Source organism: Hemibagrus wyckioides, linkage group LG06 (assembly GCF_019097595.1).
Source record: "Hemibagrus wyckioides isolate EC202008001 linkage group LG06, SWU_Hwy_1.0, whole genome shotgun sequence".
Lineage (NCBI taxonomy): Eukaryota > Metazoa > Chordata > Actinopteri > Siluriformes > Bagridae > Hemibagrus > Hemibagrus wyckioides.
The window spans coordinates 23,130,525-23,378,634 of NC_080715.1; the positions used below are offsets into that span (position 1 = coordinate 23,130,525).

Genomic DNA, 248,110 nt, shown 5'->3' on the forward strand with positions numbered 1-248,110 from the left:
GTGAGTTTGGTGTGGAGAAGCTTGATGAGCCAGGCCTTCTCGCCCAGCATCAGTGCCTGACCTCACAAATGCATTTCCAGTGGATTAAAAATTCCCAGAGACACACCCCTAAACCTTGTGGAAAGCCTTCCCATAAGAATTGAAGCTGTTATAGCTGCAAAGGGCAGGCCAACTCCATATTACATTCATGTGCATGTAAAGGCAGATGTCCCAAAACATTTGGCAATATAGTGTAGATCCTCTCCACTAGCTAGTATTTATTTTCTAGCCTTCTTATTACTTTGCAAGTGGTATTAACAAACCAGTACACATTTGCTAAAATTTTAGAGCTGTTTTAATTGCCCAACTGTTGTCATTTTCTTACAGAAATAAATTGTCAATGTGGACATAAAAGTACTTTTCCTTGTTGCTTGAGGGTACATCTTGCAACAGGGTACATCCTTGTTGCATGTGGTACACATTAAAATGAGGATAGAACCACTTGGAGACCATGGCGCCAGCTTTCGACTGTTATGGCAGTCGGTTTTCTGCTCAGGTCTCCATCATTGAACATTTGATGGCTTTGACAGGAAGGAATTAGTGTTAAATCTATAACGAATCGAAAAGCTCCTGGTTATACAACTCCACTTGCCTCTATAGGTGGATGTGGTAGCTTAATGGTTTAAGCATTGGACTACTGATCGGAAGGTTATGAATTTGAATCCCAGCACTAAGCTGCCACTGCTGGGCATCTGAGCAAGGCCCTTAATCCTCAATTGGTCAGTTGTATAAAATGAGATAAAATGTAAGTCACTCTAAGGGTGTCTGCTAAATGCTGTAAATGTAACTACAGTTGTAGAAAGGACATTATTTATAATCACACTATACGGTGTCACCCAGATGAGGATGGGTTCCCTTTTGGGTCTGCCTCTTCTCAAGGTTTCTTCCTTACATCATCTCAGGGAGTTTTTCCTTGCCACCATTGCCTCAGGCTTTCTCTTTAGGGATAAATATAAATTAAATTTTAAACTTTTTCATTTCTATTCTAAATTTTTGCATTTCTGTGAAGCTGCTTTGAGGCAATTTGCATTGTTAAAAGTGCTAGAAAATCAAATTGATTTGAAATAGCTTTAAATGTACATCAGTAATCCTAAATTTCCAATGCTGTACCTTAAATAGTTTTAAGAGATATACTATATTTTTGCTACCAGGTGAAAGATGCATACTAAAGATCCAATTATTCAGAAACTCCTTCCTAACAGTTCTTGCCTGTTTGTCCAGCTCTGCCTGTTGTACAGCTGGGAGCTGGTTATACTATGCCGGCTGCATTTTTCATCAAGGACAAATGAGTGGGCTACATACAGGAATACAGACAGGCAGATATCTTGTTTAAGCTACTAAAGTCCATAAATGAATATATAAATAAACACAAATCACGGAAAATGTTCCATTTTATACAATAAACACTTTAACTTCTAGTGAAATGGTGGAATAATGCTGGGAGTGTGAGGACAGAGGCGAGTAGTGATGGTGATGAAACACAGGAGAAACTGTAGTGTAGAAAGGCTTCTCACACCTGCCTCGAACACACACACATGCCTCTCAGGGAGAACAGGGAATAACACACAACACACAAACTGGTGGGAAGAATACAGGTCACAGCTGCTGTTAGGAGCTCTATAGTGTGGAGTTAACATCACTGAACACGGCTCGCTGGCTCAAACAACCTCCTTAGATGGAATTAGCTGCAGGACACTTTGGTTGAATGAAATTTCAATCCATCTGAATAAAAAAAACAACTCTTGTTTAGTTATACATTTTGGTCACACATCAGTAGCCCTTAGGTAAAGCCTCCGGTGTTGTGACAGACCGAAAGCTTTTGCAGGCTTCTGCTTTAACTAGGACAGTAAGCGTTCCCATCACAAATATAAATATGACCTGAGGCTTAGCAGTACTACAGTGCAGGACTGCAAATGATCATTTACATGATTCATTGTGGATTTATTCAGACTGTACTTTTGAAATGTGTCATTTTTCCTTTCCACACTGCACCCTGTTTTTCAGCACGGCCTATTTAGCAAAAACATCTGACAGGTTCATATACAGCAAGAGCTTTAGAGAATTTTTAAAAATTTTTTATAGGATTTAGCTTGTCTTTCTATTAACTTTACCTTATACTGCACCATACTCTTTTCCAGGACCCAGAACAGTGAGGTGATAAAAGGTCACAGTACAATCTTTTCTTCCTTCCTCAAATCTGATAAAGGAAAACAGTTGGAAAGGTCATCTCATGGCCAATGCAGGAAGGCTTTACCTCTTATGTGTCTTTTCAGCCCTCAAGATTGTGTACCTTGTGAAATATCGATTTCATTGTAGAAATGTTGCATTTAACAAGCTTGAACTTACTCTCGGTATTGAACATTCCAAACAATTCAGACTTATTGAGGATAATACACTACAACGTTGCTGTGAGAAAGCGCAGACTAGAGCTGAGACTGATAAAACTAAGGAATGAACCAGTTTGTGAAACATAAAAGAGATGGCAAGACAGGAAAAATAGAAAGGGCTGAGAGCAGCCACAACAGCGAGGAAAAAGACAAAACATATTGACAAACAGACAAGGAGAGAAACCGAACGTTGTAGGTTTAGATGAGACAACCAGATGTCAAGATGAGGCTTCTGAATTTCAGCCTTGTTTTACACTTGAACAAAACAGCACAGAACCATGAACCGGATACATTTTGACACATCAGGAGAGAAGGTACATGGAGTCTGAGCTTGTATTTAAAAGAAGATTAAAAGAAAAAGAGCAAGTCCACACACCCTGCAACAGCCAAAAAGATTCCTTCGTAATTAAAGATGAACCAAGATGCAATCACTGAATGCGTGATCTAGCCTCAATCTAGCCCGCTTCTTTAACGTGAATGGAGGTTTGTGACACTGGATGGGAGTAAAATCACCTCGTAAAATCACCTCTCAGCTTAAAACGAGTCAACAATGCAGATCATCTCCATTAAAAGCGCATTGTCCCGTTTACATTTTCATTCAAAAGAAATGCATCCATTCGCAGGAGAGATGCTCTTCTAATTAAGCCTGTGTTATGACTGCGTTTATTTTCACACTGAGGTTCCATGTGTCTGAGCTGAAGGCACAAAATTGAGCAAAACTCCCATAATTGAAATCATGTGCCATTGTAGGAGAGTGCAGCAGAGAGCTAATTCATTTCGCTGCACACTCTTCAGCAGCTGCTTAGAGGATCAACTTCACCTGTGATGGTACAGATGTTTTTGGCAACACGCCACACTGCCACGCTATGAGACAGATGTTTGATAGATGATACAGTAAGTAAGATGCTAGTGGATGAAGTTCAGTCAGTCCATCTTTATAGACAATCTCATAACTCGCAACTCCTTGAGTGGCTCAGTGGGCGGTGTTGCTTCACAGGGTCCTCAGACTGATCCTGAGCTTGGGTTACTGGGGTTTCCCAAGTTCTCCCAGTATCCATTCTGGGTTCTCTAGTTTTATCCCACCTATTAAAAAACATACCAGTAGGTAGAATGGTGACACTAAATTTCCCCTAGGTGTGTGAATATGTATGATGCCTTGTAATGAACTGGCAACCCAGTCAGAATGTATTCTTAACTTGTGCCCAGTGTTCCCAAAATAGACACTGGATCCATAAAGGCCCTGCCCTGAAAAAGATAAAGCATTACTGAAGATGATTATTGGTTAACACAACAATTCACCATTATAGAGTGAGTAAAGAGCATAAACTACATGTCTGATATAATTGAGGGACACAAACAGTATCTGTGTAGTGGTGAGAGTGGAAATGTTAAGAACTGAGAATGGAAATAATTTGAAAAAATATTCAGAGGAGAAAGAAAATGTCTCAACAAATTAATAAGTGCACATCATTTGTGCACATCTGCTGCAAGCCTCTCCTGAACCTCTGGGCTGAAAATGACATGGTTGCTTCACTGCACATTATCTAATTTTAGTAGTGTTCTGCATGAGGTCACGTAGCACATCTACACACCTTTTTTATGGCTATTTTAATCCAGACCTGTTGGAAATAAAGGAATTTTTAGTGCAGATCATTAATTGCAAACGAAGACACTAGTGAACTTGCTGAAAATGGTGACTTTTATTTAAACCACATTTGAGCCACAATCAGGAATAAGATCTGTTACAGCTTTGGGATCTGTTACTGTTGAGCATAACTTAGGATTCAGGGTAGAGAATCAGAAAGCTCCAACCTGAGGTTTTGTGTACACAGAGGACACAATGTAACACATTTCTGTCATTATATGTGAGACACTATGTGATTTTGACGTACACCAATCAGGCATAACATTATGAGCACTGAGAGGCGAAGTGAATAAGACTGATTATCTCCTCATCATGGCACCTGTTAGTGGGTGGGATATATTAGGCAGCAAGTGAACATTTTGTCCTCAAAGTTGATGTGTTAGAAGCAGGAAAAATGGACAAGCGTAAGGATTTGAGCGAGTTTGACAAGGGCCAAATTGTGATGGCTAGACGACTGGATCAGATCATCTCCAAAACTGCAGCTCTTGTTGGGTGTTCCCGGTCTGCAGTGGTCAGTATCTATCAAAAGTGGTCCAAGGAAGGAACAGTGGTGAACCGGCGACAGGGTCATGGGCGGCCAAGGCTCACTGATGCACATGGGGAGTGAAAGCTGGTCCATGTGGTCCAATCCAACAGACGAGCTACTGTTGCTCAAATTGCTGAAGAAGTTAATACTGGTTCTGATAGAAAGGTGTCAGAATACACAGTGCATGACGGGTCAGGGCTGTTTTGGCAGCAAAAGGGGGACCAACACAATATTAGGGTGGTCAAAATGTTATACCTGATCAGTGTATATGTGACAAACAGATTCTCAATGTCATCACCTCAGTAAATATTGGAGAGCTGTGCAAACTTAAGAACTTTACAACAGCCCTAGTTTGCCTACACTCCTGGACTACATACAGAGTGTACAAGTCTACAGTAAATATAGCCTGAGCCTGGAAATATCTGAGATATGATTGTATCTATTACAGTATCTGTTACATTACAGTAGCTTTAAAAATTTTAGCAGATATGGGATATTGCCATTTTATAGTTGACCTTTGATGCTCTACATTTTGTTTAGGAGATTAAAAAATATCTAAAAATTGCAATATGCAGGAAGGCTACATGATACCAATTCTGAAGGTTCAACAGGTTGTGATATTTCAGATATTAACATAACTCCTATTTTGTAGGTCATCACTGGCAGCAGCAGTGACTGCTTTAACAAGCACTCGAGTGCTTTTCACACTGCTACCATGCAACACAAGCTAAAGCACAGAAAAAGGTAGGCAATAATTCTCCACAAGGCTGAGAAATGATAAACACAATCACACATATATCAGGGAGGGAAATATAAATTTTCATGAGCAGAATGAAGTTTTGGCAGGACATGTCAGGATGAGTTGTGTTATGTGATTTGCTCGTGGCCCCTGGTGGTCATGCACTGCTCAGTTAGCAGAAGGGACAACCACAGCAGACAGCCTCATCTATTGTCCCTGACAGCTGGAGCGGAGTGCAGACTCTCTCTCACTCACTCTCTCTCTCCCACACACACACGCACATGTCTTAATTACCAAGTAAATTGTGACAAGTCATTCATGTGTTCAATGACATGCACAGAAACTCTCGTTTACAGACACTACACAATAGTAAATACATACATACTGCACATGCAATCCTGGAGTTTCTTTATTTTTCTTATTTTCCAAAGCTCTTGATTCTGACTGGTCAGAAAAGGTCGATTAACTTCTTCCATAGAAATGACTTTCACAGGATCTTGCATGGGAGACACTACACAACAGCGGGAGGACACATTTATTTATCTTTTATGGAAGGAGACTCCAGTGTAAATACTTCGTAGCAGAGTCACAGCTGTGTTTTCAGTTTTAGTCTAAGAGACTGCTGGTTTTCCACAAAAGTAATTGTAACAATCAATATATTTAAAAAAAACATGTCATTCCTTAAAGAATAAAAAAATCGGTAGCATTGCCAAACTGCTGTGCTGGAAGAGAAATAGAGCAATTCAGGATACGCTATTCTAAAAATCAATTCTTGTTGTAATGACGCTGCAGTGGTGGATTGTTTTTCTTGAACAGCATGGATTATTCTTGACTGCTCACTACTATTACCACCGAAGGATACAAAATCAGAAGAACTAAATGTGGAACTGATTTCTCTCAGATAGAACTCTATGATCTGTTCTTATATTAACTGTATAATATAAATATGTGGCATATGAGATATAAAAACTTAATCAGAGTAATAACTCCAGTTAGATCTTTCTAGTCACTTGGTAATAAACATTTCTCGATTCTGTCAGACCTATTTCGTTTATTAGAGTTAAAATGGTTTATGTTGATTGTTCGAAACCATTTAACTAGCATTGTAAGATCTACAACATCGACGCAATGTCAAATTTAAGGAAGATATATCAAAAGACCTCTTTTTTTTGTGTTCGGTCTCGCCATTAGGAGCAAAGAGCAGGCAGGATGAAGCCCCTCGTCTGTTTCATAGCTTAATATTTCTTGTCTCCACCTGGACCCCAGCACATCAGTCAGACCCAAATGAGGGTCCTTGCACCTCATTCTCAACTTTAATCAGCTGCCACCTGACACATTATTCCTGCTTTCTTCAGGGCATCTGGGTGCGTAGAGGACACATTGAGATAAAGGTGCTGCATGGATCATTATACACTACAGTCTAACATGATGTGTGTGTAGTGTTCCCTACGGTGTACACACAAATACAGTGGAATAAAATGAGCTTACCACATGGCTGTTTTTGTATCTTCGGCTCGATCAGCTCGCGGTAATCAGAGGCAGAACAGGGCTTTTTTTTTTTTTTTCCTTTATAACAAAGCTACAAAAACACATTTCAAAACACTGTGCACTGAATGCCTTTATTGCAGTAAACTGACAGAATAGTGCCTTTTCATGATAGCGACTGCTACAGTTCAATAAAATATATTTGTATATATATGTATATATATGTATATATATATATATATATATATATATATATATATATATATATATATATATATGTGTGTGTGTATGTATATATATAAACTACCAAAAGAAAACATATTACAACAAAACACAAAGCATAAAAAGGCTATGATTTTTTTAACATCAGTGCACTATTTGTATAATTACAAAATAATAATAATAATAATAATAATAATAATAATAATAATAAAAACACAGCACTTGAAAAAGCATCACTGGCTGAATTGAACACATCACCACAATGTATTATTTTTCAAATTCCACAGCTAATCTGGAGTCAGTACACAGCCATGACATGCAGCCCTCAGAACACATCTACAACACTGCGAGGGTGTTATGGGTCTGCTAGTTACGCTGAACTACAAAAACACTAGTTTCGAGGAAATCTCTATAGCTCGAATGGTCGGCAGCACTGCAACATCGCACAGCGGTGCCACGTCCTCCATCTCCTGCAACGAGAGCAGACTACGGCCAGTACACATCCACACGGGCAATATCATCCTATTGCAAATTAACGTGAATTAACACTGTCTGCATGTGAAACCGCATGTGTATGTGTTATACATAGCCTGCAAAGCACAAAGTAAACAGGGAATGGTTTTAGAGACAGGAAAAGAAAAAAAAAAAAGATCAATTATAACAGGCGAGTTTCCCTCAGGTTACTGAAGAGAAATGAGTTCCCATAGGGTGGAAAAGCCTCCAGGCCTCCAAGACCCAATTTATAACACTCCTACACCATGCAGGAGATGGAGAGGGCGGCAACAGTCTGGTGTGATGTCACGATATACGATGCTCAAGAGTTCAAAACATCAAAATGCCTCCTCGTCCATCATGCACTATACACTTTGACACAATTTAAAAGAGAAATAAAACGAGCTGACAGCTTTGTGTGGATGATCGCTCACAGCCCACACAGTCTGTCCCACTCACAAAGCACCTCCCATAATACCCTCTGCCACGGCACGCAGTGGCTTTATTGACCAAAAGTCCACGTGAAAGGCTATCTATGCAAACTGCTCAAGTTTACACAGTCTAAACTAAATGTTTTACAGTACATTTCAATTAATAAAAACAAGACAACCACAAACTTCAAGTGGATCGATATTGTAAGTCTGTGTTTTTGTGTGAATTTACAGTGAAGATTGTTCGGATACACATAGTTTTAGTGATCACGTGTGAGGCCAGAAAGGACCAATCCAATGTAGCGCTGCTTTTTCTACTGAATGGGGAGAGGGACATGAACTTACTGAACTGCATCTAGCTCTCAACAGATAACACATGCCGTGTGACACTCCATGGGCAGGGGTTTTAGACCTTACAAAAAGATGTGGCTAAAAGCATGAACATTTAAAAAAAAAAACGTTCAATCCACACTAGAACTCGCCATACCTGCTAAAGTGTAATTCATACATCATCAGACTAAAAAATAGTTAAAGCAATCCAGTTTTAATCTGTAATACAGTGACAATGTACTTCATTGTCAAAACTCTGGCAGTGTAATAACTAGGAGCTGCTCCAGCTGTTTCAGGGAACAAACACAAGGGAGGTAAAAAGAAAAAAAGAAAAATTTTGAAGGCTGTTACCAACATCTCTACAAACTGTAATGTATGATTCATTTCCACATAACAGCTACAGCAGATTATTTATTTATTTATTTTTGTCATTGGTGAAATCTTTACTTTCCTCAACAGCTAGGTTGGTTTCATTAACCTACAGTCATTTCCAAAATGCTCAAGCATTAGGAAAATTCAGTGTATACTATTAATACCAATAATACAGTGTATGAAGCCCTAAATGCAAAGTCAAGTTTGATGCTGTCACTAGGTCTTTTGAGTAACAGCTAACTAAGAATACAGGGCTAGCATGCTAGCTAAGGACCAGGGCTAACTGAAGGAGAGCTCTGCTAGTGTCATTTCATTTTAGTGATGCTTCAACCACAATTTGCGTAGCAGTCACAATTTGCGAATAAAAATAAGTATGATTGTTGTCGGTCACAGGGACTACCAGACATTTTTGAGTGGGGATATGAGCTCTGCCCATTCGTGTCATTTCTTTGGCTACACCTCTGGAAGTAGCTAATATTATTTCAGGTTGAATTAAAGACCTTAAGAGATAAAAGGCACATTCTGCCTGCGCATGTAGACTCATTTGCTGTGTATTAAAAAAAATGAAGGTAATACATTTTTAATGTGAACTCCAAGGGCATAAAGAGCACAAAATACACCTCCCACAGGCTTTCAGCATTAGATTATTGTCAATTTACTTCTAAAATGGGTTTAAACAAACCTTGACCTAACAGAAGTTCAGTGTGCTGATGTATAATGAATTTCACTGCTTTAGAAAGAAAAGGTATAATTCATTGTTGCCTTATGCACCTCAATAAGCAAAGCAGCATACCCAAGGGAGGTGTATTCATGCTCCCTCTGCACTTAAGAATATCAAAACCACTTCCAACACGACAGAAAATTATGTTTGATGCAATTTCCCTTTAAAGAGTTATTTAGAGAAATTGATTCAAGAATAATTAAGAGTTGTATGCAGCCATAAAGGAAATGGAAAAATTCTATCCCTTAGAAGACTGGAGCAGTGTTTTTTTTTTTTTTATCTTGGAGTTTTATAGTGATCTTCTATATCTTGGAGTTGATACATATTTAATGAAGAATCAAAGTCACTGCAGTAAGAACAGCTCTTTGAACCTAAATATTCCATAAACCTCTAGCACAATCTGGGAAGCTATATTTACATAGTAAGTCTAAGCCTAGAGGCTTTTGCTGTCCTTCTGGACCACTCTTACAGGGAACAGATAAAACAATGAAAAGGTCTTGGCACTAGGATTGTCCCATGTATTAGAAATGTCTTAACAGGCTCTCTCGAAGTCTCAGTCTCTTGTTTGCAATAGGCAGTTTAAAACTGAGGAGACACGGAGAGAAACCGTCTCACTACGTTCAAGTCCCACGCCTTACCTGGACTCCATCAGAATCTTTCCCCAGTCTTCACTCAGCCTAGCACTACACGTTTATGGGTGATGGGTGAAGTATTCACAGTAGGAGGTGAAACAGTGCGATGTTTCTTACAGCACACATGCGCACATCGCATAGACACCTCAGAGGCCAGCAGTCTGGAGTCATTTTAGGGAAGTAACTAGAAATTCCCTGTTCTAACGAAGTCCAGAGAGAAAATAATAATAATAAAAAAGAAAAGCACAATGGTGAACAAAGCAAAAGCATACCACTGCAGAACACTAGTGATGAAAGAACAGGTCAGAGCAGGAATTTGACCATCTCATTGTGTAGCATCCTCCTTTCTGATGTTCTCCTGAAGAGGAATGAGGGTAATGGGCGCTAGTCATAGTTTGTGCACATGGACATGTTTGTTAGTCTTCAGCACTGAGAATCAGCCAAGTCTTTGGCAGTGAGGATGAGTCTGTTACAAAATGCAGTGTTTCTAGACTCAGCAGGAGGTGACGCATCTCTCTACCCTCTGTTTTATCAGTTAAAACAGAGACAGGTCTGAGATCAGTTCTGTGGCTCCCTCCTAGTCAAGATTGTAAGATCACTGCCATCCTTTCCAAGATTTTATCACCTGGTGGAATCACACGTTTCTGCCTGTGCACTGTTTGTGCCTGATAAACGTTCACGGGCTAGTGCTGTGAGCAGCCAGTCTGCTGAAATAAGAACCAGGTGAACAAAACATATAATGCTTCTAAAGAGGTGAGCACCAGCCTTCATCAATTTTGAAGAAAAAAAAAATATTGTTCATACCACACATTCAAAAGAGAGAATAAAATCACATGTAATCCTTTACAGAATACGTTCTTCATCCATATCAAGTCCAGATAGTGGAGCGTGAGAATGATACAAAGTAAATCCTTGAAATAGACAACCAAACCAAACGTCTAGGCTTTTCCTCTGGCAGCCACTGCAGCCATGACCATGTCAACTGAGTAGGTGTTCAGTCAGCCATATGGAGGGATTAACAGGGCTGAGTCAGGAGCCCACAGCGCTCCTGAGGAACAGGAGAGATAGCAAAAAAACGGAGAAAGAGAGAGTGAGAGAGGATGAGTAATGACGGGCATTCTTTCTGCCCCTCTTACTCCACAGAGCCTGGGTGGAGGCTGAGAGCAGGGGGGTCCAGGCAGGTGGGGGAATAACTCAGGTGAGGCTCTTTGATCCAGAGCAACGGCGCACCGTTCTTGCCTTCTTGATTCTTGCTGGAACTCCGGCTCTTGTAGCGCACCAGCAGAACAGCGATGAGCAAGATGCCAAAGATGGGGAAGGGGTAGAAGAAAACGAAATAGAAAAGCGAGTTGTTGGAGCACACCACTGACTGCAGGGTTGAGACTGTGGAAAGAAAGAGAGAAGTTTCAACAAAGGCATTATTCATTACATAGAAAATTGGCTATTGCTAAAAAGAGTCAATAGAAGGCTCATAAAAAATTGATTTGACTCTGGGGCAAAAACAATATTTATTAGTCATAAGACAGAAAAGCAGACTGAGCTGTAACTTATGGAGTACCTAAGTACTAAGCATACCTTTCTCAAGCACATTAATGATGGTAGCCCCGGAGTTGTTTGTGGCGAGGCGATACCAGGCGTTGCGTGGGTTCAGGAGCCACTCCTCTACGTGACAGTAATATTTTCCTGCATCTCCTGGACGTGCTCTTTGAATGGTCAGGCTGTAGAGGTCTGAGGTAGTGCGCTCAAACTGCAGTCGGGAGTTGTGGCCTGGCTCCTCCATCGGACTGCAGTTCCCATTGCCGAACACAGCGTCATGGCCGATAGAGAACACGCACTCCTGTTCACCTTCTCCCTCTGAGCGGGACACGTACCATGACACAGAGAAGCGCGAGTCTTTGGTGGACTGAGAGGGTATGCTGCAGCCCAAACGGACTGATCCATATTCAGACACTGTGATGTTCGACTCGGTCTCCTCCACTTGCAATTTGACGGCTATTGTGAAAAGACAGAGAGCGGGGAAAAAATTTCAGACTTCACATCTAAAAGGACTGGGAATAAAAGACAGCGCTCACATATTCACAGAAAAAAAAAACCCCCACTGGTCTATATTTGAAATATGAAGCAGGTGATCACTTTAGACGACTCCTAGATATTGTAAGGAGAACTTTGATTACTGATAACTGATTAAAAACGTTTTGCCAGTGACAAGTGTGGGCCATGTACCTATAAAAGTATTATGCTAATATAATTTAAAATGGATGCAAAGGTTATTTCATACAACAGCTCACACCTAAAGGTGTCAGAATTGTCTGGTTCGATGTAGTACACCGGCACCTGATTAGTCAATGCATTAACACTCATTAAGAATAAATAAATAAATAAATAAAATCACAGGTTTCTCTCAAAGGATCGAAGCTGTGATGAGACTAAAAATACCACCAAGCTTCTTTTCTCTCTGAGCTCACAGTCTGCTCATATCTCCTAATGATAAAGCAGAAATATGTGGGATTAAGGCAGAAGATGGAGGATCAGGTGACCTTTTTTTTATCTATCTGCTTTTAAAGACCATTCTGGAAGCTTTTCCAGCATGCCATGCACCCATGCAATTTAATAAGAGCTTACTCTTATCCCAGGGGAAATTAGGTTAGACTTTTCAGCACATATTTAGATGTATATTAGGAAATGTGAGCTCCATGATGTGTTGCTCGATAATAACCGAATTCTTCAGTGAGCAGAGGTGTTTCCTGAGGCACGGTGCTGAAATGGAGGTTACGCAGAGCAAGCTGCTACAATTCTCCTAAACACATTTGTGTTATAGAATATCAAATTAAGTTCCGGGTAGAGCGAGGTTTCCCAACCTCGTGACTTATTGTTAATTTGTGAGGAAGGGCAGCAGAGAGCTGGGAGTCAGCTGGTCAATTGAAGAATCTGATTCATACAAACATAGCAGTACTGTTACTGTAGCTCCAATACAATTTCATCATATAAAACCGATTTAAGAAACCATGTACAGATTATTTCCAATTAAAAACAGAATTGTATAAAAACACAACTGTATACTGTAAATAACTAATATAAACCAGATAATAGAACATTAGCTACAATTTGTACAGTTCTACAGCTGTTCTACATGACAAATGAAAAAGATTATAGCTGTAACTAATCAACAAAGTAGGTCATATACCATAAGAAAAATAACTGGTATGTAAATATGTATGTATATTCACACACACACGCACACAATGTATATTTTAGATTCTATTCCATGTTTCCTGGCACTGAAATCTAACAGATGATGATAAATGTGACTTTTCCTGTTTGACAGTTTTGAAATATTCTAAAAACATAAGATTGTGTGTCTTCCTAGAACTTTTGTTGGCATACAGAACTGACTTAGCACAGCTCTAGTCATATACCACAGCCAGATTTCACTGTGGGACACGGATGTCTAAAAAAGTGGATAAACTAGATTTTAAAACACTGCTGATGGTGTAAGGTATGGGAAACTACATCTGTGGTGGTTTAATTCATATCCCTTTGTCCTTGCCAAGGTTTGGTGAGGCACAGGCCAAATGCTGTTTCCTCTGAATGCTAAATGGCTAGAACAGCAGGGATGTGCCTCATCTGCGTGGGGTTCGGGCGACCCTGGAGGCAGTGGATGGTCGGTAAAAGAGTGTACCCTGAAAGCAGGGAGGCAGGGATGAGTTCAAAGGCCCTGAGGGACCCCAGGGTGCTGATGTCCCTGTGCAGGTGTCTCTGACCTGCAGGGTTTAGAATACTTAAAACTGGAGATGGGATAATAAGCATGACTGTTTGTAGCATGGTTCCTTTAGGGGTTGTACTGGAGCAGTGTGTGCTGTTTAGTGCTACTTACTGCCTACTCATTACAGGAAGTCTGCTCTGTCTTCTCGATAAACTAGGTGAACGTGTCCTTAGGGTTCGTGCCTCAAATGGGAAGTTTCCCTGCGACAGCTGATGCATATATGCCTTTGAGGGGTCTCTCTGTCTGTTATAAGAATAGTAATGATTCAGCCTGTGTGTGTATATCTGATCGCCACACCAGCCTCTGGGGAACGATGATGTCAGGCCACACTCCATCTAATCCTCTCTGTGCCAGGGGAGGCAGATGGCTATAGAAACCCAAGGGAATGAAACACAAACCTACTGGTGATTGTGGATGACAAATGCCAGCTTAATATTGCCTTAAGCACTGGGTTAATGGTTGGATGGAAGCCAACAGGAAAACCACCCTTTCATTATATGTGGAAAATATTTCCTAGTTTTTTAATGAGCTGTTTATGTGGCCACTTCATGGCTGTCTCTCTGTGTGTCTCTAGGATGCCAACATGAAAAGTGGCCATTCAGCTGCCTAATAAAACATTTTCTCGCTGTCATTGTACATTACAAGCCTTTCTGTGTCTCTCTCAGTCTTACCTGGCTGCTTGATCACTACATGTGTGGAGCCAGAGGAGTCACGGGCCAGGCGGTACCACACTCCATCGGGATCAGTGAGCCATTCCTCCACTAGGCAGTAGTAGGTTCCGGAGTCGCTGGTCTCGGCGCGGTGCAGTGTGAGGCCATAGAGGCTTGGTGAGAGACGTTCGCACTGGACGCGGCTGCGCAGGCGCTCCTCCTCAGCGTACACACCATACTCAAACGCCCCGGTGCGCTCGATCTTCAACAGCAACTCATCAGGCTCAGTTGCCGCACCCTTCCGTGCATACCACAGCACGGTGTGCTGAGACTCGGCGCTCGTCTGGGATGCAATGGAGCAGTTGAGGCGCACACGGCTGTCTTCTACAAACTGCAGGCTCTGGTTGACCTTGTGCATGCGCAGCTTGCTCACTGGAAAGAGGCAAACATAGAGATGAATTAGATGTACAGGACAGGAGAGGATAAAAGAAGAAATAAGATGTCAGAGGAGGCTCTCGGGAAAAGCAGGCCTGCCGGCTTCTACGCTGCTTAGATCGGATTACGTACAGGCGCGTCAGGTGTGACTGCCACAGACACTGCCTGCTATTTCACACTATGAGAGGATTTAGGAAAGCAAACAGCATGGATAAAAACATTCTTAAGTAAGCAGCATACTCACATTCACACAGAGAAGCACATGTGCCTGAATGTCTACATTCACCAAATTAGTGATACAAATGTAAACTTGGTACAAACAGGAGCAGATGTCCTGCATGTGCAGATCCTGTTATACTGGCACATGCAGGCCGAGCAGCCTTCCAAATACACACTAAGCATCTGGTCTTACATCACACAGTCAGGGCTCTCCTGCTAAACGTATAAGGGCCCAAGAGTCCACACACACACACACACACACACACACACACACACACACACACACAGGGATAAGCACAGCTGCAAAACTTAACATTTTCGCTCTTTTTCATGCTTTAGTGATTCTTTGCGAAAAATCCAATTTTCCACTGACACTTTGGGGCCATAATCCCTGTAGCACATCTTTGACTGCAGTTTCAGTGATGGACAGAGCTTTAGCCTAAAGCTTACAGCATTTTTACAGCACAAGAGCAGCACCACATCCTCATGCTTCTAACATGCAGGCCAAACTGTCTGCCCTCAGCAAAGCCACCTCTAAATCACTGTACAGTACGCAGCTCAAGACCCAAATTCCCAACATGCATGAGCTTTACTCTGAACCAAAGCGCACTCCCACTCACTAACATCCTTCTGTCTATTGAACTATTCTGAAAAACCATTGCCCAAAAGGTGAATTACGTATGAATTACAGCTGAAATAAAATGGAATCATTAATTATTAAAAAGCAGTAAAAATCTACACACTAATGGATTAATGACTTCATCAACAACAGAGTTTAAAACCAAAGTTTCAACACTCATTATTCTGTATTTAATTCTCCGTTGAGTGCTCTCTCTCTCTCTCTCTCTCTCTCTCTCTCTCTCTCATACACACAAAATTGTCTATATTAGATATAAAAGCAATTGTAAAGTAAAACTGTACTTGTAACAGAGATTATAACTACATAATTGTAAAGCTGACTAAAATAAAGACCTTGTCTCAGTAGTATTACATGCTCTCTAAGAATAATGAGGCTGAACTAAATGGAATCAATGTGTGTGCATATCTCTAAGTCTTGCTAAGCTTCTCAGATGTTTAAAGCATTTTAAGGAGAAAAAAAATACTCTGTCCCACATTATGAGCACTGTTTCCTGTGTCTGATAGCCAGTGTATAGGGAAATGCACTCCAGAAATGAGCTTTCAGCCATTTGCCAGAATGTCCCAGAGAGGAAAGGTTTCCAGTCTGGGTTGCCACTTACCGAAGCGACTCCCGAGGTTTTTCCCTTTCTAATCTAGATTGTAGAGATGATATTATTAAATTAAAAAAGAAAGGCTGGTTCATCACCAGAGCAGCAGAGTGTCTGTGACACAAATTCAGTATGCACGCTGATATTTAACAGCACTTTTGGCAATGATTTGGCCTTTCAATTCAATCATCGATACGAGCCAAAAAAAATTAACACAAGATTCATACTGTATATTACACAGAACGGGGTGGACGAGTCACTAGCCGAGAAGTCCAGAACAAGTGTGTGGGCTATTGTTATGATTACTTGTTATTGCTCAGTGGACAAGACAGTTTAACAACCAGAAGAAAAAAACCCCACATAATTTTTTCATTTGGTTTGTATGTTTAAAAGTAAGACGCAGTGCAATGCTGTCACTATAGCATGCGCTACTCCATCAGAATGATGCAGTAGTCTATGTTACTGCACTACACACATCATGAAGCACATAAGACATGTACTGTATGTCTGATAGATGAGCTTATATGAATTAGGAACATCAAGATTATGGAAAACAAGGAAAAAACAAACTAACAAAAAAACCCTCCTGCTCAGAGCACACCATGTATTACTAACTTAACTAGTGAAATAGCTTGCCGTAAATTATGACCTTATTAGCTAACACTTTAACATGGATGTTTTCTCTTGCCCTGTGGGTGAGCTCATGAATCGTTGATTTTGGGTCTATTAAGCGACCTTGTTATACTCCCTTTTTAGCGGGTTGAATTATGCTAACCTGAATTTCCACTGCGTATAAAACATTCGTCAAATCAACATTTAAATAAGATTTCAAATAAAACTTAAAATCTACATGAAATGGATATTCGATGCTCTACATGCAGTGAAGTGCTGCCGCAAATCTTGCCGGCGCAGGAGAAGAGACAAAGGAGAAATACTCTGAATGGAGAGATGAGGTGAATTGTACTGTTTATTGAGAAGAAAATTAATAAGATAATTAAGATCCAGTGATTACGAGCATCAGAATCACTACTCTGCATTATTTCCTCGACAGCTAGCTGCTCAGTGGTCTCTGTGTTACTGACCTGAAGACCTCAAATCCCAGAACCACTGAGTGTCGAGCTCTTGCACAAGACCCCTAACCTTCAATACATAGCTGAATTGTAAGTGGTTTTGGATGAATATCTCGACCATATGAAAAAAAAAACCCCTAAAAATAAGACTAACCACAGGCAATTTTCAAATATACAGTAAAATCACACCATCCAATATTATATATATATATATATATATATATATATATATATATATATATATACACACAAAATATTTATATTTTTTTACAGGGAGCTATGGAAGCAATTTTTCACTCTCAGATCTGTTTTTTTTTTTTTTTTTTTTTTTTTAACATCCCAAATCAAATACAATATGAAGAAAGCCATTAACCCACACTGCTGATAGACAACAGTTCAAGCACTACCTCTCCAGTTATTAAAGATAATGGGACAGCATTTTCAAGAAAGGTCCCACTAATTTCCAACAAAGACTTTAATCAATAGGACATCACTGTGGATAATGAAAATGGATTAGGACAGATTTCTAACAGCTGAATCAGTGTGGAACTAAGCTTGTGTAATATTAATCACTGTCCAGTCGCCATTGCTGAGCGACATTTCCAGTAGCGAGATGATAGGTGGTTATAGATTAAAAGTCAAGTTGTTGTGAGTTGTATTCCTTATTATTCGTTACTAATATAAACACATAAATCTGATTTCATGTCTCTTACTAATATCGCTTGAGAGCTATAGCTAACCAAGCACAATAAGCTGTACTGTCCATTACGGGTTTCCAGATAGCCTTGGTAATCAGATCAAGTCTGTGTGGGACCCAAGTGTGCCTTCGCAGGGTTGATTGTTTGGGGCATAAATATGCAGAGTTATTCTGATGGGAATATGTGCTTTGCATGTAAACCTCAGTTTTAATCAGCAATCATACATCTGCCTCTATTTTATTAGGCATGTGCCAACACATGCTGACAGCAATAATAATGGCCAGTCACCACAGATACAGAAAGAGAGAGAGAGAGAGAGAGAGAGAGAGAGAGAGAGAGAATGAGAGAGAATGTTACAGGAGATCCATCAAAATTAATGGCAGATGAACTACAAAGTCAGGGGTCATCAGTAGCCGGTGACTCATTTCTCATTAAACCGTCTCAGCCTTATTATAGTCTTTTCATAAGTGAGAGTTGAACAGGCACTGTGTTTAACAAACACTGTCTGGCCAAATGTTTCTGAACAGCTGACCATCACACTGATTTGAAGAGATTAGTGTATAAGAATTCTAAACAGAGCCCTGACCTCAACTCCACTCACCACCTTAAGGATGTACTACACCCCCAGACCTCCTCACCCAACATCTCACTAATGTACTTGTGGCTGAATGAGCAAATCCATATAGCCACACCCCAAAATCTAGTGGAAAGACTGAAGGCTATTATAACAGCAAAGGGGGAATTAAATCTGGAATAGGATATACCATGCATAATGGTATAGGTGTCCACAAACTTTTGCCACCCCCCCATACCCCCCCCCCCCTTCACTTCCTCAGGCTGCCTTATTGCTGTAACTACATCCCAAAGGGATAAAAGTGGAGAGATGTTAATTGTGTAAATCCTTGAGCATAAATAGTAGTGGTGTGCCATCGTCTTCTAGTTTCCAGGGTTACCGTGTTTCCCTTGACAACACAGGGCGTGGTGCGAATACCTGAGGGAGGCTTTGCTGTGGATCCCACTCACAAAAGACCTAATTAAACACTTATAGAACCTTCCATAACGTAACTAGGCATGATTAAGTAAGTTAATTAAAGCAGAGTCTAAACTCTCTGTAGGAATTGCACTGCATTTTTTTTTCTCCAATCGATGACAGAATGAGTGAAATCGATAATAGGATTATTGAAAAAGCAGGAGCATGAAAAAGCACAGCATGGGAGTCCTGGTCAAAAATGAAGCAAATCAAGCAGCATATTCAGAAGGCACAGTGTGTGATGAGAGCTGGTGTGAAGCAACTCTGACAGATGGGAGGGGGGTGTTGAAAACGCAAACACTAGGAATGATTAGAGTGCATTTGTGATTTTCTAAGAGACTGTGTTAGACAGCGAGATTCTACCCCTTCTGAGTGCGTCCAATTTGTCGTTAGCTCTGCTTAATTGCCAACCGCGGTGCTCTGCCGAGATAAAGCTGCTTTTCATTTAGTTTATTGACTGAAAATGTTACAAGCACAATGTTCCCAGATAAAGCAGCTTCTTTCTCAAGATTAATGAATAGAAAATGAGTTTATTTCTGTTCATTCCAGTCATGTAAACATACAACAAAATTGACTTTTTCAAGCCAAAATGAATGAATGCAAACACTTTATAGGTCATTCTGAAGTCCTTCCTGAAAATATATGCACGTTTTCTCAAGCAGTAGGGAGCTTTGCTAACTAGACTATTTTCCTCAGCTTCAAGTTGCTCTGACGAGAGCCTGTCACATTACTTACTGAAAAATATGCAACAGTAAAATACATGCGAGAGCCATGCTTTTTCACAGCGCCTCCAATTCCATTATGCAGTCTTTCAAATGCACAAAATAATTAGTCAGTAGGAATAATAACAGTATGGTACAGTAAGACTGAACGATGGCCAAACAGACAGATGAATATGTTTTCAGGACAGCCAGTCACTGATAATCTAATCATATACTACGTCATGAATATTCATCAGTTTGAAGCAGTCGCTTATTTTGCCGTTGCAATGCCACAAGGTGTGCTGGAAATGGAGTGCCTTCTGTGTGTTCTTTTCTCTGAATGCTTGCAGATTTGCTGTAAACTGATTTGTCTGGTGCGATGACAGCTGCAGGTCGTTCAGTACTGGAGCAATTGAAAAGCCGACTAGAGGAGGAGCATGAAGAAACTTCAGAGTCGAGGAAGACAGCAGAGATAATACCAAGGAAAGAAGTATAAAAGGGAAAGGAACGATGCTGCATTCGATTAAAGGTAGTGACTCGTATTTTCCCCAAAGTACAAGTAGGTAAAACAAAAGAAAACACCCATTAACTCGGAATAACTTGGGACGGTTTTCCTCAAACCTCAGCAAATGACATCAAATCAACTTCGGTTACTTACAGCACGAACAAGTATTGGCTTCAGAGCAAAATCAACATACTATACAGTTCACTGCTCTAAGGAGGTATATATTCATTACAGTTAACTGGCTGGATTGATGACCAAGTTGAACATGGAGGTGTCCATGTGTTTAAATTCCCACTTCAAACTCCTGAGGTAAGTTGATTGCAGAACAAGTATGCAGAGCGATAGTTACAGATGGAAAGGGTTAGTAAACTGACCCCACAAGGAAATGTCCATCTCTACTATGGACAAACTTACTAGCCAGTGTGGATAAGGAGAACGGAGAAAAGCAGTGCAAAAGAAGCGGCAGGAAGGTCTCAAATATGAGCAGAGAAGAAAACATGGAATGAAGATGAAAATTCTGAAAAGCTTAAAAGGTTGACCATTGCTGTAGCAAGAAAAAAAAAGGTCATACAATTTGGCCCCTCAGCCCACAATCACACCACCACAAAGAAAGATGGCCAAGTTAGTGCTCCACATCCGAGTCCTTTTAGCTGTTAACCCAGGAAATGAATAGATGTTCAAGGACTCCACAGAAAAGTCTTGCTTCAGCTGGTCAAATCCACTTCTGTAGTGGGGGTTTATCAAGAGGGTAGATTTGTAGCAGATCCTGTTGGTGATGAGTGAGGAATGTTGCACTGGACGGACCTCCTGCCCCGACTACTACAGAAGCAGAATGGACCGCTAATGTCTATGCTTATGATTCCAATAAATCTTTGATTCTTTTGTGTCGGCAGCCAATTTCCAGGCTTCTTCTAGACTGTAATTAAGACCGGGGTAATTATGTGGATTTATGCTCGGTCAGGGAGTCTGGAAATGAGCCCCTCTCACACACACTTCTGTTCTCCATCCAGTGACGAGTGTCTTCCTCCATTCCGCTTGCCCCGGAAACCACTGCGAGCGTGCTCATTCTCTATGACAAAGAAAGAAAGGGACTCTGTCAGGTCAGGGGAGCTCTGATTCATACTGCTGGAAGACACAGCGCATAATGAGGCCTATGTGATCTATTTGTGGAATGAGATAGTATGGCTTGGATGTGTAGTCATCGAACAGACACAAAAGCCATTTATAGGCATTCTTTGAAACCATTTTGGTTTGTCTGTGGGACGGTATAGAAAGTGTCATCAACATGCACATCCATGCATGGCCGTTCACACTAATAGAATTTTTTTCCACCAGACAGTACAGCAAGGCACTGTAACAAATTTGTATTTTGAATTTAATATTTCTATTGTCGAGTGAGCCTTGAGTTTGGTTACACCTCCAGGTATCAGGCATGCTGAATCGAGACACAGACTTGAAGCTATGAATAGTGTAGATCACAAAATTGTCACAATACCCATCCTCATTGCTAGTCCTCCCCATTACTATTCACCAACCCACAACCTCTAGAGATTTCCTTTTACTTTCTTGCTATTATGTGATGCTAAACAGGCAGGAGTGTTCAAGCATTGTACACATAGTTCTGGATTATTAAGTGTACCATGTTGTACCTTGTTATAGCCGTACCTGGACACTTCTGGTGGAAAAGAGCTACAATTAAAAATACAAACATACTCTGGAAATTCGACAGCAGTGTTCTGAGACAAAAAAAAGAAAAAAAAAAGAAGGTGAGACGCTGACAAATAAGAAAGGAAGTAAGATATTGAGGAGAATGGGGGCAAGTTAATATATCCTAAACACCTTGGTGCAAAACTGAGAGGAAAAAAAATTCTCAAAGAAAGGAAAAGAGTCAAGTTGAAAAACTGGTAGTATGTAATGCTGATATTGAATATTTACCTGGTATCAATATTTACCTGATTCTATGCAGAGCTGTTGACCTAGTGATAAAAATATTCCTTTAAAGGTTAAGTTATTTAAATAAAACATCATTTCAAGATGAAAAATGCTAATAAATAAAGAAAGGGCAGCGTGAGTTAGCAGATGCTGTGAATGTTAAGTGTGTGTGTGTGTAGGTTAAGGAAGACTCTGATGCTCAGGGCTGACCTTGAGCACCTCCACAGAGACAATTAATCACTGAGCTTTTATGAAATGATTTTCCAAGTGAATGCGTTAGAACCGTACGTCATCTATCTTCCACCATGTTTCTGTGAATGTCAAAGAGCAAGGTCTATTGCCGTAGCAGCCGGATGGAAAATAAGGCATCAGACAAAGTGCTGGTGATTAAATTAGGAGCTTTGTGGAGAGAGACTATAGTGACGTTGCCTAAGGCAAGCTGTTGGTCATGTCACTCTGCCATTATCAATGGCCACACAAGCGTCATCATATTTCTAATGCATCGAGAGTCAAACGGCTTCATTAGCTCCTTAGATGGCCTTGAGGCGCTCACTGTCTATTCAGAGGAGAAGCTTGCAGGTTGTTGGAGAAGGGAAGGATGGGTAGACTCCATCTGGATACTACAGTGGAAACATGACCTGGTTAAAGTAACCTAGATCCTCTTGGAAAGGAACGAGTAAGGAGCCAATTGAGAGACAGAAATAGTGAGAGAGAAAAGGGGAGGACAGCGTGGAGCATTAGAAAAAGAAAAAGTTACAGGCAGAAAGAAGGGCATGATGCCCTGAGGCAGGCTGCAGTGTGTTGTAGTCAAGGACTCCGCTCTTAATGAAGACGGACAGCTGAGTTCCATTTGCAGGAGACAAGAAGATAGCAGCTGTCATGGTCGAAACTCTCAATCCCTGACTGAGATATGAGGAGCCAGGCTGGCTGCCTACTGAACACTGGGTATGACAGGAGTCGAGGGCCTGGACCAGTCACTGCCAGGACGCATTTATGTTACAAGACACTTAACAGAAGCACGAGGCAGGACCATATTAATGAGAGAATGCATCACAGCACACGAGAGAGAGAGAGAGAGAGAGAGGAGGACATGCACAGTTATTGATTGATTTTAATTAACACTTAATTAGGAGCTAGAGATCAACACTTTGTTTTGTCTGTGAGAGGCATACACTGCAGATTGGAAAAAATGCCAATAATGTCTTAGGATAGAAAAGATTTCTAGAAAAAAAAAAGCCTGTGTTATTCTTCTTTATAGCACAGGCTTTTAAATTCTCAAATCTGTTTAGAAGGAATTGATTCTTGAAGTTTTAAAGGACAGTCACATATTCCTCATTCGAAAAGCATATCGTGTCTGTAGTTACTCATTCAGAGTGACATTCCATATAATCCATATAAAGACTAATAATACTTAGCAAAAAACTTAACAAAAGAGGTTATTTAATACAGAAAAAATGCTTAATTTTGATATCATTTTCCAGTGTCAGCTCTTTGTAATGGTCAGTAAAAGTTTTCACCATGAGAGTATCCTTAGGACAGAGGATATTGCAGGACTGTCTGTAACATGACTGACCGGTTGGCGAGGGAGTTTATAGTCGTTTATACCACAGGAATAGGAGATATGAGGAGCCTTGTGTAGCAGATATTCCACACCGTGAAATATAGCTATAAAAAGTTCGGTGTTGTTCTTTAATCAATTGAAAAAATCATAATAACTGGAAACTGTTGTAGTAGAGAAAAACAGAGCACTTCAAGAGTAACTCCACCTCATGTCAGGCCACATTATAGCATGCTTATTGATTTATTTCTTATAACAGCATGCCCTTTTATATTTTATTCCTTACCTAATAAAGGTGAACACACACACACACACACTATTAGTGTCAGAGTGTCTGACTTTATCCAGTCATGGTTGATTAAAGGTTGGAGAGGAACAACCTATTTTAATTCATGCTAGGAGGAGAGCATGCATAGTAGTTCAATTCACCTCAACAGCTGGAGCACTTCTGATTAAGCAATCAACTCTACAATAGAACACACACTTATATGGGAAGAAATGTGTATGTGTGTATGTGAGTGTATGTGTGTATGTGTGTATCTCTGGAGGCAATACTTAACAAGCTGGCAATAAGGTCAGGAAGCCACAGTGTAAAGATACCAGCGCTTGGCAGGGTTGGGCTATCAGAGCTGTCACACTGAGTTTGCTGATGTAGGTTGTGTAGTAACTCTTCTTCTATGGCTAGATAACGTTTGCTTCATATCTGAATGGACACTTCACATCCGAGTGTGTACGCGTATAACCGAGTGCTTGTAGGCGACCTGCGTGGACTCTGTAGCGCGTATGCAGGAATATTTTATTCCAGTTGCATTTCATTTGTCTCCCTGCTTCTGCCTCAGAATCACTTTGTATCCCAGAGAAAAGACATTAATGAGAAAATGTTAATATCCCATTCCTGAGCCCATCATTAATCTGAGGCTGCAGATGGCTCCATTAGGGCAGATCCAGCATTATTACTACAGATATTAGATTCTGTCGCAGAGATGGAGGACGCAGGGAACTTCCGCTGAGAGCTAGAGAATTGGACATGTGTATACAGTTATACCATAACCCCCCCCCAGATATGATAGGAAGACAAACTGTAATATTCGTATTTAGATAAAGAAGCTATAGTGTAAGCTGGGATGCCTGCTACAAAATCTGCTTCGAAAGGCATTGTTCTGTGCTTCTTGTTCAGGGAGCACAATGAGAGCTAGAGAAAATGAAAGACAAAAAGCGAGAGCACACATTCTAATGAAATCATGTCTATTTGAGTTTCCACCATCACGCTTGAGGAGATAAGCTAAGTTAATGCTAAGCTGAGTGAAAGTGTGAAGAGGAATGAGCAGTGATGGAGAACATCTCATACAGGGGGCATCTTACCCGTTCTAATTCGGCACTGCTATTGTGGATTGTTCTGCGATGAAGACTTTACCCTTGTTTCACACAAGAATTAGGAAAATGTGGGACTTTTGCAAGCTTTCAAATCAACACTCCTAATAATAAATGTGTGTTCACACCAGCTGTGACTGTGTAAAAAAAATCTGCATTCACATGCCATTAAAAAACAAAGAAGAAGAAAAAAATTCAGTGCTAGCTAACAGATTTTAGTATTTTGTGCGTTAAGTAATAAATAATTTACAGGGATGGACAAATGGGAAATTCATTAGGTATCACTGGCCAAATAAATGCTTCCATATCAAGTCAGGTCTTAGGTTTTAACTTAGATTGCTAACGTCAGAACTTAATTGACTAAAAAAAATAGTAACTAACGTCATGTAGTACCATGTAGTGAGCTAGTTAGATACATAAGTGCATTAATACAGATAAGTATAAATATATGTTCATTATCAAATTGTAAGTAAGTTTCTAAAGTAGCACATTGCTTTTGTGCCCTCAAACAGTAAGCAAGAACCTTTTGCCTATACGATGTGTTGTCCTGTCACAAGTATTATTTGAGTCGAACTCTGAGGTTACTTATAGCTGAAGTTTTTTAGAGCTGGACTATATTTGCTCAGTTTAATCACGGTTTTTTTCCACACACTTGCATGTACCTGATTAATTCACCATGTTAATTAACTCTACCATCAATCAGACCATGCCTTGAGCGATCTGTGTGTTTCAGCAGCTGCGTGGGATTCAGAATGGTACAGCAGCTTGTGCTGTATTTACAGCATCTCAGCAATATGCACAAGTATAAAGTGTTTAAACACAGCAAGACTCACCAAATCAGTACAGAGGTTTCCCCTTCTTTTTCTGTTTGCTTAGCCTGCTTTGTGTTGGGTTTTTATTAAAACACAAAATCGGCTTGTTTCAAGCGTCCAGTGTGTACGATCTATCAGAATAATCAATAATATTGCTCATTTCATAATCCACCTGCCTAATATCGTGTTGGTCCCCCTTTTGTTTCCAAAACAGCTCTGACCCGTCGAGGCACGGACTCCACTAGATCTGTAAAGGTGTGTTGTGGTATCTGGCACCAAGATGTTAGCAGCAGATCATTTAAGTCCCTTAAGTTGCGAGGTGGGACCTCCATGGATCAGACTTGTTTGTTTCCTTGGACCACTTTTGATAGATACTGACCACTGCAGACCAGGAACACCCCACAAGAGCTGCAGTTTTGGAGATGCTCTGATCCAGTCGTCTAGCCATCACAATTTAGCCCTTCGTCAAACTCGCTCAAATCCTTATGCTTGCCCATTTTTCCTGCTTCTAACACATCAACTTTGAGGACAAATTGTCTAATATATCCCACCCACTAACATGTGCCATGATGAGGAGATAATCAGTGTTATTCACTTCACCGGTCAATGGTCATAATGTTATGCCTGATCAGTTTCCATAATGTTTTAAACCAAGTGCTACAACAGGTTATTAAGGTCTCATAAATGGGTTTAACTCTGTTAAACCTCGACTTGTATGGCTGTTCTTCGATGCATCTTGTCGAAAATGTTTCTCCATTCCTTTAAACACTACTATGTGTATTTTTCAGACAACTCTCGGAGCAGGACAAAACCATGCGGCAAATATATTACGTACAAAGCCTCATAATCCACAGTAAGAGGTTTTTGAACTGGTAGGGGAGATATAAAGAAAAAAAAAGAGAGACAGATTCCTTTATGTCAATAACACTGATGGAAGCAACTCAGTTTAATGCCTTTGAAGAGCCTGTGATGATAAACTCACTTCAGAGAGCCCCAGCTGATTGATGGCAGCCATCCTGAAGGCAATGAGAAATGGCTGTGCTTAACAGACCACTCCCTGTCACTAAACACAACACATCAGCAGAGCTGAGAACGCAGCAACAAGTGCAGTCACTCACCAAAGTCCCACACCCACAAACGCTTGGATGGAGCTTCCGTCTATCAGCAGCAGTGAAGTGAAGCACTGAAATGTGCAGTTCTTTAATCATTACATAATTAGATTTCAAACTCGGTTGCACTCTTAATCACCTCACTTTTCATACCTCAGTAAATAATTAAATCTGCTCGTTTGGTTTGGTACACATAAATTAATAGGCTTAAGAAAACAAACTCTGGATCCACTCAAGACCATTTATGGTAGGCGGAGTAAGAAAGTTTGACGTTTAGAAACGGTTAACAAGCAAACCAGAGAGAGACGCAGGTTCACTTTAAAGAGAACTTGGGAGTCATTCTGAGAAGCCAGTATTTGGCACAATGTATCTCCATCAAGACGGTTTTCTTAAGATGAATATAAATAGTAATGCATGTACAGCCAATTACTGTAATGAAGACATAGTAGTTGCGTTTCCACTGTAAATGTGTGGTGAACTGGGAAAACCCTGCCCATGAGCATTTTGTAATATATATGGCTGTAGTTCTGAAAAGTACATTCTCCTGAAATCCGTGCCTAATTGGCATTAGCAACGATCTGAACCAGAAGTAAAGTGACCTCCAAAATGAAAATGGAGAAGACTGTTTAAAAAAAAAAAATTCAATTTCACCGAAAAACACTTGTATGAGCTAATCTAAATATGAATTAAAAATAATTACTGACAAATTGTAAACAATGGGGGGGAAATGTTATCACTTTGATTATCAGCTTTATCCATATTCTCTCTCATCACTCGATGCGTTTAAACACAAGCCTCATCATCTCTTCACTCAACAGATCTCTTTCTGCACTTACAGTTATACATAATAATCAGTGCTTATACATATAATCAGCGCTGAAATATGATTAGGATTCAGATTTATTATTTATTATTATTTATTCTCTTGACGAAATTTCTTCCTATTAACGTATTTCTTCTTATTAATGTGCATAAGCATCCTTCACTGTTTTTGAGGACATTTTGATATCTGGTATTTGAGCACAAACTGAACTGATGAGGGTTATGTGCCTTTCTCTCCAAAAACTCAATCATATCCTGGGAAAAGTAAATTTAGCTTCAAGGTTTTAGACATCGTTATGCATGCAGGCTGCAATTATTACTGCATTTTGCTGACCTGACTCCTTAACTTGATGCGATCCTTCCAAACCGCCCAAGGCAAGCATGTAAAATAGCTTGAAATAAAACATTTCAACTTTATATATTCTTATACTTTAGCAAGAATATGTGTGTTTTCTTAAAACAGAGGTGTCAGAGTATATTATTGGCAGAAAAAAATAATATTTAAAAAATAAATAAATAAATAAAAATAATTTGGAAATAGAATTTTTGTCAAAACCTTTTGGGGGGGGGGGATTGTTCTTCAGGTTTTTTTTTTTTTTTGACAAAAACAATATTCCCCAGACAAACCGCTATATTATATATATATATATATATATATATATATATATATATATATATATATATATATATATATATATATACACACACTATATTGCCAAAAGTATTCGCTCACCCATCCAAATAATCAGAATCAGGTGTTCCAATCACTTCCATGGCCACAGGTGTATAAAATCAAGCACCTAGGCATGCAGACTGTTTTTACAAACATTTGTGAAAGAATGGGTCGCTCTCAGGAGCTCAGTGAATTCCAGCGTGGAACTGTGATAGGATGCCACCTGTGCAACAAATCCAGTCGTGAAATTTCCTCGCTCCTAAATATTCCACAGTCAACTGTCAGCTGTATTATAAGAACATGGAAGTGTTTGGGAACGACAGCAACTCAGCCACGAAGTGGTAGGCCACATAAACTGACGGAGCGGGGTCAGCGGATGCTGAGGCGCATAGTGCGAAGAGGTCACCAACTTTCTGCAGAGTCAATCGCTACAGACCTCCAAACTTCATGTGGCCTTCAGATTAGCTCAAGAACAGTGCGCAGAGAGCTTCATGGAACGGGTTTCCATGGCCGAGCAGCTGCATCCAAGCCATACATCACCAAGTGCAATGCAAAGCGTTGGATGCAGTGGTGTAAAGCACGCAGCCACTGGACTCTAGAGCAGTGGAGACGCGTTCTCTGGAGTGACGAATCGCGCTTCTCCATCTGGCAATCTGATGGACGAGTCTGGGTTTGGCGGTTGCCAGGAGAACGGTACTTGTCTGACTGCATTGTGCCAAGTGTAAAGTTTGGTGGAGGGGGGATTATGGTGTGGGGTTGTTTTTCAGGAGCTGGGCTTGGCCCCTTAGTTCCAGTGAAAGGAACTCTGAATGCTTCAGCATACCAAGACATTTTGGACAATTCCATGCTCCCAACTTTGTGGGAACAGTTTGGAGCTGGCCCCTTCCTCTTCCAACATGACTGTACACCAGTGCACAAAGCAAGGTCCATAAAGACATGGATGACAGAGTCTGGTGTGGATGAACTTGACTGGCCTGCACAGAGTCCTGACCTCAACCCGATAGAACACCTTTGGGATGAATTAGAGCGGAGACTGAGAGCCAGGCCTTCTCGTCCAACATCAGTGTGTGACCTCACAAATGCGCTTCTGGAAGAATGGTCAAAAATTCCCATAAACACACTCCTAAACCTTGTGGACAGCCTTCCCAGAAGAGTTGAAGCTGTTATAGCTGCAAAGGGTGGACCGACGTCATATTGAACCCTATGGATTAGGAATGGGATGTCACTTAAGTTCATATGCGAGTCAAGACAGGTGAGCGAATACTTTTGGCAATATAGTGTGTATATATATATATATATATATATATATATATATATATATATATACACACACACACACACACACACACACACACACACACACACACATACATACACCTCTGGAAAAAAATAAGAGACCACTGCCTAATCTCCAGATTTGAACCCTATTGAAAACCTCTGGAATGTCATCAAGAGGAAGATGGTATAAAGTTCCCCAACAGCAATGTGAAAAACTGGTGGAGAGCATGGAGCCAAAACGCATGCAAATCAGGGTTATTCCACCAAATACTGATTTCTTAATGTTATTTAGCCAAAGTATTAACACAATTTGTTTACAAATTATTTGCATTGTGTTTTATTTGAGTTATTAAAGCTCTGCAAATACTGCATGATCTTGGGTTATTTTGATGTGTGGTCATTTCCTTTAAATATACACTCTAAATAACAATAGTTATATTTTGAATTTAGGAGAAATATTATCAGCAGTTCACAAAAAATTAAACAAAACTGTTCATCTCACCAATACATGAACCTGTAAGAAAAAAACATTGATTGATTATTTTGCAGTGGTCTCTTATTTTTTTCCAGAGCTGTGTATGTAGATAAATCTCTAAAACAGCAGGTCATGTGGGTCGTTCCTGTATTGCTGATTGGATGAAAGAAGGTAAGGCGTTTTAGGTTTTCCTAAAATACACACACACACACACACACACACACACACACACACACACACACAAGGGTACTCTCTAATCCCGTTGTTGCTCTGTGAAGAAAAGAAATCTCTTATCTCTGTTCATGATAAAAAACACACAGGCGTTTTGCAGAGATGGGAGTCACAGATGTAAGCCCACACTCTTTCTTGTCACATAAAGGAAGCTCGCCTCATACATATTGAAGGGCATTTCTGTAAACATGATTTAATACCTCGCAATACTGCACCCAGGCAGACCAAGATGGTTTCACACCTCATGAGCTCAACCTCTTTTGTTTTAAAGCTATTTCTCCTCACAACTGGCATGTTGAAAAATGTCAGATGGTAACATTTAAGCAGATGTGTATAGCATTTGCGTATAAGAAAATGGCAATGCGAGCAAACAAATGGTCTGCATCATCTTGTGATTCATATCTCCAAATGGAGCACTCACAGTAGGAGTGGAAAATGTGATTTCTAGGATAAAGACAAAAAAACAAAACAGGCACTCTGAGAGAAGAGTGGCACCAGGGATTCTACGAGAAGCCTCTCCCTTTTTTCCCCCCACTTCACAGCCAATCGAATGCTCTGATGAACCTGGTACTTAAGTGAGTGACTGTATTGTCAAGGTAACTGATCACACTGTCACGCAGCAGCACAGTGATATTGTGGTGTTCAGGTAGAACAGGCCAGATGACTGCGCCAAGGATCTGACTGCCGGCTTCAGAACTCCACTAGTGCTATGAAATACCATTGAGAATGGAAATCAATATCAGGGGCAGCACTTTGTTTATGATAGTAAGTTTATGAGTTTTGTGAGTAGAGCTGTCTGGAGTGAGATGACCAAACACCCTGCACATGTACCTCATTGTGTAATTTAAAGAGTGGCTGAAAACAGGCTGTGGTGACACTCTTTAGATAGAGGAAGAGCCAGTGCTGTTTTTCTGTTTAAAGGATAAACAGTATATTATGGAGGGTAAATGATTCTTCACATGACTTATCAGGCCCCACAGTTCCTATTCAGGAGGTAAAGCACAACACTCCACCCCATCTTTTAGACTACAGGCACATCTGAGAAGTAACAGATGCTGCCTACTCAGGATGTAGACTCAGAGACGGGAACACACTGAGTCATATCCAAAATAAGTGTTTGCATAGAATGCTGCCTTTTAAGATCCCTCTATGTGGCTGATTTTTTCAAGGCTACATACTCTATAGCACAAGCGAGAGGAAAAATTGTGGACAAATAGGTTATTTGTCATTTTTGCTTAGAGTTTTATTTCTAGCAAGACATACCTGGTGCATTCCCAGGATATGTGTTTTATTATCTCCAGTGATATTTTATTCCATCTATTGTTAACAGACTTAATGAGCGTTTAATGAGATATTGGCAAGGTTGTGATGTATTGCAGCCTTTGAAGCTGAAATAGTTTCCTTGCTGATACCTTTGTAGCGATCAAAGTGTTGCCTTCTATCAGACTGGGACATGAGACAGCATCTGCATCAAGGCATCTAGGATCCTGCGTTCTGACTCGGTGTGTGTGTGTTAAATATAGGTTTTTGGCAAGGGTGTGCAGGTAAGACTAAACATAAAATTTGTCACTAAATCTGACATTACATTTTATAATAAAATATTTTAAAAATCTGTGTAGAATGTCAACACAAAAATATGTATAAAAAAATCAACTGGTGTAACGGACACTGCTTATATATTGAAGAATGTACATTGGTCGACGCTTTTCTTTCTATATTGTGTATTATGTGTATCTGTCCTGTACTGTAGTGTTTTGTATTGTCTGTCTGCACTGTCTTTTGTCTTGCACGGTTTGCACTAGGTTGCACATGTTGCGCTTTATGTAGCTAGGACAACTTACTTTCTTTCCTTAGCTCTGTGTTGTAGCTCTATGTTATGTTGTTTTATGTAGCTATATATGGTTGAAATGACAAAGAAAGCTTCTTGACTTGACATGACTTGACAAATGACTGCAGTGCCGTTCAGACAATTCATAGGGACACTTGATTTTCATTGCATTGTTCTTATTTTACTTGTATATCTAGAGCCACACCACACGTCAAAAGCAAACCATGTTAATTATTATAGCTTTGACAATCACTGTGGTCTCGCCATTACACACACCATTTCTAGCGTCACGTTGAAACAAACCACATTTTTGTACAAAACTAAGCAATATACAGATCCTAATTAATTCAGTTATTTATGTACCTCAAGCACATGTATTATTTATATTTATAGATTGCTTGAATGCATATTAGACTCAGTATACATTATAGTTACATATAGTAAGGAGTAAGTAAAAGCTGAGTACTGTCTGAGGTTGAGTATTATTTTAATAAACTGAAAGAGAAAGTCTAATAATGTGCATACACTTAATTATAGGCATATTTGTTGGTCCACTGGCTCAATACTATTTCAGAATTACATCATAAAACCTTGCACTGTATAGTTACAGGCTGGACTGTATAAACATCTACAGTTAGAAATAATATGGTAGAACAGATCCAGTCGTGTATCTCAAACTTAACTCAGAGCATTTTGTTATCAGGGTTTGGTTGAATTTGGGGGGCTGTTCAATATTCAATAAATCATAGCACAGCAGAGCTGAAGAGCACCATAATGTTACCATACTGAATTTTGAACCTATTGTACTGTCAGTGTTTAGGGAAAAGTCCACTTTAAACTTTGCCTTTATGGCTAAATGATAGGCATCAATCACTGATTTTGACTCTCTTTATGAAGCATTCCAGAGATGACAGATGCCATCAGCATAACAGAGGAGTTCCCTTCCCCTTCCTGTTCCAAAATGACTACACACCAGTGCACAAAGCAAGGTCCATAAAGACATGGATGAGTGAGTTTGGTGTGGAGGAATTTGACCTCAACCTGATAGAACACCTTTGGGATGAATTAGAGCAGAGACTGTGAGCCAGGCCAAAACTGGGACATCTGCCTTTAAATGCACATGAATGTAATATGGAGTTGCCCCGCCCTTCATAGCTATAACAGCTTCAACTCTTCTGGGAAGGCTTTCCACAAGGATTAGGAGTGTGTTTCTGGGAATCTTTGACTATTCTAATTGAAGCACATTTGTGAGGTCAGGCACTGATGCTAGACGTGTAGGCCTGGCTTGCAGTCTTTACTCTAATTCATCCCAAAGATGTTCTATCAGGTTGAGGTCAGGACTCTGTGAAGTTCCTCCACACCAATCTCACTCATCCATGTCTTTATGGACCTTGCTTAGTGCAGTCATGTTGGAACAGGAAGGGGCCAATACAGTGTATAAACTAAACTGTTAAAACTGCAAAGGCTAAATTAAAGTAAATTATTCACGATGACTTTGCTTGAATGCTTGTAAGTGATGTATAAAAGATTTAATAAAATGAAAAGACAAAATGTTATATAAAGGCAAACAACCTAATATATAAAGAGCTTTAATACATCAAATGAAATGGTCTGAAGCCAATTCTGGTCCAGTTTCAATTTCGCCCACCCAATAGCTAGTGAATTTGAGCCGATGACTCATTCCCCGTAAAGAATATCTCTATTCCTTTCTTTTCAATTGGGCCTCCAGTTATTAATAAAAAAGACTTTCCACATGAATGGTCAGCTTTTTGGATGGCTCAGTATTGAAAAAGGGAACCCCAGCCTATAACAAGTTTGTAGTGTAAACAGCCCTTTATAATCGTTTGTGAAAGAGAGAGTGTGAAGAGTGTGTGTGTGTGTGTGTGTGTTTGTGTGAGGGCATCCAGCCAAGCCTTATTTTGTCTGAAACCAAACACCAGAATGCTGTATGAAGCTATAGCATAGATTTGCACCTGTGGGAAGTTGGTGTGGGATGTTTTTACTTTCATGCGGGTAGCAGAATGAAAAGTAATACCGCAGAGTATTGAAACTGAGCTCCGAGTTGCTGTGACCGCTACTGACATACCAGTTTCTCCTATATTTGAACAGAGAACACCCTGCCCTCTTTCACTGTGTTAGCTTCAAAGCTTTGTTAATTTGATGGAGTGACAGTTCACCTTATCACCATGCTAAATGAAGCACTGCCACTATGACTTTTCTCTTCCTGCATCCTTTCCCACTGAAGTGAAGTTTTTCTGCAGATGAATTTTATTTGCTTTCACTTCTACTCCTGACTTATTATAGTTCAGATCTTCCAACACAAATACAACTTGTCTGTTTTCTTGTATTCATTAAAACGGGGAAAGGTCACCTTAACAGTATACAAGCAAGCGGATTAGCGGAGAAACACTCGAGATTCGGGCTGTAAACAGTACAAAAGGTTTAAAATGTCCTGTACACAGCTTTATTATAGAGCAGAAAAACAAATGGCCCAAAGCCGACAAAGCAGAAAGCTACAGCTTGAGAACGTGTCCCGTGTGTCAGATCATGATGATAATTTCACTTTGTACTACTAATGGTGCAGATTCTCACACGGCAAAAACAAGCCCAATTCTCTGTGCTGATGGTTTAATGTGAAGCTCAGCAGAATCAGAACATATCAGTGCACTTTATAGGGATACGGTTACTGACTGTAGTCCTGTATCTGGTGCTAGGTTTAGTTTGTCTGCCCCTCTCTCATGTCCATCAGTGGAAAGGGATCACCAGAGTCATTGTGTTATATGGATAGTGAATCTTTTGAACACAGCAGTGACATTTACATGGTAGAATCTTAGATTTGTGTGTGTGTGTGTGTGTGTGTGATGTCATACAGGTGTTTCAGCCACAGATGTGTAATTAACTCGCAACTGGTTGTACAGTATAAAGATTAAAATGAGCTAAAGAAATCACTGAAGAGAAGAATTTGATGCCCCCCAAAATAGACGATTTTAATAAAACTATAAAACAGATATGCTGCTGCCAAATCTCCAATCTGGACAACATAATGCAATAATATGATCCACATCAACGCTGCTCCTTACATGAGCCCTGTAGTAAATGAGAGTGCTTTTACATTAGAAGTACGAGTTTCAATCCATTCATCTATCCATTTTCTGTAGTCCTTATCCTAGACAGGGTTACAGTGGAAGTGGAATCTATCCCAGGGGACTCAGGGTGGGAGACACTGTGTACAGGGTGTCAACCCATCACCAGGCACAATCACAAACACTCATGCTACAGATGATTTTGAGATGCCAGTCAGCCTAAACATATGTCTTTGAATTAGAAACCAGAGAAACCTGGAGGAAACCCTTGAAGCACAGGGAGAACATGCAAATGGCAAGCTCATAGGGTAGAAGCATGACTCAAAAAACCCCCAAAACAACCCCAGAGCAGTGAGGTAAACATGCTAACCACTAACCCACCTCACTCCTGGTCTGTTTCAATGTTCATGTCATATAAAGCAGACTTCAGTGTCAAAAAATTCTGACCCAACTTCCAATACAGATCCTTAAAGTATCCTTAAAGATAAAACTTTGCACAACAGAGCCACCTGGGATGTTTTTTTCAGCAGTCTTGAGTAAGTTATCACACACACTGTGTACTTGCTGGCAGCTTTTCCTGAATTTTGAGTACTTTTTTTGCTACTTGTTTGAGCATCTTTGGGGAAAAATTAGTTAAAACATTTGGCTTTGTACATGGGTATCAATCTTTTACAAACAAATTTATTTTCTGCCAAGTAAACAGAAGAGCCACATTTGGGAAAAGAAAAGAAAGTTAAATTAGCAGCGTAATGCATAAAAACATGCAGATTCAGGCCAAGAGCTCTAGTTTATGTTCACATCAAACCCATTGTGATGTGCACATGTAGCCTCGAGGTTCAGCATGTTGTGTGTTCTGAGATTCTTTTCTGATCAACATGGCTGTATCTGCAGACATCACGTACCAGTCTGGCCATTTTATTCTGACCTCTTTTCCAGCAAGCTGTTTCAGCCTGCAGAACTGCTGCTTACTGGAGGGTTTTTTTTGCACCATTCTGTGTAAACTCAGGAGACAGTTGTGTGTGAAAACCCCAGGAGATCAGCAATTTCTCAAATACTCCAACCAGCCTGTCTCGCACCCGCAGCCATGCCACAGTTAAAGTCCCAGAGATCACACTTTTTCTTTATTCTGATGTTTGATGCGAACATTAATTGAAAATCGTGGCATGTATCTGCACGATCTTTTTGCATTACGCCACAGCCAAATGACTGGCTGATTAGATGAGTGCATGAATGAGCGGAGGTGCTTTTATTGGTGAGTGTATATTTAAACAGCTTCTTCTTGTTTAACTATTAGGCTTGGCCCATGTTCTAAAAATACTGAATAGGAGCGAAATTTCACAAAAGTGCATCATGACAGCCCAGCCCTACTGTACACTGCTTCACGATGTAGGTCACAGCACCTGCTGGAGGGAAAACAGCATCTTGTAGTGCATAAATATGCCATGTGAGTCTATGTGCAGTGGTTTTGTGAGAGTGCCTAGAATTTGAGTGTGTATAACGAGCTCTTCTTTCTCTCTAATCGCTCTCTTTTCCTTCTCTGTCCCCTCTAATTGCTATCCTCAGTGGGGTTAGGGGAAGGGGGAAGACATGAGCAGCCAATTCTTTTTCAACTTGCACCCATTACGTGAACTGGCCTTTGCCCACACACACACACACACACACACACTCACACACACACTCACACCTATTAACCTTGTCTCATTCAAGATGTGCCAAATGAATACACATCACTTCAGCAGTCACCCCCTTCTCCTAGCAGCAGAAAGAAGCATCAGAAAGCAACAAACCTGGCTGCAGTACGTTGATGCCCAGCAGGTTAGACGTGCGGTTAGCGATGATCTTCCAGGTGCCATTATAATTTCTGCGGTACAGGACGGCGGCGCACTGGTACACCCCAGACTCTTTGCGCCCGGCTCGGGTGACGCTGAGGCGGAAATTGGTGTTGTTGCGTGTACGGTCCACTGACGTGCGTGTACCGAGGCCCAGGACCTGCTCACCCCACTGTAGCGTGCCGTCACGTGTGAACGTCACCACGTCTCGCAGCTCGCTGCCACCCTCGGCCGGCTGGAAGCGCCACGTCACCGAGGTGGGGATGCTAGGGTTATGGCGGGATTTCACAATGCACTGCAGGTCAAAGGAGTCACCAAAGGTCACACTGGGAGTCCGTGACGAAGCTGACACAAAGAAAGACGACTCTGGCAAAGGAAAGAAAAGAAAAGATACAATAAAACTAGCTGAAAGTAGCTGGTACATGTTATCATACAGTAATACTCATTTAAAAAGGAGTCAGAGTTATATAGACGTTATATACGAATGGGTTACGGTACGTCTTTTTGTGTATGCACATTTTCTTACATAGCTACATATGGAAACCTGGTTTGTTTATTTTCACTTCATGGAATATTAACTAGTCCAAGTGCTGCATTTCACATAGGTATGAAAAGACAGGTCCAAATGAGGACAGAACAGACGTCACCCAGGAATAATACATTTATTTGTATTTTATATAAAAGAAAAGTGCAATTGCATTTGGTGTAGTAATGTTACGGCAGTAAAAATACTGACCGTCTGGATGTTTGCACAAGAATTTGAACAAAGGATGTGTGTGTATGGTGGTGTGATTCAGTTCCACAGTTGCGGATTAATTTGCTCTGACACTGCAGTCTAATCTTATTAACAGCACAGTGTGGAGCTTCCACTTATTACCCTCCATCTCCACTTCTGGTCAATATGATCGTTAATATAAACTGGTCAACATGCCGAGTCATGACACGGACACTCATGCTCTAGAGAGAGTTTAGATGATGACCCAGGCGCCAGGACCCAGGTTTCCATGTGTTGTATTTATTCTATGCAGTTTCAGCTATGGGAAGAGTCCTCATTAAACAGGAATGCCCAGGCTGCTTGTTTTCCCCTCTTGAAGATGCAGAGGAGAAAAAGGGCTTGAATGGTTTCCCAAAACAGGGCACGCTGCCATTTGGCTGCTCTCGCATGTCAGCGCTGGGGTTGGTGGTGAACAGCTGCCACAAGGCTCTGCCTCTGCTCTGTTAAAGCCTCTGAATCCTGTGTAGGAGGCAAGTCACACTCGTTTAGAAAAGATCCAGGTCTTTTAATTATAGCGACTGTTTGTGAAAGGACTGCAGAATAAACAAGCAAGACTTTTTCAGTCTGACCTTCGCAAGCTTAATGGGTTACAAAAATAAATAGCACCTCTCAAACACACTTCTTGGAAACTGATTGTGATTTAGTTCGCTTGAAGCCAACTGATACCATAAGCCTATTGATTCCTATTATTGTCTCTCGTCAGAGCTAGTTATTCTGAGAAATGCAGTGGAGGAATAAAACCCAAACTGACAATAATCTATATTTACACACACATGCGCCGAAGCGTTTTATTTCTCTTGTACTGCAGCAATTATCCAACCCTAACAATTTATTATTATTATTATTAATCATTAACAAAAGATGTCATATGTTTTATCCATTTATTGTTACCTCTAATGTTGTGAAACGTCCTTGAAACAAGTTTTATCATTTATTTCATAGCAGCTATAAAGCATAAGCCATTCCCTTACAAGCCTCTTTTTATTTCTCTCTTATATTTAATAAGATCAAAACATGTAGCTTTTTATTTGACATTCCTTTAGAAAAAAAACAAAAAACAAAAAACAAACTCAACAGCACCCCTCACACTATATTAGTGACTCCTATATATATATGCTTGGAAAAATTCACTATATCAATAATCAACTACAGATGCTTTAATCCGTCATCTAATCTATCATCTGTGTACATGCAGCATTCATCATATAAGCTCTTGTTACTATAGAAACCATAATGTATTAGAATGAGCGCTCGCTTGCATCAGAAGTACTGTTAAAGACAATTAATCACTTTTTGACCAATCAGAAGTGAGAAAGCAATTAACGACCAGCTCAGATAAATGTACTCTTTTCTAGACATGACACACAAAACAGGACACTTGGAAAACTGCTATGCTTATCACCACAGGTGAGGAGGAACCGGAGTGAAGTCGTTTTTTGAAGGAAAAAGCGAGACGATAAAAGGTAAAGAGATCAGAATCAGAGGCCAGGATTAAAGAGCAGGGTGAGGAGAGGCGTAGAGGCTGACAGATGAACAGGGTGACTGATAAGTTTCAGATCAGAGATCATAAGAGAACGACAGGAATTTGTGGGAGATGAATCGTAAGCAAGACAGAGAAGGGTAGAGAGGACAGAGACAGACAAGGCAGTGAGACGGGACACCCAGAGAGAAATAAAACAGAGAGAGAATGTTGATGAACTCCAGCATTCTTCTCTGATTTTTTTTTTTTTTTTACTGCATATCCTTCATGTCAGGGTGAATTAGTTGATTTGTACTTTGCTCTGCTATCTGTTCTTTCATGCTAATAAATGGCTCCTTGTCCCTGACGTCCTTCACTGCAGAATACTGAGAGCTGTGAAAAAATGTCTTCATTTCCAGCAAGCAGAACCCAGCTGCAGGACGGGAGAGCTGAATGCTTGTTCATTACACACGGTGACACAGCAGACCTGTCCAATGGGACTACATACGTACGTGTGTGTGTGTGTGTGTGTATACATACACACACATAGAAGATTTTTGCTATCTTCCCTTAAAAACCATGCAAGGTAACCACGATCATCAAACTAAACACATAGCAGAAGAAGGAAAAAAACATTCATTTCCACCCAGGTACATAAAAAATATAAAACTATATTTTCTATTCGTTTTGTGTCCAGCATTTTTCCTAAGCTGTATGTTTGTCCAGAGTTTTAACTTACAGGACATAAAATAATGGGTTGAGAATAAAGAAGAATTGAAATGAAGACTTTCTCTTCTGAATAAAATGGCATGATTTAGATTATCCTCATCTTACTCCAGTCCATAATATTTTTTTCATCAAATATTTAACATTCACAGAGCATTATTATTTTCACCAATCTCTATTTTAACCAAAGAAAGAGTTACACTGGCTCTTCGTGCATGTGTTTTCGTATTCTGGAGACAGAAGCGTGTGGCGCACGTCTGCTCCCAAAACAACAGCACGAAGATTTAAAGCATCCAGACAGACTGTCAGGTGCAGCAAGCGCCTCGCACCCGTGACCTCTAGGTGTCCTTTAATGTCAGCTACTCAAAGCCTTGCTCTCCTGAAGCACCTCTTTTCCTCCTGTCACTGTGTTTATCTACCTATTCTTCCAAACACTGCTCCTTTATTCATTTAGATGTCAGTGTGCTTCATCAAGTCAAATATGTTACAGGAACGAGTTTGCCAGAACAATTAAGAACTTTGTTTTAGCTTGATAAAAATATGAACTAAAATGCTGTAGAAGTACAGCAAAGGTTTCTGTTTACTGATGAATTCATGCTGCTGAATGCCTGAAGTCTTACTTTTGGATTGAATCCCTGTGTCGATGTGTGTAAGCATTGCATTTCCCGGTGATCAACATAACAACCTTTCTATTTTTCGAATCGGGAGCTCTCCAGGGTTTTTTACACTGCGCTTAACCCCGGGTCATCCTCCTTCTAACCTCGGCATTTAACCCGGGTAGAGGAACGTTTCATGCGTGTAATTCGGGAACAACTGCTTTTTACAAAACCTTGTTATGAAACGAAGCAGGCTTAACACGGCTTCTACAGACTCCATGTTGCGGTGCCAAACGTGATTGAAAGGATGTGGTGTTCGAACATTACGGGAAGATGCTTAGAAACAGAATCTGAAATTGAAAAGCACATGCCTCATATCACGTTTTGTAAAGTCACAGAAACGGCGATGGAAAAAAAAAAGCGATGATCATTTTTACAGTTCCATTCACAAGTCAGGACAAACTGGATAACCGTGTATTCAAGTGACTGAAAATTTACCAGAAACTGGATATCAGCACATGTGATGTAAACAATGATGCTACTGTAAAAGTAAACAAGTCTCTCCATGCTTCAAAGAAATATTTAGACAAAACCTTCTCCTTTGTGTTTTCTTTCTTTTGTATTTTTATCCTTGTTTTATTGCCTTTGTGCCTCTCCGGAGGCTTAAAAGAGCCGAGGAGGATTTACGAGGTGACATTTCTTCTCACTGATGCAAAAGCGTTATTATTAGGAATGTACAGTGTAAAACGTCAGATTATAAATAGCCAGGATTAATTGTTAACCCCAGGTAAAGTATGAGCAGTGTAAAATGTAAGGGGGAAAAAAAAAACCCAGGGTTATGTTTACCTGAGGGGAAATTATTCCTCTCAAGGTTTCTTCCATATAACATCTAAGGCAGTTTTTCCTTGCCATAGTCGCCTCAGGCTTGCTCATTAGGGATAAATAACAAAATAAATTTAATTATAAGTCAAATATTAAATCTCAAACTTTTTGTTCTATATTTCTTATATCCTGTAAAGCTGTTCTGGGACGATGTCTATTGTTAAAAGCGCTAAACAAATAAAACTGAACTGAATTTCAAGTGTGAAAACACCTTCAGGATTTTTTTAAACAGGTTGATTGACCAGGTTGCTTGACCATCACTCAACAGAGCAGCCACCACTGTAAAACCTCCCATCCCACCAACACAACACACACATACTCTGCACCGAAGCCTTTTTTGTTCTCTGTTCTCCTGAGGCAAAAATACTGATGCAGGATCCAAGTACGTGAAACCAGAGCGAGCGTATTTTTTGGCAATTAAGCCACCGTCACACCTGTCTTCTGTATTGCAGGACATAAGGAAGACATGAAGATGATTCACGAGCATATGCTCTCCCCACCATTATATGTGCACGAGGAAAAGAAGAATTTATATGCTGTAACAAATTGGATGTCAATTCAAAGAGAAGCCGGTGAAATTATTAACATCGTATAATAATATAAGAGATCTTAACATGCTTCAAAACATGCTGGAAGCATAGGCATGAAGTCAGACAGATTGAACAACAGCAAAAAAAAAAAAAAAAAAAAGTTAAAGTCTTGAATTTCATTCTAGGGGCCGCTCTGCTGTTGAGGCATGTACCTCCTACAGGATTTGCACCCTGTTTGTGTGTGGGCATATGGTTTTATTCCTGGGGGACCAAAAAGGATAGGAATATCTGACACTTTTGAAGGCACTTTTGTGTTCATTTTTGCTTGGTTCCTAAACGGTAAAGCACTCTATATTTTATATTTTTCCTTCATTAAAGATTATATCATTGGAAGGATACGGATACAAAGTTGTTTGTGTGTGTGGTCCATTTTATAGCAGACATGTTCATAAAAGCACAGAGAGAGCAGAGAAAGTCTTTTCTATCCATTGGGTGGCTTGTAGTATGTTTTATCAAGGCACAGTGTCACAAAGGCATAGAAACACATTTTTAATTTTCTGGAAGAGTTTCTACATCCATGTGTTTCAGTAATAAAAAGAGCTCTGCCATCACCATTACAACCCAGCATTAATGATATTGTCAATTTCAACAGTATGCTGCATATGAATTCAACAGATTCAGTTCACAGCTGTAGATCAGCAGCAAGCAGCTGTAATTTTTCTTACCGACAGATCTCACTGTGATGGCAGTGGTGGCTGTGCTCTCCCCGATCTGCTGCCACTCCCAGTCTGGCGCACTGCCGCTTTGTATCCACTCGGTGGCACTGCAGCGGTACTCGCCCTCGTCTGTGGGGAAGGCATTGTTCAGGGCGAGGGTGAAGGTGTCCGATCGGATTCGTTCCGCGTGGACCTCCCCGTAGCTGTGCCGCTCCAGGAAACTGGATCCAGGCTGTATGGTGCCATAGCGGTCCACTGATGCCAGGTCAACAGCGGGAGCACTGCCATCTTTGTCTGCCCACTGCCAGACGATGGACAGAGCTCCGACTGTGGAATGCACTGAGCATGTCAAGTGGATGTTTTCTCCCTCCATCACCTCGGAGGAATTGCTGGTCAATGACACACTGATGTTACTGCCTAAAAGAGAGAGAAAGCGAGATGATAAAAGTAAAAGAAATCACCACTGATGAGGCCTTTAAAACGTGTGCGAAATAGCGTCTTCAGAGTATTTCTGAATCACCTTGACTTACTGCTAGTCAATATTTCCTCTGATATAGACTACTGGGGATCCTTGTTACAGATTCAAAAGGCATCTTCCTTGCCATTTAATCAGATTCTAACAGCTTACTTATGAACGATCTGAAGTAGAGATGAGCTCATGATGATGGTTGATTATGTGCAAGGCTCTTGCAGACTCTCCAGTTGGGTCCTGGTTTATTGTACACTGGTTAGTGGATGTAGACTGACAGGAGTTTGGGGACTGTCTTTGGATCAGAAAGCTCAGTGGATGATCTTGCAAGCACAGTGTGGATCAAAGCACGTCCCCAATGTTTTCGACAGGGATTTCTACACACAACCACATCCTCTTTACAATAAAAAAAAAAAGAGACTTTGAAGAGGCACAAATTTTCTCTTGTGCTACTACAGAGCTGATCTTCCCTTGGGCAGAAACTTTTCCCCAACATGGAAGAACAAATCACCAAGCAGCATACTGTGCCACTACTACCAGCCCAGCCCACACGCTTAAATACAGAGTGAGGCTGATTTTAGTCTGTCTAAAATGAATATGTGAGGTTGCACGTCTGTGTTCTGATCTCCCAGCACATTCACCTTTCCTCTGCTTCTTATCTGTAGCTGCCTGAGCCATAAGAAAAGAAGCTGTTAAATCAGCGAGTGTGAGCAGTTTCATCTTTGTCTCTTCCTCTCCACTGTCTGCCTGGTGCTTACTGATTTTCTCACCATGTTTTCTCAGCCTCAATGTGTTTGAGATTCCTGCCACTGCTGCATCTGCTTCTTATCTGACTGAAAACCAGACCCTCCATCAGGCCCAATTTGTCAGCAGGGTTTCTGTGGCTTTGGTGTGCTGGCAGGCCTGTCACATGCTGCCTCAATGCACAACATGAAGACCAGACATGGGAACTGATGAAGAACAGGACAGAAGGGGCAGAAAAGGAGTCAAACTGTGTGTGTGTGTCTGTGTGTGTGTGTGTGTGTGTATGTATATGTGTCTGAATAAAACAGCCAGAGCAATAGAGATGGAGATAGAGACAAAACAAACATAATAAACAATAAAACCAAGAAGAAAGGAAGAAATATAGACAATTGTGGTGTGTGCAGCAGCCCCAGGCTGTTGTTATCGCTCTAATGGTCTCATAAACCCTGCATATATTGCAGAAAAGCTCCTGGGGGACAAAGCCAAACAAATTACTCTAATAAAGAGGATCTCTTAGGAACACATCCGCAGAATCTCCTTCCTGCCTCTGTATTACATGAGAAGAGAAGCACTGGAATATAGAAGGGTGTGTGCTTGGGTCACTGGACATAATGTATTTACTTCTGCTATGCTTTCCTTCTTTATGGCGCTTTAAGCAGATCTCCAGGGGGAGAGAATGAGGATTCCCGCTTTCTGTCACCCGAATAAATGCACATTTAAAACTGCAGCTGGGGCAAGTGTTGTTTGTATCGACATGACTGCTTTGGGCCCATGGTGTGTGAGCATGTCTGGGTCTGTGTGCAGTATTAAAGAGGAAGGGGAGAGGATATGCTCTGCTGGACTATAGCCTCAATCCTGGAGCTAATGCTCTGGTAGAGCTAGAGGGGACAGATATGGCTATCAAATCCTCTACACTGGGTTCATGTCTCTGAGCTCATCCCCGCTGGCAGTAGGGGGTAGGGGTTCGTCATTCGACAATGATTCGACAATGGCCTTTCGAATACCTGCTGACAGAATACCGTTAGGATCTAGCCGTCTCTTCACCTCTGTAGAAAGAGGCCAATGGAGCATATGCTTTAACCTGTACAGCTCTCACCTCCTGCCTGAGGTCAAAAGGTCCTTGATCTCCTCATCTCATGTAACTGCACTAAAATCCATAACTTTGTGCACACTGTTTGCTGTCTCTGTATTCCGCTTTAATATGAATGAATGCTGGAAATGGTTTGTGGATTAAAAAAAAAAAAAAAACGCTCTCGCTTTTCAGTTTTTAGAAGCTAACAGAACAACAGAACTGTAATATATGAAACGGTTAATTAAATGCCATTATAAACCTACAAATTTACCACCAACTCACTGAGCACATCACACATACTTCAATATAAGCATACGGAATATAACGTGTTTCAAAGATTGTTCGTGTTTTCCTATAAGCAGCTGAAGAGACCTTCTTTGTTCCTTGCACCTTTTATCTACACCTTCCTTTCCAGCTTCAAGCAGCTCTCCCTTCAACCAAACTGTTTCTTACATTTGCAGCACACCTTTAACACAAGCAATAAAAATGAATATATGCACAGACACCATGCTTTATTTCACATTCAGAGCTATTTTACTCTGTCAAAAATGGCTAAAGAGTTCAGACAAGGCATTATTCTACTTTTCCACCTTTATTACTCTCCACTATGGTGAATGGACGAGGTGATAAGACAGAGCCTAAACTCAGGATTTGTGGATCTGAGTAAACAAACCCCCACCTCAATGGCCTTCATAGAGCGTTAGAAAAATCTGGTTGGACAAAGGGATGACACAGCTCTAATAGCCTGCTGCCCACAATATTACTAAATTTATTGCTGGGCCATTTCCTCTCTTTACTGTCTAGTTAGTTTAAGAATGTAACACTACTCTACTTTAGAGAGAGAAAAAAGCAGTGCTTAGGAATTTCACCGTTTCATTCACCTGCCTTAAGGGACCATCACTGAGAGAAGAATACTCACTCAGGGGAGTCACGGTGATCTGAACATTACGGGAGCGCTTGGTTCGATCGATGAACTCTCCGGTGGGCGTCTTCTCTCGCTCGGTCACTCTGCAGATGTATTTCCCAGCATCCTCGGGAAGCAGGCGCTGCAGTTTGAGTAGGTGGACAGCTGGACTCTCTTTACGAATGGTCATGAGGCCAGCGGCCTCACGCTGCACGTAGTTTGCCCCCAGCACGGGCACAGCGCTGGGCCCCACCACGGCTATAGACGAGCTGCTGAAGACCCACGACACCGAGAAGTAACGCTCAGCAACATTCTGAGCATCTATGGTGCAGCGGAGCTCCAGCGGCTCACCTGCCGTGTAGGCCCGGCGATCTGTTGTCACTTGAATACTAAAGTCCCGATCTGAAAGAGAGAACGACAGAAAGATTTCAGGTAAGTGTTTGTTGTATAAGCGAAGGTTTTAGACTACTTGCCCTTGTACCATTAATTATCAATTGTTTTCACAGAAAAGACAATCGAAACTCCTACTGCGTGGGTAAAGTTGTCACAAAAGTGAACTTATTTACACAATTAATTTTCCACACGGCATGCTGTGCTTTCTCCTCGCCAAAACAGTGTATTTTCCACTTCAACGCACTCGTTCGGTGGTGATCGCCTCAAGCTGTAATTACACACAACTTGAAACAGACTTCACAAGAACTGTATTAAAGTGTGAGTTCAAAGCTCTTGGCCATGTAGCACTTGTTCTGATGGAGTGAATTCTAATGCAAAGTTTACATGCCTACATGTTATATTTACTTCCCGTTCTGTATTACACTCACAAAAATAAATGCACGATAGACCGGACCGATCAAATGACCTATCGCGTGACGACAGAAGCCCGTAGGTGTTGGCGTTTCTGCACTTGAGCGTTGTGCTGCTCTATTAGGATGTCGCTAGCCTGCAGCTATCCAACATGTACATTTACAAGAGTACAGGGAAACACAGAGCTGAGCACAGAAATCATTCATTACAGGAAGGATGAAGAAAGAGCCGGCGGATGGGGGACTGGGGGATTGGAGGGAGGGCTGATTTGGGGTGTAGCGCATGAGATGAGGCAAGAAATGAGAAAAGGGAATAACAAAATGAACAGGAAACTGATGCAAGAGTGATTTTGAGTCATATAGGCCATACATCACGCATTTTAATAAAGCATGGCGTATATATAGTAAAGAGATCCACAGCAGGCTGGATTTTAAATAACAGGAGGGCCGTAGAGGGAGAGGAAGTTCAGATCAGGATTCTGTCCGTGTCTCCGCTCAGCGAGCTCTATCTGCTGGCTAATCATTGCATATTAGAGCCTGTTAAGCTCCAGTCTCTTTAAAACACCAAATACAGCTGCCTAATGAAGGCGTTCCAGATCAAAGCACAAAGCTTTGCTGGGATCTTTTTTGTTATCCTGTCATGTTCATGCTACATTATGGTTTAAAAGAGATAATGGTTATAATACACACCCACAGCAGGGTTCGAGATAGCTGCTGGATATGGACAGCGGATCTAACGAGCGAGTACGCTGTCGCCTGGTATCCATTAAAATGTGCAGTGTCTGAAACTTTGCTAATGGGTGACTAAGCAAATCATATATCTGACTCATATACATACACACGTGCGTCTCGCTCAAACACACAGGAAGTAGAGATGAATGACACCCGCTGAGTACACTACCCTTCTGTGAGTGAGCCTCTCTCACAAACCTCTTGTTCCTCATTAATCAGACCAAAGAGGTCATCTGACAGTTCTTGTGCAATTAATGAGTGTAAAGCCCTATCCATGATAAAACGCTCACACTCGGACAGTAATTCAATTAACTCAGGAGGAAAACGCTACGTCTTGCCTGACGTGCGCTCATATGATTATATATCTGTCGATTTAATATGTTTGTGATTATGTTTATTCATCAGGCAGCATACTGTTAAAATGATACAACTCCTCATTCAAAACTAAACACTGCACGATATTGTAGCTTCTGTGAATATAAAGTGGGTTTATATTTGTCGCTCATATTATAACAGCCTCTTTAATCAGCCTCTGGGATTGCACTGTTCGGGTTCAGTTTATTCTCTTTCTCCTCGCTGAATTGCCTTAATTCGAATGTCTACATCGGATCCGAGTGATTTAATTGAGTCACATTAACGCAATTAGTTTTCGTACGTCCAACGCGATTTTCAGAATTTTTTAAAGCTCTGAATAAAACAGATCACAGAGCTGAGAATTGAGTCCACAATACATGCTTTAATTGCCTAAATGTTGTTCTAGTTTCACTCAGAGCCAAAATCCTCATGAGATTTCCCAATATAACTGGTTTACGTTAATCCTATATGTATTGATCACGCTCACTCTACATTATTCCATCTAGTCATTAGAAACGTATTTAAATGAAGAAGTCATATTTTGTTGAGAATCTTACTTTTTTATGCAAGCTATACTTAGAAGATTTTCTTAAACCCGACTGACCTACTGATTCCTTTTATTCCAGTGTTTCAACTAACCTCATCCAAAGCATTAATTCAGGCCGTGAATATGCGACTGAAGCAGCAAGCTTAAATATCAAAGAAGCAAATCATACCAGCATCTGTCCAGACGGGGCTAAAAATCTGGCCGCAGAGGTTAAGGCAGTAAATTGGTCTGTGATTCTCTCAGAGGAAGTGAAATAGCCAAAAACACATAGAGGAGCACCTGCAAATGGTGGAATTACTCCATGTCACCATGTAAATGTAATCCTGTCTGAATCAGGCTCAGCTTTCTTCCCCATCCTCTCATTTAATATGCCCACATGCTTCTCGCTCTGTCCTGCTGATTGAGTTTCTGCCTAACTTTCAGTCATTATATAAACTACTTGTGCATGCGCTAATTAAATGTGAGGGAAATCTAGTTAAGATTTACAAAAGCTCATGCCTGACCTCCATAAAGTAAGGCATGCTTTAAGATTTCGCATTAACATGAGATGAGTAATGAGTGAAAATAAGGCTCATTACTGGATGTTTGGGCGAATGGTTGTGGGAGATTTGATTTTGTCATGTATAATGCGTGCTGAGTGAAACAAGAGAGCACAAAATCTAATAGAGTGAGATACGCCTGAGGGAAGAGCGCAGAGAAAAAACCCTGACACATTCTAATTTGAAGGAAGAGAGAAAAGAAATGGAGGAATCAGAAAACAAGAGTAAAAGAGTCATGCATCAGTAAGCTATTTGGGTAGTTGTGGGTCAGAGGAAAGAGAGGATGCTGTGTGTGAACACGAGCTGCTGTGTGGGGAAATGGAACTACAAGCCTCAGTGCAAGACAAATCTGTGTGCTGTGATGTTCAAGGATCCAAATAGAATTTCTGTTTCCTTAGGAGCTCACATTTATTAGCACACACTAAACACACACCCATACCCAGCAACCCTCACACACACACAAACCGAGCCACACTGACACACACACCCAACCACAAACCGAGCCACACCGACACACACACCCAGCAACCTGCATACACACACCTAACAACCTGCTCACACTCACCCAACAACCTGCTCACACTCACACACACCCAACAACCTGTTTACACATACCAAACAACCTGCTTATACCCTCACACACCCAACAACCTGCTTACACCCTCACACTCTCTACAACCTGCTTACACTCACACACCCAACAACCTGCTTACACCCTCACACACCCAGCAACCTGCTTACACTCACACTCACCCAACAACCTGCTCACACACACCCAACAACCTGTTTACACATACCAAACAACCTGCTTATACCCTCACACACCCAACAACCTGCTTACACCCTCACACTCTCTACAACCTGCTTACACTCACACACCCAACAACCTGTTTACACCCTCACACACCCAGCAACCTGCTTACACTCACACTCACCCAACAAACTGCTCACACACACCCAACAACCTGTTTACACATACCAAACAACCTGCTTATACCCTCACACACCCAACAACCTGCTTACACCCTCACACTCTCTACAACCTGCTTACACACTCACACACCCAACAACCTGCTTACACCCTCACACTCTCTACAACCTGCTTATACACTCACACACCCAACAACCTGCTTACACCCTCACACTCTCTACAACCTGCTTACACTCACACACCCAACAACCTGCTTACACTCACACACACCCAACAACCTGCTTACACTCACACACACCCAACAACCTGCTTACACTCACACACACCCAACAACCTGCTTACAGTCACACACACCCAACAACCTGCTTACACTCACACACCCAACAACCTGCTCACACTCACACACTCAACAACCTGCTTACACTCACACACACCCAACAACCTGCTTACACTCACACACTCAACAACCTGCTCACACTCACACACACCCAACAACCTGCTCACACTCACACACCCAACAACCTGCTTACACTCACACACACCCAACAACCTGCTCACACTCACACACCCAACAACCTGCTCACACTCACACACTCAACAACCTGCTCACACACTCACACACACCCAACAACCTGCTCACACTCACACACTCAACAACCTGCTCACACACTCACACACACCCAACAACCTGCTTACACTCACACACACCCAACAACCTGCTTACACTCACACACACCCAACAACCTGCTCACACTCACACACCCAACAACCTGCTCACACTCACACACTCAACAACCTGCTCACACACTCACACACACCCAACAACCTGCTCACACTCACACACTCAACAACCTGCTCACACACTCACACACACCCAACAACCTGCTTACACTCACACACACCCAACAACCTGCTCACACTCACACACCCAACAACCTGCTCACACTCACACACTCAACAACCTGCTCACACACTCACACACACCCAACAACCTGCTTACACTCACACACACCCAACAACCTGCTCACACTCACACACCCAACAACCTGCTCACACTCACACACTCAACAACCTGCTCACACACTCACATACACCCAACAACCTGCTCACACTCGCACACCGAACAACCTGCTCACACTCACACACCCAACAACCTGCTCACACTCACACACTCAACAACCTGCTCACACACTCACACACACCCAACAACCTGCTCACACTCACACACCCAACAACCTGCTCACACTCACACACCCAACAACCTGCTCACACTCACACACTCAACAACCTGCTCACACACTCACACACACCCAACAACCTGCTCACACTCGCACACACACCCAACAACCTGCTCACACTCGCACACACACCCAACAACCTGCTCACACTCACACATCCAACAACCTGCTCACACTCACACACACCCAACAACCTGCTTACACACTCACACACACCCAACAACCTGCTTACACACTCACACACCCAACAACCTGCTCACACTCACACACTCAACAACCTGCTCACACTCACACACTCAACAACCTGCTCACACTCACACACTCAACAACCTGCTCACACTCACACACACCCAACAACCTGCTCACACTCACACACACCCAACAATCTGCTTACACTCACACACCCAACAACCTGCTTACACTCACACACACCCAACAACCTGCTCACACTCACACACACCCAACAACCTGCTCACACTCACACACACCCAACAACCTGCTCACACTCACACACTCAACAACCTGCTCACACTCACCAACCTGCTTACACTCACACACTCAACAACCTGCTCACACTCACACACACCCAACAACCTGCTCACACTCACACACACCCAACAACCTGCTCACACACTCACACACCCAACAACCTGCTCACACACTCACACACACCCAACAACCTGCTCACACACTCACACACACCCAACAACCTGCTCACACACTCACACACACCCAACAACCTGCTCATACCCCTACAGACAGTAGCACACCCACACAGTGACCGACCCACATACACCCACCAACCTGGTCACACCCACACACCCAGCAGTGACTGACCCACACACCTTAACCAAACAACCTGCTCACACTCAGCAGCATACACACACAGCAACCAACCTATATACACCCACCAACTTGCTCACACCCAGCCTCACACACACACAGCGACCAACCCACAACCTGCTCACACACACCCAACAACCTTCACTCACACACACATAGTAACTGACCCACACCCACAACCTGCTCACACCCCCATAGCCAGCACACACACAAACACACACACAAACCCAACAACCTGCCAACCTGCTCAAACACCCCACAGAAAGCACCACACATACACATACACATACACATACACACACACACACACACACACAGTGACTGACCCACACACAACCTGCACACCTAAACACATTACTGGCAGTGAATCCATTCAGATACACACACTGCCCTCTGCATTGTCCTGGCTCAGGTCTGCCAGCTCAGACAAAGCAGCCTGTCCTCATAACCCCCAGCTGCTGCAAGGACACTTGGTTACAGCAGGCTTTAAAAGACAAATCGTTTTCCTTCATCCGCGCTCGGCTCAGGGGACGCCGTTTGTAATTCCAATGAGAATTACTCTCACTCAGCATACAGAGTGATCACAGCACATCTGTCCTGCCTTTTTCACGTCACCTTGACCAAGCTTAACTAAATCTTTCAGATTCACTGACTGACCTTAGCTTTTATTCATCATACTGATAGCGCTTAATGACACCCCAGTGTCTACTGCCAGAGAAACTGGGTAATTAAAATGCTCTTATCATCCAGCAGAACAGAGGAACAGTCAAGTCCCTCAAATCCATCTCAGTGTCACTGAGCTTCTTAGAATTTTGCTTCACATCTTGTGTCTTTCATACTGCATTTAAGCGTTTGTATGATTTTGTAATAATTTTAAATTAAAAAATCAGGCCACTTATATGCATTTCGGTATTAACTACAGACAAATGCAAAGTCGCTATCTTCATCAGTACAAATATTGCACTGCTTAACTATATATACACACTATATTGCCAAAAGTATTCGCTCACCTGCCTTGACTCGCATATGAACTTAAGTGACATCCCATTCCTAATCCATAGGGTTCAATATGATGTCGGTCCACCCTTTGCAGCTATAACAGCTTCAACTCTTCTGGGAAGGCTGTCCACAAGGTTTAGGAGTGTGTTTATGGGAATTTTTGATCATTCTTCCAGAAGCGCATTTGTGAGGTCACACACTGATGTTGGACGAGAAGGCCTGGCTCTCAGTCTCCGCTCTAATTCATCCCAAAGGTGTTCTATCAGGTTGAGGTCAGGACTCTGTGCAGGCCAGTCAAGTTCATCCACACCAGACTCTGTCATCCATGTCTTTATGGAGCTTGCTTTGTGCACTGGTGCACAGTCATGTTGGAAGAGGAAGGGGCCAGCTCCAAACTGTTCCCACAAAGTTGGGAGCATGGAATTGTCCAAAATGTCTTGGTATGCTGAAGCATTCAGAGTTCCTTTCACTGGAACTAAGGGGCCAAGCCCAGCTCCTGAAAAACAACCCCACACCATAATCCCCCCTCCACCAAACTTTACACTTGGCACAATGCAGGCAGACAAGTACCGTTCTCCTGGCAACCGCCAAACCCAGACTCGTCCATCAGATTGCCAGATGGAGAAGCGCGATTCGTCACTCCAGAGAACGCGTCTCCACTGCTCTAGAGTCCAGTGGCGGCGTGCTTTACACCACTGCATCCGACGCTTTGCATTGCACTTGGTGATGCATGGCTTGGATGCAGCTGCTCGGCCATGGAAACCCGTTCCATGAAGCTCTCTGCGCACTGTTCTTGAGCTAATCTGAAGGCCACATGAAGTTTGGAGGTCTGTAGCGATTGACTCTGCAGAAAGTTGGCGACCTCTTCGCACTATGCGCCTCAGCATCCGCTGACCCCGCTCTGTCAGTTTACGTGGCCTACCACTTCGTGGCTGAGTTGCTGTCGTTCCCAAACACTTCCACATTCTTATAATACAGCTGACAGTTGACTGTGGAATATTTAGGAGCGAGGAAATTTCACGACTGGATTTGTTGCACAGGTGGCATCCTATCACAGTTCCACGCTGGAATTCACTGAGCTCCTGAGAGCGACCCATTCTTTCACAAATGTTTGTAAAAACAGTCTGCATGCCTAGGTGCTTGATTTTATACACCTGTGGCCATGGAAGTGATTGGAACACCTGATTCTGATTATTTGGATGGGTGAGCGAATACTTTTGGCAATATAGTGTATATAGTTAAGCAGTTGAGCCAAGCTGAATCTCTCTTGAACAGATATAGTCCATATACCAGATTTGCATAAGAGACAATCTGTTTACGAAAAATTCAGTTGACAACCGACTGATGTAGGGGATACATAGTGAGGAAAATGCACACACACCCCTAACTGATGAATTCATTGCTTAAAAACAGTAATCATGCAACATAAGGTTTATCATTTATTGCTGTCTTCTGAAAGAGAAACAGATCACAGGATCCTGGCCCCCTTTTTTTAATACAGTATGTAAAATGAGCTATGATCCTGCTGATATGACACTGGTGGGCTTTAATCTTTAATTTCTGATGAATCATTTATTACTAATTTTACTACTTGCAGTGACTCAGAAGGGGAACTTTGCAAATATCATGCCAGGCTGAAAAATTAGCCATGAAACAAAGAGCTGTCATAAAACAAGGAAACCAGTAGGCAGGAAACAAATGATAGCCTTCAGCCTCTCAACACTGCTTAACAAACCAGCAGCATTCCATACGGTCAATCCGTAGCACATTTGTCCCCATCTCCTGTCTTAACCTACTGTCCTCTTATTTCTATGTAGGACATGTGCTTCAGCTCTTTAGCTCACTGTTTCCCTTCCCTTTATGTTCTGCTGCTACTGCTCCTGTCACCCAGCAGACACCGAATCCATCAAGTTTCTGCTGTGTGGCCGTATGCCTTTGAGAGCCGTGCGGTCTGGTCTACTCCGCTCTCTTCTCCGATCTCACTTCACCTGATTCAAGTCTCGAGTGGCCAATAACGTGGTGTTCCAGACATCCCATCCTGCTGTGTGTTTGATGAGGAGGTATGCTGTCACCTTTCATTCCCATCAAGCCGCTGGGCAGTGGAGCTCTGAGAATGAGTTACTGCCTCGAGATCGGGTACAGTGAACACCTACATCCACTATATAACACAACGTCTTACAGTGCGGGGGATCAGAACACGAACATGAGAACTGACTGGACTGAAATGAACTGTGGCCAGAGATACTGGAGGCTCATTATGCACATCTGGTGAAAAAAATATGAATTGCACAGCATGTGTAAGAAGACGGTTTAATTCTCTCTCTCTCTCTCTCTCTTTAAAGGCTTGTAGGTCATTTATTTCCACTAGAATTCCACAGACATAGGTTGGGCCAGTGTGGCTGTTTGTATTCCAGACAGCTGAGCCAGGTCAGTCTTGACTACAATCCAAACTTCAATAATCTTCAAAACACAACCAGCATCAGTGAGATGGGAAGATCCACTAGTGCACAGGCCATAGAGAAACTCTACCCTGGAGGATGGTGTTAAGAGGATCGACTGTTGCCTCCCTAGGAGGCTGGTAATGAGCTTAATTTCAGATAGCGATCTGCACATAGCATACATAAGCCTGAAATGGCTTCTGTTTCAGCTGCACTGTGGCTGTATTTAGGCAGGACAGAATCATTCTGAATGAGCTCGTGCCACATAAGAAAAACTTATTTGATATTTTTTTCTAAATCTTCTGTGATCTATGTGGGAGGTGGAACATACTGTGTATTTTATTGGAAGTATAACTGCATGCGTGTAGGTTCAGGGGATTGTGCAACTAAGGAAGGTGTCATATTCATCAGAAAGATTGCGCAACCCTGAAATACTCTGGAAGGCATAACTGTGTGTATCTGTACAAAAAATATGATTTAAGAAATACTTTATGTATATAATAATTTGAAAAAATTCTGTAAAAACCTTGACATAGGACAAAGGATACTTAATGGTTAAAGCCTGTGAACTCCAGGACTAACTGATTAACATCACAGAGACCTTAAGCAAGAACTCAAACTCCACTTGGGGATTAATAAGGTCAAGAAACTGGCTGAGATCCCCATGAGAGAGACCCATTCACCGTGGCACTTGCCTGTGGGCTGAACTTTGACCATAGTCTTGTCAGACTGCTTGCGCGTCATGGAGTACCAGGAGCGATCAGGGTCCTGGATCCACTCTGATGCCTCGCAGTAGTATTGGCCCTGATCTGAGGGCTGTAGGCTGTAGATGGTGAGACGGTAGGATGTGCTGCTAGTCTTGTCCAGTCTCACGTCTCCGGAGGACAGACGCTGGCGGTATGATGTCCCAGGCCTCAGTACCATATCCCGTGTCAGGGTGACGAGGTCCCTCGGCGGGGCTGATGGCTCGTCCGGGGAGCGCATGTACCAACCCACTGCAATGTGTGTGTGCTGAGACGTTTGGCGTGTTACCTCACAGCTCAGCAGCAGCGTGTCCCCTTCCACTTTGGCCAGAGTCTGAGTGGGTGAGGTGACGGACAGCGTGTCCGGGATCACTGCAGGAAAAGGGAGAGAAAGGAGCAATGTTAGACATGTTCACATAAAAGCATCATTTGCTCTTAAACACCATCAAATTTAATCAGGATTCTTCTGGCAGTGGAGCTTAACCTTGTTAATATTACTGCACTTCACCTCAGAAAAATAAACCCCCTTACTTACTTTCTCACTCTGGTTTCCGCTTCAATAAGAAACAGTCTCAACTGACCAACCCTGTTCCCGTCTGTCCTTAATAATACATTCTTAATATCCTCTAAATCGCTGTCATGTGTTGTGCTCTAATCCGAGGCAATACCATTTAACTCTCCAGTATTCACTGCATCTTACCATGCAGCTAGCATCAATTAGTGTCAGCTGTAATAGCTCATGCCTGGCAGGTTCACTTATTCATCTATTACCACCTGTTCAGTCCTTACCTTATGGGAATGAGCTTAACCTGCTGTGCGCAATGCATAATGTTTAATCCATGTTCACTAGTCTGGCTTTCTATCTACTGTAATCAAACAATCTGTAAGGAAACACTTTGGGGTGGTGCTGTACCACCTAGAAATGGATTACTTTTAAATTGAATAATAAGAAGAAGCCTTTATCACCACCACACATATATTACAGCACAGTGAAATTCTTTTCTCTGCATATCCCAGCTAAGGAAGTTGGGGTCAGAGTGCAGGGGCAGCTATGATACAGCAACACTGGAGCAGAGAAGGATAAGAGCCTTGCTCAAGGGCCCAACAGTGGCAGCATGGCAGTGCTGATGGTTGAACCCTGACCTTCTGAAGAAAAACCCTTAACCACTTAAAGCCCCACCGAACAAGTCACACTGTTTTCAGTGTTATTCCCCCATCTTCTTTTTTTCTCTCCTTTGAAGCCAACTAGACAAAATACCACAACATATTTTTCTACCAATAAACCAAAAAGAAAAAACTCCTCCGGAAAGCTTACTGACCAATCCAAAGCGCTATCACACAAGACTCGTTCCAAAAAAATATTCAATAAATAAAAGCTTTAGAAGCCAGAAGCTTATCAGAAATCAGTTTATTGTAAGGTGTACATTATATCGAGCTTCCATCACATAAATCCTTCTGAATAAGCTGTTGCTATAGAAATAATAATGGTTTAGCAGGAATACATTATAATAACCTGTCATTTATGGTCCCGGTGGAAGTATTGTCAGAGCTGCTGGTATAGAAAATGAACACACCTTCTGAGTTGAGAATTCAGCTGCACTGTGATATCATTTCCATTCAAGTCAGATACATGAGTGAATGAAAGGCTACTGAACCACATAGCTATATCTTTTTTTTCTCAGGTAAGGACAGGTAATGGAGTGTGATGTAATAAAGAAGCAGGGAAAGACTGCATAGATCACTTTAAGGACAGATTTATACGATAAGATCATTCCAAGTCTTCCATTTTTACCAGCCATGATCATTTTCACTATTGCTACTATTGCACAAAGAACGTTTCTGTTTACGTGACCCCGTTTTCAGCAAAGACCACGCTGGTCAATGACGTAAAACAGAACCTAGTAATTTTCTAGGTCTATTGTTAGAGGATCTTTATCGTTTAATCTGACAGGAAAAACGTGTTTTATTACGGTCTGCCAGAGAAATCAACTGGGATAATCTTGTACAGTGAGTGAGTATTGATATTAAAATACTGCAGAAATCACACTTTGGTTTCATTCAGATAGTTAGATGGAGATTAGTTAAAGACTGAATTAATGTAAATGAAGAGCCAACTGTACATTTAAAAAAAAAAAAAAAACATGCTGGAAATAACAATGAAAGGCATTTAAGAATTCAACAGAGGGGTTGAGGCGATCCAACTCACTTAAGTCAATCTTTCTCTCTAAAGATAGCCACTAAAATAATGGAAGCTTGACTGAGATGATGGAAAAGCTTAAAGAGCAGATGAGAAATGGAGACAGAATAAAGCACGGTGTCAGCATTGGAGTGCTTTTAGAGCAGTGCCTCTATTTCACAAGCATGGATTTTGCCTTACGGATTCATCCGGTGTATTAGACGCCGACTTCACTTCTACTGAGAATGCTTATTCACCACTTGTCTATAGCAGACTGCATTAAAGCATTAATGTGTGCCATGATTTGTGGTTTGAACCGAACAAGGTCAGAGTCCTGAACACTCTGAATACAAGAGAAACTATGGTTGAGGTTAAGCTTTTAAAGCTGCCCGTGTCTGCTGGAATAAATGTACAAACGAGAACACTGGCCTTCAGTGCACAAACCATCAGGTAAGTGTGTGTGTGAGTGTGTGTGTGTGAGTGTGTGTTTTCTCAATTATTTAAACTCCACTTTGCTCACAGATTTTCAAAGTAGAGGCAGATGGCTTAAAGGAGGTGGAGTGACAAAGCTGTGCACTGCTGATGAAATGAGATGACTGAGGAAAACGAGAAAGAAAAGGAAAAGAGGTTTGAGAGAGAGAGAGAGAGAGAGAGAGAGAGAGAGAGAAAGAGAGAGAGACTTTTGTAATGGAGGTGAGTGATATGAAAGATACATCAATGCACAGCTAACAAAACCAAAAAAAAACCCCAGAAATTCCTACAAGATTTTTGTTCAGATTTTATGAATAAATGGAGGGAAGCTATGAGTACCAATGTTTTTTTAAAATATCCAGTCAGTTAGTCTATACAGTGAGCATCAAAGCCCTGATAGCTGACAATAATGACAATACAATACTGTCCAGCTCTAATGAATAATACTAGGAAGAAAAAAAAACATCAAGAATATGAGGATGAATGCAAAAGGTTGAAAATGAATCTCCATTTCACACAGAACTGGCCTGAGAGGAATAAAAAACCATATTAGAGTCTGATCATGTACACCGTGCTTCTGCACCCTCGCTGTTGTTAGCAGAGTTAGGGAGACGAGAAGGGCTATTGCCTCATAACACATTCCACTGTGAAGGCGTTTTGTGTGTACAAGTGAGTATGTGTGGGCATGGACGAGAACAATTCTCCTCGTTCCAATACAGCAGAGCCAATAGTCCACCCACACCATGAACACTTGATGAACATATCATCCAAATAAGGCAATGGCTGAAATCAGTAACCATCATTTACCCAGGTATTCCACAAGCCCCCAGAGACACGAGTCTGTAGCTCACCACCACCATCATCATCACAGAGAGTATTCCACACAAACACAAAAGGGGAAAAAAAAAAAAAAAAGAAAAACAGAAAAAAAGAAGAGTTTGTTACCATAACAACTTCCCAACGAGAGCCAAGCAGAACCGGCCTGCTGTTGCCATGCCAACACTAAAGTCTAAATTCACAACTCCTGGAGCAATAGAGGACATCAAATAACTTTAGCTAGCGATGCTAAGGCTTCCTCTGCCAGGCCAGGCTTCCAGGAAGTGAGCTCAGCCAGAGCAAAGCCATCTGCATTCAAGCCAAGACATTACTGAGGCTAACATTATCTCAGTGAGAATCACTCATATACCTAAAAGCATGTCAGTGATCTAACCCTGGAGCAAATCTTGCTATTCTTTACAATCCCATTTCAATTCAAACCAAAGTAGCTCAAGCTGAGGCTTTCTTCTAAACACAAACTAGACAAATATGCACTCTTCTCCCAATGTGTTTCGGTTTCAGACAGTCGATGGGGCAAGTGCACCTCCATCTTCACCTCCCAATCTCATGCTGCCCACTTGCCCTTAAGTTACCGGTATTTATGTACGTTTCCCTGACCTTGTCAGTGAGCATGGTTTTGTCGTGAGGTCAGTACCATTCATTAGTTTCAGACATACAGGACCTGCTTGTCTCTCAGCTCAGTGATGTGGAGTTTCTCTAGGAGATGTGCTCTGACCCTGAGGCATGTAAGATAGTAGCTGAGTGTGCTTTTCCACCAGATGGAATAAAGGACTCTTCAGGGTTCAGTTCTCAGGCTTCGAAATGAAAGTTGTTTTCTCTGTAACCTCATGTAGCTCCTAGGTGAAAGAATGCACTAGACAACTAGATATGATCTTCTGCCTCCATGACAATCTTCCACATTCCGCAATTTCCATTTGCTCTGTGACCCCAATCTATGCAGTGGCAGCGGGCCGTCTGTGCTGTGTGGCCAAGGCTAAATCCCAGAGATAAGAGCTACATGTCAGGATGTGTATGTGTGTGTGTGTGAGTGTGAGCCACACAGAGGGTTTTTTCCCCCCATTTGCAGCATCAACTAAATTTTGTGAAGTTCCAGCTTACAAATGCCTTCACGGTCAACTAACATGACTGAATAGTGAGACTCACACTTACATATTAATGTGATTTTATGCTGATAAATAAAACACTCAGTGAGATGGTTTGGTTGGTGTAAAGACTTCACAATTTTACATCTTTTGACTATAGTTGTGTAAGGATAGCTTTTAAATCGCAGACCAGCCTGACCCTCCTGCTGTATATCGTATCGTGTACCTGCCTGTAACCTTAGACAAATATTCTGTATAAGTTTACAGGCAGGTACAAATAGCTTGTTCTAGAAAGATCTGAGATATTAATTATTTAGTTATTAAAACCACTCTGACCCTGACTGGGATAAAGACCTGGAGATGAATGATAAAATGGTGTAAATGCATTGTGTCTGTAAATGCAATGCGAGTAACCTTCTCATGCCAGTGTGTTAATGGACGTGTGTTAATGGACATGGCCTTTCTTTGTCCTAAATGTCTGATGTCTCACTGCCTGGATTAAAGCAAAAACCCGCCCACTCCTACCACTTTTTTTGTCCCAAAGCACTCTTCTACTCTGAGACAGAACTGTTTTGAACTTGAAGCAGAGGGACTAATGCTGCCTTCATGTGCTGACAGAATGATCCTACTTCCTACTTCTGAAGTGGTAATTATGAGTATGTCTGGTTCACACGCTTTGTTGTTGGAAAGAACATAAAACATGGATGACACCAGCTTTCTTCATACATATTTCTTTCCTTTCTGTATTTTATTTCCACAACATAACACCTTATTACACAGTAAGCTTGTTGATGCTAATGGAATTATGGACAAATATGAGCTATTTTCACAGTGTAACGATATACAACATGTATAGAATTTTTTGCTGATCTACATAAATGAATATAACCAAAACAGCAAGTGCTGACAATTAGCTGTGTTTAGAGATATACATAAAATCTGTCATTCAGTGCTCCCTGCTGTGTTAAAAGTTTAGGACTCCTCACATCTCGGAAACTCATGTATCAAAATAACCTCAAAGAGTTTCACGGTCGTAATTACGACTTGAGTTTTCATTCATGTACAACTTCCTAGTGGGAAATTCCTATTTTATATCCAGAGAAAGCAGATAAATGATCCTTTCCAATGAAGCTTCAAACATTCTATTTCCAATTCCAACCTCTTTCCTTCTTTGTAGCTAGTCTCTGATAAAAACAAAACAAAACAAAACATGTGAGTGGATAAACAGAGGCTTTGTTATAGAAGCCATAATGGTTCATGTAAAAAAATAAATAAATAAATAAATAAAAAATAAATAAATAAAAGATTATGTCTTATGCTGAAATACACTGCTGGATCTGCATCTGGACTCCTGCTATATAGTTCCTTTAATTAGCTTTAGGTAAAAATGTCCTTAGCTTTTAATCTGTGGTGCTGAAAATCAGCTTTTCTTATAATTCCCCTACAGAGTCCTTGTGTGTCATGTCAATCCCAGACCTGCAGATGAGAAGCTACTAAGGGAAATTAACATAAGAGAATTAGTGAAGGTTAACTGGTTGTACCATCTTATCAGGCATTAGATATCATTTTGCCATGAAGATGATTTAAGCCAACACCAACAATGAAAAACAATCCATCCTTCCTCCTGCAGCTCAAGCAAATGAGGCTTCCCACTCCAGCGCACCCCATGTTAACCCTGCTCATCTCCATTACAATATCCAAACGCATCAACTAGCAAAAGTGGCCTGTCAGTTAACATAATCCCACAGTTAATACAAATGCAAATGCGGTGAGGATTAATTAAATAATTAGAAAAGAGTGGAAGGAGGCTACCCCCTTGCCACCGACGCCCCTTCGGCATCATTTCCTCTACTTGGTAGTGTTGTGGCTATGTAAAGAGGAAGGAATTAAGGAGCTTAAGAGTGAGAGTGCTACTTCACAGACAGGATGCTTCCAAAAAAAAAAAAACTCAGCATATGGTTTGGTGTGCAGCTCATTTGTGGCATTATTGGACCATGCTAATGCAGCGTTAATTAACACCACGGTCCTTTCTTCAAGCCCTGTTAGCTCTCTCCACCCATCAGCGTATTTATTCTGTCTCTTTCTGCCCATTTCACACACACACACAGCCTAAACAGCTGATGCATTACAACACTGAACTTATCAGGAGCTGGATCATTTCTATTCTATTCTAAGCTTGTCCTTTCTCCTGTAGCGCAGAGCCAAGCTCTTCATCCTCACACCCACACTCTGTCCACTTCCTGTGATGCACACACCACACAAAACATCATGCATTTACTTCCCGCATAAACACATGCCAAGAGAAGGGTGTAGAAATGAAATATATTCACTGGCCACTTTATTAGGAACTCTGCTCATTCATGCAGAAAAATCATGTGGCTGCTACACAATGCGTAAAATCATATAAATACAGATTAAGAGTTGAATGGGGGAAAATGTGGGCTTTGAATATGGCATGGTTGTTGGTGACAAATTTCCAAACTGGTTTGGAAGCTAATGATAACCTAAATAACCAGAAAATTCAATTCAGTTCAATTTTATTTATATAGAGCTTTTAATAATGGACACTGTCTTAAAGCAGCTTTACAGAACATAAGAAATATAGGACAAAAAGTTCATGATTAATATTAGACTTATATTTAAATTTATTTGTATTTATCCCTAATGAGCAAGCCTGAGGCGAATGTGGCAAGGAAAAACTCTCTGAGACGGTAAGAGGAAGAAACCTTGAGTCTCAAAAGGGAACCCATCCTCATTTGGGTGACACCAGAGAGTGTGAATTACCATAAACACCGGAGAGTGTAATTATGAATAAAGTCCTTTCTACAGTCATATACAGTCAGATGGAGCTGTGTAACCAGGAACTCCTGAGCAATTTAACGCCAGCTCCTCCATGCCGAAGCCTTCAAATGCTCAATGACAGAGATGCAGGATATCTAGAAAGTTATTTTGTGTATTGATTAGGAGGTTGTTATCATCCACATGGAGTTGGCATTTTCTCTTCGAATGTCTGAAATCTTCATGAAAAGCATCTCAGACATGCTGTAGCTTGAGGTGGATGAAGTACAACAGCACAAGATCACATGAACATAAATCTCAGGCTACAGTGGACATAGACTCGCCCAACCTGGACATACAGTATATGATGCAATAGTGGCTGAGTGCATCTGCAGCATATCAGATAGACTGTTCTTTCACACCATTATTATACACGCTCTTCCCAGGGGATGTTTTCAGTGAGGCACAAAAAAATGAGACCTGCTTTCCAAAAGAAACCACATTTCCCTCAAGTCCCTCAATTTTGTAATAGATGCAAAAGCAGTCCTAAGGATTTAACCTCCTCTGCACCTAACTAGAAAAGAGCAAGAGAGTGAGAGAGAAAAAGAGAGAGAGAGAGAGAGAGAGAGAGAAAGAGAACAAAAGAGAGAACGAAAGAGAGAGAGAGAGAGACTCTTTAATCATTACATTTTGAGAGCCAAGTGCTCGGCCTTCTCATTGAGACGCAAGACCGAGCTCTCCCTCTGTGTGTGTGTGTGTGTGTGTGCGCGCGCGCGCGTGTGTGTGTAGCCAAAACTCGCCTCTGGCACTGCCACTCTTACTGACAAACAAGCAGACGCACACAAACACACACACATGCATGCAGACAGACACACACACACCACAGAATTACAAGTTTATTTGAGTGTCTAATGTTATATATAATCACAATGGAGCAATACAAGCAACAGCTGTGAGGCGAAAACATACACATACACAGAGAGAGAGAGAGAGAGAGAGAGAGAGAAGGGGGGGTGTGTGTGAAAAAAATAAAGAACAATCTGTGCTATAATCATATGCATCAATATGCATTGACCCTATTGTGATTACTGCACAGATTATTAAACACATTACACTAATAAGTACCATCAAATCTATTTACTACAGCTATTAACTTTTTATTACGGAAACTTCTGGCCACAGAACCATCTACACATGACTAGAAACGTATTAAAACTAGATCATCATCAATAACATCATTTATATATTTAAATAGTTCCTTCCCCTCCTTCCCCAGGAAAGAAACAACCTCCAATAATAAACAGACACGTCTAGCTGCCATCATTTTAAACCCGTTCAATGAAGTGACCGGTCATTAGTGTAAGGAGAACTAATGAAATAATTACAATAACTAGTCCTGTATGAGGGGAAGAGGACAGTTGGTACTGATCTGCACTGATATCATATTGTTAAAGAAAGTTATTAATAAAATCACAGGAACCCTGGGGGGCACAAGCCATACGAGACAATCAGTGGTGTAGAATGACTAATCATTTTGATATTTCCTTTCAGCACAGTGCCCTGACCCACCCTGCTGTCCTCATTCCAACCCCAGACACATAGAGCAAAAGCCCCAAAGCACTTTGGGGATGAAGCTTAAATGTCATTCTGGATTCCACCGGAAATGAATAAAATCCCCTGCTGCCCACTGAGGTCACATTTGGTGCACAGAAAGTTGAGCTGGACAGATAGGCGAGAGTGGAGAGGGCTACGTCCAGGATGAGTGAATGGATGATTTGGTGGAGGTGTATAGAGCGGAGTGAGGGGCTACAGGAGGCTCTGCTCCGGTTCATTTGCTGTGCGCTGCTGTGTGTCCAAGATATCTTCAGCTGGACTAACATTCAGGCAGGCACTATGTCACCTCTGCACAGTTCCCCTTAGCAGCACTGCTAAAGTGATACAGACAGCAGGGCGCACACACACACACACACACACACATCATTCACATGTACAGGACAAAGGAATGGAATGAAAGAGAGTGAGAGTAAATATTCAAGGACAAAGTATTCAGATAGCATACAGGGGAAAAGTGGATGCTGTGCTTGTATACAAAGCACTAACACAGTGACACCGTGCCTCAGTCCTCTCCACTTAAAGCTGACAAAAAAGGCTGTCAGCTTTAGCTAATGGCTTTTTTTACGCTTTATCAAAAATGCTCCAGAGAAGCTAAATAAACTTGGAAAAGGAGGAAGAGGAGGATCTCGATCTCGGTCTTTTGCAGTCTATCCATTAATAAACAGTGAGGTAAGAAACAGGAAGTGGAGATAAGTTGTTTACATTCTTTAATGTAGATAAGGATGAGTCAGTTTTTGGTGTCACTAGATCTAAGAACATTATATCCTGTTAAAGTGCTGGATTAACTACAATTTACTCTTACAAAACATAAATAACAGCTCCTAAACAACGACTAGGAAAAAAAAAATCTGTTACATTATGCAGTGCCAACCAGCCTGCTAAATATGAAAGGAAGGATGCAGAATAGCTGGAGTCCATGGTTTGGTGCTCAGGAGTGGACTGTGTGTGTTTGTGGGTGGAATTCAGCACCAGATTTCTCTGTACTCCCAATCTAATTAAAGATAATCACACACTGCTGCCATTGTTAAGAATGGATAGATAATCGCTTCTGCTAATTACTTTCTGAATAGTGAATACAGCGAAATGAGAAAGGAGACTCTCCTCCGGTATCACGCCGCATCGCTCCCTCTCCCACACTACCATTTCATTTTCTCTTGACGATTAAGGTCAGAGAATATGAACCCAATGAAGGAGCGGTAATTGGGTTTTGCTCTGTGAGGGAATGGTGTAAATTGTGTCATTCCACTTTACTGAAGGGCTCTTATTCGTGCAGTGAAGTGGGGACATTACTAAATACACTTGCAAAGCTGACTGGATGTTTGGATGCGGTCAGAGCTGTATTTGTATATGGACACGCTGTGGAGAAGTCAAAAGTTCGCATGCAGGATGAGTGGGCAGGCGAGCGCGCACACAGACACAGACACACAGTCTATCCCAATGGACTCGGTCCAAAGGGTGGGGGACATCCTAGACGAGGCGTGTGAGGAGAACACAGATAGATAGATAGATAGATAGATAGATAGATAGATAGATAGATAGATAGATAGATAGATAGATATATAGACAGACATATAGACAGACAGACAGACAGACAGACAGACAGACAGACAGATAGATAGATAGATAGATAGATAGATAGATAGATAGATAGATAGATAGATAGATAGACAGACATATACACAGACAGATAGACAGACAGACAGACAAACAGACATAGATAGATAGATAGATAGATAGATAGATAGATAGATAGATAGATAGATAGATAGATAGATAGATAGATAGATAGATAGATAGATAGACAGACAGACAAACAGACATAGACAGATAGATAGACATATACACAGACAGACATATACACAGACAGATAGACAGATAGACAGATAGATAGATAGACATATATATAGACAGATAGACAGACAGACAGACAGACAGACAGATAGATAGATAGATAGATAGATAGATAGAAAGACAGATATATAGACAGATAGATAGATAGAAAGACAGATATATAGACAGATAGACAGACAGACAGACAGACAGACAGACAGACAGATAGATAGATAGATAGATAGATAGATAGATAGATAGATAGAAAGAACGAATCTGCTTCATTGTGAAATCACCACCTATCTCATCAGCATACCTCAGTGGTTGTATGTGTATGTGTATATATATATATATATATATATATATATATATATATATATATATATATATATATATATATATATATATATATATATATGTGTATGTGTGTATGTGTGCGCTATATATAGTACAGTAATAAATGTAAATTTTCCTTCCAATTAAGCCTTTTTAATCTGCTTCAATGTGAAATTACCACCTATCCTACTGAGGTGAGCAGATTAAAAAGGCTTAATTAGAAGGAAAATGTGCATTTAACACTGTACTGTTTAGATACTGTAAAAGAGCTGGAATAAAAATAGTGGTCTAATGTTCTCTCCACTCTCTCCATAACAATCATATTCATAAGTTAGAAAGAAAGAAAGTGCTAGTCGATTGGTCTACAGGGAAAGGGTTAGACTAAGATGACCCAAGCAGAAATAGTCCAGTCAGCGAGGAGGAGGAGGAGGAGGAGGAGGAAGAGAAAGCTGATGAGAGTTAAGCCTCATCCATGGACACGAGTGGACTGTAAATCACCTGACGTTCAGCCGTGCAGCTGGATGTTGATACAGCTGTCACTTATGTTGCTGTGGAAAAGGTCTGCTACCTGAGGGACGAGGAGAATTTTTGTACTTGGTGTTTCCAAGATGCTAATGTGCAGTTAGTGTGTGATTTAGTTTTCTCTGGTTTCTCTCTCACACAGTTTTAGTTCTGGTTTCATAGCATCACCATCTCATAGCTTTCAGGGTCCCTGATTCGATCCTGAGCTGATTCCTGTGGAGTTCTGCACGTTCTCCTTGTCTGCATGGGTTTCCTCTGGGTTCTCCGGTTTCCTATCACCTCCCAGAAACATTCTGGTATGCTGGACTGGCTATGTTAAAAATTGCCCCTGTGTGTGAAAGCGTGTGTGAATGTGTGTATGTGGTGCCCTGTGATGTTTTGGCATGCCATCTGGGGTGTCTTCCTGCCTTCCTAGGAGCTGATCCGCCGGGATGAAGCGGTGTTTTGTTATAGTGTAGCTCAAACCGGTCCTCATGGAGCCCAGGAAGTTGAGTGCAGTTTCAGTGGAATGTCCATCATCATGGCTGACTCTGTAATCTTCCTGGGCTGCTAAATGTCTCTGTGAAGAACGCAATGAGCGCTTCATCAATTCAGCATTACACACATCAAAGGGAAGCTTTACATGCTCGTTTTTCACCCCTTGGCTTCAGGAACCGTCGACTTAATCTGTAAAGTGGAGTGGAATGGATACGCAAGCGTGTGAGGAACAGGGAGGGACAGGAGCCTCAGACTACAGAGGGGAAAGAGCAAAAAGAAGGGTTCTGCTCTCGGAGGGTTGAAGTTGTGAGCTTGTTATAGAGGGCACAGACCACAGAGGACAGATGAGAGGTGTGTGTGTGTGTGTGTGTGCTCAGCAGGGTCCCATGCATAATAAAATACTCAACAGCTGGCCTCCCATACCACACTCACCGCCTGCCTCAGAGAGAAGCACACTGACTGTGTGCACCTACTTACGTCTGCTTAAGAGAGAGAGAGAGAGAGAACAAAAGGGAGTGATGGATAAGATGAGCATGTGAGAAAGAGCGATAAAGCGATAAAGAGAGAGGTAGAACACAAAAGAGAGCAAGTGCAAGCCAGAATAAGAGAGAGACTGTAGGAGAGAGTGAAAAGATGAGAGTGAAAAAGTGAAAGTGAGAGTGAATGAAAGATGCTCCACTTTTGAGAGTAATGTGGACAGTAGAAAAGAAAGGAGAGAGCAAGAATGAGAGTAAAAGAGATAAAAGAAAAAAAGAGAGAGAAAGCATAAAGGAGTAAAAGTGAGGGATCTTTATTACATGTTCAGATACTTATCTGTTGTAAGGAGAGAGAGAGAGAGAGAGAGAGAGAGAGAGAGTCACAAAGAGAGAGCAGGGAGAAAGAGTGAATGTCAGAGAGAGAGAGGAGAGAGAGAGAAAAGAGAGGGGGGGGAGAAGAGTGAGTGAGTGAAGTGTTTTGTGGTGGGGGGTGAGTGAGTGAGAGAAGTGTGACAGAGGGAGAAAGTGAGAAAGTGTCTGAATATGAGAGAGAGAGAGAGAGAGAGAATGAGTGGGTGAGTGAGTGAGTGAGAGAACTGACAGAGGGAGAGAGTGAAAGTGTCTGAGTAAGAGAAGAAACAAAAAAAAGAGGAGAGAGAGTGTCTATGTGAGCAAGCGAGAGAGATAGATAGATAGATAGATAGATAGATAGATAGATAGATAGATAGATAGATAGATAGAGCAGAAGTGTAAAAGGAGAGAAAAAGAGAGGAGTGTGACAGAAGTTGGGAGAGATTTTTTTAAAAATTAACTGAGCCCTTATTAGCTCGTACAGAAAAATTATGCCAGAGGAGGTGAGAGAGAGAGAGAGAGAGAGAGAGAGAGAGACAGAGAGACAGAGAGACAGAGAGCGTAAAGTGGAAAGCACACAGTTCTTTTTCTTAAAGAGAATCAGATGGAATTCTTAATTTCCTCCATCTAAAATTGAAGAAGGATGGAGCGGATCCACACACACCGAGTGAAAATGGAATATTTGATGTGGTTTTATAAGACATTAATTTGCTATAGTGCATTGCTGTCCTGATTCAGATGGAGCTCAGCCCAGGGATCGATACCTGTGTGTTAGAGGCAGTCAGGCTTCGCAGCCTTCTATCTATAATTCATGCAGGGCTCCGTAATGAGCACTATTAGCCCCGGCCCTGAACACGGCAAGCCCCGGTGCTAGTCCAGCTGTGCGAGAGGCTGCGGCTGCAGCTGCTGACTAAACCCTGCTTTTCCCATCGCTCCCACTTTGAGTAGAGATGTCTTGATTAAGTCTTTTTGCTCACAATCCACATCACAATGCAGATTCCATAAATAACCTCATTAAATGCCGTCCGGTTTATCTTCCACGTTAGGGCTGCATTAAGGAAAGATTAGTCAGTGTAGCAGCTTTCTGTGTAATTGTTTGATTTATTGCAACAAACAGCTCAGTAAATATCCCACACCTTTAATTAAAAGCTCTGCCTCTCACTGAGCTCTGTTGCGCTCTGGTCTTTATGGATTATACAACATGCTAACATCAAGACAACAGCATCCCACAGTGCTGAGTTCACGCTGCTGTTTACGTCTTTCTGTATGATATCCTTTTTATCTGAATGTTATTTTTGTTTTATGAAGTTTTGAAGAAGAAGAAGAAGAAGAAGAAGCTTTCTCTGTCACATATACATTACAGCACAGTGAAATTCTTTTTATATCCCAGTTTAGAGATGACCACAGAGAGAAACTTCACACTTCTGCTCTCCCCTATTCTTACACTTTCTTTCCTTCACTCTCTTTCCCTTCATTTCCACTTTCTTTCTCCTTCTCTCTCTCCACTCTCCCTTATTCTCTCTTTCTCTCTCTCTCTCATTTTCCTTCACTCTATCTCCCCCCTTTTCTCATTCTTTCTCCCTCTCCAGTCTCTCTCTCCCTCTCCAGTCTCTCTCTCCCTTTCCTTCCTTCCTTCCTTCCTCTCTCCCAACAACAAACTGATCCTATACATCTAAGTATCTAAACACGTAATTAAGGTCCCTCACTCTCTAGCTTTCAGTCTCTCTCTCTCTCCCTCTCTAGCTTTCATTCTCTCTCTCTCTCTCCCCCTCTCTAGCTTTCACTCTCTCACTCTCTCCCTCACTCTCTAGCTTTCACTCTCTCACTCTCTCCCTCACTCTCTAGCTTTCTCTCTCTCTCTCTTTCTCACTCTCTAGCTTTCACTCTCTTGCTCTCCCTCACTCTCCTCTCTAGCTTTCACTCTCTCGATCCCATTATCACCATCTCATACACTCACACGAGTTTATCAGTGACACGAGTATATCCATGAGTACTCCTTAACTCCTCACACCAGCATCCTCATAGTGAGGGACAGTTATGAAGATCATTCGTGTCCTATGTACATGCACATGTTGCGTTAGCTGACTTCATCGAATGCTCCAACACCAGCAACTGATACCACTTTATACGAGGAGACACACGCCTACTGTACGCTGTGACGCTAACGAACAGACGACAGGAACAGACAGCGATTTGGACATCTTCTGTGATTAATGATGGCAATCAAAGCAAAGCAGACTGCAAACTGTGCTCTGCGGAAATATCAAGAGGAAGAACTACAGCATCGTCCTGCAATACCAGCAACACCATAAACATAAAACTCGGCATGAGGAATGCCGTGCTAGCAGCAGACGCTAGCTAGGCGAGAAGAAATATCTTCAGACAAGACTAGGCGAGTGAAAGTAACAGCACTTTACCCCAGAATGCTATAGGCTCTTGGAAATGAAGGATTCAGACACAATGAAGACAACAACAACAAAAAAAAATCCTGCATTTTATTTATAGCAGAACTCTCTTCCTGGTAAGAAGCTCTACTCAGAGACACACAAAAACCATAAGAAAGCTGTTCTCATGGAAAGGGACAGAATGCCACACTACAGGAGCAGGAAGTCTCTTCACCACATTTAAATACACATTAAACTCTTCAACTCGGAAAAAGTTTTCCAATGAAAAATCGTCTACTTTTCCTGGGGAAATCTGGCATCCTGCAAACCACAAGTCATTCTGCTATTAGCAGTAAGTGTTGAAGTGAGCACGCTAGACGTCTGCAATGTGAGGCTGGAGGAGAAGCTCTCCATCACCACCCATGACTACAGCTAAATTACTACATACTAAACAATTAACCTGACACACACACACACAAAAAACACAGACGCACAAATATACATACACACAGACAGACACACACACAAATACACGCACACAGGCACACACACACACAGAGACAGACAGACAGACGAACACACATAGCCATACACAGACACACATAGAGACACACTAAACCCCTGCAGTAAAGGCTCTCCGCCTGTGTGAGTGCAGTACAGTCAGAGGGACAGTGTACACTCAGAGGGACAGTGTACAGTCCAGCTGGAGGACCGTGTCTGACTCATGGCCAGAGAGAGGCCGTTTATTTGGAGGTAAGGAGCGAGCAGGATCACAGGAAGATACTCATTCAATTAAAGCTGCATGATGCTGCTGAATAGAGCTTTGTTCAGAGCAGCACAGGGGAGGTCTCTGCTCTCCACCTGCTAATGCATTCCACATACTGCTGCTACTTTCCAAACAAAAAACCATCAGCGGTGATGTGTAGAAGACAACCAGTCATGCGGGAGAGACGAAGAAAAAAAGAAAACAAAGAACAAGGCCAAATTATAGAAGTGAGTAGAACGGCTCAGCACGCCGGCCCATGTATCACCTTGCATCTATCTCCGGCTGACCTTCTGTCACACACACACACACACACACTTTCTCTCACATTCTCCAACTAATCAACACCCTGCTCTCAGTTCCATTCTGTCTTCTTCTTGCAGTTCACATTTCGACTTTGTGCCCTGAAAGCATGTTCATGTTAACTAGTTTCACACAGCAACACTGGAGAATTGAGAGAAGCTTCGCCCTTTAAGTGACTGCGAGCTCCGTTCTGTACTCTCTGGTCACTCTGACTAGGACATACACACTCACAGACAATATAGAAATGTCCAGCACTCAGACTCACACATACGTGAAGAGCATATAGTGGTAACGTTCAGTCAATCTCCAATTAACACAACAGACACAGGAGCAGGTCTGTTCAATTCCAGTATACAGACTACTGCTTTCTCTTTTATCACATTAACACTTTCCCTAAAGCCTGGAAAGTTCGTCTATCCGTTTTCTGTACACAGGGAGTGCCAACTCATCACAGGGCACAAACACACACTCACACAATTTAAAGATGCTGATCAGCCTACAAGACATGCCACTGGACTACGGGAAGAAACCAGAGTACCTGGAGGAAACCCCTGAAGCACAGAGAGAACCTGTAAACTCCACACACAGCACAGAAGCAGGACTGACCCTCGTCTAACCTCAGCCAGACTTTTAGAATGCAGCAGAAGGTCTGGACTCTATAACAACTTTTATTACCCAAGAGGGTGTGTGACTGACATATAAAGCAACCAATCATAGGGTCATGTTCAGGGAGGTGAGAATGTAAAGTCGATGTTCCTACAAAAACAGACCAGAATGCTACCGTTTAATTAAAAGAAGTCAGGCAAATTAATGAGAAGTCAACATCACATCATTTGGAAAATCTGGAATTTAACTGATCCTCATAAGCCCTCGTCACGTCAGCTTTCTTCTACCATGAGAGAAATATAGAGGCACGATGACTTTGTTTCCAGGATGAGCGTTAAAAAACAAAACATGCTCATCTCCCAGAAGTCCTGTAGAATGCAAACGATTGGATGACAACCTCAAATCTCTCAAATTTTTGTGTCAGACATTCAAACAAAGGTTCATGGGTGTGATGTCTGAGCTTGAGCCTGAGCCTGGGACAAAGCATATGCAATCCAAAAAGCCAATTCAATTATTTAAAATGATACAATTTCAGACAAAGTACATATCGGCGCTTATATCATTTATATCAAATATGCTAGGAAATGCTCAAATCATATCATATAATACTAGTACATATAAATAGTCAAGAATATAAAGACATGGTTTAGCATGCAAAATGATGCCATGAGACAATTTCAGGAGAGATCACAGCTGAGAGTGAGTGATGAACAGTACAGCTGGGTGAAATGATAATAAGAAGCAGCCTTTATTATCACCACACATATATTACAGCACAGTGGAATTCTTTTCTCGGCATATCCCAGATGAGGACGTTGGGGTCAGAGCACAGGGGGAGATATGATACAGTACCGCTGGAGCAGGGAGGGTTAAGGGCCTTGCTCAAGGGCCCAACAGTGGCAGCTTGGCAATGCTGGGGCTTGAACCTTGACCTTCTGATGAAAAACCCAGAGCTTTAACCACTTGAACCACATTTCTGTGATAAATGATCATCATGATATTTAAGTTTGCTCAGGAAGTGCCATCAAAATGGCACAGCATTTCAAAAAATAAATTAAATAAAAAAAAAAAATAGATAGAAACAGATTAACACTTAAAACAGGAAGACGGTAAGATTTTTTTAAAAATATTTTATTGATCCATTCATCCACCCAGCTGCTTCTGATAAAAGATTGTGATTAATATAAAAGACTCAAATGTATTACATCAGAAAAGTACATTTTGATATAATTTTTTTTTGCATATTATCATCACCAATTTTTTGCATATTATATCTTCACCCTCACACTGCTCAGCCCTTCTGCACATTAATGAGTAGCATGATTAGTCTGAGAGCTTATTATTATTATTATTATTATTATTATTATTGAGAAATGCTTCATCACAATGCTTACAAAGAAACCCTTTTTCCATCCAACATGACTGGCTGACATGAACCGACTCCTACTACAACGCTGCTCATTTCGTATCATGAAAATATCTTCAAATATTTTTCTAGAAATCACCCAACCCTGATATTTATCCCCTCAAAGAAGGTACTTCAAATATTATTACTAGTGTCTAATAATGCAACTGCTAATGAGTGCTGAAAACAAGATGGAGCATCTTCATTCCATAGCAATGAGTGTGTTAAATGCTCACGAGAAAAAAACAACACACACACACACACACACACACACGTCATACGCACGTACACATACAAATACGGTATTTATTCAGGAGCAGCATATCAGCAAACAAGACACACACTGGATTAATGCATGACTCTGAACCAACACTGCCCAAAGCAAGCCTGATAGCGATACACTCTCATTAAATCAGGTGTGACAACGACTGCCTTCCCTCCAGCTGTGTGCATCTCTCACACACACACACAGACACACCTGTTCTATCACACTAGTGCGCTCTCATCCACTAGTGCGCCTGAAGCTGTGTTTTATACAGGTACACAGTTTTCTCCTGCCAGCTCCACTAAAATGAAAACACCATTAAGTGATTTTAGAGACAGCAATTAGCCTCATTAACATCTCGTTACACTCATCCATCATTCACCATCTCCATGCCTCACACACACTTTAAGCAATTACAGTAGATATATTATTAAAACAAGGCTAATCGTATTTAGTGGTAAGATTTAAGCCCAATACAGAGCTGAAGGAGTTTTAAATAAGATAAGAGATAACGTGTGGAAGCTTTAATAAGAAGAAAATAAAGATCATTATTTGGTTAAAGAGAGATGAGGAGAATGCTTCTGTAGATGTTATAGCGGTGTTAGAGAGTCAACAATATCAACATACACCCTAATACACAACTCACACACATCTACACACACCCTAATACACATTTATACACATACCCTAACACACATCTACACACACCCTAACACACATCTATACACACACCCTAACACACATCTATACACACACCCTAACACACATCTATACACACACCCTAACACACATCTACACACACCCTAACACACATCTATACACACACCCTAACACACACACCCTAACACACATCTATACACACACCCTAACACACATCTATACACACACCCTAACACACATCTATACACACACCCTAACACACATCTACACACACCCTAATACACATCTATACACACACCCTAACACACATCTATACACACCCCCTAACACACATCTATACACACCCCCTAACACACATCTATACACACACCCTAACACACATCTATACACACACCCTAACACACACACCCTAACACACATCTATACACACACCCTAACACACATCTATACACACACCCTAACACACATCTACACACACCCTAACACACATCTATACACACACCCTAACACACATCTATACACACCCCCTAACACACATCTATACACACCCCCTAACACACATCTATACACACACCCTAACACACATCTATACACACACCCTAACACACATCTATACACACACCCTAACACACATCTATACACACACCCTAACACACATCTATACACGCATCTATACACACACCCTAACACACATCTATACACACACCCTAACACACATCTATACACACACCCTAACACACATCTATACACACACCCTAACACACATCTATACACACACCCTAACACACATCTATACACGCATCTATACACACACCCTAACACACATCTATACACACACCCTAACACACATCTATACACACACCCTAACACACATCTATACACACACCCTAACACACACACCCTAACACACATCTATACACACACCCTAACACACATCTATACACACACCCTAACACACATCTATACACACACCCTAACACACATCTATACACACATCTATACACACACCCTAACACACATCTATACACACACCCTAACACACATCTATACACACACCCTAACACACATCTATACACACACCCTAACACACATCTATACACACACCCTAACACACATCTATACACGCATCTATACACACACCCTAACACACATCTATACACACACCCTAACACACATCTATACACACACCCTAACACACACACCCTAACACACATCTATACACACACCCTAACACACATCTATACACACACCCTAACACACATCTATACACACACCCTAACACACATCTATACACGCATCTATACACACACCCTAACACACATCTATACACACACCCTAACACACATCTATACACACACCCTAACACACATCTATACACACATCTATACACACACCCTAACACACATCTATACACACACCCTAACACACATCTATACACACACCCTAACACGCATCTATACACACACCCTAACACACATCTATACACGCATCTATACACACACCCTAACACACATCTATACACACACCCTAACACACATCTATACACACACCCTAACACACATCTATACACACACCCTAACACACATCTATACACACACCCTAACACACACACCCTAACACACATCTATACACACACCCTAACACACATCTATACACACACCCTAACACACATCTATACACACACCCTAACACACATCTATACACACACCCTAACACACATCTATACACACATCCTAACACATTTATACACACACCCTAACACACATCTATACACACATCTTCACACACCCTAACACGCATTTATACACACACGAACACACAACTCACACACATCTACACACACCCTAACACACATCACACACACCCTAACACACATCTTACATCTACACACCCTAACACACATCTACATGCCCTAACATACACCTATACACCCTAACATGCATCTACACACCCTAACACACATCCTACACACCCTAACACACATCTCACACACCCTAACACACATCTACACACCCTAACACACATCTCTCACACCCTAACATACTTCTCACACACCCTTACATACTTCACACACCCTAACTCACATCACACACACACATTTCTCACACCCTAACACACATCTCACACACCCCAACACACATCTCACACACCCCATCATACTGTAACATTATCTTGTTTCATTTGTCTTGGCGGGAAAAACAGTCCTGGATATTTCAATAGTCAGGGAAAAGATTTGATGCAGAGGAAGTTAAGGTATTAAAATGTTAAGAGATCTTGAATGCAGACTGATTCACTGCTCTGATGCAGGATGCTGAATTGATTTCTCTTTCTCTCAAATGTCCTGAACAAACAAAAGCATCAGCTTTAGGGAGCACTTTATCCAAAGCAGGACTGAAGAGTCGAGAGTGCTGTAAAAATCTGAGACTGGAACTCCGAACTTCTCCTCTCAGACTTTTCACATGTGGATGCTTAGAGAAGAAATGTAAAAGGAGGAAACCCTGAGGATGTGGAGGCTCGTTATTCTAAACTGACAAGATGAGGCACACTCACAGGGGTCCAAGCCAGGGGATTTCTGCATTCTGTACACTGCTGTACAAACTGCTCCATCTCCAGCCCTGAAGACTCACACACATCTACACACCTTATCACAACACAACACACATCTACACACCTTAACACCACACAACACACATCTACACACCTTAACACAACACAACACACATCTAAACACCTTAACACAACACACATCTACACACCTTAACACCACACAACACACATCTACACACCTTAACACCACACAACACACATCTACACACCTTATCACAACACACATCTACACACCTTATCACAACACAACACACATCTACACACCTTAACACCACACAACACACATCTACACACCTTAACACAACACAACACACATCTAAACACCTTAACACAACACACATCTACACACCTTATCACAACACAACACACATCTACACACCTTATCACAACACAACACACATCTACACACCTTAACACAACACAACACACATCTAAACACCTTAACACAACACAACACACATCTACACACCTTATCACAACACAACACACATCTACACACCTTATCACAACACAACACACATCTATACACCTTAACACCACACAACACACATCTAAACACCTTCACAACACACAACACACATCTAAACACCTTCACAACACAACACACATCTACACCACACAACACACACACAACACACACACACAACACCACACAACACCACACAACACACATCTAAACACCTTAACACAACACACATCTACACACCTTATCACAACACACATCTACACACCTTAACACAACACAACACACATCTAAACACCTTAACACCACACCACACACATCTACACACCTTAACACAACACAACACACATCTACACACCTTAACACAACACAACACACATCTACACACCTTAACACATCACAAATCTACACACCTTAACACAACACAACACACATCTACACACCTTAACACATCACACATCTACACACCTTAACACAACACAACACACATCTAAACACCTTAACACAACACAACACACATCTAAACACCTTAACACAACACAACACACATCTACACACATCTTACACACCCTGACACACATATCTCACACACATCTACACACACCCTAACACACAACATACCCTAACACACATCCAAACACACCCTAGCACACAACATACCCTAACACACATCCACACACACCCTAGCACACAACATACCATAACATACATCCACACACACCCTAGCACACAACATACCATAACATACATCCACACACACCCTAAAACACACCTACACACATCCTAACACAACACACATCTACACACACCCTAACATGCATCTACATACCCTAACACATATCTACACACATCCTAACAAACATACCATAACACACATCCACACACACCCTAGCACACAACATACCCTAACACACATCCACACACAACCTAACACGCATCTACACACACCCTAACACAACACACATCTACACACACCCTAACAAGCATCTACACACCCCCTAACACACATCTACACACACCCTAACAAGCATCTACACACCCTAACACACATCTACACACACCCTAACAAGCATCTACACACATCTACACACACCCTAACAAGCATCTACACACATCCTAACACAAGACAACACACATATTCACACATCTCACACACCCTAACACATCTACACACACACCACAAGACACCCTAACACACCCTGACACGTATATATCACAAACCATAACACACATCTCACACACACCGTAACCCTCTAACACACCCTGACACATATATCTCATACACCATAAGACATATCTACACACACCCTAACACACAACACACCCACAACACACATCTCACACACATCAACATACACACATGCAAAAGAGCAGTTGCTCTACACAATCTGTCTGTGTTTAGAATCATAACAGTTGAATATGTGCTGTGTAAACACACTGATCTAAACCAGCATGTGTGTATACAGTATACAGTTATCACACGTGAGATCACAAATCCTTCAACATCTCACCAGTATGCTGATGTCTGAAACACAACCAGTCAGTATTCTTTTCTGCATTAGCTGCCATTTAATTCTGGTCATCATTTTGACAAACATTTATACCGGGACTTTCTGCAGCCAGGAACCTTTTAGAATTTCCAAGGAGCTTCTTATGGGACAGATTTCATTAAAATAAAACTGAATTCATGAGCATTGTCACAAAGCAGCTTTACAGGAATATAAAAATTCAGTGTTAAACATGAGCATTGAGTCTTAGAGAGATGAGAAACGAGTCTTAACGGTGAGCAGAGTCTCAGAGAGATGAGAAATGAGTCTTAATGGTGAGCAGAGTCTCAGGGAGATGAGAAACGAGTCTTAACGGTGAGCATTGAGTCTCAGAGACATGAGAAACAAGTCTTAATGATGAGCATTTGGTCTCAGAGAGACGAGAAATGAGTCTTAATGGTGAGCATTCGGTCTCAGAGAGATGAGAAATGAGTCTTATGAGTATTACACTGTATGTATTGAATTTAACTGTCTGTGTAGAGCATGTCTGTTCAACACTATACAGAGCCTCAGACTTAATGATCACCTGAGCCACTAGCTTACATCCACTGCAGCTACTGTAACACCTTTTCACCTCTCATTATGTCAGTGTGCTAGAAGTGATTAGTTTGAACCGGTGGTCTGGTCTAAAGAGATAAACCTGAGGAACAGTACGAATGAACGGCTCCAGTTGACTCAGTGACTAGCACTTTAATTCCAATCTTGCTGGAGACAGTAAGAGACAGTAGGAGTGCTGGTGTGCTATCAGGCTTTAGCTGTCTAAATGGAAGAGAGCTGAACAGTAAAGCAGAAAAAGCAGGTTATGGCCTCGCTGGATGTAAACGTAGAGGGTTGCTGGGAAACACAGCCGACCATACTCTATAAGCACATCTGAACTGGAAAAAAAAAACAAAAAAACAAAGACTGATTTGATTTTTATTCTATAAACATCACATTAAATGACACCCAGTTCGCTGTTTAAAGCTAGGCTATCTGAGCTGCATGGGATTGCTGGGTAAAGCCTATAATTGGTGTAAATCAGAGGTGTCTGGTGGAGGGGGTGAGGGGTTAGCTGCATCCTCTATGGCTTGTTTTCAAGAACCATGCTGTTCCCCTGCTAATAGCATGCTAATGAGATTCCCGATGCTAGACACACAACACTTCCGACAGACGATGCTAGGAGGGGGTGCGCATCGCTACTTGATTACTTCTGATGCTTTTTATGCCGGCTTTGAGATATGTCTGTTCTTTATTAAACTGGGGCCTCTGAAGCCTGCCTTCACTGTACTGTACTAATATAAAAGAGAAGCATCCTGAAGCCATAGGCAGCTCATAACCACTTCCCAAACTCAATAAATCATAGAAAAGTACAAGGCCTTTTTTTCTGAATACATCAAATGATTTCTTTTAGAAAAAAAAAATTTAACAGATGATATTTGCTTGTGCCCTCAAATAAATCAATAATAAATGATGATACTAGAGGGATTGTAACAATAGCCTTTAAGTAGTGATGCTGCAAAAGTTTCATCACATACATTAATTATGTTTATCAGAATCCTAATAATCCATCTAACTGGAATTTTTAAAAAAAAACATTTATATATTAGGGATCCTTTTTGTTTACAGTTTTTTGCACATTGCACTGTATAAAATAATATACAGAATGTATACTGGTCGGCGCTATTTTGTGTATTTTGTCTATCTGTCCTGTAGTCTTTTTGTCATGCACTAGGTTGCACATGATGCACTTTATGTAGCTAGGACCTTAGCTCTGTGTTTTGTTGTTTTATGTAGCACCAGGGTCCTGGAGGAACACTGTCTCATTTCACTGTGTACTGTGTCAGCTATATATGGTTGAAATGACAATGAAAGCTTCCTGACTTGACCATTATCTGTTTCTGTATTTGAATCTGATTATACAAATTCCTCCTTCTGACCTTTAAAACCCTCTACAGTCTCGCTCACCTTCCATCCAGACGCTCAGCTCTCTGAAGCAGGCCGACGCCCTGTACCACGCTTCAGGCTTCTTCGCCATGGAAGAAGGAGATCGTTTGCCGTAATCACTCCAAAACTTTAGAATTCACTCCTCGAGAACTTTCCAAATACCTCCTCTATCTTTAAAATGTCTCTATCGTAAAATGTTTATTTCTTCAGCACTTTGGCTCCTGAAATACTTACATCATTCCTGTTTGGCTTGTCTTAAGTCTCTGTCTGCTGTATTGATCTGTTCAGCACTGTGGTTTATTGTCTGTTGCTTATTAGTGTTCTCCTGATATGTCTATAAGTTTGAATGTAATGTGCTTTTGAACTTTGGAATTAAATAAATAAAACTTCTTCATCTTCATCATCATATTATTATTATTATTATCATCATGGCATTCGTGTTAAAATTCGTGTATTACTATAAAGCAGGTGTGGTCTAAACTAAAATCTTCAATTTTCTCTAAAATCTGCCTCGATGCCCCCGGAAATACCTGACAACCCTATAAAACAAAAAACAACAACAACAAAAAAAAACCAACAACCCTGAGGCTGACATACCAGCAGCATCAGCACTGTCTGTGATTTCAGGGTCCGACAGTTCCATCAGTCGAGTTCATAACTGATCTGAACTAGTGATGTGTGTGGGACTGTCTTTAATCCTACACACTTTCGCCCGCATGAAAGCAAAAATCCTGCAACCTTCGGTCTGAAAGATATCCTACAAACTTTGAGGCCAAGCTAAATAAAATTTCTCTTTGATCAAATGAGGGAGGTACACATGAGGCCAGAAGTTTATATGAACCAAATCCTTGCAGAATGTTCATGTTAAGCATTCAGCTTTTTATTGAGTTATGTTATGTTTCATATAACTGATGTCTAAATATCATCCACAGGACACAATAATAACTGAATTTATATGGAAAGTTTACACACACACACACACACTTCTTCATACTGTGCTATGATATGATAACTTTTGATGTCCCTTGTCTGTCCTGAGCAGCTAAACTACCCACTGTTTTTCAGAAAAAATCCATCAGGTCCCGTACTTTATTAGGTTTTCCGGCATCTTCTGCATATTTGACCCCAACAGAAGCTATATGATTTTGAAGTCCATCACTGAGGACAGCTGAGAGATGTAAATTGTTATCATTTTGCCATCTGGGAAACATGTAAACACTTACACTGTTAATAAATTCTGAAGGACAGAACTAAATACAAAAAATAAGATCTTAGAAAGAAAGAAAATAATATCAATTTACACCAGTTATCCTGCTCAAAGGTTTACACCCTCCTGTGTCAGGTACGAGTCTCTCATTTGTCCTTAGTGTGAAGAGATGGATCTTAAAATTAAACAGCCACTATTTGTAATTAATCAGGCATTGTTGGACGGTGTGTGTTAATACTGCTAACATTAGAAAATGTGTAAAGGCTATAACGTCTGCTTTAGCGATGATTATAAGAGCATTTTTAATTTTTCAACAACCAGAGCATCCTTTCTCCTGAACGTCACAATAAATAATCAAACTAATAACGACATTAGGATGATATTTCCTTCTCAGCAAAGTCATTTCAAACTGTTATGCTAACTAGCCTCACATCCAGGTGCTAAAATCTGGGACTCAACAAATCTTCAATATATAAGCAATTCCTACACCATCACTTAAAGGTTAGGTTTTCTTTCAGAATGATTTCCATGTTTTATCTAGTAATCACATCCATCACTACATGTTCCTTTAGTAAAGTATGTCTCTAATTAATACTTAGAGCAAACACTGTTAATGAAATGGCAGCAGCTGCAAAGATATGGAGACAAATAGAGTATATGGGGGAAAAAATCTGCAAAGCTTCAATATGCAGCATATCAGTGTTTACATCACACATTTAATATTTATACACTGTATCACAGCAGTGCAGCAGCTGAGCAAGCTGTTAGCATTAACTGAGATTTACATCTCAAACTCTGAGCTGCTGAGTGAATGTGCGTACACGCGCACACACACACACACACACACACACACGTCACCAGCCACACCCTTCCAACCCTGTCCTTGACCCATGGCGGGCAGCTGCTCCTCTCTTAATGGCACAGCAGACAAAGACTAAAGAGAGAAAGGGAGCTGAAACAGATAGAAGGCTAATTATACTCGGTGCTCCCGGCACTCCTGACCTCACTTACACACTGCATCTGGTCTTTGTCTCTGTCTCTGTCACATGATGACAGCAGGGGATAAAAGAGCGAGGGAAATGTGGTTCTCTTGCCTGATACCAGACAGCAGCTCGCGGCAGGGGCCTTCTCTGAGTTTCAGTATGATGACAACACCGCGGCTATGTGTCTTTGTGAGTGTACAGTGTGTGGGTGTAGGTTTGTGTGTGTGTGCATTTCAGATTCGGTACGATAATAAATGTGAGTTTCAATAACAGCTCATTTGGGAAGAACCGGTTAGTTGTTAAATGACCCTGACACACATCATGCTCCTTGTTGCCTTGGTGACAGGAATCACAGATTTTCTTTTTCCCCCTGCAATTTGACTCTTTGCACTGGTATCTGTAGAGCTTCATGAGATTTTAAAAAGGTGCATAGTGATGACTTCCACTGAGAGAATTTCAGATAAGAAACTTGTTCAGCTCTTAAGAATTGTCCAAATCTGCTCAGACTATTAAAATGGCCTTTGCATCAGGAGTTTTGAAAAGAGAATCGGTAAGCGCTCGAGACAATTTCTTCTGGGTCTCATCACTTATATGTACACACTTTCAGAGGGGAAAAAAAGACCTCTCATTTTATTATGAATCCAAATGTTACACAAATCCATCTAAGAGGCAGGAATTGCAGGAAACATGAGACAATAAGCGAGAGAGGGGGCAAGTTAGGGGGAAGAGGAGATGAGAAATAAAGCAGGTTACTGTAGGTGGTGAAAGATGAAGATTTATCTGGCAGCGAACCAGTGAGAACATCCATCAGTAAAGGTTTTACATGAAATGAAATTGATGTTGACATTGAAAGAGAAGACAACAAACTTTCTTCACACCAGCAGGTGATAGAGACAGAAGAGTAGGAGTGATGAGGACAGAAAAAGAGAGAGAAAGAGAGAGAGAGGGATGCACTTTGGGGAAGTTTACTGCCAGTGGTGGGTGTAGTGTATGAAAGCCTGCGTTGGAGCCCTGTAAAGCCGCACTGATGCTAAGATACTGTGCAGAAAGCCCTGGCAATATCCGAGAACTCTTCACTAGGAATTATATATGGCGCTGAAACCACAGGAGAGCTACAGTCCAGCCTCTCTGAGAGTCTGATATGGTCAAAGTATAAATACACGCTTCACGGGATATGACCAGAGGCTTAAAGGGATCAGAGCACGGCAACACACCCTGAAATAATTGGCCTGAACAGTCCTATAAGACAGATGAAACTCTCACACACCTGGACAAAGGGTTTGGTTTGGGCATGCGTCTGAACTCGGCATTAGACTTAGCAAAGGATTAATAGCGGAGCATTACAAGGCTCTTATCGTTGGGATAATCGAGCAGTCATTAAAGGGAAAGTGTAACAGGATGTTTGGGTACAAGAGGCCTGTAATCCGATTAAACTGATCAGCTCATTAGCCGTACCTCTGTTTCTCAAATCAGGGAAGAAGATAAAGCACAAGTTTGCCACTCTGGGATGAAAACAATGAGACGCAATGTATCTCAGCAAATCGGGAAGTGAGTGACAGCGTGCTGCCAATTAATCAAGTAAGTGTCAGCTCTGCAGCAACCATCTGACACTAAATGTGCTCGATAAAGTAGCTAGGATGGTTATTGGATTTGTCATTATAATAAGTTGCAGCGTCATACCTTTCAGAGTTCATTACGTTATTGAAGAGGTTTTTAAAAACACATGTATACAAAAAAAAAACACAATCGCAAGCCGGCACATCAAAACACAATAAACAAGATGGAAAGACATGAGATGTACATGACACAGGGCCGGCCATATCCTAAACTCCAACATGTTGCCCAGTCCCATGGTTTGGTTTATTCAATTCATAGCTACATAACAAATCACAACTTGTTTTGTAATAGTCACTAAGGAGTTTTTTTTGCTGGTTGTTAAACTTACTCGTCTGCTGGGCAACTGCAAATAAACAAAACAAAACAAACACCCCTTCAAAATCTCCTTGTCAAGGGCAATGTCAATAGTGGAGGATAGAACAGATAAGAAAATAGATTACTGTTATAAACAGGGCTGCAAACATAACATCGCTGGACTCCAATTCCTTCCTGTCCATCTCTCCATGAGCCAAACCTCCTGCTCTTTCACCCTTTAGCTTAGCTGTCACATCTGGCCATATCACTGAGCTGAGGAGTCTGGCTCTTGCCTCTAAGCCTGTTACAGTAGTGCTTGAATCAGCAGAAATATGCATGGAAAAGTGATTACTACCCAAGACGCACAAAACACAAACATCCTGCACTCTGACTCTCGCAGCACAGAGGCAATCAGCAGCAGGGCTAGCATGGTTGCTACAGAGACTTGCTTACTGCTCCCACATTAGCATGGGAGCACAAAAGCAGCCAGAGGCTCTCTGATGCACTTTCCTGTAATTTGTTTTGATTTGGGACTTTTAACCAGAAGGATTATGAAGGCTTTTTTTTCTGCTACTCTTTGTCATTTATAAGCCGCTAAAACACACCGACAAAAACGTTCTCTGATGAAGTGACAAAAACGCTCCGTCTTTATATAACACAATGTGTTCAAGACAGAAAAGAAGGAGCGGAAGAAGAACGAGGTCTTTTAAGTCCATCAACATTAACATAAAGCAGCTGTGTGCCAGCTTGAGGGTTTAAGCATACCTATAAAATTTCACTCGCTAGTGTTTACCAGCAAAAGCACGGCTGGTGGCTTTATTTTTAGCTGGCAGGGATCAGACGCTATCAGTTTCATCCTCATTCAAAATTCTAATTTCATGTTTGGCTACGATAAGGCCTGAAATGCATCGTGGTGGAGAGCAGTCACAGGGTGTAGAAGTGCACTAGAGGGCTTGGCACCTAATCTATCTCACTACTCTCCTCTCCATCACTCTGTCTCTTTACTCTATCAGTCTCTCAGCCCTTCAGACACCCTTCCACAGCAAGCTCTTCAAGCCCACCCCCTCATCTTATTCCACTCTTTTATTCAAAAAGCTCTCCAAACACAGATGGTCAAACCTACTGACCAATTAAACATGTCCCGGAGGAAGGGCATAGTTACAGTCCAACCACCTGATCACAAAGCCTTACTAAGGTATGTTTATGCATGAGGCTGTGTGTGTGTGTGTGTGTGTGTGTTTATATGAATATGTATGGCTTGTTCGACAGTACACATGTCTAAATTTAAGAGGCTGAAGGCATTGTATAATCAGTTTTGCAGATTTATACTCATTTCATTTTTGAAAGGGACGCGTTTCTTGGCCATGTCACACAATTACTGACACTAAATGTTGCTGTTCTTTCGGCTGCACCCTGTCCAGGGTCGCAGGTCCACAGTGGATCGTTTGGTCCACATGTTTCGATTTGGCACAGGTTTTACCCCTGATGCCCATGTTCATTCAGCTACAAGAGCATTAGTGAGATCAGACACTGATGCTGTGTAAGAGAAGTCTGGTACAGTGTTGCAGAGGTCCAGTTCATCCCAAAGTGGGATTCAGTGGGGTCGAGGTCTGCGCTTTGAGAGTTCTTTGACTAAAACTCCAAACGATAACCCGTGTGGTCATGGACCTCACAGAGGGACTGTCATGCTGGAAAAAGCTTTGGCTCGAACCCTTAGTTCCAATAGAGGGGAATTCTTACAAAGACATTCAACATTATTGTGTGCTTTAAACTATGTGACAACCACATATTTATGCGATGGTGTCCATAGATTTTGGCCATGAGTGGGGGAAAAAAAAGCAATCCCGATTGTTAAAGAAAAAATGCAAGTACTAATAAGCGACAATTTCATGGTATCACGGACATTGGGTCAATAATCCCTGAGCAGTTTCATTAATAATCAGCCACACTGCAGGATCACAGTAGAGCCAACAGAGCGCAGCTGAGTTGAAGCCAGATCCTGGGATTGATGGTAATAACCTAATAGACCAAAACCTCCATACGGACAATGGCAACAGATGCATTCACTTACTGTCCATCTGAGCCCCAAGCAGCTAGAAAGGGCAGAGGAAAGGAGGGGTTTGTGTCTGTGTCTACCTGAAAGTAGGCACATGAGGCAGTGTGTGGTATGTGGGTGTGTGTGTGTGTTGTTCCTGTCTTTTACACATCACTCAGGGCAGTGAGAAATACCATGGTCCATCAACAACATAAAGCAACTGAGTGATGAACTGTGTGTGATGAATACAGGTAAGATCTGATATAAAACTAGTAACGATTGTTCTTCTCCTCTAGTCCAAAGAACATACATTTGATAACACAATACCTGTAAACATATATCATTAGGGCCGAAGCACAATATATAAAAATAGGCTATTACGCTCATTCAAAGCATTAACTGTAGATTTACAACCATGCTAGTGGACCTCAAGGCTGATTAATTCCACACACATAACATGACCCTTTTTCATACATTTTAAACAAACGATGCTCGACATAAATCAGAATTTTCAATTACAAATAACGAGGAGAGTGATTAACTTTTTTTATAGAGGTGGCTCAAGAGTTAATGTATTTTAATAAGCTGGGGATCGTTGAACATTGATTCAGGGTCTTATGGAGAACTTCAGAATCATTAACCATGCACTATTGCACATTTTATTTGCACCCATACTGATTTAATGGACTGTTTTTATATATATATATATATATATATATATATATATATATATATATATATATATATATATATATATATATATTTTGTGTGTGTGTGTGTATGCACCCATGCATATATTATGCTTTTGAGCACAATAAAGCAGGCATTTGCATGCAATCTGTATTCGATACTGGTCCTAATCCTCATGTTTATTTATAGGACTTGCACGTGATCAGGGAGACATAGACAGGTAAGTTTTTTACGTCTTTAATGACCAGGACCCAGCTGACTGGAAGTGAGAGTATAAAGATTTTGTGTTCTAGGCACTTATGTTTCTGATGGTAGATTGTATGTAGTGTGTAAACTGACCATAGATTTTAGTAATTAACCACATGATGAAAATCAGTCTGCGCACACTGCCAACTAATGTCATTTAGCTCTAAATAATGCTGGCTTATATTAAAAAAAACAACCAAACACATCCCATTTATATCTTCTGTTACAAAAACTATTTTTCCTGCAAGTTGTCCATGTCTATTAATCACATACAAAAATTATGAAGAAATCCACTACAATATACAATGCTCTTTTTTTTTACTCTGGGCATGGCAGCATTGTATACTTTCAACAGGATCTTCAAGTTATTTTATTTATGAAGGACATAAATTTTTTAGCAGTTTGCAAACTTAAACTTAGTGGCCACTTACGCTTAAACTAGGCTTTGACAGAGCGTACGTCCTACTGGTACAAATGCCTGCTGGAAAAAAATTCATAAGAATTCAAAGCTGCCTCGTAAGATTAAACTAGATCTTATTTATCCATAATGGCTTTCACTTACTGCTCTATAACTCTTCTGTGAGCGCAGAACAACAGTCAGAAAAGGTGACGAGTCTGGGGATAATTACGAGCAACAGTAGGCTCTATCAAAGCAGATGGAAAGTGATGACCGGATAGGGAGAGGCATACTGATGGGACATATGCTAATAAACTAACACTGAGGGCACCTTGAGCTGTGATTCATGAAATGAAAAATAAAGCAGTTGGCAAACCCTAACTACTCACACAAGGACATTATTTGGATCACTGTATGCTGAGGGAAAACACTCACTAAATGTATTCTCAAGCCATTCATATTCAATTTTTTATTTTTTATTTCAGAGGATTTATTGAATTCATTAGTTGGTACAGAGGAGATATGAACGCCTGAGGCGTAGTGGTTTAATCAAATCAAAAGTGCCGTGATAAAGGAACACTTTGGCCCATTTTCCCCAAAGTAAAGATGAACCTTGTTAACATCCTCATAATATAAACCTATTAAGTATCACTCATTAGCTGAGAGCTTGTTACAGGAAGTTCTTTTGCCTCCCAGTCACATTATACTATCACAAGGTGGCTAAGAGCCAAATGTAGTTCTATCAAAATCACAGTGTAGGGAGGAAGAGAAATGTGGCTGCTAGGGGACATGAAATCAACCAGCATTGCAATCCTCATGCTTCAGGTCCAGAGTAGAGTAAAGAATCCCCAAGGAAAAATCATAACGCTTATTTGCATATCCGAACTTGTTAAGAAGTTGGAGTCAGGGCATTGAGTCAGCCATGATGCAGAGCTCCTGAAGCAGAGAGGGCTAAGGGCCTTTCAAAAGTGGCAGCATGGCAGTGCTGGGGTTTAAACCCCTGAGCTTCTGATCAGCAACTTAACTGTTTGAGCCATCACTTCCTGCTTCTCAGCAGCTACTAAAACAGCTCGATACAGAACAGTTCCAATGGAATATGATCACGCATGTTCCCACTGAAGGAACACAAAAACATCCTTTAGTTTTACTGGGTATTAATACCAGAATCTTTTAAGCTCTTGCTCCAGTGTAGGTGCCTTCTGCAGACCAGTACTATCTGACTGGTCAAATGTAAGCGGTACATGATGACAACATTTTTGCCTGAATAAAAAGTTAATGGATGATTAGTGATGACTAAAGATTTCCATTTCTGGCATATGCCCTTATCCAGAGCGACTTACAATATCTCCTAAGGGGTTAAGGGGCCCAGCAGGTGGACCTGGGATTAGAACTCACAATCTTCTGATCAGCAGTCCAACACCTTAACCACTAAGCTATCACATCCCCTACAGACACAGAAACCAAGAAGCAAAAACCTTTCAGCAATGGATTGTGCACATGCTTCTAGTGGCAGGCTGCTCACAGTACATTTTTGGGCTTTTAACGTTTAAAAAGACATATTAACGTTAACATTAAAAACGACCAACAAGCAAATTTTCTTCTACTATAGCTTGCGGATGAAACGTTGGCTCTGTAGCACAGCGCTCACAATGCCAGAGCCTCACTGGAAACGTGCCCACTGACTCCACCTGTGCCAAACCCCACCACCCCATTAAAAAAGGGTTTAAGCAATACAATTCCCACACAGTCTATCTCTCTTTCACAGACTGACTGTAAGGGAGAATCCCAATTTCCCCCGAACGCTAGGCTTTATTCCAGACCTCTCTACGATCAACAAACCAAATCCTGAACAGTTCAACAGTACTTCCTTTAAAGACCTGAGCATAAATAAAGCATGTCTTTAGTGCTTAAACCTGTCAATTATTCTTAAGTGTTTCAGTTCATACAGTGCCTGTAGATGTATCCTGTCATAGGATTGCAGGTTCAAGTATGAGGAAAAATTTCATCTCTGTTGCTGCTCCAGAACATCACAATTTGTGTTTGCGATGTCTGCAACTCTCTTATATGCTATTCACCTCCTGGTGCTTAGGTTCTATTCTTCCTTCACAGCAGCAGACTTTCCAGTTGAAAATTTGTCTTTCTTCAGGCCCAAGTTGGTGTTTTTTTACTTGTTTCCCCCCCCCACCAATCCCTCGAGCCAGTCATCATTCAGGGTACCACCTCATTTGGCTTCCTCACTGTACACTCTGCTTCCTCCAAGACCGTGTAGCAGCTCCTAGCTGCCGGCCATGGAGCTCGTTCAGAGTAAATTACTGCCCTCTAACATCTGTCAATTACTGCTAACACAGATCTGGTCATGCCCAGAGGAGGCTTCTGAGAAGGTTTAAAGCCAGGCTAATGTCGTTATGCCAGGAGTCCTTTCCGGCAGCCAGTGGGATCTTCAGGGAAATGGCTGAGCAGCAGCAATGAAATCACTTTCTTTCTGGAGTTGAGCCAAGTTGAGATTCATGACAAGCAAACACTCTGTTTGAGGGAAGACCAGAGCTGAGATGAGACGTAATGGTGAAGTGGCCAGTAAATATGAGTCATGAGACTGTCCAGAAAAGTGCAGAAAGGTTAAGAATGCTGTTTGAAATATTTCTCATTTAATATTCAGATCTACTTCCTTACTCACGCACTGATTTAATAGACTCTCAGCCAGATTCTTCACTTCAAACCCAATATCTTTTCAGCACCTCATGATGAGCAAATGCAGCCCATCTCTTCTCTCTCACACCTTCTGAACTATTAATGGCACTTTTAATGAGAAGAAACATTTTCCTCTGAGAGTATAGAAGCATCTGAGTATCTGAGTATGGGTTGATGTAAATAGGAAGAAAAAAGCGCAGCTAAAAAGAAGAAGAATGGACAGAACAAAACCGGCAGGATAGAGACGGTGGAATTGCCTTTGTGCTGATTTTCTAAACGGGTTCAAAAGAGATAGAAAGTCTCTTGCATCACTCGGATTTCCTCACGCTGATTTCAGCAGAGCCGTTCTGCAGGCGCACTTCCCACGCACACGATCTACATCGCATCTCTCCGTCTCTGCTCCTCCCCACCATCGTTCCATCACGGGCGGGAAATTAAGAGCTGCTCATTCAGTGCTTCCCCTGTGATAACCATCACGTCTCTTAATTTACGCATTCGCCATCATGAAGTCATCATTCTTGTGGGTAATAACCGAAAAGCGATCTCAAACGAGGACATGGAGAAGAAAAATAAAATAATGGAAGTAATAATAATGGAGGTAATAAGTCATGGGCAAATGCAGCTCAAAGTTTCTGGCTAAAAGCACTGACGATACATATAGAAAATGTGACATGCTCCGCTCTGTTCTGCTGTTACTACAAGGCGAGCTCATGCCTCAGGCACTTCAGGCTATGAGTAAACTGTCACTCTTTTCAATTAACGCTCTCTACATCTACCAGCTGAAAATAATGGCACTCTGTTGCTACTAATTCCTATTCTATACTTTCTACAAACCTTTTAACACAAACAGCATGTATTGTGTTGAATGCAAACATGACCTCTAACAAGCTGGGAGTTTCCTTCTTTAGCAGTTCCTCTAAGTATTTAATACCATGACAACGTATCCATGCAAGGTTCTACCAGATTGACTAGAGTGGAACCAGACTGTTTCATTGTTCCAGCTCATTATATGTTCACAACATCTGGTGACACTTTAGAGAGATGTTGATGAGGTGCTGAAGTTAATATCCGTAGTAGTAATAAGGGGCAGAAAGGGGCGGAGTTACAGAGAGACATACTATTTGTCAGCTCTGCTTTCAGGATGTGTGTAGGACGCGACACTCAGCTGCAGGTCTCCTCCTACACACCTGGAGACCGAGAGAGTGAAGCTACAGCATTGGTCCTGTTTACACAGCACTACTACCATCACTGCTGCTACTCAATATAATAATCAAGCACAGAGAGAGAGAGAGAGAGAGTGGGAGAGACAGAGACAGAGAGAGAGACAGACAGAGAGAGAAAGAGAGAGAGAGAGCGGGAGAGACAGAGAGGGAGAGAGAGAGAGAGAGAGACAGACAGAGAAAGAGAGAGAGAGAGAGAGAGAGAGACAGAGAGCGGGAGAGAGAGAGGGAGAGAGCGAGAGCACATGCTGCAACCTGACTGTTAGGATTCTCCCTCTTTATGCTCATTATTGCTCGGAAGGAAGTGAGGCAGAGCTTTATCACGGACTGTGTTTCACAAATACACTGCTACTCACTAACCAATGATACAACAAGAGGAGAGAGAGAGAAAGAGAGAGAGAGAAAGAAAGAAAGAAAGAAAGAAAGAAAGAGAGAGAGAGAGAAAGAAAGAAAGAAAGAAAGAAAGAAAGAAAGAAAGAAAGAGAGAAAGAAAGAAAGAAAGAAAGAAAGAAAGAAAGAAAGGAGAGAGAGAAAGAAAGAAAGAAAGAAAGAAAGAAAGAAAGAAAGAAAGAAAGAAAGAAAGAAAGAAAGAAAGAAAGAAAGAAAGAAAGAAAGAAAGAAAGAAAGAAAGAAAGAAAGAAAGAAAGAAAGAAAGAAAGAAAGAAAGAAAAGAAAAGAAAAGAAAAGAAAAGAAAAGAAAAGAAAAGAAAAGAAAAGAACCGTTTGGATCAATTCCAGAATCTAATCAGCTCATCTACTGGTTACAAAGAAAACGGCATATAAATCCTCAGAGAAAAATCCTCATCTCCTTTAGAGATGGAGAAAGGAATAAGGAGCAACACAGAAGAAAAAAATGTAAGTAAAGAAAAAGAACCACCAAAAGAGTAATAGATAAGTAAAAAAAGGAAGAATATGAGAATTATGAAGAAAAAGTAGAAAAGATTAAAACAAGGAAATATAAGAAAAGAAAGGAGAGGAGTGGATGAACAGAGAGGACTGCACTGTGTCAGTATTGATGAATGTGTGAATGAGTCATTCTTATCTCCAGCAGCTCAAAAAACCGGCATGATCCAGTGCAGGTCAAACCACTTGTCCTTATATGCGTAAGCAGTGTGTGTGTGTGTGTGTTGTACAGGTGTATCAGGTTTGGGCTGTTAGAACATGAACCCAGCGGGAGTCAGGAGCTGAATTTCCCCCTCATTAGTAATCGTCACTTACACACCGCTGAGGACACACTACACCCCATGTGCATCAACCACAGTTCACTCAGCCATTGTGTGTGTGTGTGTGTGTGAGTGTTTGTCATGTTTCTCAGAGTTTTTTATTTGCCTGGGTAAGGAGAGATGATACGTGTGGTCATTTGGATCTTATCTGTAAGGTTACCCCCCCAGCCCGCCCCTTTAAATACAAAACAAAAGCATAGTAAGCTGATCCAACAGTTATTCTTCCTCACTTTCATGCTTTCACCTTTTATTCTTCTTCCTTACTCTGTCTAGCACACTTCCATTCTCAGAGCCAGGTGAAGCTGCTTTTGCGTGCTGCTGAAGAGGGCGAGAGAGAGGGAGAGTTAATCTGGTCTTTACAGAGAGTAGATAAGAGGAGATCACCAGCATGCAGAGGAAACTTTAGAAAAAGAATGCACAGGGAGGAAAGTCAGAGCAGAGCCCCCCACCCCCCCACACATACACACACAGCACTACTCTGCTCACTAAAAAGGACTGCCACTTCTTGCAGCTCTTGGTCATCCTGTCAGAGAGAGGGAAGAGTATGTGGACTGTTTCTGTGACCAGTGAAGAGAGTGGATGTGGGCTGTCAAAACAAAGACGTGTCGAAACAATTCACCCTGAGAGCCAGTATTTACTCAGTGTAGGTTCTCACACTGGTCACAACTCCATAGTGGATACACAAACACGCCCACATGCTCATCATAACTCCAATGCTTCAAATAAGGAGGGCAAAAAACAACCCTCAACACACACACACACACACACACACAATCAATATCTTATTAGAGCGAGCTGACGCAGTGGACTTCAGTGAAACTCTGAAATGTGCAGTTCATCAAACCCTCCGTCTCTCAAGAGCTCAACACACTGAAGTAAACGCTATGCAACAAATCAATCACAAAAAACCCCTTAACTCCAAATCCTCTTATTCTGTTCAGTGTGACATCACCAAGGACAATGAAAAAAAAAAGACAAGAATCGACTGTTTGGGAATCTACAACTGCATCATCACACGTCCTCTGAGAGAAACAGGCTGTTACATGCATCGATGGTGCTCAGTGAAGCAGATGGGGTAGTCATTTCTGTCACTTAGTGAAATGGTTTATCTCTGTAATGCATTGCTCTCGTCATCTGATGCCAAATACTCATGTCATTTACTGTTAAGGAGAGACCATTTTATCCTGAGTGGCGCAGATACGTCTGATAGCTTCACTCTTTTCATGTCATCTCTCAGTGGTGCTACTCACCCACAGTCCTTTGGCTATAGAGAACGAAGCCTGCTTTACCATTTTTTCCCCCAGTAAGATGCCAATACTAGTTCAGAGAACCAGCAGATATTTTGTCAGTCGTCAGGTTTCTAATGCTTAAAAAATAACATGGCAGTCATTTCCATCCTTCAGCATCTACACAGCAGAAATATGATGGTGCAGACAATAATTACACACATGAGACCAATCATAAATTCATTAGCTATGTGAAAGCTTGACTGGAAACATGCAGGTTAATGTATTTTAAACACATGACCTCATATGACAACCTAGTATCTATTTAGATGCGTTACTGGTGGCTAATGAAAATAAACGAATACTCAAACAGCTAAAGACAGGAAGAGTCTGTCTAGCCGTACTCCTCGTCCCCTCCTGACAATGCCTTGGATGTCCGTGTGTCTATTTTCATCAGACACACAGTTAGCAGAGGTGTAGGACAGTCCTGCACTGCGTGGTTCTGATGCTCAGATTCTGTACTGTTTTCATGTCCCTGTGGGATGCTGTTGAAAAAGTATGTCATATGCAGTGAGGAATAGCTTACTCTGGACTGTACTGGTATAGGAAAATAATGTACAGTGCTTTGGGGCGTGTAATGTAACACGTAAGCAGAGTGCCACAAACCTCCACCCAATCACCCCAACCCCAACTCCATCACCCTAATCACCACAATTCCAAACCCAACTCCATCACCCCAATCACCACAATTCCAATCCCAACCCCATCATTCCAACCCCAGTCCCAACTCCATCACCCCTAACCACAATCCAATCACCCCAACCGCAGAAAAAAAAAAGAACCTTTATTATTAGTCATCTAGATTATGTCAGATTATGTGGATCATCTGCTGGGCAGGTCTCTGTGGGTGAGCTGTTACTATAGAACGCATTACGCATTAGAACATTAATATTTACCTTTAAAATGAACATTAACAGCGTGTTAAATGACCAATCAGATTTGAGCATGTGGTATAAGTTTACATTTATTTAACCAGTACGAATAGTTTCTACTGATGAGTAGGATGCGCTGCTGGTTAATGTGTGTAGTGCAGCAGGCGGTGAGCAGTGCAGTAATGCAGTGCAACAAATCAAGAAACTACAATGAGCTATGTTCAAGCAGAAATATAAAAAATGTAGAAGTACAAATTGCTTTCTGAAAGTCAGTAAGGTGTTTTTTTTTTTCTTTCATGGGTCATTCAACTGGAGAAAAAGAGTCTTCTCCAAAGCCAACTATCGAACTACTAATTACAGCTGAATAATAACCTAATAGCCTGCTCGTATAATCTGCTTGGATCGGGCAGCCGGGCTACTGATCTGTCCACACCTTAGAGGCATTTTTCTTTTTTTTTCTAATTAAATGAGTGCAATTTAAAGCAAGTTTTCAAATAAACTAATTAGCTCTAAATTAAGCTATAAAAATTGTCCGAAAAAGGTTGTTTGCAATATGCATTAATTTGTGGGGCCTCCCACACTGTTCAGGAATAATAAGCAATAAGGAAATTTCCTAATGCACAGTTAAAAACTGGTTATTATTTCTAATTATTAAAATAAATTATTGTCAGAAGATAAAAATATTTAACTTTAATTATTTAACAATTTTGACCAAATTAAGTGCATTATCATGGGCATATTTTTTAGTTTTAGGAAGCAGAACATTAGCCATAGCAAAGAAAGGAGTTGTTTCCTCTTCTGCCCACTGATCCACAACTTCCCATTTCATCTTTGAACCCCACTGCAATGTACAGATCTTAAAATCTTATTTCAACGTTGGCCATGAAAAGAACTTGAACTCCTGGTGAGGTGATGACATCAGCCTCAAGCTTCTGACATCACAGGTTTTTGGTTTCACACCGTCAGCTTTTTACTGACCGAGAATCGACTGTTTTGGGGTAGAAAAGAATGTAGCAGGACCTGATTAGAACGATCACTGTACATGAGAAGCTTTACCGATAGACAAAGAGAAATATTTATTTAAATTACAACACAGTTTGAATAAATATACATTTAAAAAAGGTCTGAATCAGATACAAATCAGGTACAAATGGAAGAGAGTACTTTAATAGGGAATTTAAGTGCACTACTGAGTGAGGGGGCATGTGTGGCAGCTGACAGGTTAATAGAGCACTACAGTGCGTGTGTGTGTGTGTGTGCGAGTGAGAGAGAGAGAGAGAGAGAGAGAGAGAGAGAGAGAAAGCAAGAGAGAGTGGACATTAGAAGTCTATAGAGAAGTGGGTTAAGAAGTTAGAAACAGAGCAGATGGTCTCTCACCACTAACACTACTAAAAATAGAGACTTCAATCAGTACAACTTCTGCTTCACTCTTCCCAAAGAGACATGCTCAGGCCTGGCCTCCGTTTATTTCACATACGGATTACTTCAACTGTCTGAAATGTTTATACTCCTGAACATTCAAGCCTAGACTGTTTTCTCTCAAATGAAATGACAGGGTAGTTTAACAGATAGTACAAATTACACATGGATTTTCCTGCTATTCTGTGACCCATAGCTCATGGCTTAGATTACAGCTCGATCCGCCCGGTTTAAATTGTTTGGACACACACGCACACCCCACAAATACAAAGGCAGTGTCAGGAGTGTACAGCGAACACTTTAGAGCATCTTGCGTGTGAAAACATGCAACAGCTTCACTTCTATAAAAGCCTCTTACACACATCAACTGCATGACCTAATGCTCAACTGTGTGCATAACCTCTAACCTTTTATTGAGCGGTTTAGACAAATAGTTTCATGGCCAAAAAAAAAAAGGAGAAAGGAAAGAAAGTGCACTCTACACACTCATGTCAGTGCAGCTCTAATTTTGGGAGCCAATCTGCCTTTAATCATCTGCAACAGGAATTTCAGTGCTAATCAAGTGTCAAATGCTGTCCATGACAGAATAAACCTTCTGTGTGTGAGTGAGTAACCGTGTTTGAGTGTGTGTGTCACCCTCTGACCCCTCCCAAAAATATTCCACTCACGCAATCACGCTTACGAATGTCTCTCCATCCAAAAAAAACCAAAAAAACAACAATATTAAAATGAGGGAAATAATGGTCTTGTCCAATCCCTACCTAGCAGCCAGCCTTCCCCAATAACCACAGCTACTAAAGAGGATTTGTGAAGACTAACACGTGCTTCCTCTGAGACATGGAAAGCCAGTCAAGCACATATTTTTGAATTGCTGCTACCATATGTGTACATATGTTTACAAGCGTCCTTTTATTTGCCACACAGACTGTATACTGGTCAGTGCTGTTTTATGCATCTGTCCTGTCTGTCTTGCACTTTTTGCACTAGGTAGCACACTATGCACTTTGTATGTGTCTAGGATAAACTACTTTTTAATCTCTGTGTTGTTTTACATAGCACCAGGGTCCTAAAGAACCGTTGTTTCATTTCACTATGTACTGCTTCGGCTATATGCTATATGCGGTTGAAATGACGATAAAAAGCTTCTTGACTTGAATCTTAAAACACATTCACATACATAACAGTGACATCACAAATGACTGCCTAGAGTGTTGCTGTGATTGAAATCAGAGAGTTTTTCTCTCATGGTCTCCTGGATTCAAACTTGTGATCGATTAAAAAAACAAACAAGCAAACAAACAAAAAAGCCTCCCTTTTTCCTGTGAAGAAGTAGAGAGAAAAAAAATCTAGATCAGACCAGCATCTGATGTCCTTTCTTGACCTTTTGGTCAGAGATTATCCTGTACAAAGCATGTAACAACATCCTGATGACACTATTGTCACAAAAAGCACCTTTGTAATGGATGATATTGACTAGAGTGATACGATACAAACTCATCGCATTACAGAGCTGCGAGTGCTGTCTGATGCGTGTGAGTAATGTCTGGGGACTGTACTGAGTTCTGTCACTCAGTGACTAAAGCGCATCTGTCTGGATATGTTATGAGTCAGCGCGGAACTTTGTTCCAAAGGACAGATGCGAGCAGGAGCTGCTTAGACGCGCGATAATGTCAGCGCGAGGGAAAGATATTCCTTATAATCTGTCTAGTAGCAGAATGTATATAGAAGGGGCAGAGATTAATGTGGTCATTAAACAGGTGGCTCCCTGTGTGTGTTCTCCAACTCTCTCAGCACACATCACTCATGAGTCATGAGCTGACACACACACACACACACACACACACAGAGAGACATAAATAAACCGACACACAGGCAATCGATTGAATTGACACATGAAGAGACTACAGCATAATGATTCCTGGAGGTTATTTGGGAAATCAGTCATTTAATGTCCATTGATCTGTTATCTGTTATCTTCATCTGTTACCTGGAAATGTTACCTTTAATCACAACCCAGAACACACTGCCAGACAATAGCATGATTGAGTAAGGGAATGTGTATATGTAAAGGATTAAAGCTTAAAGTGTATTAAGTAAGGAATAAAACATGCTGAGGCTTTAAAATGAATCGTACTGTGTGGATGTATATAGTTACATTTAATGTCATGGAATGTGTGTTAAATAAGATGAGTGCCAAAAAACACAAATAGCTCGGTTCTTACACATCACATCAGCAGTGTTAAACTGATATAAAGTGCTGATATTGGAGACTCCTTCCTTTTTTTTAATTATAGGCTTAAGTAAAGTGAATCATCCACCAAGATGTCTTTATTTACCAAAGTGCTGAACAATAAGCCAAGGTTATGACTAAAATCATGACTTATAGAAACACACAACACACCCAAACACACCCACAGTCTTGTAGAAATATCAGAAATTCTCACACATGCACAAATGCTTCCTTCCCTGTAGACCACAATCAGCTTAATATCCTCAGATGCATCACAGCTGAGAAAGCAGACAGACAGGAAAGTGAGCAGAGTGTGTATGATTTGGAGGGGTTGTTCATTATGATTAGGATTAAAAGGCTAATGAGGATTGTATAATGGCATCAGACAGCAGAGCAGACGATAGGGCCTGTGTCCGGGATAATGATGGGGTGGGCTGGCACGCAGATGGACTGGCATTCTGTCAGGTACCTACTCTATTACACAGCCTGTAAATGACTGATGTTACTGAAAAATCCACTCGGGCGTTAAGACTTCACCAATTAACACGGTGCCATTAGCAATGCTGATAGATAGGTAAGTGCTGGAGCTCGGTACAGTGCAGGACTCAGAACGAACTGCTTTGCGAGTTCATTTGTAATACAGTGGTGCATCTTAGGCAAGTTGACAAGGAAATAAGATTTACATAAAAGAGCTCTGGGGCCATGTTTCAGGATTCTAATAATGTTGAATTGACCAGAAAATGAGATTCACTTGAAATAACGCTGGTGCCCAAGTAAGCCATTTGTTTCAGGATTCTGACAAACGAGTGTGGAATAGTCTCTCATATCAAATAATACAGCGCAAACACACTGACAAGAATGCCTACCTGGCTGATGTGGTTTGGTTTGGTTGGATTCGCTATGCAAATATTTAAAACAGAACCAAAAACAAAACGTTTGCTGGAGTACACGCGAGAAGACGAGGCTAAAATCTCATCAATGTTTCGCTGAAAGCCGAGAAACACGCATCATGGAAATCAACCACTTATATAGAACGCTGAGGTGGTGCTACTTATGAAATAAATATATTAAATATAGCACTGAGCGTTATCCTGCGTTTTCTTATTTTCTATTCTTTGGCTCAGAAAACATTTTACTTCTGAAGCAGTTAAGCTCTGTCCTCTGGCATTCATTTTGCCATGCTGCGTGTCAGAATAACAGTTTGCTTGTCAAAAATTGCTGCCCGCAACCCAAAATAAACAGTATGTTCAGCTCGCTCTGAGCTGTGGGGTCGAACCAGGGTTTCGCTGCTTTCTCGCTGCAATCAAACCGCACAAGAGATTGTTTAGAGTCAGACTGAGGCCACCTGTCTCAGGCAACGTCGGACCGTTGCATCCGAGTGTGATTGCAGTTTTCATCTGACCACATGAACGGGACCAAGAGTGAACAGAACTAAAGATATCAGAGCAAAACCGATACTTCTGGTTTGTGTGATATTGGGCATGGTACTACACAGTACCCAATTAAAGAAAACCAAAAAGAAATGATTGATAGATGAATAAATAAATAAAAATAAAAATAAATAAATAAATACGCTGGCTGAGGGCTGAAAACATTTTTCTTCGTTGATGAGGAATACAGTGATGGACATAAGGCACACAACACGCTGATGCAATGTTTACAAAAATCATGAAAATCACCTGAGAATGTCGAATACTGAGCTGCAACTAAACACATGATTATTATATAAACAACTCTAGCATGTAGTGTTTACTTTTATTGTTTTGGTCGTCAATCCAAATATCCAGAACATATTACATTTCTGCAACAGCTTTAGCTCTGTCCTTTGGCTCAATTTAAAAAGAAAATTAGACACAAGCTGCCTGCCACTTGGAATACACAATGCACAAGATGTTCAGTTCAGTTGTGGTTTTGTCACTACAATTGAACTGTACTAGATGGCCTGGGGATCTGCCCTCAGCATATCTCTCTCAGATGCTCTTAGACCAGTTGATTGGTCCGCACCCGAGTGTGTTGTGACCTGTCTGAATCAACACTAAGGAAGACTCACCGGTTAGGTTGGTTCGAGCGCTGTAGGTGCCCAGGTAGTGCCCGTCTGTGTTGGGTGTGTAGCATTCGAAAACGCCCTGGTCCTTGGCCTGTAGCTTGGTGATGTGCAGAAGGGCGGAGTCTCCGCTCAGTCTCTGTACGTAGATCTCTTTGGCATTGACACGTTGGGCGTAGACAGCGTAGGCATAGTTGGCCTCGGCTGTGCTGACGATGCGGATCTCTCGATCAGGAGCTGTGTCGAGGTACATTGACCACTCGAAGTCCTGCTCCACTCCCTCTCTGTAGCCAGTCACGTTACACCAGATGGTCGCGTGGGAGCCCTCAGTTCGCACCAGAGGCCCGGGCTGCACCGACACTAGCCTCTGGGCCATGCTCCCGCCTGCTGGACAAAGAAAAATAAGAAGGGAGAAGTCTTAGTGATGGACAAAATACACACTACAACTCAAATTTCTATACATGTTCTCCACAGCATCTGCTGTGCAACGAGATGTCACGCTGTTCAATCCACTTATGTTTGATGAAGCCTTTTTAGTCTGCGTGCGTCTGAGTGTCTACAGGCAGTGTTTGACCTCCGCCACTTCAACAAGGCCTATTAGTGGCCCTCAGGAAACAGACGCACTACAGCTTTCATACTCCCCACAAACACACAGTGCGTGCGGCCTGCTTGTAACAGCGGACGTCATGAAGCAAGCAGGTTCTAATCAGAATACAAATAAATGCTCCATGCAAATTAATGAAGGGAAGTGCTTTTGATCGTGCTGTCAAAACACAGCCCAGAATTTAGCAGAACTAATTATTCTGTCACATTCAAATTAGCTCGGAACAGAGGAGGGTTTGAACAACTCAATGAGCACATGATAAAAGAGCAATTTTCCTCAAAGCACTGAATGACGATGAGCTCTCGTCTGCAAAGGTAGGCCACAATCTGCAAGATTAGCTTTACTTTCAAGTTTATTCTGAAACATCTGCTCCTGAAAAACATGGATGGCAGAGAAAGGCTGTTTATGGGTCTGTTGTGTTTAGAGAGAGGAGCTCTCAGGCCGTGTCTGCATACTGGCAGCTTGGCAGGATAAAGGAGGAAAAATGTGAAACAGTTGGAGGTGAAGAAACAGTTAGGGAGCGATGCTTCGGATGTCATTGTCCAATCTGTAAGAACGAAAAAGGAGAGCCCATCTGCTACCAAGTCCCATCTGGCATGGTTCTGTGACTCAGTGCATGTGTCTGTGTGACGCGAGCGTGTGTGTGTGTGTGTGTGTGTGTGTGTGTGTGTAGGTGTAGATGTAAGAGAGATGGAGAGGGAGTAAATGTTGCTTGCAAATCAGCTGAACAGCCAGTGACTTAATTACTCAAATATGCACATGCATTAATGTGCCACCTTGGAACATACTGAAAGTGGCCATTTGACTGAACAATAGACTGAACGTCCCTCAGCCGTCTGCCCCCACACACACCTCCCATCCTCTCCTCCCCTCCCACACATCAGCATATGCTTACCCTACCAACACCAGCACCAGTCATTTTCATGCGTTAAACACACACACGCACACAGATGAGAATAATGTGTTGCTTGAATAAGTAAAAAGATAAAGGCCAACAAAGGCATCATTCATTTTCAATGCACTAGGGTCTGTGTGTATGTTTAAATAAATAAAAAAACAAAACAACAACAATTACGACAACACAGTCGTATGTGTTTCACACACTCAGACACTCTCTCTATCTATCCACTTCCGCATACCGGTGCCCATGATCGTCTAGCGTGACTGTGATTGACAGGAGGGTATACCCCGCCCCTCCCACCCAGAATTCTTCCAGCCACAAATGCATGTGGCTTCATCAGGATTCGAACTCACAATCTCAGGACACCAGGGGAAGAGCTTCTGCACCACTCAGTAACCCACAGTCAAGAATGTTTGATCAATAAGCGTACAGCTGTCAATATATGTTGATAAGCATATATATATATATATATATATATATATATATACACTATATTGCCAAAAGTATTCGCTCACCCATCCAAATAATCAGAATCAGGTGTTCCAATCACTTCCATGGCCACAGGTGTATAAAATCAAGCACCTAGGCATGCAGACTGTTTTTACAAACATTTGTGAAAGAATGGGTCGCTCTCAGGAGCTCAGTGAATTCCAGCGTGGAACTGTGATAGGATGCCACCTGTGCAACAAATCCAGTCGTGAAATTTCCTCGCTCCTAAATATTCCACAGTCAACTGTCAGCTGTATTATAAGAACGTGGAAGTGTTTGGGAACGACAGCAACTCAGCCACGAAGTGGTAGGCCACGTAAACTGACGGAGCGGGGTCAGCGGATGCTGAGGCGCATAGTGCGAAGAGGTCGCCAACTTTCTGCAGAGTCAATCGCTACAGACCTCCAAACTTCATGTGGCCTTCAGATTAGCTCAAGAACAGTGCGCAGAGAGCTTCATGGAATGGGTTTCCATGGCCGAGCAGCTGCATCCAAGCCATACATCACCAAGTGCAATGCAAAGCGTCGGATGCAGTGGTGTAAAGCACGCCGCCACTGGACTCTAGAGCAGTGGAGACGCGTTCTCTGGAGTGACGAATCGCGCTTCTCCATCTGGCAATCTGATGGACGAGTCTGGGTTTGGCGGTTGCCAGGAGAACGGTACTTGTCTGACTGCATTGTGCCAAGTGTAAAGTTTGGTGGAGGGGGATTATGGTGTGGGGTTGTTTTTCAGGAGCTGGGCTTGGCCCTTAGTTCCAGTGAAAGGAACTCTGAATGCTTCAGCACACCAAGACATTTTGGACAATTCCATGCTCCCAACTTTGTGGGAACAGTTTGGAGCTGGCCCCTTCCTGTTCCAACATGACTGTGCACCAGTGCACAAAGCAAGGTCCATAAAGACATGGATGACAGAGTCTGGTGTGGATGAACTTGACTGGCCTGCACAGAGTCCTGACCTCAACCCGATAGAACACCTTTGGGATGAATTAGAGCGGAGACTGAGAGCCAGGCCTTCTCGTCCAACATCAGTGTGTGACCTCACAAATGCGCTTCTAGAAGAATGGTCAAAAATTCCCATAAACACACTCCTAAACCTTGTGGACAGCCTTCCCAGAAGAGTTGAAGCTGTTATAGCTGTAAAGGGTGGACCGACGTCATATTGAACCCTATGGATTAGGAATGGGATGTCACTTAAGTTCATATGCGAGTCAAGGCAGGTGAGCGAATACTTTTGGCAATATAGTGTATATATATATATATATATATATATATATATATATATATATATATATATATATATATATATATATATATATATATATATATATATATATATATAGTATATATTGTTGACTGTTTCATCACTGACTTTGCAGGAATATTATAAATAATAAGCAGGAATTATAATAGGATTCATTTATCTAGCACATACAAAATGATCTGTTTTGTTTTAGTTGTCTAAAACAGGAAGCAATTGCGCTGGTGAAAGTCCGATCCACAATCTACACTGCGTTTCTTTATCGACAGGCGGAAAACCGAACCTCGTCTGCATTGCTCTGGTGTCGCTGCTCATGCTCACTTTCTATCAGAAGTAAATTAGTGTGTTGTAGTTACACCTCACTGAAATGCAATCGCTGCCTAATCACAGCCCTGTCGTACGCACGGGCTCGGCTGTAACCGGAGACGTGCCTAAGTGTGCCGTTTTCCAGGAAGCATTACTAATCTTTCAGCAGTGAACTCTTAATCATCGAGTTATCAGAATATAAAAATGAATCATAACACAGCAACAAAGGTTTACATGATATGAGTAAAACTGCAGCTCCCAGCCGGATCTAATAGTGTTTTTATCAAACGTCTGACATTTAGTTTCAGTGAGTAGTGTTCCATAAACATTGGTTATCTTTGCAAACATCTGAGAAGAGTGTATTGTGAAATGATCAAGCAGTGTATTGACGTATCTGTCACTATACCCCGCCCTGTTCAGATGTGCAGCGTATTCTTGTCACTCTGTTACACTTTCCCACACTGAGTGCTGAGTCAGGTAACATGACGTGGTGAGCTGTCGTGTCATGTCTTTACTTCTTTTCTCCAGATTGCAGGCAGACGGTGGTTTCCACACCCACACCCATGATCACACACTCGCATGTGCTGAATTGGAGGCCAGCTGAACAGCACAGTCATGCTTATTGACTTTTCTTTTTTCTAGACAAATTGTTGTTTAATAACTTTTTCTTTAAAGCTACACAGGGACCTGTCTCTTACACACACACACATGCTAATAAGGGTAGCTTAGTGGTTATGATGTTGGACTACTGACCGGAAGGTTGTGAGAACCTCAGGTCCACCAAGCTGCCACTGCTGGGCTCTTGAACAAAGCCTTTATTTGCTTAGTTGCATAAAATGATAGAAAATGTAAGTCGCTGTGGATAAAGGCGTCTTCCAAATGCTAGAAATGTAAATGATTAGGATTTCTATCTTTGCACTAATCGTCACCCTGACGGTCCGCTTGATCGAGCCTCACAGCCTGCAGGAGTCTAGTCTGACGCTGGAAACGTCCCCGCAGCCGCTCTATGAGACAGAATCATCAACGGCTCATTCTCCAAGTGACAGCCGGTTACTCTCCAATGCACAACGCTGTGGCAAAGGGAATAACGCCGTTTCTCCATGGATAAACAAGACAGCTGTCTCTGTTTGATGGCTTTATTAGTGTATAAAGAGCTGACAAAGCACTCTCGAGGTCTGCAAAGAGCAATGGCGTTTATTCCCGTAATTAGATGACGCAAAGTGCTCACGAGACAAAGAAGCTGTAACGGGTCTGAAACATTTGCTTGGACAGCAGTTTACACCTTTAAAATCATAGCTTGCGTTTGATTTTGAATGATCGCAGCTTACTACGGCTGCACGGTTTTGACAACTGAGTGTTTTTGGATGCTGTGTTGATTGCGATTTGAATATACAGCCTTGCAAAGCTTTACAGAAAGCCATATGATTATCACTCTGTTTGCAGTCTGTCTGAGACATGGTAATACACTCCCCTGTATCACACACAACAACAATTCTTTTTTTCTCTAGACCAGCCTGAAATCCTGCTAGTGATGCAACCCGGCAGCTGAGAATGACAGCCTGCAAGCCCGAGTCCCATCAGCGTGGCTCCCATGAGGACAAGGCTTTAACATGACTCTGGCACTCTGAAGATGTTAAACTGGAGCAGTCATGACAGTCTTATCCTTTTTCTTTATTGCCACAGAGAAGCACTGTTTTTATGTGGTTCATGCTAGACTTACCCAGAATAACCAGCTCTGCCCTGCCACATAGCCCACAGCATGAAATATGCATCCCATACAAAATAGCCTTCATTTAAACCCAGACACGCAAACCCTCTCTCTCTCACTCAGTCTATCTCTCTTTTGCTCTGTCTCTCATTCTTCTTCTTTCTCTCTCTTTTGTTCACTCACTCACCTCACTCTTCCCCTTTCTCTCTCTCTCTTTAGTTTTGTCTGTGTCTCTCTCTTGCTCTCTCTGTCTGGCTCTCACACTCTGTCACTCAGTCTCTCACTCTTCCTCTGTATGTCTGTCTCTCTCACTCTTTCTCTCTCTCCATCTTTATCTCTGTTTCTCTCTATAGAGGACAGAAAAAGTGGTTTTCATGCATCAGCTTTATTACTACAGCTGACAGAGGTGACATGCTTATTCACACAAATGGTCATTTTTCTGCAACTGTTCACTGAACAAGAATAAGAAACAGCCAATCATGGGTCATTTGACAGGTTTCCATTCCTGAGTCACAGTCTAGAGGGTATGTGACCAATCCTTGCTCATAGTCTCTCTCTCTCTCTCTGTATGTATATGTATATATATATAAATATATACTAGTTATAGTTACTAGTATATATATATAAATATATACTAGTTATAGTTACTAGTATATATATATATAAAAATATAAAAATATATATATATATATATATATATATATATATATATATATAAAAAAAAAATATATATATATATATATATATATATTATATATATATATATATATATATATATATATGAAGCTGAGCACTGAGACTTCCTTGTCCATTATAAGGGAGAATGAAAAGATGATAAGTTTGTGACTAGAAATGAGAGAGGGGGATTGATGAGAAAAAGCTAAGCCTGACGGGATTAAAGGCAGTCAAAGAGGAAAAGGGATAAAGAATGCTCAGGGTAAGAAAGATGGACTGGAAAAACCTTCAGTCAGCAGAAATCTCTGGGTTAAGGGTTCTGATAAATCCTGTGGTATGGCAAGCTCTCTCTTCTTGCATGGCACGCTGTTTATTTTATGCTTTATTTGGTTCTCATAAAGCAACTGCTAAGATGCTTTAGCAGAGAGGTTGTGTTTATGGACATTGTGGATCTGTATGGCCAAGCCCAGGAGGGCAACCTGATACACATCAAACAAACACACTGTCCCACACAATCAGGTTATGGACGGGCATATGAGCATCGAAACCTGTGCAGAGCTGTTAACACAATCACCACGTCTTACACAAACCCAGCGGGGCAATTACAGGCAATCGGTTCTGACTATCTCTTCAAGCCCTGAGGCATTACACAGATAAAAACACAATGATGAAGAGTGGAAGACTGCTGGGTTGAAATCGAGCAATTAAAAGATCGTTTTATCAAATACAAAACGCATTCTATTTCCTGACACGGTGGAAAAAATGATCTAGCCAGGTTGCCAATGAACTTCCCACCGGAGACCATTTACACAGTTAGACTGAATTTCAGAAAGCTAAAGGTGGTGGGAAAAAAAAAGAAATCCTTGCAAGAGTGCTAATAAATAAGGCAAGCTGTATTACTCAGTCCAGGAACTGAATGAAATGAAGCTGGATGGAGGTATGACTAACTTCCAGCTGGAGACCGGTGAAGGAATAGAAGCAGATATATGACTGGAATAACCAGTCAATAAAAACTCCATCAGTCCTTTCTGTTAAAGACAAAATGCAAACCTCAACTGTTTCATAGGTCCAGCTTACAGGAACCCTCCAAACAAATCACATTAGCTTTGTTAATGTAGACAGATATATTTGTGACCTTTTCATCTGCGGGGTTTTCTAAGAGAAAAAAAATTAAGAAGATCTTAAAGTGAAGAGATAATGGTCACATTTTATATTAAGTCATAAAAAGAGGAAAGACGGAGAGCATTTTTCCTCACTCACAATTTCTCAGTGACATTTAATGTCATGTTAGTCAGAAATGCAGTGTAAACGTGAAGGAGGCAGGAAATGCGAGACTCCACATTCAAAAATGTTAAGCAGCTACCGCATGTGATGCCGTTGTCCTGAGTTACGCTACTGAGATTACGGCATTGGGACAGTTGACTTCCCTTGTGTTTTTTTTCCCCCTCACGCATTCTTTGGCGATATGTGCAGTTGATTAATAATAATAATCATTAATCATGATGGCAGTGACTGTTATTAACAGTTGAAGCTTTGGAACCTGATTTGTTTGAGACGATGAGATTAGAGGGGTGGACAAGGATTAAAGCACTGCTGCATCAGTTTCTTTAGGTAGAGATGAAGCAAAGGCTAAATCTCAGTGATGCCACCATCAGTATGTAGTCGAGCAGCATTGTGGGTAAGTCAGGATACTGACAAATATGGCAATGAAAGAACTCTCTGTTGCTGCTAGGGATAGATATGAGTGGACAGCCTGTGACCCTGGGGACTGCTGTAGATAGAACCACTTGGAGACTATAACACCGTCTTTGAACTGACATTGCATCAGTCAGCTTTCAGCAGGAAGGAATTAGTGCTAAGTCAGTAATGAACTCAGAAATTACACTGATCTACTAGTTCCTGAAGACCTCTTGGTTGCTGTTGTAGAAAGGACATTATTTACAGTCACATTATGTACTGTCGAGTTTCACCCAAATGAGGATGGCTTCCCTTCTGAGATTGGTTCCTCTCAAGGTTTCTTCCTCAGATCATCTCAGGGAGTTTTTCCTCACCACATTCGCCTCAGGCTTGCTCATTAGGGATAAAGAGTAACTTAACTTCACTTTTTATTATTTTTTTCTATGTTTCTATACTTCTGTAAAGCTGCATTGAGACAATTATTAAAAGCACTATACAAATAAACTGAATTGAATTGAACTGTTCATTTAGAAATTCCTTAGAATCTTCGATGGCGTAAAGTATCTAAAGATCACATATGCTTCATGAAGATTAGAATGTGTGTCTGTCAGTGATTTTTTTAATGATCATGGGCAAATCAGATATACAACGCTTTCACTGATAAAGGACTGGAGTTGCTGTGTTGACAGTTTTGTCTATTGTGTTTTCAAAAGCGGAAATTCAAAGCGTGCTGAAAGTCAGTTTGGCTTTTTATAGCTGAAACTTTTCAGAAGGCAGATAACAACATGAGCAGCTGCTCTAGTCTCCAGTCTGTAGTCCAACACGCCGGTTTTACAGTCTAACAGATGCTTATTAACACCATCCAACAAAGCGTTGCATGTGTGTTTCCGTTGCGTTCTGAGTCTCCTACTGGTCTTTTTTAATCGCGGCTAAATTCACAACATTTACCGTGATGTCCTGTGATACCTCTGTTAGAAGAAGAAGAAAAAGAAGAGATGAACAAACGCAGGCATCTGTGCAGTCTTTCAGCTGTTCAAGGCCAAACAACACACACAGTCTTTGAGAGCCAGTAGTGCAGGCAGGACGAGGACACGCTGCTTCCTGTCTGTCTGTGTGTGAGCAGCTGGGGTCACAGCTGCAATGCTGTGTGTGCCTCAGAGTATCTGTGTGCCACTTCTGAAGTAGCATGCATGTCTACATTAAAGAAAAGCATGCCGAGCGATAAAGTTGATCGAGCCCTAGTCGACTGGAGAGCAGAGGAGGCAGAGGGGAAAAAAAAAACGCTTTGAAGCACAATTCTTGAAGGAATGTAATTATAGGGGCACTGATGTGTGTGAACTTTGGTATAGAACAAGGAAAAGGTGCTTTAATTGGTTATAGGAACCTCACCAGGGAAGAAGTGCTGTGTATACTAGTCACATGAACATGCACACGTACACAAATGGAGCAGCTTTTACAAGAGAGATTAATGATGAGAGCTCTGTGCCCAAAAGAGGTGTATGCTTTTTAAGAGGTAATATGGGGACACTGTCCATGTCTGTGTGTAGGGGACATGGATAATGAGGTCTGCGTGTGTGTGGGGTATGAGGGAGTAAAGTGGCTAAAGATAATATGGGTCTGAACGATTAATCGAAATTTTATCATTGCTTTGCACGTTTCCATAGTGAACATGGGATGTAATATGGGATGTAATATCAGAGGGCTTATTAAGGGCTGTAATATCAGTGTGCATTAAAAGTAGGAAAAAATAACAGTGCTGCTATAATTGCCTTTCATGACAAACAGCAGAGTGCCTCGTTCGCATTGTGTTCATGTGTGTGTGCACTGATGACATCATCAAAGTAGGACAGCAGAGAAAAAAACATACATGTGTGAATAGCCAAAAGTGCTATGATTAGCGAACAGACTAAAAAATGACGGGGCTGAGTGCTGAATAAATATCAGGGAGGTAGAGCAACTATGTAAAGATGGGTATAATTTTACCATGTTACGTGGAGGGCACTACATGAAGTGTACAAAGCAGAACACATGAGTAGTAAATAAGAATAGTTTGGGATTTGAACCTGTTGGCAAGATATAAAAGAACAGGATTATGTATCAGGAAGCAGTGATGCTGCAGATTTATAGGCCTTACATTTGGAAATTTATTGTTCATATCAATACTAAACATTTCTATTGTCGTCTTAATGCATACTTCAGACTCCAGAAAGTTGTAACAGCAATTCTAATGATCTGAAATGATTAGGTCGAGTGTATGTTATGTCTGCTTCTGAATGCAGCTGTCTCTACAGATGGATGAAAGCAGTTTTCTTTACTCAGAAAAGAGTTCGAGTCTGGTGAAAACCCTGAAATTTTACAAGTGATCACATCGATTCACTAGACGGATTCAATCAGGCATTATCCCGCCTGGAAGCTGTTCCTCCAGGCATTTTTTTAATTTACTCTGATCAGGATGTTCTGATGGGCTGCATGGACATTCAATTGGTGATGACAAGTAAATAAGCAATTACAGTGTGTGAAATGAAGAAAGCCTATGAATAGATTACTGATAACGATTCGAAAGCCATATCCACAAATCCTCTGCTACAGGGGGAATGTCAGTCTGGATCTGACAAGAGAATAAAATTGAAAGCCAGTGAGATTTACAATGGTTTGAACCTGTCTGGGTTAGCTGGAGCTGCTGGATGGATTAATCAGTGAGATTGGGGAAATGGTTCAGCAGAAGCGGAATGAACTATATTACAAAGAGCAACATAATAAAAGTGCAAGCAAGTGTAACAGGTGTACAGATGTGCCCACTGGCTGTCTGGCCCCAATGGGCTGCAGAACAGCACACTCTCAACACTTCAGGAAGCCAGGAACTGGCTCAGGAACTATAGGGCCTTGAATGAACCGATTTTTATTTCTATGATGCATATCTAGGAACTATTTCTGCACCAGTACATTTTCTGTCACTACTGGACTGGCACTGCTGTACTGAATATTACCAATTGGTCAAATGGGAGTTTCACAGAATGACCTAGACTCTTACTCACCATTTTCCAAATGTGGCTTTAGCTAATAAGCAACCACTAAATCTTATTTTATATTAGAGATGTCATGGCATGTCTGGCAAAGAAGAATGTTCCCGCTGTGCTTTTCATTTTACACTAGATGTGAGGCCAGAATGTTGCATTCGTGTGGGCTGTACTTGCTGTAAGTGGCATGCTGCTTGGAGAGGTAACAAAAAATTGACACAACTCATGACCGTGTGCTTTATACATGCATCATGACTACCTAACATACATATATACATATACATATATATATATATATATATATATATATATATATATATATATATATATATACATATATATATACATATATATATATATATATATATATATATATATATATATATATATACATATATACATATACATATATATATACACACACACACATACATACACAAATATATACATACACTGACCAACTAAATTGTTAGCCACAGTACCTGCTAGATATTTGGACACTGTTAAAATGCAACAAAGGATGAGGTGACTTCCTTCTCCTCTTCCATGCTTGCCATGTAACTGTACTTTGACCTCGAGCTAAACTGACATGACTATTATACATTAATATAAATCCAAGTTATTTTATCTAACAAGCCCAGCCTCTACACTGCAGTGGGTACACCAAACAGGAACTTGTCCTGAACTAGCCCTCATCATAATATTCCTGGAAATCTTTACTTCCCCAAAAGGTTCTGTAGCCTCGCTGAAAACACACCAGTATATTCAGTGGAGAAGCATTTGTAACAGCAATGTGCTGTGCGTGCCTTTTACTCACCTTCATCATATAGTGCTAGTCAATGGACCTGAGTAGCCTCACTGAGCACCAGCATGCACAGCTATAAAGGTTATTTAGATGACAAATGAGCAAATCCATACTCACAGCTATGCTCAGTGAGTCCAAAAAATGACTCAAAACACAGCACATTAATTTCTGGATGCGTGAGTAGCTTATGAGTGTGGAGAATATATTTGTCTTCTTGCCTTCACTCCTTCAAGGCTTTCTGCTTGGTGTTTTGTCAAGAAAACTTTTGCCTATATTGTGTATGTGTCCTTTTCCCCTTTAGTTTAGTCTTGGCCACTTCCCAACCAACAGCCAGCGCTCCCTTATTATATGACAACTACCTGAAATAGCCTTCGCCTGGGAGAAATTCTGATTATGCTGAGCCGTGAGGTAGCTCACACACTTGGAGGGAAGTGCCATGAACCTCCTCACAGATGCCTATGATTGGCTGAAGTCTCTGTGATTGACAGGGGAGAGAGTATGCGTGACCCCTCCCACCAAGAGAGCACCGCCACTTCTCCTCTCTTATACTCGTGGCCATGGATGCCTATGGGACTGTCAAGGTTCATCCTCATGATCTCCAGGTGAAAGGCTGAACACTTTTCTGTTGCATCCAAGCCCAATGAGAACATTTCCACTAACCAAACCTCACATGGCATTCTGATACAGTAACACAGCACTTGCAAAAGTATTCAACCCCTTAAATGTCATCTGGATTACAAATGCCACTTCGATATTTTGTGCTGTCAAATTTTACTTTAAAAGACTGACCCTTGAGATTAATTAATGTAACACAACACTGGTTTTTGAGAGAAAATATTCGGACAGAAATTAGTAACTGAAAAACACTATTTGCGTGGGTGTACTGTGGAAGCTCCAAGTTTATACTAAGGAAACTTTATACTCAGTTTATAAGTTTATATACTAAGTTTATACTCCACCTGTGAATCATATATATATATATATATATATATATATATATATATATATATATATATATATATATATATATATATATATATATATATATATATTCTGGATAAAAGACGTGCTTAATTCATGTATCACTGGTCAGTCTGTGAATCTAAAAAAAATAAAAGAAGCTGTGAACATGTACCAGTGAGTGATATTAAGAGCTCTGTATAAATCTGGCCCTTTGGAGCTTGGCAGAAAAAAGTTATTAAAGAAAAAAACACGTCGAAGCATGTCTGGAGAAAGCAATGGAGTGACCCTGCTACAATATGCCATAAAGTTCAGTAGTCTGATGAAACAGAAATGGGAGAATTTTTTGGCCAAAAAAAATACATTTAAAATTTAAAACGTTGTGTGTGGAGCAAACCTAACACCTAAACCTAGCTCATTCCTCAAAAAACACCACTGCAGGAGTGAAGTATGGGGGTGGAGCAGCATGCTGTGAGGATGATACTTTTCCTCAACAAGGACTGAGCACCTTGTTAAAATTGAAGGACAGATGGATGGTGAAAACGACATGGAAATGCTAGACAATTTCTTACTTTGTAGTCGTTTTAAAATGATTGCGATCGTTTTACAAAACGCCCCCAAAAAAAAGCCAGCTGTTTACAATGCTCTGTGTGTTTGATGGCTGGAGTTTCACATTTCTTTATATTCCTGACTCCAGAGCCTTTTCCTCATGAGTCAAGAGAGATCTGTTTTCTGTGGTCGAGCTCAGCAAAACACTGAAAGACAAAAACAGGACATTTCGCTGTCTGACTGAGACTGAAGAGACCACAGCACTGTGTGATACAGAAGCACAAAGAGTTACACAAGGTCTGGTGACAGGAGCATCACAAACAAGCAAGAGAAAGTCCAACAGGAGAATTGCAGACACTGACATAATGAGTGTAAAATGTACAAAGGACCGTGTCCCTAGATGACAGTACTACTGAATTGTTCTTCTCATCTTGTCCATATGCTTAACACAATTGTGTCTTCAATAATTCATCCAGGACAATCATACACAAAACTGCAACGTAAAAATAGCCTCCCAAATTGTTAACGATGTGCTCTAACAAGCTAATGCAACCAGAGCAGATTTAAAATCCTTCTCTCCTGCCTCTCGTAGGCATTGCTGTCTTCTCTCTTTTTTTCTCTTTTCTATTTATCTTGCCCACTCTTCCTTTTCACATGTGAGAGAATTCCTGCTGTTCACGTTTCTCTCTCACACCACTGAATCCATGCAGGCAAATTTAACTGGCTCATGAGGACACCGAAGTTGGAGTGCTGCAGACAATGGGCTCCTAAATCCCCCATCAGAGGCATTATACAGCCCGAGCTGGAATAAACCAGAGCACAGCAAGATAAACCTACTGAGAGTCCACTGCAAATCCAGCTGTGGAGGTGGAATGAGCAGCTGTTCAGACTATTTTAACGCTGTTTAAGGTTTTTGGCATTTAAAGTAAGCTGCATGATAACAGGTAATTGTAGCCAGTCATAGAAGATTCCAGTTCTTTGTATAATTCACAATTTCATCAAGTCTTTAAGCAGTCCCTTTTACATTGCATTTTCAGTGATACAGCTGTTATCACCATGCTACCCACCTCCTCTATGGGTGCTGGGATTGGGCGATATGCATGAAGCATGAAAGACAAGGGACAGGTGCATTATGGATGTTGGATGCTGTGATTGGTGTTCATCAAACTCTCTTTGGATTGGTCTAACTTTCTCCCAGGAATGGGTAGGATTGGACTTTTTTGTGAGTGGGCAGGACTGATCAAACTTTCTGCAGGAACAGATGGGTTCAGTCAAGAGTAGCTGCAGGAGCAGGAGAGACTGATCAAACTTTCTGTAGGAGTGGTCAAAAGCAGCAAGCAGGATTGGTCAAACCTGTATGCAGTAACGAGCAAGATTGGTTTTCTGCAGGAGCTGGAGGGATTGCTCAGAATTCCTTCTATAGCAGATCTCCTCTCAGTAGTGTCCTGCAGGTTAAGTTGATCACGGATGGTCTCCACACAGTCCCAAGCCGTCCTAGAGCAACTCTAAAGAGGATTGTGCATAGGTCAACAGATGGGGGAATCAAGCACTAATCCAACCACTCAAGTGTGACTCTAATCTCCTCTCCTGAGAAACAGCCTCATTAGGGCCTGTGACTAGGCTTTTAATCTCCATTCACATAATCTCACATCACAGATGCATGCCTGGGCAGCTAAAGCAATGCTTTCATTTCTCAGGTGCATAAAGACATCACTTCTTATTCACACTTTAGCTCTTTGCCAAGAGAAGCCTAGAAACCAGCAAAACTAACGCTTACCACTTCATACTTCAGCTAGCGTGCTGTAATTTTTACTTCTCAAGTTCAGGGCCTTCATTTTATGCTTGGACTGAGCATTCTGCATAGGCTGCACACAAACAAACCCAAACATTGAAGTGTTTAAAACAAACACCTGAGCCAGAAGATGCAGCTGACTGAAGGGTAGAGCAAGAGGGGAACAGCTGTGCTCCGTTTCAACCCAGAAGGGCTAGAGGAAAAGGACAACACACACACTCATCTTCAGAAGAACAGAGACCCCACACTAATGGTGTGCACACTGCACACTGCACACACTTTACACTCCATCTCACAGCTACCCTCTGAAAAGCACACAGATGTGAGGGAACCACAGTCATGCAGAAATGTTCCTCAGCCTAAAGCACAGTCACAACAACACAAGCAGGGTCTGAAATTAATGCCTGCCAACCACCAAATGAGAGTAAACTATTGCAGTAGTGTGTGAAATTACCCACACTGGCAAGCAGAGCTTTCACATTTTTGTAATATATATTTCACCCTGCTAATAATTTAAATGTTGCAGTGGACGTCTAATGTTGCATCACTTTAATTGACAGTTAATACTTCACTCTTTCTGGCGTGCAGATTTGGTATATTCCAGCTATTCTTTGCCACCAAAAATGCACTTTAGTAACCTCGCCATTCTAAACCAGACAATGGGAAGTTAAAAAAAAGAAAAGAAAGAAAGAAACAACAATGACTATGTTTGAATGTGTACAATTTACATCTGTGGCATTCAGGAATTAAACCTCCAGAGGAAAGACTTGGTACAAGGAAAAGAATCAAAACCTAACAGGGTTGTGCTATTACGAGGAAATAATCAATGCTAAGGAGGGGTGATGTGCTAGTTTATTTCACCCATTTATTTTCCAATATCTTCTTTTCCATTTCCAATAACCCTGCAGTGTTTTATTCTTCTACACAGTAATTCACCAGCAATGAACAATTCCGTTCTTTTAAAAGAATGACACATCTTACTGTTTTATCCATTTATAGCTGTATTTAAAGTCTGTGAAACAAGCCGGTTCCTGTTATCACTTACATTGTATAAGCAGTCACGTCGCCCGCTCTCTCTTTTTTTTCCTCTCTCTTGCTTGAAGTTAATAGGAAAAATAAAAGATAAGCCCTCAGTTACAGCTTTACCCCGGACTGTAAGAAAGCACCGACAGTGAAGAGTCCTAACAAAACAAGTTAAATAAATGTCTCCTTGCTGAAAACCCTGTCAACTTAACAATTACACAGTTTCTTATCCATTTAGTTCCATCATCTGCCATCCATCCGAGAGCCATCTGCATAATGTACTGGAATGAGCACATTAACATAATCAGATGAACAAACACTTCAACGTAAACAAACGATTCAAATTTAAATAGAAAATGAGAAAATAACAGAAAATGCTGGGAAACTGAGAAATATACAAAGCCATCAATGGAGACTCAAACAAAAGAGAATAGTGCAACTAAAACAAGGCTGATTAATAACTGTCTGTTTGTTTGTTTTTTTGCCTATTTCTTTGCAAAGTTAATCTCAGAGTCTGTGTTGGAAATGAGAGGGAAAAAATCTACTTTGCTAATTAATTAGGATCTGCTTTTTGTTCTTGGGCTGATGATTTTTAATTGCTCATCAAAACAGTAGAACTTCTGCTTTTGTCCTAACATGAGAACGTGAATTGTTTTGATCTGTAATCAAATTTCTCGTGAGTCCTGTACGTTTTTTTTTTTTTTGCACGGTCCTGCAAAACAAAAGAAGTAAAGATCAAGTAAGAGATAAAAGATAAAGCTGGACAAATTTAACAAACCAACTAAAAAAATGAACAAATGTATGAAATTTTTTAGATTATTGTTTTCTTTTAGAAGCAAATGGCAGTGGCAAGAACATGAGTAAGTACATAATGGGAATAGTCCCCAGTCTCTAGCAGGATGTTTCTTAGAGCTTATGAATCTGCAGATATATACGAGAGTTTTTTTTTTCCTGGATGTACGACTCACTCAGGGCAAATCAGTTGACATCTATACCACCTTCCACCTTCACCACATTAATACACCTCTAATAAGTCAGTAAAAAAAAACCTCTCAGCACTTCCATATTTAACTACTACAGCTTGGTGCTGATTAGCTCCTAAACACCCTGATAAATGTGATGAAGGCTGTTTATACACCTGTTCTTATTTTTTTTTCCATGTGAAGAGGTTGATAGTGTTTATTAAAATTGGGTCATGAGCAATGTCGTTTATAAATATGAAACAGCTACAGGGTAGAAATCCAGTCTATAGCAGCACCAGGTCATTTTTAAGCTCTGAAAACACCACAGAACTGGCCTGAAGGCGTCCATTTGCAGAGAAATGGAATAACCTGGTGGACATAATCTTACAAACCTATAATGCACAGGAATCTAGTAAACAAGCAACGTGTTTTCAATTTATTGTCTGCCCTTCCTGAACTACACATCTAACCAGGTCTGTACTAACCCGAGCGTGATGCTTCGTGTTGCTCCCGAACACTCTGCGTTTGCTCGGTATGAGTGAAAGGAGTAGCTAATGGAGGCAGCAGTGAGGCGATGTACAGATGGAGGATGTTGGCACTGGCCTGCAGGGCATTACGCTCTTTTACACTGTGGCCTTATGTTAAATAGAGGCTCACATCTGCCCAACTGAATGCGTTTCCACTCAATTTCCCAAAAAAGCTCTTTCCTTCAGGCCTCAGCTATGGGGTAACAGGTGAACAGGAGGAGGGAGTGGGTCTGAAGAGTACAGAATATTCTTCAAAGCGTCACCATTTTAAAGAAGCCAGAACAGAAACAGACACGAGGCTCGACACAAGAGGCGGTGTGATGAGCGATAAGAGACGTGCTTGTCGTGTGTTTGTGAACGGTGATGGCGCCATGGCTGCTATTACAAAGTACTCCAGCTCTTCAGAAACCATTAAGCACATCTACAGCTTGCATTAGTAGCTGTCGTTGAAAGACTGGTGCATTACAATGCCAACAAGGAGCACAAAAGCACTTACAAGGCTAGCTTGGACTATCTAGTCATTAGCGATAAGCATTTTGACCGTCCGTACACGCTAATGGACAACTCACACGAACCGAAAAGTGGGACGCTGGCGCAATAATGGCTGACAATTCAGCTCTCTACGGCTGCACTGTCTTGTACTTCAAAAGGAAATCTGCTGTTAAGTGCAATAGGTGAGAGAGCTGGCCTTTGATTAACACCACTACATTGCTTTGAAGAACTCAGTGGGCATAAACCATTCAGCAGTGTGTATAGTTATCCACTCTGAACGGGACGCAGAAAGGCAACATCGTTCTTGTCATAAAGCAAAAACAAAGCATGTGAATAAACCCGCTCATGCGTGCTGCAATTAGTCCATTATCTCTCTCTCTCTCTCTCTCTCTCTCTCCTTCTCTGTCTCTGCCTTGTGTCTACACTTCATCTCTCAGTCTCCATATTCCTGTACCTGCATTTTAAATTAGTCCTGCTCTGGAGCAGTGATCTACAAAGTGTCACAGAGTTTAAAGACTCGCCTCAGGACTTGGAAAGACTTACACACAAAGCTAAGAGATTCTCCCACCTGAAACACACGGGACAACAACTACATGTGCAAAGCAAGCCAAACCCTTGACATGAACCATGTGTGTGTTAAAAGTATAACACAGTTGAAACATGTGTGTGATGTGAAATGTTACAGTTCAAAGAGCTGGGATCAGGTGGCTATAACAGGCATGGAGTCAGCCGCAGGTCAGAACACGGCACACTTTCCTGCTAAGGATGAATCATCGGCATAGCCTGAAAATGGGATGAAGGGGACATCGAAACTCAGACAGTATACTCTATATGATTTCTCTAGCATTTTTCTCACACACGTTAAAAAAACCCTCCACATGCCAGCAATCCGCTGCTTTACTGCCTCTTCCGTAGCATAGCTTGTACATCATTAATACCCCATGAGCTCAGCTCAACCACATGCTCTCCATTTCACCGCACTTCCCGAACATGAGGCGTAAGTTAATTAACACAAACACACGCTCACGTTCTCATGTTGATCTCAAACACACCAACACAGGTTTTCTAAAAGCAGACATTAATCTTTGTTGATTAAATTTTTATTGTATAAGCAAACACTAAAATATAAAAATAATAAATATGACCCTGGAAACTAGGGCTATTTTTATACCCACCTTTATTCATAGCCTACAGTCGTTAGAGAAGAAAGAGCAGAATAGAGCAGAAGCTGCCGTCTTACCCAACATGATCTTTGCAAAAAGCCAAGGCAAGTTTTAAAAAAGTCAATAAAAAACCTTTCTACATTATTTTGGTAGAATATTTATGTGCTCTTCAAGTGAAGATGCCAAAGTGTGCACTAGAACTGGGGTTCCCAAACTATTTTGGCAAAAAAACTACCCAAAATACACATTTTCTCTAACCCCCAAACCTTGATTTGTTTTTCAGATTTATTATTTTTGGATTATTGTAACATTTGAACAATTTATTAAAAGTCAGTAACATGTGTATGCTAAGTTCAGCTTAAAATCAAAGAAATATTTCCTTGCTTGATTTACCAGCCTGGTGAGAAGCTTACATTTCGGGAGGTGTGTTTGAAAAAGTACACCTCATTTCCTCTGTAATATCCAGCTTCTAACAATACTTGGATCTAATCCAGCTTCACACAGACAGGAGTTTGCAAAGGTGATCATCGTTTCGGTGCGTACAAAGAAATATCTGGTTACTCTTTTTGCAGTGTACCAGCTCTGACATTCGAGCCATTTTGGTTCCTTATTGCTTGTATACACTAGCATTATTTACATTTATCATTCCACATTCAATAAAAGTTTTCCACGTATTAGACTTCTGTTGTTCCACTGAATCAAATTCATATTGCATATTTCGTTTATGAATTAGCTAGACGGAGAAATTTGTCCATTTTTATTGCTGAGCTTCTAATCTAGTGGCCAGGTGCCAAAAAAATAGCATTTGCCATTTTAATTAAAAATGGTTTGTTAAAATGGGGCTCGCAGCAGCTTTTCAAAACAGCAGCACCCAAATATGTCAAAGCTAGCATGATAATATTATTTTTATTAAAAAAAAGAGAGAGAGACAGCATTTTGCTCTCAGCCCCGTTTGTAAATAAATTCCGACTCCCAGTTTGGAAACTGCTGCACTTCACAGGAAAACTGTATTTTGTCCAGAGCCGGGTTCTAACTTTTCATTTAAAATTTGCTAGAAATCAACCATGTTGACATCCGACAGGTTTTCCAGGACCACAACACATTTGTGTAACCTTGAGCACTGCTGTAGACTGAGAGTTCTAGTGAATTTCTAAAAAGCAGGAGTGTTTAAATTATGCATTTCAATTGTAGAGTACTAACATATGCAAATCCAGTGTAGTTTGAAACATGTGCATAACGCAAGAAAAAGCACGACATCCACCCATTCAGTTTCTATACCGCTTACATCACACAAGGAGCCTGGAGTTTATCCCAGGGCACAAGGCAAGGATGGGGGCAGGGTGCCAATCCGTCACAAGGCACAATCACAGCTATCAGCCTACAAAGCATGTCGTAGGACTGGAGTACCCAGAGGAAACCCCTGAAGCATGGGAAGAAACTCCGCACAAACAGGGCGGAGGTGAGAATCAAAACCCCAACCCTAGAGGTACGAGACGAACATGCTAACTACTAAGCCACAAACTTGACATGCTCACACCGATTTCTCCTTCACAACATCAGAAGGATCTGTCCATTTCTATTCACACAGGCCGCGCAGGTGCTTGTTCAGTCGTGTGTCATTTCTAGACTGGATTACTGCACCTCTCCTCTCCTGGCAGGTTTGCCTCGGCAACTGCTCCAGAACTCAGCTACGTGATTCGTTTTCAACCTTCCTCAGTTCTCCCACACCACCCCATTGCTACACTCCATTCACTGGCTTCCTGTAGCTGCCTACATCAGATATTCTGATTTTACCACATCAAAACTGATGCCTGCATACAAAGCTAAAAACAGAGCTGCGCCCACCTAAGGCTCTTATCACACCCTCCACCGCACCACGCTCCCTCTGATCCTTCAGCACTGCTGCACTGATCCACCACCTCTCAGGCTACGAGGAAGACCTGCATCAGGATTCTTCTCTGTTCTGGCATATAGGTGGTGGAATGAACTTCCCCTAGACGTCCGAATCACTGACTGTCTTCATATGATATCTGAAGACCTACCTCTTCCTGAGGTACTTAAACTAGCACTCTAACTAAAAGAAAGTGTTGTCTGAGTGTTTTCTTACGACATTAGCACCTCAAACTCAGCATGATGGTATTCTTAGTCTGTGAACTAGTGAACCAGTATCGGGATCTATTTATTGATAAAGACTTCAAAGTACTTCTGTACATCACTCTGGGTGAGGATATCTGCCAAATGCAGTAAATCTAAATCTAAATAAAGATAAATCTCTCTAAATATTGAGAGTCTTGTAGTATATATATGAAGACATAGATATGTTCTCTGTTTCTGAAGAGTTTAGAAGCCCTGCAGCGTGGGTCTTATGCGCGCGCACACACTTCTACTGCTGCATCGTGTCCATATTTCACTTTCTCTCTAAGAAGCGTGGCATTCCATTACATACATGTTGGGAGCATGTTATCCACCAGTGATTCATGACCCTCTCGGGGCCACTGTACACCCGACCCCATGTTAGGTTCTAGCAGCGTGTGATGTGTCCAGCTGGCTGCGATGAATGCCAAGGCCACATCTGCACCTTGCATCCATGCTCCTCTGCATCTCCACCTCCCCTCATGAATAATTCTAGGCATGAGGTCCACCCCCACCCTCCTTTCCCAATCCATCCATCAACAACAGACATGTTGAAATATTTAGTGTTTATGGACAATCCGCTGAGCTGGAGCCTAATGGCCTTTCTGCAACCCAGTCCCTGTCTGGGCTTTTTTGAGTGTCTGATGTGGCCTACCACACACACCTGCTCCACTTACACCATCCTTTTTCTCCTCTTTTCTAGCCATCTTTAAATCCTAACATCCAGTGCGTCTCTCTCCCGCACCCGCCGTCTCTCTTTTTGTCCATTACACAGAGTGGTAGCTTATCATCAGCAACCATGCATTAGGAGGCTGGATCTGCTCCACCAACGTCTAAGCACACAGTCTGTACAGAGCAAACACATCAACAGAGCAAACCGTCACTCACACACACACACACACACACACACCCAAACCGAGCTGTTACCAGTTAACGTCTCTCGCTCTCTCTCCACTCTCACACAGCTATTGAAGCAATTTTTGCAGTTTGACTCAGTAAACATCACCTCTAATTGTGAGTGCATGTGGACTCTTTGTGAATGACAGCTTTTACTTTTGTGCTTAGAATTTCCGTTTGTATGTTTTGCGAATTCGGCCTCAGATTATAAATGACGCTAATTAGGTATTAATTAGTCTCTAGTTGTTGGTGTGTTAATTGTTTGTAGTGATTGTTAGTCACATGAGGTTTTTGTGCTGCTGTGGGGAATAAAATAAGCAGCGACCCTGCTGGGAGTTAAACCCCTTCCTTCCTTCCCTCCTTTTCTTGTCCTTCTCCTAAATCTTTAGTCATGCTTCTGCACCTGAGGAAAGCATTCAGATAGCAGTCTTCTGAATACAGTTAATGAAAGCCACAATGCTGTATACTAAAGAATATGTGTGTGTGTGTGGCAGCCTGGGAAATCCCTTCACATTTCGATGTTTTTGACATTTTTCTAGTATAAACAGATTTAAAAACTACAGGTGACAGGATACATTTACAAAGAAAACAGAAATTACAACATTTTAAATTCTGTTTATTCCAACTCCACTATAAGACACACTGTCATCCTAATCTAGTAATGCTGAAACAACCTGCCAAATTGTAAAGAATTATAAGTTTACAGTGAGGAAATGAGTTAACTGAACTGATCAGGTGTGTCTACTTTGCTTTGGCACATATCCATCCTCTCAGCTAGCAAGGAGCTAGATATTTTTATGTTGACTGGGTAGATTATTTATTGCTGTCTTTCTTAAATTGGCTCCTAAAGGCAGACAGCCAAGGCAAAGTTATTAAGCTCACCATCTTTTTTTTTTTTTTGTTTAAATCATCGGCGTAACATATTAACTAGATTAACCTCCTGAGCTCTGGCTGAAACTACAGTTAACACACTGCATAGCAGATGCCCAGATATTTACCACGGTCAGGAGATATTCTGATGTTGCTATGACTGAAACCACTGAGCTTTGCCGAAAACTGGAAATTAAATATTATTTTACCAAAAAATGCATAACAAACATTTCCCTGTATTTACTTGAGTTATTTAGGGAAGGAGTAGCTCAGTAGTTAAAAGTTAATTAAAAGGTTGTGAGCTCAAATCCGAAGACCACCAAGCTACCTCTGCTGGGCCCTTGAGAAAGGCCCCTAAGACTCAACATCTCAGTTGTATAAAATTAAGATAAAAAATCGATCTGGAAAAGAGAGTTTGCCAAAATGGCATGTAAATTTAGGTTACTTTTCCTGACAAAGCCAGATGTTTAGTCTTTTTATGGCTGTTTTCCAGAATTCTGCCACAGCAACATCTGGTTTGTAGACACATCAGTAATAGAATGAAAATAAAATAAATAAAAAAAACCCTCCTGACTAAAACATGTCTGATTTGCAGATCTCAGGAGACTAATCAAGTCTGACGTGTTCTCACATAAATAATACAGATATCTACGATCACTTTTATGATGGTTACATTTGGAAATGCGGAAATCCCAATAATTCCAAATGATTCCCAAAAACTACAGCTGGAGTGATTATTTTGACACTATGGCTTGAGCTTCAACTGTTTATAGTCTCTTGTTTGGAGTAAATCGGCCTCAGTTCATACTCACAGTCTGATCACTGGCTGCAGGAGAGAGTCAAAATGACAGCACACGTGTGTTTTCGGAAAATCGGGAGATTATAATAAGAGATTATCTTTCATTTTAATTCAGAGAGGATGTAAAGGCACTGTGGCTAATACCTTACATGACTAAAATGCTCTGAGGCATTTCCATATGCTTTTGTGGGTCTGTGTTTTTCCGTCAGCCTTGACTATAAGGGCGTGTGTTCAGCTGTTCAAGCCTAACAAATGCACATACCAGGACATCCTTTGTAAAGTGTAAGGTTAAAAAATCAGGCTAGTCATTAAAGATGACCCCCTGCTCAGAGACGAGCAGGTTGAGGAAAGTTTTACTGCAGGGGGCGTGATGATCAGGCTTCTCTGTGACTGTGAGACAGCCTGAGGCAGCGAGGGGATTACAGGAGGTCGGAAAAAGATCCTGTTTAACAGCCAAGGGGGAGGAACATGTTGAGGAACATGTTCTCATACACACATTCCCATCTTATCAGAACTTCTTCAGGCAAAAACACTGACCCAATGTCCAATGCTTCTCATTTACCTGCACACACGACAGAGAAAAATGTTAAATTTGCCTTGAAAAAAAAGATGTCTACCACACAAGCACAGGCTACAGGTATTACTTTCCCACACAACAAATGCTGAAGTGACAGAGATAGCAGTGAGATAAAGATCAAGACACACCCAGTTTAAACAACCTGCCTGACCTCCAGTGAGGGCAATTCCAGCCTATTGCTAAATAGAAAAAGAAAACAAAAAAATGAGCAGAGGACACAATTAGCAATCTGCAAAATAGTGAAATGTCCATTAGCCAGAGTTAAAATCTGATCCTGCAATAGTGACTGTTTCTAATAATTTTTTTCCACCAGGCTTTCAATTTTAAGGATAAATAAGGAACAGTGTGAGAGTCTAGACTCTAATATGATGTTCTCACACAAATACACACTCAAGAGACCAGCCACTGGGAGCCGCTTTGATCTTTAATTAATGTCTATAATCTCAATCTCAGGTTTATATTCATGCACTTGTTCTAATACGTTATCGTTTCGACACCGATCAGGCATAACATTACGAGCACTGACAGGTGAAATGAAGAAGACTGATGATCTCCTCATCATGGCACCTGTTAGTGGGTGGGATATATTAGGCAGCAAGTGAACATTTGGTCCTCAAAGTTGATGTGTTAAAAGAAGGAAAAATGAACGTAAGGAGTTTGACAAGGGCCAAATTGTGATGGGTAGACGACTGGATCAGAGCATCTCCAAAACTGCAGCTCTTGTGGGGTGTTCCCGGTCTGCAGTGGTCAGTATCTATCAAAAGTGGTCCAAGGAAGGAACAATGGTGAACCGGTGACAGGATCATGGACGGCCAAGACTCACTGATGCACGTGGGGAGTGAAGTCTGGCCCGTGTGATCCGATCCAACAGACGAGCTACTGTTGATCAAATTGCTGAAGAAGTTAATGCTGGTTCTAATAGAAAGGTGTCAGAATACACACTGCATGATGGGTCAGGGCTGTTTTGGCAGCAAAAGGGGGACCAACACAATATTAGGCTGGTGGTCATAATTTTATGTAGGTCGATGTATAGCATCAATTAATTCTGACGCTCCATATATGATATAATTACAGATGTGATGTTTTCTGGAAGGAGGCGTTTATTTGACGATTATGGAAGTCTCCGGTGTTAACCGCTTTGTAATTGTCAGTAAATTTTCCAACACAGGAAAGACTTCAGAACATTTTGTGCTTTTTAGTTTCTCAGGAACAGGACAAGCTTTGTTTTTATTGTATGAACTTCAGAAAAAAGCTTGTGAGGGAAGGAATGGTTACTATTTCTAACTTTAGTGGTCTAACAGATCACACCACACTGAATGTCTTTAACATTCTCTGGTCATCATAAGACAAGAACGTTCTCACAGCATCAGACAAATGCCGAGATGTTTCATGGTACACGTAACACGATGGACTGACTATCAGTATCACATTTCTATGTAGAAGAGTTAGAGACTGCAGATGTGTGGAGACTGAATGTACGTTGCATAACGACAGGATGGCTGAGTGCTCTGTGTAACAGTAGTGGAGAGCAGGGGGTCCTGCTGAGTCCTGCGAATGGCTCCACTTTGCTCTGTGCACAGCAGGCTCTCACTCTGAACCACAGAGTCAGGCTCAACACGCTTCTTCAGCCCAGTTCCCCGCACAGCAGGAGAAACAATACAAAAACACTGAAACACTTCAGTGATACAGGAAGCGGAGAGTGCTTGACAGAAGAGCATATGCTAACTATGCTCCATTTGAACTTAATGACCCATTTTCTTCTCGCAACAAAATGAATTCTAGGAATTTCACTGGTAATAGATTTTTAGAGAAAAGTGAATGGAATAGCAGTCGGTGTTAACATACTAGTTTACTGCTCACTGGTTTGTGAACCTGAAGCCCACTCAGTTTGACCTTATTACGCTGAGTGTTGAAGGCTAAAGGGAAAGTCAGTCTGGTCTCTCTTTGAGCTCCATGATGTCTGGTTCAGAATTTAATAAATATTTAAGGTTAATAATACAGTTCGGTTTGGTTCACTGAATTAGGCTTGTGAGATCATGTGTAGTGTGTTTTTGTCCTATTGTAAACCCCAGCATATTGGTGAATGATGATAGTAATGCCTGTTGCTCAGAGGAGAGGATGGAAGAGGAGCTGGTTATGAGCCGGCTGCAGTCAGGACTGCGAATAAATGTGAAGTTATAGCTGTAACTAGCCCCTATTGAAGATACTTATTAAATTCCTGTACAGTGAAGTCGCTCTGATAAACAACATATAGAGTCATTTTCTTAATTTAAATCTCTGTTCATGTTTTGAGATTGAAGACATTCATGTCTTTATCTATTTGGCAGAAAGTACACAGGAAGCAAAGATACAGCAGAGAAAAGAAAGATGTGTTGCTCTGCTCCAAAGTCTCTCATACACACACTCACTTTCTCTCACACACACACTTACGCTCACACACTCACCCTCCCACTCTCTCACACTCACCTGCTCACTCTCACTCATACTCACCTACTTGCTCTCTTACACTCACTCACTCTCATACTCTCTCTCTCACGTCACTCTCTCACACACTCACCAGCTCACTCTCTCATTCGAACACCCTTTCACACTCACTATCTCTCACACTCACTCACTCTCTCTGTCACTCACATGCTCACTCACACACTAACCTGCTCACTCTCACACACTAACCTGCTCACTCTCTCAAACTCTCTCTCTCTCTCTCTCACACACACACACTCTTGCAAGCTCACTCTCACACATTCACCTGATTACTCTCTCACTCAAACACTCTATCTCTCTTCATATATCTGGATAATCGCCATGAAACTGTTCATCAATGATGACTAAATATGTACATAAATGCTGACAAATTATCATGCCGGTAATATAGACAAACAGTGGATAAGGGAAACGGTATTTCTTCACTTTGATAACAGAATTAGCTGCACATAATTGGAGAAATTTAACCTCAATATCAAACATTTCAAGTATTACTGCTAGAAATCTATGCATACATGACTGCTCACATTACTTGTATATTCTCCTAGTGTTCTGCTGAGTCTAGCGGGAATCTGTGTGCAGTTATCCTGCAAAGGATTAAACATTAATGTCTAACACTGCTGTGGTACAATGTGTATTTAAAAAAAAAAACACACCGGACCAACAGACATCATACTTAATGTTTCAAAGACTATTATAAGTTTGATCAAATTCAGAAAGTCGGCTAAGTGAAAAGAAACTGTTTGGTTCTCATTTCCTAAACCGGTTAGAAGCCTTTGTTATAACATTTAAACGTTTTCCTTTGAATAAAGTTGAAGAAAACTAATTGCAACAGAAGGATGCACAAGAAGAGCTTTTATATTTGCTCGTACTATTTTCTGAGCCTACAAAGCATGTGTAAATGTAAATGAGAAAAGCACTTTATAGCCTCTCTTGCTGATTTGTGAACAGATTTAGAGGGAAAAAAATAGATAAAAAGAGAGACAGAGAGAGGAAAGAAGAGGGCGTGGGAGGAAAGAAGCTTTCGAAGAATGGAAAAGTAGAATTTTTTTTCCTCCTCCTCTCTGGGAAATTCACATTGGATCTGAAGAATGACTCAGATCCACAGGCATGTTCTTCCCCTCAAATTCTCCTGTCTACCTGCTTAATAAAATCAACCCTCAGCCACGTCTGGAGTGTCTAGTATGCCACTTCTAAATTCCCCAGCTCACCTGCAGCTCCGCCAGTCTAAATTCAGCACAGCAGTCTCTCTGTGATAGGCTCATTCCCAGACAGACAGCAGGCTGACGTTATGATGTGGCAGGAAAAGGTGATGTGCATCACGATATTGCGTTTTGACCATGGACCATCATTATGAAACTAGAACTTTAATCGTTGTTACAAAAAAAAGGAACAATGAAATCAACGGTACTAACAGAATCATTCTATCATGTCAGCCAGCCCTATGATGTATTTGTATCAGATTCAAGGAAATTACCTTGAGATTTCACATAAACATTTTAAAATAGCTCTAACTCTGACGCTTCAAAGTGTGTTGTCACACCACGGTGCCTTGTGGGAAATCTGGCATATGGTTTAGATGCGAACAATCGCAATGCATTCAAATTAGCGTTAACATTATCTAGCTAGTAAAGAAAACTGAGGAATATCATTGCAGGAAAATGAAGGAAGTACGGTCTCTTAAGAGATACAGAGACATTGACTAGTTCAGGCATATGTTACATCGAAGTCACTCTGAAATCTAACATGACAGTGATTCCCAAGCCTGATATGTCAAATAATATCAAGCTTTTCTTTTCCCTCTACCAGAGTGTACAAGTGAAATCTAAAGAAGGAGGTGAATTAATAGTTGATTGTAATGAGAGGAGAAAGTGGAACTCTGGCAGCACAGGACACATCTTCGATATGTTAGGAAAGCTCACAGTGGGGACAGGCTCCATTCCCACCTCATCTCCTTCCTCCCTGCGGAACTAACATGCCTCTTGTCCAGGAAACTAAAGCCATCTGTTGTTTGTTTAGATGCATGGAGTGTATTTGAATGGGTGTGAGAATGGGTGTGTGTGTGAGGGGGAGGCGTGTGTGACTGTGGCAGAGAATATGCAAATGATATGTAAAGTGCTACTGGAGACTTTTTGTGCACATACTTGTAGCTCTAAGTTTACAAGCATAGTAGTGTTTAGAAAAATATATCAACATAGCAGCACCCTGTTCCAGTGATGCTTTTGACACGGATCTGACTGAAGTTACCAGGAATTAGATGGATGTGTTAAAACTAATAAATGACACAGGTCACGATCAGATTAATCGACAGCAACAACAAAGCACTACACACAAATGCGCAGGAATAAATATTTGATCATCACTTTGAATACTGCTATGATCAAAGCCATATACAAACAAACCTTCAGAAAATGATGCTGCTGTGGAAAGGTTTAAAGAGGCACTGTTTTCCTAGTATGCATAATCTCTGAGTCACAAACACTCCCATGCGGCCATCCTCCAGAGCGAACACAGTATAATGACATAGTAAACCATCTAAGCTCACTCAGGTGTAGGTGTGTGCATGCATGTGTGTGTGTGTATGTGTCTGTGGTAACAACTGCTCTCAGGAGACCATGAGTGCTTTTCTGACTCCAGGAGCTTCTAGTCTTGTGCTAATCTGCCACATCACAACTTTGGACTTCACTGGAAATGCCAGGTCAAGACCTTAGATATTAGTCAAGGCCCATCAGCTGAATCAGGCGAGTGCTGCCATTGATCAGCCTCTCCAATGTTTACAAGATTTATTCGCCCATATAGAGCAATACTGATCTTCTCCAGTGGTCTCTGAAAGCATATTAAACCCCAGGCCGAGCTCTAGTGTACTTGCAAAAGCTGATTAGTCACAGCAGGACAAGTGTTTTAAAAGGAATCATCAGCAAAATCTGTCAATGACTGTTTATTTCCTTGTTAAAAATACAGACAAGGAATTGTGGAGAAATTGCATCACGACATGTAGGAGATGCTTACAGGCATTGCCATTAGCTTGCATACTGTCAGGCTTTTGTAAGCTTTCTGAAAGCAGCGTTTGTAGATTGCAAAAAATGGATTACTCTGTTAACATCAGTCACGACTTAGGGCACTGAGCAAGCAACCAGTCAACCAGTCAGTCTTCTCTTCTCCAAATCTATCAGCCTTCAGTCTGAGCCAATGCACCTAATATGTACATTTATCTATTTGACGAAGGCTTTTTTTCTCAGTGTGTATAGTGTGTATGCTCTGTAGTCTGCAAATGAATGAAAAAAATATATAAAGCAGGAGATCAGCCTAAAATTTCACAGGACAGTAAACGTGTTAGAGAGAGAGAGAGAGAGAGAGAGAGAGATCAACAAGTCCATTCATTTTCACAGAAGAGGTGATCAGGTAAAAATACCGACTTACCAAAAAGCACACAGGCTATAATCAGCCATTTGATATCCATCGCTGGAGAATGAGTCTGTCTCAGTGTCGCTCCCAACGAGCTCGAGCTCAACTCAAACTTCCTTCACCTCGCACCGCAGCTCCCGCACCGACAATAATTCCTTGAGACAGAGATTTCAGCTTCTCGTCCGTCCAAAACACGGTACCGTCTCTCTCTCTCTCTCTCGGATGAAAAACGCTGCTTTGTCGCTTCTGGTAAAAGCACGAATATCCGTCTGTGTGTGCGTGTGTGTCCACAGTTTAGACACCAATACTATATCCTCCCCTTCATGTGAGATTACATCCAGTATTGTGTCCGGTCTGTTGATTCGGTTTTCCAAAAGCACGTCTACAGCTGCTGCCCACGCGCGAGCGCAAACAAACGGCAGTTTGTTGAAGGAAATAACAAAAAGTGGATGAATGACGACTCCTTGGGAATAGCAGTACCTTTTTAGTTAGGAAATGTCCGAAAGGTAAAGGACACCTTTACAGCTCGGTGCCGTGTTTTCCAGCTCGGTACCTAACGTTGGCGTGTATGTGTGTATAAATAAGAGCGCGCGCGTGCGTGTGGAGATGCTCCTCCTGCGACGCCTCACCTTCAGCAGCAGAGCAGTGAGATGAAGCGCCCACCTAAGGTCGCCCGAGCCATTTTCACTTTCGAGCTGCTGTCAATGACAACCCGGTGTTTGTGGGTGTGTAAAAAAATATCTAGATATATCACGCAGTTCTGCGTTCAGTCTCGTGCACCCTACACCGCAGTGCTTCCTCTGGTCAATCCGGGATTATATGTGTCGGCTCTCGCGCGCTCACTCTGTGTCCCAGAAAGCGTGGGGGGATTGGGGGGAGGAGGAGGTGGAGGAGGGGATCTTCAGGATTTTAAACAAGCAAACAATAAAAAGAAGCGAGTCTTATGTGATGGCGACGAGCACTAATATACAGTTTATCAAACACCACGGAAAATAAAATATGAAATGTTCCGATTTCTTGACAGTAACGGCAGACTGTGTTGGTGTAATTCAGCAAACACACACACAGGTTCCTGTTAAATGCTGGACGAAAGGTTCACTTAACCGATTTAGCGAATCTGGGAGACTCGATTTTCCCAAATAATAAAAATCCCTTCAGTTCCGGGGGTTGTTTTATTCTTGTAACATTCACATGTGAATAAATTAGTAATAAAGTCTGTTTTTTATCCTGATCCCAATCTTACCTCTTGAGCAACTGCAGCCTATAGTCCTCATATTTCAAAACCAGCAAGCCCCTCCCCTTAACCGGTTAGTCTGCCCCCTGGGTGGTGCTTTCCGTTAAACCCCACCCCCACACTGAGAAAGCGTATCTCTTACCACGCCCCCTAGCTGCAGAAACTAAATTCATACATCAGTAAGAGATGCACATCATAAACAAGCATTCCAAAATACATAAGGTGAAGCACATAATTATTGTCGTAGATCTTGACTTTAATACGAATTTTGTTTAGCCTCAAAGTAAAATTCCATCCAGAATCTGCTTTGCAAATATCAGTTTCTTAGTGGTAATGTATTTATGTTTGTATATGTGATCTAGCAGTTTTCATCTCATCCACTACAGAGCACAATGCATTGAGCACCAAAAACAGGTAGCATTGCAGGAAGGCAAAGGTCAGTCTATTTTATTGGACATATTAATAAAGTAAGGCTAGTGAAGAGGAGAGCGATGATACTTTCTATAGCGATGATACTTTCTGAAGAAAACCTATAGAAAGCCATAGGAAATAAAGCACAGACTAAAAGATAACACAAACCTAAACATTTTATTAATCATTCACAGATTATATATATATTTTGAAAAGACTCTTTGAAATGCTGTTAAAATGTGTGGGGTTTTTTTTTTGTAAAATAAAAAAAGATATAATGATAAACTGCTTGTTTGGATGAGCGATGCGCATTTGGGGAAAAGTGCCTTCATTATTGGTCTCATTTCACTTTGACTGGCATACATTCACCTCCAAACAGTGGGGACAATTCAGCGCAAGGTCAACAGCACCTGCCAATCTCAGACTGATAAAATTAAACTAGATGAAACAGGATATGAGCAGATTCTGGCATGCTGATGTGATGATGATAATGTCATCTGAGAGGTCATTCTACCTTATGTGTGCCCGGACAATAGGTTGTGCACCAGGTCATTACCAGAAATGAATCCTTCTATCAGTGATATTACATTGGGAGTAGAGCAGAGGGGACAGTATCATCATGAATAAGAGGGGGTTGGTTGATTTAAATGAAACTAATATAAAAGTGAGCTTATGAAGACTAATGGATCTTGGTTTATGGCAGAAGGTCCTCCATCTTCATTTGGCTAATGCTGCATCAGTACCTGAGAGATACGGTGCATGATGAAAGAAGCCGGCCGTTACATGTGATGTGACAAGGTTCATTCCATGTCAAAGTGTGGAAATGAGGAGTGGAGGTGTTTTTGACACTACCAACTGAGGTCAACAGTCTGAGGTACGTAATTTATTTCAGCATGAAATAACAGGAAATGTGACAGCTTGGAGGGTTCATGTAGTTCAACTGGAAGAAGTGATTCAGTATTTTATTTAAAAAAAAAAAAAAAAAAATATATATATATATATATATATATATATATATATATATATATATATATATATATATATATATATATATATATATTTTGAAGATTGAGTTGTAAAAACACTTCACATTCTTTCCTGTCAGATAAGAGCAGTGTTTTATTTGTGTTTCTACTGCATGACCTTGAGTGGGAATTGGTTAGAGATTAGCTAGTACTGCAATATCCTCTTCAGAAGTGGAACCAGCAGTAGAACAGGTGAATGTTGTTGTCACCAGTAAGCTAGAATGCTGTATTGGTAACTCCAGTGACTGCATTGCTTTCACGCTTTAGTACTCTCTCTAAAAGGTCTAATTTGTTCTCTTGCTGCTCATGAGAAAAGTTTGAGAATGGACTGTTGTTACCTGGGAATAACAGAAAACAGAGAATGAGCAAGTTTTACGACCACATTTAAGGCGCTGATCAACCATTTTATGGAGAGCAGGGAATATAGTAAGCATTTGTGTTCAGCTGGATAGTATGGCATCAGGGATTGTAGACTGTAGAACTTTTTTCCTTCAATCAAGGAGTCTGAACAAAACCCATATGATTAACACTCCAACCCATATGAAAGAAACTGTTGAGAAAAATTCTTCTCTTTCTCTTTGTCTCTCTTCTCTAACCATAATTCATCTTACTATTACTTCACTGACTCAACCACTGTGTCTTAGAAGCTTTTAGCCTCTGGTACAATATATTCAGGCTATCCCAGAGAGTCAAGTAGCCTCTGACTACTCTCTGACATTCTGGCAGTGAGTAGAAGCTGGAATGCTCCCAAACTCATTAATGTTTATTGCCAAAAAGATTCAGCAAGACCAAAGCCACTGAGCTATCAAGCCAGGTGAGAGAACCATCGAGTTACTACTGCAACACAATGTCACATTCCCAGGTCCCAGGCAGTAGAGGTCTACATACAGGAGGTACTGAGCCAAGGTTTAATTTGGTTCTCAGCCTCATCTGCATTGGCCAGGTTTTTCTTTGCTTTTCCTCTGCCTCTGTATTGACTACCGACAATGGAACGAGGTCACTATCAAGTATCATTGCTCCATGTCTTTGGTGTGCTGGTGCAAATGCATAAAGCTCACATACTGAACTACAGGCTTCTTACAACCTTATTTGTATCCAAGATGAATAGAGTCAGGTTTCACTATGCATTATAAACATCTCTCCATGCTATATGTCCTTGTCAACATTCTGTCGGTGTTCCAGTTCTTCATGAACGACTGCATGAAATGCTGCACCGAATGCTGCTGAAACTGGATTTTTCAAGTTTTTACTGTGGATCAATTTCTACCACTGCAAATGACTTGAACTTTTTTAATCTTTGTTTTGGGTTACCAGAGGACATAGTGACTGAAGCATAATTCACCTCTCAGTTATGGCAGGCTCTTATAAAGGACATAATCAGGCAGTACAACAGAGCACCACCCTGAGACCAACAACCAGGTGGACAGACTGACCCAGAGCAGCAGGTTTCTCCTCACTTAATGCAGGGATGTAAAAGGAATAAGGCGCAGTCCTGATTTGGGTTGATAACATATCTACAGAAGGCTGGCTAGTTTGCTTCTTATGCTTGTGCACAATGCACAATGTTTTGCTCTTATTCAAATCTTTGTTCATTTTTTTGTCTATCATGTAATAAATCATGTAATACTCATTTCCAGTTGGATCCTCTCGCTTTCCCAGGTTTTAGCATTACAGCATTTCTTGTGAGTTTATTCCACCGACAGATGACAGTTATGAAAATGATGGAAGCACAGGTGTCTGTTTTTGAATTGTTCACCTGTGTGTTCTGTTTGTCCTTTTTTATCTGTTAGTCTGCCCTCTTGTTTAATTTGCAGTCTGTCCTAAATAAAGAAGATCATCAAAAATCAAGTTAACAAAATTAGTAGAGTCTGCACTGTCATGCTAAAAAACAGCAAAACTGCTAAGTAGTTAGTTCATTTTCACTGAAGACGTTAGAGACAGCTAGCGAGCTAGACCTAAAAACCTGAAACAAATGCAAATATAAGAAATACAACCTTATATGCTACTTTTATGTTTTATGCCAATTTAATAATTAATAATTTAATAAAAATTTATAATATTAGCCAATCTTCTCTTCTCTTCTCTTCTCTTCTCTTCTCTTCTCTGGGCACTTTGTGAGTCTGACTAGCACTGATATAGTTATGTTTGATATGCCAGTCATGTTCATTACTGTTTCAGTGACTGGCAGGTGGTTACAGGGTTCCACACCTTTAAGAGATATCTCAGTCATCATGTGGAGGAGCCGTGTTCCCGGGTGAAACAGGTGAAGAGAGCACTATCTAATAAACACATGGATATTACACATTTTCTATGCATAACCCACTTGTCCACACTTTCATTTACCCTCAAAGAAGCAAATCATCTGGGTGGGACCAAAATAATTCATTAAAAACAGGTTGTCCAGTGAGCATGAATGTGTTCTTCCATTAAAACACAATGCAAAATGGAAAATCATCCAGAGATCACAAGTTTAAATCCTGGTGATGCCACAGCCATCTGTGGCTGGGAGTGGAAAGGAAGGGTAACATAAATGTTTATGGCATTTGGCCCTTATCTAGGGTGTACATTTTATCTCATTTTATACAACTGAGCAAATGAGGGTTAAGGGCCTTGCTCAGGGGCCCAGCAGTTGCAGCTTGTTGGATCTGGGATTCAAACTCACAACCTTCCAATCCAACAACTTTAACCCCTAAGCTACCACATCTCACATTGCATGCTCTCTGCCCTATCAATCACAGCATTGCTAGTATTTCTTTTGTATTTGTGAGTTTATGGATGTAGAAAAGGGCAGATAGTACTTTCCTCCATGTATGTTACACTGCCCTGTCACACAGCTCGAGCAGTGAGCTTCAATTTAACTGGCTTCACATGACAGTTAGGAAGCACATGATTGGTAGTTGTCATTAGTTTAGTTATCATTAGTTGTTTAGAGAACACATAGAAGCCTTGTTTAACTAGGTTTCTATCTCCAGCATGTTGAGGTGTTTTAAAGGAGACTCTCACATGGATTTGTTATCCACCAGAAACTCAATTACTTGGTTTGCTAAAATAGTGAATTTCACTAAGATAAATTAGACACGTTTACATTGTATGGTCACATTTAAAGTACTTAGATAGTCGAAATTAAATATAATTAAGTTGTGCTGTTGTGTTATTGTAAAAAAAATTTGAATTGCCTTCAGTTTTACATGAAGTAAGTTTACTTTTATCGAAAAATGTGAATGAATGAAAATTTTAAAATCTTATGAGAATGTTTTATTTGGTGCCCATTGGTTTGATCAGCAACTGTGCCAGCTTTCAAATATGAACTGCGTTATGTAACTGCTGTGAACATCGTTGATGAAATACATATAGAATAAAAAAGAATTGCTTTTCAAATAACCTGCTCTTTTCTAGCTTCTATCCCTTTTCCGTTTTCTATTAATTTCCCTCTCTGTCTCTGTCACAGCATTGTAACCAAACAGTTCCTTTATTTCTTGAGTTTCTCTCATCTTTTTTTGCCTTCTCTATAGACTAGTTCATTTGCTTATTATATGTGATGTCTTTGATGAACTATTTCATAAGTATAACATAATCACATTTTCTCTTACTGACTCTCTCTCTCTCTTTCTCTCTCTCTGTAACACACACACACACACACACACACACATAGATAATGGATGAAATATATAACAAAGCATGCCACAGAGAGAAGGGCCTGGAATAACAATTGCATTATTCAATTAAATTAAATTATATTTCTACAGAGTTTTTAACAATAGACATTAGTCAAGCTAGAAGTAACCATAGCGAGGGGGAAAAAAACTCCATGACATGACCTCAGAAAGGAACTTTGATAGCAACCAGAATAAAAAGGGAACTTGTACTCTTTTGGGTGCCACAGAATAGTAGGATTATAAATTATTACTCTTTTACTGTATACTGTAGAGTCCACAGAAAAGTTATTATGATTACAGCAGCAGTTCAAGTGAAAGTTTACAATATCCAACTGAGATTTTCCACATAAGCAAGAGTGAGACTGAAAGTGTTTGGGAAGTTTAATGCTTATAGCATCCATGTGGGAACATCCACAGCAGCAGAAAGAAAATCACAAGAACAGAAGCTTCAAGAAGAAAGAGCATCATTATCATCCCAGACTATCATTAATAGCCTCAGAGACCAAGGTAAATATCAACAATTGGCCCATCAATACCACAGCAAAGGCTCCAAGAGTAAACACAGCCCAGCTGGCTATTGTCCATGCCTGTGAAAGCACAATGGCATTCAGTACACACTCTCAGAAATCCTGCAGCTGGATGCAGCCAGTGCAGTCTCACAACCCACTGCAGTCATCAGTCACTAAAGCAATGCCATCACTAACACTACCGGACAAACATGCCTGGAATAGCTGAAAGTCTTGGCTATTATCTACAAACTTTGATTTGATCACAGCTTGGCCCACAAACTTTTATTTGAAAGGAAACTATTAGATATGAAGTAAACATTACATGTTGAACTGTTCAATAATTAGAAAATATGCCCACCATGTTAGCCATAAACACATAAATGTCTTCATAATATATATATTTTTTAATATATATACTTTTAAAAGGTGGACTGCTAGAAATAACACAATCTGACAATAAGATTGGTACAATATTGTAAATTAAAAGACTTTAATTAAGAAATGTGTAAAGGTGGTAGTGGGAACACACATTATACATGAATTAGTCATTTAAGTTTCTTTCACAGAAATATTTCTCTTTCTACATGGTGGGCATCTAGTTTTCTCTCCTTGTTTTTATGGCTTTTGTAAAAATATAATAGGGTAGTCTTTTCATCAAGAAAGAAAGGCAGTGGCCTGTTAATGCTGTTTTTCAGTGTGAAGGTATTTTAATCATTTACAGTAATCACAATGCAGCGAAGCAGACAGCAATTTTGAGAATGTGCAAAAATAAATGAAATGTGTAGTTGAAATACTTCGAGTAGCAAATGTCTGCCTTTAAAAATAAGAATATTGGAGAGGAAAATGGTTAAGGTGTTGGCCTATACTGATTGGAAGGTTGTGGGGTCCACCAAGTTGCCACTGCTGGGGCCTTGAGCATGGACCTTAACCCTCAATTACTCAGTTATATAAAATGAGATAAAAATGTAAGTCACTCTGGATAAGGGTGTCTACCGAATGCCAGTAATGTGTGGTCATTATTGCAATTTAACTTTGGACAATAAGCTGTCATTCAGAAAAAAACTTGCTGTAGAGTCTATTAAACGGAATTTTATGCCATATTAACTATTACTAAGCTTACAGCATATAATCATGAATAACGTTGATGGCCCTTGTAAGCAGTGTGATGAGTGGATCGACTGATACATGAAGTAAGAGGACAGAGCAGAGAAAATAAAAAAAGGTAAAGGTGAAAAATGAGTGTGGAGTTGGGGGAAAGCAAACAAACAGAGAGACAGAATTAAAAATGAAGCCAGCAGTATGCTTCATATATGAAGGACATATCATGCACTCCGTCATCTCAAGGAACACTTAATTCCGTCAGACTGCTGTGTTATATGCGCTGAGTAGAATGGAAAGTGGGTATCAGTGTATAAGCAGCTCTCTATTTTTTAATATAAGGGAGCACAGGACTGAATCCAAATGCATTAGCATGGTAACTTTGACCTTTAAATCGTCCTCATCCAAAGATAGACAAAGATGTTTTATTCAAATATATTCTGATTTGATATTGAACAGACTTGTGCTTTAACAGGGAAAAATGTCAAGTGGAGACATTTATATTGCAGGTTTAGATTCTGTAGGAGCTTACAATTAGGTAAGAAATGAATAAATTATATAATGATATGAAACAAATGATGTGTCTCATTAAATCTGCGAACTTTAGAAAGTGTGGGTGATGATAAATAATGAATGGATTTTTTAATATCCAGTGGCATGCGTTGTTCTCCAGCCAGACAGCACAATAATGACTTTCATTGACTTCCTGAGTTTGGCAAATCTGACATTCAGAATTTATTTGGTGCTGATTTCACCTCACACTGAGCCAGTGTGTGAGCAGTGTCCTTGGTCAGAGTGTGTGTGTGTGTGTGTGTGTGTCAGTCTGTCTATCACAAAAAGAGACAGAGAGTGCCTTTCTCTTTTCCCTTCCAGCCCCCTCCTGTTTTTTTTTTTTTTTTTTTTACCACTCTCCCACTTTCCCTTCACATTACTTGGCTGCTTTCTTTTTGTCCTTCAGTGCTCTCTTTCTCTCATCTCCTCTCTTTCCCATGTCTCTTGAGATGAACAGCACTCTTAGCAAATAAGAAAATAGATATTTGCTGGGGAGAAATAGGGAGATACTGGCAAAAGACAATTATGTAGGCATTGCTTTCAGGGCACGAAAGAGCTGTAGCTCATCTATAATGTAACTAGTGTCCTTATCAACAAATTTCACTTACTTGATGTCCACATGTGCATGGCATGAGGGCTGAATGGATTAAAGTGTATTATATAAAATGATGTAAATAAAATATTCTGGCCTCCTAGTCAGCAGATCTCATCTATCAAGCTATGTTTTAGACAGTGCTCTCCATATTCTTCAGAAATAAATAAATAAATAAATAAATAAATAAAAACCAAGGGAACATTTTTGGTAGAATGGTGCATCTATCCAGTACCGCTCCAAATCTATGCAAGCACTGGAGCTGTTCTGGCAGTTTTGGTGGCCCAGAAATTTACTAACACACTAAGAAACTGTCTACTGAATTCATAAAAAATGTGTAAATGAAATAGCAATTATACAAACCATTCTTGCTTTAATATCCATCCAGAACAGAACATCTTCAGTCTTCAGAGGTACAAAGCTAATCCATCAACCTTCATAATGTTATTAAGATCATCTGGTCTGCTCTCACAGGGTCTTGAGATCAGAGCTACTCTTTACTCACCAAACCTCAGCCATGAAGAGTAGGACATGTTTACAGTGAATCTCTGTATTCTCTTTTAAATTATACATGGCAAAACACTCATGTCCGTAAAAAAGAGCTGTGTGTGTTTAAATAATGTACAGGGATATGAGAAAATACATATGTATATGTCGCTCAAATGTAAGTAGAAATTTATCTCAGTAGGGTTTGACCTCTAGTTGTTGGTTTGCGTCACATAACATTTTCTGGCTCTGTATATTTTTGATATGATAACAGAATGCAAGGTGACCTCAGCTTTTAAGCTTTCATGTGGCCAGATGGAGTCACTTACATCCTACTGAAGAAAGCTTTCACATTCTTATAGACTGTAGACTTACTCTAACATCTAAAGCTTCTTCTGATCTAGTTCAGTGATAAATGCTATGCATAGCATCGAATGTACAGAATGTAATAATGATCTATTTCATTATGTAGAAAATTGGATTTAGATTGTGGACAGAAAAAAAAAATTACTGATCTATTTGCCAATATAACCTTAATGAATTAAATTCTATATTGGGAAATAACAGTATTGTGTTAAAGAAGCATGTTTATCAATTATCACACTGTCAGGATATGATAAAGAGAAACCATTTATAGGTTCACCAAGCAAATCATAATTTCACCCATCATGAAGCATACATTTGTTTATTTATTTCCATTATAGTTCATTCCATTACAAAAGCTAAATCTGTAAACTTGACCTAGACATTTTGTAAAATGGACTTCCCCATGAGCCACTTTACAATAAGGTACGTTAATAGCTCAATAACTACTCAAGAGAAAGCCAGGAGCTAATGTAACTATTTGAAATGAATAAATTGTTATTCTTATTTAATAATGAATGAACATGTTGATGTAGTACTTGCAATACTAACTAGCATTACAATACATGTAATCATTACAAGGCTACACTCAATTTATAACACTAAATCTATTTAAGAACGTATTAGCTTACATAATGGACCTTGAGTTGTCCCACTGTCCTTGTTTCCTCTAAAAGATTAACTGATTAAATGATAAAGTGAATTAATTTATTCTATTGTTGTAGATATCTATGACGAGGCTAACAACTAAATTATTAATTATTAACATTTCATGTCACATATCACTCCAAATATTCGCTCTGTATTTTTTTTTGCCAGTAAAGCTTTAACTTGTTTGTTGGTGTGGGAATTGTTTTTCCTGTTTGTGGATTGATTTCTTTAAGCCATGGGTTTAGTCTTAACTGAAACATTTCATTTTCTTACAAAAAAATACAGAATCATTGTTTTTGGAGGGAAATGATAACTAGTGAAAACTCAAAATGCATAAATGTGTTATTAACAGAGAAAATGTGTTAATCCTGACCTTCACTACTAGGTAATGGTGTTTGTGTCTTCTTTATTAAATGATTAACGTTATTCTTTCATTAATAACAAAGCACAACAGATTGTTTATTTTAATTATTTTACTATATTAATTGATGAATATCATCAAGGCCCTTGCATAGTTATTAATTACTAATAAGCATTATTGTGAATAAAGTTCTTGAACTTTTGTTAGAATATCCCATGCATCCTACATGCAAAATGCTTTGGCTGTGACACATCGCCTGGTGCAGTGTAGGAACATTTCCTCAGTTATACTTCATCCGTATCCCATCGGAATAACAATATCTATGCAATATTATGCCAAGAAAACTTTCCTATTGTAAATCCAATCATAGGTTCTCATCAGGTAAAGTTTTCTGGTCAGACTACCACCTCTCTGTGGATCTGTTGTTTAGTTTTTGACATTGAGTCATCAATCTTGAAAACAAATTACTGATGAAGCCATTTGGACACAAGCTATTGTAAGGCACCTGTTGCATATTTGTCATTTTAGATAAAGTGGTTAAGGCTCTGCGCTATTGATCAAATGATTGTGAGATTCAGGGCTGTCAGAGAACCAGTGATGCGCAAAGCCCTTATAACATTTCAAGTGGCTTTGGATAACAATGTGTCAACAATGACAGATGAATAAAGGTATACACAGTATTAGTTAGTAAATTGAATTGAGGTTTTTAGTTGGAAAGCCTTATTTATATTTAAGTTCGGTTGTTCAGGTGAACTCAAGACCTTTTAACAGAGATCCCACAGTATCTTTATAACAGTGTCTAATGTGTTTTATTCCTTGTTAGTGCTTTGCCCATGACTTTAAGTCAAATATTGCCCCATTTTCTCCCCAATTTTGTTATCTGTCAATTCTCACCCACTAGCCAGCTCTCCCCTGTCATATGACAGCTCCAAAACAGGTAGGGTGAAGGCTAACACATACTTCCTCTGAGGCAGGAGAAGCCAGCTGTCTGCATGTTTTCTGCTGCTCATGCTGTGTCACAGGGCAGTAGAACACGCTTGGAGGAAAATATCTGCCCTCTTCTGCGTACATGGGCTCACAAATGCCAAGAATTGGCTAATGTTGCTCTGAATGACAGTGGAGAGTATACTGCCCCTTCCAAATACAGATTATGGCCAGTTTTTGTTGCTTGGCTTCTGGGCATGAATAGCTGTGGCATCATCTGGAACCCTATAAAGTGCTTTGGGTAATAAATTATAAACTTGCTTTACCACACCATGGATCCTGAGACTATGCCAAGACCAGTGCCTGTAATGGTCTGTAATTCACTAAATAGACATTTCTGATGGTGTATTTCAATTCAGAAAGAATGTAACTGTGTGTGTGTGTGTGTGCCTGGCAGGTGAATGCTCCCTGTCGGCTAGAGAGTGAGAGCGAGAGTGTTAGTGTGACAGCAGCTCAGTTTGACTGAGAGATGGGGGAAGCAAGCTGTCAATCCACCCTTCTCTAACACTAATCACACACAATGACTCCAGCTACACAGCCTATTGGCCAATCCATACAGGTCATATATCTTCTGACTTCTGTAAACAAACAATGTAGAGTCTGTGGTGGAAGCAGAGCACTTTTTGCCACTACATGGAATCATTTAACATTTTCTGTCCGGCTAATGTATTGAATCGGAAAATTCATTATGCTGATTTATAGAACTATCAGCAATGCATTACTGAAACGCATTCACTCAAGCCAATGCTGAATCATTAACAGTGAGAGTTATTATTATTTCCTGTGTCATAGGATTGATGAATAACGTGTGGGTTCCATTACACCGGGCGGAGAGAGGGTGATATGGACATGTGGGATTTCTTAATGGGCGCAGGGCCAGTGTACATGTAGCTCTGACTTAGTCGTGACTCAGGTTGTCTCAGATCCTCACAAAGAACACAAGTTGAGAAACAGTAGCACATACTCCAACTGTTACCATGGTGATCTCCACACCCTAATCTGATTTCACTTTATGTACACATTTCTTTTCAAACACAGCATTCTGTGCCTGGCAGCAGCTAACTCCCTCAGAGGCAACAGGTCTTATCAGTCACAATCATTGTTCAGGTCATACAGCTCTCTAAAAGCTCTGAAAGAGAAATTGAGGGAACCTGTTTGTGCTTTTATGTCCGCCTGTTTTTTCTTTCTCTTATCATTTGTTCTGGCTGCTGCTTATGCTTTGAATTTGATCCTTTGAATACAAGAGTGCTCTTGTACCGGGTGTGCAGGAGTAACTGCACTGAGTAGGCTGCTTTTCCTTTGAAGCTGATCCCACTTTGTGCAGATTAATAATGTAATTGTAAACCTTCACCCGCCTACAACAATGTTGAATTAATAAAGTAAACAGTATGACAAAAGGGCATAAGGATAAAGGTTTACAGTGTTACCTAGCATGCAGATGAAGTAGTATGTGGAAATAATGTGTTTGTGTGTGTAGTCTTACTGTATATTTACAACAAGGACATTTGCAGGAACAACGCAGTGAAATGTGACCTATGTTAATGAAGTAAAGGAATCTTTATTGAACAGAGCAGGATATTTCTTATTGTTGTCTGGAAATTTCCATTCACTGACTCAGAAACTTCCACATCCTTTCTGCAGTTGGTTTGCAGTCTCTGCTTCCATATGCAGAATGATGTAATAACAGGCATTTAGGAGAAAGCCTGTGAAAGTCTTCTTTTCCTAATTAATACATCTCCATCTCTATACTGTGGTTCTCTGTGATGAGTTTCACACTTCAGTTCCTCTTGTCTTCTCCCTGCTGCATTCTGGGTCTTCAACAAGGTCGGGTATGACCTTGTGCCAACATAAACTTCTATAATTTCACAATCTCTTCTCACAGCTTTCCTTCACTGTACAATTATATATATATATATATATATATATATATATATATATATATATATATATATATATATATATATATAAAATAGCTGTAAAAACTATGAAGTATGTTAAACGTTTAGAATAATTTACATACCAAAAGCAAGCTTTTCTAATATCTATATCTATCCATTTAAATTAAATTCTAAGCAGTTTGATTTCTTAAGGTAATAATAATATTTCCATTGCTCAAGAACGATGTTACTTAAATATGCTGTTTATTCAGATTTTCAGTAGTTCACTAGTTCACTCTGCATTTGCACATTTGTTGCTGTCGATTTTCATGAGGAAAGTATGTTGTACCAGAAATAACATATTTTTGCATGAGATGTTGAGAATTGCATGCATATCTGCCATAACACTAACAAGACAAGAATGAAATCGAAATCTGTGCCTAGCAAATGAATGCATGTCTTTGACGCAATTCATGCTTGTCACCTTAAATTGGCTGCTGACATCTTTTTAACACGCCCTAACAAGACACTGAGCAAATAATTGACTTGTCACATTTTTTCAATGTATTCACACCTTGAAATTGTACACTCAAACCTATGACCAGTCTTACCTGCAACTCATACTACATCATACTCTTATACTGATGTAAGTTTACTGTGGCAGACCTAGATTCCCTGTAATTTCATGATGCAATTGGGTGAATATTAGCTTCTGTACAGTTTCAGTGCAATAGTAAAGGATTCAATATACACTTTTTCCTGACTGGACCACACTGTAGATGTTGGGTTTTTTCATTTAATGTTTTCTCTTTAAGCAGTTTGCATGTTCTCCCTGTGCTTGCGTGGGTTTACTCCGGGTACTCCGGTTTCCTCTCACAGCCCAAAAACATGTACATTAGGTTAATTGGTAATTCTTAATTTTCCATGGGAGTGAGTGTGCGTGGTTGTCTGTCTATATGTGGCCCTGTGGTGGACTGGCGACCTGTCCAGGGTGTACCCCTGCCTTTCACCCAATGTGTGCTGGGATAGGCTCCAGCAGATCCCCATGACCCTAATTAGGAATAAAGCGGGTATAGACAATGGATGGATGGAGGTTTTCTCTTTAAATAATCTGTTTTCTCCACTGTGCAGCAGAATATTTCCAACTTAATCTAGGAGTAAGTTAGTTGAGATTACTGATGCGTTATTTGTAGAGGTGTAGCTGGGGGGATTTGAACCCCTCACTTGCTTCCCCAACCCCACAATTTTATAATAGTTCCAAATGCTTAGTGAGCGATGTTTAACAGAACACATGTATAGCAGGGCTGATTATAAGTCTCAAATAACACTATTGCACAGCAATCGCACTGTAGGTATGTCCATGAACAGTCATCATGTGATTCCTCTAAACCCCTACTCCGGACCTTCCTTAATTTGTTTAATCATCTTTTATTGGCGTCCCGGGTTAACCAATAAGGATCAGGTTTTTTCCCATTTCTTTCCCATTGAAAGCTACAAGCTAGCTCACTCTGAGTGTAAGGATAAGGATGAAGTACTGAAAGATTACTGCAAAAGGAGAAAAAGAAGCATAGAGCTAGTGTTATGAGATGTTTCCTGCTTGTAATTTCCTTAAGTTATTTAAAATATTTTCAGCATGAGTATGAGCTGAGTATATAGTATGACAATAAATAGTAACATATACAACTTTCACTAATAGCGTACAACATAAATACAGAATAAAGACGTAGGAGAGAGAGCGTGAGAGAAAGAGAGGATTTTCCACATTTCCTGGAGACAAAACACAAAGAAGTCTGTTTAAGCTAAGCCAAAGAGCTCAGTGTTTAAAACGATTAAAGCAATGCAACAAAAGAATCAGAACCAAAGCATGTGAGAGCTGTATAATGCTTGTCTCCTTAAGGTGCACTTTGTTTACTGTAGCTTTCCTGAACAGTTATTTAAGAAAAAAGGCATAAGAGCCAAAATGCTTGCAAGCCATGGTAAGCGTGTGAGATATTACAAGAAGAGAAAATGTCAGTTACTGCCCACAGCTGGAACTTAGTTATCTCAGTTATCTTTCGTGACCTAGCAACTGTGTTCCTGCTGCTGCTGATGCACTTCAGCCCTGGGCTGCGTCACAAGAGTTTGGACAGGAAGTTAGGCATGATTGGGATCGGGCCATAAACAAGATAAGAGAAGGAAGCTGCAAGGGGATGTCCGCAAATCGTCATCAGAATATCAATTTTATAACCACATCTATGTAGTTCATCATTTAAAAAAGACATGCATGACTATTATGCTACATATGGCCACACTGAAGTATGAGTAAGAGCTTCTGCACATAAGATAAAATTAAAATGCTGACTTTCATGCTACTTACACAAAGAAATGAAACTTTGTGAACGTTTTTTGTGATGATCAAATCATAATGTCATAATAATTAAAATCATAAATCATAATAAATCATAATAATGTATTGAAGATTTATGGTCTGGAAATGACACACTTCCTGACACTCTTTTAGACAGAAGCACTATTGCTATGCTATTAGTGTCTATAAAGTGCAGAGTGTCTCTGAAGATTGCTGTCCCATCTCTGATCCGACTCATTCTGACACTAAGCACAATCCCGTCAATAATGAAATCTTCTGGTGTGGCTCCCGTGAGAGAGAGCAGCAGCCAGAGTATGCAAAACAGCCATCATTAATAAAGAACAAGCATCACGACTTAACAGATTAAATACAGTTTTGCTTTTCCTGATAGCTGCCTTCTGGAAACTTCTTTTTAAACCAGGGTCAAAGAGAGTTACTGGAAATAAAGCGCAGGACCACAAGCAGGATCACTTTTTTTTCCTAAAGATGTGTTTGATAACACTTTTGTGTGATAGACATGAAAAGAGCTTTTATGTGAATTAGCATTGAAAATGTCTGCTGTGTTTAGTGACATCCATATACGAGTTTATGCAGATCAGTAATGTTGCCTAATTTAAAGTTGATGGATGTAAAATATTGAAGAAATCTATCACAAAATGATAGGATAACATTACCTGTGTGCAAATATTAGCTACCTGATAGGCCAGCTATGTCCAGCTAGCATGAGTGTGATTTTATTAACCTATCTGCATTCTCTATTTAGTTTGCTTCCTGATCTCTGAGCTATATATTGTGAGCTGATTGAGAACATATTTATAGTCATAATTTAAACAAAAGCAGTTAAGCATGTTTAACAATATCAAATTTAAATAAGGGAATATGAATATGAAAAAGAAAGTAACATGGCTTCAGTCGCCTAAAGTGATCTAGAGAACACAGAGCTTGACAGTGTGAGACACAGGGCAGTTAGCCCCTTGCTGCCAGCTCTTCTGCTCTTCTGTCACACACCGTCAGTGTCCGCAGCTCTGTGATGGTGTGTGACAGTGAGTCAGTGCCTTGGCCTAAGTGAATGTCAGCCTGATGTGAATGAATGCAGCAACTTCAGCTGCAGATATCCCCTTTCTCCACCCATCAGTTCAAATCCCTCAACTTGTATCTGAAAGCTTCAGCAGGCTTCGTATAAGGTGAATTGAATTACCTTTACAAGCAATATATAGAGACAGGTCTTCTGTGAAACAGTACAAGTACCACTCACTTCCTGTTTTACTAGCGATAAGATGACATTGATGAACTAAAACGTATAAGGCAGGTGGGAACTGATGTCACTCAGGAATGTCTGAAAAAACACAACTTTTGCAGACAGAGTGTATATGGATGGTGTGAAAAACAATCACTGAGTGAGCGACAGTTCTGTGGGTAGAAAAGCCTTGTTGATAAGAGAGATCAGAGGTGAATAGCCAACTCGTTACAACCATGATGTTATTTGAGTTACTATAGACTTCCTGTCACCTAAAACAAATCTGGCCATTTTCCTCTGGCTCTCTCTTATCATCAAGATGTTTCAGCCTGCAGACCACACAGGATGCTTTTTTTTCTCTTTTGCTTCATTCTGTGTAAACTCTAGAGACTGTTGTGTCTGAAAATCCCAGGAGATCATTAATTTAAAAAATATTCAAACCAGTCCATCTGGAACTAACAACCATGCCACGGTTGCCAAGTCACAGAGATCACATTTTTTCCCCCATTCTGCTGTTTGATGTGAACATCAACTGAAGCTCTTGAACAGTATCTGTATGATGTTATGATTAGCTGATTGGATAACTCAATAAATAAGTAGTACAGTTAAAGTGACTGGTGAGCGTCCTACCTATTTAGATTCAGGCTGTTTTTCCTGAAAAGTAAATATTAACTCTGATCGCCAGTTTGAATACCGCATACAGACTCATTACAGGACGCCAGATTGCTTATGTCGTACAATACACATCAGCTCGTACAAGCACCTTTCTGCAGACAGACATTGTAAACCGCATGCATCTGTTAGCAGACTGCACTTTATTAGTTTGTTGGATCATTACGGAGTGGCGAATGGGGGATTTCGGGCTTAAAACCTCATGTTAACAGAAGGGGAAATCATTGGTGCAATGAGGATATGTGGCCAGAAATGTTGCAAGTCACTAGTGGGGCCTAATAGTTTATAATGAAGCTGTCAGTTTACTGATCATTCACTGCACCTGTCACTGTAATGCTCCTTATTGTGTTGCATAGACAGAACATTACTCAGAGAGCCTGTTTCTGGAAACAGAGAAGAGGAAGAGCTGATACATGGCTGAGGTTAAGGCTATTTACGCACGACCGTCAACTCAAAGATAGTGAGACTGGAGCTTCATAACCATAATTTCAGATATTTAAAAGGTCATTGGGAGATATCATCAAACAGATCAGTGTAGAATACTTATGATTAAGTTTCCTGTGGAGCACGATTGTGATGTATGAAAGTACACAAGTTATGATATAAACTCAATGGAAATACTAGCAGACTTACACAACCATTTACAGACCCTCAGAAATCAGACAGATTGGTTATTAAATATTGATCTGGTGAACTGACTTGTGAGAAGAGAAGAAACCATTTAATCATAGACAATAATGTGTATGTTCCATTGGTTAGACAAATCCCAGCATGCAGATGATGGCCCAAATGTTTTCCAATGAGCAGTGTGATATCAGCAGGAAAAGTGTCTCGGCCCACTCTCGAATCACCACAGGGAGCAAGCCACAAAATGTCACATCAGCTGTGGCATTTCTCTCTTCAGCCCAGATTCATCTTTCACTTGAAACATTGAGTGATTTGGCACCACAAAATAATGAGCTGTTGTCAGATAAGAGTTTAGACTTTAACTGAGGCAGCAGATGCAGTTGCAGATAAAACATTCCCTTGTGTGAGGATGAAGAGATGCATTGTTAAATAATCACTGGGAATTGGATGATATATGATGAATACAACCCTCTTTTTGTCATTTGACGTTTTGATCCATTCTTTTCAAATATATTCTCCTTTTGTTTGATAACCCTCTCCAGTCTCTTGGCAAAGTTCCCCATAGTCCTTTGAAGCACTTTTGATGTCCCATGGCATTATAAACAATACTTCAGCCATTTTTTCCCCACCAGCATCAGACGCTTATGTTTACAGGACCCTTTGTGAATGAGACATAAAATAAACCACCGCAGCATTTGTACTATGTGTGTTCTCATCAGTTATCCATCCTTTACTCATTCAGGAGCTACCGTCATTTGCTTGGACATGATGATAGTCAATAATTTATTTACTGACAGAAGTGTTCCTCAAAGATTCAAGACTATTCTTCTTCACAACAACAACAACAGCAATAATAATAATAATAATAATAATAATAATAATAATAATGATGACGATGAAGAACACAAAGATTTCATACCTGTTTGTTATTGATCTTATTCTATTTAAGCAGTTGTTGAAGTCTTTCCAAAAAATTCACTATGGTTCACACAAAGCAAATATATATATATTTATACATATTTATAAAAGAAAAATGTCATGACTTTAAGGATAAGACATTAAAGAAAGACTCCTGAACTGTTTGCTGTAGCTTATTATTTCACCCAGAAAATGATTGTTCCATAAAAAGGTAAATAGTCAAAGATGTCTGTATTAACAGCACACTAAATGAATACTTTCTCTCTTCTCTCTGTTCTTCTTCTCAAATGCCTCTTAATGTAAATGATTTTGGTCATATTAGAAACAGAGTACTATATTTATATATTGGAGGGTTCCTGTAGCCATGTATCATATGGAAGATGTAGAAAAGAAAAACATTACAGTAACAGCAAGCAAATAATTCTGATGCATAATCAAAAAGGGAAATTCATCTTCTATTTTCCTAGTGCATGCATATGATATCTATGCAGGAAATCAAAAAATAATTTGATTCACCTATGTCCATCAATATTTCCTTTATGAAAGTGTCAAGCAGGACGTGTCTTAAAGTTAGATTTATGTTGATAAAATCTGGTTTTCATAAGCTGCCAGTATAGCTTAGAAACAAAGCAATTGCTCTGATGCAGCAGGTGTAAAACAGCAGCAGTATCCGAGTCATGATGAAGGGCGGCTAGTCTGAATATTGCATTTCTTAATCAGGGTGGTGGCACGTGTATGAAGAAAGATAGATGTGTAACGATGTTCTTCGTTATATATCAGGCAAAAGTATATGAACACCAAATCATCATATCCATGTGTGTGCTTCTTAAATATTCAGTTATAAAACGATGGGCATTAATATAGACTTCTTCCCCTCAACCTCCATTCATCAGTCAATGCTTTTCACTAGAGAGAGTGCCTCAGTGAGTCACTCCATCCCTGGCAAACTCCATGTCTTTATTTCTTTATTGGCATTGTTTGTATTGTCAAAACGGAACCTTTGGGTTAGGCCCCTAAGTTCCACTAAAGAAAAAATTCTTATATTATAAGATATTTTAGATAATTTTGTGTCAACTGTATGGAGAAGGCTCACATATGGATGTAAGGGTCAGGTGTCCACATATAATGTAATGTACATACTGCATGTGGCCTTAATTATATACCTAGTCCTGCTTTTGAAAGGTTATTAGATGAAGCATTTCCTGTGCAATTCAGAGCACAGTGTAAATGCACAGAAACCTCATGAATGACTGGATCAGAGACTCAAACTCAATTAAGGCCAGCTGTATATATAGGGAAATACCTGTAAAAATATGTGTTTGTCTTGGTGTGGGTCTTTTGCGGGAGCTGTAGATGAGAATGCAAATGTAAATGTTATATAAGAAACAGATTTATAGCTTAGTGTGTCTATATATTTAGTACAGTACAGTAATAGGATGGTATGTTATAGTATTGTAGATTAGTTATATAGGAAAAGATTCAGCATAAAAATCATTTAATGGAGCCGATTCAAAGTGCAATTACATGCACAACACCAGATGTGTTAAACAAGTTCATCATGAGTGGGAGAGATGACTCTGTGTGTGTTATAAAGAAATGGCAATCATGTAGAGGATGTTGTATAACAAATAAAATGACATTTTGTTAAAAAGTGTTAATGTCCATTTTTGTGTGGAAACCTTTGAGACACCTTGTAGAATATGATACCATCCTATACTGATATATTGTTACCAGAATTTCTTACATTTTATCCAAAATATTTTATAATTTCTCTGTGTTGCGCCATTTACAGATTTTTTTGTGCTATCTTTCTCCAGCGTGTTCTGACTCAAAGGATTTTCAGCTGTCTTTTGGGGATTCTCTTGAAAATTCCCTCAGCATTTGATTTTCCCCTAAGGTAATAATTCTCACAATTCTGTATATACTGTGTCCGAAAAAACTACACGTAAAAGAAGACGTACATGAAGTATGAAAAATAATAATAAAAAGGTATCAAAACTGTTTAGAAAATATAACAAACCCATGAGAGAAGAATAGTCTTTAAAAAGTGTGTAGGAAGAGAAAGACAGAGAGAGAGAGAGAGAGAGAGAGAGAGAGGTGAGGGAAGAGGAGAAAACACAGAGAGAGTGCTGATAATGATTTGTGTTAGATGTGTGAACACAGGTGTGAATATATATATAAATATATGAGTTGTATAAATATCAGAAAATGTCCTGAAAATTTGAAACCTTGTCAGATTGTAGGAGAGCATGAGGCAGAATGTGAATAAGGGAGCACAAGACCATGATAAGGAGAGGAGAGGATTGTGGCCGAGGTTGAAGAGGGAAAAGAAGGCAAAGCAGTGAATGAGTGAGAAAGCAGAAAAGCTGAGGGATCAGGATAGAAGGAGGGGAGGGGAGCTTTGATTTCATGCTGCTAAGAGTGTGCTGTCTCTTTGGAGATAGAAACTGAGGTAGCACGGTGCCAGGGGAGCTTCTTCAGAGACGAGCATCTCAGCGAGCACCATATACCAAAATCAATCTCTTTTCCACCTCTCTTTTTTAATGAAATTACCAGCCACTTTGGTCTGTATCATGAGATTCGTTTCAGCTTTAGTTGTGGTTTGATGTGCAGTAGATTAGTGAATGATACATGATGCAGGTCTGCTCTGGATTTTAAACCTGCTGTTGAGTATGTGATATTCTCAATCAACACAAGATTAATTTTGTGAGACAAAGTTAAACGAGTGTCTATCAATAGACACAATGAAACACGAAATATCTACAAAATTACAACCTAACTTCTGTAGCTTCTCGAGTGATAAAATGTGTGACGTGAAGTGGATCCTAGACTGAGCCTTAAGAGAACGCATTTAATGGCCAAGTATTAATGAAAGAATTTATCTTAATGGCCTGGCATGGTTGGTTATCTTTTACAGGTGAGAAATGGAGACAAATCCTGACTGAGCCATTCTTTAGTCTCTCTAAACTCCCCCTTTGCACAAGATTTTGTAAACGTCCCCTATCTGTGAGAGTCCAAACATTTATCCAGCTCAGAGGGATTTTCTTTGTCAGACATAATATTGGGAGCTGGATATTATTGAGTTTTGACCTCTCTACCCTTTCTACAACAATGTGATATATATGTGATAGAAGAAAATAGATTTATCTTTTTTTCAAATCAAAACACGGCTCAGTTCTCTACTCAATCCGGCAAGAACTTATTGTAGTTATAATTCTGACCTGCACACCCTGACCTCACTGCAAACTTTCTGCTTTGTTCACGTCTATAGGTGTAGATTATAGCACAAAATAATCTATCACAGCCCTGCTGAAAAGCTACTGTTGCTTATGGCTTAATAGGAAACTGCCCCATTTTTTTTTTCTTTTTTGAGCAGATTCATAATTATAATCTGTGTCATGAGTCATACTGCAGAGATCTATTCAGAGCCAAAGGTCCAATTACTTCTAATTAAATTCAAGGAATTAAATGTTAGTGTAAAATAAATTTTTGGAATTTACATCTCAAAAGACTACATTTTTGAACACATGGGCATTAGCGTAATTATTCAGCTGGAAAGAAGATCAGGGTGAAGTTTGCAGTGTATTCCTCAGTGCATCTTTCTGGAAATGAATCTGTCAATATTTTCACTTTGTTGGACTTATCAGACCTAACTCTGGCTCAATCTATACTTGTACGCTTTGCACAGCAATGTTCAGCATGTCTTGGAGAAAAAGAAAAGCGCTATCAATTATTTTTTCAATCTTATTTTGCTATCAGGGTTGGTGTTGTGAAACACTTGAAGTGTGATAATGAATATAAGCTCACGCTTGCCAACAAGCCACAGGGGGACATATTGCTCAGAAAAAGACAATTCTTCTGGATGATGGGCCCAGAACATGCAACGGTGTCCGTCCTTTAAAAAGAACTACAAAAATCATCAAAGAAATGAGGTTGTGAATTACAAAGTGCACACAATGTGCTTCATTTAAGGTGGAAAACAATGGATTTTTTTAAGTAAATTGTTCATACAAAAAGAATTACGATAGTCATGAAAATCATGTAAATGTGGAAAATATCGTTCCTATTTACACATACTCTGGAGTGAGTGTAGACTAACGCATTACAGAAAATTACAGAAATTACAGACACCCTTATTCAGAGACTCTCATAAAAGCAATTTGTATTCTCTATCAAAAATACATCCTCATGGTAGTTCAGGAACTAAGAATATCATCAAAAGGACTTTGTAAAAAGCAATCAATTTTATTATTGCTTCTAATATTAATTTAAGAATATGAGAAATGAAGAAAGTGAGCAATCTCATAAATTAAAAAATACAATTAATAATTTAATTATGATTAGTAAAAAGTTGCGCTACAAAGGGAGGACAGGTTGGTCTGTCTGTGCATAGCTGCAAGCCGCAAACAAATGCTTGCGCTGACGCTCGATTTAAGGTTTACTCATTACGATTAATAAAGTGAGGTGAAATAACTTGCTCCCAGCTGTATGTGCACTTGAACTTTTAACGAGTTTTGTGGATGGCACTACATGCAAATGAGCTGTTTCTGGAATGCACTATACACTTCACAAGTGATCAGCATGCATACGCAAGTAAATCAACAATGCTTAAACTTTTTATAAATCCAATTTAGGTTATGCAGACGTTTGCACTCAACTTTACTAAAAGATTGATAAACGAGGCCCATAGTTTGTCGAGACTTATAATAGGATTTGAATCTGTCCTGTGTATAGAGCCTAATGTGATGGATTTTATGATCTTGACAGGCATTTTTAAAGCTGCCAACAGGTGATCAGAGACTCTTCTGTAATAATAGGTGACAGCAGTGACAGCCAGACTTAACCAAAAGGCTCCATAGTGAAGGCAACAGTTAAGTGTCACTGCAGGAATAAAAATTGTCTTCCATCACCCTGGCAACCCACTGGTTCTGTTTCCATGGCAAACGATGCCGAGCAATGGGTTTCACCATCAGTAGTGTGATCAGTCATGCTGCAAGTAGTTTAACCCTGCAGTATAAAATCCATTGCAAAACTATATGGGACTATTTATGGGTAACGTTACAACTTTGTGGCTTTCACTAGACAGGAAGTTGCAGTGATTGGTGCTCAGTGATCAAGAGACAATTTGTTTCATTTTGTTTTGATTTGTTTTGTATTTCAAATAATTACTTGTACATCATGTAATCAGTCAGACTTTTAAATCGTATTCAGAGTTTCTAGAGTACGATTTCAGAAAGCTGGAACTCTTGCATACAATCAAAGCACTCTAGCTATGGCTCGGTATATTCGACATTACAAAGTGTTTTAAACTTGAAGAACCTGTCTAGACATGCACCTTAAAACAGACCACTAGAAAATTAGAATGTAAAAGACGTTAAACTAAATTGTTAGTATTTTAAATCACGTAGAAGGAGAGCATCCTGAGCTACAGAAAAGTGCTCTTTGATCAGCATATCTTTCCAGCCTAATTGAAGACAACAAAAATAATCTTAATTTTTATTTAAAGCTGTGGCAAAATCGACTACAGCTGTGATTACTATAAATTTAATTTGATGTCTTACTCTGTAGATCATAATTTTACTACCTCAGATCAGCGTTTATGATGTTTCACTCCCCTTTGAGAGAGCAATCTGAGTTCACTAATTTCCCCTTTCAAAACTCAAAACCTCTTCTAGATCCCTTACCTAAAAAAATGAAACCCTTTGACTATTGATAAAATAATCAATTCTTCACTTAGCACTGATTATGTAACTAAATAAACTAGCAGTTTTCAAACCTGTAAAAAAACCGACCTTGACCTCTGACAGTTGTCCAGCTTATTCATGTTAAAGGGAATGCCCTCTCCTGGCTGAGGTCTTAGATTTTATTTTTCATACTCTACTAACCAGTCAAAAGTCATTAAAAAAAGTGATAAGACTTTGGGCAGAGAAAATTCTTAAATGATTCCTGTATACATCTTAATACAGACAATAAAGTGGTAAGCTAAATGGAATTAATTTAATTATAATTTGAGAACTAATCACTCGCTCATTTTCAGTAGCTGCTTTATGTTGATCATCTATCTGGGAACACTGGCCATGAGGATGGAATAGACCCATAGACACACACACACACACATATTCATACCCAGGGGCAAGTTATCTAAGCCAGTTCACTTATTGGCATGTTTCTGGGAGGTGGGTGGAAACTAGAGAACCCAGAGGAAAGAGATGGAGAATATGCAAAACTCATCAGACACCTGCTGCCAGGATCAAGCCTTCATGGCAACATTTGACTGCATTTAGAATCTTACAGACTTCAGAATGTCTGAAAGTAAGGATAGCATTCTTTCACATACTGTACACACACTCACACACACCTCAAAGACACCGTATACACACTGCTCATAGAACTCATGAATCAGCTATCTGAGGCTATCTGAGAGCCATTAGGATCAGGACATTAGCAAAGTGAAGATCTGTGGCTTTGTTTTTATTTTATGATATCAGCTATAAAAACGCTACCTGGGCTGTACATCTTCTGACAACTCTCTCACATACATACTCACACACAACAACAATACTACATAATAGGCCTGCCTACACTATAAAGTAGGAGAGAGAGAGAGAGAGAGAGGATCTGACGAGGACAGAGATTCCTTTGCTTCATTTGTCTTTGCTGTTTGCTTGCAAATAGATTGCAACATGATGCCAAATGTAGGCTCTGAGAGCAGATGATCACCACAGACCTACACAATTCTTCTGCTTGCTCTGCCAAAGCCATTTCAGAAGCATAATAAATGTGAATATTAATTTCCTTTCATTATCCCTGAAGTGTGAAAACAGAGGTTAGCTGCCTTTTCTTCACCCACTTGTTCTATGACTTCTATTGGTGTGACCAATTTTTATTGCATGTGTGGGTGGCTGAAATGTGTTTGTGTAGTGCGTGATAAAAGTGTGAGTGTGTTGAAAATGAGTGGGTGGGGTTTTCTGTGGGAAAAAAAGCAAAACAGATCATTTCCAAAATAATATATACTGTGTATATCGACTATATTGGCAAACGTTTTGGGACGTTTGCTTTTACATTTACGCAAATGTAATAGGGAGGTCACTCTTTGCAGCTATAACAGCTTCAACTCTTCTGGGAAGGCTTTCCACAAGGTGTAGGAGTGTGTTTATGGGAACTTTTGACCATTCCTCTAGAAGCGCATTTGTGAGGTCAGGCACTGATGTTGGACAAGAAGGCCTGGCTAATTCATCCCAAAGGTGTTCTACCGGATTGTGGTCAGGACTCAACTGGTGCAGACCAGTCAAGTTCCACCACACCTCCACAAACAGACTCACTAAAACTGGACAGTTGAAGATTAGGTAAAAAAAAAATCAGTTTTTGTCCAGTTTCAGTGACTCTGTGGTCATGATAGGTTCTCAGGTTCTTTTGTTAATGTAGCTCATCCACCTGATAGTTTGATGTGTACTGAGATTCTTTTCTGCTCATCGCAGTTGTAAAGAGTGATTATTTGAGTTACTACAGACATCCTGGCATCTCCATAAAATCTGGCCATTTTCCTCTGAAGTCTCTCTTATCAATAAGGTGTTTCAGCTTGCAGACTCTCTGCTCACAGGATTGCTTTTTTTTGTCACATTATTCTGTGTAAACTCTAGAGACTGTTGAAAAAGACTGTTGATCCCAGGAGATTATCTGTTTGTGAAATATTCAAACCATTAACTAAAGCTCTTCATTACATGCCACATGATTAACTGATGTACAGTAAAAGAGGTTATGAGGTAGAGGTAAGATTAGAAAAGAAACAAGGAAGGGGAGGGTAGGAAAGAGGAAAGCAGAGAAGAAAAGTGATTAGAGTTTAAATAAAGCTAACCCAGAGACTCTAAATAGCACAGTGATGTCATATTCCTCACCTGAGAGATTATTTTTTAATATGACTGTGACTTTTCAGCCACTCTCTGCTAATACTAACACATACACTGCCAAACTCCTGAATAATAATCACAGCTTGCGTAATGCAATAATGTATTTGGCAGAGAAGCACCCTGAAATTCTTCCATTGAATTATAGATTCAAAAAACAGATGCGGGAACTGCAGCGAAGGAGAAAAAGATTGATCACGTTCATTTCCAACGAGACAACATTCACATGCAGAAATACCGAGCCATCTGTCAACACTTTCTGTCTCTGTTGATCTTATGCAACAGACACACTAGTGACTCGAGAACCTGATAGCATGACAAAACCTGGAAATGAAATTTACGTAGGAAAAAAACTGCTGTAGGAAAAGTAGACTTCTCATCTACTCTACATGCACACAGAAAACTCTACTTCATCAATGATTATATTGACACATGCCAGTTACACTGTGGACCTTAAACATCTTGCCGCCAAACACACACACACAAACACATACCCACACAAATACACATTCTACTATTTTGGAACATGAACACAAACTCTGAAAGCTGTTTTTTTATGCGCGCACAGAAATAATGAGGCTCACACCATGTGCAAGTGCAATTCCCTCCTGTGTTTCTGCCTAAATATAGACTCTACCTGGCAGCAAGAAGCCTGTCACTCTCCTCTGTTCCCAATGAGACGGCTTTTAAATGGCCTGCACCTCATTGCTGCTACGGACACCTATCAAATCCGACCACACACCTCTCTCTCTCTCACACACACACCTTCCTCCTCAACACCACTCTACAAGCACCCCTTCCTCAGGCCATTACTTCCTGACAGTGGAAACATCACTCTCTCTGCCATCTTTAACACTTTCAACAAGCACTTGTCACACAACTTGCTAAGTACACAGAATTCACACACTTCACGTTCCTGTGTTTCCATGTCAGCCCCCACGTTCCTATAGCAGCCACTTCCTCACCATGCTAAAGATAGGCTGGACATTTCTAATAGACCAAGTCACAATCACCGCCTACATGCTAGAATAGCTAGACAGTTAGTACAAACATGTAGAGTCTGCTACCTTTACAAATCAAGCTCTGCCAGTGCGCTGCAGATGGATTTATTTCTTCGAAGGCAGATGAAATCAAATAAGCTCATGTTTGCTCAGATCAAAATCAGACTTGCTCAGACTCAGAAAAATATCATACAATCAATATAGTGAGGTTACTGGAGTTACTTAACGGTATAGTGGAGTGGTAATAGAGGGGTGTGGTAGCTCAGTGGTTAAGGTATTGGATTACTGATTGGAAGGATGTGAGTACAAATCCCAGGATCACCAAGCTGCCACTGCTGGGCCCATGAGCAAAGCCTCTAACCATCAACTACTCAGTGGTTTAAATGAGATAAATGTAAGTTGCTCTGGATAAGGGCGTCTCCCAAATGCTGTAAATGTAAAAGGTATAGTCAATGATTTGACCAGATCACTAAAACTAGCTATTTTGACACTGAAAGTCAAATACAAATCTTATCTTATTCCTTTTCTCCAAAATCCATTCACACACTCAGGTGGCCGGGCTAAAATATCTGAATGCTAGATTCACAATGATTAGCAAGCATGTAGAGACTCATCCATATTTTGGGTTTAATCTATGGAGCTGACATCAGTAGTTTCCTCTCATTTTCATAGTGACATATAGTAACAGGATGGGTTTTTTGTATGTTTGTTTTTATATGCGTTATAGAACACATTTCCATCAAGCTTCACTGCTAAAAATATCAAACAAAAAATATCCCAAACCATTTTTTTCCACTTCTTTTTATTAATTGTGCTTTTTTTTATTAAACAATTTTAAATACTTTTTATATTCTTTTTTTTTCCTTTGTAATTTATATAATTATAAATATAATTTACTGTTTTTATGTATCTATTGTTTATTGCTATGTTTATTGTTTATTGCTATGTTTTTTTATTATTATTATTATTATTTGTAACACTATGAGCTGCTTTTTTAACATATGAAAAATACTATATAAATAAAGCCAGAGGTAAAAAAAAATAATAATAAAAAAAATTTGATCAAAGAATAAATCCCATGTCCCTCACACACAATCTAGCCATGTAATAGAATTAGACAAGAGAGCAAAGCAGAAGGCCAGCACTAGACATATTATGAAAGCCAGAGAGCTACCGAATCTTTCAGCTGCTGTCAGAAAGCAGTTAAATATTACAGCTGGATGAAAATGTTTTACACTTCAAAGTACGACGAGCCCTGTGATTAAAAATGAATGTTGTGTTGGAAAACATTCTGGTATGCAGATGTAATAAACAAAGTGTGTGTGTGTGCGTGTGTGTGTGTGTGTGGATAAGTACATCTGAGTTCATCACATATCAGGAAGATAGTTACGTTTTTATCTGATCTCTCAGAGACAATTCACCACCAGAGGGCCCCTTGACACGCTGTTGTCTTTGCCATTTCCTGTTCACACACTACAAAGCTCATTCATACTCAGAGCCATAATGAAACCTTAATGATATCGCTGATGATGTGTGTATTGAGCTGCTTCTTGTGTATGCCTTGGCGTGTTGTTTTCCACATGTCTAATTTAACTATTCTTTGGATTTGCCCTGCTGGGGATTTTTTTTTGCCGTTGTTGTTCATTGTGGGTTTCCTGTTTATGGTCGTAGACTAGACTTATTATTATCCTACTGCACAGGGTTTGTCACACAACTCCAGAGTGCTGTTTGCTACACAGGGAATTAATAGCAATATCTATTTTGACACACGGATTATTTTTCTAACTCTTCCTTTTGACAAACTCTAGATTCAGACGCAGCTTTTGTGCTTTTAGACATCAGAGTGACAGTCAGACGTGGCTGAGGCGATGCAGTTTTGAAAAATCTTCTGTTAGGAATATTTACTACAATGTGCTGGAAGATGCGTTTTGAAAATAAAAAACATATTAACATCTAGACATGTCAGTTTTGCTGGCTTTAAATTCTCCCTCCATTTAAAAGATTTTCCTTTAAAAGAAAATTTAAAAGCACTTCCTTTGCCTCAAAACAAGTACAGATGTTATCGGTTCAATGTGGTTCTTCATGTGATTTCGAGGATCGAATTTATGTTCATCTCCTTAATGAAAAGCACTTGAAGCCCTGAGTTTCTGATGCTCTGTACAGCTGCACAGAAATAGGGATGAATAGATCTCATCACTACACATTCATGTTACAGTCTTGGGTGCATCATGTTGATATAACAGCTGACCTGCTGGTGTGCAGTGCCTACGTGCTTTTATAGTTTTCCATGTCCTTCATCATTTTCAGTCAGGGTTGGTTTGCTTTCCTAGACAACCTACCTGAAGACACATATTTGGGTGTACAAATCACTTCCATTGAGAAGGAAATGATGCATGACCACAGCACTAAATCAGCCAACTTTTACTTGAGATTCACCTGAAGTCACCTGATTCGACTTTGATAAAGCATTTAAACACTGATGCAGAAAAACACACCGCAGCCTCATTCTGAATATGTGGATGTGTACATATCTATTCAAGTGTATTCTGATTTAGTAGTTTTGTAACTATCATTGCAATCTGTTACTTTACTACAATAGTACTACATGCCGTACACCACATTCGTAAATCTCACCTTGAACAGCATGCTCTGTCATGCTATACACAGTTGAGCTTAGTGACCAATGATCACAAGGTTGTGAGTTTGAATCCCAGGTCTACCAAGCTGCTTCAGCTGTCAAGTGCCTGAGCAAGGTCCTTATTAACCCTCAATTGCTCACTTAAGTATAAAAAAGAGATGTCAGCCAAATGCCATAAATGTAAAGTCCCAGACTCTCACTATTAGTTTAAATACTGCTTTTCTACTGTTCCATTTGATTATTATCTCTATTTCCCCTGGCTGCAATGTCATAATGGTGTAAGATTTAGATGTAATAAGGGGAAGTAAGTATTCGGACACTTTTGTTTTGTTTTTGTGATTTAATCTATTATTGCAGTGCATATGTTCACTTCAAACATATACATATGATGTTGTTTGTCTTTGAAATTATAAATATGAGCAAAAAAAGCATGTAAAACAAACATAGGTTCCATCAATCCATTTTCTGTAGTGTTTATCCTACCCAGGAAGACCACAGTGGGAGCCTGGAGTCTATCGCATGTGGCTCAGGGTACTAGAAAGGGGACACCCTGGACAGGTAACCAACACATTGCAGGGCACAATCACACACACTCACACACTACAGACAGTTTAGAGATGCCAATCAGCCTATAATACATGTATATGGACCAAGGAGGAAACCAGAGTACCTGGAGGAAATCTCCATCCCCGGAGATGTGAAGCGAACATGCTAACCACTAAGCCACCATTCCTCCCAAAGGTATGTTCATAAGATAAAACTGAAAAAATCTGGACAGCACAAATGACCATCATTATGAACTTGTTGCAAATTACAGCTATGTGTATATTGCACCCTTCTTTATCCAAACATGAGCTGAATTATTGCCAGTTCTTTTTATATTTATTTATTTTTGTCTGTGTTTTTTTTAGCTGAGGGGTATGGGGTAAGAAATGGAGGTGATTGCATTTCAGTTGACTGCTCAAGTTCAGGTGACTGCTGGTTTCATGTTCCCTATTAGTCTGAGAGCATGCTTTGAAATTTTAGCAATCTGTAGCAACTTTAGGAAGATTTCGCCATGATTGTCATTTGTTGCGTGAAATCTTCCTAACCAACGTCTTTCGTAATGACACGAGGTGCAATTTGCACAAGTTTTTAGTAAAACATTTTATATAGCTTAAGACTGCATTCTTATCTTGTAAATATTAATTAGTACAACACACAGAATGAACAGGAAGTACATATAATAACAAAAACAAAAGTGTTCAAAAACATACTTCCCCTTCCTCTAATTGTGATGTGACTATCCATCAGCATGCAACACGATCACATCACTCATGTGACATGCTCCAATTCCCCTCACCTATGTCCAGTTTCACCCTGATCTACACCCCTGTTTAAGTTCCTGTGTTTCAATGTTTCATTGTCTAGCTTCTGCATCTTTTTTTGTTGCTTTATCTTGTTTCAGTGCTTATATGTTTTTGGCTATCTGTCTTCACCTCCATGACGAAGCATTATTATCTCTTTTTCTTGGCTCCAACAAGCACTTGGACAGCAGCATGCAACATTACAAATACTAATTTGAGTCTGCAGTATTGTACAATCCCAGGCATATTAGACAGCCCTAATATTTTAAAATATAATGCTGAAATGATTAGTGAATGTAATTTTGATTAACACAGTTATTCTTATACATAGTTCCTTTAACGAGATCAGTTAGCCTGTGTGATTTCTTATTTTCTAAATTCAATCATAAATGATGCTGTACGTGGCATATTAATATTGATTGCCACTTTCTTGGGTCGGATGCTGTGCCAGACAACCATTTGAGAATTTTAAATATCTTCAAACCACCACCCACACTAATGTTAGAAAATATTCTTTATGCATCCAAGGTTCTACAGTTCTGACTTACAGAATTAGATTTCAGACATTTTAATACTTCTTCAGGGACATGCCATGTAAGGTAAAAGAATTTAGGGTGCAAATAAGAAAGAAAAAAACAACAACTCCATGATAAATATTTAATACGAACCGGGTGTATAATTGGCACGGCAACAAAATCAACAAAAGTACATCAATACAAAAAGGTTTAACAAAAGGGATATTTACTGTGTCCTTCTTAGAAAATATCAGATGGATCTAGATAGAATTGTGTCACAGTTAGAGAAAGTTCCAAGTAGAGCCTCTTTAATAAGCATTGAAATTTTAACCTTTAAGAGTGTACAGGAAGTTTTTTTTTTTTTATTAAAACCTGTAAGGTGATTTATTGAAAGGTGAAATAATGCCTTTAACCACCAGAGGATGCTGTCCAACTGGAATTTGCTTTTTAAAAAGTGTATTTCACATACAGCAGGATGCATAACTCTTACATTAATGGATTGTTCACACGATGAGATAAACTTTATTTGTATCATATATATTTAAAGCATGCCAAAGTATCCCTAGATGCAACATACTACAATGAATGCATTACAACATACGCAAAAGAGGAAGTTTCTTAAAATATTGCAACTTTCACCAGGGAACTTACAAGGCCTAATATTAATGTGAGATTAGAGCAGAGTCAGAGAGAGAGAGAGAGAGAGAGAGAGAGGGAGAGAGACAGAGAGAGAGGAAGAGAGAGAGAGGGAGAGAGAGAGAGACAGAGAGAGAGACAGAAAGGGAGAGAGAGAGAGACAGAGAGAGAGAGAGAGAGAGAGAGAGGGAGAGAGGGAGAGACAGCCAGCAGACAGAAAAGGTGTTGGGTTTGCATGTTATATTTGAATCTTTGTGGCTAATGCTTTTCTGACACAGTGCTTTGAGCTGTTTGGTGTTTCCTCTTGACATTTCAAACCAAACACATAAACACAGCGGCAGCAAATTTTGGAAAGGTTGTTTATTATTTTAATTTACATATGTTTTATTTCAAATACATTTTATAAGAGCTTTTTTTGGCAGAATTCTTGCATCAAAAATACAGAAGAAAGTCAAAAAAGAAACTACTATTAAATTAAAATAAACTACATTTTAAATAAAGGATTATGAGGTCACATTGACATCTTCTCTGTTTAATAAAATACATTAAAAATGGTATCCTTTTTACAAACAGAAACAGAATATTGCCTACACTGCACCTTAAAATTAAATACTGAACATGAACCAGAAACCAAGCTCGGGTGAACGTTTAGTTCCAAATCATCTACTGTAAACATTTAATGAACAGCTTAGATGATATTTTTCAGTCTTGTTGAAATACACTTTGGCATTGTGAATGCTGTTGTGTAACTCACAATAATCACTTAACACTATAATGCACTACAAAAGAAGGAAACATGGAAAGAATCAACTATACAGAAATGAAGGCCTTGAAATGATGCTGTTAAGGCAGCAACATCATTTACCCAAAGTGAAGACAGATAATGTTCAACTACGTTTTTTCCCCCACTACTGCTCACACGGCACCCAAACCACAAGACGGTCATGAGCAGTCTTTGCTCTTTGCACATAATACCACAAAATCTAACTTCCTCTTTTTATACTGATGTGCCATTGTTGCATAAAAGCAAAAATAAAAAAGACATCAGAACAGGATCTTATTTAATAGACCAGTTTTATGATAGAATGTACTATAATTCTATAATATTATGAAAGTTAAAAGCATATCTATGTTCATCATAAAGCCTCCTTAATGCTTATATTATCTAACATTACTCTGCACAGACGAGCTGCTGCTGTCACCAAGTAAATAAATATGCTCTATTTTGCATTTCCCTTATTTTCTTCATTATGTTAATCTTATCAAAGTTGCAGACACTAATAGGCTTTTTTTCCTTATTTAATACATAACTAGTTATTCAAGAAGGCAGATGTTTCACAGTCTTTCCTATCATTTAACATAGTATGAACACATTCAAGTCTTTTCGACTGTTAAAAAACTGCAGTTTGCTAGGGTATCCGTGAAAATGTGACTTGCTAGATTTAGTCACTGTCCTTTTTACTTGCCACTGTTTCTGTAATACCGCTGAGTGGCATATTCTCAACCCACAGAGTCTCCTTCTGTTTTTTTGAAGTAGAATTTGTCTTCCAAAGTTTAATCCAGAGAAATATGACAACCACAAACAGGATGAAAAGCAGGGTGATGAGGATGCTTGATATTACTCCAAAAGAGCATCCTGATTCAGATGAAATTGCTATAAAACAATAAAGAAATATGAGTATATTCAGTTTATGAAGACTGACTGTTAAACATATAAGAATGTTTATAGTATATGAATTACCTTCAGCAGAGACATGGACATTGACAGAAAGTTCTCCTGATTTATCTTCATCCAACTTCCTCCAGGTGTTAGCAACTGTCTGTAGCCATTCCACAACCTGACACTGATACTGGCCATTATCAGAGGCATCAACGTTGGGTACAGTGAGTGTGTAGCGGGTGGTACTGGACCGGTCGTACACCAGAGTTCTATCAAGAATTGCGCTGTGTAGAGTCCCCTCCCGACTGGCAGTGAAAAGGGTCAGAGGCCGCTCGTCTCTCTGCCTCCTGGACCAGGTCACTTCAAACACAGATTTCTGACTGGAGCGGGAGTTGATCTCACACTCCACCATGAAGCCGGTCTGAATATCAGTAACGTTGAGAAAGTGATTGGTTTTATGTACTTGCAGCTTGCTCTCTAGCAAAACATTAGGCAAAATTACTATTATTAGACCACAGCAGAAAATTATTCTTCTCATATTATAGGTAAAAAGTGATCCAAAGTCAAAGTTAATGAGTGAATGAATATATACAGACTGAGGAATATCTTGTGTGTGTATAGAGTTAAAAACATATGAAAAAGTCATACTTTACCTATTTTGTGCACATTGACCATAGTTGAAACCAATTTTGGAGATCCCTTCTTTTCCCACAGGCCTTTACAGCTAAGCTGGTACTGTTCAACCCTGCACTGGTAGTTTCCACTATCAGATGGATCCAAATTAAAAATAGTGAGCTGAAATCGTTTTGCTGTGGGCCTGGAAAACAGTAGCCTGCCACTGAGCTGTTGGTTCTCTGATTGATACTGTAGAAGCCCATTATGGGTATGGCTTAGTAAAGAAGTGCTGGCACTGGAGCCCTGCCTCTCCAAAAACCACGTGAGACTGTAGTGGAAGGTGGGGTCCACTATATCAAAATTAATAGAACAACTAATGTCCAACTGCTGTCCTTCTGTGGCGTTCTGATGAGTGGCAAACGTTTCCAATGTGAAATCAGCTTCACTTGATTTGATCTCAACCACTACATTGACAAAAAGTTCTCCTGATTTGTCTTCAGCCACCTTCCTCCAGGTGTTAGCAACTGTCTGTAGCCATTCCACAACCTGACACTGATACTGGCCATTATCAGAGGCATCAACATTGGTTACAGTAAGTGTGTAGCGGGTGGTACTTGGCCGGTCATACACCAGAGTTCTACCAAGAATCGTACTGTGTAGAGTGCCATCTCGACTGGCAGTGAAAATGGTCAGAGGCCGCTCGTTTTTTTGCCTCCGGGACCAGGTCACTTCAAACACAGATTTCTCACTAGAGCGGGAGTTGATCTCACACTCCACCATGAAGCCAGCCTGAACATCAGTAACGTTGAGAAGGCCACTGGCTTTGTGTACTTGCAGCTTGCTAGCTGAATGAAAAGTCAAATTTGTTCTTTATTTATTTAATGTACATTGACTTACACATATTATTACATATACAAGCAAAAGGGAAGAACTTACCTATAAAATGTACAGTGACATTGGTAAAACCTGATTTGTCGCTCGCCTTCCTTTCCCATTTGCTTTTGCAATCAGCCTGATACTGATCTACCTCACAGTAATAGCTTCCACTGTCAGATGGGATGGAATTCATAATGGACAGATGAAAGACACTAATAGTGGGTCTGGAGAAATGAAGTCTATGTTGAAGATCTGGATCAGATACTAGGAACTGCAGACGTCCATCATGGGTGTAGGTAAGGAGTTTAACACTGGACAAACTCTGATCTTGTCTTTGAAAGAACCAGCTCAGGGAGTAACGAAATGTGTGGTCAAGTCCACCAGACCCCAGTGAGCAGCTGAGTTTCACCTGTTCACCCTCTGTGGCCTTCAGTTGAACATTAGATTTATCCATGCTAAAATCACTTTCTAAAGAATTAATTAAAAAAATGAACAGCTGTCAATACAAGGGATTTTCAAAAAACATTTCTACACAAATAATAAATTGCCATTCTGAGCCTATCCATTTCTACTCTTAATACTTGGCCATTCAGGACCCCATACACACACAAAGGAACTGTTACTGTTTTTCTCTCAGATTCCTTCCATCAGATGTCCTTTGACATTGCTAAAAAAATGTGTGGCAGCTTGAAACGATTCAGGTTTTGGCAGCATATTTAACAGCAGAAGCCCATGCTGGCAAACTTGGCATAACAAGTGTCTATTTTTAAAAAGGACGGAAAATTATGACTAAAAAAGTATAGAAAATTTAAAAAGAGAGAGAGAAGAGCTGTCATAATGCTAAATATTGAAATCAATATTTGAATTCTATTGAATTTAATTATATTATAAATTAACACATTTTAATGTCAATAAACAAGGTTTACAAAAAAAGAATCCTTAAGCAGTTAATGTATCTTTTTCTAATAACATAATCATTACCATGATCAATCATTTAAAAATGCTTAATCATTAAGCAAAATTAACGTTATAGCTTTGGCTAAAAACAGCACCAGGACATTTTCTTGTCAGAAACTGGATAAGCCACATACACATACATGGAAAACAAACCAACAACTGAGCAAGTCATGTAGCTCCCACCAGCTAAAAGTCTTTTAGTCAGGCAGTGATGCTGTGGATTGATCCATTATGCACTAAATGACAGTTATAGCATTAGGTGGAAAACACACTGCTTTAATGTTTATTTTTCATAGCCAAGTCCCCAAGAGTCACAAAACCCATTCATCTACAATTATATTCTTGAAAACTTATTTTTAACAGACGTTTGTGAACTTAAAACTGACTGAAAAATATGCCAGTCTAAGATTTACACATATAAGTGGCTATTATATGCCTGTAAATCACAATATTTGCACAAAAGTTAATATTGTAATGCACCGAAACACAGTAAGATGCACTACTAGGTTTTGGAAATGCCTACCATTTATTATAGAGGCGAATAAATTCTATAGATTTACTATGGCTATTGGTAAGATTTGCCACCTGACCAGCACATAAATGTATATGGCTGAGTTTTCTATTGTATTGATCTGTGGTAGCATACAGCTGTGGTGTGATCAAGCAAAAGTGCAATGCAGTCTGCAACATACCTTTTTCAAAGACATCTAGCTCCATGGTGTCAGACTTTGTATCAAGACTATACCAGATGCCATAAGGATCTTGAATCCATTCCTGTACTGAACAGTTGTAAAGTCCACTGTCTGTTGACTTCACCTGTTGTATCCTCAATTGGAAGGTCCTTCTATCAGTCCTTCTTATGCTGATCCTTTCATCTGTCTCCAGAGTGACCATACCTTCTGCTTCCATTTTCAGCAATGTCTGGGTACCATGTATCCATGTTACCTCAAAACGGGAAGAACTAGACGTTTCTGTGTTCACTAAGCAATTAATCACTCCATCACTGTTGGCTTGGAATTTTAAAGACTTACGGGTGGTGGAGACAGCTAGTTTGCTGGCTGAAATGCAAGCAAAAGTAAAAAGAACAGAATTAGATTCAGGTAATGCTGTAAATCTTCAGCTTTCCTTACAAATGTAAATATTTACAGCATGAATATATGCGACCTATATAGATCCTGTCCTAAACCCTGGTCCGTGAGTTCCCCCTGTTCTATGCTGTCATTCAGGAAGAGCTTTTAATTAGCTGATAAGTTAAATCAGGTTTGTTGGGAACAGGAAAAACACTAAAATGTGCAGGACAGGGGTCTCCAGGACCAGGGTTTGGAACCTGTGATTTAGGACATAGTGGCCCAGGTTTGGGAATGTGTGTCCTCTTACCAGGTCTCTTTACAGTGATGGCGAGTGGATTAGACAGTTTCTTGGTCTTCTGGACATTTTTGTCATATGCATCAATCTGGCACTTGTACTTTCCCTCATGTCGCTTACTTGCTCTCAACACCTTGAGAAAAAAGTCTGTGCCTGATTCCTGCACTTGAGTTTCTACCTGATATTCCTGCTGCTCTGCTCTACAGGATATGCTTCCAGTATGATCTACACATATAATGTTTTTTTGACTAGTTGAATTATGTGGTTCAAATATCCAAGTCACAGCTAAGGAAATTTTAGGTGCTTTTACGGAACAAATCATTTTTATTGAAGAGTTCTCAGTTACATGCATGTCACGACTTTTCAATCCCACTTTCACAAGAGAATCTAAAAAAAGAAAGGAAAAGATGTGAAAGATTAAAGCAATCGCCAATGTTTAAGTGACAAAATTGGCAGTATTGTGTTTTTTATCCAACACACTGAGTTAAAGATCGTAATTAAACATTTTTAATTTTATTTTGTTTAAAAAAACATTGTTATGGCCATCAAATGAAAATCAAATTTGAAATTCTCCCTCCTATGCAAAGCTAATGAATAAGCAAGAATTTGACTTACCAATAGAATAAATAGAAACACGGCCTTGCTGTGAATGGCTGGTCACTTTCTTCAGATTGCCATTGCTCTCCAAATTCCACTCAGACACAGTGCACATATATTCACCACTGTCAGACACAAGAGTTCCACTTAACTCCAAAATGAAATCAGCAGCATTAGAACGAAATGTGCGTAAGCCCCTGTGCTGATACTGAGCCCCTATAGCTTCCATCACCCCCTCACGACTCAGGGTTATGACATCGCTGAAAGGGCTGCCTGTTGATTTTTTGTGCTGCCATGACACAGACAGCAGCCCTTTGGCTCCAGAAACACTGCAGCTGATTTGTAGAGTTTCCCCTTCAGTCACATTAACCAGCTGCTTTGTCATGGCCACAGCCAAACCACTCTCTTAAAACAAAATACAGGAGAAGTACAGATTAGTTAATGTACAATATATTTGCATAGACATGTATTTATACAGTTACAAGAAAAAATGTGAACCCTGTGGTGTTTTTGCATTGGTTCTATATAGAAAGTCATCTGATCTCCATGTCACAATTGAGTAAAATTGACTAAACAAATGACACAGTAGTTTTTACTTGTCAAAAAAATTTAGATATAGAATAGATAGTCTTTATTGGGCGCACTGAATAATCTTTCATAGTACAGCCAGAAAAAAGGAAAGGTGTTCCCTTGAATTTCCCTTGAACTTATAGATCCTCCTTTAGCAGAAACAACATCCACCAATCATTTCCTGTAACTGCAATGCTATGAGACTGACATAGCAATGTGGAGGAATATTGGACCATTTCAACAAAACTGTTTCAGTTCATCAATACTTTGGGGCTGATTAAGCATCCCTCTTCAGGTCAAGTCACAGCATCTCAAATAGGATAAGGTCATGAATTTTCTCCTTTTTAAGCCAAAGTTGTCTTATTAGAACACCTCTTGTAAGCTGGGGTTATGGACTGTTGCCCTGACACGCTCCTATAAAATGTCTTAATATACAGTTTCATTGTTCTCTCAATGATTGCAAAGCATGAAGGCCTTGAGGCAGCAAAGTAGCTAACAACCCTAATGCTACCTATACCATGCTTCACAATTCAAGTGAGGTTATGGTACAACTGCGGTTCACAGAATTCTTTTTCACAGTAGTATTGTTGAACATTCTGGAGGTGTTTTTTCCCCAGCTTGCACACAAAATCTTTTTCACTGGTTTCCTTCTTTTTGTCCTTTCATAACCCATGTCTTTAGAAAAGCTCTTGTAACCTTTTCCAGCTTCACACATCTCTGTAATCTGTGTTCTAAGGCCCTGTGAAAGTTGATAGGCTTGATGCATGGTTCATAGTAACTAGACTTTTTTGTGTCTTTATTTGAAGGCATATCATCTGTACAACCCACACTTTACACAGCAACCTCCCTGCAATTAGCTTTTGAAAAAGTTGTTAGCTAAGAGCTTCACCTACTTTTTCCAGCTTGCAATTTGAATGATTACTCAATGAACTCAAGAAAGCCCTAAAAACTACTACTGTACTGTGATTTAGATAATCAGAACTATGCAAAAAACCCTAGTAATTCCAAAAGGTTATTTTTGTGTACTTATTTAGGTTGTTCATAATATTCCTTAAAAATCAGTAAATTTAGTTTTATATTACAAAAGTAGTAATAAACATAATAAACATTGTCTGACCTTTGGTACTGATGTGCACAGTTTCTTCATGTGATAGCTGGCTTTTTCTTTCAGTGATCGACCCAGTCTCTAGCTCCTCTACTTGTACAGCTTTACACTGATAGGTGCCCTGATCTTCAACCCTGACTGGTTGGATAGTGAGAACGAAGACTCTTTTGCTCTTCTTCACAGTCCTCAGTTCACCATCTTTCTCTCTTTTAATGTCGGTGTCATCTACAATCTGTACACCATTGTGATCAATTTGAGCCACAACCTTGTTATTTCTCAGCCAAGACATAGAGAAAAAATATCCAGGTATATTCTGAGCCTCTATGCTGCACTGAACCTCCATCATGTCTCCTTCCTCAAGGGCCCCTTTCTGAACCTGAATTTGAGTAACAAAAGATCCGTCTTCGTGAGCTGTGTCTGAAACATGGAAAAAAACAGAGAAATCATGAGATATAAAATCCTAAGTGCCATTTTAAAGGATCTTAATTATCATGATACAAGCACAGTAAAAGTACCATGCAGCATCAAGTTCATCCACACAGTAACAGTATCCAGTTCATATATTTTACCTAGAGCTTTGACCTCTATGTTGGACCCTGTGGAGTTCCTGTGGCAAATCCTCACCCAAGAGCGATCTGGGTCTTGGATCCACTCATCAGCCTGGCAGTAGATCTCACCACTTTCAGACTGCTGTACCTGTGTTATCTTGAATCTGTATGTGGAGTCTTCGATCTTCTCCATAGTTATGAACCCAGAATGGTATCTGTGTTCAAACTCTGGTCCAGGCCTCACAGTTAAATCTCGATCCAAACTGATGATGGGTCGAGTGTCAGTGCTGCCACGCAGATACCATGTAACAGACAGATGAGTGTGTTGGAAGGTCTGACTGGAGACTTGGCATTCTAGCTGAAGGGATTCATCTACAGAGAGGCTATGAGATGGAGGTCCAGAGTAGGATGTCACCAGAGTATCCTCAATCACTGTGGGATGTAAGGAATTAATAGCACTTGGTTATATAGTTGTGCTCATAAGTTTACATACCATGGCAGAATTTCTGATTCCTTGGCCATTTTTCAGAGAATATAAATGATAACACAAAAACTTTTCTTTCACTCATGGTTAGTGTTTGGCTGAAACCATTTATTATCAATCAACTGTGTTTACTCTTTTTAAATCATAATGACAACAGAAACTACCCAAATGACCCTGATCAAAAGTTTACATACTTTTACATCAACTCTTTATCTTCTCAGATGGTAAAGCTGCCCATTCTTCTTGGCAAAAAGCCTCCAGTTCCTTTAAATTCTTGGGCTGTCTTGCATGAACTGCACGTTTGAGATCTCCCCAGAGTAGCTCAATGATATTGAGGTCAGGAGACTGAGATGGCCACTCCAGAACCTTCACTTTATTCTGCTGTAGCCAATGACAGGTCGACTTGGCCTTGTGTTTTGGATCATTGTCATGTTGGAATGTCCAAGTACGTCCCATGTGCAGCTTCCGGGCTGATGAGTGCAAATTTTCCTCCAGTATTTTTTGATAACATACTGCATTCATCTTGCCATCAATTTTGACCAAATTTCCTGTGCCTTTGTAGCTCACACATCCCCAAAACATCAGCGATCCACCTCCATGTTTCACAGTAGGAATGGTGTACCTTTCATCATTTGCCTTGTTGACTCCTCTCCAAATGTAGTGTTTATGGTCGTGGCCATAAAAGTCTCTGTGCTGTTTGGCGTATTGTAAGCGGGATACTTTGTGGCATTTGCGTAGTAATGGCTTTCTTCCGGCAACTCGACCATGCAGCCCATTTTTCTTCAAGTGCCTCCTTATTGTGCATCTTGAAACAGCCAGACCACATGTTTTCAGAGAGTCCTGTATTTCACCTGAAGTTATTTGTGGGTTTTTCTTTGCATCCCGAACAATTTTCCTGGCAGTTGTGGCTGAAATTTTAGTTGGTCTACCTGACCGTGGTTTGGTTTCAACAGAACCCTTCATTTTCCACTTCTTTATTAGAGTTTGAACACTGCTGATTGGCATTCTCAATTCCTTGGATATCTTTTTATATCCCTTTCCTGTTTTATACAGTTCAACTACCTTTTCCCGCAGATCCTATGACAATTCTTTTGCTTTCCCCATGACTCAGAATCCAGAAATGTCAGTGCAGCACTGGATGAAAGATGCAAGGGTCTGTCAGGAGTCCAGAAACTCATTGACCTTTTATACACACACACTAATTACAAGCAAACAGATCACAGTTGAGGATGGTTACCTTTAATAGCCATTCAAACCCGTTTGTGTCAACTTGTGTGCATGTTATCAGGCCAAAATCACCAGGGTATGTAAACTTTTGATCAGGGTCATTTGGGTAGTTTCTGTTGTCATTATGATTTAAAAAGAGAGTTGTTGTCAAAGAGTTAAGAGTTAAGAGAGTTGTCAAAAAACACAGTTGTTTGACAATAAATGGCTTCAGCCAACCACTAACCATGAGTAGCCAAGAATAGCCAAGAAATCATAAATTCTGCCAGGGTATGTAAACTTATGAGCACAACTGTACATATTGTCTGAAGTGTCATGCAAGATTTATTTGACAGAACAAATAAACCTTAACATTTTGTTTACACATATAGAAAAAATACAATAGAAAAGTCCATGAAACAATATCAGACATATTATCACTCATAACATATTTAATCACCTGGTATATAGCAAAAGAGAATTATAAAGCTAGTTACCTTTCACTGTTGTTTTTGCGCTGTAGATTCCATAATACACCGAACCTGTATTTGGAGTGTAACATTCATATTCTCCAGAATCTTGTCCAGTCAGAGAATTAATGTGGAAAATAACTGAAGTGTCTGACTGCCTTTTGATCACAATATTTTTCTCACGCACTCTTGTAGAGTACTTTGCATAAGCATAATGTTCGTCATTAGTGCTAATGATTTGGATTGCAACATCTGGCCTGTCTGGCTGATAAATTGAAAAAGCAAATTCTTGAATCCTTCCATGTTTGAGGCCACTAACATTGCAGGAGATGGACATTGGAAATCCTTTCACACGGTACAATGGACCCTCCTGGATGTGTACTTCCTGCTGACCTGCACAAACATCTGTATGGGAAAAACAAGCATTGTCTAGTAAAGCAAGTTCATTTGTATATATCACTAAAATTATAATTAAACATATAATCATTATACCTAAAGCATGACTGTTCATGTCACCTGACTAATAAATATATTATATTCTTTTACACTTGCTTACAGTGTTTTCAGTAACAACTGAGACAACCCATAAGTTATATTAATTCATTAATTTATAATTGTTCATCGTAGTGCGACCAGCCATTCCATTTCCTCTCATTATGTGTATACTGTTGAGAAGTATATCTGTACAGCATGTGAAAGTTTTGTGTATGTTTTCCCAAATCTCAACAGTATTTTACGTATTCCTGAATCTCTTTTTACATAAACATTAGTGGCATTAGTTAGATATAGATATAATCTCACCAGTCTGCAGGAGTCCTCCGAGGCCCATCAACAGAAGGAGCTGCCACAGCTGAGGCTGAAAAAGAACCATCTTAAACTGCACCGATTCAGTTTTTCACCATACACCATGATACAGCTGTGGAGAATGTGCTCATGGTTTAGCTAAATGAGTCCAACTGAAAACCTAATATAGGCCAAGAGGAAACGAGACAAGACGTTGGTTTCCTGTCATCATGTGAAAGATTTATTTGAAAATACTCATACAGATTTCTATAGGTGACAGGACATATTTTGAAAAAACGTAAACCATAGAAGATCATAAAACAATATCTATTTCATTGTGGTTGTAATCTTCTAACTTACAGTATAATTCTGCTTAGGAGTTTATGTTAGCTTTACACCCTTAATATAGAATACAATAGATCCTTCACATTCAGGTTTACTGATGGAGATGAATCTTTGAATTATTGTTTTTAAGTAGTTATTAAAAAAATAAAATCAGCTTCAGAATTTAGCAGCTACAACACTACCCAGTGGTTACTGCTTACATGATAGTGTGGAAAAACCTTTATACAAATTAATGTAACTGTCAATATCACCATCTAGTGGTTCTAAATGACTAGGAGCTGCTGAGTATTTTTTCCTGATATTAGCTTTAGTAAGTGATGTGACAATTAAAAACAGGGAATGACATATGAGAACCACCAGAAATCCAGATGGGAAAAACTGCACAACAACTGGTCTTGTAAATCCAGTCATTATTTTAATTCGGAATCAAGGCAGGAATAAGGATAAAATTCAGACTAGCCATTCAAAGGCTGCTAGGTCAAAGAATTCTGAACAGACCCGAACTGTTTGATACCAAATGCATGTGTTAGTGATAACACAGTTCCTCCTGTAGATTAGGATCTGCAAACACAACTCACTCACCACAAAGATTTCCATCAGTTCAGATACCAGGTGTCTGCACGTCTGCAACTATTTAATCTAAGTAACAGGGACTCTTTTGGTAAGATATCACTCTCTGAGGCTACACTCTGCAGCTAAAAATACAGACGCAGAGTTTTTTTTTTTATCTTGTTATTTTTGACTCCATTTTGGAATCGTGCATAGCTAAAGTACCTCTTGATATGAAATGTATTGATGCTCATTAGTAAGCATTCCCATAAACAATGTATGGATTCCTGTGGTCTTTTTTAAATTTGTGGACTTGGGGTCTAACAAAATGCTTGAAGAACATTGTAATCACAATCAAGCTCAAGCTTTGTAAATTCTAAATCAAAGATAGGCTGTATTATTGTACACAGAGGTAAACAGAGACAGGGTGAAGAAAGGAGAGGACATTAAGCTAGCACTATTGTATGGTGCTCACCCAAGTACTGATGGAATGTTCATTAACAAATCAAACTATGTAAACTTTGAGTTACCCACATCAAACGAGTTGTGAAATCACACTTGTTTGGCACATGCTGTCGAGTGTGAAAGCTGTTTTTAAACACACTGTGATCTAGTAAACAGATCTTCACTGAAACAGAAATATTTGACAGTGTCACAGGTAAACACAAGGTTTTAATATTTGATAAGACTGGACTAGATTATTTTCTGGATGAACTTGGACATTTTAACTGAGTTTTAAGCCAAACCTCAGTAAGAAGTATAAATAATGTTGAATCTTAAATCTGCTATTTAAATGTAACTAGGAAAAGTGCTCTTAATTGGATATAGTCTACATTTGTGTACATTTCAAGATGTAATTGGTTTTGGTTCTAAGGCACAAAAGTTCTCTTAATAAATACATATGAGGATGTGTGTAATTTTTAAATGGTTGGATCAGTGTAATAAAATAGGATCATAATAGTTGCACGGTATTTCAAAAAAACCCTGGAAGGGATTCCTAGCTGCAAAGAGTTTGAGAGCAACTTTTCATATCCCAATGACTGTGTCATATTCTAAACACAAACACAGTTTTAGTGCCCTTGGAGAATATAACCCCCCAGCACACACACACACACACACACACACAAACACAATATCAGACTCACCTAATGATTCTTGTAAAGATAATATCCATTCGAGACTTTAGAGTGAAAAAAAAGTCCTATAAGCTACTAAACTAAAATTGAAAGTAACGCTCTGCATTTTCCCAGTTGACGCGATCTTAGCTCACATTTCAGGTTGGGTGACTTTTTAAGTTCTCTTATTAGAATAGAATAGAATAGAATAGAATAGAATAGAATAGAATAGAATAGAATAGAATAGAATGCTTTATTTGTACAGCTGCACAACGACAAGGCTCTCTCATTTAAAAGGTGCACACATTCATACACACATACAATGTGTACAGTTGATACAAAAAGTGTGAATAGAGACAGATGTAAGATATAAACAGATATAGTGTCGATGTAAACAGATATAAATGTAAACGTAATAAATCATGATGTGTGAGTGAATATGTAAGATCTTACATATTCAGCTCTTAAAACAACACAGTATATATATAACTTGTCCAAAAGCAAAAGAATACAAGACGAAATTTACACTGTATAAGAAACCATGAGAAAACATGTACAAGATCTCATTTCTAGTGGCTGAAGGTAGCAGCAGGCAGAAGGCTGTTTATATCCATCATGGTGGTAACCCTGACACCTGTTGTGGAGAAGTTGTCAAGCTGAAGAAAGAGACCTTCCAACAAATGCTACCAGAAGTCTTTCCTGATTCAGTTGAGATGTATAGAAGAGCCAGAAGTTCTGCAGGAGGAGTTTGACAAGGCAACAAGGTAAAAACATTCATGTGGCCTAAAGATTTCTGTCAAACTGCTTTGTATCTCAGGAGGAGGAAATAAGATGATGCACAATCTCTAAGCAAGTGCAGGATGTGTTGACCTCTACTAGTATAAATTATAAATATAAACCAGTATTCAGAATGAAGGCAGGTATAAGGATAAAATCCAGAGTAATTTTAAACAGGCCCGAACTGTATGATACCAAATGCATATGTGTTAGTGATAACACAGTTCCTCCTGTAGATAAGGATTTGGAAGCACAACTCACACACCACAAAGATTTCTGTCACATCTGTAGCTATTTAATCTAAGTAACATGTGTTTACCTCTATCAGTATAAATGAATGTTGGAAAGAGCACTTTGATGAACCCGATGGACATACGCCTTCCCTTCAGAGGAAGTGCTAGGAATCTTGTGTTGTGAATACAACTAAACTAGATGAAATTCAGTGGGAGATTTTGAAGCCAGTAGACAATGTTAAGACAGCAGAGTAAAGTAAGAATGTTTTTGGATGAAGGGCTCTATTTAATGGCCTGCAGCACATATACACACATACACATAAAGTCCACTGGCTATGTAAATGTGAAATTGTGATGGAAGTAGCATCATTTTTTTTTCACATTTCTTTTTATTTTAAGTTCAATAATGGCTGGATTTATGGGTATTATGGTCTGTAAAACATGTGCTTTCTATATGCAGTTTTTTTTTTGTAGTTATTCAATCACGTGGCAACAGCACAGTGCATAAAATCAAATAGTACAGGTCAAGAGCTTCAGTGAAGGTTTATATCAAATACCAGAAAGGCAAAAATTACTTTAACAGAAATTGACTTTAACAGTATCATGAATGTTGGTGTCAAACAGGTTGGTTTGACAACTTCAGAAACTGCCAATCTCATTTAAATGGTGTGAAAAACAAATAACATACTGCAATCTGAACCAGACTGTTAATAAGGGAGATCAGTAGAGAATGACCAGGCTGGTCTGAGCTGACAAGTAGTATACTTTATTGAGTATCTAACAATTTGGTTATTCTTATTACATAAAAGAATGTTGTCTTTCAGATTCTCCCTGTTTGGCATCACCACAGCAGATCATCCAATCCACATTTTGATTTGGTACAGGTTTTACGCTGGATGCCCTTCCTGACACAACACTCCCATTTTATCCAGGAGATTGTAGGATCCTACCACTGGACCACCGGGGAACATTATTACATTAAAAAATATTACTGTTAAATAATGAAATTTAAATAATTAATGAAGATAGATATGCAAGTGAAAGTCAGTAAGATAGAAACCTGTTTCAACTCCCACCAAAACAATGTCTTATGAATATAAAAGAAAAATAGTAATTTATTTAGAGTTTACAGAGAAAAATCGAGGGGCTAAGGAGAAAAAAAAAATCCACACTGTGGTTATTAAAATCCTTTATTATGATATACTATTTTTGAGGAATTATTTCCTGTTTTTATATATTAATCATTGTTCACAGAGTGTGGCCTTTGGTACTGATGTGCACAGTTTCTTCATGTGATAGCTGGCTTTTTCTTTCAGTGATCGACCCAGTCTCTAGCTCCTCTACTTGTACAGCTTTACACTGATAGGTGCCCTGATCTTCAACCCTGACTGGTTGGATAGTGAGAACGAAGACTCTTTTGCTCTTCTTCACAGTCCTCAGTTCACCATCTTTCTCTCTTTTAATGTCGGTGTCATCTACAATCTGTACACCATTGTGATCAATTTGAGCCACAACCATGTTGTTTCTCAGCCAAGACATAGAGAAAAAATATCCAGGTATATTCTGAGCCTCTATGCTGCACTGAACCTCCATCATGTCTCCTTCCTCAAGGGCCCCTTTCTGAACCTGAATTTGAGTAACAAAAGATCCGTCGTCGTGAGCTGTGTCTGAAACATGGAAAAAAAACCCCAGAGAAATCACGAGATATAAAATCCTATTTTCTGAAGTACCATTTTAAAGGATCTTAATTATCATGATACAAGCACAGTAAAAGTACCATGCAGCATCAAGTTCATCCACACAGTAACAGTATCCAGTTCATATATTTTACCTAGAGCTTTGACCTCTATGTTGGACCCTGTGGAGTTCCTGTGGCAAATCCTCACCCAAGAGCGATCTGGGTCTTTTTATCCACTCATCAGTCTGGCAGTAGATCTCACCACTTTCAGACTGCTGTACCTGTGTTATCTTGAATCTGTATGTGGAGTCTTCGATCTTCTCCATAGTTATGAACCCAGAATGGTATCTGTGTTCAAACTCTGGTCCAGGCCTCACAGTTAAATCTCGATCCAAACTGATGATGGGTCGAGTGTCAGTGCTGCCACGCAGATACCATGTAACAGACAGATGAGTGTGTTGGAAGGTCTGACTGGAGACTTACAGAGAGGCTATGAGATGGAGGTCCAGAGTAGGATGCCAACAGAGTATCCTCAATCACTGTGGGATGTAAGGAATTAATGTTTACACATATAGAAAAAAATCTATGTCCACGAAACAATATCAGACATATTATCCCTCATAACATATTTAATCACCTGGTATATAGCAAAAGAGAATTATAAAACCTTCACTGTTTTTTTTGCGCTGTAGATTCCATAATACACCACATCTGTATTTGGAGTGTAACATTCATATTCTCCAGAATCTTGTCCAGTCAGAGAATTAATGTGGAAAATAACTGAAGTGTCTGACTGCCTTTCGATCACAATATTTTTCTCATGCACTCTTGTAGAGTACTTTGCATAAGCATAATTTTTGTCATTAGTGCTAATGATTGGGATTGCAACATCTGGCCTGTCTGGCTGATAAATTGAAAAAGCAAATTCTTGAATCCTTGTATGTTTGAGGCCACTAACATTGCAGGAGATGGACATTGGAAATCCTTTCACATGGTACAATGGACCGTGGACTCCTGGATGTGTACTTCCTGCTGACCTGCACAAACATCTGTATGGGAAAGACATGCATTGTCTAGTAAAGCAAGTTCATTTATATACATCACTAAAATTATAATTAAACAGCTTCAAAGAGTTCATGTTTTAAAAGAATTTTAAACATCCATCAATGTAAGCTACATGTTTATGATTCAGATTCACAATCCAAAGCGAATATCTAAATGCAATGTGAAGTTCAATCACATAGTTTTGTGAAATGGTTACTTAGTGTAGCCTGAATTCCAGTGGAATTTCTTTCCTCTTACTATTCATCAGTGCCATTCTGATGAGAAGCTTCTCTTCTTTCTCTAGTCTGTTTCACTGTACAGTGATAAGAACCAACATGGCCTCTTTTTTTTTTCAAATGTGTTCAGCTTTGGCCAGTTTGGATGGTCACTAGCTGAACCTTGGCTGGTATTTGTAGTTATTTGATACAAATAAACCCCCTTTTTTAAACAAAATTATTTGGCTTTCTACATGAAAATATACCTAAAGCATGACTGTTCATGTCACCTGACTAATAAATATATATTACATTATTTCACACAGTGTTTTCAGTAACCACAGCTCACTCTTAGTTTTGTTAAGTATGAAAGAAAATACTCTTTTCTTTTATAATTCACAACCCTTATAAATTAATATTTCTGTATACAAAGAAATGCAAAGTTTCAGACCTAAGTGTCTAGGGCAGGGGTCTCCAACCTTTTTTCCTCTGAGAGCTACTCATGTTATATTACCATTTATGTACCATTTATTTACACAGCTTATTGCCATAAACCAAACCAGCTGAATAAGCTATTTTTGTGTGAGCACAAAAAAATCAGTTATTAATTCATTCATTCACATTGATTCTGTTATTTAGCAGCACATTGTCACTTACAAGACCCCTAGCATAAACCCTGATGGCCTCAGCAAGTCTCACTCTTTTCATTTAAAAAAAAAAAAAAAGGAACACCTTTCATACTGAAGGCAATAATAATTTCGACAAAAGTGTAATGTATTGTACTTTATAAATATAAACATATAGTATTTTTATGGCATTCATAAGTACTTTACTCCAAAACACCAGCTGCATTAATAAGAAATGTTTACAGCACACTGGTCCTGCAGGATTGATTTATTCACCAGTTTTACTTTGGCAGAATCGTAGCTTTATTCCTAACGCTGTCGAATACCCAGCAGCTTCCAAATTGAAAGGATCTGTCATGAGTTTCTTTATACTTTATCCAAACTGCTTCAATTTCTGCTTATAGATTTAAGTTTATATAACTCTGCCATGTATGGTCTTGGTGCTAGCTGGAATTTCAGTCAGGGTGGGAGTTTATTGAATTAATTTGATTTTATCAATTTAATGAAAGTTCAGATGAGCTACTCAGAAAGTGATCTGTTGGAGACTCCTGGGCTAGGGAAATGTAAAACATGTAAATCCTATACAATATACACATAATACTTTTTTTTTGTATCACATACATTGTTATTTTTATAAGTTATTATTTTGATACAGAAACTCTCTGTAATAAGTGAATGTATGAAATTTTATTTTCAAATTATATTTTAGATCATTAAAGTCCATTTTATATACACATGTATAAAATCAGTAATGAAACTTACTAACTGTTCTAAGATGAAGAATGTTATAGAGCAAAGACAGACAAGCAGAAGAAGTTCTAGTCACTGAGAAAGAGGTAGTGATAGAGATAGAGGAAGAGTTGACTCATTGTTAAAGAGACAAACTAATTTAAATTCAGTTAACACTAGGTGACCATTTAAGCCAGCGTATAATGCATGTAATACATGTTTTATATAACACAAAAACCTCTGGACAAATATAGATAAAAGACAGGATCCTGAGTTCTTTTGTTCATATACATATATAGACAGGTTAAATCATTCATTTGTTCATCTACAGTAAAAGCTTGGGAACACTAGACTTGAGCTATAGGAACATAACATGGATGGAACTCCAGCCAAATGCAGGGAACCATGTACATAAATTCACAGCTACAGGTAAATATAGTTATATGTAGTTATATATAAATGGAGTTAATCCATCTATCCATGCCACTGGTTGGGACACCAAAGAACCCAGAGACAACCCATAAGTTGTATTAATTCATTCATTTTTCATTGTAGTGCAACCAGCCATTCTATTTTCTCTCATTATGTGTGTATACTGTTGAGAAGTATATCAGTACAGCATGTGAAAGTAGAGCAAAGCAGAGTAAGCAATTTAGTAAAATCCTCTGTTGCGTCACCTTTTTAAAGTTAATATTTGTTTTACATAAAACATGTACGTATTATTTTGCTACTTTTTTGTGTATGTTTTCCCAATTCTCAACAGTATTTTACGTATTCCTGGATCTCTTTTTACATAAACATTAGCGGCATTAGTTTGTTATAGATATAATCTCACCAGTCTGCAGGAGTCCTCTGAGGCCCATCAACAGGAGCTGCCACAGCTGAGGCTGAAGAACAAACTTAACTGAACCATCTTAAACTGCACAGATTCAGTTTTTCAGCATACACCATGATACAGCTGTGGAGAATGTGCTCATGGTTTAGCTAAATGAATCCAACCCAAAATCATATATGGTTAGACCAATAGGAAATGAGACAAGAAGTGGGTTTCCTGTCATCATGTGAAGGATTTATTTGAAAATACTCATAAAAACAGGGCATATTTTGAAAAAAATAAAAAAGGTTGGCTGCCTAATTGCTTTTATTAGTAAACCATAGAAGATCATTAAACAAGATCTATTTCATATTTAATGTGGTTGTAATCTTCTAACTTACAGTATAATTCCACTAAGGACTTTGTTAGCTTTGCACCCTTAATACAGAATATAATGGATCCTTTCAGGTTTACAGATGGAGATGAATCTTTGAACTGTTATTAAGAAAATAGCTGCAGAATTTAGCAGCTACAACACTACCCAGTGGTTAATGTAACTGTCAATATCACCATCTAGTGGTTCTAAATGACTAGGAGCTGCGGAGAATGTTTACTGGAATTAGGTTTAGTAAGTGATGTGACAATAAAAAAGAGTGAATGATTATATATATATATATATATATATATATATATATATATATATATATAGATATGTATTATATGCAATAATAATGTGTATATATATATATATATATATATATATATATATATGCATATATATATATATATATGCATATATATACAGTCATGTGAAAAAAGGTATCTAAGGTATCTAAAAAGATCTCAAAAGAATCTGTAATCAGCCATTCCATTGTCCAGAAAATCAATGACAACATGGCCAGGTCAGGCTGTCCAAACAAATCCACCCCAAGAGCAGCCTACAAGATGCTTAAAGACGTCTTCAAAAACCCTAAAAATGCCAAAGTGCATGAATCTACAGTCAGAAAGAAACTACACAACTTTAATTATGATGGGAGGTGTGCAAGAAGGAAACCTTTTCTGTCATGAGGGCAAGACTGAAGTTTCCCAAAGAACACAGAGAAAAAGGCTAAGACTTCTGGAATAATGCGCTTCGGACAGATGTGTCTAAAATTGAATTATTTGGACACCATAACAGGGCATGTTTGGCGTATACCAAATACAGTAAACCTCATCCCAACTATAAAACATGGAGGTGGAAGTGTTATGGTTTGGGGATGCTTTGCTGCAGCAGGACCTGGCCAGCTCACCATCATAGAATCCATTATGAATTCTACCATTGTATCAGAAGGTGCTTGAGGAACATGTAAGACCATCTGTCAAAAAAATTGAAGCTAAAGTGGAACTGAACCTTGCAACATGACAATGGCCCAAAACATACCAGTAAATCCACCAAGGACTGGCTGAAAAGTAAAAAATGGAGTATTCTGGAATGGCCAAGTCAAAGCCCAGATCTAAATCCTATTGACATCCTGTGGGGTTATTTGAAATGGACTGTGCATGCAATAAACCTCCTGAACATCACACAGCTGAAAGAATCCTGCATTGAGGAGTGGGGGAAACGATCTTCCAGTCGATGTCAGAAACTGGTAGATGGCTACAAGAAACCTCTCATTGAGGTTATTTCAGCCAATGGGGGAAACACTAGCTTTTAGGCATAGGGTGTCCTAACTTTCTCCTCAAGTGAAATACTAATTTTTTGTTGATTTCTTTTGTTTAATTAGTGAATACCAGGTGATATTTTGTTGTTCACATGCAATTACATCACTTTCATCGGTACAAATTAAAACAAGATCATAAATCGACTTGACCTTTCTTAATAAAGAACTGAGTAATCTCATTTAAATAGTGTGAAAAACAAATAACATACTGCAATCTGAAACACTGTTAATAAGGAAGATCAGTAGAGAATGACCAGGCTGGTCTGAGCTGACAAGAAGTATACTTTATTGAGTATCTAACAATTTGGTTATTCTTATTACATAAAAGAATGTTGTCTTTCAGATTCTCCCTGTTTGGCATCACCACAGCAGATCATCCAATCCACATTTTGATTTGGTACAGGTTTTACGCTGGATGCCCTTCCTGACACGACCCTCCCATTTTTATCCAGGAGATTGTAGGATCCTACCACTGGACCACCGGGGAACATTATTACATTAAAAAATATAATTGTTAAATTATGAAATTTAAATTAACATAGATATGTAAGTGAAAGATAGTAATATGGAAGCCTGTTTCAACTCCCACCAAAACAATGTCTTATGAATATAAAAACAGTAATTTATTTAGACTTTACAGAAACAAAATCAAGGGGTTAAGGAGAAAAAACAAAACAAAACAAAAAAACGCCACATTAATCCACATTGTGGTTATTAAAAACCTTTATTATGTTATAAATTTTTTGAGGAATTATTTCCTGTTTTATGTATTAAGTATTGTTCAAAAATCATTTAAACAAAAGACAGGCAAGCACAAAACTGCACTAAGTCAAGCATAATTTTTTTTAAAAACACCCCCAAATGTTACTTAAAATACAATAAAACAGTCCTAAAAGTGATTTAAAAAGTCCCATCATGCAGCAATATAGTGCAGATTATTTTTTGTGTTCTGGGTCAGCTTCATCCTAAAGTACTGTTTAGCAACAAATACAGAATCTTACTTTAACTCAATACAGAAAAGCCCACACTGTACATGGTTTCTGAGTCACATAATGGACGACTGCAGGCCAACACAGCTGCTGCTTTCAAAAGAGACAGCTTGTAATGGACAAGAGAGCAGTTGAGTGCAGTTTGAGGGCAATGACAGTGCAGCTGTTCTATTTTCTGTGAAAAAAAATTAATGCATTTTAAAATTAGTATGTGACTGCATCAGTGTGTGTCTGTGTGCATTATGTGAAGAAAGGAAGCATTTACGAGCATGAAGTGGAAGGTCATTTATCAGACAGTGTGCTATACACCAGCAGAGTAAGCAGGGCACACTTTCTCCCGCAAAGTGCCCAGCTCTAGTAACTGATAGTCATTAGGACAATGGACACTAGCTTGCAGCCAAGCATGCCCTAATAGACAGCAGTGAGTGCACGAGAGAGGGGTGCACTGTGGGAGCAGATCAGGAAACCGTGCCCCCGGCCATTAGTGACGGTCAGCTGGAATCCTGAATAACACTCTTCTGAACAGCAGGACTCTGCTCTGACTGACAGACAGGCTGGTTAGATGCAGGACATGCATGGCTGATGTCATCAAGTGACAGGGGCTGACTCTGGAGTGAGACTGGGAGAATGAATGCAGACTCTAGAATCTGCTTCCCTGCTCGTTCAATGTGTCTTGTGCTTCCGCAGCTCTTTCACAACAGTCCTTCATCCAGGAACGAAAATCTGCTGCTCATTATTTAGCGTTAATAGCTGCACCATAATGCAGTTCTATGCCTGCGGGGGTGCAAAATGTTATTCCTGATGAAGTGCTTCCAAAAACATTGAAACCCAGGACAGGTTCTGAGAACAGTCATTAATGTGGATGGGGCCACTTTCGGCAAGTTAATCCTGAGATAAGTGTCTCTCACTGGAGCATCATCTTGAGTACACGCAAGTAGTAAAGATTCTCCTTTTCTCCCTTGAAACAGTGCACTCACACATATATGAATACTTGTGGCTCAATACAATTTCTAAGGACATTAGCAGCCATGCTATCTTGAAGTGGGTTAAAGTAAAATGAGGTCACATTAGCAGGAGGAAGAGTTTGGGTCACGTGGCTCAGTCCATTTCCAGGTCCATGAGCTTGCTGCGTGGCGTGTGCATCAGGTTTCTGGAGAAGCAGCAGCGAGAAATGATAAGACCAAGGACAATAGACAGCAGGCCGACAACCAGAGCTGCTCCAAGGCCATATAACACTGGGTTCTTCACAGAGTCCCACACTAAAAAGAGACAAAAAAAACTGTTTGTTTAAGACAAAACACTGATGTCTGGAAAAATAATTAGCTAATTTACAGTTGTTTTTGTAAATAGTATATATGGAAAAATCATTACATGGCAAGTTGATGGACAGAAAGACTAAGGCTGAAGTGAGTGTCTGCCCCTCTTTCCAAAGTCGAGTGTCAGGAGAGAAATGCCAGAGCTTGGCTGTGCAGTAGTAACTGCCCATGTCCCTGTCCTGAACATTGTAAAGATTGAGCACATATGTGTCCCTGTCAGTGCGTTGTATACTACAGTGTGTGCCCTCATTTCCTCTGCTCTTCTTTACTACTCCCCAGTGGTCCATGCTGATCAGGGGCACAGCACCATTCTCCATAGCATGTGATGGACTCTGGAACCATTCAATGTCATATGCCACCTCACCTGTGGGATAGGGGAGAAAAGAATTAGACATCTGAGCACAAAGGGAAAACTCTTTAAAAGGAACTTTTTTATTAACCACATTGTTACAAGTGCTGCAGAGGAAGGCGCAAAAGTAAAATCTCTTTTCAACGCATTAGACATTTCTATTTTAAACAGAAGAGTGCTAAATTCTTTTAGCATACAAAAACTGAGACTCCGACAGGCATGTCCCTGCATGCATGCCCTGTGCTATGTAAGGAATCTCCACAAAGGACATGGTGTAACAGAAAGCATTGAGCTGCCACACCTCAGTGTGCTTTTAGCAGAGCCAAGTCATTTTATCCCTACCCAGAATTCTAACTAAATATCAAGATATATCAATCATTCATATCAAGATATACTCACAGAAAAACACAAACAGATGAGCCACAAAAGTTTCAGAACAAAGTTACAACCTCTTATGGTGGCAAAAAAAACAAATTAACCTCTACCGAGGTAATAGAAAATCCAAAGTATGCAGGAAGGAAGGGTCTGCTTATCATCCAAAACATACTACCTGCATCATGCTTGACCCATGGGCTTGCATGGCTGCTTCTGAAACAGACTCACTAATCTTTCTTGATGTAACACATGATGGCAACAGCAGAATGAATCCAGAAGTAGAGAAACATTCTGTCTGCATGGAAATGCATCCAATCTAATGACCCAAAATACACTGCCAGCACAACATACGACTTCATCAGGGACTAAAAGTAGAAAGTTTTAAACTGGCCAAGTCAATCACAAGAACATAATACAATTAGGCAGCATTTCACCTCCTGAAAAGGAGACTGAAGGAAGAAAGCTCTCAAAGCAAAGCTGATAGAAGCAGCTGGATACAAGCTTGGGAAAGCATTACAAAAGAAGAAACCAAAAAATTGGTGATGACAGCAGGTTGGCAGCATGATGCAACCAATTATAATAAGTGTAATTTACTTAAAGACTGAAGATGCCATGTTTAAAGTTGTTCAACACATTTAGATGTAAATATGAGTAAATGAAAGCTGGCATTCAGCTTTTCACCAAACCCACATGTCCTAGAGTGTGTAACAAATGCCCTGCTCCAATATTTTTGGATGGAATCATATATGTCTATGTAAGATCAAGGGCGTTGATCTTGTTGAACAAGTAATCGTGATGTTGCTGATAAAGATAAGGACATACTTCTCCTATTTTTCTATTTAAAACAGAACCAATACAAAACACCCTTCACCAATACCTCTTTCAAAATAATTGGATATGGATCACTTCCTATCCAAACCACTTGCTGCTTCTCAGTTCTATAAGAATGTTGTTAACTAAACAGTTAGTGACCAGGTGCTATGGTACAACACAGCTTCCTTTCCATTTCTTTCTTGGAAGCCAAAAACAGAGATTAATCTCCTTACAGTCTGTCTTCCTTACACCAAAGGATTCAAAATACAAAAATTTATTACAAATTGCTGACTAATGCAGTGCATATGATTTTCCAAGCTGGTTGGCTTAAAGCATTTAACATTATTGTGCAATTTGCTTTTTATGGAGTGGTGAGCTCACTTGTTTCCATTACAATGTACAGTCCTACTAACAGAGTGGGAGTGAGAGCAGAGACTGCAACAGGAGCAGGGCACTCAGACAGGAATAGCAGGTGCTTTCTATGAACCAAAGATAATTTCAGGGCCTTAGGGGAGAACAATGGCCCTTATTCTCAATCTATGAATAACAACTAGGCCAATATTAGCCTTGAAATAAGTGTGCCATTCTCTATAGAGTGTACATGAAACAAGAGAGATATGTAATGAGAAACTTGGCAGTACATGCTGGCATTTCTTTTTGGACATACTAGTACTGTACTTTTGAATTAATAGTGGCTCAATACACTAGATATGGGAGAAAATTTGCAGGCTTAGTTCTTAGCAATGAGAATTTAGATCTGAGTTAATGCATTATACCCGAGAGCAGGCATCTACAGTTTTACAAGTAAATAACTGTACAATGCAAATTTAATATGCTTTGAAATCATGTGTGAGAAGCACAGTGCCAGAAGGTTTCTCATGACTGAGGTCTGAGTGCTGAGGTCATAATTTCTTCCAAAAAGGTGTGTGTGTATATGTATTATGTATATGTATTTTTTATATATATATATATATATATATATATATATATATATATATATATATATATATATATATATATATATATATATATGTATGTATTTTTTATATATATATATATATATATATATATATATATATATATATATATATATATATATATATATATATATATATATATATATATATATATATAAATAAAAAACCACCATGCACAAAAAAGCAGTTACAGTTCAATACAGAGCTCAATACTACAGACACAAAGCTGCACCTTTATGTAAACGCAATTTGATCAACCTATAGCCGAAGTATAATGACAGCATTAAAAATCTGAAAATGTATACACGCAACCAATTTAAAAACACTAATGTTAATTATTAAATGTAGCACTGTAATAAAAGGCAGCAAACTAACATAATACATACAAATACAACCATTATTCATTTCTGTCTTAAGAAATAGAAAGATATGTCTTGGAAGTGAGTTTGCACATCACAAAGACTGGAGCAAGGATCAAACATTGCCTTGTATTACTTAGCAACGTAATACCCTACAACAATGAACCTTCTGCAAACACTTTAATAGCAGGCAACTCAAACAGAACCTGGAAGAGCAACTTTCTCCATGCTTTGGAGCTAAACTACAACTGCAATGATAGTGTTCAAGCCAAGAGCTCTTTCATGCCAAAAGATTTTTGAATTTGTTTTCTATTCTTCATTTGTACTGATAAAATGCAATAACTCCACAAACATTTCGTGAAAAGTCTCAAAATCACACTTCCGTATTCAGAGTATACATCCAATAGCTCTACCTGTTTTCTGTACAATGCTTCTATTGAAAATATACCCAGTATAACAACCCAGAACAAGACTTTCTGCATGTTCTTTGAGGTATGTCATTATTTGTTTTCATATGGACTGTGGCCATGTTTACTATAATACAAATGACAGACTACTTGCCTGTGTTGGATGTCGCCCCATGTACAGACATAAAGCACTTCATTTTGACTGTGTCCCCAGGCTTAACCTGACTGCTGTCTGAGTAAATGGACACATTGAATACAGGACCTGTGGACACACACACACACACACACACACACACACACAATTTTAAGGCCATATGCTTTGTTATGGACTCCCCCTAAGGAAATGAGACAGTCAAGCCAGTGATGCAGTAAAGAAAACTCTAAGCTGGTATGTCCAAACCTTTCTAAGTGTAATCATTTGACAAGGTATTTGTGTCATTTTGTTCCTCGCTTCACATTAATTAGCAGGTAAACACATGCTGTTAGGCTGGAAACATTAATAACTTCCAGTTTTGTCAATAAGAGATTTAAACACCAAAATACACTGCTTTTACACAACACACATACATACACACAAAATGATGAAATGAATGAGGGTTCAATGAGCAGCTGCAGATATTTACCTGGGGGAGTTCATATCTAGGGCTATTCGGGGCAATGCAACAGACAATGAACTGTACTAACTATAAATAAGTAACACTCCGTCAGCTTCTGGCTTAAATGTAAATCACATTTGCAGGGTAATACCTGTGTCAGTAAAGTCAAGCTGTATTTTATTTGATTCAGCACTGACTCCACTTCTCCATGTGTTGCTCTGATCACGTGTCCAAGCAGTCACGTCACAGTAGTAGAAGCCTCGGTCAGAGACTTGAGCGCTGTTCAGACGGAAGCGGTACTCTAGTGGGCCCGTCTTCTCTAGAGCCACACTATCAGCATGGCTGGGCACCACTCCTTCCTCCAGCTGCAGTATGGAGTCTGCACTCAGAGACACAACTTTACGCGACTTTCCACCTGCAGTCTCTTCAAAGCGGATGAGCACTGAATAGCTGGGGTTTTGTATGTTCTGAGCGGTCACTTTGCAGCTCATCTCAAACGTAGAGCCGCCTGTCGAAGCCTCTCTTACTTGGTCAGCTGCCACACTGAGCACCGGTGCTGAAAGCAAAGGTTAAAATCATTCAGTTTTTTTCCTACATTGAAATTCAGTTGAAAATGAAGCCTACTTCATGTGTTTATGTCATGTCATCAAGCCAGCGGTAGAGCAAATTAACCACTACTACAAATTACTAACAGCGTTACTCCATGTCACTGGAATGTTGAGGTTAGTGGAATGAAAATTGGAAACTGTCCTTGCTCTAAGATCTTTGTGTGTCAAAATTGTTGTGAAGGAGACCAAATTATTCCACAATTAAAAATTAAAATTATTCTCAATTCATTATGAAACTGAAGCAATAAGGCACATTCATGTATCATCTGCTCCTGTTCATTACTGTGACCTAGGAAATTTAACAGCAAATTGCTGCAATAAGTAACTTAATGATGATTCAATATGAAATGATCAACTGCACACACAAAAAAAAAAAGAACGTGTGCTTACTCTTAGATGACCACCGTACTTCGACAGGTTTGGACTTAATCTCTTTGGCCTTGTTCCATTCTCCTTGGCGGCCACGGGTCCAGGCGGCCACACTGCAGGAGTACAAGCCCATGTCCTTGTCCTGAGTGCGCAGAAGTTGCATCTTAAATGTGCTCGGATCAGTGCGAGTCACTGCTATATTACCATCACCCAGCTGCTGCCGATACATCTCTCCTGGTACCATGACCCCAAGATGATCTATGGAAGCGATGGTGGTTACGCTCCTAGATGCATCTTCTGGCAAGATGGCATAGGACCAGGTCACACCCAGACTACCATCTGGCATGTTCAGTAGATTGGACACCTCACAGAGCAGCTCAGTGGGGTCATCTGTGAACTGGGGGATCTTAGGGGCTCTGAGACCCACCTTAAAATCTGGTTCTGTGATACAGAGAAGTGAGAATTCAATGAATGTCATTAAAAGCATTAACCTGCAACTTTTGTTCAGATTAAAAAGGTAGGTGGTGCCATACACTTGTCATCTGATCAAACAAACTTCTGTTGGAGGAACATAAAGGATTTACATTCTTTCTTGTTTCAGCTGTTTAATCTCTGTACATTCACAGACAAGGAGGTACACACGCAAACATGGGCACATGCATGCATATGCACACACATGACCTTACCGAACTGAAAACAACTTGAAGATCACACCTAAGCCAACATAGGTCAAGAGCTTTAGTTAATGTACACATCAAACATTAAAATGGGGAAAATGTTTGATTTTAACCATGGTATAGTTGTTGATTCCAGATAAGCTGGTGTGAGTATTTCAGAAACTGTTGCTCTTCTAGACTTTTCACACACAAGAGTGTACACAGAATAGTACACAAAAAGTGAGCAACAGTTAGTGCAAAATAGTGAACGACAGTTCTGTGGGTGGAAAAGCCTTATGATTGTTGTGATAAGAGAATCAGATTAAAATAGCAAGCTTAGTTTAACTAAAGTTGCCAGGAAGGCTATACAAATATCAAATACATACATACATACACTATATTGCCAAAAGTATTCGCTCACCTGCCTTGACTCACATATGAACTTAAGTGACATCCCATTCCTAATCCATAGGGTTCAATATGGCGTCGGTCCACCCTCTGTCCTATAACAGCTTCAACTCTTCTGGGAAGGCTGTCCACAAGGTTTAGGAGTGTGTTTATGGGAATTTTTGACCATTCTTCCAGAAGCGCATTTGTGAGGTCACACACTGATGTTGGACGAGAAGGCCTGGCTCTCAGTCTCCGCTCTAATTCATCCCAAAGGTGTTCTATCAGGTTGAGGTCAGGACTCTGTGCAGGCCAGTCAAGTTCATCCACACCAGACTCTGTCATCCATGTCTTTATGGACCTTGCTTTGGTCACTGGTGTACAGTCATGTTGGAAGAGGAAGGGGCCAGCTCCAAACTGTTCCCACAAAGTTGGGAGCATGGAATTGTCCAAAATGTCTTGGTATGCTGAAGCATTCAGAGTTCCTTTCACTGGAACTAAGGGGCCAAGCCCAGCTCCTGAAAAACAACCCCACACCATAATCCCCCCTCCACCAAACTTTACACTTGGCACAATGCAGTCAGACAAGTACCGTTCTCCTGGCAACCGCCAAACCCAGACTCGTCCATCAGATTGCCAGATGGAGAAGCGCGATTCGTCACTCCAGAGAACGTGTCTCCACTGCTCTAGAGTCCAGTGGCGGCGTGCTTTACACCACTGCATCCGACGCTTTGCATTGCACTTGGTGATGTATGGCTTGGATGCAGCTGCTCGGCCATGGAAACCCATTCCATGAAGCTCTCTGCGCACTGTTCTTGAGCTAATCTGAAGGCCACATGAAGTTTGGAGGTCTGTAGCGATTGACTCTGCAGAAAGTCGGCGACCTCTTCGCACTATGCGCCTCAGCATCCGCTGACCCCGCTCCGTCAGTTTACGTGGCCTACCACTTCGTGGCTGAGTTGCTGTCGTTCCCAAACACTTCCACGTTCTTATAATACAGCTGACAGTTGACTGTGGAATATTTAGGAGCGAGGAAATTTCACGACTGGATTTGTTGCACAGGTGGCATCCTATCACAGTTCCACGCTGGAATTCACTGAGCTCCTGAGAGCGACCCATTCTTTCACAAATGTTTGTAAAAACAGTCTGCATGCCTAGGTGCTTGATTTTATACACCTGTGGCCATGGAAGTGATTGGAACACCTGATTCTGATTATTTGGATGGGTGAGCGAATACTTTTGGCAATATAGTGTACATATACATATTATATACACATACATACATATATACACACAAATAATTACTCTGTACAGGTGTGATGAGCACAAAAGCATTTCAACATGAACAAAACAATAAAACCTTGAAGGTGGAGTAGCTACAACAAAGTGGGACCCACATCTGTCAGTCAACTACAAAAATATGACATATGGTCTTGGAACAGCACCAAACAGGACAGGGGAGGGTTGGGGAAATCACCTGGCCCTTTTCTAGTCTTTAACTGTACTGTTTTGGCACATTTTTTGGCCATGATAGCCTCAGATTCCTTCTCTTGCAAATGTATTCTGAGATGCTTTTCACCACAGCTGTAAAGAGTGCTTATTTGAGTTACTATATCCTTCCTGGCAGTTCAGACAAGCCTGGTCACTCTCCCCTTATCTCTCTCATCAATTAAGAGTTTCAGCCTGCAAGCCCTCTGTGCACAGGATGTTTTGTTCACAATTCTGTGTAAACTCTAAAGGTGACTGTTGTCTGGGAAAATCCCAGGAGATCAACAGTTTACTAAAACCTGCCCATCTGGTATCAGTGGCTAAAGTCACACTTTTTGTGCATTATGATGTTTCATGTGAACAGTAACTGACGCTCTTGATCTGCATCTGCATGATTTTATGCATTGTGCTGCTGCCAAATGATTAGCTGATTAGATAAGTTCATAAATAAGCAGGTGTTCCTATTAAATTGGATTACACATTTAAGCACAGTCTGTCTGTGTAACATTCAAATGTTTCGCAAAATGAATTTACTATGAAATGTAATATATCTAATGCTGAAGCACAAAACACTGAGCGCACTGCACTATTTATAGAGCAGACCTTCATAGAGCAGTTAGCACACATGGATACTGATTAGCACTTAGGTTTGAGAGGGAACCTATACAATAAAGCTTGTGACGGCACAGAACTTCCTTCTGTACACGGAAAGAGGAACTAATCCAATGAGACAGTAGCTGTACTGTTTCTCCTTCTAAACTTCACCATAGGTAGGTGTACAAGATAAAAAATGGGAAAATGAGTTACAGTAAACAAAAGTCCATTAGGACAGGGATCTCATAGAATAATAACAGGCCATCAAACATGGACAAACAGCAACATAGTGGCCCATTAGATTGTTAACCAAAAAATTAACCAAGGGTAATTTTCCCTCCAGTTGCCCGTTTTATTGCACAACTGGTTGTAAAATACAGGATAAAGGTTATGTGATGGTTGAAACTTAAACAGTGCTTTTTTTTGTTTCTGGCTACCTTCCAGGACAGAGAGCCAAACCAAACAGCACAAGCAAAAAAATATAGGTATGGTTAAAAGCATACCATAATAATGATCACTGAAAAATGTTTACATACTTGCATTTTAATAAAATGTAAATTTCAATTATCTGTATCCATATCCCATAGTAATCAGAATATATTTTCAATATCTACATTAAACGGTATAACGGGTTGTAAACTTAAACTTGAATTCTTAAAAGAGCACAGATGCAAGCAGACTGCTAAGCGTTTTACAAATAGCTTAAAACAATGAACGCTTCATTAAGTGATCACTACAACAGTTGGTCAGAAGGAAAATGAAAGGGACATCTTGGAGAAACTTGGGACTTTCTGCAGCTTTGGGCAGTTTGCAGCTTGATATAAAGACGTGGCAACACAGTATAGCTAGTAGTGTTTATAAAGATGTTCAAAAAGACAACAGGGGACACTTTATGCGTTACATTCTCCACAGTAAGGAGGATCCAAATATATCTGTGGTTACTGATATACAGTAACAATCAATAGTAAGCTATTATACACAAACTATTATTTCGACAAAAAGCAGAGACTGTAATCCTGCAATGCTGCAGACTGACTCAACACTTTCTACCACATTCACACACTGCTGCAGATGGTAGAACTACTATGTGAAAAGATGGTAGTGGATAAATAGAACACTCGACCCAACACTGCTTAAGAAAGAGTAAAAATTCGACTTACCAAGCTGTGTTACCAGAACTTGGATAGGATCAGAGGTTTTTTCAGCGGCCTGATACCATCCTCCACTTCCCTGTGGTAACCAGCACTTCACCTGGCATGAGTACAGGCCGGAGTCTGAGGGCTGCACTTTGGGGAGTAGAAGCCTGAAGGTGCCTGGCTGAATCCTGCTCATGCTCACTAGCTCGGAGCCACTCAGAACTTGGCCATCACGTCCAACATGGAGCAGCACCTGCTGGTTGTCAGAGCTGCTCAATCCCTTTACCAGCCATGTCACCTCCATTCCCAGGGAAAGCAGGCCATGAGCAGCTACTGAGCAGGTCAGATTCAGAGTGTCCTCCACTCTAAGTGTAACATTCTTCTCCACAGAAACCACCAGAGACTGGGCTAAAACAACAGAGAAGAACAGCTGGAGATTAAAATATTGCTTCAATGAGAGATAATGCCTGAATTTAATTTATTATCTTTAGGGAACAATGGATTATTCTCCCTTAACAATGGTGGCACTGTATTGTATAGAACGCCTGTAAATGCAGAGATGTTTAAATAAAATGCTATGAAAAGGTCATGTAGCATCCCACACACTTTCATGTCACTGTTCATAGTGCTTCATAATTAAAGATTTACAAAGAGCTCTTGGCTGAAATCAAGAAGTCATAGGCAACAGCAGTACTTTCCACAATAGATACTAGCTGCTAAACTAATAGGTAAGCCATCATTAAATGAAATTTGCAGTTTAATTTTCAGAATAATAACCCCGTGTAAAATTTAATTCACAAACAATGGATTTAGATTTCTTTTTCAACTAATGACTCAGCTGCAACAGTTAAACATGTGACCTGTTCACTTTCATCACTTCAAAACAGTGAGAAAAAAAACAAAAAAACACCCCCCCACACACACTCTGTGTGACTCACCTAAGGGTGTGACTAGAACATTCCCGATTTCTTCACTCCGTTCTAGAATACTCTGCCAGCCCTTCCCTCCTCCAGGCTGCCTGGTCCACTCTCTGCCTGTGCATACATACACACCTTGATCCTGTGGTTTCACTCCCTTCAGGATCAAGCCGTAACTGCCACCACCAGAAAGCCCCACAATAAGTTCTCCGTCTGCATAACGCTGGGCAAAGGCTTTTCCCACCTTCAACACATCACCTGGTCCAAATGTCAAGAGCTCTTCCAATGATGTCCCTTTTCTAAAAGACCAAGTGACAGACAGGGAAGTGTGTGCTGTGTAGGCCCGAGTGATGTTGCATTGCAGGTTCACTGACTCGCCTTCGGACACTGTTTGCTGAGAAATGGCTGGTGTCACTTTTAGAGAGTCGCCGATAACTGTACAAAAAGAAAGAATTAGAATTTAAGAATTTTTAGAAAGAAAGTTACAGCATCAAATTGGTTAATTGTCTATTACAATTTACAAATTCTTTACTGAAGTAAGGTACATCTGCTGTTTAAATAACAGAACATTTCTTTTTAGTTACTCTGACAATTTCTGATAAACCTGACCAGCCATGTTTACAAATAAGTAACAGAATATTATTTCATTAGCTCATTTCCTCTAGTTCAGAGATATACAGCAATTAAGCAAACCAGATTTCTCTCTAGTGGTTGCTGAAGAGATCCTCATGGGAAATCACCGTCACTAATGTCATGTTACAAAACACCAATCCAGCCACCAGTTGTTTTTTTTTTTTTTTCAATGTATGTTACACTTTAAAATAAACCAGATATTAGAAGTAAAATAAAACACACAGCATTGTTCTGGCATGTTAATGAAACATTATGCCCTTCTATAGCATATAACAGAGTATGACAAATGAATACAAATCCTAATGGAATGTGTAGTCATGTCTCGATTGACCCCCGTCATGCAACTGGAATGAAAGCTGCATGCCATTTCCTGTTACACTGAGAGGTCACAGACCCAATTCACAAGTTAACTCCTAATTACCTAAAATCGGATTTCACGAATGACTGAACAGGGAGAAACGTACATCTTTTCTATAAACATGGCATTAAGTTATTTTTAACTTCTTTTTTTTTAACGTTTTAATTTTGAAATTATTGGTCACATTTGATTTTGTTTGACAGTATAGAAATAGCTCAAGTAAAAACAGCAATGTGTAGAGTACAACCCACCTTTAAGCTCCACATCTGCAAAGTAGTTCCCTTTGACGGAAGAATCAGTGCTGGGTGTGCTGCATCGGTAGATGGTGCTGTCCGAGGCCCTGACCTTTTGAATAGTCAGCTCTACTGCATCATCTGCCAGTTTCTTAACGCTGACGTCACCGCTATTGACCCGGTCCTTCATCGAGGGGTCTGTGTAAGTCTGATCGAAAGTGGAGATGAGAGGGACACTGGTTTCACTATCCAGTATAAGGTTCCATTCAAAATCCTGCTCACGTGGCCCCTCGTAGTCCGAGACATCACAGCGGATCGACACGGACTGGCCCTCGACACGCACCAGTGGACCAGCAGGCACTTTCACCAACCTGCTCTCACACAGCACAGCTGAAAAAGAAATATGGAAATTATTTACATTGCTTATGTTATTTTTCCTTTTTAAAACCACACTCCTGCCATCTTTGAGCTGTATTTGCCTACACACATTAATACCAAATCCAACTATGCTTTAGACTTATAGGCATTTGAACCACTTTTCGTATGAGAATAATACGGAGAAATTCGGCAGAACCGCTGTTGAGCAAAGAGAAAAGTGCATTTCTCTCCTCTGGTCCCATCTTCAGCCTCTGTACATATGCTATAGCCAGAAACAGAGACAGCTTGCCATATTAATAATGAAATTACTCCAACATATCAGTTAAAAACTGAGAAACATCAAAGCTATTGTAGTAACAGCAAATATGCAACATGATGTAGGTTGTCATGTAGAAGCTTCAGTCTCTCTGACCCAGGCTTCTGACCCAAGACAATCCCAAACTCCCTTTACAATACAGAGGAGAGGATGACATGGATGAAGTTAAATGGACATTTCCTTAAAAGTGCCAAAGAATTGCTCCCCAATTTATTTGCAATGAACTACCAATGAAACAAGAAAAGAAAAAAGAATCGTAGGTTAAGTACCCTTTCCCCCGACTATTAAACAAACATGCTGTATAACATGGCTGGTGGCTGGCACTTTAGAAGTAGGTACCAGAACTGAGAGGCTTCACTTCAATGCCAAATGCTGAGCACACACCATTTATGGAAATGTTAATTGCAAGCAGCCTTGTTTGGTCCTCACCCTGCTCTAATGACTGAAACAAGAAACACAAGCTACTCTAATAAATGTTTAGATTTTGATCATTGTTGAGTTATAAACACGTCCAGGCAGCACGGAAGCTGCAGAGTGGAAATAAATAAAATAAATCAAGGGCTGAGCATGAATAAGGACCTGATAATCTGGAGGAAGGGAAAAAAAAAAGACAGTGAAACAGATGCAAGCAGAGACAGCAGAAGACTTGCCTCCACATGTACTGGCAACAAGTTCCAAACCAAAGACTGTACATAAATAAAGATTTAATAAGAATGACAAAAGCAACAAGGTTTCAGCCAAATGAAGTCAGGTGACTGATTATTTAAGAAATAAATCAAAATATGCTGGAATTGTAATTATTGAAACAAAAACAAGTTTCATTAAGTTCCTTTTTCCAACCCTAACCACCTCCGCCCACACACACTCACTCCCCCCCCTCCTCCTCCTTATATAAGAAACAAACCTATTAGTAAAGAACAATGAAAAAACTAGTCACGTATGAAAATATCCTACTAAAAGATTTAGTAGAAACTGTTGTAAAGCTGATAAAAGTGGAAGTGTGTTAAACAGACAACCATTAATAAGAAAAAGAAGTGGGTTTTTTTTTTTTGCTTGTTAGCTTTCTGGTAAATGAAGTAAAGGAGTTCAGCTCAAGGAAGTAACAGTGTGGTGTGTTAACACACTATAATCAGCAACCAAACAGCCTGATACTTTGAAATACACTGAAACAAATATTTAATAATATTGTAACCTTCAGGAGGTCAAACCCAACACTGTGGACATTCATGCTTAGATTAACATTTCTGCCAGTTTCCAGCCACTTCAAATACCACCTATATATATATATATATATATATATATATATATATATATATATATATATATATATATATATATATATATATATATATTTTTTTTTTTTTTTTTTTTTTTCTAAACAATTACCCCATGCAGACTCTTTCCTTTCCTCGATCTTACTTGCCTATCTTTTAGTATGTAGTATAGAACATTTCTTTGAATTAGCCTAGCAATCAGCACCATGCCACTTCCCCCAGCAGTTTTTTAAAGAGAAGTGAGATGAGGCCAAGACCCGCGACCGTGTTTTTACTAAAAAACAAACAAACTTTTAAACCACAAACACACCACCAGTAAGACAAAGGCGCTCTTCAGTGATCAACGAGGCAACTTACCAAGTGCCATGAACAAAATGAGAAGACGTAGAGCTCCTTTTTCTTTTCGCATCTTGACAAGGCGATTAAAATGTTCCCACGGGATCGCCTTTGTGAAACCAAACCGCGCGCAAAAAAAAAGAAAGAACCCGCGGCTGTCCTGCGGGTCTTACTCTCCTGCAATCGGTCACTGAGAGCCACTAAATCTTCTGTACCACAACTTCCTTTTAACTTCTTTAAGAACCGTGGTCCGAAATATATAATCACAACACAAACGCAAAAAGTGCTGTCGGTACAATTCCGCGCATGTTTCGCAGTGATTACCTAGACTGGTCTAGGGGTGTGACGTTGTCCGGAAGTTAGGTTTCTGTGCTGTTTTTTAATTGGACGAGATTCGGCTTGAGAGAGCGCACTATCCGCCGCAGGTGAATCACCGCGCCCCGGGCATCAAACGTTCCCTGAACAATAGCGTTGTGCGCATGCGCAGCACACCTGCTAATTAACTCTCTAGACGCTGTGTACATTTAAGCAACGCTTTGACTTCTGCTTTAGTTTCTGCCCTGAACACCACACCGAGTTTTTATCCATGAATATTTATTTGAACGTTATGTTTTTCAAACAAGTTTTTTTTCTCCCAGGTTTACATTTCATTGGTACTAAAAGCATGAAAGGTCAGGCTTAAATGTGTAACTGAATAGTTTCAATTAATTGGTTTATGTTTGCTTAGAAGATTTCTCATTATGAGTCATGGTTGTATTCATAGTCTCTGTTCTGATTACATGATGCACTGCCACTCCTTGTATTATTCATTCATTCATTCATTTATTCATTCACCATGAGTAATAGCTTTATCCTGGTCCACTTCTATCTGGATTTATCCTGGTCCATGTCTATCTTAAGCCTATCCAAAGAGCACTGGGTATGGTGCAGGGACATTGAATTAACACCATGCACATACATTCACAGCTGGGCAATTTTAGCGTAGTTGTTCCATCTACTGGCATGTTTTTGCGAGGAGGTGTGAGGTAAATCAGAGAACCTGGAGGAAACATACAGAGTCAAAGAACATGCGCAGAAACCTGAGCTCAGGATCAGACCAGGGACCCTAAAGATATGAGACAGTACCACTACCTAAAATGAGTACATGGTCCACTTGCACATAAGTGTTACCACTCACAAATTTCACCCCACATCATCCAATCTGTATAAGAAGATATAAGATCATAGCTGGCACATGCACACGAGTTTAATAGTGGGGAAAAAAATCTAATAAGATTTTAAAATTTGCATCCCTTTTCAGAATATTATTTAAAATAATCTCATATCCCATTTGCATCTTTTGAACATGTTCATCTTATTAGCTGTACTATTCAGCCAAGTCCAGACTCCATCCTGTCCTGTTCCAACTTTCTTGGTGAACTTTTGCCCATTCTTCTTGACATACTGTTTATATCATACACTTCATTTTTTGAGGTGTAGTGGGTTAAAAACAACTTTTATGTTGATTTTTATAATAATTGGGTAGTTGTACTGTTGCCATACATGTGTAATGTTTAAACTGTTTTCTTAATAGGTGCAAACTTTTGCAACAGACTGTATGTATCATGGTAATATGTGTGATTCTGGGATCATTACATAAAGAATCATCTGTGATTGTGCCTAATTAGTATTCATGTGTATTTCAGTGTCCTACTGTAACTAAGAAGGAATAATACAGATCATACATTAGAATATGATTAAACTGATGTATAATGATGGACCTCAGAGGTAACCTCTGACCAGTCAGAGGACAGTGTAACATTAGACTACTAATAACTTATACAATTTATATTAAAGCAGAGTTTGGAAAATTCTCAATTTTTATTAAAAGCCAAAACCCTTAGTTCGCTACTACAAATTATCCCATGACATTGTCCTACTCTGTCATTAATTCTTCAGTTTTCTGCTTTCAGAACTTTCAGAAAGCAACCTTTGCCAGATATAGACACACATAACTGTTTTATGAAATTCTATAAAGCAATAAAAATCAAGATAATCTGATGGGAAAAATTCAGAGTATCTGTTCAGCATTTTGTTTAGCAAAAGCCATACTCCTTGTTGTAAACTATTTAGTTATAAATCTGTTAGGTATGAACTATTAAACTATTTAAACTATTTATAAAACTAATTTAAGCCATTCTAGGAGCAGCCCAGTTATTTGGTCAATGTGCCCTAGACAGATTATTAAGCGTAATCATTCAATATGATCTGGCAAACTACACAAATATAGGGTTTAGTATGCATATTATATATTATTAAATTATATAATAGAATCTCTGTGTGGATATGTATTTCCACACAGATAAACTATAAGATAATGTATATTATATAGATGTTCAGGCATTTATAATTCTATCATCCTTAAACAAGAAAATACTTTTTAGTGAAGAAATCTAGGTTCGTTTCAGACAATTATTCTATAGCAAACTTATTATTAATATAGTTATAGATAGTATAGTATAGTTGTACGCACTGTGTGCGTTTACAAAATAGAATGGACTTATAGCCCCATCTAGCGTTATAGACTTATACAAGTCTTTGGAACTATAACATTTATATGGCCAACTTGCTTCCTATTTGATATTGTGCCTCCTCGAGATGTACAGGGTGAATTTACAGTCTACATCTGACACAGTTGATCTATTTCCACGATCCCATGATGAAACTCAATCAAGTCCCAAAATGTATAAATATTAGAGGAAACAGACACCTGAAATATGAATACAGACACAAACTGATATAAATATGATTATCTAAATACAGCAAGAAAATGTATGAATAAAGTGCTGATGTTGTGCAGTTTTAGTGTACTATATTCAATATGTGCTGTGCAACAATCAGCTTCAAAAATGTCCAAACTCTAAGTGTTGTCCTGGTTGAGGACCCGTGGGAAGAAGCTCCTCCTCATTCATTCTGTGTTGGGCTTCAAGGAGCGGAAGTGCTTCCCTGGCCACAACAGTAAGAAGAGTAAATTGTTGGGATGGCTGAGGTCTTTCACTCTCTTTCTGGCCTTGGTCCAGCACTGCTTGTGGTAGTTAGACTACAGATCACGGAGCTCGCCTGTCCTACTTGGTGCTGTTCCCGAACCATTTATAATCTGTTATTCAGACTGTTGTCATTTAATATTTATGGTACATATGTTGACTCTACTTTGAAAAATTAATACATTAGTTGAAGTAAATAACATTGATTCACTTTACATTACAGTGGCACAGGACTAACGGTGGGATATATTATATGTGACCATGGAAGCATGCAAGAGTAAGAATCTGAGAAAGTTTGACAGAGTGCCCATTCTGTCCTTGTCCAATGCCTAAATTAGCTACAATGGAACTGGACCATGAAATGGAACAATTGAAGAAGGTGGCCTGGTCTGATGAAGTACCTTTTACGTCATGTGGATGGCCAGGTGTGTGCTGCTTACCTGGGGAAGAGATTACACCAAAATGGACTATAGGAAGAAGGTAAGCCAGAGGCAGTGTGATGCTCTGGGCAATGTTCTGCTGGGAAACATTCGGTCCTGTCATTCATGTGGATGTTACTCTTACCATTTACCAGCTACTTAAACAGGTCTTCAGAGAGGTGCTCCTGCAGGAACTCCAGCATTGTATTGACAGAGCAGTGAACATGGTGACACAATTACAATAGTTGGAGGCAATGAGTGAGAAAAGCAGAGCTGAATACAGGCTTCGTCATGACCTAGACACCTCAATGTGTAGGTCTGGAAAGAATGTGAGGTTGCAACGAGGGGGTCATGTGCAGCTTGTGATGTGAGAAAGCAGTCGTCAAGCTTAGAGTGGACAATGCTAGCTTGCTCATCAGGCTCATCAAAACAAGTTTGACGACACCACATGTGACCACCTCCAATAGGTCCCACCTGTAAGTAGATCTGCAAACCCCATGACAGAACGCTGCACGCTGCCTCGGCAGATGAGGGAGCCGAGCCACATGGATCAGGGGCTTGGCTTCAGAAAACAGCCAAGCAGGAGCAGAGCTTTCAGAGAGAGAGAACCTCTCACAGTGCTTGCAACTGGCTCCCTCAAGTGCTGACTGCACATGCTCCACTCATATTTTGTGTGGTTGTGCCATAAAAGGATGTTTCCAGCATTTGTTCTCACCAGATGGTCTCCCCATTTCACCCCCAGGTGTAACAATCAGTGAAAGTGGATGGGCAAAGTCCTTTGGTGTCACATTCCTGGTGGAAGTGTGAAGAGATCTTGATCTTCATGGGGATGGATGAAAGAGCAACCTCCCATGGTTCCCTTAACGAGGCTATCCAGGGAGGGGAGAATCCTTGATCTTGGAGAATAGAAATTTGTGGAATCCTGCCAACTTCCCTCAGACTGTAAAAGCTGTTCAGGTGAGCAGTGAAATGTTTTGATCAAACTAGAAAATAGTTCAGGTGACTTTACTCAACTTACTTTTTTTTTTTGCAGTGAATATAATCTCACTATCCAGTTTCACCCAAAAGTAAATTCTTAAGATTTGTCACGTTTGGTCTCAGGGAGATTTATTTTGTTACATCTGACTAGTTCTTTAGCGTTTTTACTAATTGTTTTTAAAAATGTAAATTAAGGATAACAGATTAAAGTCCCCATAAAGATTAAAGAGCCAAATGATATGTTCCATCCTCACACTGGGCTCCATGTGTCTCATGTGCTTCTGTGATACCACACTACTCTCCAGCCAGTAAGAGAATCAAGCCCCTATTTGTCACCTCATTGTGTGTATACTCAGCAAGTTTATGAAATACTACATTGTGTGTCACTGAGATCACACTTCTGATTTCACTCACTTCCTCATTCTGATGTATGAATTTTATGTTTAGTGACAGGTATTTGTTTGAATGCAGTTCGTTGATGCCCCGTGATTTTTACCTGTTTGTCCTGCACTAGCAGCACCAGCAGACGTGGCTGTGTTCCGAGTTGTTGTGTTTGTTGTCTTGGTTTTCTAAACTTTAAACTGCTTGTGAATGCGACCAAAGGACTATCTGCGAAAGAGAAGAGGATATTGGCAGCACTAGGCAGTGGCATACGCTTATGTGAGTATATGTGAGGGGGAGTGTGGGGAGTTATATATACAGAGTATACTAAACTACGGGATTATAATTAGTAGGGGTTCAACTGTGTTGCGTTTAAACCTTTGACCGCTATATGGCAGCGTTGTAATTGAGCTTCAAACAGACAGGAAGTAGCGTAAGGGCGCATCGCTGATATTACCATTAGCACACCTGGCAAACTAGTAACGTTACCATGGCTGATCCCGAAAGAGTCGGACCGGCCCCCGCGGCGTACAGAGCGCGATGTTCTGCACACAGCCTCAGTCTCACCTCGCAGAAAGTACCGGCAGTGGAGTGGACACTCGGTAGGATCATTGTTACAACCTTTTCAGACGCAGCGCAATAGCTATCCACCAGCTAAAACACAAACAAGACCTGCTCTGGAATCAGTACAGGAAGTGCTGTAAGCACTTTTATTTTTCACTGATATAGGTAGATTTAAATCCCTTGCTCAGATTGCACAAAATTAGTGTTATAATGTTGGATGTTACAGTGAGAGACTGAGACTGTCTGTACATACATATATAACACTGTTCACAAGTATTTATTTTCTTGGATTGTTTACATAAAGACTCTTGCAAGCACTTTTATTTCTTTACTGATACACACAAATCTTAATTTGTTCAGATTGTACAGAAGTAGTGCCGTGTTACAGGGACTGGGACAAATGCAAATGCAGATCTCACTGTTCTGATAAAAGTAAACTTTTTGCCAAGAATTTATGTGTATGGTGGTGTGTTGCGTATTCCATGACATGGAATAAGCAATAAGCGTTTTCCTAAAATTAGATTAAAAAAGAAATTGCAATATATCGCCATGCTTACAGTATCGCAATATATCGCAGTATATCGAATCAGAAGCTCTGCATTGTGATACATATCATATCGTCAGATTCTTAACAATACACAGCCCTAATAATTAGATAAAACTTTAAGGATCTCCCCGAAGACACTCTTGACTCACATGCTGCCCTCATACACTAGATTTACTCAGTTGTTTCTGTGAGTTTTTTACTTCCATGCGTTATATTTTAACCATGTACAATACACACACTGCACTGTGCGTGTCATTGAAGCATTGACAGTAAATAAGTAAAATAATTTATGAAATGAAATAAAAATAATTAATTCAGACTAACTAAAATGATTCAATATTTTTCATAATAATAAAGAAATCCTGTTCTGGCATAAAAGTTAATTAACCACATGGCATAGGCCATCTTTATAACAGTTACCAGCACATGCTGGTACTGAATCTCCAAAGAACGCTGTCCAACACTAGCTTTCTTAATTTACGCACTTATTTTGATATCACAGGTCAAGCACCACAACAATGAACGCACTTCCCCAGCCCTGACAGGGTGTGTTTTTATTTTATTTCATTTTTTTCCAGTTTTCCTGATTTTCACTTTTTATTTCATTTCACAAAAAAAACCTCCAGCAGAAATGTTTTCCCTTTTAATATGATAAAAAGAATTACTAAAAAGCAAAGTTACAGGTCTTGGCTTTGGAGCGCAAGGTCTGTCATGCCCCACATTATGCCAACACTGGTGTTGAGAATCAGGGTGGATAATCAACAACTTATTTGCTTGTTGGTCTAATACAAGTTAACACATTAAAATTTACATGTACATGACCGAATTTGATACCTGTGATCAAGCTAATGCTAATCAGCAACTACTGGTAAAGACTATATGATCTGTTAGTTTGCTAAACTTGTTATTCTACACCTTGTTTGCACTAACACTCCCACCGCTTACAGGGTTGCACTCCACCCTGCCCTAACTGCTCAAACCACATTTCTATTATGCTAATTCTAGGATATAAGTGACTTCTGAAAAGTGTCAAACTGGTTATAAACAGGTGAAAAGTTTGAAGGAAAAAAAACAAATACTGGCTTGTTTTGTTATCTGACAACAATGCAGCCCTCCATCAAACAAGGGGTAATCTTTCCCAGTGATCAGAGAGCATGTGCAGCTATGCAGAAATAATTCATGGTTGCTTCCTATATGCTAAGGATACACAGTGTATGTAGCAAGGGATCCAGAAGTATCACTTATGTTTATCTATCTATATATCTATATATATATTTACCTATCAGACTGTCTGTCTGTCTGTCTATTTGCTGAACTTTTATATGTAAAGCATTTTTAAATTTTGGACTTAAAATTACATTTATATTTATTTATGTAATAATTGTTATTGTATGCAATACAGTGAGGGGAAAAAAATATTTGATCCCCTGCTGATTTTGTACGTTTGCCCACTGACAAAGAAATGATCAGTCTGTAATTTTAATGGTAGGTTTATTTGAACAGTGAGAGACAGAATAACAACAAGAAAAACGCATTTCAGAAAAGTTCTACATTGATTTGCAGTTTAATGAGTGAAATAAGTATTTGATCCCCTATCAATCAGAAAGATTTCTGGCTCCAAGGTGTCTTTTATACAGGTAATGAGCTGAGATTACAGTAGGAGCACTCTCGGGGAGTGCTCTTAATCTCAGCTTGTTAACTGTATGAAAGACACCTGTCCACAGAAGGAAGCAATCAATCAGATTCCAAACTCTCCATCATGGCCAAGACCAAAGAGCTGTCCATGGATGTCAGGGACAAGATTGTAGACCTACACAAGGCTGGAATGAGCTACAAGACCATCGCCGAGCAGCTTGGTGACAAGGTGACAACAGTTGGTGCGATTATTCCCAAGTGGAAGAAACACAAAAGGACTGTCAATCTTCCTCGGTCTGGGGCTCCATACAAGATCTCACCTCATGCAGTTTCAATGATCATGAGAACGGCGAGGAATCAGCCCAGAATTACACTGGAGGATTTTGTCAATGATCTCAAGGCAGCTGGGACCATAGTCACCAAGAAAACAATTGGTAACACACTACGCCGTGAAAGACTGAAATCCAGTAGCGCCTGCAAGGTCCCCCTGCTAAAGAAAGCACATGTACAGGCTCATCTTAAGTTTGCCAGTGAACATCTGAATGATTCAGAGGAGAACTGGGTGAAAGTGTTGTGGTCAAATGAGACCAAAATCCAGCTCTTGGGCATCAACTCAACTCGCCGTGTTTTGAGGAGGAGGAATGCTGCCTATGACTCCAAGAAGATCATCCCCACCGTCAAACATGGAGGTGGAAACATTATGCTTTGGGGGTGTTTTTCTGCTAAGGGGACAGGACAACCGCACCGCATCAAAGGGACGATGGACGGAGCCATGTACCGTCAAATCTTGAGTGAGAACCTCCTTCCCTCAGCCTGGGCATTGAAAATGGGTCGTGGATGCAAAGAGGAGTGGGCCCAAATTCCTTGAGATGTGAGCAAACCTGGTGGCCAACTACAAGAAATGTCTGACGTCTGTGATTGCCAACAAGGGTTTGCCACCAAGTACTAAGTCATGTTTTGCAAAGGGGTCAGATACTTATTTCACTCAATAAAATGCAAATCAATGTATAACTTTTTTTAAATGTGTTTTCCTGGATTTTTTTGTTGTTATTCTGTCTCTCACTGTTCAGATAAACCTACCATTAAAATTACAGACTGATCATTTCTTTGTCAGTGGGCAAACGTACAAAATCAGCAGGGGATCAAATAATTTTTTCTCTCACTGTATACAGTGGTGGGCAGTAACAAAGTAAATGTAATTCGTTACTTTAATTAAGTATCTTTTTCCTGTAAAAAGTATTCGTATAAGCATAAATATTTTTTCATTCCACTACATTTTGAAGTAACACTTATTCTTAACACGTAACACATAATCTTACTTTCTACTCCACTATATTATGCCACATCTCTTGTTAGTGGTTTTGAAAAAAAAGTTCAATTACAGCACAGTATGCACACTATTTTTTCCTTTTTTGTTTCATTAAATGCATCAAAAACAAACAGTACAGGACAGTAAAATTGCAGTGTCACAGCCTGAAATACTGTAGCCTATGATGAAAGAAAACCCGGACCCCATCCTGCTACCTGCCCACCCATGGCCCTTGGCATTACCTGCAGGATTTGTTACAAGAAAAGTCTTTCATATTCAGATACCCACTCTGCCTGTCTCAGTAACGTACGCTTTTTTTTTTAAACAAGTCTTCAACATCATATTTGAATAAACATGTAGGAGAGCACCTTCTGTGATAATCATAACAGCAATTTTCTTTATTATAAAATCTAATGTTAGCTTGCAATGAAGCAATGAAGGATTTTAATGAATGAATCTGTCATTATCTTAATTATGTCATGTATGGCTAGTTACGCTTTAGTTGGCTAAGTAGGCTAACATTACTAATGTCATACAGCAACCCAATAGCTCAACTTTTATTGTTGATATTTGACCAGTCACCAGGTAAATTTTCTTTTTCATTTTTTTTATGTAAAGCAGGATAAGATTACAGCACAAATGCTGTAATTGCCCATCTCACACTAAAGCATTAGTTAACTAAATACTGAAATATTGACTGTGCTGAATTTGAACTTTTTTTCTTCTGAATCTGTAGAGCAGCAAGTTTCTGTTAAAATGATCCTCGCTTGTCATTTGTTTAAAACTGATTCCCAGGACACAGGAGTGTCCAGCACACATTAGTCAGACTGTCCCGCTGTAGTACTTAATATTTCTTAATATCTTCTGCCATGATGTATGTGATTTAAAGTTTAAGCACTTTATGTAAAAAACAATTTACAAGCTACAGACCCTGTCTTTGTATAATGATCCTTCTTCTTGTGTAGTGCCCATGCACAAATACCTGTGCCCTATAAACACTGACACAAACACACACACACACACTATCTTAAGTATATTGTTACTATCTTAAGTATACATAAATCTTAACAGGAGAACCTAATTGTACACAAATCCTGCTATTTTACAGCCCCACATTCCCCTTGCACACCCTTACTGCACCTTACTGATATTTTAACAAAAATAATGTTAACTGACATCTATATCATATTAATTTCTAAGAACTTGTATTAACAAGTATGTGTGAGTAGAGTGACCTGATTATGATAAATGTACTTTTTTTTACTTAAGTACATTTGGTTACAAGTACTTTTGTATTTATCTCAAGTAAAAATTCAAACTGAGCTCTTTTACTGGAGTAACATTTCAACTAGAGTATCTCTACTTTCATTCAAGTACAGGAGATGTATACTTTGCCCACCACATCTCCATTATTATTATTATACTACTAGGGGGAAACAAATGTTAACTGCATTTCCCTGGCAAATTCCTGATAAAATTGTCTACAACTTTGGAAAAATGTTCAATGTTCTTTTCTCTCTTTCAGGTTGTTCAAATCTCCTTTTTTGCTGATGGTGTTGTGATCGTGGCACCCAAGTAATGGATGGACATGTACACAGATTGTTGCTTTTCTTTGGTCTATTATCAGTATTAGGATTATTACTGACCATTAGCTACATCAAACGTCTGGAGGTGAGTATAACTTATTCAGAACCAAAGATGTCCATACAAGCAGCAGCTGTGCTTTGTTCACAATGTATTTGATATCACTATAGTTTAATTTATTTTCTCTAATAAGATGTAATAATGTCTAATAAGACTCCATTGAGTCTGACAATTTCTCATAGTAGCCTGAACATTTGTATTCTTATAAACTATATGGTAATAGTTAAGAGTTAATTGCACACAGTGAGAATTTAATAAAGAGATTGCATTCTCTTTTAGACTTTAGACATAACTATAGATGTACAGCTATATACAGAAAGAAATAAGTTTACAGATACAGTGAAACCTTGACTTACGAGTGAATCAACTTACGAGTTTTCCGAGATACGAGCCGTCACTCGGTCGATTTTTTGCTTTAAGATACGAGCCGAGACCTGAGTTATGAGCGAGCGAGCTTACGCCACCCGCCACTAGGTAGCCCAGCGAGCATTCAGTTCACGTGGTTATCTCTCCAGGTCGTGCGTTGGCGCTGTGTAACGACACTTCCTCACTCGTTTTCCAAACATTTTGAAAGGGAGCAAGAAACAAACCTCCTTGGACAGGTTTTTATTGAAACGCCCTGCAAATGAAAGTGAGGAAAGTGTGGCGAAAAAGGCAAAAGTCAGTGAAGAAGATGTGAAGTGAAGTGAATTTTTTTTTTAAAAGTAGCAATTAAGTTTAGTGATAGTGTAGCATAGTGTGTAAGTTAAATTTAGCAATTTAAGTAAGTTAAATTTAGCAATTAATTGTAGCATTAAGTGTGTAGCGAGTAAGTTAAGTTAAGCGATAGAGCACGAAATGAAAAACTCCGCCACCCTCCTCCGCCAACTTCCTCCACCTCCGCTAGCATCTTCGTCTGATCTTCAACGTAAATACACTTAATAAAACCAGTTTCTTTCTTTACATTCTCTTTTATTATGTATTATTATTTTTTATACATTATTTGTTATTTATAAAGTAAGCTCGGTCACAGAACGAATTAAACTCGTAAGTCAAGGTATTACTGTATTGCCTTACATCAGACGAGTAGGCAGCACATTTCACAAACCAGAAATATAGAAACAAATGCAAATCACAATTCAAAAGCGAGAAAACTAGTTCAAACACGGAATACAATGGCAGAGAAACAATGAAAGGCTTGGTAATGTAGTCAGAGCTTACAATACTGTATCATAATGCATGATAGTGAAGGAGAGGTCGTTTGAATGTCCATCAAACAGGAAGTAACCCAGAACAGGTGACAGGTATTACAGGGAGGGCTCCCTCTGGCAGGTTAGATGGGGAATGGCAGGTTGGATGAGCTACCAAGATCAAGAATCTGAGGCTATTATGGATTCAGCAGAAGTAAACTTCTGAATTTACTGAATTGTTTATAAATGGCAAATTTCATGTGTAAATGCTCATATAAAAATTATAATATAATAAATCTGTTCATATCAGCTTGCTTTATGAGGCCCAACACTGTAATCAAATCACTCATTTAAACCTATATTACAACAATTTTGTTTGTAATTAAATTAAAATGTCATCTTTAGAGACAATTAATTGCAATTAATTCTAACCTAGAATTGGTTATTATTCTAGCTAGGGCTCCTCCTGGTGGGTTGGAGGGGGAATGGCAGGTAGGCTCATTATAGAACCCCCCTCCTACGAACACCTCCTGGTGTTCTTCTGGGGTGGCCCCTAAGTCCCAGAGCAGGTCACTCTGGGTGTGCAAGGTGGTAGTCAGCAACATGCGATGGATTGAGGATGTCATGGGCATTGACCTAGGATCTTTCCTCTGCACTGTAACCATCCCAATCCACCAGATATTGGAGCTTCTCCCTCCTCCATCGAGAGTCAAGAATTTTGTGAACCAGGTAGACTGGTGATCATTTTCTTCAATTTCTAGTGGCAATGGGGGTGAAGTGTCAGTGTGCTTGGTGTGACTGGAGGTGTGAGCAAGCTTCAAGTCAAGTTCAATTCAATTTTATTTGCAGAGCTTTTAACAATGAACATTGTCTCAAGGCAGCTTTACAGAACATAAGAAACAAAAAACAGTGCAAAAAGTCCTAGATGTTAGACAAAATCATCCCTAGTGAGCAAGCCTAAGGTGACTGTGGCAAGGAAAAACTCCCTTAGATGGTATGAGGAAGAAACCTTGAGAGGTACCAGACTCAAAAGGGAACCCATCCTCATTTGGGTGACACCGGAGAGTGTGATGATAAATTATTCTAAACACCAGGGGGGTGTGATATGAACAATGTCTTTTCTGCAGTTATGTTCAGTGTACAGTGTGATGCAGATACAGCATATGTAGAATGTTAGTGTGTGTATTAATTAGGAAGTTGTTGTCATCCTTGAAGTCCACATAGGGTTGGCATCCTTGCTTTGATATACCCAAATCCTCATGAAGCAGAATCCAGCTGGAGCTGGTCCATCTCTGGATGCCTCAGGATCCTCGCAGGGTTGGCCTCTGTCTACTGGAGCTGGCACAATCTCCAGATGCCTTGGGATGGGTAGAAAAAGGAACAGGTGGAAAGGAATTAGTGTAGCTGCTGTTCATGATATTAGCAGCACTAGATAATAATGAGCATTTAATCAGATGTACTGGAGTACATTATGGGATGTATTATGTATATGCCAGGCTAAAGAGATATGACTTTAATCTACTTTTAAACTGGGAGACTGTGTCTGAGCCCCAAACACTGTCAGGAAGGCTATTCCAAAGTTTAGGGGCTAAATACGAAAACGTTCTATCCCCTTTAGTAGTCCGGAGTTTTGTGATCTTAAGGACCATGGTGGATTGTAACATATCAGAAGAAATATGGAAATATGATTTTCAAAGGACAAGTTGCTGTCTAATATTACTCCCAGGTCTTTCACTGTCGAGCTAGTAGTAATAGTACATCCTTCTAAATGCAAGCTGAATTGTGAGAGCTTTGTGTACTGGTTTTTGGACCAATAAGTAATATCTCTGTCTTATCTGGATTTAGTAATAGAAAATTATCGGTCATCCAGTCTTTATATCTTTGACACACTCAGTTAATCTAGACAATTTAGATATTTCATCTGGTTTTGATGAGATATATAACTGGGTATCATCAGCATAACAGTGGAAACTAATCCTTAGTCTTCTAATGATGTTACCCAAGGGAAGCATGTACTGTATATTGAGACGAGCAGTGGTCCTAAAACTGACCCTTGTGGGACCCCGTATTTCACTGGCATTACACCGGAGAGTTCTCCATTTAGATCTACAAAATGGTATCGATCAGACAGGTAGGATCTAAACCATTTTAATGCCTGTATACCTGTGTAATTTTGTAAGTGATCTACGAGAATATTATGATCTATAGTGTCTAATCTAATGCAGCACTAAGATCAAGTAAGACTAATATTGAGATGCAGCCCTGGTCCAAAGCTAAAAACAAGTCATTTGTGATTTTAACTAGCACAGTTTCTGTACTATGATGGGGTCTGAAACCTGACTGAAATTTTTTCCTGTAAGAAGGAGCATACTTAGGCCCTGTCCACACGAACATGGGTATTTTTAAAACCGCAGCTTTTTTTTGCGGTTAGGCCGTTCGTCCACATGCAAACACATCAGGTCACTGAAACCGAACATTTTTGAAAACTCCTGCCAGGGTGAAGTTTTTTAAAAACTCCGGTTGCATTGTTATCATGTAGACAGGGAAACCAGAGATTTTTGGCTTGTGAATTTCCAGAGAGACATTTGGGACTGCAATCACCTCTGCTTTTCCAGCCGGCCGAGTTCGTCAAGAGGAGGCAGCGTGTGTTTAATGGTGAACAGCAGCTGGTGCAACAGTGCAAGCATTGTTCCTCTCACACGCTCCTGCACACCCAACCTGGAACTATTGACCATCAAATGTCGTCATTTTATCTTCCTAGGGAGTTTACATTGGTCATAGTCAGCACCGTTTATATTCCACCTCAAGTGGACACGGACACTGCTTTATGCGAGCTGCATGAAGCACTCACACAGCACCAGACACAACACTGGGATGCCAAACTTTTATCAGCACATCAGCTGCCCCACCAGGGGTGAAAGGACATTGGACCACTTCTACACTACAGTTAAAGATGGCTACAAGGCACAATCTCGCCCACCGTTTGGGAAGTCTGACCACGCCGCCATCTTCCTCGTGACAAAATATAAACAAAGGCTCAAGCAGGAAGTTCCGGCTCAGAGGGAGGTCTCACGCTGGACGGACCAATCGGTGGCCGCTCTACAGGACGCACTGGATGACGCAGACTGGGACATGTTCCGGCGCAGCTCTGATGACATTAATGTGTTTACGGAAGCGGTTGTGGGATTCATCGGGAAACTAGCAGATGATACTGTGCAGAAAACCACCATCAGAACATTTCCCAATCAGAAGCCGTGGGTGGATAAGACCATCTACAACGCTCTGAGATCTCGCACTGCTGCCTACAACGTGGGACTTGCGTCGGGTGACATGACCTCATTCAAGGTTGCGTCATACAATGTGCGGACGAGCTGAACACCTTCTACGCTCGCTTAGAGGCTGCAGCTAATGATGCTAAAGCTAATGCTACAGCTAATGCTAATGGCTGTAGACAGGAAGAGAATGCCAACACCAATGCGTTCATCATCTCTGAGCATGACGTGAGGAGAACCTTTAGGAGATTGAACACCAGGAAAGAAGCAGGACCAGATGGAATCTCATGTCGAATCCTCAGAGCCTGCGCTGACCAGCTAGCACCCGTGTTCACAGACGTATTCAACCTCTCCTTAACTCAGTCAGCAATCCCCATGTGCTTCAAAGAGTCCATCATTGTTCCTGTCCCGAAGAAACCCCATCCTGCTTCCCTCAACGACTACCACCCTGTAGCCCTGACCTCAGTAGTGATGAAGTGCTTTGAACGACTGGTCAGAGACTTCATCATCGCTTCACTACCAGATACACTGGATCCATTACAGTGCACCTACCACCCGAACCGCTCAACCGACGATGCCATTTCCCACCTCCTTCACATCACTCACTCACCTGGACACTAGAAAGGGGAATTATGTTAGAATGCTGTTTGTTGACTACAGTTCAGCGTTTAACACTATTATCCCCTCCACACTCACCACCAAGCTGGAGCACCTGGGACTCAGGACTCAGCCCATCTCTTTGTCAGTGGATCTCCAATTTCCTAACTGGCAGACCACAGGCAGTAAGGATAGGCAGACATGCCTCAGCCTCACTCACCCTCAGCACTGGAGCCCCCCAGGGTTGTGTTCTGAACCCCCTGCTGTACTCTTTGTACACTTATGACTGCATGGCCACTACCAACTCCACCAACATTATCAAGTTTGCTGACGACACCGTTGTGGTCGGATTGATCTCCGACAACAATGAGACAGCCTACCTGGAGGAGATTAAGACTCTGGAGGACTGGTGCCAGAGGAACAACCTCCACCTTAACGTCAGCAAGACTAAGGAGATGATGGTGGACTTCAGCAGAAAGCAGGAGAGGAACTACCAGACTCCTGTGATCAACAACAGCACAGTGGAGAGAGTGGACAGCTTCAGATACCTCGGTGTTCACATCACGCAAGATCTGTCATGGTCCTGTCACATCAACACCATGGTGAAGAAGGCCCGACAGCGTCTCTTCCACCTCAGACGCTTGAGAGACTTTAGACTGCCTGCTAAGGTGCTAAGGAACTTTTATTCCTGCACCATAGAGAGCATCCCGACGGGAAACATCACCACCTGGTTCGGGAACAGCACCATGCAGGACAGACGAGCTCTTCAGAGGGTGGTGCGATCAGCTGAGCGCATCATCCATACCAAGCTCCCTGACCTGCACCCGATCTACCACAAGCGGTGCTGGACCAAGGCCAGAAAGATTGTGAAGGACCTCAGCCATCCCAACAATGGACTTTTCTCTCTGTTTAGGTCAGGAAAGCGCTTCCGCTCCCTGAAGGCCAACACTGAGAGACTGAGGAGAAGCTTCTTCCTGCAGGCTATATGGTCTCTCAATTAGAACCTCACATAGGACTCAACTGATTAGACCTACTATGCTCCTACATACGTGTTAGAACTCCAACCAACCACACCGGACATTTGCACATTACAGGATGGTGGCACACAATAAACACACAAATGTACATCTGCAAATTTGCACATTTCAAGACTGTGCACATAATACAAACACACAAACATACATGTTGCACAGTCTGCTCCCGTTTACATACAAAGATGACTTATGCACATCTGCACTTTAAAGATGGACAATACCACTGCTCTCATCACCTCAGTCCACTTCGTGACCACCCTGTACTGCTGCTGTCTGCACCTTGGACACCTTGGACACTATTGCACACTACACATTTCACTTTATATAATTTTGCAAAATTTTGTACTGCTGCTGTTTGCACTTTGGACACTATTGCACAACACACTATTCACTTTATATAATTTTATATAATAACTTTCTATATACATATTCTATTTTATATACATATTCTATATACATATATATATCATACCGTACTTTATTTATATTTATTAAATTTTATTTTATTCTATTTTTATTCTATTTTATTTTTTACATACTGTGACCTTGTTGTTTTATATTTTATATTTCATATTTTTAGTATAATTCATTCTTATTTTATATTTCGTATTTTTTCGTATTTTATCCTTGTCTTGTTCTTTCCTTTTCCTTTTTCAAGGGTCATAACAGTCGTGTAAGCATTTCACTGCATATCATACTGTGTACGATTATGTATGTGACAAATAGAATTTGAATTTGAACAGGGTTGCCAGTTTGGACTGAAGACAACTACAGCTTAAAACCCTCCCATTTAAAAAAAAAAACGAGCCCAAAATGCATACCATTATAACTAATACAATTAAACAAACAGTTTTAATAACTGTGATATTGGCTTAACACTAATAAAGTCTGACTGGACAGGACTCTCCTGAACCTTATTGGCTAAACTGAACCATATAATTAAAACATCAAAATTATGTATTATACTTTATTTATTCATTTGAATAGAAAATTAATAAAATAACATGTTTATAGTCAAAAATAAAAACCTGCCAGTTGCATCAAAAACCAGCCCAGATTTTATCAACTCGCCCAATGCACTTTTTCCCAGTGGGACGTGACCAAAAGAAGCCCAATTGGGAGTAAACCCACCCAATCTGGCAACTGATTGTCCAACATGGCTTTACAGTTGAGATTATATCGCCACCTGTTGGTTTTGCATGCTTTTGACAATGCTTCAGACCAGGTTTTTGTGTTTTCATGTGGACAAGATTTTTTTAAAAACGGAGGAAAAACTCCCATGTATTTGTGGACTAGGCCTTAAGCTGACACCACCTTTTCTAATATTTTATATATAAATGGAAGGTTTGAAATCAGTCTGTAATTTTTTGTTTTACTAGGGTCTAATTTAAGTTTTTTAAGAAGATGCTTAATGACTGCCAACTTGAGAGCTATATAAAACAATACAGAGCTAAGGACTGAAACGTAAGTGGTCCTAGCCACATAAAATGCATAGTGTGCAACCTAGTGCAAGCAGTAGGTGCAATTGCATCTTTGAATTGAGGAGGGAGTCATGGAATGAAGGAGAGATTCGTTAACTTGGAGAGAGTTGCAGATGGTAGGTGACCGGGTTGACCTGTCAGAAGATCTTAAAGGGTTTGATATACCTGGGGCTTAGTTTCTTGCTCAGTAGCTTGAGTTTGAGGATTTTCGTTGACAACCAGGTGAATTGACCAGGTCTTGGGCATCTTTGACGATTGGCTGGCAGGCTTTGTCAGCATATTGCATGCTGAAAGTGGGCGTGGGTGCTCTCCCAAACATCCTAGCTCTGCTGTAACCGATCACCCACAGCGGGCACATCAGATGGTTCACCAGACCAAGTGAACACCGGTGGCTTGTAACTCGGAATACAGTGGAAGGGTCTGAGGCCCATAGACAAGGGAGGGAGTTCTGTGCGTATTTTGCCCATGGAAGAAACTCAGTCCAACAAAGTCGCTTGTGGATGCAGTGTCCATGGCCATGGGGAGACCTTTGAATGGCACAGGCCTGCAGGCATTGGAGAAATGATCCATACTTACCATAATCCAGCAGTAAGTTGATGTGGTGTCCTGGATTGAATACCAACCGAGCAGGCATTGACAAATCACTGACGTCCCTGCTCAGCGTCAGCCACAAGAAAGTGTTTTTGTACTAAGGAGATTGTCCTATGTGTCCCCGAGTGCCCAGAACTGGGGGAATTGTAAGGCATCTACAACCATCACAAAAAGGATGCGCTCTGAGGTGAAAATCTGTTACAGTAGGTCAAAAGCAGCTTGTCTCCATCAGACCCCCTGATCATTCATGACATATGCAAAATGTTTTGTAATGTAGTGTTGTGATGAAATTCACATTTTTTAGCCTTAAAGTAGAGCTGGTGTTGCTTTAGTCATATGAGACTGTGCATACTTGGGTCACATGGGACTTAGAGTATATGAGGATTTTGTCAATATAAACAATGACACAATGGTTGAGGAGGTCTCTGAATATTTCATTAGCAAATGAATCAGCCCAAATGGCATAACATGGTACTCATATTGTCCTTGTGTGGTGAGGAATGCAGTTTTCCACTTGTCTCCCTCCCGAATCTGTATTTGGTTATAGGCACTTCATAGCTCAAGCTTGGTGAAGAAACTCTGTGTTGCTCCAAGGTCAGGGGAACCAGTGGCAGGGGATAGGGTTACCGAACTGTGATTGTGTTGAGACCCTAGTAATCAATGCAGGGTCTTAGCCCACCACCCTTCTTTTGCACAAAGAAAAGCCCGGCAGCAGTGGAAAAGGTCGATGCATGAATGAAGCCTGCCTCCAATGCCACCTTTACGTATTTTTCCATAGCCTGGGTTTCAGGGATGGAGAGTGGGAAGATCCTGCCCTTGGGTGGTAAGTGTTTGGCAGCAGATCTATTGCATCCAGTGTGGAGATATCAGATCAGTTCCTAGCCCAGTGTAGAGGTAGCTTTGTGGCATGTTCTTTGCTGAAGACCTCGTTTAAGTCATGATACTCCTTTGGGATGCCAATGGTGTAGGTAAATTCTGGGCTCTTAATGAAGGTAGTACAGCATGGAAGGCTGAGGCTTTGCTAAGGCAGTGGTTTAAGCAGTGGGAGGACCAGTGAGTCAGTTCTTTCTCTTGCCAGATAGATACAAGTGTCATGGGCCTGGAGCCATGGGAAGTGCTGGGGTTCACTTCATAGTTAGCATAGAGTCATGATTGCAGTTTGATGGACAGGGTGATGTATTGTGAAAGAGTCATGTCCTCATTTTTGCAGGCCAATTTGAGCTTGCAACGCTGGGTTAAGTCTTTATTGATAAATTGCCCACGCTGAAATTTTACAGCATAATCTGCAGCTGATTCAGAGCCCAGTTGGATACTCAAACACATGAACCTCACACCAGCAGTGAATTTCCTAGCAAAATAGGTGCAGGGTTGGAGCTTGCCTGGAGTGTCAATGGGGCAGTGGTAAACCTCTGCTTTAGTTTCTCGAAGGCTGTCTGGTTGGGTTTAGACCGTTGCAGTTCTCTGGGGTTTTCTTGCAGTAGCACAGTCAGGGGAGCAGCCACTGAGTTGTAGTTAACAATGAACCACCTTTAGAAATTTGCAAAACTCAGAAATTGTTGTAGTTCTTTGACATTGGATGATGTAGGCCACTATATAATAGCTCGTACTGACATCCATTTACAGCTAATACACTTCAGTAGGTGGCAGGCACTGCTTCGCTGGCTGATTATGTAATTTATATTAATCAGTATTTGTGCACGGCTGCAGGCTCATAGCTGCACGTTTTTCTCTGAAGAATTAGGGCGTTATCAGTGAAAACCTCCGCACCCGAAAAGATCACACAACTTATAAGATCACATATCTTGCACAGATCACACAACTTGCATAAAAATGAGATTGAGTCGCTCTGGATAAGGGCATCTGCTAAAGGACATAAACGTAAATGTTGCAAAGTCAGAGGTAATGTGCAATTTACCCTCACGGTGTACAAAGATGATGGTTCAGAATCCATTTGTCTCTCAACATCACATGTTTCTGTGCTGTGCATACTGTGCCCCCTTAAAAAGAGTAGGTGCATGACACCCATGGCCAAGTTATCTGTAGTGAACTGTAATTAAAACTGAGAAAGACTGAACCCGATGTGCCTAGGGTTAGCCAACCATAAGGTGGAGAAGGAAATGTCATGGTTTGGGGAATGGTTTCTGCTGCATGTGTTGGGCTTCTTATACAGATAGGGTAAATGGACATGTTTAACAGACCCTCCTTTTGCAACATCAGCCTGCAATTTTCATGTAAGACAGTTGACAGTTGTAATCCAGAACTTTTTGTTGTGATCTTATGTGCTACAATGGTTACTGATATCAAATTTGGATAATTGTGTTTTCCATAAAATAAGGGTTTTTGTTGAGGTGCCTTATTTTTAGTTGAATATGCTAGTAGAGGTATAACTCACAGCTAAAATTCTTTCAAATTTTGAGTGATAAAGGTTAACAACATTTCAGAAAAGTATTCATAATTTACTTGCTAATTATTGGTAATTTGCAGTTATTGTACAGGTGATTTGTCCAATCCACAGCTGAAGCCCATCTCTAAATATGGGTAATTTTCCCTCCTGTTGTAATAACTTTCATAGATAAGTCACAGGCTCTGAATATAATTTTATATCTGCAGAGCAGTACAGAATTATGTGCCAGAGAAGTCTTTCATTTTCTTCTTCCCTATTTTGTACCTTTATATCATATATCACAATGCATATTCAGTGAATTAGGTTTGTGCTTTAGTTTGATTTCAGTGAAGAGTGTCCTCAATTATGCAAGAGAAAGTAAAATAACTTTTTTTAACTAGATACATCAAAATATGTTGAGGATTAATGACAAAGTTATTACTGCTATTGTGTCTTTAAGACTTTCGCTGATTTGTGCCTGCTGTTTCGACTGTGTATTGGATTCAATTGTACTCTCTTCACTGTTTACAGAAATTAAATGATCAACTAAGCATCCACTTAACCTTTAAGCTTCCTGAAATTGTGTGGCCAGTGGAGGTAAATTACACGTACTGTGAACAATTTGTCCAAAAGCCCACGACAGAAGAGGCCATAGAAGAGAGACATTTGCTCGATTCCATTGCATGGCCAGATCCACCAGTGAAAGACCTCCCTGTGGAGTTCAGCAGTAACCCTGCCATGAGCTACTTTGTGATTCAGGGTCCACCAGAGCAACACATAGGTGATCAGCTTGTGGTTAATGTCCATGTGCACAACTTTTTGGACCTACCTAAGAAACATGGAGGAGATTTCCTGATAGCCAGGTTGCATTCACCCAAGCTAGGTGCTGGGGTTGCAGGACAGGTGCATGACCATGATGATGGGACTTATACAGTGCTGTTCCCATTGCTGTGGGCTGGTGAAGTGCAAGTAGAAATTACTATGGTGCATCCTAGTGAGGCAGTGGCAGTGCTCAAGAGACTACAGGAAGAGCACCCAGACAGAATATTCTACAAAAGCCTGTTCCGCTCCGGCTCCCTGTCAGAGACAACCTTCTGCAACCTGTGCCTGCCGTTCAGTCAGAAACCACTCTGCAACTTTACTGACCCTGTATCTGGAGAGCCCTGGTACTGCTACAAACCTGAAAAGCTAGGCTGTGACACACGCATAAATCATGCTGTAGGTGGATATACAAAAAACCTCATTTCCGAATATGAAGCACATTTCTTCAAGAGGTGAGGTGGCAGATGGGCTCTTTTTGAACAGATCTTTTTAGATTATTATTTGCGAAATCAGAAAAATGTAATGAGTGTTATTTAAGATATTGGTTCTGAAGATTCTGAAATAATTTGGTATGATTTTAAAAATGAAATCACATTTGAAGTGAAAAAGAATCAAATTTATATAACTGTTTTACAAAATATGTTTTAATTTTTGTTTCAGGGGTATAAATATCAAAGTTCCTATCCCTGCATCTGCAATGGGCAAAGTGACTGTATTACCTGCAAAAAAAGGTATATTTTATATTACATTTGCAGTTCATTCAGCACCAATTTCAAATTCAGCCTCATGCTCATTAGAAAATGTGTTTGGAAAGGAAAATATAGATATCAGATCTAATTTGATCTTATTTAATGTTTATACACTAAAAATATTGAATAAAAAATCATTGAATATTGATTGAAAATTTGTCAGACTCTGGAAGGAGCAATAATTGGTTGTGCTTTAGTTCTGTAGAAAACATTGAAAAGTGGTCACGAGGCTCAGTATCAGCACCCTGGAATCAATATATCATCTTGGTCAAAAAACATACCACTGATTTGGCAGTCAATGCTGACATTTTAAAATAACTTGAAATTAATATTACTTTTGTTTTTATGAAAATAATATTTTTAAGGATGATAATACTTATATAATACTTATATAATAATAATAATCAGCCATAACAATAAAACCACTTACAGGTGACGTGAATAATATTGAATATCTTGTTACAGTGGCCCCTGTCAAGTGGTAGGATATATTAGGTAGCAAGTGAGACAGTCAGTTCTAAGTTGTTGTTTTGTAAGCAAGTAAAATGGGCAAACATATGGATCTGATTGTGATGGCTAGATGACTGGGTCAGAGCATCTTCAAAACAGCAGATCTTGTAGAGTGTTCCTTATAGAGTGTTCCCTTGTGGAGTGTTCCAAGGCTCACTGATGCACAAAGGGACTGAAGGCTAAGTTGTCTGGTCTGACCCACAGAAGGGTTTCTGTAGTAGAATTTGTGGAAAAGTTCATGCTGGCTATGACAGTAAGGTATCAGAACACAGTGCATCACAGCTTGCTGTGTATGCCTGTGGTGATGCTTATCCACCACCATAAGCACCTCCAATGGACATATAGTCATCAGAACTGGATCATGGAGCAAGGGAAGAAGGTGACCTGGTCTGATAAAATGGGAAGAATGCAAACCGACTGAGGCAGTGTGGTGCTCTGGGCATTGTCCTGCTGCGAAAACATGGGTTCATATGAATGTTACTTTAACATGTTCTGCCTACATAAACATTGCTGCAAACCAAGTACACCTCCTTGGCTTACATATTCCCCAGATTTCGATCTGATCAAGCATCTGTTGTATGTGCTGGACAAACAAGTCTGATCCATGGAGGCCTCACCTCACAACAGGATCTGCTGGTAAAATCTTCATACCAGATACCACAGCACACCTTCAGAGGTCTTTTGGAGTCTATGCCTCAAAGGTTCAAAGCTGTTTTACCGGCAGAATGGGGACCTACATAATATTATTTAGGTGGATTTAATGTTATGGCTGAGTGGTGTATACGACTATATTAAAGTATTAAAGTAAATAAAATGTTTGTATCATTTCCTGAATATGGCTAAAAAAGGAATTGTCACAAAAGGGTTATGTAGAATATTTGAGTTCTGTACTATTCAAATATGTGTATAATGAATTTATATTTATTGTAAATTCGAGTCTTGCTCCCGCTCACTGTGTGTGTGGAGTTTGCATGTTCTCCCCGTGCTTGGTGGGTTTCCTCTCACAGTCCAAAGACATGTTACTAGGCTGATTGGAGTCTCTAAATTGCCTGTAGTGTGTGATTGTGTGAGTGAATGAGTGTGTGCGTGTGCCCTGTGATGGATTGGCACTCCGTCCAGGGTGTATCCTGCCTTGACACCTGATGATGCCTGAGATAGGCACAGGCTGCCCGTGACCCGAGAATAAAATACAGAGAATAAAATTAAATTAAATGTTATAATAAAGAGTGATTAAAAATAAATAAAAAATAATAAAGTGTGATTACATCACAATGTTGGGCCTCATTTAGCAAGGTGATATGAACAGATTTATTTGTAAACTGTTTGTATGAGCATTTACACATGAAATTTGGCATTCATAAAAATCAGATGGTCTAAGCCAACATTAGAAAAACCTTCTGAATCTCATCCAGCTTCAGGTTTGATGCATTCTGAGGTACTTTACTTCTCACAGCAGTTGTTATGAATGCTATGGTTAAAGTCACAGATATCACACTTTTCCCCATTCTGGTGTTTGAGTCGTACATTAACTGAAGCTGTATCTGTAACTATAAGCATTGTGAGGCTGTCACATGATTAGCTGATTGGATAAGTACACAAATGAACAGGTGTATGAGGTATCCCATCAAAATGTACTTTTGATGTAAGGCCTCCAACATTAGGAACTAATCCTAACACTAAGCACAAATCTCAGGAAACCCTTTTTGGCCAATCTCACACTTTGCATTGGCTACACAGTTTATACACAGATTTGTGCATATAGTATGTATTCTGTTGACAAAAGAGGCCCACTAAAGTAAGTTCTGACCAGCCAACTCAAATAGCATTTATAATGTTATGATTAACAATAAATGTTCATTTCTTTCCCCCTCAAATGACAAAAAGCCATAGTAGAAAACAGTTACAATGCTGCTGGCTACTATTTTAATTATACCTGGAGGCCTTTGAGTGGTGCAGCCATCCAGCAGTTTACTAGCTCATCAGCCATAACCCATTGTCTTAGAGGGAAGATTGTGTACATGCTTGGAGATTCTACTGTGCGTCAGTGGTTTGAGTACCTCACTGCAGTACTTCCTGGTAAGAGCTGATTGTTTATTAAAAAAACAAGCTTTATGTTTGTTTTTCATCTTTATTTAGCTAGATTATTTAATTATTGGGTTTAATTATTAAGTTCATTTCTTAGAATAACTCGCTTATACTATAATTTTTTGAGTGAATTTCCCTGTGAGATTAATTAAATGATCTGTATATCTAATTTGTTTCTCACAAGATGCCCTGTTCCTTTTCTCTGCAGATCTTAAACAGTTAAATCTTTACACTCCTAAGAGAGTAGGACCATTTATGGCTGTGGACAGCACCAACAACATTCTAGTAAGCTATCGCTGCCATGGGCCACCCATTCGCTTCACGACAGTGCTCTCCTCTGAGCTGCACTATGTAGCAAATGAGATAGACAGGATACAAGGGGGGCCGAACACGGTCGTTCTTGTGAGTGTGTGGTCTCACTTCAGCTCATTTCCTTTTGAGAACTACATACGGCGCCTCCGGCACATCCGCAAGGCTGTGGTGCGGCTGCTGAACCGTGATCCAGAAACATTGGTGGTGATCCGCACTGCCAACCTGCAGAAGCTGGGCAGAGAGAGCAGTATGTTCAACAGCGACTGGTCCTATCTGCAGATTGATACTGTGCTGCGTGCCATGTTCAAAGGACTCAATGTGAAGATGCTGGATGCTTGGGAGATGACACTGGCCCACCACCTACCCCATGACCTACACCCACCCCAACCCATTATCAAAAACATGGTTGATGTCATCCTCTCCTATATCTGTCCAGCTGGGAAAATATAGAATAGTGAAAAAATAAAATCTTGTGTAAAACTTCATAGCATATCAGTTCGACATAAAAAATAACTAAAACTAAACTATAACTAAAATAACAAAACTGTGAAGTGTCTGACATCACAGAGACAAAAGAAGGTGTAAGGAGGATACAGAGAAAGTAAACATTAAAAATAAAACCTGCTCCACCTAAATTTGCAGAAGGTGTAAGGAGGATACAAAGTAAATATTAAAAATAAAACCTGCTCCACCTTTGCATACGCCTCCAGTGTTTCAACCCGCCATGTGAAGAAAATAATAATTTCATTATTTGTTATTAATTACACCAGTAAATGACTGTACAGTGTCATATTTACTACTGTTCTAATCTGATTTCTCAGTAGGTATGCATTATTTTCAGATAACAGCATGTGTCATTCAACTGTAATGATAAGTTAATATTAACCCACTCTTTCTAGTGCATTATTGTTTTTAATGGCCAGGGGCATTGCTAGGCATAAATTTCTAGCAATGCCATATAAAACAAACCTATGTAATGAATCTTGCATTCAGTAAAAACTGTTGCAATTTTCCCTGTCATTGTCATTATAGTAAACATCTGGTCCACATTTTAGATCTGGCACAAGTTACCCAAATATTGTTGCAGACCAAGTACACCTCTTTAGAGTATTTATATTCTTTAATGCCATTGGTCTTTATCAGCAGGATAATGCTCCCTGCCACACTGCATAAATTGTTCCAGAATGGTTTGAGGAACCGTTCAGGGTGCTGAATTGGGCTCAAAATTCTACAGATCTCAATGTGACTGAGCATTTGAGGGATGTGCTGGACAAACCAGTCCAATCCATGTAGGCCACACCTCACATCTTAAAGGACATAAGGATCTACTGCTAAAATCTTGGTGCCAGAAACCAAAGCACACCTTCAGAGGTCTTGTGGAGTCCATGCCTCCACAGGCCAAATCTGTTTTGGCAGCAAAAGGGAACCTACACAATAATAAGCAGGGTTTTCATGGCTGATCAGTGTATGTTGAAACACAGTAAAAGTGTTATTTTTAAATCATTGTTCAGATTTAGTCTAACTTACATTTCTTAAAGTGATAACACATTTCTTTACATAGGTACCAGTGAGGTGCATTAATGCTGAATGATTTAATTAATATATATTTCACAATAAGGGATATAATATTCCCAAATAAAAGTTAATAACCATCACCTAAATTTATCAGCATTTATGGTGCTCTTTTTGTGCTGTTGGTGAAATGTCTTCAGTGTTGTTGGAAGATCTTTTATATTACAAGGCACTTAACACCTGCCTCTTAACAAATGTAAGACAAGATTTGAGGATATTTGAAAACATTGTGGATTCACAAAAAATAAAATACTTTCAACTTTGGGCCATTTTGGGATTTGTATTGGTTAGCCCATACTGTACTTGCTGAATCTTTCCCATACATGGCCAGTGAGCATGTTTGTTGGAACTCTATTAATTAATTACTCTATTAATCCTTAAGGGAAAATTTATTCTTCCATATATTTTAATATAAAAAATAATGACACTGATGTGCACAATAGCATATTAATAGAAATATTTAAAAAGAAAAGTTCCACAAGACATAATATATATTATATTTACACAGTCCTGTGTACACAGTCTAATCCTCTTAGACACATTATCCCTATATTGTTACACGCCCAGTGCTCCTGAGTCAATACTAGAACATTGAATTCATTGCCAAAGCATGTGCTTGTAGAAATTGGTTCGTGAATTTATTTTGTCACACAAGAATCACACATTCTTTTATGCTTTATATGACTGCCAAATTTCTACCTTCTGCAAATCTGAAAAATTTAAACAGAGCAAGTTGAACACAGCATTTTTCATTTTAATGTAGTATACATGACACTGTGATCTCTACTCATGTCACAAAATGCAGTTCTCCCCTTGATATGACTTGAGATGTGATATGCAATTGCAAGACTGCAACCAAGTAAAAGAAAAAAAAAACACAACAGGCACGTAAATAAAATATTTTTCACACATCTTTCAGGAACGCTTCACAGTTTGCTTGAGTCTGTTGCCTTGATAGTCTCAGATTCCTGTTTTTGGCTGGCAGGAGTGAAAACTGATGTGGTTTTCTGCTCTTGTAGCTAATCCACCTCAGGGTTTGATGTGTTTTGTGTTCTGAGATGCTCTTCTGCTAACCATGCTTGTAAAGTGTGCTTATTTGAGTTACTGTAGACTTCCGGTCACTACCGTAAGCTTGTAGGCTTGCAGTCCAGTGTTTCAGACGTCAAGACCCCTATTTGTCACATCATTGTGTGTAAACACAAGAGACTGTTCAATTCAATTCAAATTATTTATTTGTATAGCACTTTTAACAATAGACATTGTCTCAAAGCAGCTTTACAGAAGTATAGAAACATAGTGAGAAGATATATATAAAGTTTAAAGTTAAGTAAGTATTCTATCCCTATATTTTATCCCTATATTTTATCCCTAATGAGCAAGCCTGAGGTGAATGTGGCAAGGAAAATATCCCTTGGATGATATGTGAAAGAAACCTTCAGAGGAATCAGTCTCATTTGGGTATGTGTTGTGTAGCACAATCAGCGATGAAACGCCAGAAGCAGCAACAGATGACATCATGGATAAAAAGAAGGCAAAGAGATGTGAGTTGGTTGATTCAGTAAATTAGCTCAGGTCAGGATAATCTTATTTTCTGTCTACACCTGTTGATGTTAGCCTAACGTTGACTGAACTAACCTTAACATACACTGTTGTTGCTAGGTAACTTCAGACTGTTAGCTAAATATTTAATGTAGATTAGAACATTCACCATGAAAACGAGTTCACTTTAAACAGCGCATTTTCTGACAAGCAGACTCTGGATGCTTTAATGTTAGACTCAGTATGATCATAACTCGTTTGTCATTATCATTTGTGTTGTTTTCATATCAGAGGACAGATTGGGTGGATAGTTAGGATACATGGAGAGATGGGATTGAATGGATAGATGGAGGACAATGAAATTTTTTTTTTTCATGTTTGTGAGATTGTGACAATCTTGCATCCTGTGTAAGTAGTGTATCTATTGTGTTATCAATTTTCCCATCCTTTTGGATTACAGAAGTAAAGATCGTTATTCCTACCCTGCTATAATACAGTGTTGGATGCATAAAAATGATCTACTTTAGGTATTTGTGCTGCACAGAAAATTAGCACCAGGAATGTAAATATTTTAATTTGTTCATTAACTAAGGGTGGTTGTTTATGCATGAAAGACAATTATTAAAGTAATGGTCAACATTTTCATTTAATTACATATTAATTTTTCTGCTGTGTATCTGCATTTCATATTATAAAATAGTGATGTAACACACAGTTCATAAAAGCTTTTGCCTTTTCTATTCAAAGTGGGTGATCAACAAGTTATCTGCTTGTTAGTCTAATATAAGTTAATATAAGTCATGATTTCATCATGATGAGACTGAAACATGTGCATTACCTAATTTGATAACTGTGATTAACCTAATGCCAATCAGCAACTACTGGTAAAAAAGGTTACTAAACTTGTTATTCTAAACCTTGTTTGCACTAACATTCCAACTGCTTACAACGCTACACCCCACCCTGCCTTGACTGCTCAAAAAACACCTCTATTATGTCTATTCTAATAAAGAGTGACTTCTGAAATGTCTGAAACCAGTTCTAAACAGGTGAAAAGCAGTGATTGTGTTGATGTCATTGTATCACCCATGTTCATAGATGTATTTATTTATTTGTTTGTTTGTTGTTTGGTTATTTAGTTATTTTACTTAACTTTTATATGCAAAGCACTTTGAGACTTTGGACTCAATTTTTTATATTATTAATGTAGTAATTACAGTAATTATAGTTATAGTATTGTAGTAATATATAATAATAATAATAATAATAATAATAATAATAATAACAACAACAACAATGCTACTACTAATTCTAATAATACTACTACTAATAATAATTATAATAGGTTGTTCAAATTTCTTTTTAGTTTATTTGCTGATTGCTAACTGTGACTGTGGCACCCAGTCATGGATGGACGCATACCCAGATTGTCGCTTATCTTTGTTCTATTGGCAGTAGTAGGATTTATACTGCTCATTAGCAACATCACATCTCTGGAGGTGAGTACATTTACATTTACATTTCTGGCATTTGGCAGACGCTCTTATCCAGAGTGACGTACAAAAGTGCTTTAAAGTCTCTATCAATGAATACATTAACACTAGTTCAATAGGTCACAGACCTAGGATACCATTAGCCTAAAAACTGAGTAAATATGTACATACAACATTTCTATTTCTATTTCCATCAGAGTCGCGCAATGCTTCCCAGTGGGTCATGCAGGTTTGTGGTTCAAGCAGCGCTGCTCCAGTTTGTTGTATGTTCTGCTCATCTCACTAGCAATAACACACACAAAGCGGAGTTCACACATGGGCTTGTACTTTACTTGGCAGTCACCAGAGAACCTCCAGCTATCGGTTGAACATGTGCAGTACACTTACAGGTGTAACCACTACACAAACTGTGTGGGGGTGTTCTAGGCTGAACCATTCACTGCATATACTACAAAGTTCACTGGAAAAAATGACTTTTTGGCCCAGTAAATATTATATTTATTACATGAGTAAAGTTTACATTAAATTATAGTGTTTTGAATTTTACTTCAGTTTAGTGTCTTAATTTTAATGTGATACTTTATATTTGTATGTAATTTTGTATCATTATAAATACGTGTAATGTCTATATGAAAACCACAAGTAAGATTAACTTAATTACTGCATGTCATACACCGTTCTTTAAGACTAAGTTAACTTTACTTCAGTAATGTGACCATATCTAGCAACCCTCACCTTGGGTGACGTCAGGGGAGTGTTTGCACTCGAAACTCGAAATGATATCACTTGGATGGTGGCTGAGCTTCGTGGGTCGTGCGGATGACTGGATGCACTTTTAAAAGAGATACTGACTTTCACAGTAAGTGTATTTGCTTGAGCTCCTGCTTGTAGCTTGTCAACCAAAGTCACTACCACCAAATACGTAACAGTAGCGTTAACATTACTGTTAGCCGATGGGGAGTAAGCTAGCCAGCTTGCTTGTTAGCAGGCTAGTTAACCTCGTCACTTGACTTGAAACGGACTATCCTCGCTATTTATCTCAGCTAATTACTGCTCCAGACCTGTATTCTGCTTAACGTTAGCTTCTGATGTTACGTTGTTTCAGTTTCGTGTAATGGCTCCAAACCCATCCATCCCTGAAGTGCATGCTACGTAACTTAACTGTTAGGCTAACCATTGACTTTGCGATGATTTTGCCTACCTTTTCATGTGTAAAGTTCGGGTAAATAATCGGTTCGTGCTTGTTTTAAACTAAAATAATGTTAACTAACGTTAATTGCTTTGTTGTTGAAATGGTCCTTAGAAAATGAATAAATATTAAATAAATAAATATTTGTAATTATAATTGTAACGTCTGGGACCCCCAGACTCCCGTGGTGTGTGTGCGCACACCAGCACACAGTGTAATGAGACCCATGCGCAGGATTCAGCGAAGCACTGCTTTTATTACATTTAAGACGCGACATAGGGAAACAAACGTAACACTAGACATGGCGTGGTTAACAAAACAAAACCTAGACCTTAGCTTGGACATGGAACCTAGCAAACAAAACCCCAACAGAAACCACAGTACAGATAACAATCATGGACAAGGACACAAACACAAGGATCCCTATTTATAGGGGTAGACATTAGGGCTAATGGGATACAGGTGACACAATCAGGATAGGAACAATAGGAAGGGCGTAACAAAAGACACACAAAGAAGCAGGCTTCCAAGGTTCCAACTGTCCAGCTGTTCCTGACAATAATATTTATAAATTTATATTGAATAAATATTCTCAAGTTATTCAATCAATATTCTCATTCATTATATTCCTAAAGGACATGCCATAATATATAATTAATCAAATGCTGCAGAAATACGTTTTTGTATAAGATACACATGACTGCAATTTTCTTCAATAATATTGTGCGTATATGATCTCTGTGTGTTAATTGACATCAGGATTGCCTGACTTGCTATGCCATCCATGACTCAATACTGAAGGTATGTTAACTGCTTGATCTTGTGAGAAGATGCTGATACTTATTTAGGAATATTTATAGAAGAGTTGTTTTTTTTTATTTTTATTTTGCTATTATGCTGCAATATGTTACAGAGAATTTTGTATATGACTATACACATAATGACTATATTTGTTACATTTAATGTACTTTCCAGATCACTGTGATTTTGTTCAGCAAATTGGCATTATCTGCTAGTGCATGGTAAGTAGATTAAAATAGGTCATACATTCACTTTGACATGTTTTTTATAATATGGTTTATTAAGATCATTACATTTGGGCCTTTTTCCTCTTTTCCACCTGATGCACAGCTCCAACCACCTCGTCAAGTTCGCCGATGACATGACTGTGGTGGGTCTCATCAGCAAGAATGACGAGTCAGCTTACAGAGAGGAGGTGCAGCAGCTAACAGTATGGTGTAGAGCCAACAACCTGTCTCTGAACATCAACAAGACTAAAGAGATGGGTGTTGACTTCAGGAGAGAGTGACCATTCTCCGCTGTCCATCGACGGATCCTCTGTGGAGATCGTCAAGAGCACCAAATTCCTTGGTGTTCATCTGGCAGAGGACTTCTCCTGGTCACTCAACACCAGCTCCATCACCAAGAAAGCCCAGCAGTGCCTCTACTTCCTGAGAAGGCTGAGGAAAGCCCATCTCCCTCCCTCCATCCTGACTGTGTTCTACAGAGGGACCATCGAGAGCGTCCTGAGCAGCTGCATCACTGCCTGGTTTGGGAACTGCACCGTCTCGGATCGCAAGACCCTTCAACGGATAGTGAAGACAGCTGAAAAGATCATCGGAGTACCTCTTCCCTCTATCAAGGACATTTACACTACACGCTGCATCTGCAAACCTAACAGCATTGTGGATGATCCCACACACACTCTTACACACCCCACACACCCCTCACACATACTCTTCACCCTCCTGCCATCTGGAAAGAGGTACCGGAGCATTCGGGCCCTCACAAGCAGACTGTTGAACAGTTTCTTTCCTCAAGCCATCAGGCTCCTCAACACCTGGGACTGAACTGTACAAAACTCTCTCTCTCTCACACACACACACAAACACACACACACACACTTAGGACTGAACTGTTCATAACTGTCTGTCTCTCATACACACATACACACACCCACACTCACTCTCTCTCTCACCTGTGTGGATACACTCACACTCACATAACCTATATTCTTCGATATTTATTGCATTACCTCAACCCCCGTGTATTTCATCTGCTGCTATATTTATATTCATATTTATGTTTATTTCTATTTTGCACTACCTCAACTGCTGCTATTGTATTTTTGCACAATACATGTTGTCAGGTCCCAAAGTTCATCATCATCTCATTTTATACATTTCATTACAGTTCCTTGCATGTTCTTTTCTTTTTTTCGGTGCTAAATTGCCCTTTGTTTTGTGTTGTCTTATTTTTTTTGTATTTATTATTTCTGCACTGTCTTTCATTGCTTTGTTTGCACCTAGCTGCACCCTTTACACTTTATGTGGCTTGGACGAATCTTTCGGTCCTAGCTTTATGTTGTTCTTGTGTTTAAGCTATATGTTGTATGTTTATGTAGCACCAGGTCCTGGAGAAACGTTGTTTCAATTCACTATGTACTGCGTCAGATATATGTGGTTGAAATTACAATAAAGCTTAGAGTTTATTGTAAATCTTGATCTTGTTGTTGTTTACTGTAATTTAGTATATTTTATTAAACAAAATACTATGTAACCATTACTCGAATATAACTGAATCAAAAATTTAAAAAAGCAAGTATTTAGAAACGTTTAAATAAAGATTACTTAAGAAAAGTAAGTACATTTTTGTACCAAGAACAGAATATTACTGTACTTCACTTAAATATTTGGACAGAAAGTACTTCGTTTGTCTTGGTATAATTTACTTGGGATTATTTCCTGAACAGAATATTTCAAGTAAACTTTACTTAAATATTTAGACAGAAAGTACTTCGTTTATCTTAGTATAATTTACTTGGGATTATCTCGTATACTTTACTTAGAATTTGTGTGTGTGGAAATTGTTGCCTAGCTTTTTTCAAGTAAATTTCACTCCAGATTTTTTTCAGTGTTGGTTCATGCTGCTCGACTGAAACTGGTCCTGGGCTGCACAAGTAAACCAGCTCATCTCTGCGCTATCCGGATTGTCGCGCTGCTCTGTCCATTGGGCCGCGCAGATATTTGGTCCGCCCTGGGCGGCGCAATCGGGTGGCGCGGTTTCGTCCCACTTTGATGTGTTCGGCTTCCCATACTGAATCATCAGTGTTCGCTGGTCGATTGGGCAAACACCTTTGGAACAACATTTCTACATTAGTAGAGAAAACTTTGAGGATCTCCCCGGAGACAGTCTTGACTCACATGCTGCCCTCATACACTAGACTTACTCAGTTGTTTCGGTAAGTCTTTTACTTCCATGTTTTATATTTTAACCCTGTACAATACACACAATACACAATTTTTAATTTATACATTGTAATATTAAATGATTCATAATTCTAATTAATAACCATAAATATAATTATTAAATATTAATATTAATCCCAAAATCATTCAGTATTTTACATAACAATAAAGAAAAGGCTGGCATAAAAGCTAATTAAATGGCTTAGGCTACCTTTAAAATAGTTTCAGGTAGCGCGTGCTGGTACTGAATCTCCAGAGAACGCTGTCCATCCACACAGGTGTTTTTTTTTTTCTCAAACGTTAGCTAAACCAACTGGACCTTCATTTTCTTTAACATCCCGCTTCTGTGGTCCAATAAAGTGTTTCTTATCGGACGCGTTATTTGCTCTCTCTTTAGCTGCCGGAGACGGAGGAGGCTGTGTAGCCATTTACTAGGTTTCTGTATTTTCTCTTTTAAAGTGCTGTCTGTGAATCTCAAAGGTTTTGTTTTTCAGAAATGGAGATTAAAAAAAAAACTTTTAATAGGATAAATATTCAAATTTAGGGCGCAAGGTCCGCGATGCGCCGCAGTGCGCCGACACTGGTGCTGAGAATCAAGGCGGGTGATTAACAAGTTATCTGCTTGTTGGTCTAACATAAATTAACACATTAAAATATTTTGTAAACAAATCTGTCACATATTATATCATCATTATTTTAAGATTAACTGTTTTGGTGTAGTACTTCAGCTTAATATTATTATGATGTTACACTTTTATTTTCCAAATAGCATCTTACAGTATGGCAAGAGGCAGTATGAATCATGCTGTATGCATTAGGTTTGCATGTATTGGGCTTTGTCTGTTTGATTGATTAATTGATTGATTGATTGACTGACTGACTGATTGATTATGTCAATTTACTTGGATGATTCACTGCTCCAGAACAAAGTTTGTAGACAGACTAAATAAGACTACTGCCTGTCACACAGCATGATCATTTCACCATCAGCATAAAGAAAAATGAAGAAGAAATCAACCACAGCAGCATCTATACACAGTATCTGTTATAGGTGAGCATGATTTCATCATGATGAGACTGAAACATGTGCATTACCTAATTTGATACCTGTGATTAACCTAATGGCAATCAGGAACTACTGATAAAAAAGGTTACTAAACTTGTTATTCTAAACCTTGTTGGCACTAACATTCCAACTGCTTACAACGCTACACCCCACCCTTCCTTGACTGCTCAAACCACACCTCTATTATGTCTATTCTAATAAAGAGTGACTTCTGAAATGTCTGAAACCAGTTCTAAACAGGTGAAAAGCATGCAAAACAGCAAGGCAGCCTTTTGTCCCAGTGATCAGAGAACATGTGCAACTACACAGAAAGAATTAATGATTGCTTCCTATATGTCAAGGATATATAGTGTATGTGGCCATAAGATAAAAAAAAATTCAGAACTGTCTACTTCTGAACAAACAAGACTTTTGTCTCAAATCACGATTAAGTACTATTTCATTACTGAGGCTACATTCATCCTGCCAAGTGTCACGACAGACCAGCAGTTCATGTAGATACAATATATGGCAAAAGTTTATTATCACAGCCATATGTACTTGTTGTTTATCCCATTTCATATTTAGTTCCTTTCAAATGAGATCAGGTGAGGAGGCCTGGAGTACAGTTGTCGTTCATCCCAAAGGTGTTCTGTAGCATGGAGGTCAGAGCTCTCTGTAGGCCTCTCAAGTTCTTCCATACCAACCTTATCAAAACATTCAGGTTCTATAATGTTATAGGCCATGTAGTGTATATATGGTATGTTTTGGTCCTACTACATCAAGTATAAACCTCTCTGATTCAAGCTGGTCTGTATCACACCATACCTGTGTGGCAAATTCACCATACAGGATGAATAATCAAAACTCTGCACAGACAGTAACCCAATGAAAGTCCAAAATGTTCTATATTCTATAATGTTATAGGCCATATAGTGTATATATTGTATGTTTTGGTCCTACTGCATCAATACCTGTGCAACCATACCTGTGTGGCAAATTCATCATACAGGATGAATAATCAAAACTCTGCACAGACCCAACAAAAGTCCAAACTGGGGATACTGGTGCCATGCCTCTGTGCCATTGTATCACCCATGTTCATAGATGTATTTATTTGTTTATTTGTTGGTTGGTTTATTGGTTATTTTACTTAACTTTTATATGCAAAGCACTATTTTATATTATTAATGTAGTAATTACAGTAATTATAGTTATAGTATTGGAGTAATATAATAATAATAATAATAATAATAATAATAATAATAATAATAATAACAATGCTACTACTAATAATAATTATAATAGGTTGTTCAAATTTCTTTTTTAGGTTATTTGCTGATTGCTAACTGTGACTGTGGCACCCAGTCATGGATGGACGCATACCAAGGTTGTCGCTTATCTTTGTTCTATTGGCAGTAGTAGGATTTATACTGCTCATTAGCAACATCACATCTCTGGAGGTGAGTACATTTACATTTCTGGCATTTGGCAGACGATGTACAAAAGTGCTTTAAAGTCTCTATCAGTGAAAACATTGAATATTGAACACTGGTTCAATAGGTCAAAGACTTGGGATACCATTAGCCTAAAAACTGAGTAAATATGTAGATACAACATACAACAATTACAACATACAACAATACATAAAAAAAAATAATAAAAAAACAGGGAAAAAATTAGAGCTAGTTTAAGTGTTTCAGGAAGAGGTAGGTCAGACAGTCAGTGACTCGGCTGTACGGACGTCTAGGGGAAGTTCATTCCACCACCTCAGTGCCAGAACAGAGAAGAGTCTAGATGTATACCTACCTTTTACCCTGAGAGATGGTGGGTCCAGTCAAGCAGTGCTAGTAGATCAGGGGGAGCGAGGTGCAGCGCAAGGAGTAATGAGAGCTTTGAGGTATGATGGCGCTGGTCCATTCTTGGCTTTGTAGGCCAGCATCAGTGTTTTGAATCTGATGCGTGCAGCTACCGGAAGCCAGTGGAGGGAATGAAGCAGTGGGGTGGTCTGGGAGAACTTAGGCAGGTTAAAAACAAGTTGTGCAGCAGCATTTTGGATCATTTGCAGTGGATGAATTGCGTTCAGAGGTAGACCTGCCAGAAGAGAGTTGCAGTAGTCTTGTCTCAAAATGACCAGAGATTGAACAGGCACCTGAGTAGCCAGTGTGGATAGAAATGGTCAAATCCTTCTGATGTTGTACAGAAGAAATCGACATGAGCGTGTCACATTAGCAACATGGGAGGAAAAGGAAAGTTGATGTTCAGAGATAATGCAAGATCCTGGGCTGCGGATGAATCACCTGGGATGAGCAGTAGTTCAGTTCTGCTGGGATTGAGTTTCAGCTGATGAGCTGTCATCCAAGATGAAATGTCCTCCAGACATGCTGAGATCTGAGCAGAAGCTGTGGTATCTGAGGGAGTGAAGGAGAAGATAAGTTGGGTGTCATCGGCATAGCAGTGGTACCCATGTGAGGATATAACTTTGCCAAGAGAGTAAGTATAGAGGGAGAAAAGGAGAAGACAAAGTACTAAGCCTTATATGGAAGTGCCTTGGTTATTGTATAAAACATGCTAGTAGAACAGATGTATAACCCACAGATAACGCATCTCTAAATAAGGGTAACTTTCCCTGCTGTAGTGATGCCTTTTGGACATAAGTCACTGGCTCTGAATATATGCCAAGGAAATACAGTGTATGTGGAAAGGTATCCTGGTCAACATGGTCTGAAAAGCTAAATTGCATACTTTATTTGTCTACTAATATTGACTCTTTCATACATTTTTTTGGATTTTGTAACTTGCTTTATCCTACTCTCAAAGTCAGTTCAGTCACTATACCAGAGTTTGTCACTATACCAAATGGGGCCACATATCTCTATATCCGTAGAACGGCACAAAATTATGTGCCAAAGCAGTCTATCATTTTCTTCTTCCATATTTTCTACCATTATATTATATATTAGAATGCATATTTGGTGCATTAGATTTGTGCTTTAGTTTAATTTCATTGCAGAGTGTCCTCAATTATGCAAGTGAAAGTAAAATAACTTTTTAAACTAAATACATCACCAAAATATGTTAAGGATTAATTACAAAGTCTACTGCTAGTAATTACTGCTGTTGTGTCTTCAAGACTTTTCCTGATTTGTGTCTACTGCTTTGGTTGTGTATTAGCTTCAAATGTGCTCTTTTCACTGTTTACAGGATTTTAATGATCAACTAACATCCACCTTCTACAAAATACAGAGCAGCATCCACTCAGCCTTTGAGACTCCCGATAATGTGTTGCTGGCGGAGGTAAATTACACGTACTGTGCACAATTTGTCCAAAAGCCCACTGCAGAAGAGGCCATAGAAGAGAGACATTTGTTCAATTCCATTGCATGGCCAGATCCACCAGTGAAAGACCTCCCTGCGGAGTTCAGCAGTAACCCTGCCAAGAGCTACTATGTGGTTCAAGGTGAACCAGAGCAACACATAGGTGGTCAGCTTGTGGTTAATGTCCATGTGCACAACTTCTTGGGCCTACCTAAGAGGCATGGAGGAGATTTCCTGACAGCCAGGCTGCATTCACCCAAGCTAGGTGCTGGGGTTGTAGGGAAGGTGCATGACCACAATGATGGGAACTATACAGTGCTGTTCCCACTGCTGTGGGCTGGTGAAGTGCAAGTAGAAATTACTATGGTGCATCCTAGTGAGGCAGTGGCAGTGCTCAAGAGATTACGAAAAGAGCAAACTCACACAATGATTTTTAAAAGCCAGTTCCGCTCTGGTGACCTATCAGAGACCACTGAGTGTGACATGTGTCTTCCTCACAACCAGAAACCTCTCTGTAATTACACTGATCTTGAAACTGGAGAGCCCTGGTACTGCTACAAACCCAAAAAACTAGGCTGTGACACACGAATAAATCATTATATAGGGTATTATGGGAAGCCCCTCTTAAACAAGAATGAAGCAGAGTTTTTCAAGAGGTAAGATGGCAGCTGAAGTCTATTTGTAAAGATCCTTTTTGAAAGCTTTTTAAGTCTGGATTCATTTCCTTTATTTATTTTCTTTTATTAATTTCCTTTACTAATTTCTGTTATTTTAGAAAACTGGGAAAATCAGGTCCTAAGAAGATTTGCTCTGATTTAATTACTCTTGCTGTAAATGGTTATATAAAGTTTAAAAAATATATAAATGATAGTAATATAATGAATTAAAAAAAATTACGATGCTGTTTCAGCGGTGTAAATATCAAAGTGCCTATACCCACAGCAAAGATGGAGAATGTGACTGTATTACCTGCAGAAAATAGTAAGTTTTTCTTTACACTGCAATTATTTCAACAATTGTGTGAGCTGATTGGACTTTGTCAAACGGGTGTTCTGTTCCAAGAAGTCCTGACTTCTGCTGAGGGAGCTGATATTATGCACTGAGCTGATATTGTCCAGTTCCACTGTCTGACCACAAAAATCTGGATGATACCACAATGTTTTAGGATGCAGATACACAAAAAACTTGATCTTATTTGACACCAATATTGAATACCTATTTGGTAATTAAATAATAATAATGTCTATTTATAGCCCACAAAAAAGGGTGTTTCCCCTTCTAGAGGAAAATGGGGAGGCATTGCTTATATCACAGATCAATTTAAGGAAAAATTGTAATCTGTTAGCCAGTGTGCCACATATGACACTTTTTAGAGAAGCCTGTATAACATCTGTCTGCAGGCCACAACTGCCCCTGGGGCCAGACTTTGGACACCCATTCTGTGGGTACTTAGTGTCATGGTGGGATTTTGCATTGGCTTTTTACCCAGGGTCACGTAATTTATTATGCTCTTATGACAGTTCCTAATAACAATTCTTGACCTGAGTAATTAATGCTAAAATGTCAATTATGGTCTGCTAAGTTAATTAAGATTTGAGACTTCACAACTTTTCAAACATTTGAACATACTCTAATGAATATTTTATTATTGTTTTTGTTAAATATTAATGCAGTTGCTGCATTTCACTGCTTAATTAAATACCCTCAATGAACCACTTATGACATACAGGCATCATTTTAAAAGGTTCTTTTAAAAAATAGACTCCAACATTACAGACTATCACAAATCCAAAGCACAAATCCCTCACTTCACATTTAAACGTATAGATTGCACTCTGATTTGTCTATATTGTAAGCTATCTTGTGATTAACATTAATATTTTTCCCCCTTCAAAGATCAAACCAAAGTAGAAAGTACTAACAATGCTGCTGGCTACTACTTTCAAGATACCTGGAGGTCTCTGAGTGGTTCAGCCATCCAGCATTTTACTAACTCATCAGCCATAACAAGTTGTCTTAAAGGGAAGCTTGTGTACATGCATGGAGATTCAACAATACGCCAGTGGTTTGAGTACCTTGCTAAGTTTGTTCCTAGTAAGAGCAAGTTTTTCTTTGTGTTTTATCAATTCCTTGTGTAAACACCATAGTTTTTCAATGTTTATCCAATTTCTCCAATATGATGCTCACTTTCTCTTCTCGTAGACCTGAAACCATTGAATCTTTACAGCCTTAGGAAGGTAGGACCATTCATGCTTGTGGATGACACTAACAATATTCTAGTGAAGTTTCGCTGCCATGGGACGCCCCTCCGCTGCCCCCCAGCGTACACCTCTGAACTGCGCTATGTAGCAAATGAGATAGACAGGATACAGGGTGGGCCAAACACTGTGTACATTATAAGTGTGTGGGCTCACTTCGGCACTTACCCAATTGAAGCATATATACGGCGACTACGGCAAATTCGGAAGGCTGTGGTGCGGCTGCTAAACCGTGAGCCAGATACGTTGGTGGTGATCCGCACTCCCAACATGCAGAAGTTGAATCCAGCACATAGCCTGTTCTATAGCAACTGGTTCTGTCTGCAGATTGATACTGTGCTGCGTGGAATGTTCAAAGGACTCAATGTGAAGTTTCTGGATGCCTGGGAAATGGTGCTGGCCCATTACCTACCACATGACCTACACCCACCCCAACTCATTATTAAAAACATGGTTGATGTCATCCTCTCCTATATCTGTCCAGCTGGGAAAACATAAAATGGTGTACAACACTTTTGTATTTATTAACATGTTAGTAATATAGCTGTGTGAAATGTGTAATAATGGTAATAATGGTTCTGCAAATAACTTTCAAAAGTTGATAAAACATGGTAATGTAATTTAAAGTCAAACATTTGAATGCCTACATTTAATATGAGCATTCTGTAAGCAAAATGAGAGAGGAGCATAATTATGGAAAAGTTTCAAACTGTTTAATGTTTTGCAATAATGAATTTACAAAAGACACTTTCCATATCAACAAGTTATTTGATAAGTATTATCAAATATAAGTATTTAAATAAATGATTTTTAAGATTTTTAAGAATTTTCCTAAATTTTGTCCAGTCAGTTTGGGCTCACGCATTCTCTTACATTTTATCCAGGTTTTCTCCCATGATGGTCAAATTTATACCTGTAATTTCTCTGTAAATCTGTAAAAGTTACACACAACACAAGTAACAAAGCAAATGGTAGTTGAGTTTATTTTCAGTGTAATGCAATCAGGATATGCATGTAATCAGCTTTACATTGGTGAAAATACAACCTTAATATCAGGGGTTTTATTTGTTTAGCTTTTTTTTTTAACAGTATAATGTAGTGAATATATCTCACTTATCCAGTTTTACCCTTCCTTTCTGTCACATTTAGTGTCATGGAGATTTATTTTGTTGCATCTCACTAGTTAAGAGAGTTTGGGGGGGAAAAGACATCATTTAAGGAGGATACAGACAAAGTAATCATTAAAAACAACATATTTGTCATTTTTAACATTTTTTTTATTATTATTATAACTAAACATTTACTAGATACAAAACTACTGGGTTTTAATGAATCCCTTTATACCCACTCATAAAATGACAGTTGTAGTAAGTCATGTTGTGACTCAGGATGGTTAGTGAATCAAGTTACCTGCTTTTGTTGATCAAATACACACAGTTGTGGTAAAATGGTTCATGAAAAAATAAATATATAATTGTATGAAATGTTATTCTATAATTAATCTCCACATTACCCTTATTGTGATTTACTGTGTAATATTTGTTTCATAATATTAACATTTACTTTATAAATGTAGAATTTTTATTTACGCTTTTTTATGTTACTGTTCTCTTTTTCAAGGTGACACCATTCAGGATCTTAATATGGTATACTTTGAAGTTTCATAATATTAGCCCTTACATCTGACTGATGCTTATAGCTGGGTTTGAAAACTCATAGAGAACACCAGGAGTGAAGACAAAAAGTCTCAACATGTATGGGTTGTAACAGCAGTGGTCTAAACACAGGAGAAAGAGATTAGTGGAGGTTTTTAGAACGTGGCAGATTCTCTCTCTAACTATGGTACTCACTCGTCAGTATCTTGGTGAGTGATTCCAGAAAACAGTAGTGAATTCACATTCAGGTGAGTTGGTTCTGAGGAGATCCAAGATGGCGGACAGGTGAGTATTATACTATGATGGCAAAGGGTATAAACATAGAGGCAGGCAGGCAGACAGGCAGACAGAATTCAGGTCCTATAATTCAGGCAGGGGTCAGAACCAGGTTATCAGTCAGAACAAGCTTTCAGGTTTAATTGGTCACGCTTTTGGATAGTTAATGCACGTGCTCCACTGGTTAGCTGGAGACATGTTTCTGTATGTGGTATTTGGGGTTTTGGTGTAGGCTGATAAGCCATTAATGAAATTTTCTTAAACTCCAGCAGGGGAACTATTTCTGCACCTGCAAAGCATCCTTATCACTAGCTCATCCAAAAGAAAGAGATTCTAAGCTTATCTTCCATCAATATCCATAAAAGTTAGTGACAATTAAAACAATAAACCAACTTTAGGACTTCCATTCTGATCTTCATTTTAATGTAGAACACATGAACTTACTCGTTTGACTTAATGCGTTTCGTAGATGCTGCGCATATTTTCAGTGTGTGGTGTTGTCTTGGTTCTCTAGAGATCAAACCGCTTGCGAATGTACAGAAGCCCAGAGATATTATTTTTTTGCTTTTGTTTTCTCGAGATCACGACTTAATTTTCTCGTGATCTCGAGATAACAAAAGTTGTTTTCTCGTGATCACGACTTAATCAGAACCGCGGTGAAGTTAGTTTGATATTCGGACATTAGACAGACAATCGGAACTGGTAGTTTAGGGACCGTCGACAAATTTCTGCACGACTTAAATGTGGTACTTGTTACTTAACTGACTGCGTTCCCCAGTTATTCTAATTTCTTCTTAAATATACATATGGCATGCGGCACTGCAAACAGCATTTGTTTATTTATAAATAAAAATTGAATTAATTGATAGTATTAATTATGTATCATGTAAATTAATTTGCTATCATTAATTTATTTTTTAATCCATTAATCCATTTCCATATTTTTTTTCGGGCTGTTTGAAGCTGCACACTGGACCTGTTGAGAATTTGAAATATTACATACATATATATAACATACATATATACAGATGTGGTATTTAAGAATGCGCGTCAGAGGGACAGGAATCCCGCGACGACTCGCGGCATTACGAGTGACGCTCTCGCGCAGGAAAGACGAGACCAGTAGGGGGCAGTCGTGTTTCATGTGCATTGAAATCGATCAACATAACGTGGCGCTGCGAAGAGCAATTGCCGTATGATATCAAAGTATCACAAAGCTATTTAAAAGCATTATCCATTATTTTAGTACTAGTTTTGGGTCACAGGGTCACATGACGTAGAAGCTATTAAAGAAATAGTGGGGTTTTTTTTAATAAAAATTAAAATAAAAAGAGATTTTTTGGGATACAAAGAGGTGTGCCCTGTGGAGGTGTCCAAGTAGATCATTTTGGTACTAGATTTGGGTCACAGGGTCACATGACCTAGAAGCTATTGAAGAAATTTTATTAAAAAATAAATTAATGATAAATTAATTCACATGATACATAATTAATACTATAAATTAATTCAATTTTATTTATAAATAAACAAATGCTCTTTGCAGTGCCGCATGCCATATGTATATTTAAGAAGAAATTAGAATAACTGGGGAACGCAGTCAGTTAAGTAACAAGTACCACATTTCAGTCGTACAGAAATTTGTCGACGGTCCCTAAACTACCAGTTCCGATTGTCTGTCTAATGTCCGAATAT

The 248,110-nt window shown here is 39.8% G+C and overlaps 5 protein-coding genes, 1 long non-coding RNA gene and 1 pseudogene across 14 annotated transcripts; 3 read left to right on the forward strand and 4 right to left on the reverse strand.

Moving 5' to 3' along the window:
* Positions 1-7,088: 7,088 nt before the first annotated feature.
* On the reverse strand, positions 7,089-134,027 carry igsf3 (immunoglobulin superfamily, member 3). 2 transcript variants are annotated; one of them, XM_058392110.1, is made up of 9 exons: positions 132,774-134,027; positions 102,693-103,070; positions 56,312-56,731; positions 46,208-46,594; positions 43,013-43,420; positions 37,278-37,685; positions 14,456-14,866; positions 11,597-12,013; positions 7,089-11,404 (listed from the first exon to the last, which is right to left on the reverse strand). In XM_058392110.1, exons 1-9 carry the CDS (start codon positions 132,811-132,813, stop codon positions 11,154-11,156), a joined length of 3,120 nt encoding a protein of 1,039 aa, XP_058248093.1. In that variant the 5' UTR covers positions 132,814-134,027; the 3' UTR covers positions 7,089-11,153. The 2 variants fall into 2 exon arrangements, with proteins under 2 accessions (XP_058248093.1, XP_058248092.1); XM_058392109.1 differs by having other exon boundaries at positions 7,090-11,404; positions 102,693-103,073.
* A 32,718-nt stretch (positions 134,028-166,745) lies between these two features.
* On the reverse strand, positions 166,746-179,795 carry LOC131355283 (immunoglobulin superfamily member 3). 3 transcript variants are annotated; one of them, XM_058393659.1, is made up of 12 exons: positions 179,671-179,795; positions 177,650-177,812; positions 176,876-177,253; positions 174,713-175,123; positions 174,156-174,560; positions 172,487-172,873; positions 171,884-172,258; positions 171,199-171,564; positions 169,610-170,017; positions 168,712-169,518; positions 168,140-168,535; positions 166,747-168,052 (listed from the first exon to the last, which is right to left on the reverse strand). In XM_058393659.1, the coding sequence occupies exons 2-12, from the start codon at positions 177,717-177,719 to the stop codon at positions 167,841-167,843; spliced, it is 4,215 nt and encodes a 1,404-aa protein (XP_058249642.1). In that variant the 5' UTR covers positions 177,720-177,812; positions 179,671-179,795; the 3' UTR covers positions 166,747-167,840. The 3 variants fall into 3 exon arrangements, with proteins under 3 accessions (XP_058249644.1, XP_058249642.1, XP_058249643.1); XM_058393661.1 differs by lacking the exon at positions 179,671-179,795 and having other exon boundaries at positions 166,746-168,052; positions 177,650-177,719; XM_058393660.1 differs by lacking the exons at positions 166,747-168,052; positions 179,671-179,795 and having other exon boundaries at positions 168,310-168,479; positions 177,650-177,823.
* Positions 179,796-181,776: 1,981 nt separating this feature from the next.
* Positions 181,777-185,805, reverse strand: LOC131353807 (immunoglobulin superfamily member 3-like; annotated as a pseudogene).
* Positions 185,806-187,698: 1,893 nt separating this feature from the next.
* Positions 187,699-203,749, reverse strand: LOC131354483 (prostaglandin F2 receptor negative regulator-like). The gene is made up of 9 exons (XM_058392197.1): positions 203,342-203,749; positions 201,035-201,406; positions 199,814-200,227; positions 198,900-199,283; positions 194,636-195,055; positions 193,789-194,193; positions 193,196-193,303; positions 189,817-190,125; positions 187,699-189,704 (listed from the first exon to the last, which is right to left on the reverse strand). The coding sequence occupies exons 1-9, from the start codon at positions 203,391-203,393 to the stop codon at positions 189,544-189,546; spliced, it is 2,625 nt and encodes an 874-aa protein (XP_058248180.1). The 5' UTR covers positions 203,394-203,749; the 3' UTR covers positions 187,699-189,543.
* Positions 203,750-208,177: 4,428 nt separating this feature from the next.
* On the forward strand, positions 208,178-233,055 carry LOC131354643 (NXPE family member 3-like). Of its 3 annotated transcripts, none has more exons than XM_058392538.1 (6): positions 208,178-208,400; positions 213,702-213,847; positions 224,879-225,621; positions 225,830-225,900; positions 228,313-228,504; positions 228,722-233,054. In XM_058392538.1, the coding sequence occupies exons 2-6, from the start codon at positions 213,755-213,757 to the stop codon at positions 229,273-229,275; spliced, it is 1,653 nt and encodes a 550-aa protein (XP_058248521.1). In that variant the 5' UTR covers positions 208,178-208,400; positions 213,702-213,754; the 3' UTR covers positions 229,276-233,054. The 3 variants fall into 3 exon arrangements, with proteins under 3 accessions (XP_058248521.1, XP_058248522.1, XP_058248520.1); XM_058392539.1 differs by lacking the exon at positions 208,178-208,400 and adding an exon at positions 208,550-208,821 and having other exon boundaries at positions 228,722-233,055; XM_058392537.1 differs by lacking the exon at positions 208,178-208,400 and adding an exon at positions 208,550-208,723.
* Positions 233,056-233,232: 177 nt separating this feature from the next.
* On the forward strand, positions 233,233-237,093 carry LOC131354644 (uncharacterized). Its single transcript, XR_009204768.1, has 5 exons — positions 233,233-233,435; positions 233,627-234,288; positions 235,378-235,419; positions 235,594-235,640; positions 235,750-237,093. It is a non-coding gene; the product is annotated as an uncharacterized LOC131354644 (long non-coding RNA).
* Positions 237,094-237,700: 607 nt separating this feature from the next.
* Positions 237,701-245,990, forward strand: LOC131355275 (NXPE family member 3-like). 4 transcript variants are annotated; one of them, XM_058393642.1, is made up of 7 exons: positions 237,701-237,859; positions 238,837-238,917; positions 240,242-240,374; positions 242,116-242,885; positions 243,140-243,210; positions 244,126-244,323; positions 244,432-245,990. In XM_058393642.1, the coding sequence occupies exons 3-7, from the start codon at positions 240,282-240,284 to the stop codon at positions 244,983-244,985; spliced, it is 1,686 nt and encodes a 561-aa protein (XP_058249625.1). In that variant the 5' UTR covers positions 237,701-237,859; positions 238,837-238,917; positions 240,242-240,281; the 3' UTR covers positions 244,986-245,990. The 4 variants fall into 4 exon arrangements, with proteins under 4 accessions (XP_058249625.1, XP_058249626.1, XP_058249628.1 ...); XM_058393643.1 differs by having other exon boundaries at positions 237,702-237,859; positions 238,790-238,917; XM_058393645.1 differs by having other exon boundaries at positions 237,706-237,859; positions 238,857-238,917.
* Positions 245,991-248,110: the final 2,120 nt, after the last annotated feature.

Bases quoted from the DNA above. Each gene is read 5' to 3' on its own strand.
- LOC131354643 (XM_058392538.1), top strand. From the start codon at position 213,755: ATGGATGGACATGTACACAGATTGTTGCTTTTCTTTGGTCTATTATCA. The intron at 225,622-225,829 runs GTGAGGTGGCAG...TTTTTGTTTCAG, and splicing joins GAAGCACATTTCTTCAAGAG to GGGTATAAATATCAAAGTTC. The intron at 228,505-228,721 runs GTAAGAGCTGAT...TTTTCTCTGCAG, and splicing joins CCTCACTGCAGTACTTCCTG to ATCTTAAACAGTTAAATCTT.
- LOC131354483 (XM_058392197.1), bottom strand. From the start codon at position 203,393: ATGCGAAAAGAAAAAGGAGCTCTACGTCTTCTCATTTTGTTCATGGCA. The intron at 201,407-203,341 runs GTAAGTTGCCTC...TTTCTTTTTCAG, and splicing joins CATTTTGTTCATGGCACTTG to CTGTGCTGTGTGAGAGCAGG. The intron at 193,304-193,788 runs GTATTACCCTGC...GTGTGTCCACAG, and splicing joins GCTTGACTTTACTGACACAG to GTCCTGTATTCAATGTGTCC.
- igsf3 (XM_058392109.1), bottom strand. From the start codon at position 132,813: ATGGATATCAAATGGCTGATTATAGCCTGTGTGCTTTTTG. The intron at 43,421-46,207 runs GTGAGTATTCTT...TCTCTCTTTTAG, and splicing joins GATCACCGTGACTCCCCTGA to GCAGTAACATCAGTGTGTCA. The intron at 12,014-14,455 runs GTAAGACTGAGA...TTTTCACAATAG, and splicing joins TGTAGTGATCAAGCAGCCAG to CCGTCAAATTGCAAGTGGAG.
- LOC131355283 (XM_058393661.1), bottom strand. From the start codon at position 177,719: ATGGTTCTTTTTCAGCCTCAGCTGTGGCAGCTCCTTCTGTTGATGGGC. The intron at 172,259-172,486 runs GTAAGTCAAATT...TTCTTTTTTTAG, and splicing joins TGTTTCTATTTATTCTATTG to ATTCTCTTGTGAAAGTGGGA. The intron at 171,565-171,883 runs GTAAGAGGACAC...CTTGCATTTCAG, and splicing joins CATCACTGTAAAGAGACCTG to CCAGCAAACTAGCTGTCTCC.
- LOC131355275 (XM_058393642.1), top strand. From the start codon at position 240,282: ATGGATGGACGCATACCAAGGTTGTCGCTTATCTTTGTTCTATTGGCA. The intron at 242,886-243,139 runs GTAAGATGGCAG...ATGCTGTTTCAG, and splicing joins GAAGCAGAGTTTTTCAAGAG to CGGTGTAAATATCAAAGTGC. The intron at 243,211-244,125 runs GTAAGTTTTTCT...CCCCCTTCAAAG, and splicing joins TGTATTACCTGCAGAAAATA to ATCAAACCAAAGTAGAAAGT.